The sequence below is a fragment of the Antechinus flavipes genome, chromosome 3 (genome assembly GCF_016432865.1).
Source record: "Antechinus flavipes isolate AdamAnt ecotype Samford, QLD, Australia chromosome 3, AdamAnt_v2, whole genome shotgun sequence".
In the NCBI taxonomy this organism is placed as follows: domain Eukaryota; kingdom Metazoa; phylum Chordata; class Mammalia; order Dasyuromorphia; family Dasyuridae; genus Antechinus; species Antechinus flavipes.
In genome coordinates, this window is record NC_067400.1 from 526,194,404 (window position 1) to 526,482,761 (window position 288,358).

A 288,358-nucleotide genomic window follows, 5' to 3' on the forward strand; every position below is an offset into this window, starting at 1 on the left:
GGTGCTTTCTTTAAAGGAAGGTTCTGGGCAGAATCCTCCTCTGTCCACTCTCCAATCAGAGGAAAGGAAGGACCAGGGTCAGAGGGTATCAATCACTTCAGAACTGTAGCAGTCTTGCAGGATTGTAGCCAGGAGGCAAGATAACCTGGATTCAAAGAAGAATCCACTATATGTTACATGTGTAGCCTCAGGTAATCCCTGAATTCTCATTTAGCATTTCCTTTCTTCACATTTCCTACCTTACAGCTAATTTCAAAGCAGAATTTTTTGCTAAATTGTTTTCCTGTAGATGTACATGGGCTCCAAAGTTAGGCACTTACAGGTATGCCTTTGTGTTGAATTTTTAGGGTGATATTGGTGACACTTTTGTATTTTTACCCCCCAATAATTAGGATATTGCTTGGTACATTGTGAATTCTTCCTAATAGCTATTCCATTCATTCATAAACATGACAAGGATCATGATGTTGGAAAGCAAGAACTGCCACAAGCATGAGGATAACAATGAGGGTATACAATGGGTATAGCATGTCACACTTTACAATGTTCTTTTCACTTACCTTATGTCACTTCATCTATCTCTGTCTCTCTCTATCTCTCTGTTTCTCTGTCTCTCTCAAGCTGAAGTCAAGGATATCATTATATCAAAACTTTATATTTACCTGAAACCTAAGTAAAGGTTGGGCAGCCAATAAATAAGCATTTAGTAATTGGAATTATTGTAACAACTTTGTGAGGTAGGTGAATAATCTTATATCTTTTATTGTCTATTGGCTGCTTCTCTACATCTACTAGTTTATCCATATTTCTTCTATGCCCCCAAATCTCTATTCCATCTATCTCTATTAATCTCATTTCTATTTTCCTTTTTGCAGCTAATCTCCTTGGAAAGATTGTCTTTAATAGATGTCTCCATTTCATCTCCTCTCTTTCTCTTCTTAACATTCTACACTCTGACTCTCAACCTCATCATTCAATTGAAACTTGTTCTTTCCAAAGTTACTAATGATCTCTCAATTGTCAAATCTTATGGCTTTTTTTCTATCCTCATTCTTCTTGAGCTTTCTGTAGCCTTTGATACTGTCAATCATTCTCTTTTTTTCTCAAAATTCTCTTCTCTCTATATCTTCTCTCTAGCCTCTTCATTTTTTCCTATTTGTCAGATCATTCCTTAATGTCCTTTGTTGGAACTTTATCCAGGTCAACCTGCTCAACATAGTTGTTGTCCTTCAAGACTTCCTACTGGGCGTTCATTTTATAACTTCATCAGCACCCATGAATTGAGTTATTATCATCATGCAAATGATTCTCAAATCTATTTATCTGGCTCTAATTTCTCTCCTGACTTCCAATCTTAAATCTGCAAATGCATATAGAATATCATAAACTGACCTCTAACCTCCTTTGCAAGGTGGAAGTTTGACCACATTACCCCCTTTCTTCATTAGATTCCAGTGGTTCACTTATTTTATCCAAGATCCAATGATACTACCCTTTTCCCCAGTTTATTGCACTATAAGATCTGTCTACAAATTATGCATTTTCAAGCTTGTCTTTCATGCCTGAAATTTTCTTCTTCCTTACCTTCATCTCCTGGCTTCCCTGACTTCCTTCAGGTCACAGCTAAAATCTCATTTTCTGTAAGACTTTCCCAATATTTCTTAATGGTATTGCTTTCCTTTAAAGATCAACTCCAATCTGTTCTGTCTAAATTTTGTTTGTACAATGCTGTTTTCAGGTTATCTCACCCCAAAGACAATGAGTTCCTTCAGGGAAGGGGCTTTGTTCTGCTTTTCTTTGTATCCCCAGGGCTCACCTGTAGCAACCTTTCAAGCTTGGAATAGGACACAATTAGTACTTTGTACTCCAATAGTTTGTCATTTTGGTCTTCTTCCAGAACTAAAGATAATAACCACTGTTGCGAGAGCTTAGCATAATTTCTGATACATAGTAGGTGTTTGATAAATGCGTGTTGACTTGACTTCAATATGATGTCCTCTATATTTTTAATGAGCAAATTGAGACTTAAAAAGTGATTTCACTCTTAATAAGTATGGGGACTTTTTCCATTGACATGTCAGAGGCATGCAAAACTAGCAGAAAGGACACAAGACATAAAGTCAAAGTACTTATGATTGAGTTCTAGATTTACAACATATTAAGCTTGGGATCTTAAATCCTTCTTTTGCCTTCAAGGGGACAAAATATAGCCTGTCTCCAACGGTTGAGATTATTGAGATTTTTGTAAATCTTCATGTGTTCTATAATGTTCAACTATGATGTTTCAACAGTTCAACAAAATTGGCTGTTTCCTATGCTTGGAACTCTCTTCATCTTCACATTCAAATTCCCTGTCTCCTTTTAAATCTAATTAAAATCCTATTTTTTTAAACAAGAAGCAAGTTGTGGGGGCACTTTAAGTTCCTTTACTGATTATATCCCATTTATCATGTAGTGTCTTCTTTACATATAATTGTTTGTTTATTGTCTCCCCCCAATAAACCTAGAATTGTTTTCAGGGCAGAGGGGTTTTTGTTTGTTGTTGTTATTGTTGTTATTTTTTGTTTTTGCCTTTCTTCGTATACTCAGTGCTTACACAGTGTCTGACACAGAGAAGGCATTTAATCAATGCTAGTTGACAGAAGGATTTGAATTTGATGGCTTCTAATGTTCCTTGTGGCTTTAATATTCCATGTTGTGATGTCCCTTTCAGTTTTAATATTCTTGGTTATAAGGTTCCCTATCACCTGCAACATTCTCTCTTTTGAGATACATTTTTACCTTTAGTACATCTTGATTATTTAAGCTTCCAATGCTCTTCCTTGACCCAAAATTTATTTTATGTTCACTTTGCATATATTAATCTGTATACTTGCTGGCTCCTTCAATAGAATGAAGATTTCTTGAAATCTAGAATACTTTTATTTTTGCCTTTGTATACCCAGACCATAACATGGTGCTTGGCACACAGCAGTAACTGGATGCCTGATGAATTAAATTAAAATAAATTTTCTAAGATTTTGTCTAAATCTCACATTCTAAGTTGTAACATTCTTTTCATTCTGATATTATAGGTTCTAAGGCTCCTTCCAAATCTACTATTCAATTAAAATGATTATGTAAAAAATAATTTAATTGAGTTGTTTCTTTCCCTTGCTTCTCAAGCCACCTTTTCCTCATCCCAAATACACATTTAATTATACTCAGCCCTGTCTAAACTTGTTATTATATTAATATGAGTACTCTTGCTAATCATTTTATTTTTGTATAACAAAACAAAGCACTGTTAGATAGAATTCAGTCACATAGGTAATGCATATGTTATTAAAACCTGATTTTAAAGATAGGACTCAAAGGGTTGATGTTACTTGCCCAAGGACATAGAATCAGTAGTTGAGATTCACAGGAAGATCTCCTAACTTTGGTAGACAGTACAATACAGGGCAGAGTGCTAAATCTTGGATTGCAGAGCCCAAGTTAAAATTCTGCCTCTGCTAATAATTACTAGGTGAACTGGACAAGTCTCTTTATCTCTCCAGAATTTAGTTTCTTTATAAAGTCAAGGGCAAGGTTAGAAAAGGTGATCTCTAAAGTCATTTCCAATTCTAAATCTATACTATGGCACAGTACCTTGTTTTGTTGACATTATAAACTCTGGACCCTGTTTGTTTAAATTAACCTAAATATTAATTTTAATTAATTTTTAGAAATTTAATTTATTTATTATTTTAATTTATTAATTTAATTAATATTAACCTAAAAGTTCAGAGTATGATCAATTGTGTTTGAGAGTAGAGCTTTTAAAGATATTTACTTATGAATGCATTGAAGAACTTTATTATTGCTTCTGAGATGATTCTGATCTTTCTCTAGCTGTTAATATAGCTTTTCCCAACCTCAGATCAAATTTCATACTGTTGCCCATATCCTTTCTTCTTCATCCTATTTTTTAATTATCACTCATACTTTCTGACAAGCCAGGGGGCTTGCCCAGGAACCTCACAAGGAATGGGGCTGCTGGATAGCACCTATTTGTCTGAACTATTTCTTGAAACATGGTGTAAATGAAATGCCAAACTCCAGGGGAAGAGCTCCAGGGGGAGCCTTAGGGCTCTCCAACAAATACCAAGTATGATGGTCATTTCTGCCTTGACTATGAGTCTGTCATTGCAGCTGACTCCAAAGAGGATAGATAAAATCAAGAAAACTATAGTGTTAGAGTTAGAACTTCAGAAATCATTGAGCTTATAGCCTCCATACCCCCATAGTAATACAATTCTAGAAACTAAGGCTTAAAGTAATTCAATCATTTGTCTAAATTGGTGAGGGTGGCAAGTAGGAAATCCAATAGTCCATCAATATGGGGCTTCCTTCACTATGTGGTGCTTACGCTGATGGGAAGAGGCAAGACCTTTTTTCAGTCTGCCATCTTGGGTAGAGAACATTTTTTGGTCTAAACAATTGTTCATTTGGGTTGTTAATTGCTTGGGTCATCTGTCCTGCTGACCCTGACTCACTTCTCTCCCTTGGACTATCTCCCTTTGCACCAGAAATGCACATTATTCAACAGTAGCTGAACTATTTTCTATTTGCCTTCCTCTGCTCACTTTTCCATCATTCCCTCTGGACCTTTTGTACACAATGAAGGTTTTTAAAAATGGAAGTTGTTATTATATCTCTCCTGCCCCCCTTACCCCCCAATAGCTAGTTCTTCACTATTTTCTAATACTAGGCATATAATATCTGACAGAGTACCCATTATTTTTAAAACTGTGAAACCAGGAATCTAGAAATCCCCTCATAAAGGAAAGTCCTTGGGCAGGGATGATTCAGAGCCATCATGTCAAAGGAAAAGATGGAAAAACTAACAAAAAATATTCATTGTTAACTTTGTCCAGGATGTGGCTATAATCACAACTCTACAAACTCAATAGGGAACCCTAAACAAGAAGTGGGTATAAGAAATAACAGACTGCATTTTTAGAAATAAAGAAAGGAGTTGGAGAGAGGAGGCTATATGAGTACTAGAGTCCTGGCTTTAGACTTAGGGAAGGTGCTAGAAATCAGGATAATGATTTGACTTCAGAGCTAAGGGACTCTACGTGTTAGTCTGAAACCAAAGGGTATTGAACTAGCTTTTGCTAGCTTTGTGACCATGGCCAGGTCATTGAACCTCTCTGAAACTCACTTGTCTCATCTATGAAATGAAGGGGTGAGCTCTGTGAAATCCTTCCTGGCTCTAAGTCTCTAGTCCCATGATCCTAAGCTCTCTAGCAGCCCAGCAAGCATCCAGAATTGAATTTAACAAATGTTGAGCTCATCTTATGTAAAAATTACTGTGCTTGATGATAATAAATTAAGACCAATCCTCTGCTATCCTTGGCCTTACCATCCAGTAGAAGAATCAATGTAGATTTTTAAAATTATTTTTACTCACTTTTTTTTTTCTTTTAGATCATCTACAATTCCAATATAATTCTTCTTTTCCTTTCCTAAACCAACATGTTATAAAAAGAATTTTTAAGAGGACAAAGGAAAAGTTTAAAATTAATTTCAATGAATAACTTGTCCACCTTATAAAAACTGGTATTGTCTAAAGTGATGCAGGAGAAACTGAGACAAGATAGAGATTAGAGAATTTTTAATATTTTATTTGAGAGGGAGAGATTGTGCTGGGGTCATGTTGCCCCCAGGGCTGATGTCTCAAAGCATCCAGCAGGGAATGTGAGTTCTCAATGACATATATATGACTCTAAGCTTGTCTAGATAAACAAAGGCAGGTGAGTGGAGTCCAAACTCTGGTGGGCAGGAATCTCCAGGCAGGGACCATCAATTTTGTTCTGATAGGTTGAGGGTAGGACCATAAATTCTTACAAATTGGAAGGACTTAGGAGGTATCCAACTAGAGCCAGGAAATCTGGGACTTAGAGATACCAATTAGATATCTGAGATAGGACATCTGGAGTTTTATCTTTTGGAATGTCAGATCTCCACAGCCCTAATTATCTCAGTTCTAATGAGCAGAAAAGTGGGGTTGCAACCAGGGGGATTGAGGCAGAACAATTCAAGGAAACTGAGGCAGAACAATAAAAGGGAAGTGAAGCATAACAATCTAGAAACACAATCTTCCACCCCTGCCAAGAAGGAAGGAGGCTGGAGCAGCTAAGTGGTGTAGTGGATAGGATGTAGTTGGATTCAGGAGGACTTGAGTTCAAATGTAGACTCAGATATTTACTAGCTATGTCACCTTACCCAAGTCACCTAACTTTGATTCCTTCAAAAAAAATAGTAAGAAGAAGAAAGAACACTTTCCCACATCAATTCATGGTGGGGGTAGGAGGAAGGCAAGCATGGTCATTATAATTTTGTAAGATTTGGTGTCCATTATTTTCCTGCCCTTGTTCTTTCCATAGACATTAATTGTTTCCTTTGGCTCAATTGCTTTCTTGGTTTTATTTAGTCCACTGTTTAGTCCAAAGATTAGAAGGATTACTTTAAATGAATCAGGCCAGAAAAGATAGGGAAGAGAGATTAAAAAAATCTTTATAGGTCAGTGTCCAGAAATAGTATAGTATGTTCAGGGTGGTATTAGTTAGGACAGACAAATTTGAATTCTTATGAATAAAAAGACAGATGAGTCTTTTTTATCCAAAGAATCAGGAATAAAAACTGAATTTTGCTCTAATTCAAAATCAATGGATAGAGGAGGATTGTTTAGATAGGCAGGGGAGAAGAGGATAATATCTGTCAAAGAGGTTTTAAAAGTAGATTTATAGATTGGGGAAGGGGAATCCAGAAAGTCTCTGGAACCTGCAACTTTATGGTGCTCAAACCTAGAACAGAGACCTAACAATGGAATGAGAAAATTACCAAAAAGACAAATTCAAAGCCAATGCAAGGGGGAAAAATCTGTAAACATTGAGAAGGTACCAATGATGAAAGCTAAGTGGGTTTGGAATCTGAGGGCCTGAACCTGTGGAATTCTGGCAAATCATTTGACTGTGTTGGGTTTCAGTTTCCACATCTATTGAGATGGGGTTGAAGTAAGTGACATAAGGTACATTTAATGTCATTCCAGAAGTGGAATGGATTGCATGGGAATGATAAAAGGAAAATTACATTTTTCCCAGATCTCCATGGAGATGTTCACACATAGTTTGTATGACCATGGATCACTCATGACATACAGGAAATAATGATTTGCCTAAAGACTGCCCCAGATGTCTCTGAGCTCTTTCAGCCCTGAGATTACAACTGTATTGCCTTTATACATGAAATGAAAAAAAAAAAACATCTAGTGGGCTAACATTGGCCACAAGAGAAGGGGGTCATTTCTATGCAGATGATATCCAGAGCAATAGCTACCCCTATGTTTTTCCTGAGTTCATCTCCTAGCAGATAATGAATGCCTTTCAGACCTCTCTAACCAGCTATGATCACTATCTTGTACAAAATAGAACTTATTCTTTCCTTCCAAACTCTCTTCTGAATTCCCTATACTTTAAAGGATAGTGCCATTTCCCCTCTTATCCAGGCTCATAACCCTGATGTCTTTCTCCTCAATCTCATTCTCAGCCCATATCTACTCTCTTAACAAATCTTAGTCCCTTTTAGCATAAGAACTACATTCCACATATTCTCTTCTTGGCTCTCACACAGCCTCCACCCTAGGTCAGGTGCTCAGCACCTCTTCCAGAGATTACCACAATGGTCATCTAATTGGTCATCTGTTTCAAGTGTTCCCCACTCAATTTCTCTGACAAAGAGACTTAACTGAGTTTCATTGGATAAATGATGGACAGAAACAGCTACACCCAAAGAAGGAATACTGGGAAATGAATGTGAACTATTTGATTTTTGATTTTCTTCCTGAGTTATTTTTACCTTCTGAATCCAATTCTCCCTGTGCAGCGAGAGAACTGTTCGGTTCTGCAAATGTGTATTGTATCTAGGATATACTGCAACATATTTAACATATATAGGACTGCTTGCCATCTGGGGAGGAGGGAGGGAGGGGAAAAAACGAAACATAAGTGATTTCAAGGGATAATGCTGTGTAAAAATTATCCTGGCATGGATTCTGTCAATACAAAGTTATTATTAAATAAAATTAAATTAAAAAAAAAAAAGTGTTCCCCACTCAGATCCCTCCTCTCCTCAGTGGCCAAAATGATTTTCCTAAAGCTTTAGAAAATGCCATTGCCACCACTTCCCTAGCTCAATAAATTCCAATAACTCCCTATTATCCCAAAGATTAAATGTAAAGTCTTCAATTTGAATTTAAAACACTTTATAACCTAGTTCCTTCCCATCTTCCACACACTCTGTGACCAAATCAAACTGCCCTACTTGTTGCCCTTGTGTGGGACATTCATTTCCCATATCTGCTCCTTTTGAATGAGATGAGGTGAGATCTTTCAAGACAGTTGTGAAAATTGAGTAAGACTTCATCTACTTCAGAGTTTGAGGAGGCCTGAAGGACTTTTGAGCATTGAGTCAAGAACATACCTAAGTCCCCTTCCTGCTATCCTCCCACACCATCAGTGTCTCCCTATTTCAGTCAAATATGGGCAACTATGTACTTATTGGTCAAGTTCAATTTCTTTGGGTAGTTCCCGCCTTTAGAATGTAAGGTCCTCAGCCAATAAGGATGAGAGTCAGTGGTGGAAGAGGATATTTTCATTAGGGATTAAAAGTGTTGACCCTGCCCCCAATGGTGCTTCCTCCCTTCTATTGTCTGTGTGATGGGTGGGATGCCCTTCTTGCGAGAATGTATAATAAACTTCGCTTTGCTTCTAGAGATCTCTCCAGCTTTTTTTATTAAATGGTGACCCCCTCACCATTTCTGAACCACACACTTTAAACCAGCTGCCTCCTATACCAAGAAAACTCTCTTTCCTTTGCCTTTTAGCTTCCCTAGTCCCTTTCAAGTTTTAACTCAAATCTTGCCTTCTGCAGGAGCTCAGTCATTGTCTCCACAGCTGTTAGTGCCTTTCTCTCTGAGATTGCCTCCCACTTTCTCCATATATGTCTTGTATAGACCTAGTGATTTACTTATTGCTTCCCATTAGACCATGAGTGCTCTGTGAGCAGGAGTTATTTTTAACTTTTCTTTTTATCCCCAGGTTTTGTGTAATGCCTAACATTAGGTAAGTACTTAATAAATGCTTTTTAATTGGTTGTTTGATTTAAACAAAGACCAGTTCAACAGAAGCAATGTGCTGCTTTCTTAACTGTTTGATCTAGAATAGAATGAAAACAACAAAAATTCTCTCTCAACAGAAATTTGATTTAATTTCTTTTAAATCTCTTGTAGAAGCAGCTTGGTGGATGAAGAGCCTGGATTGGAGTCAGAAAATCAGTATTATCTAAGTTCAAATCTCTCCTGAACCAAAAGTCCTTTCACCTCCATTTGACTCAGGCAACTCCTTAAGATTAAACTATGAAGTTATCAAAAGATTATCTGTCTTGGTAATTCCTGACTTAGTGGGTGTGACAGGTTATGGTGCAAAAAAAAAAAATTGTGAAGCAAATTGCCTTTTTAAATTACTCAAGGAACCTAGCTTTTTAAAAGGATGTTAAGTTAAAAAAGTGAAGTCTTCTTTTGAAATGCAAATCACTATCTCAGTCCCTTCCAACTGGAAACTTCTGTGCTTATCAAATTCTAATCAGTATCAGGAAATTAAAAGGCTGCATGATTTAGTAAAAAGGGCATCAGAATTGGAATCTTGAAGATCTAAGTTTGATTAATTATTCTGCTACCTATTAGCTATGTGACCTTGGATAAATCATTTAACATTTTCTGAATTTCAGTTTCCTTATGTATAAAATAATTCACAGTTATGTAAGCTGTTGGGCAGCTAGGTGGCACAGTGGATAGAGTGCCAGGCCTGGAGCCAGAAAGTGTCATTTTTTTGAATTCAGATATGATCTCAAATGTTAACTAGTTGTATGACCCTGGGCAAGTCAGTGAATCTTGTTTACCTCAGTGTCCTCATTTGTAAATGTGGAAAAAGAAATGGCAACCATTCTAATACCTTTATAAAGAAAGCCCCAAATGGGGTCATGGGATAGCAAACACAACTAAAAGTGTAGTGTTCAATCACTGTTTTTTTTTTTTTTTTTTTTTTTTTTTTATTAATAATAATTTTGTATTGACAGAATCCATGCCAGGATAATTTTTACACGACATTATCCCTTGCACTCACTTATGTTTCGATTTTTCCCCTCCCTCCTTCCACCCCCTCCACTAGATGGCAAGCAGTCCTATATATGTTAGATATGTTGCAGTATATCCTAGATACAATATATGTTTGCAGAACCGAACAGTTCTCTTGTTGCACAGGGAGAATTGGATTCAGAAGGTAAAAATAACCCGGGAAGAAAATCAAAAATGCAGATAGTTCGCATTCGTTTCCCAGTGTTCTTTCTTTGGGTGTAGCTATTTCTGTCCATCATTTATCCATTGAAACTCAGTTAGGTCTCTTTGTCAAAGAAATCCTCTTCCATCAGAATACATCCTCATACAATATCGTTGTCGAAGTGTATAATGATCTCCTGGTTCTGCTCATTTCACTTAGCATCAGTTCATGTAAGTCTCTCCAAGCTTCTCTGTATTCATCCTGCTGGTCATTCCTTACAGAGCAATAATATTCCATAACATTCATATATCACAATTTACCCAGCCATTCTCCAATTGATGGGCATCCATTCAATTTCCAGTTTCTAGCCACTACAAACAGGGCTGCCACAAACATTTTGGCACATACAGGTCCCTTTCCCTTCTTTAGTATTTCTTTGGGGTATAAGCCCAATAGAAACACTACTGGATCAAAGGGTATGCACATTTTGATAACTTTTTGGGCATAATTCCAGATTGCTCTCCAGAATGGTTGGGTTCGTTCACAACTCCACCAACAATGCACCAGTGTCCCAGTTTTCCCGCATCCCCTCCAACATTCATCATTATTTTTTCCTGTCATCTTAGCCAGTCTGACAGGTGTGTAGTGGTATCTCAGAGTTGTCTTAATTTGCATTTCTCTGATCAATAGTGATTTGGAACACTCTTTCATGTGAGTGGTAATAGTTTCAATTTCATCATCTGAAAATTGTCTGTTCATATCCTTTGACCATTTATCAATTGGAGAATGGCTTGGTTTCTTATAAATTAGGGTCAGTTCTCTATATATTTTGGAAATGAGGCCTTTATCAGAATCTTTAACTGTAAAGATGTTTTCCCAGTTTGTTGCTTCCCTACTAATCTTGTTTGCATTAGTTTTGTTTGTACAAAGGCTTTTAAATTTGATATAATCAAAATTTTCTATTTTGTGATCAGTAATGGTCTCTAGCTCATCTTTGGTCACAAATTTCTTTCTCCTCCACAAGTCGGAGAGATAAACTATCCTATGTTTCTCTAATTTATTTATAATCTCGTTCTTTATGCCTAGGTCATGGACCTATTTTGATCTTATCTTGGTATATGGTGTTAAGTGTGGGTCCTTGCCTAATTTCTGCCATACTAATTTCCAATTATCCCAGCAGTTTTTATCAAATAATGAATTCTTATCCCAAAAGTTAGAATCTTTGGGTTTGTCAAACACTAGATTGCTATAGTTGACTATTCTGTCTTGTGAACATAACCTTTTCCACTGATCAACTAATCTATTTCTTAACCAATACCAAATGGTTTTGGTGACTGCTGCTTTATAATATAATTTTAGATCAGGTACAGCTAGACCACCTTCAGTTGATTTTTTTTTTTCATTAATTCCCTTGAGAGTCTCAACTTTTTATTGTTCCATATGAATTTTGTTGTTATTTTTTCTAGATCATTAAAATATTTTCTTGGACGTCTGTTCAATCACTGTTGCAAAAGTCAGTATAGTTATAGCTTTTAAACTACACTAAGACTTTTGAGGCACCCTGTATAGTAATAATTTTTTTTTTTTGTCCAGGTCTGTGATTTCACCAGTTTAAGAAATGCTTGATGTGGAAACTCACACTAACAAGATAGTTGACCCATTGGTAAAATTATAGGATCACTGATTTAAAGCTGGAAGTGACTTTGGAATTTATCAAATACAACTCAGTTTTTACAAATAGAAAACTGAGGTCTAAGATCATAGAGATAGTAAGTGACAATATCAACATTTGAATCCAGATATACTAAATATAAATCTGAAGTATTTTCAACCATGCTACATTATAGTCTTAAGGTTGAATGTGTCAGAGATAGGCCCTGAACTCAAGGAACTCTAATGCTGTCCCCCATCTTCTAAGCTATGTGATAAATCTCTGCAATAATATTTAATACTAATATCTACACAATAATACAATCCATGCAGCATTTCACAGACTATAAGATGCTTCATATATCTGATTTGATTTGATTTCCTCTCTCCTATAAAAACTCAAATGAGATAAATGCTGTAAGATCATCTCCATTTTGCAGATATGAAAACTGAGGTTCAGAGAGAATGAAGTCATTTATCCATAGTCACATACCTAATAAAAGTTGCAAGGCCAGAATTTAAACCTAGATGTTTCTGAATTCAAATCCAGCATTTAAAGTTTACAAAGTGTTTGGCTTGTATCATTATAAGGAAACTTTGAGAAGTAATATAATTTGCCCAGGATCATATGTCTTTTAAGAGTTAGAGTTAGGAATCTCTATTTTCATTATACCAGGTTTTATATATATATATATATATATATATATTATATATAGGCTATTTTCATTATACCAAGTAACTAAACTTAGAAGAGTTCTAAGATTGAAATGACTGTATTATGATTCTATAGCCATAATACTTCCTAAATGAAGATTTTCATGTATCATCATTTTGCATAAAACAGAATTTAACTGTCTATTAATTACTTATTTGTCTCATCTTTATTTATAATGAAATATGTTTAGATTTTTGAAAATCCCTATTTTAAGTACTGCATCTGCTTTCCCCACAATATGTAGCACTTTGGGAGGTATATAATTATAAATAATTGTTTTAAAGCTAAATTTTAGAATTTGGAGAACATGTAGTCAGAATTTTCTAAACTAATAATAGAGTAATAACAGTCTTCATTTTGTCATATTTTGCTATCCACCCCTAACCTCAAATTTTTTTTGTAGACTATAGTTCCTTTACTGACTTTTCTAATGACCATTTCTTAACCATCTTGGTCATCCCTTTCAGACATTCTTGTTAATGTTCTTCCTTGAAAGGATGCCTAGAAGTAAATTTCATATTCTAGACAGGCTTTGCCCATGACAGAGAATGGTAGAGCTGTTATCTTTTTCTGTCAACTCCAAGGAAGTAAATCCAAATGTATGTGTGTCTTGGAGTATAGAGTGCAGGATAAAATTTCTTAGGGTGATGAATGCATAAAGAGCCATTCCATTTCCCATCTGGGAAAGAGGTCTACAATACTCCTCCAATACGATTTAGAGTGAAAAACTCTTTATTTGTTTCTATGAACTTAGGAAGAGTCTTTCTGTCTCCAGGCCCAGTATTCTGTCCAATGTGCCATCTATCTACAGAAGGAAACTGAGATTCAAAAAATGTTAAATGATTTATCCAAGGTCACATAGTTAATAGGTAGCAGAATAATTAATCAAACTGTTATTATATCAAGACATGGAGTTAAATAATGCTGAGACAATATAATGCTGTGAAAAGAGCACTACACTAGAAATTGAGACTTGTAGTCTAATGTTTTCTTTGTCACTAAGAAGCTATGTAATTTTATTTTTCTGATTCACTTTTTTATTTGTAAACAAATTTTTCTTTATAACTCACCCTGCCCCCATGAATTGGCATAGATCCTTTCACTTAGTAGAATTGTTGAATTAATGAAAAAATATTCATTGATTATCAATAAGAAGACATTGAAAAGAATGCTAGATTTTGAATCACAGAATTTGGATTTGCACCTTTGACTTTTTGACTTGCTCCTTGTGTGACATTAGAAAAATCCCTTAAAATCTCTTAACCTCTCTCACTTTATAGAGTAAAGGGCTTAGATTAGAACTTTCTTTTTAAAGTTTTTGTCTAGCTTTAAATCTGTAAATCAGAACATTGTCCTGTTTGAGACTGATTGTTATGTAATAGAATTAATTCAACTCAACTGAAAAAAAAAGTAAATGCTTACTATATACAAAACACTGACGTAAATCTATAGTTTGTCATGCTAGTGATTAAATTTTAGCAGATATTTCACATTATGGAAATATCTCTGTTTAATACCTAGAGGCATATATGGTATATATTGTAAAGAGAACAAAAATTATGATTTTGATGCTGATATTATTCCAGTGATGTGATATAGAGGAAAAAAAAACACATATTACCTACTAAGTGCCAAACTGACACAAGGTAAATGCTCACATGGTATTAAAAAGTAGTGATACAAGGACACTCCCAAGGTCTCTCTGAAGAACTATGGAACTAATTAAATGACATGAGAGAACTGGCAAAGGACCACCCAGCATAATATAACTATCAAAGAAGGTGCTGTGCTTTATAAGCAAAACAGAATTGTGGTAATTCAAAGGATACCTGAGATTAAAGTAATATGCCCAAGGTTATATAATTTAGAGGTTGGTGACTTTCATATGCTCTCTGTATATGTTTATAGATGCCAAAGTCATCCATTGCATCTAGGCCATTACCTTGCCATTGGACTTTGCTAACTCCAGAAGGGAGAGTGAGAATGATGACTTTATGCAACTCTGCCTTATTTGCCAATTCATGTACAAATCATCATCCTGTGATATCATTGGTCCTTTTGAAAAATGAAGGACAAACAACAATATAGTTATATGTAAATGATAATCATGTCAGCTTAAGTAAGACCTACATGCAAATTCATTTCATGTGGCAAAATTCAAACATAGTTGTGAGCATCCAAACACATTATCATCTACTAATAGGCACTTGTTACTTTAATGAAGGTAGAAGACATTTGTTAAAACAAACCACTGATTAGATTTGACAATAAAAATGAAAATGGGGCCCAAATTATGGGCTTTGCTAATTGTTCTTCTTGGTTGTGGCTATTAGTCTTCATTTTGCCTTTAGCTGTGACAGATATAATCTGTGATGGTCAGCTATTTGCTTTTATTTCAGGAATAATGTATCTGTTTCTTGCTTTAGAACGAGAGCAATAAACTGTTTCCTGGGAATTGCTGGCATTATTCTTAATTTGTTTCTTATACTTAACTACATTAGGGAAGATTTAGGTTAGATATAAAGCAACAAGAGTTGTTTTTTTTTTGTTTTTGTTTTTGTTTTTTTAACTGGCAAACCAAAGGAGGTTTGTGGAATTTCTACCTCCATAGTCTTTTAAAAACAATAGCTTCTCATCTTCCTGAAACTGATTAGACACTGTCCTGCATGATGGCAGGAGGCTTATTGTATCTTTATGGTCTCTTCCAATTTGGACTCTGAATGATGATATTTTATAGTTTAAGGTATCTTTTGACTTTAACATTGTATTTTCAAAGGTTCCATCTAAGTTGACAAGTATTTATTAAGTACCTACTATGTGCCAGTTACTGTGGTTAGCTGTTGGAGATACAAAGAAAGGCAAAAGACATCTTATATTTTAAAGAGTAAGAGACAATGTGCAAATGACTATATACACATAAGATATATAAAAAGTAAATTGGAGATTATCTCAGAGGGAAGACAACATTAATAGAGGTCTGGGAAAGTTTTTTTTTTTTTTTTTTGGACAACATTAAGAGAGCTCTGGGAAAAGTTTTTGCTCAAATTAGGATTTTAATTGAGAATTGAAGGAATCCAGAATGTAGAGAGGAGGAAAGATTATTACAAGTATGAGGAACTCAGACAGTGAAAATGCATGGAGTGGGATGATGGAATGTCTTTGTGAGGAGCACCAAGAAACATTTAGGATGAGTCATTGGATTGCAAAGTACATGACTTTAAGTAAGGGGTAAGAAGATTGGAAAGGAGAGAAGTAGCTAGGTTATAAAGGGTGATATACAGGAAATTTTATCTTTGATCCTGGAAATGATGGGTAGCTCCTGGGATTTATTGGATGGAGGGAGAAGGCTACCGTATGGGCAGGCATATGCTTTTGGAAAATCACTTTGCTAGCCAAGTAGATTGTGGACTGGAGAGGGGAGGGAGTCTAGGTGGTCAGGAAGACTAACCATGATGCTCTTAGCTCTCACATTCTCAGTCCAAAGGTCAGTTCCAATTCCAACATCCTATGTTCCTGTAATTCTATGATCTTTTGAGTTTTTTTTTTTTTTAATGGGATTCTGTAATTTTCCTCCAGTGCTTTTTTTTTTCCTTCAGAAGAAAAAAATTACAGTGGCAGAGAGATACCTGAGTAATATGGGGCAAGACAATTCTAATGGAATGAAAAATTTATTAGGAATAATTTCAAGATTTTAAATTGTTATCCTCTGATGTTATGTTTAGGATGGGAAGCATCCTAGTGTTGCTTCCTCATATCTCTCAGATTTACTAAAATGACAGGAAAAGATAATGATAAATGTTGGAGGGGATGTGGGAAAACTGGCACATTAATGCATTGTTGGTGGAGTTGTGAAATGATGCAACTTTTCTGCAGAGCAATCTGGAACTATGCTCAAAAGACTTTATACCTTTGTGCATTACCTTTGACCCAGCAGTGCCATTACTGGGTCTGTATCCCAAGGAAATCAAAAAGGAGGGAAAAGGACCCACCTGTGCAAAAATGTTTGTAACAGTATTGTTTGTGGTATCAAAGAATTGGAATAAGAGTGGATGCCCTTCAATTGTGGAATGGCTGAATAAGCTGTGATACATAAAAGTAATAGAACATAATTGTTCTATAAAAAATGATGAACAAGGTGATTATAGCAAAGCCTGGAAAGTTTTACATGAACTGATGCTAAGGAAAACAAGCAGAACCAAGAATACATTGTACACAATAATAGCAATAATGTGACGATCAATTATGAAAGGCTTGGTTCTTCGCATCCAGAAAAAAATCTAAGGAAGCTGAATGTAAATCAACACATGCTCTATTCACTTCTTTTTTTCTGTTTTTTTTTTTTTTTTTAATATTTGAATCTCTCACATGGTTTTTCTCTTTTGCTCTGATTTTTTTTTTCTCCCAACATCATTCATAAAGCAATATGTATTTAAAATAAACTTACTACAATTAAAAAATTGTTATGACTAGAAGTTATAAATCACCTTATTTACATAATTACATTTAAAATGATTAAGATTAGAAATCTTAGAAATCAGAGCTCTCTCATTTTCCCAGTGATCTAAAGTAATATGCCCAAGGTTATATCATATGTCTTGGATTTGAACCCAATTTCTCTGATTCCATATCTATCATTTTTTCCCCTACTATACAAAGCTACTCTTCTTAAATAGATGTACATAGCCAAAATGATTTATCCTCTAGCATTTGACTTTTTGATAATAATGCTTTCCAATCTACCTAGGCTGGTCATTGGACAACAGACATATAGTCCATAGCTGGACAGTTAATTGAAACTCTTCCATCTTGCCTTGGGAGAACCTTTCAAGGATTTATGCTTTATTAACTGAGCATTTTGAGAACCCAATATCAACTCCACCCTATTCTAAGGCACAACCAATTTATCTTTACCAACCATCTTTTATAAATTATATGATATCTGTTAGACATCAGTCCAAAAGACAGATACATATAATGACTCATAGCAAGGCGGTATAGTAGAAAGAAAACTGTTCAAAAAAGGGAGATCAGTGCTATATGTTGTTACTTGCTAGATCTGTTACCTGAGAATTTTCCTGAGACCTAATTGCCTCATCCTTAAAATGATAATAATAATAATATCTACACATCATACATCAAAGGATTATGGCAAGGATCCAATCAGAATGGATTTGAAAGTATTTTGTAAACAATAAAAGAAAGAGATTTGAGTTTATGAAAGTAATCAAGTGTTTGTGGCCTTTGAATAAGGTGTTGCTAAGGTACTGAATGCTAGGGAATGGGAAGAATGAGATAGTAAAGGAGCATTAGGCAGAAAACACTTCATTGAATGGGAAACTTTATGGATAAATTGGGATTTTACAAGACTCTTGAGAGAAGAGAGAGGGCTTGCTTGGGCTGTCAGGGAATGGATTCTAAGTATTTGAAGGTTTCATTTGTGATTGGGAAATTGCAAAAAGAAAGCAACCTCATTCAGAGCTTGCTACATTGGCTTTTGCAATATGTTATATTTAGTCACCAAGAGACACAAATAGTACAAAACCTAGAATTTTATTTTTAAAGCTGCAGAACAATGGGATGACTTGTGTCCTACATATAGGTGCCAAACACTCAGTTTATGAACACTAAAAATTATACTCTCAGCTCTAACTTGCAGGACCTTTTATAACCCTGGATCTCAGTTTCCCCATCAGTAAATTGGGAAAGAGAAGTGGTGTGACAACAGTACACTAGGAATGGGTTTGCAGCCAGGAAGATATAAGTCAGATCCTTGACCTTATTAACTGTGTCATTTTCAGGAAATCATTTAACCTCCGAGAATTGTTAACAGTACGGAAGTTCTTAAACTGGGAGTTTCTTATAACTTTGAAATTACAGGTTGAAATTAAATACAGAAAAAAAAGATGGGGGAGGAGTTTGACCAATTATTTATAAGCTCTAAAATTTGATGCTTCTGACAGTTTTCATATAGGTCACTGATAACTGGCTTCACTTACAGAAGAAAACATAATTTGAGGATTAGGATATATGATAAATCTCTTCACTAATGTAATTGGGGAAAATAGTAATTTCTTAATACATATTTATCAACAATTGCTATTTGTAAAATATAATAATTTATAATTTACATGTCAATTTAAAGCTTCTAAATTTGTTTTCCTTTACTCAATTAAATGCTTTGATTAAACACCTATTGTTTGCTGAGTGAAGGAGATATAAATACATAAGTGAAACAATCCCTGCCGATAATATGCTTAGTTTAAAAAGAAGCTTGCATTCTGTTGGGTAGCAAATGAGAGAGACAGACAGATGTACAAATGCACACACACACGCATACATGGACACACAGGGACAGAGATAGAAATACAAGCATGTAAACAGAATAAATATGGAACAAAAACAGTGATTTTGGAAGGGAGCACAATAGAGGCTGGAGAGACAGGATTAGAAAAAAGACAATGTAGAAGATGGCTTGTTTAGGTAGAACAAGTATTTTTAAGATGAAATGCAGAGAAATTGGATGACTTGCCTCTGTTTACCACCTAAGAAAAAGAAAATCAATTCAAGTTTAGTTTTTTTTTTTCTCTTTAATCTTATCACTCCTTGCATTACTTGCTATTACTTTTTCTAAAAGCCAGTCAGCTGCATAGAATGGTCAAGAAGACATTAGTTCAAATATGACTTCAAACCTTTACTAACAATGTGACCCTGGGCAAGTCACTTAATCTGTTTGCCTTAATCTGCTAGAAAAGGAAATGACAAAGCCCTCTAGTATCATTGCCAAGAAAAATGTATTATTTGGTTCACAGAATCATGAAGAGTTGGACACACCTAAACAATACTATGCTGTGGCTGGTATACTCCTTTAGTTTCTGTGGAGTAGAAAATCAATGCATAAATAATAAAATGGAATAGAATAGCATAGGATTGTTTGGGACTTTGGGCTTCTTTTCTAGGATTTAAAGTCCTTCATAATCTGGGTAGAGAAACTTTAAACCTTGGGGAACTTCTGATATACATTGGAGGTGAAGGTCACAGGACACTTGTATGGAAGGCTGTCCCAGAAGCTAGAAGCAACAAAGACCTAATTCCCACTAAATTTATGATTGTCATTGTTCAGAAATTTGAATTTAATATGCTTTGAAAAATTGTGGATTTCTTTGTTCTAAAGCAGTGATTCACAAAAAATTTGTGGTCACAGGGTTCCTTCATATTCTTTAAAATTATTGAGCTACAGATCTGTGGAGAAGGAAGGAATTTGTGTCAAAAGAAGTGTTGTACCACAGTTCCCTTTTATTGTCCTGCCTCAGGTTCCCTAAATTGTCCTGCCTCAGTTTCCCTAAATTGTCCTGCTTCAGTTTCCCTAAATTGCTTCAGTTCCTTAATTGTTCTTCCCCAATCCCCCTGGTTGCACCACCCCTTCCTGTTCAATAGGAGATAATTAAGGCTGTTGAAATCTGGCCACTCTGGTATTCCAAAAGATCTTACTCCAGATGTCCTATCTCAAATACCTAATTGGTATCTTCTATCTCTAAGTTTCAGACTTTCTGTCTCTAGTGACTATCCCCTTCACTCCCAGTTTATCAGAATTTGTGGTCCTTACCCCCTACCCTTTCAGAACCAGATTGATGATGCCTTCTTGGAAATTCCCATTGTTTACCAATGCTTGGACTTCACCCCTTGGTGTGAAGTTTCATATGGAAACATATATAATTCATTGGAATCTCACATTCGAGGCTGTTGCTGTTGTTACTGCTGCTATTGAATGCTTTAAGACATCAACCCTGGGACCAAAATGGGTCCTTTGGTTCCAGAAAATCTCTCCCTCTCAGAAATCCAAATAAAAATAATAAAAATTCTCTAATCTCTATCTTACCTCAGTTTCTCCAGCACTGCAGAAGAACTGGAACTCATAAGTGAACATCAAATAGACAATTTTGATTATATTAAGTTAAAAAGTTTTTGTACAAACACAACTAATGCAGACAAGATTAGAAGGGAAGCAATAAATTTGGAAATCATTTTTACATTTAAGGGTTCTGATAAAGGCCTCATTTCTAAAATATATAGAGAATTGATTCAAATTTATAAGAATTCTAACCATTCTCCAACTGATAAATAATCAAAGGATATGAACAGATAATTTTAAGATGAAATTAAAACCATTTTTATTTTTATGAAAAGATACTCTATATCACTACTGATCAGAGAAATGCAAATTAAGACAACTCTGAGACACTACTACACACCTCTGAGATTGGCTAAGATGACAGGAAAAGATAATGACAAAAGTTGGAGTGGAATCTGGGAAAACTGGGACACTGATACATTATTGGTGGAATTGAACAAATCCAAAAATTCTGGAGAGCAATTTGGAACTATGCTCAAAAAGTTATCAAAGTGCAAACCATTTGACCCAGCAGTGTTCCTACTGGGCTTATATCCCAAAGAGATCTTAAAGAAGGGAAAGGGACCCACATGTGCAAAAATGTTTGTGGTAGCCCTTTTTTATAGTGGCAAGAAACTGGAAACTGAGTGGATATCCATCAGTTGGAGAATGGCTGAATAAATGGTGGTATATGAATGTTATGGAATATTATTGTTCTATAAGAAACGATCATCAGGATGATTTCAGAGTGGCCTGGAGAGATTACATGAATTGATGCTGAGTGAAATGAGCAGAAACAGGAGATCACTGTACATGGCAACAGCAAGATTACATAATGATCAGTTCTGATAGATGTGACTCTTTCTAACAATGAGATGATTGAGGCCAGTTCCAATGATCTTGTGATGGAGAGAGATATCTCTCCATCTATACCTAGAGATAGGACTATGGGAACTTAATGTGGATCACAACATAGCTTTTTCACTCATTTTGTTGTTTGCTTGCATTTTGTTTTCTTATTCATTTTCTTTCCTTTTTGATCTGATTTTTTTTGTGCAACAAGACAATTTTATAAATATGTTTACACACATTGGATTTAACAGATATTTAGCATGTATGCCATATATTGGATTGCTTATCATACAGGGGAAGAGATGGGGGAGGGGAAAATCTGAAACACAAGGCTATGCAAGAGTCAGTGCTGAAAAATTATCTGCACATATGTTTTGAAAATAAAAAAGTTTTATAAAAATTATTGAGCTATTGTTTATGTGTATCATATCTATTGCTATTTTTTATATTAGAAATGAAAACATGTAATATTATGCACATAATTTTGACCTCATGCATCTCATGAAAAGGTCTCCAGGACTCCCAGCCATCCCTAAGAGCACATTTTGAGACTCATTGCTCTAAAGGTATACAAGCAAAGGCTGAATGACTCTAATAGGGATATTGCATATGGAATGTAAGTGCGGAAGAGGGGAATCCTCAGGTCTATTCCCACTCAAAGATTCTGTAATTTCATGAATTTTTGCATTTTAGCTTATAGATAAGAAGGTATCAAGATAGCTATTGTATTCTCCTTAGTTATACTCTACTTCTGAGGTCTTATGATCTCTAGCTTTGAATTTTAATAATGGAAAAAGACTGAGTCAATAAAAGTTTCCATTCTGCCTTAGTGACTTCAGAAGTACATGACTAGCTAAGTCACTTAACTTTCTTGATCCTGTTTCCCATTTGCAAAATGAGGATAAAAATACTAATAAACCTAATACATAAGATTGTTGTTCAGATCAGATTTTGGGAGTTATGAACAGCTATAGAATTGTGAGTTATCATTATAAATTCCTTATGTAAAAGGTTGCAAATCCAAACATTTTCTTCTCTGAATGCCTTCCTGAAGGTTAATGAAATACATGTTTTTCAAATCCCTATGGTTAGTGTTAATTAGAAACAAACATGCACCTTCAGCTTTGATCTCTCCTAATGAGAAAGCCAGATAACTTAACTTCAAAGCCCTTTATTTCCCCTCAGCTTCCAGCCCTGGCCAAGGAATCAGAACACAATTCCTTTTCCTCTATCCGCTTAAAGAATCAATAGCAAACTTAGAAAACAGAGATAGCAAGTAAAAAAAAAAAAAGTAGCATTTATTTAGCACTCACCATGTGCTATTCCCTGTGTTAAGAGCTTTATAAATGTTAGCTCATTTGATCCTCACAACAACTCTGTGAGGTAGGTAGGCACTAGTATCATCTCCATTTTTACAATTAAGAAAATTGAGGCAGATTTTTGCCTTTGCTCATTGTGAGGAAAATATTTAATTATTAATTAATAGTGTTTGAACTCTGCTTTATGCAACTTGAAATGGTCTAACCCAAAACTTACCATGTACAGCTAGTAAGGATCTGAGAAAAAATTTGAATTTAAGATTCCTTGCTCTAGGGCCAGCTCTGTCTGCTATACTACTTAGCTTCTTCTAAACAGCAAAAGAAGAGGACACTCTACTGATGAAGCAAAAGTATGGTGGAAAGAGCTGGCATTTGACAGGGTCAGAGATGAGCACTTTTAATCTCTCTTATTAGTTAGGTGATTTTGGCCAGGAACCTTCTCCTCTGAGGATGTCAATGTCCTTATCTGAATAATGAGAACCTTAGACTAATGCCCACAGTTATTTCCAACTCTAAATCTTTAAATTTTTAAGCAAGGGAATGCATTTCAGTGTGTTGGCTCTGATGCCTTGAATTGAGATTCATTGATAAGGAGAATGACTAAAGTCATTATAGACTCTTTAGAAGAAAAAAAATTTTTTTAAAAATCATGTGGAGAATTGAAAAGGCATTAAATGTGGAGGGCAAGTATTATGCCTCAATTTCCCTGAATTGTAATACCTGAGTTTCCCTGGTAGCAACTCCCCCCTCCTGGCCATTAGGACTGAAAGAATTAGGATTGTGGAGCTCTGACCACCCTGGCATTCCAAAGAGTGATAAAACTCCAGATGGTTTATCTCAAATATTTAGATGGTATTCTTTATCTTCTGACTCAGACTTTCTGTCTTCTGCTCTATCATTTTCTTCACTCCCAACTTATCAGAATTTATGATCCTTCCTCCTTATCCCCAATGTGTCAGAACTAAATTATGATCTTTCCTGGAATTTCCATTCACCCAGTGTTCTGTTCCACTTCTCCTTGCCTTTGTTTCCTTGATCGCTGGAGCCCTATAAAAGTCTCTGGAATTACTTGCTCATTGCTGAATGCTTTGAGACAAGAGACCTACCCAAGCTGGCTGGCTATCGCCAATCCAACTTCTTCACTATTAAAATATTAAAAATCTCTAATCTCTGTGTTGCCTCAGTTTCTCCAGCATTACAAGGTAGGTGGTGCAGTGGTAAGAGCACTGGACTTAAAGTCAGGAAGAACTAAATTCAAATTGAACCTTAGACACTTACTAGCTTTGTGATCCTGGGCAAATCACACTTAACCTTACTGGCCTCATTTGTTAAAAGAATTGAAGAAGGAAATAGCAAACCAGTATTTTAGCCAAGGAAATTCCAGAAGGGATTATGAAGACTCAAACTGAATAATAGTTGAATAAATGGCTGAAGTATGGAGACTAAGATACTTAGTGCCTGTAAGACATTAATAGTGGTCATTTCCAAAACTCCAATAATTTATAATTGTTTTTAAGAGTCTTTATGGGGGGGGGGGGGGAAGAAAACTGAAGTATCAATGGATGGAAATGCACCTACCTAGGATCAAAGATGGCCTGGCATCATGTCAGAAAGTCCTGGGGGCAAATCCCATGTCTCGCACAATGTCTGAGTGTTCCAAGATAAATTGTAAAATGTCATCTTTGGAATTGGCATAAGGACTTTACTTTCTGGGAGTTTCTTATATAGGTTCATGTGAAAAGGGAAACAAAAAAAGGAAAGAAGTAAAAGAAGAGAGAGAATGAGAGAGAGAGAGAGAGGAAGAACAAGAAGAAGGAAGAAGAACAAGAACAAGAAGGAAGAAGAAGAAGAGGAAAAATGGAAGGAAGGAGGGAGGACAGAGTGAAGGAAAAGGAAAATAAACAAAAAACAAATGCTTGGGATTATTATAATGTATAGTTTGATAGGATGGCAGTGATATAAACTCTAACCTAATCCATCCAGTTTCCATTGTCAGGAACTATCTGAACTTTAATGGAGTCTATAGCATATTTAAGTCATACTTACTGGTCCCATCTACAGATGTTCTAACACATGCAAATTTGAAGAATGGTGAACTTTTACATCTACAGGAAAAGAGGAATTTTCTTCAAGTTAGGTGGCTCATTTTTTTTTTTTTTTGATAAGACTGGAGGGGGAAAGAGGAAAGATTTGCCTTTTCCTTCTATCTTGGTAATGAAATTAGGGCAAAAGACTCAAGAGCTAATGTTTTTTCAGAATTATAAGTCTTATAAGGAGATTCCAGATTCAATATACTTTATATTCTTAATTCCAGAGTGGAACCAAGAAGGAATTGATGTTCTTTTCAAGGTAACACTAGGCTGTTTTTGAACCTTTCTGAAAAGCAGTCAAAAAGGTAACACAAAGTTTTTTCACACTTTCCCTAATCACTTTTTACCAGTAGTTTGCTTTAGTCCTTCTGCTCTGGTTTGAGTAATGGAACACCTGAGATGTGATTTCTAAAGCAAACAGAAATTCATAGTTGTGATTTTCATTTCAAAAGCTCTTGAAGAGAGAAGGCATTTATACTATTTATCTAATCTATGTTTATCAGCGTGAGGAACTACAAAGCTGCTGTCTACCCAGATATTATTTGGGACATAGTAAAAGAAGCTTTTAGAAAGGGATTGCTTTGTTCCTTAAGTGAAGTCCTAAACTTTCAGGGAAGTCTGGCTTAGAGGAAACTTTTGTAATCAGTTTTCCAGGATTAACTGGAACCTCCAAGTAAAAACATTACCAAAGAAAATTTCTAGAAAAATATCATGTAGATGTTGTGGTTGTTCAGTCTTGTTTAACTCTTCAAGAGCCCATTTGGGGTTTTCTTTGAGGAGATACTAGAGTGGTTTGCCATTTCCTTCTCCAGCTTTTTTACCAATAAGGAAACTAAGGCAAACTGTGTTAAATGATTTACCCAAGGTCACATAGCTAGTAAAGATCTGAATAGAGAGCTGAATTAAAAGGTGAGTCTTTTTTATTCCAGATCTAGCACTCAATCCATCGCACTACCTAACTGCTTTCCTGCTTGCTATCACAGAGAGACTGATTATTTTCTAAAATCAAAATTAAGACAGGAGCCTTCCTTATTGCTTCTCTTCTGTTCTACTGCAAAAGACTTTTCATTAAAATGTTGACTTCTAGTCTCTCCACACTGCAATATCTCCTTTGAAGTGCCCAAAGAATCTTCCTGAAAACAAAATCTGATTATATCTATAGTCACAAATTTTCAGTAACACCTTTCCCACAGTTTACTTGGACTGTTTCTGGTCTATCTAATCCAAATTTCACATAGCTACAACAATCATCTTCCTGAGATACAAGTCTGATCATAACACTTTCTTGCTCCAACACTATTTCCTATAGGATAAAGAACAAATTCATTGCCTTGGTTGTCCATATCCTCCAGAGTTTAGGTCCAATTTAATTTTTCAACTATATCATTCACACATACATACATATACACGTATATGTGTATATACGCACATGCATATGTATATATATATATATTATATATATATTCCATATATATCTAAATATGTCTTTTTCATAATCTATATTTTTGTCAAATTTAATTGTTGGCCAACCATTCCTGAATCTTAATTCATTCCTTTTTGACTCGATACATTTTCATAGTTCTGCTCCCAAACATATTCCAACTTAACCTTTGATGAAGTTCTTCTCTTCCCTCCAGACTCAGTTCAGATGTTCATCTCCTTGAGGCCTTCCAGGATTTCCTCTAGCTAGAAGTTAAACACTTCTCTAGTCTCTTTGTTTTAATTTGCCTACTAATAGATTTCATGCAATTCTCTCCTTTCCCAGCTTTCCAGATCCTTGAGGGGAGAATTATATTATTTGCCAGCTTCAGTTGTACTGTGGGTGGTCTTTAAATAATAGGTGCTTAATAAATATTTGTTGAAATAAGCTGAAATAAAATGGGACTTAGTAAGAAATGGAGCCTGAATTGCAAAAAGTTGCCCCAAAGATGGAAAAGAGGAAATGAGCTTGAATCTCTTAGAGAGAAATCAGATTAGATCTAAGTAGAAATTTCCTAAGAAAGGCATTCATTCAACCTTGAGAGATTGTGGAATTGCTTAGTGACTTTCAAAAATATGACACTCTCTTCAGCTCTTAGAATCCTATTTTTCCAGACTTAGCTCCAAAGTCATAACCTACAGGAAGACTTTTGGATTGCTCTTGTCATTAATACTTTCCTCACTTAGATGTTTTTATAATTGAAAATAATTTATATTTATCCAAACAGGCATCATTTTCTTCTTGTAGAATGTAAATTATTGAAGAATATGATGTATTGCTTTATTATTATTATTTTTTGCTCCAATAACTGCTACTATGTGTGTCAATAGTAAGCACTTGAATGCTTGATGAATTAAGTTGTGCTTCTACCCTAGGACCTACATATAGCAGTTGTATAATCAAATTTTTAAACTTTTCAATCATTTTTATACCTATCTAGAGCTTGCTCCTCAGAGGCTGGTATGTATCTCTACATAATACCCAGGATACTGGACTGCCCATAGTGGACTGACTGAGTAAAGTAATATCAATTTCTGTTATTTTAGTAACCAAATCAGCTTGCTTGATTCTTGCTTCAGGGAAATGACTTCAATACCCTCTTGAAATTCAGAAATAGTTATGTTTTCTGACATCAGATCATTGAACAATGAACCTGGACAATTCCAGAAATTATCAAGTGGTTCTTAAAATGGGGTCCTTTAAAAATTTATAACAATGTTTCATACAATGATCCATGATTACTCTGAGGGATTTATGAAAAATTCTATCCATATTCAGAGAATTGATTGTTTGAATTAGATTGAAACATTCTCTCTCTCTCTCTCTCTTTCTCTTTCTTCCCTCCCTCCTCAACCCCTCTCTTTTTAAACTTTATTTTCCTTGAGGTTTTTATTTGAGGGATATCTATGTTTTCTTTTACTACATGACTTTTATAGAAATATTTTGTATAACATTATATGTGCTTTTTAAATTTTTTTAATGGGGGTTGGTGGTGGGGATAAAGGAGAGAATCTGGAACTCAAAGTTCTTAAAAACTTTTAAAAACAAATGTAAAAAATTGTTTTAAAGTTTTAAAATAACCTAGAAAAATAAAAATAGTAAATAAATGAATTAAAAAAATAAAAGTTTATAATTATATTTTAATGTAATTGTCTTACTTTTTTATGAATTTAAAAACATTATCCTAATGTTTTTCTATCTATCCTAATATTAATCTATAAAGTTCCTAATTAGCCATACTATCACATGCCTATCTTTCTGGAACACCAAATCCTCAGCAATAGACAGTAGGGGAAGTCAGATGGCCCAGGGGATGGAGTGCTGGGCCTGGGGTCAGGAAGACTCATCTTCCTAAGTTCAAATCTGGCCTTAGACACTTACTAGCTATGTCTCGGCAAGTCACTTAACCCTGATTGCTTTAGTTTCCTCATCTGTAAAGTGAGGGGAGAAGGAAATGTCAAACCATTCCAGTATTTTGTCCAAGAACATCCCAAATGGGGTCACAGAGTCAGACAAGACATAAATGGTTGAACAACAATAAAAGCAACAGATTGAGAATTTAGTAAACAGATGCCACACTGCCTAGCTGTGTCAGGAAACTTTGCATTAAGATTGGCTACTGCTGAAATCTTCTACACAGGTTAAGGCAGAGCCCTTTCAGCAAATGAACCTACTTTAACAATGGTCTTGGAGAAAGTAGAGAAGAGAAATGGAAAGGTAATATTCATGTACTCAAACAGGGATAAGACCTTATTCTTCTATCTGACAGTACTTGAATGACTTCATGGTCCACATGCTTCCTTCCTGTATCATTCTACGAAACAGGAAAGTTTACTTAGAAGGTTTCATCAGGTTTCATCAGTTGTCAGAGGAGTTCATGTCACAAAAGGGATTAAGAATCCCTGGTCTATTCCAATATTCTTATTTTATAGTTGGTCAATCATTATTTTATTAATTGCTTATTACTTGTTAGGCACTGTGCTAGGTACTGGAAAGACAAAGGACAAAAACCAACCAACCAACCAAACAAACAAAAAATAGTCCTTACAATCAAGCAGCTCAGTCTAATTGGGAAGACGATATGTAAATAATTATGTACAAAGGAGATATATATATAGCATATGCATAGGGCAGTATCAGATGGTATGCACTAAGACTATGGAGAACTGGAAATTTCTTCTTTTGGAAGTTGGAAATATAGCTGAGCACTGAAAAAACATCAGAGAAGGTAGGGGCTGAAGATGAGGAGGAAGAGAATTTCAGGCATGGAGGACAGTCAATGAAAATGCACAAGGAATAATATACCGATCACTGGCTCATAGTATTATGGAAGGGTGTAAAATGATTCAGTGGATTGAGTGCTGCACTTGGGAGTTGGGAAGACCTCAGTTTAACTCTAGTCTCAGACACTTACTGTGTGAACTTGGACAAATTAGTTACTTCTGATTGCCTTAATCCATTGGAGGAGTAAATGGCAAACCACTTTTTCTAAGTCTTTTGCTAAGACAGTATTGGTATGTAAGAGACTTCTAGTTCATGAAGTGCTGGACACCCCTGTATGACAAATGATTTAGAAATCTGGAAGAATAGGAAGGGGACATGCTGAAGACCTTTAAAAGAAAAACATATTTATTTGATTCTAAAGGTAATAAGACGCCGCTGAAGTTTTTAAAGAAAGTAGTATAATCAGATCTGACTTTTCAGGATACTGAGACCTAGAAAGAAAGAAGTCATAGAAGACCAAGAAAGGAATTGGGTTTTGAGCCTAGGACTTTTAAAGTAACCTCAAACCTTCTTCTGCTATACTATGCTGCTCCTTGATGGTAAAAACCATTTTTTTTTTTCCCTTAAGGGAACTCTAGATAGAAATGAAACAAGAAGATGTGTTTTTCTTTTAAGGAGAGAGCATCACATACCTAGGACATTTTCCTCCTTTCTTTTTACCTCTTCTCCCCAAATCACTGATTCTTTTAACTGAAAAAAGTAAATATTCTTTAATCTATTTCCTGGAATTTGTTATTATTTTAGTGAATTTGCAATTGATCACCCATTTTGGCATGGTAATGTAAAGTCTACAGTTTCTTGGAATTTCTATTTAAGAATGTAGTCAACCAGGAAGATGCAAGGATTTATTTCTTAAATGGAATTCTAAACCTCTTGTAAGTAATAGGGAATAAGAGGAAAAAAAAAAAAACACACCAGATTATATATACTTGTTGCCAGATGTTAAATCACCACAAATACAAGTGGTTCCCACTTTCTAATTCAAGATTTTGCTGAGGATGATGTATTTATCATCAGTCCTTGCTGCACATGTGCAGTATCTTAATTTGCCCTGACAATGGCAGGATCCACTAAATTGAGCAAGTAAAGACAAGAAATGAATTCTATAAGGAACATGGTTAAGATGAACAGAGAAATGAAATGTAAGACAATAACAAGTGGAGGATTTGCAGAGTAGGTAAATAAAAAATCCAAGTGACAAGAGAAAAAAAGTTAGAAAACACCAGCAGAGCTAGAAGGGACTTTCAACATTGTCTAACCCAAGTCCTTCATTTTAAAAATGAAGAATACTGATATTTGGATAAGTGAAATAATTTGTACAAATTCACATAGAATATAAAATAAAAATGTGTTTGTTATTTCATTACTGAAGGGAACTTATGGACATTTAGGTAGTAAAGTAGATAGAATACTAGACTTGGAGTCGGGAAGAATCATTTTCCTGAGTTCATATCCAGCCTCAGTACTAGCTATGTGATTCTGGGCAAGTCACGTAATCCTGCTTGCTTCAGTTTCCTCATCTGTAGAATGATATGGAAGAGGGAATGGCAAAACCATTCCTGAATCTTTGTCAAGGAAACCCCAAATGGAATCACCATGGTACTACTAAATTCAACTAAATAGCAAGTAGGGAACTTAAAGTGAAGAAACTTCATTAAACAATGCAGATAACTTTATGGTCTTAGGAAAGTTCCTGGAAAGGAAAATGACAAATGTTGGAGGTGTGTGGGAAAACTGGGACACTAGTACATTGTGGTGGAGTTGTGAACTGATTTAACCATTCTGAAGGACAATTTGGAACTATGCTCAAAAAGCTATCAAACTGAATGTGGATCACAACATAGCTTTTTCACTTTTGAAATTTTAAAATTTTAAATTTGTTTGAATGCATTTTGTTTTCTTTGTCATATTTTTTTCCTTTTTGGTCTATTTTTCTTATTCAGCATGATAATTATGGAAATATGTATAGAAGAACTGCACATGTTTAACATATATTGGATTACTTGCTGTCTAGGGGAAAGGTGGGTATAAGGGAGGGAGAAAAATTTGGAGTACAAGATTTTGCAGGGGCAATGTTGAAAATTGTCTGTACATGTATTTTGAAAATAAAAAGCTTTAATTAAAAAAGAAAAGAAAAGAAAAGAAAAGATCCTAGGAGGCACAAGAAGTATATGCAGGAGACCTGGAACATTAAATAACTTGTCCAGGCTCACTGAGCTACAGTATATAGTCATAGGCAAAATTGAAATCTGTGTCTTTCTGATACAGAGAACTCCTTTCTAAACATTAGACAGGCCATGTTTCCTCTCACATAGTGCATGATAATAATCATTACAAACATAAACGACATAGATGATATCTTATAAAGTGTGAAGAATGCTTTCCTTTGAATGATCTCCTGAAGTAGATAGGGCAACTATGATGAACTTCTTGAGGTCGTATGATAGCCTTTTGCTTCCCTTTGTATTCCAAGAATTTAGCATAGTGCCTGGCACATTTGTTGTTGAATTTTTGCTGTCATATCTGATTCTTCTTGACCCCATTTGGGGATTTCCAGGCAAAGATATTGGAGTGGTTTGTCATTTCCTTCTCAAACTCATTTTACAAATGAAGAAATTGAGGCAAACAGGTGATTTTCAGTGATTAACCCACAGTTACATTGTTAGCAAGTATATGAGGCCAAATTTCAAGTTGGGAAATTGAGGTGTTCTGTCACAAAATCCAACACTTTATTTAACCCCTGTGCCATATAGTTGCTTGGATGCCTGACACAGTAGATAATCAATAAAAATTGATTGGTTGATATTATGTTTAAGAAAACTGATGTTTAAAGAGAACAAGTAACTTATTGAAAATATTGCTGTTTGTAAGTAGCAGAACAGAGCTATGATCCAAGATTTCCTAAGGAGATAGGCTTAAGCTGGGTCTAGAATAAAGAAATGAGATGAAGTTTTCAGGTAGAGGAAGAGTCTTATCAAAAATATAGTAGCCTAAGTAAACAGGATATGTCATGGGAAAATGAAGAGATCAGCTTCATAATAAGTATTTTATTAGAGTTTGAAAAGACTTTATAAAATAATATGTTAGCATAGAAAACTTGGAATGTTAGAGCCAAAATGCACATAAAACAGCATATAAAGTCTAGAGGGTACATTAAAAGACTATTTAGCTTGATAACTTCAACAGTTACAATGGTGGAAGAATCTGGAGTCCAGAAAGGTCAAAGAGTGGAAGTGAGGCAAGAAATTTAAATGTGATATATGTGTGTATGTATATATATATATATATATATATATATATATATATATATATATATATATATATACTTCTGGAATAACACATACTAGAAGTACATGGTACTTCCATCTTAGAGCATTATTATTATTATTAAACAATAATAATAATGATAAGAGCTTATGTCGTGCCATGTTATAAACACTTTCCTTCTAAAAACCCTGGCATAGATGATACAAATATTATCTTCATTTATAAAAGTATAAAAAGTAGAGATTTGTGATATTAAAAATGACTTTTCTTAGATCATACAATTTCTAATGGTACACTCACACAGCATTTCACAAATCTTAGTGTAGTTTTAAACTTTTATGAAGATTAAAATGATAATTACTCCAAACTCTTTTCTTTCATTGCTACTAAACCTTCACAGATCTCCTATGTCACAGGTCTCTTGCATTACAGGACTCTTAAGATAGATGTCTTGTGGGGTTGGGAAATCAATAAGTTTAAACACATTGAATTTAATGCTAGAGGATCCTCATTTGAATTTTGTACTTATTATTGAATACCTATGTAATCTTAGTCAAGTTGCATAAATCTTCTGTTTCTCAATTCCTAGACCAAAGTACCTTCTAGTTTGAAATCCTTGGATTTAGTTAACTCTGATTAAATGATCACTAAGAGTCCATATTTAGGGAGGTGGTGCAGGAGGACAGAGTTCCAATATGAGTTCTAATCCTGGTCTAGATAGTTACTATCTCTATGAGTCCTGCAATTCCTCAAATCTCCTCTAGTCTTGCCCTTCTCATCTATGAAATGGAGACAATAACAGAACATGCATCCCATGATTATAGTGAGGAACAAATGAAATAATGTATAAAGTATTTTGTAAACTTTAAATTATGGTATAAATTCTTCTCCTCTTTCTCCTTTTTTTCTTCCTCCTCCCCTACTTCTACCTTTTTCTCTTCCTCTTCTCTTTTTCCTTCTTTTCTCTTTAAGAATCTGAAATATATGAATGCATGATCTTCTAATGGAACTTCATTATCCAAGTGGTGGGAGAATGGGGTATATTGGAGGAAAATCTCTTACAGATTTTTGCATATATATATATATTATATATGTATATATGTTATATATGTAAACACCCACCCACACACATACAGGAACAACAGATTTCTAAAGTTGTGCTGCTCTAGTTTTACCAAATCTCCCTTTGCTCTCTCTCACTTTCCTTATTCTTCCAAAACAGGACAATAGCCTAGCATTCACACACCCACAGAGAAGTCTTATTTTTCTTATGTTTCAGGTTGTGGTGGAAGAGAACTTTTTAAATATGGGAGAAAAGTCATTGCCAGAGCTTATTTATGTACCCTAAAGGTTTAATTGTTCTTTCTACTTCATCCTTGCAACAGGTCACCAGAAATCTAGAAAGCTAAACAGAAACAAAGAAAGATACTCCTTTAACAGAATGATAATTTGAGAATGCAAGACTAAATGAGAAAATCTTATAGCAGTGGCAAAAGGTCAGAATAGAAGAATGAGTCAGGAATCACAGAACTCTAAGATTTACATTATATATTCCACGCACCCCATTTTATAATTGAGCAAAACAGAAGCCCAGGGAGATAGTGTCTTGTCCAAGTTCACTTAAATAATAAGCAACAGAGTTGGTATCTTAAGCTAGGTCTTTTTCAGGTGAAGTTCACTTTTTTCTAGGACAATTACAATGCAGTAGCAAAGCAAGATTCTGAACTCAGCAAGGACCTTTTGTCACAAGTATATCCCAACTAAAGCCTTGCATTTTTTTCTCTGAAAGCAGGCCATTAAGTGAAACAATTTTAAAGAGAATGGGTAGTTCCATAGAAACAATGTTATGAATGGTTGAGTAACCAAGGTGACATGGACAAAGCTAAAACGATTGCAGTTAAAATGACTTATGCAACATATATTGTATCTAGGATATACTGTAACCTATTTAACATGTAAAGGACTGCTTGACATCTGGGGGAGGGGGTGGAGGGAGGGAGGGGAAAAATCAGAACAGAAGTGAGTGCAAGGGATAATGCTGTAAAAAATTACCCTGGCATGGGTTCTGTCAATAAAAATTTAAAAAAAAAAAAAAAAAAGAGAAACTTTGTCTTGAGAACTTTTCAAATGTGAAAAGTCTAAAGGTCTTTGAGTGCAATTTGACTGGAGGCCAAGGAAGCTCTACAGTGGAAAAGACAGCCACTGTAAAGAAGATTCCTTGTTGTTTGATCAGATAACAGTCAGCTGAGAAAAAATGACTAGCAGTATTGCAAAAATCACTTTTAAGTTCTAAGAAGGCTAAATAGTGGCCTCCCAACTGATTGTCCTTATTGAAAGTTGTTATGGAATTCTCTTCATCTTATCAATTCTGTTCGTGTTTGACGTGATTCTTTCATGTTTAGCAATATTCAGGTTTCCTTCAATCCACTAGAGTTCTTCCTGAATATAAATAAACTAATTTTTTTTGCAAAAAAACAAAAAAAAAAAAAACAAAACAAAACGACTTGTGCATCATCAGTCGGCTATAAAATAAAGGTAGATATGTGGTTCAGTGTATGGAATGCTAAGCATGAAATCAGAGAGACTTATGTTCAAATCCTATGTCACCCACTTAGTAGCTGTGTGCCCTTGGGCAAGTAAATTTACTTCTTTTGGTCTCAGTTTTCTAATTTGTAAAATGAAGATGATAATGGCACCTAACTTTCAAGGTTTTTTGTGAGGATCAAAAGAAATACACAAATAAAGTGATTTGGAAAATCTTAAAATGATATATAAATATTATCTGCTAACTATATTACAATGAATAAAAATCTGTAGCATTATGATGAGATTATTTTAAAATGATGTTATTGCAGAAAGACATTAATTAAGGCAGTATTATCCAAGGAATATCTATATGTGCTTCTTATTAGTACATGAAACAATTTTGGAGTGTGAAGAAATTAGAATTCACCAGTGAGAGAAAGTGATAAGAATAGTAATAATAACATCTAACAAAGACATGAGTCTTTTAAGCTTGGAAAAATACTTTATAAATATTGTTTCATTTGACCCTCATAACAACTCTGGGAATTTGGCTGTTCCTGTTTTATAGATGATGATGCTATAGTTGCTGATCACTCATATCAACTGATGCTTTAAGATTATACCACATTTAAAATAATAGAGTTATAGATTTAAAGCTGAGATCTTAAAGGATATTTAATCCAGTTCTCTCATTTTACAAAAAGAAAACTGAGTTTTGAAGAGATTTGATGATTATCCAAGGTTAGAAAGGTATTTAAAGAAGCACTGTTTTCTAACTGCAAATTTAGCACTTTTTTCATTATATGTTGTCCCTACCCATACTTCATGTATTCTATCACATGAATAGGTAAGACTAGTATTATGTTCCTCAAGTAACATAGGCTGAAAATGAGATCAAGCAAAGGGAAAGAATTTTCTCAATGATAAACACTCATGTCTTGAAGAGGACAGAGAGCATGGAAATTTGACAACTGAAGCTGTAGAGTGAAGGTGTCTTTTCTAATCTTACCACTCAGTCAATCATTCAACAAATAAACATTGATTAAATACTTAAAAAGTGCCAGATAAATGGCCACAACTTATAGAACTGGTGACAAATGAAAAAAAAAATCATCAGATCATAGATCTAGATCTGGAAGAGACCTTAGAGGTCCTTAGTCCAATGATAATAAGAGGTTAAATGACTTATTCAGGATCACACTGGTATTTCCAGAGCTAGGATTTGTGACCCCACGTCCTCTGATGGCAAAATCCAATTACTCATTCCATTGTACTGTGCTGCCTCAGCAAACATGGCTATTTCTGATCATCTTTTTGGGTTTTAATAATTAGTAGCTTTTGAACAAAAGAAGAATCAGAGAAGAAGCTATAAAAAATTGTAATTATTCTGCTGATACTGGCTGGCTGGCCATAGAAATGCAAGATGGATTTCTTCCTTTTTCCTGAGAGTCATGGCTGAGGCCCAGATGAAATATGAGGTATATATAAATAGGATTCTGGTCGTTGCATTAGGGAAGGGCTGAGAATTGATTCTATAGAAATTTGTGTTCTTCCTATAGCTATTTGAAATTTTCAATGAGGGAGGAGATCAGGGGAAAGTTAGTCATATTACTGAAGTTTGCTTTGTATTTTAGAACTGGAAGTACTTCAAAACATATTTCAGCCCAATTTTTTCATTTTACAAATAAGGAAATCAAGGTCTTGAGATCACAGTAGCTTTTTGTATAATTTATTATCTTGGTTCTTCTCACTTTACTCTGCATCAGTTCATATGACTTTCAAAGATTTAAGAACTCTGAGTTTAATGATTAATCATGGATCTAGAATACACTAATAATGAAGTACTTTACCCATATTCTAAAAAAGAGATATTGGACTTGATGTAGAATGAGATATGAAATCAGTGTAAATTTGTTTTGTTTGACTATGCCTATTCATTACAAAGGTTTTCCTTTTCTTTCTTTTTTTTAATTGAGGAAAGGGCAAAAATCAAATATTTATTTGTTCAGTGAAAAATAAAATACAGTGAAAACAAAAAGATCTTAAGCTAACTAAATAAAATGACTCCTCCATTCCCAGTTTATCATTCTTTATCTCTCTTCAATATTTGGCACCTTTTTTTCTTCAATTATGGATTTTTGTAATACTGTTCTCCCTTGGTTTTCCTCTGATGAACAGCTTCTCCATCTCCCTTGCTTCATCATGTAACACTTACTAACTATAGGTGTCCCCTTCTCTTAAACCTTTGTCTTGGGTCTCTAATTTTTCCTTTTATGCAAATCTCACTTTATGATCTCATCAAATTCCATGGATTTATTGATCATTTTTGTGGAAGTACCTGCCAGGTCTACATATCTAATCTTAATTTTTGTTCTAAGGTATACTCTTTTATCATCAATTATCTTCTGGATCTTTAAAATTCAACATCTTATGAGTATCTCAAACTCAATATATACAAAGAAGAATTCATAATGCCTCCCAAATTTTCCCCTCTTCTAAATATCCCTATTATTGTCAAAAACATCATCCTTCCAGTCACAGAGACTTACAAATCTCTATGTCTTCCTTGAACCCTAACTCTCACTCACTACATACGTACAACCCATTGACAAATCTGGCCATTTGTAATTTCACAGAATCTCTTGCAAATATCCTTTTAATTCTACTCATGGAATCATTACCCAAGCCCTTATCACCTCATGTCTGGATTAATAATAGCCTCCTAATTGGTTTCCCTGCTCATGCCTTCCTTTGTCAAATTATCTTCCATCTACTTTGCATATATTTAGTGATAATAATATTAATTAGCTCTTGTATAACTCTTTGAGGTTTGCTCTGGGGCAGCAAGGTGATATAATGGATAGAAGACTGGCCCTGGAGTTAGAAAGACATGAGTTAAAATTTGGATTCAGATACTTACTGTCTATGTGATACTGAACAAGTCACTTAACCCTGTTTGCCTCAGTTTCCTCATCTATAAAATGAGCGAGAGAAGCCAAGAAAACTCCAAATAGGATGGGGGATTCAGATGTGAATGAAACAGCTCAACAACAATAGTAAGGTTTACAAAGCAGTTTACAAATATCTCACTTGATTTCCATTACAACCCTGTGCAATAAGTGCTAATATTATCCTCCTTTCACAGTTGAGGAAATGGAGGCATAAAGTGACTTGACCAGTGAAAAACAGCTAGTATGTAAAGCAAAATTTGAACTCAGGTCTTATTCAAAGTTGAAACTTTTAGCGATGGTGCCACCTAGCTGCCCTAATACTTATACATAGTTGTTTGCATCTTATTTCCCCCATTAGAATGCAAGGTCTTTGATAATAGAGATTATGTTTTGCCTTTCTTTGCATCTCCATTGCTTAGTACAATTCTTGGAACATACCAAGTTGTTGCTTGTACAGTAATTTCAGTTATGTACCACTGATTCCATTTGCTGTTTGCCATTTCCTTCTCTCGCTCAACTGAGACTCAATTTCATCTCAAGTCTTCCCAATTCCAGCACTTTATCCATCGACTGACAACCTCTTAGCTGTTTCTAGTCAATTTTCTAATCTTTTAACTTTCAGAGAAGGTGCTCACCATCATTGGTGGAAGAAATTGCATCATTTGGGAGTTCTATTGCAAATAAAGTCTGCATGTCCATTCAGTAGGAAGGTACCTTAATAGCCATTTGGTCCACTTTCATGGAGAAAGGAGGTATTGGGACCATATGGCCTCTCAGGTTATATCAGGTGTAACTCTATGATTTTATAATGAGCTATTTTTCAGATGAGGCCCATGCAGATTAAGTGACTTCTTCAGTGTCGCATAGGTAGTATGTACCTGAGGAAGAATTTAAACTCATATCTTTTGACTCCAGAGTTAGTGCTCTTTCCACTATACTATGAAAATGTGTTCTTATATATAATTTCTCTCTAACTTCTCCCATCTACAAAAGTATAAAATATGTTCCTTAAAGGCTGGGATTGTTTTGTCTTGTATTTTCCAATCAAAAGACACAAAATATACAGATACAAAAGAAAAGTTTCATATGCACAGCAGATGCTTAATACAAGCTTATGATACTTGATTAAGTTGAACACAATGTAAATATCACAAAAAAGTTATAAAAAGCAATCTTATCCCAAGTGATACAGGGATCACTTCTGGATAATAATAATAATAATAATAAAAACTTTCCACAAAGAGATGTCAATTGAAGTCCTTGAGAGATAGTTAGGATTTGGGAGAGAGGGTCTCAGAAAGCTTGACACATAGTAGGTATCTAATATATTGTTGATTGATAGACTGAGCTTTAGGAGAAAGACCCTTTGGAATGAGGAATAAAGTCAAGTGTATAGATAAGGGTATTCTGCCTCCCAGCCTTCCTAGAGAAAAGAATTATTACTGTTCTTTCCACTCTGTCCACTCCTGAAGACTCCTTGACACAAACATCTTTCTAATGCGTCTGATCCATACCTATCTAGTGCTTCAGGACTCCAAAATTAGAAGAGCTTAATAAAGAAGAGAGTCAATTGATTACTTTCTTTATCACTTTTTTTTTTAATACCTTCTCTCTACCCTACAGCTTTGCTAAATCAGGATTTTGTGTGATACAAAAATGCTGTTCTTGAAATAATATATTCAAGGGCTGCAAGTGTAGGAGTGGTCTTTCAATTCATTCATTTCTGGTTCATGACGCAATAAATCAGGCACAAGCACTATCATCTTATTTCTAATTCACAGGCCTCTATTTGTTCACTCATACTATGAAGGTCATTTCAATCTAGGACATATATAGTGTGATAGGAAGAACCTTTAACTGGGAATCAGGATCCCTGAGTTTCATGCCAGGAGTTTGAATCCTGACTGTTGCTTACTACATTTATGACCTTGATGAAAATACTTCCCTTTCCTATGAGTCAGTTCCCTCTTTTATAAAATATGAAGGTTGAATTAGTCATTTCATCTAATTGCCTATATCAAGGTTGATAAAATGGAAAATAAGCTGCATTTGAAGTCAGAGCAGCTGGGTTCAAAGCTGCAACTTAACTACTATAAATTCAAGCTTACCCTCTTTGGATCTCAGTTTTCCCATCTGTAAAGTGAGGATGATAGACTATGTGGTTCCTCAAAGATTTCTCTCAGCTTTAAATTTATGTTCTTATAATTCTATTTGTAAAAGGCTTCATCTAGTATTCTTACAAGTAAAGAACAGACATACCTATCTCACAAATTGTAAGGGAAAAAACTTTGTATTTTCCAGTACTAGATAAATTGGAGAGATAAATTGGCAGAATTCTATGATAGGACAAAGATACTATAATATGTCCAACCATTTTTCAATTAAGTCCAACTCTTCATGATCCCAATTGGGATTTTCTTAGTAAAGATACTGGAATGGTTTGCTATTTCTTTCTCTAGCTTATTTTGCAGATAAAGAAACTGAGGCAAACAGGATTAAGTGACTTGCCTAGGGTCATACAGTTAATAAATGTCTAAGGCCTGATTTGATCTTAAGAAGATGAATCCTCCTGATTTTAGGACTGGTTTCTATGTACCATAGTACCATCTATCTGCCCTAGTGAAAGCATAGTGGGTAGGAAATTAACTTCAGAATAAAGATCTGAGTTCAAGTTCTGCTTCTGATCCATTTTAAGTTTATGACTTTAATCTCTCAGTGAATTGAAATACCTCTTTAAAAGGAGGGGAAAAATTGGAACAAAAGGTTTGGCAATTGTCAATGCTGTACAATTATCCATGCATATAACTTGTAAATAAAAAGCTATTAAAAAAAAGAAATAGCTCTTTAAGATTAGATGTTGTAGAAGTGCTGTATATAGCCTGTATATTTTTGTGTACATGTTTTTCCCAAGTGTGGCATTTTTTGCAACACATTAAATCCTGGTAGAACTAGAAAGAAGAAGAGTTGGGAAGTGGGGGTGGAAAGAAAGGTATTAAAAAAAAGTGAGAGAATAATCAGTTAACTCCCTCATTCCAGTTTGGAAGTCCTAAAGCACTGAGATAGTTTTGATCAGAGTCATTAGGAATTCGCTCGTCTGTCAAAGGAACTTCAGGAATGGGCTGTGTGGACAGGATAGGGATTCTTCCTCTGTGAGGACACTTGATTCAAATGTAGAAACAGAATGTAGAAACAGAATGCTATCAGCCCAATGTAATTATGTAATATTTATCTGTTTGTATCTGAATATATATTACCACAGATAATGTTTTAATATGAATAATATGAATAGCTCATATGAATAATATTCATACATACATAAAATAGATACATATGATTATTGTACTTTCAGCTTTTTTATTACATTTAATGATGTAAAACTATTTCTTGAAAAATACCATATTGACACATATAAATCCATATAAATCCAATGCCTGGCACACAGTAGGTGCTGTGAATACATGCATATACATAAATACACACACACACATATATATCTTAATAATGTTTCTTCATTCCTTGTTTGACATATTGAAGACACAGTATACAGGTTGTCCTCTATGCCTTGAATGCTATCCTCCATCTTTTTCAGTTCCATCTCTTTTTAACTTTTAGCTCCCTTCTTGACTCTGATCAAATGCAACCTCCTTCATAAGGCTTTTATTAATCCCTTTCCCATCCCCAGTTGCTAGTGCTCTACTACCTCTGAAATTTCATTGTCTTGACTTTGCATATATTTTGAATTTCCTTATTCTTGTATATACTTTTACCTCTACCACTACCTCTCCTCCATCAGGATGTAAGCTTCTTGAGTGCAGAGATTCTCTCATTTTTGTCTTTGTAATCCCTGGTGCTTTGCTTAGTGACTGGAACATAATAGCTGCTTAATAAATGTTCATTAATTAAAGGACTTGAATTCAAAGAAAAATTAGACAAAGTCTGGCCTTCATGGAATTTACTTTCTAGAAGAGGAGATAAGCCATGCCCATGAGTGACTATAAAACAAAGAGAAAGCTCATGCAAAGTTCTAAAGGGTATTGGAAGAGATAACAGTCACTTCCATCTAAAGACAAAAAAAGGGAGTAAGAATCTTGGATTCAGGAAGAATTCTAGCAGGTAGAGATTAGGGCTACTGGGTGAATTCTTTATGAGATTTAGGGATGGTCTGAGCAAAGGCCTAACTACGGGAGAAAGCAGGATGAGAATATGGATTGGGACCTGCGACTATATTCTATAAAAGTGTTTGATACCATCTCTGAAAAATATCAAGTGTCTTTCACATATATATTATGCTAATACTAATATGTATATTATATAATATTTTACTGTTATTATTATTATTATATACTAATACTTATATGTATGCATATATATTAGTGGAAGATACTTGATATTTAGCATATGAGAGAAGAGATAATACATGTGAATGTTTTGCAGGAAGCTGAAAAATACAGTAGAAAAACACTGAACTAAGAGATCAAACCACCTACATTCTGATTCTTGCTACAAACATATCTTTTTCAGAAAGTCACACTCTTTAAGCTTCAGTTTCTTCATCTACAACATGAAGAATTTGGACTAAATGGGATCTGCCTTTGTGATCCATTGAAACACCATTGCTCTGCAATTCTAGGACACTTAGAAAGTTTCTTGGTAGAGATAAGATTAATAGGAGAACTAAGAAGGAAGAGGTTAAACTACACTGTTCAAGGAAATGGTTGTGTGCTGTTGGGAACCTGCCTGCTTGGCAATACAATTTTCAAGTGGGTCTTTATAATAGAGAGAATAGGAGAGTGCCTTTCTTTTCTCTACCCCAGACTACCTTCTATAAAACAAAATAAAATAGACAAAAAAACCCCCAAAAAACAAACTTCTGGAAAGATCTTGTAAAAGGAAGCAGCGATATGTCTCAACTGGACTGAAAATGCAGTTTTCTGTTATTAACAAGGTTAGATCTTTTAGATTCAAAAATTACCTTTCCTGATAATGAATCAGTTTGGTCGTTAGTACTGGGTTCAAACTTTGCCTAAAAAAGTTATAACTGCTGTAATTTTGGGCAAATCATTTTGATTTTCTGGGTTTCAGTTATCTCACCTGTAAAATGGAAGAGTTGAACTGAATGAGCTCTAAGCTCCCTTCTAGAATTAAATTTATAATCCCTTCTCCTTAAGGAATAGTAGCCTCAATGACTCTCAAATGTGAAATAGAACTTAGAAGACAGAAGGTATTTTATTTTCCAAACTTCAAAGAAAAAAAGAGAACTAAAAAAAAGAGAAAAGAAGAAAAGGTGTAATAAAAGATGAAAGCATCTCTTTTTTGCTTGATGGAGTATCCAGACCTAGCAATCCCATTCCCTTTTTTGGGATGCTGAGTGACCTCATGTCATATATGCTTAACAGGGGTAAGGTAATATTGGTTAATGATCAGTTTCCATCTAATTTTGATTAGTGATCTATCTATTCCATCTATTTCCAGATGTGTATATATCTGTATCTTATGTATTTTAAAAATTATTTTCTTATTTTACAGGAGTAATTTCTGATTTTATAGGAGTGAGTTTTAATAGACTTGCTTGTTAGTACTGAGCCAGAAATATCTCCTAAAATGAATGTGCTTGCAAATCCTTATTAAATATCTCTCTACCTTCTTCTAGAGTAGAGTTTTCTGCTTATTCAGCAGGGTTCAGCTTATCATAGTGCCCAATTGGTCACTTATTTAAAAGATCCCTAGAGTCCCTGTACCCCCATGTTCCATTTCTAAGTAAAACTATTAACAATGAGTAGATAGGAATTGGGTTGGGCCTAGAGGAAATTATAACTTAATATATAACTGACATTTGTTTCTTGCTGTTCAGTTGGTAATTTATATAGTGGCCTTGACTTATCCCACATAGGTTTTTGGTTAGTCCCCCCAACTCAAGTCTTTTTCCAACTCTATTTCAATGTCTACTGTCAGATTGGTCCTCCTAAAGAACAGATTTGATTATGTCACCTCCACATTATACCTTCACATCCTATTCAATAAACTTTGTGGCTTCCTGTCACCTTCAGGATCAAATAGAAAATCCTCTCTTAGGCATTCAAAAGACTTCATGATTTGGCCCTTTCCAACTTTCCGTCTTCTTACACATTCCTTCCTTTATGTAGTTTGCCTCTAGGATTTAGTGACTCTAATCTCCTTGCTTTTTTTTTTTTTTTTTTTTTTTTTTTGCATAACATATTCTATCTCTCAATTCTGCATTTTCACTTTTTCACTAACTGGTTCCCATATCTGGAATGTTCTCCCTCCTCATTTTTGCCTCCTGGCTTCCTTGAAGTCTCAGCTAACATCTAACTTGCTTCAAGAAATCTTTCCTAATTCATTACCCCCTAATTCTAGTGCCTTCCCTTTATTGTTTATATTCACTTTATCCTGTCAATAGCTAATTTGTATATACAATGGTATATTGGTACTCATTAATTGGTTCCAGAAGGCAAGATGAGTGGCTAAAATGATGAGTACTGAATGTATTTTTATGTATGGAGTTCATCTCCAATCTACAGCCTAACGATCCCTCTCCAACCAATTCCCCAAAGGGGCAAGTGGGGTTTTCAGCTGCTAGAAATAAGCCCTATGCAGCCTTCCTCCTCCTTCTTGACCCAATTCACTTTCTGAGATGAGCTGTAACCTTTATACTCTCTCTTTCCCACCCCATCCCTGCCTGTCATCCAAGCATTTTTGATGGAGTTATACTGGATGTGGAGGTGGAAACTATGATCCAGGGCTGCTAGGAGTCCTGGGCCCTAAACAAACTTCTTCCAGTACCACCATTTTGGGAGCTAGAGAGTAAAAATCATATCCCATCCTGCAGGAACTGCCCCCTAACCTACCCATTAAAGCATACAACCTTAACATCGTGGGCTCCGACCTGACAGTCTTGCCCACCACAGTCTTTTCTGGGGAAGAGCTGCCCATAACTGAGGGCAATAGCAACAGCAGCAGGATGGGTCAGTATGTCTGGCAAACCTCGCATCTCTAGGAAGTGCGACTTGTGCTGAGCAAGTGGCAAGTATGGAAGCATTTTTTTCTCCTTGAAATGTTTTGAAAATTGCATTCATTGAGTTTTGAAACAGATCAGTGCCAAGGTAGCACTGTAGTTTTTTTCAGGTTGTTTCCTCCATTAGGCTGTGAGCTTCTTGAGGGCAGGATGCCTTTTGTCTTTATACAACAGAGTCTCATACAAAAACTGGAACTTAACAAACGATTGATTTACTCTGTGCCTTCTTTTTCTCCCCTTCACTTCTGGAAACATGAAGCTTAATCAGTTTATTTACTCACTTAAAATATCCTTTATTATCTTAGTATATTTCAGCACCAAAACGGTCCACCTTGGCTACCCCTTCCTGAGAGTTTGTTTTGTTGTCCTAGGTAGAAGATAAGTTCCTTGAGGGCCTTTGGCTTTCTTTACTTTTGTATTTGACTTTTCAATTGTCATCACAGTGCTTAGCACAAACTAAGTACTTAATGGATATTTTTTCCACTCCTTCATTCAAATCTTCTAATATCCTAATCAAGTAGATAATACAGATATTATAAAGCTATTATTATCTCCATGTTGGAGGTGAAGAAACAGACTCATTGGCTAAATCTAGAGAGGAAGAGAGTCAAAAAGAGCATATTCTAGCTTGAGCCATGCTGCAGACAGGGTCAGAGCACAGTCTGAGTAAAAGGACAAAGAAAATAAGTTTTGGAATGAGGCAATTACTATCCAATTGGTGCCATATCTGAGACAAGACGCACAATGAGTCAGTCTCAGTTTCTTTTCCTGATCAAGGACAACAAATACCTCTGTATTTTATCCAAGACAGAAAGTATGAAGTAATAAAATAAGTACATTGCCAGATGTCCATGATGTCATGGACATGGATGTCCATAATGACAACAGCTCACCTCTCAGGAACGCTTTACAATTACATAGGAAATTTCTCAGCCTTCACCTCATTTTATCCTCATGACATTCTAGTAAGTCAACAAATGTTATTATTCATATTTTACAGAGCAGGAAAAAGAAGGTTAGAGAAGGAAAGTGACAGAAATCATAGGAACATTGATTCAGAATTGTAAGTGACTTTAGAATTAGATGAATTTAACCTCAGTTATTTTATACTTAAGGAAGAAGGCCAGACAGAGGAAGTGACTTGTTCAAAAAAACAAAAAAAAACAAAAAAAAACAAGCCTGATATTTAGAATGGGATTTGAACTCAAGACTTTTTGACTTTAAGTTCAGTTCTCTAGTTACTGTACTACGATACCTCAAATTTTAGGATCATAGGGATTTTATTTCGAAGGAATTTCAGAAAACCAAGCTAGATCATCAGTCCAATCCATACTCAGATTATTGATTGCATTTACAACACATCTGAGAAGAGGTTAGCCAAATTCTGATTAACTTTAAATTACATATAACAAGCATTTATTAAGCTTCTAGTATGTGCCCAACACTGTAGTAGGATTGGATTTTCAAAGAACAAGCCAGTAATTTATTCCCTCAAGAAACCTACATTCTATTTAGAGAAAACAAGATGTATTGTGCATAGAAAAAATAAGTGCAAATACATGGCACTAGCAAATGGGGAGGTCAAGAAAGGCATCTTGTTGGAGATATTGCTTGAGCTGAACTTTGAGAGAATTGAGGGATTCTGGGAGGCAGAAATCAGGCACAATAAGGACATTTCCAGCATAGAGGACTATTTGGACAATGACAAGATGGGGATAGAAAGTCAGGTATAAATCAAATTGGCTGGAACATATTGTGTTGTCATTTTTCAGTCTTGTCTGACTCTTTGTGACCACATTTGGTGTTATCTTAGCAAAGGTAATAGTTTGCCATTTTCTTCTCCAGTTCATTTTACAGATGAGGAATTAAGGCAAATAGGATTAAGTGACTTCCCCAGGGTCACACAAATAGTTAAGTGGCTGAGGCAAGATTTGAACTCAGGTTTTCTTAACTCCAGACTCAGTACTCGACCCACTGTGCTACCCACTTGCCAGAAAATGATGCATAATAATCTGAGATAAAATTCTGAAGTGTTTGAAAACCCTAATAAAAGAGCTTACCTATTTTTCTCTTGAGGCTACAGGGAGTCACTAGAGTGATTTGAGCAGGAGAATGATTTGATTATTATTATTATTTTTATTTATTTTTTTTTTTGCTGTATCACTTGTAACTGTGTGAAAGATAGTAACAAGAATAAAGATAGGGAGACCAATTTGCAAAGCTACTACTGTAATCCAGGAGGGAAGGGATGAGGATCTAAATTAGACTAGTGGTTCTGTAAGTGGAAAAGACACAAGTGGGAGATATATTGTGGAGCTTTGACAAGAGAAGTAAGTGATGGGTTGTGAGGAGCGAAAGATTCATCAAAGATGACTATGAGCTTGCAGATCTGAGAGTAGAGGGAGGATAATGCCCAGAAATAGGGAGTGTGGGAGAGAGGTGGTTTTGGTCAATAATGTAATGAATTCTGATTTGGACATACTGAAAAATTCCAGTCATGGAGAACACTCATATTCCCCATTGAAACTGGATCTACTGTTAGGTGGTTTTGCTTGTTACTTGTTACAGGGTACTTGTTTTACTGAATGATGAGTTACAAAACAAAAGCATTTCTTCTACCACTTTCTCTCCCATCTCTTGAATTCTGATATGATCCTTCTATAATATAGATTACTGTCATGTTGACAAAACTCATTTATACACTTTGGATTGTGAATGACTTTCTTTTTTCTTGCTGAGGCAATTGGGGTTAAGTGACACAGCTAGGAAGTATTAAGTGTCTGAGGGCAAATTTGAACTCAGGTCCTCCTAACTTCAAGGCTGATGCTCTATGTGGATAACTTAAAAAAGTCAGAAGACAGAACAATAATGGAACAGCAATGTAGTCTGATCATGGCAGGAGTCAGTGGTTCCATCAACTTCAAAAGAGTTTATGTGAAAAATGACATGGATTCTGTGGACTTCAAACTCAATGATTCAGCAGTGTGTCATGGCAGCCAAAATGGTTAATTTAATCTTAGATCTAGTGTCCAGAGACAAGAAGACACTTAACACTTCCTGGCTGTGTGACCCTAGGCAAAGCACTTAACCCCAATTACCTCAGCTAAAAAAGAAAGAAAGAAAGAAAGAAAGTCATTCACAATCCAAAGTATATAAATGAGTTTTGTCAACGTGACAGAGAGTATTATAGAAGGATCAAGTCAGAATCAGAGAGGTAGGAGAGAAAGTGGTAGAAGTGGTTTTGATTTTTTAAATCCTAGTACATGACTTTACATTTATTCTTTTGTCATTCAAAATCTTTTGGGATTCCCATTCTGTCACCCAATATACTAATAACTTCATTCAACTTTGAATTTAATAAATGTATCATCCATCTTTTTGCCCAAAAACATGTTGCCCAGAACCTGGCCAAGGTAGGAACTATAGGATTCATAGAATATGAGTACATAGTGCAATCAGTCTTAGAAGAGTAAGGCAATTTCTGCTCTGGATATAAGAAGAAGGGACCATAATAATGCTTATTTCAAGGTAGGCAGGCACACTCAATCAGAGCAAACTGATAAGAGTGCTGGTACCTGGTTATGTAAGTACTAACATCATGGAGCTAGAAAATGGACACTTTCCTCAAGGCCATTCAACAAGTCAATGTCAGAGTCAGAATTTGGACACAGGTCTTCTGTCCCAATTCCAGTATTTTTTTTTCCTTCTCTACCAAATTTCCTTTCAGGAGTAACTGAAAAAATTCCTATCCATCATGGCACATTTTAAGTCAGTGTGCATCAGAGAGCAGCACTTGAGCTCTCTCTTTTGGAATAAGAGATTAAAATGTGGAAGAACTGGTGGAAAGATTTCAATAAGAAGGGGGGAAAATCTGTCTGAACCTCACCTTCTCACATATACAAATATATTAGCTTTTCCCTGGAGAGATGAAATTCAGCATTTCTGTTTTTATGAGTAATTGAACAAATACTAATAGATTATTTCTTTATGTTATTTGAGGCAGGAAGCCAATTTTTTATTTAAAAAGAAATACAGAGCCATTGCAATTCTCAGGAGACCATTCTTATGTACTTACCTAACATAGTGCCTTTGGCAGACCCCAGGCTAAATAGAAGAAGCCCATCTTTTCCATGTCAACCAAACAGCTCCCTACATAACTTAGCAAAGAAAGTACTAGTGACCATAGTATAGTTGCTCTCTATATCAATAGATCTCCCAAACCTTCTTGTCTTATTTTTGGTGGTTATGTCATTGTTGTGTCAAGTTCATAGCACTGCTGGATTTAGGAAGCGTGGAGGCCTTTTCCTCTAATCCCTTCATTTTTAAAATGGAGAAACTCAAACCAATAGAGATTAATGCAAGTTCATTCAGGTATTCAACATCAATGGCAGGAGTTAAGAGCAGGTCCTTTTATTGCAGTCATAGGAACAGGGGCTACAACACATAAGAGAATGTAGGTTCTGCAAAGGCTTTTTTGTTATTTCTTTGTATTTCCAGGACCTATTGTGGTTTGTTAAACATAGTAAATACTAAAAATTTATTGAATTACGGTGAAATTTTGATGAAGACTTGTTTTTTTTTTTTTTTTAATGGATCTACAATTATGACAGCCAGAGTATTGAGACCTCCACAAGTGGGGAGCCTGATATGTTAGGGAAGGGCTCAGAGGTTGCTCTTAAAAAACTCAGTTATGCTTGAATTTGTTACCCCAAGTCATCATCAGCCAATGCTCAAGATCTCAGGTGACTCACAGAGCAACCTAGCACACAGGACTTCCCCAGAGATGGATGATGTACAAGGATACACTGACACTGCAAGGGCTACATTGCAACACCAGATGCCTTTGGAGCTACAAAGCTCTGGGGGAAAAAAAAAAAAGAATCACCTGGTTTTCTTGCTCTTCTTCCTATCAACATACTTAGCTTTTTAGCCAAAGTAAAAGTGCTATTTTAGGAACACCAGCTGAGATGTTCTAGTTTTCCCTCTCAGTGTAGTAGAGAGTGGTGCCCTCATTAGGACCATTGACAGCAGTCACTTCTTTCCTGCTTTTGCAACTCATTCTGATTTTCTGATTGTAGCAACAGGAATGTGGAGAAATTCCTTTTTTAAAGTCAGTATAAAGAATCATGAGACTCTTCCACAAAATTGTTATGACCTTGGGGAAATTATTCTCTTTCTCTCCTTTTCCTTCTCTAAAATCTGGACTTATTGATACCATTGAACCATGAAAGAGAGAGGAAGATTCTGCCTTTCTCCTATAAGGATTACTTTGTTCTTTCCTAATTCTGTTTTATACCCATGGGGATTGCTATGTTATTCTCTGATCTGTGACCCATACAACAAGTGTGATAGAACTCTGGTATAGACATCAGTAGACATGAATCTAATCCTGCTATTATCTTTTGATATAAGTCCCTTTCCCTCTCTGAGTGTCAGTTTCATGTCTTCAAAATGCTAAGTGGTGCAGTGGAAAGACTACCAGACTTCATGGGTTCAAATCTGCTCTCAGACCCTCACTAACTGTGTTACTCTGGGCAAGTCACTTAACCCTGTTTGTCTTAGTTCCTCATTTATAAAATGAACTGGAGAAGGAAATGTCAGAGCACTCCAATATCTGTGCCAGAAAAACTTCAAATGGGGTTACTAAAAGTCAGAGACAACTGAAAAATGACTGAACAACAAAATGAGAGAACTGGATTAAATACTGTTCAACTTCCTTTTCAGCTTTTACATTTCCTATCACATGAGAAAATTCATCTAAATACAAGAGTTTAATTCTATCTGTGTACCTTATGTGGTCCCTGAGGGCAAGCTCTCTCTCTTTTTTTTCTTTTTACTTTTAATATTGCATTTCCAGTTGACATTTACAAGAAAATAAATAATAATTATAATTACAGTTTTTCTTGAGATCTCAAAATGCTTTCCTAACAAGTATTAATTAAGCCCTACAAAACCCAGCAGAGGGCAGAATTATTAGAGGTATGGCTGACACACACACATACACACACACACACACACACACACACACTCTTTCTGCTCTAAATAGGTTTGAAACTTTCCCATTAAGTTGGAATTATCTAAAACTATCACCAGTTTTATTTAGCTTAAAATTGCACGGATTTTATAGTACATATGTGTATTCCTTTCAAGGAGCTCCCATATTAGTAGAGCAGCCTATATTCAGATTCTAGATTTATAGCTAGAAGGAAGCTTAGAGGACATGAAATTAAATTTCTTCATTTTATAGTTGAAGAAGCTGAGGCATGAATAGATTCAATGACTTAAACATAGTTCCCAAGCTAGTTACTATCTAAGGTAGAAAGTGAGTCTCTCTTCTTTCTCCAAATCTTAAATCCTGTAGATCAAAGATTTTTATATTTTTGGCCCCTTTTTGCTTGAGAAATTTTTACATGATCCTGGGCACATAGGTATGGAAGATAGTTATATAAACAAGTACTTACTAATAATAAATCACAACTTTGTGACCTCCCTACATTCAATTACATGATTCCATATTAGGTCTAAAATCACAGTTTAAGAAACTGGGCACTAGACCACTTCATGTCTCCCCTAAAACAGACTGTACTGCCTTGAAAACTAGTGGATTTCCCTAAAGTGGCAGAGCTTGAATGGATGTCTTTGGAACTTGAAAAGAGTGGATTTCTGTTGAGGTGTGAACATGACTAGACAACTTCTGGAATCTCTTTCAGTTTTCAAATTTAGTGATTCTGACTTATGTTTCTAATTCTAAGACTTACTGAGTATGAGATCATGGATAAGTTACTTAGTTCACTAACTGTGAACTCATTTGAGCCTACCCTGAGAACCTGTAGATAAGAAATATAGGCTCAAAGAGAATAATATATGACTAACCCCATAATTATACAATCAATATCAGTAGTAGAATTAAGTTTAAGTCTTTCTCATGAGACTCAATTTTTCTCATTTCTAAAATGGACATAATGAGTATTACTTTAATTTCACGACAGAAAGTTTTCTGTGAATTATATGAATGCAATTTTCATGTATATATACAAATATATATTTACATGTGTATCAATACATCTGTGATAAAGATTTTGTACATCTCTGTGCATTTATATCTACTGTGAAAAATCTGATTTCATGTGATTATGTCCTCCTTCCATCAATTCACATAGATGTCCTCCTTCCATCAATTCAGATAGATAAGTGATCTTAATAGAAGACCTTCAGAAGTTCCTATGGCCAAAAGAATACATATCTTGATAGTCAATTCTTTAGTGGTTTATTCATGGGCAGCATTATACGATTAAGAAAATGGATTATTTCAGTCACTTAGGAAACATAACACCAGTCACAAATCTAGAAAACAAAACAGCCAAAGGTTGAACCCAGGGCTTTTGATTCCTACTTTCTACGTTCTTTTCACTAGAACAAGCTGGATCTCATCAGAGGAATAATTCAAAGTATATGACCTATTAGTAGTTCCTTGATAAAATCATATGGAACACATTTGCTTTTTCCCTCTTGTAACTGATCTTAAAATTAATTTCCAAACCTCTATCAAACTAATTGTTCTAAAGCACTGATAGAATATACTCAAGAATTTTCAGTGTCTTTCAGTGTCTCCTTCTTGCTGTTAGGAAAAATACTGGCTTCCTAGTTTGGCTCCCAGCCTAGCTTTTCAGATTTATTTCACATTATTCCTATTCATGTACTCTTTGTCTTGGCCAAACTAACTCACATGATGTTCTCCAAATTCAGCATCTCATCTTCTGCCTCCATGTGTTTGCTTAGATTATTTCCCTTACATGAAATGTGCTTCCTTCTCACCTCCTCCCCTCCTTTACAATCCTTAGCTTCATTTAAAACTCAATTCTGCCATCTTTTCCTCTCAGAAATCTTTGCCTTTTGCAAATTATCTTGAATTGACTTATCTGTTCACAAAGTATAACTGGCAAAGAGCCAAAGGGGGCAAGATTTTTTTTTTTTTTTTTTTTTTGGTTGGGGAGAAGGAAGAGGAAAGGGTAGAGAAAGTTTGCATTGTTAATTCCTAATACAGTGCCTTGAACATAGAATCAAAATGAATTAAATTGAAGTCCCCTTTCTGGGTCTCAGTTGCCATCAACTTTAAAAATACAGGAAATAACCAGGTAATCTATAATGTCCCTCCTAATTCTGAAATTCTTTTAGTCTGGGTATTTTTTCCCTAACTTGACTGAAAAAGGAAAATTTTATTATCAAGACAAATATATCATAGGGCCTTACCTTGACTTTGGTCCAACAGTTTCATTTTATGGCTGTTTATATAAATGGGCCCTGAGTTATTTTATGACATGCATCTTTATTATTAAAATACTAGCTCGGCCACAATCATTCAGGTAGCATAAGTGAAAATAGCTCACCACATTTTGCTAGAATTACTCAAATAATTCCAGCCGACATTCTGAATGTGATTTTGGCTTCAGTTTCCTTAGTGCTGGTGGGGACACAGCCTAAAAAGTAATCGACCTTTTTTCCTTTTTTTTTTTTTTTTTTTTTTTTTTTAGCTTAATCAGGGAGATTTCACATATTTAAACTGTCAGAGTTGAAAGAGCCCCAGCTGATCACCTAGCCCAACCTCCTCATTTTATGAAAAAGGAAACTCAAACTCAGATAGGACAGCCTCGTACTGGGAATCATTATAATGGTGATAATGATGATGACATTTCCATACTGCTCTGTGATTTTCAAAGTACTTTTTATAGATGTTATCTATTTGATCCTCACAGGAGGTAGGTGGTATTATAATCCCCCTTTTGTGGAGTATAATGAAGATGAGGAAACTGAGGTTAAAAGAGCTTAAGCGTCTTGTCCAGAGTCATAGAGCTATATTTGAATTCATATCTTCCTGATTTCAAGGTTAATATACTGTCTGCTGTACCATCTAGGCTGCTTAAAAAAATAACAGATTTAGAGTAAGAATCTCTAGCATGTGAATCATGGACCATATAACTAGTTGTGCAACTCTGGTTAAATCACTTCTTTGAGATTCAATTTCTTCCATTATGAAATGTACTTAATCATAATTGTGATATGTACCTCACTACATTGTTATAAGGAAAGCATTTTGTAAGCTTTCAAACACTGTAGAAGTGGTATCTATTATCAGTGTGGAGGGAAAAAAAAGCCTGAGGAATTCTCTCTTCAGAGAGAAATAAAGAGTATTAGCTAATGTAAAACACTAAATTCATCTGAAGAGCTGAAAGGGCTTCTCAAAGGGCCACAAAGTTCTGCATAGTGGGAAGCCTGTTATGTCACTCATTTCAGTCCTCTCCTCATGGCCTGACAAGCAATAAGATATTTGGATTTGGAATAGTTGGATAGCATCTCATTTTTTTTTCATATCATAGACATATAAGTCAGTGTCTTGGTACAAATCAGTATATCAAGCAAACCGTTGTTATCCTTGTGAGGTTCTGAGATGGACTCCAGGAAATATTTATGTCATCAACGGTAATAGGAAGTACCTATGCCAGTGGTCTTTCCCACCCCAAACTGAAATTCCATCATTATTATTTACTTCAGTGGAGTTAAGCAATATCTTTCATGTATGGATTCTGCTTAAAAGACAAATACAACAAGACTAATACATTATGAAATCATGGAATTTAAGAACTGGAAATGATATTAAGAGGTCAGATCAGCCCTGTGCTCAAACATAAATTGTTACAGCATCTTTAATGAGCAGTGATCCAGCATGTGCTTGGATAGTTCCAGTTATAGAATATATCTGTTGAGTCTAATCTATTTGGGGGATATTGTACTAGATTTGGAATTAGAAAGACTTAGACTTAATTCTACTAACGATATTGATTGTATAATTATGGAGTTAGTCATGTATTATTCTCTTTGAGTCTGTATTTCTCATCTACAGGCTCTCAGGGTAGGTTCAAATGAGTTCACAGTGAGGAACACTTTAGTATATATCTACACACATACATGTGTACATATATATATATATATATATTGATTTACAAACTTCAAAATTCTATTTAGATATTTATTTATTAATATTTTGATTATCTTAGACTGATACCTGTTTTTCTACTATTTTGATTCATTGGAGTTTATTTGGAGGCCTCTGAAGCTTAACTGAATAATCTTAATCATTTCATCCCATACTGCCCCAAATATTTGAGGACAGAAATTTTGTTCTACACAAGGTTTCTATTTTTCAAATTAAATATCATCAATTTTCCCGCAAGTGTTTGGATCATTTTCAGATTCACTGTCACTTCCTAGTCACTCTCCTGAACTTCCAAAATACTTAGATATAGAGGGCCAGAACTTTGGAGAAGTATACTTGAAACAAGGTGTTACTCAGTGTGATTGATGAGATCATGGGTCTCTAGTTCACATATACTTAGCACTTAGCATGGTGACGTAATGGTTCTCTAGTTCACACAAATTCATTATGCTGTAATGATATAATAGTAATAGGGTATTTAAGGGCTGAGAAGGACTGGAAATGAGACGTCCTATCTTTGACCAGCTTCATGGTGCCTCTCATGCCTCCTGAATTAAGATCAAGACTGGGCCAGAAAGAATCTAGACTCTATTTTTGACCATTCTCCTGCTGAGACCAAGGCCCATCTGAAGGACCTCCAGAAAGCTAGCCTGAACATTACACTTAGACAAGGTTTTAAATGGATCTAGTAGAATGACTAGAGAAAGATGAGACTGATTACTTTCCTTTTTTTTTTTTTCAAAAATAAGTTTTAGTGATGTTTTTATTTTTTTCTATCATAACTATTTCTTGCTATCCCCTCCAGCTAATGAGTCCTCCCTTATAATAACAATAAAAATAATTGAGCAACACTAAATAACATAGGGACTGTCTAGCAAAATGCAGCATTGCACATCTATAGTTCCTCCTCTCTCTTCCAAAAGAAACGTGTTCATCACTCATCTTTCTTTTAAAGAAATGATGCCTTTTGAGTACATAGAAACATGAGAAGGCAGTGGGCACCAATGCAACTTGAAGTAAGCAGAACCAGATGAAAAAAACATACACAATAACTACAACAATATAAATGAAGGACCATTAAAACAAAGTCAAATACTGAATAACTCTCATTATTTATCTTGGCTGCAGAGAAAAAAAAATCAGTAATAAGTTTATATCCTTTGAGTAGAGAGGTTGGGGGCATGGAGGGAAGGAACAAGGTAGAGAAGTAATGATTTCATTTTTTTTTTTCCTTTTCCATATATTCCACTGTCTTTTGGACTGGATTCCTTTTTTCCTTCACAAACACAATTTATACTTCCTCATCACTATATCTGCTCACACTGTTCCCTTCTTTGTACAATTTATATCCATATCATATCCTTCCTCATCCACAAAATCTTCCTTGCTTCCCTCTATTAATACTTTTTTCCTCAGACCTCACTTAAGATTTTCCTTTGAATATCTTTGAGATAATTACTATGTAATATTTTACAATATGGTCATCCATGTTTAATTGTTAAATGGTTAATAATCTTTAAATTTAATGAAAACATGGATAGAGAGCTGGATTTGAATTTGGAATCAAGAGGGTCTAATTTCAGCTGTGAAACTGTAGATGAGTCACTGATGCAGTGTATAGAGAAATTGGCCCTATAGTCAGGAAAATCTAAGTTCAAATCCAGTCTCACACACTCACTAACTGTGTGACCCTGGTCAAGTCACTTAACTTTGCTCAGTTTCTTCAAATGAAAAATGAGCCAGGGAAGGAAATGATTCTCAGAATGAAAGTGGACATTTTACTGTTTACAGATTTCTTTAATCTATTGCCTCATCTGAGTTAGCAAATCCCTGTGATATTAGTAGTTCAAAGGTTACCATACCCATTTTACCAATGAAGAAACTGACATTCAGAGACAAGGAATTACCCAAGGTCAACTATCTGTTCAATAACAGAAATGTGTCCCAAAGGTAGGTTTTCTGATCCTAGATACCATATTATTTCCTATCTTGGTATTCTCACTTCATAGCACAATGTCTTGCACATATTTGTTGTTTATTCATTCATTTCAGTTGTATTGGGTTCCTCATGGCCTCTCTTGGGTTTTCTTGGCAGATATAATAGAGTGATTTGCCAATGCCTTCTCCAGCTAATTTTTTATATATGAGGAAACTGAGGCAAAAAAAAAAAACCTGCCTGATGACAGATTGGAGTTTTTTGACTTCAGGCGCAGCATTCTATTCACTGTGTCATCTAGCAATCCCTCCTAGCACATAGTAAGTGCTTAATAAATACTTCTTGATGGACATAGGCTCAGTACTCTTCTCCCTCACCCTATATCATACCCTCGATTGCTCAACATCAAATATAAATTACACACATTATACATTAGTCATTTTTAGTAATATATCCAGTAAGAATAGGAAATGCTTTATGGGTAGCATTTTTATTCTTTCTGATACATCCTTTAAGAAAACACTCAATGAGCAGCGTAGTTATTTGCTTTTTTGCCCATTTGCTTCCCCAACCCATTGCCCAAATTGAGTGCTAATAACAATAATTAATAATTAGTCATGTCCACCATTAATCTACACCACTCTAACACTGTCAGGCACTTTACATACATTATTATATTTGAACCTTGAGCAATCTGTCAGTGAGATAAGGCTGGGCTTATTCTCTTCTTTTTCCTGATAAGGAAAGTTAGGTTCCAGCATGTTAACAGTCAGTCAACAAGATAAGTGGGGATTCTGTGCCATACCCAGTGCCAAGTACTAGGATAGAAGAAAGAATAGAACTGGGCAGGCTTTACCAAGGGCTTTCACATGCATTATGTAATTGAGCAGAATAATATTAGGAATTCACACAAAATCTTCAATGTTTATCAAGAATTTCAAGAACATTATTTTATTTGAGCTTCAGAGCAACCTTATAAGATAGGTATGATTGGAATTCTCATATTAATTGTGCAAATGAGGAAACTGAAGAAAGAAGGAATAAAGAAAGGAAGGGACGAAGGAAGGAAGGAAGAGAGGAGGGAGGGAGGAAGGAGAAAGGAAACAAGGCAGCAAGAAAAAGGACAGAAGGAAGGAGAGAAAGAAGGAAGGAAGAAAGGAAGAGAGGTGTCAAGGAGGAAGGAAGGAAGAATGGATAGAAGAAAAGAAGGAAGGGAGGAGTGAGGGAGGAAGAAAAGAAGGAAGGAAGGAAGGAAGAGAGGAGGGAGGGAGGAAGGAAAAAAGGAAACAAAGAAGCAAGAAAAAGGACAGAAAGAAGGAAGGAAGGAAGGAAAGAAAGAAATGAGAGAGAAGGAGGGAAGAAGAGAGGACAGAAGAAAGCACTTATTTGGCACTTACTGTGTCAGGTCCTGTGCTAAATGTTTTACAGAAATAGAAGCAGATCTCTGCTGACTATAGATTGACTTATCAAACCACAAATTCACATAACCTATGTAGTATTTGTTTTTGTTTATTTTTTTTAAATAATTCTCAATTATATTTTAATCTCAGCCTAGGGAGGTATGCTGCTGCTTGCCAGCCAGGAGTTTGACAGCTCAGCTTTATAAATATTTTCTCACTAGATCTTTACAACAATCCTGGGAACTAAGTGCTTAAATTATCTCCATTTCACACCTGAGGAAACTGAGTCATACAGAGATTAAATGATTTCCTTATGGTCTGAATCTGAAATTCAACTTAGGTCTTCTGAGCTCCAGTCCCAGTGCTTTGTGCACTATGGCATCCCCTAATAGCCTCCTCAAGGCAGCCTTAGAAGGTAGGAAATAATCATTGTAAAGTGATTAATTAGCACAGTGCCTGGCATACAGTAAGCTTTTTGTAAATGTTAGCTATTACCATCATCGTGATTTTCATTTTACAGGGAGTCAGATGAGGCTTGGGGAATTGTTATAGTGGAGAAGCCCCAGATAAGTGGTCAAAACACCTGAAATCAAATCCTCACCCTAGGAGCTTTTCCATGTATAACTTTGGGCAAATTATGATGCCTCTGTGGATCTCAGTTGCCTCATTGCTAAAATGATGGAATTCAGCCAGATGCTTTTAAAATTCCTTTTCAGATCTAAATTTGATCCTATATAAGGAGTGACAACTAGAACAATAATAGTTAGGACTTACAAAATATTAGGAGGCAATTGAGTGGAAAAATTAGATATAGAGTGCCAGATCTGGAATCAGGAAGGTCTGAACTTTATTATTAATATTAATTGTTATATTTTTTTCTAATTCTACATATATTAACTTCTTAAATACACATTTCTTTATAAATCATGTTGGGAGAGAAAAATCAGAACAAAAGGGAAAAATCATGAGAGAAAAAAGTGAACATAGAATGTGTTGATTTACATTCAAACTCCATAGTTCTTTTTCGAGATGCAGATGGCATTTGGAAGTCTGAATTAAAGTCTGGATTCAGACACTTTCTATCTGTATGATCCTAAGCAAGTCACTTAACCCCATTTACCTCAGTTTCCTTATCTATATAAGAAACTTATTTATTGGAGGAGAAAATGGCAAAGAACTTCAGAATCTTTCCAAGAAAACAACAGGTTAGGTACTATAGAGTTGGATATGATGAAGACTAAACAAACAAAATAATAGTTGGAGACTTATAAATCTCCTTACAACGATTATCTTATTTAATTCTTACAATCTTGAGAAATAGGTGTAATAATTATCAAATGATGAGAAAATGGGGTACCCATGGTCCCACAGCTAGAAAGCATCTGCACTGCATTTGAACCCTTTCCGACTCTTTCTGACTCCAGTTTCAGTGCTGTATCTACTACCTGCCCTAATTGCCTTTATAATAAAATAGTGGCTAAAATCAGCTGTCTTATCTCCTAACTTCAGGTTCAGAGTTCTTCTCACTGCATTGGTGAATTTAAGGAGGCTTGCAGAATAGATATGGAGAAATAGCGCAGAGCAATAGCAGTAATTTCTATAATCAACCTGTAGCAGTGGAGAACAAAATCTCAATGTTTTCCTCTACTTTTCCCATTGTATTTTTTATCAGTTATCCCTACTATAACCTTGTAGGGAAAGTCAGTTTTCTGATTTCCATTTTAGAGAGCTAATAAGGCCCAGAGAGGTTAAGTGACCTTACTCTGGTTAGAGAGGATGGAGTTGAAACTAGAGTTCAAATACTCTTAGTCCCAAATCAATCATTTAGTCCACTCAGCTATGCTCCCTTTCTGCCATCAAAATTAAGTTTTCTCTAATACACAGAGATAAAGCAGGAGTCCTGAAAAGAGAAAAGTCATTGTTGGGTTAAAGCTAGAGGGGAAATTGAAGGTAAATCTGGGTTTAACTGAAAGCTGTTTGGAAGAGGGGGAGGAGCAGAATATTTTTAGGAGGAGATAGGAAAATATATTCAAAGTAATTATAATGATGACAATCATGGAAATGATGAAGATTCAGATTTTGTATAGTGTTTGAGGGTCCCAAAATGCTTTCCATAAATCATCTTAAGTCATCTTTCCTAGAACCCTGTAAAGCAAAGTACTGAGATTAGTTCCCTTATTACAGGAAAAAGGAAATTAGAGAATTTAAGTGACTTATTCAGGATCACACAATCATTAAGTGTCTGAAAAAAAACAAAGACCTGAGTTCTGGATGTACTAAGAGATTTAAATGCTGGATTGAGAATGAACTGTTCTCCTGCCTTAATTCAATAATTGATCATAGTCAAATTCATTGGTTGGGACTAAATTTTTTAGTCATAAATGGAAGGATTAATAGTAAATGAAGGAAAAATTTAATGATGATGGTGATGATGAGCTGATCTTTATGTTCACTAGCTTGAATGTCCTGACTAAGGCATTTAAACACACCAGGCCTTGGTTTATTTATTTGTAAAATAAGAATAATAATATAGAGCATAAACTTCTTAAATGATTATAATGAGAAAATATGCTTGAAGTATATATATTATATATAATATTTTGTGTATTATTGTTATTTTTATCTTGTTTCAGTAGATGGGAGAAGATAGATTTGAAAAAAAAGATTTCAATGATGGTATATTGTATCTATGGTCATTATATATGCAATGAAAAAAGGGGGATGGTATATTTTTACTTTTTTGATGTGAAAAATGGTGTTTTAGGACAAACCTCTATTTCAGTATATCAGCAGTCACATCTATATCTCTTGTCTTCCTTTACTCTAGATTTCTTAATGTCATAGTCAGAAGAGTGTCCCTGTTTTCATAGACCTTAAAATTGTATCTGTTTCATTCCCTCAAATACAACATACTTGTAAAACTAGAATGATTATATAATGAGGTGTTTGGTACTCAAAGGACCTATAGAATATAACTTGTATTCAGATGCTTGTTTGGTTGATATTTTATGTGTGTGTTTATATAACAATTGGTAATTCTCCCTGTCTTGACCTGTAACTATGGAAAAAATAAAATCTTTTATTGACTTGTACCTTAAATTGTAAATAATGGTCTTTCCACAATATACAGTAACATTCTCTTTGCCTTATAATACTCAAGGTGTGGGAAAGAGTGAGGCTTCTTTTTGCCAGGGACGCAATGTTGTTTAGAGATACTGGACAAGGAGTGGAATTAGACAAATTTTGGTTTCTTTCTAGCCTCTAGATAGAAATGCAAAGGGCCAGTACAGGTTGTATCTGTGCTTAATAGGTTCATACTCTTCATTAGGGAAAATTATTATCTGCTTTCAATTTAATTCAATAAATATTGATTACATTTCTATTGTGTTTTGAGGACTGTGCAAAGCACTGGGTGAAATAGAGAAGAAGAGATAAGATAGGGATAGCAATAACAAAATAGACTGTGGTTCATTAGATCTGAAAAATAAACTAATGAGAAATATGCATTACTCTCCCATTTTGCAGAATGGAAAGCTTGCTAAAAACTTGTCTTCACAACTCACAGAGAACTAAGAGGGGAAGTAGAGCCATTCTAGATGAGTGGCAGGCAGTACAACAATCTCTTAAACTCCTCCAAATAGATCTAAAAAATAAACCAGACTAAATTTTGATGGGAAAATTCAAGAAAAAACAATTGTAGTGAGTCACTTTTCTAGCCAAGAGTGAGACAGATAAGAGGTATGTTAACTCTAGGGACAGGAGCTCATGATATGCTCTGGTATATGGTGACTTTGCACGTAGGCAAGAGGAGAACCAAATCCTGTATAAGCACATTCTTATGGGAATAGGTATCAGAAGATAGCTTTGTCACCTACACTACCTAGTTCTGGGTCACAAAATAAAGGAAGGGAATGTGTTTTGCTGTGTTACTTCCAAGTATTTACTGCTTTTTCATCATTATTTCCTTTTTCTGAGAGGATGAGCTCTGAGAGAAAGAAGAAGGAAAAATGAGATTCGTCTACCCTTCTTGGTGTGTCCCCAAAACCATTAAGAGCATTTTTCAAGCTCACTTTTGATCTCACTTACTATCATATTCAAAGACCTTTAAGGATTCTTATATATTAGGCACTGATTTTTCTCAGTGGATTCTTTCTGGAACCAACAGTGGAAGATGAAGAATTGTTTGTGGAAGAGGAGAGGAACCATAAAATAACATGGATGTTGGCTACCAAAGACATACCAAAAATCCAGACTTTATAATCTTTAGGTTTTTTTTCCATAAAATGATTTCATACTAGTTTTCTGAAAAATATCCATTCTTCAACATCAGCAAAGACTTCCAAACATATTTTATATGAAATCCCTTGGTTATAATTAGATGGTACCTCCCTCAATCCAGTAAAGTTCAGATAACAAATATATATCATTGACATCATCCTGTGGCTCTCCAAGCAGTAGGATTCTGGTTATTTTTTATCTTGCCTCCACAGAATAGTGTTAGCTTTTGTCTGATAATAGCTTTTCAAGTTTTGTTTTTGTTTTATTTGTCAACATCCCTTTCTACTTCCTCTGTGACTTTCAAAATGTCACCACAATCTGTCAACCAAATAATACTTGAGTAGTGACCCCTACAGGTATAGTACGGTTGCTAGACATCTTTATTTATGTGATTTCACAGACCACACAACAGTGAACTTCCTTAGTATGAGGCAAAATGAATTTTACTGTCCTACCAAATTCTCCTTTAAACCAGGAAGAAATGATCCCAAATGAGTTATTTGGATTGATTATTTAAAAAACTAAAAATCCATTCAGAAACTGGGGTGACATTTCAGTAGAGAGAAATGTCAATTCAAGACATTTAGCAATCAAAGACATGTATCAAGAGAGATTTGGTTTTTAACAGGAAGAAGGAGCTCAAACTCCAGGAAGGGAATATGCATTTATTAAATACCTAATATGTGCCAGGTAATGTACTAAGAGTTTTGCAAATATTATCTCATTTGATTCTCATAACAACTGTGTGAAGTAGGTGCTATTATTGTTCCCATTTTATAGTTGAGGAAATTGAGACAGAAGTGATGTGACTTGCCCAGAGTCACACAGCTTACTAAAAATAGCTTTTGATACGATTTGAATTCATGTCTTCTTAACTCTAGGCCCAGTTCTCTGTCTCCCATGCTTCCAGGAGTTGTTTCCAGGAAAACAGTGAGATCACAGTTCCAACTACTAGCCTAGTTTATAATTTGCAAAGGAATAACTAGAGCAAGGATTGCACACCAAAGGGTAGCCTGAACTTTTGTCATTCTCAATAAGCAGAGTTTTCCAACCAGCTGATGGTGGCTGAATCCAATAGGCGGCTATTTTGGCTCTAATCCAAACTCAGCTCAGGAACTTGCAGAATTCAGAGGAGAGACAGAGATAGAAAGCATATTTTTGCTGATGGGAAAAATACATCAATTATGCATATATATATATATATATACACACACATACACACATATAAATACATATTTACATAAACCCACACATCCAAAACAATGCTGCCAATTATATAGTATAAGTATTATCAGCCCTATTTGACAGATGAAGACACTGTGGCTCAGAAAGGTGAATAATTTGCTCCAGTAAATAAGGAGTGGAGCCAGGATTAAGACCCAGCTCCAATTCCAAGTGGATTACTTCCTGTAGAGAAGGCTACTTCTAGTCTTTTCAGGATAATAATCTCAAAGTTTCCTCTAGCATAGAAGAACATTTCCCCCAAAGCTTTCCTCTGACATCTCACTGTGGTAAGCAAGTGACCCCTAGCTTCTTGAAGGATATGTTTGTGGAACAAAGGTGTTGACAGATTCTACCATGTTCAAAAGGCTTTGAGTATGATGTTGGTGAGACTCTAGATAGTACAGTGGACAGAGTGCCAGGCCTAGAGACAGGAAGAGTCATGTTCCCGAGTTCACAACTGACTTCAGACACCTATTTGTTGTGAGATCCTGGCCAAGTCACTTAATCCTGCCTCAGTTTCCTCATCTATAAAATGAGGTGGTTAAGGAGATTATAAAACACTCTAGGACCTTTGTTAAAAAACAACAACAACAAAAAACAAAAAACAAAAAAACCAACCCAAATGGGATCATGAAGACATGAATGAAATGACTAAACAACACTATGATACCTCATCTACTAAGCTAAGGCCTCCTTGGCAAAGCATAAGGAGACTCAAGTCTATGAATTTTGGTCCTAGAAGATGATTCTTCGATTGTGGCAACCCTGAAGTAAAGAAAAAACATTTATGTTAAGGCTAGATCTGCACACTTCCAGAGGGAAGGGCTCATCCTAGCACTGCTTTCTTAGGGTATTGAGTATTGCATCATTCCAGGAACTCAAGGACAGTTCAGTCTTGGTCCCTGCAAGTTTTCCATGTTCTCAATATGATGCGATCTAGGGCAAAGTCTGATGGATGTACCGCAGGGCTTGGGAGCTTGGGATGCCTCCACAGAGCTGGTTGAGGAAACTCCCTCTTGTTAATGGGAGCCATCCTCAGAGACTTACTAGCAGAGTGACCCTGAAGAAGTCACTTAACCGTGTCTGTTTCAGTTTCTCCACTTATAAAAATGGGGACTGAGATGCTATGAGGAATCAAATGAGATAATATTAGTAAAGTTCTTTGCAAACCTAAATGTGTTATATAAATGCCAACTACTATTATTATTATCATAGAATCTCCTTATAAATAACGCATGTAAAGTGTTTTTCCATAGATACTATTTATCATTTTAAGGAAAACTCCACTTATTCCTCTATTCTCTAGTGTTTTTAATAGAAATGGGTGCTGTATTTTGTCAAAAGTAAAGTGCTTTTCGAATCTTAAAGTAATAAAAATAACATTAGCTTTCTAACTCACAGGGCTGCTATGAAGATCAAATAAGATAATGTCCTCAAATCACTTTGTCACCTTAATGTTCTATATAAATATAAACTAATATTGTCATTGTTCTATGAAATAAAGCATGGACCCATGATATCATTGCTCTGGGGAAATCTCTTGTTGAGGAAACTCTCTCTTGTTAATGCAAGTCAGCACCATCTCTGCAACTGAGAGTTACAGAGACTGGCCTAGAGCAATGGTGTATAACTCAAACAATAACTGGGGCCTCTGCTGTATACATAACAATCCCAGTAAGCAGGTTGCTTGATGACTTAGAAAGCCACAGATTATTAGCATTATATATATTCTATTATATTTTGGCTAGAGAAGGACATGGGAAACTACTCTAGTATATTTGCCAAGAAAACCTCAAATGGAGTCACAGAGATTTTGACATGATTGAAATGGCTGAAAAACAACTGCATTTTTATTTATTGTGTTAAATATTTCCTAATTATATTTTAATTTGGTTTAGGCCTACCATACAGTGTTGCTGGCTCCAGTGCACCCATAAGCCATGTATTTGACACTGAAAGGTGACTTGTCCAGGGTCTCACAGCCTTTATTTTATTCATTTATTTATTTATTTTTGCTGAGATAATTGAGGTTAAGTGACTTGCCCAGTATCACACAGCTAGGAAGTGTTAAGTGTCTGAGGCCATATTTGAACTCTGGTCCTCTTGACTTCAGGGCTTGTGTTCTATCCACAGCCCCAGTCACACAGCCTTTAAAGACCCTAAGTCTTCCTCCCTCTCTGTCCATTCTGCCATAAAACTATTACAAATGATTTTAGAGATATTCCCAACATTGATGGATATATTGAAACAGAGTCCTAGATGCATTTATTCTGTTTGTTTATTTACTCTGCATCCTTCAGCACATACCCACAAAATGTCCAATCAGTAACACATACCAGAATTGCCTTCAGCACAATCCAGCACTACTTCTTTACTCAGAAGATTTCAAAAATTGACTTATCTGCATTATCATAAAATAAATGTTGGGCCTATTTCAGACGGTTCTTTTGTCTGGGAGCCCTCCACAATCTTTGTCTGCAGTTGAAGTTTATGGCCTCCCCTGGACAGTCCCAGGGCCCCAGGGCCTGCTAATGGAGTCTTTCACAACAGTAAGGGAATGAACTCCCGTTGAAGTCAGTAAACCCAAACCTCTCTTCACCATTGATATGCAATACATTCCTGACCTAGAAAATAGACCTGAGTTCCAGCTAAAATTTATAGGCCGTAATCTCCCTGGGCTCACAGCAAAGGAGAAATAGACCTTCGGGGAGCTATTTGCCAAAGATTCAAACTCAGGATGCATGAGTTCCTGTCCAAACACATGTCCTGTTCTCCCTACGCCTACACAGCTGCTGCTCACTCCCCTGTGGGGACCCACTGAGGAGATGCTACCGAGTGGGGTGCCAGCCGTGTACAGAGGAGGGAATCAGCACGTGGGCTCCAAGGCAAGGTTACTCAGCTGTGGGGGACAAAAGTCGGCCTCCTGGCTCCTCAGGCCTCCTTCGGAGCTCCAGCTTCTGCAGAAGGCCTTTCCCAAGCCCTGCTCAATGCCAGTGCCTTCTGTGATTCTGTGAGATATAGATATGCACATACATGTATATTCACATATGCATATATACATGCATGGCTGATGTCTATAGGACAATGTATATATGTGTGTGATGTATAATATATGTAATACATGTGGTAAATATGAGATATATGGCATATGGGATTTAAATAGGATCTAGATGAGATATATTTAATATATTTGGAGATTGGAGGTATATTATATATGTATATATTATATATATATAATTGAAGGTTTCATATATAGAGCAGGGGCCTTAGCTGTTGCTGCTGCTGTTGTTTGTATCTCCAGAGCTTAACACAGAGCCTTACACAGCAGGTGTTTGTTCCCTTGGTCCCCTTCAATAAATGCTTATTGACTTTTATATGTGTGTGTATGTATGTGTGCACATGTGTAAGTGTCTCAATACTGCCGTTCAGATGGGTATGTAAATCCCACCATTTTTAGGAACTGTTTTTATTTTATTTTTTTGACTTTTGTATCCTTAGTGCCCAGCCCAGTGTCTGGCACAGAGGAAAGGAGACAAGAAGAGGACCAATGATTTTTATCGGTATAGGGAATTCCCAGGTGAAGAACTCCTTTTATTGATACAGATCATACTTTTACTGCAATTTATAATCTTAGAGAGTTGTCTACAGGTCTGAGAGGTGAATTGATTTGCCCAAAGGCACACAATTGGTATGTATCATAGATGTGGCGTTATCTCCATTTAAGTTTCTATTAAGTATTTATTATATGTCAGATGCTTTGCTGAATGCCAGGGAATATAAATATAAGTAAAAAGAACAATAATTCCTAACTTTATATTATATTTGAATAGGGATGACATATAAGGAAGTTAAAAAAAAAAGAAGGGATGGGGAGAAAAGTAGGGATGAGGATCTTTCCCCCCCTCTCAAATTAAAAAAAAAAAAATCCAGAGGAGATTAGCCTGGTGGAAAATGGAAAGATGGCTGCATTGGGAGCCCTATGTAGATGGAAGCATTCTCCAGTCAGAGGTCTCTGTTCTGACCAGAAACTCTAAGGGTTTTCCTCGCCCAGACTGTCTTTTGTGAAAGCAAACTAAGTCATTCCCCTCATTTTTTTTATCTACCCTTTAATTACTGAATGGATGTTGCCTCTTGGTCCTGGGAAATAGCTAGCATAAAAAGGCAGAAATCTCCTACTGCATCTGGAGCCATCTCCAGTCATCCAGATCTATATTTGGCTACTGGACCCAGAAAGCTCTTGAGGAGAGAGTAAGACTGGTGACTTTGCTTAGCCTTGCTTCAATTAAATCCAAATCACTTGCAAGTCAGGATATTACCCTCCTGGGAATATTGGTCTTTTTCAAGAAAGATGGACTAATAACAACAACAGTCTCTAGTTAGAGGGGCAGAGGATGCTTCCAAGAGGGAGTTCCAGGACTGAAGTGACAGTCAAAGATAAGACGGTTTAGCACTGAGGACCTTAGATTGTAGTCCAAAGTTGTACTAGACAAATTGTTATTTATTGCCCGTGTGACTGTAAGTGACCCTAGACGCTTAATCTCTCTGAGTTTCAGTTTTCTCAACTGGGAAATGAGCATGTTGGACTAGATAGTGTCTAAAGTCTTATTTTCTCAAGCTTTGAGGTAAGAAGAATGATTTTCTTTTCCACTTTTTCCCTTTCAATTCCATATTATTAGAGAAATGCATGCTATCCACCAAGATACAAGTTCTACTTTTTTGCATGATTCGCAATGACCATATGGGGAAAGGAAATCTGCACTAAGCCTTGGATCATGAGGGTATTCCTGTCCTTGCACTTAGACTTTTATCTGTCAAGTCACAGTTGAAAGGGTCATTTCTTGAATAATAAGTGACTTGCCCAGAGTCAGAATCAAAGTTTAATCTAGTGCTTTATCTACTCCACCAGCCCATTGTGATGACAAGAATAGGATTATTCATTAATTATAAACATGTGGGTAGCTATCATTCCCACAGTCTGTAGGATGTAATAACACCCAGTCTTTGTGTATTTCCCAAATGTATGACCTGTTTTTTTTTTTTTAATTGGTTATTGCCAATGGTTCAACTTTACATTGTGGACCACTGAATCAAAACTTTAGAAAAGGAATTTCTCTAACCCACTGTGGGAAAAGATTCTTTTATCAGGTTAAAGGTTAGAATTATAGTGAAATAATAATTATTCTAGCTCACATTCATAAGGTGCTTTGGGATTTCTACAACATTTCTGTTACAGATACCCCAAGAAGTACTTGGTATAAACAGAAAAGCTGAAAGCTCTAGGGTTGGAAGAGACCTCAGAGATTATTTTGTTCCAATTTATCCCCAAAGCAGGAATCCTCTCTTATGGCAAATCACACAAATGAAAGAAAAAAACTCACAACTCCCAAGGTAATTAATTCCATTTTTTTTCTGTAACTCTAATAAGTAAGTTTTTCCCTGTTTAGAGTCAAAATTTTCCTTTCTGTAGCTTCATAAAATCATATAATTTCAGGGTTAGAAGGCACCTAAGAAGCCACCCAGGCCAACCAATACCAAAAGGATTCACACTACAATACCTGTTAAGTTGTCATTCAGACTTACGTAGGGTTTTCATGTTCATATTAGAATTTTTAAGACTCCATATATCACATTGATATTTTCATGTTCTCTGTACCAGTCTCCTGTCCTCATCAAATAGTTTGTTATACCAGGCAGCATGCCAGGCAGACAGGGGCATGGTTGAAACATACTGTCTGAAATAACTTTTGCAAATTTGATTTACTAATTGGAACATGAGACTCCCAAAGCCCTGTGATTTCATGTCACCCCCTAATTATCTGGCACTTCCAACTCAAATTAGAGACCTGAGGCCAATGATTGGCGCTTTCCATGGATGAGTACCATTCTGACATTTTAAAAGGGTTAGAATTTTTAGGTATGATCAGAGGAAGGGGGAAAGTTAGTGACTGAATAAATTTTATTAATTTTTTTTTCTTCTAAGCATAAAACAGAGAAGGGGGGAGAGTTAAGAGCCCTGGATCTGGAGTTACAGATAAAGCTGAAATTCTTCCTCTTCTATTTCTTTGTTTTGTGACTTGGGAGAGTGTTAACTTTTCTGAATTTCTTTTTGTTATTTAGTAAAAACCAAAAGGCTGATTTATAAGGTACTTTCTAATCCAAGTTATAAGATGCTAGAGTAAGGCAGCAGGGAAATATTGCACTCAAAGTATTCCTTTTAAACTATTATATTACTAGATTCTGGAAATATTTCTGTACTCTCAGCCATTCCTCTGTGATGTATAAGTATACCTTATACTATTATTTCTTACCTATATCACTGACCTGATAATTATTTACAGCCTATACACAAGTCAAAATAAGTCTGTTGGGATTTAAGGGGTGAGATTGCCAAGAAGAGAGAGAAGGAAGAAGCACCGCCTCCTACCTACCAAAATCCCCCTACCAAAAAAACATCCTGCTCCAACAAGAATGTTCTCTCCTTTCCCAATTAAAGGCTGGATTATCCTGGATTCATTTGAAAGGCAAAGCTCAGAACCTCATGAAAGTGAATCTAAAGACAGGAAGCAGGGTAAGTGAGGGGAAGGAGAAAAATATATAGACATAAATAATGAGGTATAGCTATATAGACACTTGAAGTGAGAAGAAATGGTTTCAAATCACAGCTTTTTTAGCTTTGTGACTTTGGCAAGTAACATCACTTCTCTTGGTCCCAATTACCTTCTCTCTGTAAAATGAGGGGTTGGACCAGATGATTAGATGGTTCCTTTTAGCTCTAAAGTCTGTGATTGGGAGTAGGAGTTTTGCCAAGAAATTTATTGTCTCAGTCTCAGTTATCTCACCTGCTAAATATAAGAATACAGATGACCCATGAAGTCTCATTCCTGCCTTATAGAGTTAGAAAACTCCATGATTCTATGCCAAATTATAAGTTCTATTTCATTGGGAGTAGCAGTACCTGAAAAGGAGAATGTCTTTAGCTACAGTTCTTCAATTTTTTTTACAATTTTAATTTTAAAGGTAATTATTCCATTGGAAGCTAGATTTTGGATACCTCTGAGCAAACTAATAATGACTAATGGTCTTAGAAAAAGGGAAAGAAAGAAGTTAATTTAAAAAAAGGGAAGTAGGGGAGGGAGGGAGAAAAATCTGTATTTTAATATCCAAGCCAGTGCTAAAAGAAAGGAAAATATTTAATTATACATCTGTTCATCTAACTATTCAATAAACACTTAATAAGTGAATAATTATACTTACACCACATACCCCATGAGGTTGTTTTGAGGATTAAGTGAGATTATTGATGTGAATGTATTGTGTCCCTATCAAGAGCTATAAAATTTTATTATTGCTATTACTATTATTATCATTATTTTCTAACTTCTTTTCCCTCAATTCAATAATACTCTCAGAGTTTTCTCTTAACACAGCTGTCCAAACATAGCTTCAAATAACCTTAATAAGCTTTTTCCTGGAGAATTGGTCCCTGATTATATCCTTGTGTTTTCCCTTTGGTCTATATTTCCTCCCTCCATTCTGTTCAACTAAAGAGAATCTCTTCTCTCCCTTCTGCTCCTTATAACCCCTGATCATTTTGTTCTGTGACTCCTAGAACTTCAAGTCTATGTTAATCCCCCTTTTCTGCATTCTTTTCTATCCCTCTAAAGTAGGACAAAGAAAATTGATTTCTAAAGTTAATGATCAAAATAGACTGCTTTCATTAAACAGAGAACCATTAGTACAATTATAGAACGTGTTAATTATTCTCTTCTGTTTTAATCATAAAAATGATATTAAAGTTACCTGAAATTTTATATAGTTCATAGAAGGTTGCAAAATACTCTATATACATTCTTTTGTTTGATTTTGAAAACAATCTGTGAGGATAAACTTGAAATCTTTCCAATAAGATCAGGGGTGAAGCAAGGATGTTCATTATCCTCACTGTGATTAAATATTGGTCTAGAAATGCTAACTATAGCAATAAGGACAGAAAAATAAATTGAATGAATAAAAATAGACAATAAGGAAACAAAACCATCACTCTTTGAAGATGATATGATGATATATTTAGAGCATCCTAGAGAACTAAAAAGTAGTTGAAATAATTGACAACTTTATCAAAGTTGAGGGTTATAAAATAAATCTACATAAATCATCAGCATTTCTAGTTGTTACCAAAAAACCTAGCAGAAAGAGATGAAAAGAGAAATTTTATTTAAATATTACTGTAGACAATATAAAATACTTGGGAATCTACCTGCCAATTCAAACTCAGGGACGCAATTATACACTTACACAAACAGAAATAGATCTAAACAACTGGAGAAATGTTAGATGGTCAGAGGCTGGTCAGACCAAAACACTAAAAATGAAAATTCTATCTAAGTAAATTTACTTATTTAGTATCATATCAAACTATCAGAGAAATATTTTATGGAGTTAGAAAAAATAATAACAAATTCACCTAGATGAACAAAAGTTCAAGATTAAGGGAATCAATGCATAAAAATGTATATCAGGAGTACCAGATTTCAAAACATATTACAAAGCAGCAATCATCTAAATAATCTGTTACTAATTAAGAAATGAAATGGTGGATCAATGTAATAAATTAGATTCACAATAAGTAGTAATAAATGACTATGGAGACCAAATGTTTGATCAGTCCAAAAGATATATACTTTGAAGGTAAGAACTCACAATTTGACATAAAGTTTTGGGAAAACTGCAAAGCAGCTTGATAGATATTAGGCATAGATAAACATCTCATAGTATATACCAAGATTAGGTCAAATGTGTAAATATTTTAGACATAAAGGGATACATCACAAATAAATTAGAGAATCCTAGAAAAAATATACCTGTTAGATCAATGAATAAGGAAGAGTTTATAACCAAACAATACTACTTTACTTGTGGTCCTTTACCTGTATCCTAAAGAGATAAAATGGAAAAGGATCCATTTATGCAAAAATATTTATAGCAGCAATGTGGTAGCAATGTGGTGGTAAAGAATTGGAAAACAAGAGGATGCCCATCAACTTGAGAATGACTGAAAAAATTGTGATATGTGACTGTGATGAAATACTTTTATGCTTTAAGAAATGATAGGCAGGATGATTTCAGAAAAACCTGGAAAGATTTAGATGAACTCATGTAAAGTGAAATGAGTAGAACCAGAAGAACATTATACATAGTAATAGCAATATTCTAAGTATGATCAATCTAAAAGAATTAACTACTTTAATAAAGACAATTTCAATTCTAAATGAAAAAAATTCCAAAGGGCCGATGATGAAAACTGCTATGTACTTACAGAGAATTGTTGAACTTTGAAAGTTTCTTTTAAGAAACTTTTTATTTTCATTTTTGTCAGTGTTTTTCTTTGCAATATGGCTAATATGGAAATACATTTTGCATGATGTCACATGTACAGTCAATTCCAAATTGTTTGCAGGGAGGGAAGGAAACAATTTGGAATTGAAAATGTTTTAAAAAAAAGGGATGTTAATTTTTAAAAACGTAATTGGAAAAGATTTACTGGAATACATTAAATGTATTTTTAAAATCCTATATAGTAGAAAGTCCAATTATAACTCCCCCCATTTTATGGATGAGAAAACTGGTCAAGAGAGTTTGAGACCCATGATCACACAAATAAGTATCAGAAGCAGGATTTGAACCTGAGTGTCTCTTATCTCCAAATTCTATTTTTTTATATTATATCATGCTTCCTTTATCAATTCAAATGTGAAGAAAATATATTGAGAGTGAGAAATATGTTTGTATTGGTTTAATTAGAATGCACATAGTATATCTGGGTTTTGTAAGACTTTTTCCAAATCTTTCATGATATTGCAAAAAAAAAAAATAAGAGAAATAAGAGCTAAATGATATAGTGCCATCAGGTAGATACAGAACTAATTGATTAAATGATTAGATTCAAAGAATAATAATGAAGATTCATATCAATCAAGAAGGAAATTTCTGGTACAGTGCTTCAAGCCTTTGTCTTTGACTCTGTTCCATTCAACACTTTTATTTCTGACTTGGATGAAGGTCTACCCAGTATGCCTATGAAGTGTTTGAATCACAAGAAGCTCAAAAGAATAGTTCACATATTTGATGACTAACACAGGAATGCAAGAGATTCTCCATAGACTGGAAATGGTTGATTGAACAATTCTTTAATTTAAATGAATATGGCAAAAATTAATAATGTCAACTCCTTGAAGTAAGGGACTATTTCATTTGTGTTTCAAGTACACAGTAGGTACTTGATAAAAGCTTATCACTTAAGTCATCTTGCCTTTGCAGGTTGTGAAAGAAATATCTAGACAGCAATTCATGAGATTCAGTGACATACCCATGGTTACACAGCTTGTAAATATCTGAAAGTGCATTTGAACTCAGGTCTTCCTGACTCCAGGCCTAGAGCTCCATCCTCTGTATCACATAGCTGCCTCAAAGTAGCAGTGAAAGTGATAGAGGAAGGAAGGTAACCTAGTTGGAAAGATGCTGATATAATCTAGATGTTTAATGATATGCATTTTTAAGAGAATCTTTGTAGATTTTCTTGTTCAAAGTTTTTTTGCAGAACTAATATTCTATTTTCTGTGTTCAAAGTCTATGTTATAAGGTCTCTTCTGGGATTCCAGGTTTCATGCTCCCTTTCAGATCTAACATTGCATGGGTCAAGATCTGTTTCAAATTAGGCAATCTATTTTTCTAAAGTATCTCCCAGCTTTAACATTGTTCTTTTTTTATATCTTAAATATCTGAGCTCTAAGATTTCTTGCCTCACACTAATGCATTGTTGGTGGAGTTGTGAACTGATCCAACCTTTCTAGACAGCAATTTGGAAATATGCCCTAAAGACTATAAAACTGTGCGTACTTTTTATCCAGGAGTTTCTATACTGGGTCTATATCACAAAGAGATCATAAAGGAGGGAAAGGGACCTACATGTGCAAAAATGCTTGTAGCATCCCTTTTTATAGTGGCAAAGAAGTGGGAACAGAGTGAATACCCATAAGTTAGGGAATGGTTGAATAAATTATGGTATAGGGATATAATGGAATGTTATTGTTCTATAAGAAATGATGAGCAGGCTCTTTTCAGAAAAGCCTAGGAAAATTTACATGAATTGATGCTAAGTGAAGTGAGCAGAACCAAGAGAACATTATACACAGTATCAAGATTATATAATGATCAATTGTGATGAATTTGGCTCTTTTCAACAATGAGGTGATTCAAGGCAATTCCATTAGACTTGTGATGGAAAGAACCATATTCACTCAGATAAAGAACTATTGAGACTGAATGATTTTTTGTTTGTTTGTTTTCATCTTGTTGTTTGTTTGCTAATTTTTTTCTTTGTTGTATTTTTTCCTTTTGATCTGATTTTTTTTTTTGCCCAATGAGATGAATATGGAAATATGTTTAGAAGAATTACACTCACTTAACCTATATTAGATGACTTTCTGTTTTGGGGAAAGAAGTGTCAGGGAGGGGAGAGAGAGAAAAATTTGGAACACAAAGTTTTATGAAAATGAATGTCAAAAACTGTCTTAGAATGTATTTGGAAAAACATAAAATACCATTAAAAAAGTTTGGTTTGCCAGATTGCAATAAACTTCTGATAGTTTTAAAATAAGATTTCTTGCCCTCTTAAATATCCTATTTCTGAATTTAGATAGGGATAATAAATTCTGTTGGGCTTAGGAGTAAAGTAGTGATGTTGTAGGAGAAGAGGGGAGAAATAAACTATCAAAACGCTCTTTTGAATCTGTGAGTTTAGGGAAATAAGAGCCTTACTTGCCATTTCAGCTTGGGCTCCTACTATCCTCCATCTTCCCTGCCTACATAGCAGCCACCAAGGGGCAAATGAGGGAGAACACATCATAAACAATACCATTCTCCCTCTTGAACTCTTGAGGAACAGGGTAAAAAAAATGTTCTCATTTAAAAAATACATAACCAAGGTGGGGGAAAGAAGAAAAGAGGAAAATTCTTAGAGGAGGTCAGAGATGATGGAAACAATATAACCCAAAAGCAATTTATACAGATTTATATCCTTCATCTTATCCAACCCCCCAAAAGAGACAAAACACAAAGGCATAAAAACACAGCAAACATATAAAATGTGGCAAGAAAATTAATGCACTGAGCCAATGAGATCAGGCTAGAGGCATGTGACTCAAAGAGAATGCATCTGTGAGGGGGACAAAAATATGGGGAAAGTGGTGAATATAATTCCAGCAATTATGATTATAGTATTGCATATGCTCCTGCTCTTAATTACAATTTGCTATTCTTTTCATACCATGGAAGTGGGCTAAATGGACTACAAAATATATTTCAAAAGAAAAGCAATCTGGGTGACATGAATATGGAACCTCCTTTATCTGAATACAAAGAAGACTGTGTTTCACAAACAGGACAGCATTTGGGGGATAATTTGCCTAGTGTGGAATTTTGATTAGAACATGAACATTGTGGAGGAAAGAACAGATAACTTCTCTGATTTTATTATGTTATTAAAGAATATTTGAAAGGATACCTCTCTCCCATTGAAAAGATGGTTGGAGTAGAGGGAACAAAGAATTAGGAGTCAGGGTACCTGGGTTATTATTATAACCCCAGCTCTGACATTGTCAAACATTTGACAATGACATAGAACTTTTAAGTTTTGCAAAGAACTCTCATGTATTATCTTATTTGATCCTTATTGCAACTCTGTCAGGTAAGTGCTATTTTTTAAAATAGTAGATTTTTATTTTCAAAACATATTCAAAGATAGTATTCAATATTGCAAAACCTTGTGTTCCAATTTTTTCTCCTTTTCTTTCTCTTCATCCCCTCCTCTAGAAAGGATGTAATCCAAAATATATTAATCATGCATAGTTCTTCTATACATGTTTCCACATTTATCATGCTGCACAAGAAAAATCAAATCAAAAAGGGGAAAAATGAAAAAGAAAACAAAAAGCAAACAATCAACAATAAAAACAGTGAAAATACTGTGTTGTGATCTACATTCAGTCCCCATAGTCTATTCTGCATGAAGATAACTCTCTCCATCACAAGTCTATTGGAATTGGCCTAAATCATCTCACTGTTGAAAAAAGCCATGTTCTTCAGAGTTGCTCACAGAATAATCTTGTTGCTGTGTAAAATGTTCCCTTGGTTCTACTCACTTCACTTATCATCAGTTCATGTAAGTCTCTCCAAGCCTTTCTGAAATCATCCTGCCGATCATTTCTTATAGAACAATATTCCATAACATTCATATTCTATAAGTTATTCAACCATTATCTGAGGGGCATCCATTCAGTTTCCAATTTCTTGCTATAAGTGCTATTTTTTTCCCTGAGGCATTTGGGGTTAAGTGACTTGCCCAGAGTCACACGACTAAGAAGTGTTTAGTGTCTGAGATGATTTTAACTCAGGTTCTCCTGACTTCAGGGCTGGTGCTCCTTCTACTGTACAACCTAGCTACCCCCATAAGTGCTATTTTTAACCACATTTTGCAGATGAGAAAACTGAGACTCAGGGATATAGGTAAAGTGATTTATCAAAAAGTCACATAGCCACTCATCATCTTATGGGGATTTAAATACAAATCTTTTGACTTCAAGGCTAACATTCTACTATAATGCCATATTTATTTCCTTTGTGCCATTGTTGAGGGAATTGGACCAGATCACAAGTTTATTTTATTTTATTTTTTACCTTTTCTGTGCTGTAGATCTTTTTAGTAGAACCTATAGAACCTTTCTTTGACTAATGTCCTTAAATGTATAACATCATAAAAGAGTTACATAGGAAACCAAGCAAAGAGGTATTTTTCCATCCAAGCTGAGACCCATTAAAAGCAATCTATAGACTCTTTGATGTCCATAGATACCAGATTAAGAACTCTGGTATAGATCCATCTCATGTTCTTTGAGGCAAAGACCATTTAGATAACTAGCTACAACAATGGATTCCAAATCAGGAACTTTGTTCTCAGCCCTTTTACTAAAGCTTGCCACCTCTATCTTGACCCTTGGTCACTTTAAACTCAGTGTCTTTGCATTTCTTGTTCAGTGCTGCTCTTTCCACTACAACACAATTGAATGCTTAATAGTGAACCACCCTTCCCAAGGGTATGCAAATAGATCCAGGTTTAGAACCTTGAAGAGTTCCCTCATCTCTAAAACTTCACATTACTGCTTCTTTTAACTTCTATCATAAGGTTGATTTTCTAATATCTAAGATACCTTTTAACTCAGATTCTGGAATATTAGAGGTCTTTCCTCACCTCTCCTCTCCTATTCAGTAGTGTAGAACCGCAGAAAGGGTTGATGGAAAGATCATCTCATGATTCCTTTATGCTTTAACAGGAAAATGTAGTAGAAAGGTTTTAAAATTAGAAGGTTTTTAAGTCAAGTCTCAAGCAAAATATTTACAGGTCAGATGACTGCTAAAAACACTTCCTCTTTAAACCTCTGTTTTCCTGTTTGTAAAATGGGGGTATTAATATTGCCATCCATTTTAGGGAAAAATTGTTGGGAGACTACTTCAGAAGCAGCAAAAAGCTATAGAACTGTGAGGCACTGTTAAATGAATACAGGATATGTAATTTGTATATAATAAGCAGCATTAACATTCTCTTGCCTTTTTTGAAAAACACTTGAGTCTCTCTAGAATTACATTGCTGGCAGGTCTATCACTACACAGGGATATTTGAAAGCAGTTAGCTATTCAGAGCCTCGATTGGAAGTTTCCCCTAGAAGATACTAAGCAGCCATCTAGAGATTACTAGTATTTTGTGGTATTCGAGTGTTTTTAGTCACATTAGACACCTGGCATCCATACCTGATGTTGCTCAGAATATTCTTGTATTAAGTTATTGAAATAGAGAGCAAGAGGGAGGAGAATGCTGAGAGGTTCTTGGGTTCTTGAAATCCCTTCAATGGTTGGATCAGCAGCAGACCATGCAGAAACAGAATAATAACTATTGGCTAGTCTTGAGGAACTTAAATTGATTAACAAATGAGGCAAAAGTGGCATTGGGTCTTTACTCTTTCTGGGGCTCCATGGCTATAGAAGTCCTACACACAAATCTTAGGACCATTTTCATGGAATCATCCTACAGGAATAATCCCCTTCACTTGGGATCCATATGAATTCTTGCCTGAGCCTCTTTCCTTAATTTGCTTTCTTTTCTTGGGATACCTCTTTGCCACTAAAAATAGCTAACATTTATACAACACTGTTAGTGTTGCAAAATGTTTTAGTAATATTATATCTTTTTACTCACACTAACTCTGAGAGATAGGAATTGGTATTATTTTCATTTTATAGATAAACAGAGGCAAATAAAGGTTAAGTGAGTGACTCAACCATGTTGTCTTTCAAGATAAAGTTCGAATTTTAGCTTCTCTATAAAGCCTTCCCTGATCTCAGTCCAGGACTGTGTCCTCCATTTACTCATTAAATTCTAATAATTAAAATAAAATAATAGAAATTATTCTATAATTTACTGTGTTCTATTTATAGGACACTTACTGGATATGGGTCTGTGGTATTTCTTGTAGTGTTAATTAACTTTTCATACCTTTGCATATATTATATCCTATTTTGTGTGATTTTCTGTATTTTCATCTGAATACTTTTTATTTTAAAATATATGATTATATATTAAGATTGTATTTATAGTCTTAATACATATATGAATGTATATACAGATATAGTTAATCAATTAGCATTTTTAGGTATTTACTATATGTCAGAAATAGTGCTACATGCTTTACAAATATATCTTATTTAATCCTCACAATAATTCTGTGAGATAAGTGCTGTTATTATCTTCATTTTAATAGTAAGGCAAATGAAATCAAGTTACTCACCTATGGTGATACAGCTAGTAAGTACCTGAAGCTGGATTTCAACCTATGTCTTTCTTACTCTTAAGTCCAGTTATCTATCCACTTTTACCACATGGCTGATTCTAAGGAGGATACAAAAAAAAAATTGTCCTTAAGAATTTCAGTTCAGGGAAAAGGACCTAATGTATAAAAATGTTTGTAGTAGCTCTATTTGTGAAAGGAAAGAATTGGAAAGTAAGTGGATGTCTATAAACTAGGAAATGGATGAATAAGTTATGATATAATGAAAGTAATGGGATATTATTGTTTTCTAAGAAATGATGAATAGGTTGATTTCAAAAAAGCTTAGAAAGACTTAAATGAACTGATGCTGAGTAAAGTGAACAGAACCAGGTAAACATGGTACAGCAATTGCAAGATTATGTGATAATCAACTATGATTGACTTAGCTCCTGTCAGCAATTTAGTGATTGAAGGCAATTCCAATACACTGTGTGTAGAAAATGTCACCTGCATACAGAGAACTATAGAGAATGAATGTGGATTAAAGTATATCATTTTCATCTTTTTTTTTCTCCTCTTTTTTTTCTTTCTTGTGGTTTTTCCATTTTGTTCTGATATTTTTTCCTCCCAACATGACTAATATAGAAATACATAATAAATGAATGTATATGTGTAACCTAAATAAATAAATTTTTAAAAAGAACCTCACTTTAGTGAAAAGAAAACATGCAAAAAAAGATATATATAGGGAAATAATCTCAGAATGAAAGCACAAGCAGAGAGGAAGGCCACTTGCAGATGGTTAGATCTGAACTCATCCTTGAAAGAAAACTAAATGGTATAGCATATAGACCTGGAGTCAGGAAGACTCATCTTCCTGTGCTCAAATCTGATCTTCAATACTTCCTACCTGTGTGACCCTGAAAAAGTCACTTAATTCTGTTGTAGTTTCCTCATCTGTAAAATGAGCTGGAAAAAGAAATGGCAAACCAGTCCAAGACCTTTATCAAGAAAACTCCCAAATAACATCATGAGGAGTCATTTATAACTAAAAAATGATTGAACAACTTGAAGGAAGGCATAGAATGGATGGATAAATCCATCCATCCATCCTTTCATCCATCCATATACCCACTCACTCACTCATCCATCCATGTCTCCAATATATATCTATATATGTATCATGTCTCCAATATATATCTATATATGTATCTGTGTGTATTTGGGACCTATAATTTCATTGGTATGGAGAACAATGAGATAAAGAAGTTCTTTCTTCTCATGCATATAAGAATTTTCTCTCAAACATATACTTTTAGGGTTGAATAAGAACAAGGACAGGCTAAATGACTTTCCTAGGATCACACAGCAGTATGTGTCTGAAAAGGCACCTAAACCCAAGTCTTCTTGGATCTGAAGTCAACTTTTAATCACTACATTTCTATTATAATGATTGTACATCTTTCTAGAACTTCCTTCAACCAACAAATCACAGGTATAATCTAACAAAACAAAATTCGAAGATACCTAAGGTCCCTTCCAGATCTACATCTTAAGTGAGTTAAGGGTCAGTTAGGAGCTATTCAGTGTGCTAAGAATCATACAACAAGTCCAAGAAAATAGTCTCTTACAGTCCTCTGTGCTCCACCAAGAGGATGTGAATAAAAGGAAAATAGGCTCCATCACTTCTTTAAGCTGGCTTTCTGAATATTGAACTTCTTTCTGCATATATACAGATATGTATATATCATAACAGTAAGCATAATCACAGAATCTAAACAACATTTGTGGAATATGGCTCTGGAGATACAGTGACTGTGGTCCTAAGAGGAACATATAGAGAGTGTTGTCAAGCTTGGCTGTTAGGTGATGAGATAACTGCTGACCGCCTGCCATTAACTAGACAGGTAAGTACAAGGAGTCCTGGAAGAGGCAACATTCCCCAGACTACCATTCTTGCTTCCAGCCCAGCCCTCACAGCCATTATCCAAGAGACCAGTTCTGGTGGAGAAAGAACCAGTCATGCTGGCCTGCATCAGGAAAGCAAATCATTCTAGCTGGCAATAAGGAACTTGAGGTAAAGTCAGGAGGCAGCATGCAACAGATAAGTCAAATTGCTTCCATCATTTTGAACAACATCTCGCTTCAAAACTGATGAAGACAGTCCAGGACTCTGAACCCAAGAATCCTGGGAATAGTGAAATTGAATGCCATTAAAGATCAGCCAAACATGTTTGGTTGTTAGATCCTAGGGACCATGGGGCTTTTCCAATTGACTTGAAGCTGAAACCTTCTTTCTTCCCTTCCTCCTTCCCTCCATTCTTCCTTTCCTTCCTCTCTCTCTCCCTCCCTCTCTCCTCTCTCCCTCCCTCTCTCCCTCTCTCCCTCCCTCCCTCCCTCCTTTACTCCCTTTCTCCCTTCCTTCCTTCTTTCTTTCTTCCTTCTTCCTTCCTTCTTTCTTTCTTCTTTCTTTCTTTCTTCCTTCTTCTTCCTTCCTTCCTTCCTTCCTTCCTTCCTTCCTTCCTTCTTCCTTCCTTCCTTCCTTCCTTCTTCCTTCTTCCTTCCTTCCTTCCTTCTTCCTTCTTCCTTCTTTCTTTCTTCCTTCTTCTTCCTTCCTTCCTTCCTTCTTCTTTCTTTCTTTCTTTCTTTCTTTTTTCTTTCTTTCTTCTTTCTTTCTTCCTTCCTTCTTTCTTTCTTCTTCCTTCCTTCTTCTTCCTTCTTTCTTCCTTCTTCCTTCCTTCTTCCTTCCTTCTTCCTTCCTTCCTTCCTTCCTTCCTTCTTTCCTTTTTGCTTCCTTTCTTCCTTCCTTCCTTCCTCTCTCTCTCCCTCCCTCTCTCCCTCTCTCCCTCCTTTACTCCCTCTCTCCCTTCTTCCCTCTCTCCCTCCCTCCCTTCCTCCCTCCCTCCTTTACTCCCTTTCTCCCTTCCTTCCTTCCTTCCTCCTTCCTTCCTTCCTTCCTTCCTTCTTTCTTTCTTTCTTTCTTTCTTTCTTTCTTTCTTTCTTTCTTTCTTTCTTTCTTTCTTTCTTTCTTTCTTTCTTTCTTTCTTTCTTTCTTTCTTTCTTTCTTTCTTTCTTTCTTTCTTCCTTTCTTCCTTCCTTCCTTCCTTCCTTCCTTCTTTCCTTTTTGCTTCCTTCCTTCCTTCCTTCCTCCCTCCCTCCCTCACGGTGGCTAATAAAATGGACACAAATCTTGTCTTTTTCTTTTATTTTTTTCCTACCCAACTCACCGAAGGACTAGAATCTGCCAACAGTAAAAGGATTGAGCATGCTCTCTCTCATTCCAGGTCCAGTGAACTCTTTTAACCTGAATTGACCTCTTTATTATGAAGAACAAAAGTATTTGATTAAGCTAATGAGAGTCCTTGAGAAAGATGGGAGGTATCTCCTAGGGCACCTCTTCTCCTTCATGAATATGTATGACACTGGAAAATTTGAGTCCCCTTATAGCTCTAAGCCTTGATCATCAATCCTCATGTGGAGCATATACTGGCCCCGGCCAGACACAGATTGGAATGGATGAGAAAACCAGAGTCTGGGAAAGAGTCTTTGAAGCTGTATAATCAGATTATGATAATTTCATCAAAACCCATTTCAAAAAGCTAACATTTATCATTAGCTTGTATACTTCCTAATTATTTTGTGAGGGATCTCCCATGCAGGAATGGTTAAAAATTTAAGCTTCAGAAAGCTTTTTAATGAAGGGTGTACACAGACAGATATAGGGCATTTGCATCTGGGTCACACTTATATTTTCATCGTGCTTGAGACAGTTTTCTGAAAGTGTCAGAGGAGGTGACATATTGGGGGATTGATGCCCGTAATGAGCATAGATTTCTTTCTTTCTCAGTTTGTATGAAAATATGATTTGCCTGAAGTAGGTGTATTTAAAAAAAAAACTTATCAAAATAAGGAATTAATCATGTTTTTCACCATCAATTTGCTGAGTGGTTTTGGGCAAATGATTTAATCTCTCTCAGTCTCATCTTTCTCCTTTCTAATATGAAGGGATTGAACTAAATTATCTTCAAGGCCCTCCAAGATTCCTTTATTAACCTATGGCTCACCGACATACCTCTGCCATGAAGGCAGAAACCTAGTATCATTTTTCTTTGTATCCTCTCAGGATTTAGAACAATATTCTTCTTTGTTGAATGGATGTAATAATCCTTTGTAAGGAATTAATTTATAAACCAAGTGTTAGCTGATAAGAGTTTAGGGGATATAATTTCCAAGGGTATTAGTATTTAAAAGGGATTCTTGGAGGTGCAGTACATCATGTCTTTCTAGTCTCCCATCATTCTAGACTGTCCATTTTCTTTGAGAATGGTAGCCCTACTGACAGGAGAATGTGTCCTGTTGGATGCCATCCCTTGTCTCCATTGACCCCCCCCCCCCTAAAAGGATGTAAAGAAAAGACACATGTTGTGTAGCTCTAAACACTGAACTTGTCTCTGTATATGGACAGAAATGTTATAGTAATCATCCACTATAGAGCTTCATTTCAGTGAAATTTGAGCTATATGCTATATATGACAGAAAATTGAGACAGTTGATTTCCAAATATTTCCAAAACAAACTTTTTTCCTTTAAGTGTTCTGGCAAGAATTTTCAATAGCAAAAGAGAAGTTAAGACTATGATGCAAAATAAATAAATCATTTCAATCCCTTAAAGAGGGAGACAATTTAAGTAGAGATGTCTCTCATTTCTTAGTCCTTACAGATAATCCTTGTACTTTCTAAAAGAAATGCAACCTTCTTCCTTCCTTATTTTCCTTCCTTTTTCCTTTCTGCCATCTCTTCTCTCATTCTACTTCTCTCCATTTCTTCTACTTTTCCCCTTGGTTTCTTTCTCTTTCTCCGTTTTGTTTCCCTATGTCTTTTTCCTTCTCAACTTTGTTTTTGCAATTCTTGACAAGTTACTCAGGTTGTCTTCAGGCACAGGGACTATGCAGACAATGTCTTACCAAAATATCATATTTCAAAAGTAATCAGAACAAATCTGCTGAGTGGTTGCTTTGTGCACCAGCTCAGACAGAGAAATTACCCATTGAATGTATTTAGTGTGAGCAATCTCCTGGTTACTCTAGAGTTTCCCCTAAGCCATTCTTTCCGAGAAATGCCTGAGTGACTAACTAATTGGTCTAGTCCAAACAAAAGTGCCTAATTTACTGTTGGATTTCCAGGCAGGAAGTTAACAAAGACAAGCCTCTATAGGAAGGGGCCTGTGTTTTCAGCTAACTTCTAGACTAATCATTTACATATACAAAATTGGAGTAGATCTATACTTTGGACACCAATGGTATTGACCTTAAAGGTCATTTTATCAAAAATTTTACAGGTGAAGAAACTGAGAACCAAGAAGGCAGGCTAGAGAAGGAAGTTGGAGCAGAAAGAAAGGCAGGGTTTGGAGTCAAAGACATTGAAATTGAATCTCTTTACAGAAATATTAATCTTTTAGATTTCTTCCCAGCTTTACATTGAAGATTCTATAAAATAACTTGCCCCAGTTTTCCCCAGTTTCTATGAGGTAGAACTGGGCCAGAATCCCAGTGACTCCCATTCTCATGCCCTTTCTACTAGATTGTGATGGTTTGACAAATTTGGATGACATTCAGAAGCTCCTTCATAAGGCAGCTTGAATCTGAAGCAGACCTAGAACCCTTTTAATGTTATTAATAAGGAAACAACCAAGAAGGGCTACATACCATGGTATGTTATCACATAATCAAATGAGAAAATCTTTATGTAACTATATTATACCCACAGATAATTATGGATATCTATGGATAAAATCTATAATTTAGATAATAGAATATAGGTAATTGACAGAATATACATATATCTTTGATTTATGATAATGATAATGCTTTACATTATCTATATAACACAATCTTTATATTAGTTATATAATATATATATATATACACATATATACATATGTGTGTATATATATATATATATATATATATATATATATATATATATATATATATTGCCTATGGTATAAAGAGTTATATATGATATATTACATATAAAAAAGCATAATATGAATGCTACTACTTTTCTTTTTCTGTAATGCCAGAAAAACTGAGGCAAGACAAAGTTACTTTTTAATCTTTTAATGTGGAGAGTTTTAGGTTAGCTGACCTAATGGAACTCATGATCAAAAATCATTCAACCCTGAGGAACTGAGACAGGAAACTTTTATAGGGTTTTAGCTAAACAGGATGTATAATCTGATAGGGGAAAACAAAGGAAGATAAGGGGATGAGAACACTGGGCAGACAAGACATAATTCTAGGAAAGGATCATAGCTTAATCCTGATAAAGGTCAAGATAGAAGGACCAGGGATGGAGACATCAAGGCAAGGGGCAATACTGAAAAGGAAGGAGAATTATTCCAGCAATGATATGGCAAGGTTTTTTCCTGACTTAATTCTCCTAGTCCTAATGGCAAGGAAATGGGGAGGGTGGCTATAATAATTTTATTTAGTGCATAACAATTCTTATCCTTATTATTAACAAAGCTTGGGAAAATGGAGAGGGAGCTTAGGTAGATGTTGTGATATGGGAGCCACCTGCCAGTGGCTGCTGGAGGTCTAACTCAGACTTGTAGAATGGATCTCTTCGTGTGAGAGGATGATGATGATACAAAGAGACTGAGAAACAGTTGCTGTTCTCTGACCTCTCTCCTCTTCTCTCTGCCTCCAATTTTTTCATTCCCAATCCACAAGTAACATCTGCATTAGTAAAGGCTGCTTTGCAACTCCTTCGAAGTATTATGATTCACAGCTGCACAAGCTCTAGGAGGATTGACCTGCTCCTTCACCTAAGGATGGTCCTTAACAGGAAGGGTCTTTGAACTTGCAGAATTGACTTCCTAAAGAACCTTTCCTGCAGTTATATTCATATTTTACTTGTGTGTTTGTTTTAGTAAGACAGCCTCATATAGTAGAAAGTATACAGAACTGAGAAGCAAAAACAAAAGAAAATAAAAATTGGGTTTGATCTAGTTCATATTCTTCCTAGTGTATGAATGTCCCAGCTTCTGAGGGCATGGGTGTTTTTTTTTTTTTTTTTTTGTTGTTGTTGTTTTGTTTTGTTTTTAATAACCACAGTGCTTGCTACAGTACTTGGCATAGAAAAATGCTTAATAACTGCTGTGTGATGGACTGATTGATGGGCAAGCTCCAGAGATCACTAGCACTAAAATGTCTTTAGAGAAGGGGAGGGTACTTAGAGCAACCTCAGGGCACAAATGCATGATTTTTGTCATGCATGCATCCTTCCTCAAATGTCTTTTGCAACACAAGAATTTCTCAGTTACAAAGTGGCTGCTGATTTCTGCAGAACCATCATCATCTGTCTCTCCTTAATCTGACTTACATAAAATGGTGTTATCACAGCCCCCATTGGGAAATACCTGGCTGGCTCCACAGCAGTTTCACATGAAAGGGACTGCCAGGAAATTAGGCATGGACCCACACCTAACACCATATACCAAGATAAGATCAAAATGGGTCCATGACCTAGGCATAAAGAACGAGATTATAAATAAATTAGAGGAACATGGAATAGTTTATCTCTCAGACTTGTGGAGGAGAAAGAAATTTGTGACCAAAGATGAACTAGAGACCATTACTGATCACAAAATAGAAAATTTTGATTACATCAAATTAAAAAGCCTTTGTACAAACAAAACTACTGCAAACAAGATTAGAAGGGAAGCAACAAACTGGGAAAACATCTTCACAGTTAAAGGTTCTGATAAAGGCCTCATTTCTAAAATATATAGAGAACTGACTCAAATTTATAAGAAATCAAGCCATTCTCCAATTGATAAATGGTCAAAGGATATGAATAGACAATTTTCAGAGGATGAAATTGAAACTATTACCACTCATATGAAAGAGTGTTCCAAATCATTATTGATCAGAGAAATGCAAATTAAGACAACTCTGAGATACCACTACACACCTGTCAGATTGGCTAAGATGACAGGAAAAAATAATGATGAATGTTGGAGGGGATGCGGGAAAACTGGGACACTAATGCATTGTTGGTGGAGTTGTGAACGAATCCAACCATTCTGGAGAGCAATCTGGAATTATGCCCAAAAAATTATCAAACTGTGCATACCCTTTGATCCAGCAGTGTTTCTATTGGGCTTATATCCCAAAGAAATACTAAAGAAGGGAAAGGGACCTGTATGTGCCAAAATGTTTGTAGCAGCTGTGTTTGTAGTGGCTAGAAACTGGAAAATGAATGGATGCCCATCAATTGGAGAATGGCTGGGTAAATTGTGGTATATGAATGTTATGGAATATTATTGTTCTGTAAGAAATGACCACAGGATGAATACAGAGAGGACTGGCGAGACTTACATGAACTGATGCTAAGTGAAATGAGCAGAACCAGGAGATCATTATACACTTCGACAACGATATTGTATGAGGACATATTTTGATGGAAGTGGATTTCTTTGACAAAGAGACCTAACTAAGTTTCAATTGATAAATGACGGACATAAGCAGCTACACCCAAAGAACGAACACTGGGAAACAAATGTGAACTATCTGCATTTTTGTTTTTCTTCCCGGGTTATTTATACCTTCTGAATCCAATTCTCCCTGTGCAACAAGAGAACTGTTCGGTTCTGCAAACATATATTGTATCTAGGATATACTGCAACATATCCAACATATAAAGGACTGCTTGCCATCTAGGGGAGGGGGTGGAGGGAGGGAGGGGGAAAAAATCGGAAAAGAAACGAGTGCAAGGAATAATGTTGTCATTATAAAGTAATCATTAAATAAAAAAATAAAATAAAATAAAATAAAATAAAAAAATAAAATAAAATAACATTCCAACAACAACAACAACAACAACAACAACAACAACAACAAAAAAAAAAAAAAAAAGAAAGGGACTGCCAGGCCATCTCCAGTCTTTCTGAGCTATATCTGACTGCTGAACTCGGCTCTGGAGGAGAAAGTGAGGCTGGTGACTACATAGTTCTTCCTCACTTAAATCCAATTCACTTGCAGGTCATAATATCCCCTCCCTGATGCCACGGTCCTTCTTGAGAACAAAGGATAAGTAACAACAAACACAACAACAACTCTACCTATTAAGTTTCTATCCAATATGTCTTCCAACTACATAAATACTCAAAACAATACATATCTAAAACATAACCATTTACTTAATAAGATAAATATTAAAGATACTTATATATTAAAGCAAATATTAAATTAGATACAATGCATTACACATACAACCCCAGATCATATTTCTTGTACTAATTCACTGAATAACTCTGATGATGAAATGGGCACATGATACAGGAACCATGAGGAAAGAAATCTAATGTGCTTAGGGCAGTTGAGAGCTCTCAATTGCAAGATTGTTGGTCCATTTAAGAACGTGAACATCTTCACCACATAGACCTGCTACTCTACTCAGTGCTTGATTCTTAGTCCTCACCATTTTTCAGCTGGGGGAATCTTTGTTTTTTCTCAGAAATAGTCCTTACAAGTTATTTTATTGAATCATGACCTTTACAGGGTAATTTAAGAAGTGTTTGCTCTTAATATGTAGAACAGTTCTCTTTAAACCAGAAGGCTAAAAAGCTCATTAAATTGGCTATCTCTGGGTAATACACACTGGCCCAACCAGTCATAGTCACTTGAATACTGAACTGAGCAACTAGTTCATAACTCAAAGCAACATAGCAGCTGCAAAATCCCTCTGAGTTCCCTTCTCAAGTCAGCGAGAAGAGCATCTTTCCCTTAAGCAAAGCCACATCTTTCTCCAAGTCTAGGAAGCACTGAAAGGTAAAATCTGTCCCAGAGATTTTGGTCAATGAAACTAGGTCTCTTCAACCAATCAGGAATCCCTCAGCTGAAATATCCTCTTTAAGTCCTTCCAATTAGGTCTTCAGGCAAACTCTTCTTTCTCTTTGCTTCCCCCCCCCTTTTTATGAAGTACTCTCACTGTAGTAGTTGTAGTTTAATGGCTTAAATGAGAGCCATTGGTAGCTCTTGGTAGCTTACCTTTAATTATAAAATAATTACTCCCTAAATTGATTCTCTCAATTTGACAGTCATTTTTAAAAATCATACCTCAGGTCCAAATGTTTGTATGATTTCTCTCTTTTTTAGTCTTACTCTCTTTAAGTCATAAACAATTATATGCAGATTAACTAAGGTACCCATCTTGCTTCCTCTTAAATGTACACTAATAGTCTATTTCTTCTGTCCTTTGAAACTATTTCTCTTCATACTCATATTTCTTAAAAATTTAATAAGTAAAAAATTCTTTCTCTGCTTCTTTGACATTAAACTGTGCCCACACAAGTAAGACATCACTCTACCTTGTTGGCAAGGAGATTTAAGTTATTAAATTAATACCACAAATAATTTTCTCTTCAAAATTGTCCAAAATTCCACTTGAAACTTGATTATCTTCACTTATTTTAGTGACTTATATAAAATACAATTTCTTTTTCTACTCAGATTAGTTGTCAAAATTTTCATCCCCAAAAAGGGCAAAATCCAATACTGTTTGACAATCAATAAAAATCTCTTCCTTGGCACAAAAGTAGCTGTTTTTCCTTTTTATTATTACCTGCTCTATGTGAAAAGGCCCATGAAGATATAGCTATCTTGAATCTAATTTACAAATAAGGATCACAGTAAGAGCATAAATTTAGAGCTGGAAGAGAAGGAAGAGACCTCTCTCTCCTGTCCCCTTCTTACTTTTACAAGTGAAAAAATTGAGTTTGGGGCAAGAAGAGTCTAAGTAAATTGTTCTAAATAGCAGAAATAGTAAATGTCAGAGATAGGATTTCTAGAAACAAGTACACATTTCATTGAACCAGATTGATTGCTATCCTTATATTGAATCCACAATATTGATTTCATTAAATACATCTTCTTGGGACTATGAGATCAAGTCAAAAGTAGGGTATTTTACCTCATTACAAGCCAAGGCCTTAATTCTGGATACTACATTATAAGGAAGACTTTGCTAGGCTGGAAAATATAACACCCAGATGAGGGCAGCCAGAATGGCAAATGATAACAAATTATACTAAACACGATCTATCAAAGAACTAAGGATATTTAGCCTGGAGATGTGATGACTTTAATAGTCCATGATGAGTATACATGAGCTCTCTTACATGTAAAAGAGATTTGACTTATCTGCTTGATCATAAAAGTCAGAACTCATAGCATTCTGTAGGTACTACAAAGACATAAATTTAATCTTCATGTAAGGAATAATTACTGACAATGAGAACTAGCCCAAAGTAGAATGGATCTGCCCCCTTGAGGTCACAAACTCATGATCTCAATAAATCTATAGGCAAAGACTAAATGACCTCTTTTGGGGAGTATGAAAGAAAAGAGTCTCATTTTGGCAGTGTTTGGATGAAATCTGAATTTCTTTCCTTTTCTGGATTCCAGACATTTTTGATCCTATAGAGAAAATAAGTAACTTCTGGAGGATTGGTTTTGAATATCAAATCTAGCCAAGGGTTATAGGAAAGATAGAAAGAACAAGAAACTAGAAGCACACAGATAGATTATACATAAGTAAAAGTTAAGCACAGAGATGGAATGGAGATCTGGAATAAATGAAATGAAGAATGTAAGATTCTTTTAAAACTCTTTAAGTTTTGTATAAATATCAGTAATGATTTTTGACAGAAATGGAGAAAATCCTAATGATGGCCTTAGGACACCTAATGGCACATTACATAGCTTACCAGGCTTGGAATCAGGAAGATGAGTCTTTCCTGAATTCAAATGTGGCCTTAGACACTTACTAGCTATGTCTGGGCAAGTCACTTAACTCTGTTTGCCTCAGTTTCCTTATCTGTAAAATAAATTGGAGAAGGAAATGACAAATGACTCCAGTTTCTTTATCAAGAAAATCCCAGGACCTGAATGAAAAATGACTGAACAATTAAAGATAGTCCATATAACAATGATTCACATTTCTATAGGATCTTACAGTGGTCCAAGAACTTTCAACATCTCTGTGTTGTAACAATGAGGAAGCAAAAGCACAGACAGGATAAGTAACTTGTTCAGAGTCACATAGCTAGTACAGAATTAGAAACAGAATTCAAAATCCAAGTCTCTTTTTATGCAACCTACTTTTGAGCCTCATACTGGGTCAGAGGGCATGAGGAAGCTTCAGGTGAAAGTCATCTCTTCCTTCTCCTCCCCCAATCCCAGTTTACCATTCAAAACTTTAGTTCAATTGAAGTAGCAAGGCATTGGACTAAAAGAACCCCATTTCTAGGTTGGATTTTATTTCTTCTAACATCTTTTTTAGCTCTAATCCTATGATCATATGATTATGTATATTTGAGTCTTGAGTTCTTCATCAGTCTGACCACTGAGGCCCTGCTGAATTATTCTTTCCCCATTCAATGCCAAGTTATTTTTTTAGACATAAATAAGATTTTCCAACAGTTTATGAAAAGGTCAGATAATAAAAATCTACACACACTGCTACACAGCAAGGAGTCTTGACCATTCTTTCTAGATGGGAAAAATTGAATTGAGATTCATTTCTCATTGTCCTGATCTTCAAAGGTATACTCGTCAAAAAGATGCTCTGTCATACCAGAAGTAGGGGCCATTACTTTGTCCTGGTTAGTTGCATATTGACTGACCCATTTTTTGATGGATTTCATCTGTTTTTCCAACAGCAGGGCTCAATGAAATCACATAAATGACAGTCATCTTTGTCAGTTCTAGTAATTAATGTTTAACATCCTTCCCCCACCCCCATACCCAAGTGCAAAGCATTTAGGGTAATCAGCTCACTTTTCCAGTCATTAGGTTCTAGTTTCTTGATACCATGAAGAAAAATTTGACTTCTTCCTCAGTTCTACAGCATTCTAGGATTCTAAGCATATCTCCTCTCTTCATCAGTTTAGTATATAAAACATTTGGTAAAGTTCTCCAAGGCTATACCACTCTGTGATCGTAAAACAAGATGTATAGACATTGAATTCATCAAGTTCCAGGTTGATCTGCTGGCTGATTGTGACCGCTAAGTCTGAGCAGTATGGGGGAGCGGGGCTGATAAGTGAATGAAGTAAGTGTCTGAAGCCAGATTTGAACTCAGATTTGAAGGTGAATCTTCCTAACTAGTGTTCTGTTCCCTCTACAACTTCACCACCTCTAGAAATCTTTTAAAGATGTACAAGAGGGGGAAAAAAACTATAAGCATAAGACAGTTTACAAATCTAGAACTATAAACTTTGCTGTTTATTTTTTGTCTTAAAAACTGTTCATAAAAATTCTTTGATGATCATAGTATGTGTTGAATAGAGATGCTTATATTGCTAAGCTGAATATATCCAAACTCTGTTCGGTAAGCTCAGGCAAACCAGTATATATACAGGATAAGTTATCAGATGCTCTGCTTCCCATCTGGTCTTCTGCTTTAATGAATTTACTCCTGTAGAGCAGTTGTAATATCTATAACTTCCAAAGCATGTATCTTTGAGATCTGTCTGTCTGTCTGTTTTGCTCTGTCTCTGTCTCTCTGTCTTTCTTTCTCTCTTCTTTTTTCTCCTCCCTCCTTTGTCTCTCTGGTGATCTGCCTCTGTTTATCCATCTCTTTGTGTGTCTCTGTCTCTGTCTCTTTCCCTCTCCCTTATCTCTTTCCCCTCTGTTCCCTCTGAGTTGTTTTGTTTGTATCTTGCTTTGGAAAAACATATGCTGGAAGTGATTATAAAATGTGAATAACTTTGTCCCTCCTCATAAAAAAAGAATACTTGATTCTTAATGTACTAAGGTATCTTTGACAGTTGTTGAACAATGTACAGTAGAAGTCACAATATCAGTAACAGGGCTTTATATGTGAAGTGAACAGGTGTTCCTTGTGCTGAACCAAATGGAAGTGATGAATGAATTACAATGAAGCCCTGGATTCAGGAATGAACCTATGGAAAGAACATTGAATTCTGTGAAGAATCCACTAGTGGAGAGGAAGAACATGCCCTGAGGCTCTGAATTAATAGATAGAAATGCCTAACATTTAATGCAAAGATCACCATCATCAGCATAACAATAATAATAATGACAGTAATAATAATAATAATAATAATGACCAATACCTATCATCTATATAGCACCTATTATAAGCTAGATGCTGTCCTTTACAAATATTATTTTATTCAATTTTCATGACCACCACGGAAGAGAAGTGTTATAACTATACCCATTTTACAGATGAGGAAATATAAGTAAATAGAGGTTAAATGACTTGCTCAGATTCACATAGCAATTACATGAGGTCAGAAGAAATGAACTTCTGATGCCAGATCCAATGCTATATCCACTATGCCAATATCACCAGTATAAAATTACTTTATGATTGATAAGGTACTCTCTTTCCTACATATGATCTCTTCTGTTCCTCATAACATCCCTGGGAAGGAGGAAAATCAGGGATTATAATTATTATTTTATTTACATATATAATATATATTTTATATTTTAATATAATATATTTTATTTATATATATAATAATTATTATTTTACATTGTAAGGCAGTATTGGTTCAAAAAACAATAAAGAGTAGAGGAAGGGAAATTGAGTTCACAGAAAGCTTGATGTGTCAAAAGTCACCCCAAGGACATTTATAGATAAAAGTGGATGAATAACAAGTAGACAGAAAATATAACAGACCCTAAAATAGTGCCTGATATGCAGTGAGTGTTTGTTAAATTCCAGTTGAATGATCTACAAACGTGTCTAAAGAAATCTATTTGTCATATATAACAGTGTAAGCAGTATACTTATATTCTACCACTTTAGTCCTTGATAGACTAAAAAATAAATTCATTTTTTCTCTCTCTCTATCCCCCCAGTCTCTCTCTCTGTCTCTCTCTTTCATTCTCTCTCATTCTCTGTCTCTATCTCTCTCTTTCTGTCTCTCTCATTTGTTGTTGTTTTTCCCCCCTTCAATCATGTGATTGTAGAATTTAGAGTCAGGAGACCTTAGAGACCATCAAAGCTGCCCTCTTTTGTAAGATTAAAAAAGTGAAGTGATTTAGGAAAGCCAAACTGATAGACAGTAGGAACACTGAAAATCCAGTATATGAAGCTAGGTTTACTTAGACATTTATTGTTATTCAGTTGTTTCAATAGAGTCCAATGCTCCAAAATCCCATATGGCAAAGATATTGGAGTGGTTTGCTATTTCCTTTCTAGCTCATTCTACAGATGAGGAAACTGTGAATTGGCCAGAGTCACACAACTAGTATGTGCCTGAGATTAGACGAAGATGAGTCTACTTGGCTTCAGTCTTGGCAGTCTACCTTTATCACATAGCAGTAGTATCTTGAAACATTTTTTTTATTTTTTTACATCATCCTAACAGCTCCCTCTTTATAAAATCTATAAGAAGAAGCTTATCTCCTTTTCTTTACCACCTCTGAAAGCCAATAGTCTTCGATTTCTAGTTCAAAGGCAGACTCTTTCCTGAAGTCTTTCTCATCTGTTCCACATCACTCATGTCTGGTATTCACAACTCTGGAATATCTTTTGCTCTGATAAATCTTCCCAAAACCTCCAGTTAAGGAGGGCACTCAAGACATTGATCTTTTCTTTCCAGTTGTACTCCAGAATGCCCCTTCATTCCCCATGTTGAATACCAGCATTCTTTTTCAACTTCTTTCCCCCACTTTTTATAAATTGTCTTTCCCCATTAGAATATCAACTTCTTGAGGGCAAGCACTGTGAATTTATTTTTTTGTGTGTATATATGGTTTGTATTTGTATTTCTGTTAGAGTTCAAATGTTGGAGTTTGTTCTTCTCAGGGCACAGCCGGTTTAGAGGCTTAGGGCCCTTCGGATGTCTCCAAATCCAAAGGTTCTGCCCTTCAGCCTCTGCCTCTGCTTTCTTCTGCCTCCAACAGAGATGGAAGATCTCTCTTATCTCCTTCTGGGGAGCCCAGCCACACTTGCCGAGGAGAGAGGGCTTCTGGCGTAGCTCCACTGAAATCCCAAAAGTGTTCTCTGCAGCAGAGTCGTTTCTCTCGAGTCCAGCGCGATCAGCCAGCCAAGAGGAAAAAAGTGTATTCTGGAATGGCTGTCTCGCCTTATATGTGAACCTTCTGAGAGAATGGGATTATGGGTTTTCTCCCATAGTGCTCTCTGGCCCAAAGAGCTTTAAGGTGTGGACTTTGAGTAAAGGTGGGAACACAAGCCTTGTCTTGATTAGTTCTACTTAGTACCTTGTTTCAGGTTCTGGCCAAAACAACTTCTTGTAAGATTAGATCAACTCTAATTACTTAGCAGTTAGTAAGGATTCCAACATCTCCCCTTTCTTTTGTTTTAAAACATAGGGGGTTTCTGAGGGGGTACACATAAATCCATCAATATGGGCCAGAACTTTGTAACAGATATACATGGTATACATAAATCCATCAATATGGGAGGCATTATACATAATTTACATGAGCACATAGCAATATAACACAGGCTAGTAGTAATGTAACAAATAACAAGAATCAATCTGAAAATTTACACATGTCCATAAGTCCTAGAAACAGTCCAATAGGATTCCATTGTCCATTAGTTCATGTGCCAGGAATCTAATAATTCTTATGAGCACAATCAGCAACAGAACCACCGATATTTCTTGGGTCTTCTCCTTTGTTTCAAGGGTCTGCTCCATCTTTCTGCGATGGACAAGGCGAATGCAGCTCGTAGGCACCCATCTGATTCCTTCTCCACCTGTAGAGATGCAAGCAAATCCTCTCCCCAAGCAGTTAGTCTATCTGGTCCCTTCCATTCACCACTTTCTGGGTCTCTCCACATCACCTGGCGATTATCTAAAGATAGTGGAGCTGCTCGCACTGGACACTGCTCTTCTGGTGGGTTATAAAACCTGTCTGCTGGAGCCAGTGCATCTTTATCAAAGATTAAAAAATTAATGGTATAGAGAACTAAATTTAGAAGTTCTCTAGGGTTACCCGTGGCTCCTCCTTTCTTTTGTTTTTGGAGGAGTGTCTTAATGTCTCTGTTTCTTCTTTCTACTATTGCTTGACCTTGAGGATTGAAGGGTATGCCAGTAGTGTGTAGAATCTTATACTGTGCACAAAAGTGTTCAAAATGTTTGGAGGTATATGCCGGTCCATTATCTGTTTTTATTTCTTGTGGCACACCCATAATTGCGAATGCTTGAATGAGGAATTCAGTGACCACTCGGGCTGTCTCTTTTGCTGCTGGTATGGCAAAAGTGAATCCTGAAAAGGTGTCTACCACAACGTGGATAAAAGACAGACGACCAAAAGATTTATAATGAGTCACATCCATTTGCCAGATTTCATTGGGTCTCAAACCACGAGGGTTCTTCCCTGGAGGCAGTGTAGGAGCGTGGAAGGGAAGGCAAGCTGTACAGCTTTTCACTATGCTCCTAGCTTCTTCTTTTGTAATCCCAAACTGTAAACGCAAAGCTCGAGCAGCCTGATGGTATTTAGAATGGGATTCCTGGGCCTCCTGAAATAAAGGCGTACTGGCCAACATAGTTAAAAGGCTATCTGCCTTTGAATTTCCATCAAAAATAGGACCTGGAAGTCCACTATGTGAATGGACATGCAGGATATAAATCTTTCCTGGATGCTTTCTCACTTGCTCTTGAAGTTCCTTAAAGAGCTGATATATATTAGAAGCTGCAAATTTTATTTGGGCTGTGGCAATTCTTTGTACCACACCTACTGAATAGGCTGAATCAGATATTATATTTATGTCGCCTGGGTAATAAGTGAGAGCTAGCATGATCCAGCCAAGAGGAAAAAAGTGTATTCTGGAATGGCTGTCTCGCCTTATATGTGAACCTTCTGAGAGAATGGGATTATGGGTTTTCTCCCATAGTGCTCTCTGGCCCAAAGAGCTTTAAGGTGTGGACTTTGAGTAAAGGTGGGAACACAAGCCTTGTCTTGATTAGTTCTACTTAGTACCTTGTTTCAGGTTCTGGCCAAAACAACTTCTTGTAAGATTAGATCAACTCTAATTACTTAGCAGTTAATAAGGATTCCAACATATTTCCCTGGTTTAGAACAGTGCTTAGCACAAATTAAATGCTTAAGAAATATTCAATGACTGATATTTATCAAATCCTCCTCTCTATGGGGTGATATTGGTGATTACTAATAGGTCCTAAAAATCTAATCCTATTAAAAAGATTGAATAATAGATGGCCAACTAGGTGGTACAGTAGATAGAGCACTGGTCCTAAAGTCAGGAAGAATCATATTTGTGGATTCAAATCTAGCTTTTGATTTGTACTAGTTGTGTGAGCCTGGCAAAATCACTTAACCCAGTTTGCCTCAATTTTTTTTATCTGTAAAATGAGATGGAGAAAGAAATGGCAAAATATCTCTGCCAAGAAAACCCCCAAAGGGGTCACAAAAATTGGACACAACTGAAAATGTGGTCATACAGCTAGGCAGAGTACTGATTCTAACCCAAGATACTAAGTCCAAGTTCTGTATTCTTAACATTGTACATAATTCCTAATCTTAATAGTTCATATCCTTGCTACTAAACTGTTTTGCCTTTAGAGATTTTGCATTTATTCTCTTGCTGTTTATTTACTATATTTATACACACACACACACACACATATATATACTTCCATATGTGCACATACATATATACATATACATATCTATCTGTCTATCTATCTCTGTGTTGACTCTGCCATTTGAACATACTATTTGTCATGAGGAGGGATTATGTTCTTTATTGTATTTTGTATCCCTGGAACAGTTTAGGTACTTGAAAAATGCATTTGATTGATGGAGTTAGTTATACCCAGGAATTGCAGTCAGTGGTAGTAGATTAGGAGTTCCTTGAGTCAGTGTAGCTTTATGGCCAGTGAGCTGGCAAAGACCCAGGAAGATCTGGTAGACAGGTTACTCAACCTCTAAGTCCTGTAACTATAATATAGCAAAGAAGGTGCCAGCTTATATTAGTAGAGGGGATTTCTTTGTCTGGAGTTTTCCCTATCAGTAAAATCACATGTCTAGGAACTATCATAAACAAATATTATTGAGAATCAAATTGAATCCAAACTAAGAAATACTGATTAAGCACCTTATAAATGTGTAATCACTATTAGGTGATGAAAATAAAGCAACAAAACAAAACAAAATGTCCCTGATTTCAAGAAATTAAAAAGTCTACTCATAATATACAACCATTCTTTATTTCTTCAAGGAAAAGATAATATTATACCCTTCCCTCTTTTTTCAGGCTCTAATAAGGTTATCTTTTAATATGTTGTGATGTCAGGACAGGAAAATGATGAGTTTCAAAGGCCATGTCGACAGAGCACAAATTCTGAAAAGTACTACTAAGTAGGAAGGCTCTGATTATGGACTTGGGAATAAACTGTAATCTGTCATTTGAGGACAAGTCAGTCTAAATATGTTCTTTTTTGCCAGAAAGTTAAGTGCCAAGATTAGACTTCTTCTTATGTAGGGAAGAAGTATACAGAGCAATGAAATAAGATGCTTGAAGGAAATACAAGCCATTTAAGGAAAGGACCATTCAAATTGCTAGACTTCAAAGGATAAAAAGAGTGTGGGACAGTGTGAGCCTGCAGACAATGTTTAAATATGAATAATTTAATAGCTAAAATATTTGTCTTCCATAAAAATATGTGACACCAACCATATCCATGAACTTAGACTGCAGGAAGGAAATGGACTTGCCATTTGAATTGATTTATAATTTCATAAAGTCCCATCCATAACTGTTTTATTTATTTCCTGTATTCACACATAATTTGGGCATTGTTACAGTCATAGGTTAATGGAGTCATGCCTTTAGAGGAAAGAAAAAAAAAAAAAAGGAAACTTGAGGGCATTCTAAGATTCATGTGTAAAGGGACCTTGGAGTTCATTTAATTCAGCCCTTTAACTGAATGAGCTCCTCATCAATGGAAATATTTAGGAAAGGGTATGTTGGATAAGGATGCAACTAGTCCATTGTAGAAGGGATTCCTCTTGAAGTTAAGGTTTAATAGAATGATCTCTCAGAGTGCTACTCTCAATAAAATTGATTCTGTGGATGAGTGGTGGGATTGGGTCACTTTGAATGAATTTACAAGGATCTATGGGACATGTATATTTATATTCCCAATCTTTGTAAGTACAAGGCCATTTTTATTTTTTAAAAAAATAAATTAGATACCTACTTCCCACCTGCCCCAGGGCAGCTAGGTGGTATAGTGGATAGAGCATGTAACCTGGAGTCAGGCTGTTTGGAGTTAAAAATCTGGCCTCAGACACTTACCAGCTATGTGACCCTGGCCCAGTCACTTAATCCTATTTGCCTGTTTCCTCATCTATAAAATAAGTTGAAGAAGAAAATGGCAATTCATCTAGTATCTTTGGGAAGAAAATTCCAAATGGGGTCATAAAGTGTCAGACACCACTGAAAATGACTAAACAACAATAATAACCTATATTTCATCAATAAAACCAGTGTTCTAGTGATATTGTAAATCAAGGAATTCTCAAGTCTATTGAAGGGGTAAAAATAAAGAAAGAATTTTTCACTTTCTTGTGTGTCATGGATTCCTTTGGGAGCCTGATCCTCTGGATTACTTTTCTGAATTTTTTAATGCATAAAATAAAATAGAAAAGTTTACAAAGAAATCCAATTACATTGAAATTCCCTTGTCAAAACATATAAATCCTACCCTACACAGAGACTTGGTTAAGATCCCCTAGAGTAAAGGGAGCTTGTCAAAGAAATGTATAAAAGGGACAAATAGGGAAGAGGAAAGATAATCTAAGAAATCTCTATTCCCTATTAGTATCTTCATGAGGAAAAGAAAAAGTGAGGAAGGCCTTTTTGCATGTTGAGTGGGTCCCTGATAGTAAATTTATGGGAAGATAGGGATTGGACAGAAAGTTATAGTGAATAGAGATTTGATTCCTTGATAAGAATAATCATATTCTTGTTGTTTTATAAGAAATGGTGAGCAGGTTGATTTCAGAAAATCCTGGGAAGACTTAAATAAATTGATGTTGAGTGAAGTGAATTGAACCAGGAGAACATTATACACAATAATAACAAGATTATAATAATTAACTATGATAGACTTTGATTTTCTCAGCAATTTAGTGATCCAAGGCAATTCCAATACATTTGGGATGGAAAATTTCATCCACATCTAGAGAGAGAGAGAACTATGGAGACTGAATACTGATCAAAGTATATATTTTCACTTTTTTTGTTTCTTTGTTTTTTTTTGCCATGGTTTTCTCCTTTTGTTCTGATTACTCTTTTATAACATGACTAATATGGAAATATGTTTAAATGATTTTACATGTATAACTTATATCAGGTTACTTGCTTGGGGAGGATGAAAGAAAATGATGGAGGGAAAAATAATTGCAACTCAAAATTTTACAAAAATGATTATTGAAAATTATCTTTACGTGTAATTGGAAAAATACAGTATAATTAAAGTAAAAGAAAAAGAATAGTAATATTGTTGTAAGATCACAAAACCAAGGAGTACTTGTATATTTTAAGTTTTAGTAATCATCAATTGTGGGGGATACAGTGACAAACAACTACTGTTTGTGCAGTAATGTTTTACAATGAATATACATATATATAATATAAGGATATAGCCATTAATATGTAATTTTATAAAACAGGAAGATGAATACCTTCCCCTACTTTCTTTCAAAACACAGCTAAGGGACTACTTTTGATGTAAAGTCTAGCCTAATCCTCCAAGTTGTTAGCAATTGTCCTTTCTTGGAAAATATATATATATACACACACACACACACACACACATATATGTATACACACACATACACACACATATGGAAAACCACACAGTATCTTTGCCCCCCTCCCCTGAAAAAAAATCCTAAAGCAATGCAAATGCGGTCACAATGAGTCAAACATGACCAAGACTACTGAACAACAGTAGCAACATTAACAGATATAATATAATTCCAAGGGGGCAATTCCTAACTGGGAAGCCAGACTTTCCATAAAAAGGTAGCTTTTAAGCTGTGTTTTGAAAGAAACTAGGGGAAAGTATTCATTCCCATGAATATGAAATTTCATATTCATGGCCTATCTTTATACCATATATATAAAATATATTTATATATGAGTGTGTATATGTAAACAAACATATACCTCTATAGATGAATGGTATGAATATATGTATATATATATACATATATTCATATATGCATGCATGGACATGCACACAAATATAAACACTTTGAATGAACCCAAATCAGACTAATTTTTCAGACTATTTTCATTACTAATGAAAATTGAAAATGAAAAAATAAATGAAAAAACTCTAGTTTGTGTTGTTGGGCCTCTATGGAGAAGGATGCCTTGGCTAGATTCCATCTAGTTCAATCTTTTAGGGAAAAAGAAAGCAAATGGGAAGATTTCAAGGCAAAAGGAACTGACACTCAGAAAGAAAGGGAGATTATCTTAAATGGATCAGATCCCATTTTAAAGCTCACATTTAGAATCCATGTGCTACCTGGAATTCCAGATGCTCAAATTAAGGAATCAAGCCATTAGACAGATGGACTTGGTATCTGATTCCTTATTATTGTAATGTTAGCTGCTTCAGGTTGGTTTGAAATGGGTAGGGAGGAAGAATGGTGGTGGTAAAGGGAATGAAGTGATTTGTCCCAGATGGCAGCAAAACCAAGTTTCTCTAAGATTTGTGCATTGGATTTGGCTGTAGCATGAAAGGAGACAGTTAGTTAGTAGAAGGCTGTAATCATGGAGTTTCAAGTAACCCTCTCCTTGCGGATTTTATATGACATCTGGAATTGAAGAGGTATTCTCTTTTAATCACTGTTCAGTCTTACACGGGGCTAAATGAATACACTGGTAGCTTCCAGCTGCCCAAACTGATTTAGTTAAATAATGTAATCTATTTGTACACAAATGTGGAATAAATGTCACTGCTGTTCCTTAGTGTGTGGTTATAATGAGTTATATGAACCTCTAGGTGATTAGGAGTGGGTTTTTGTTGTTGTTGTTGTTGTTGTTGTTTTGAATGCCTCACGATTTCCAATGAACCTGAGCCAACAGAAATTAGCTGACCTCTCCAGCTACTGCAGATAACACTGCTTAGAAAAAGAAGCTTTTTTTTTCTTTTTTTTTTAAATAAAAAGCTTTTTTCTTGACCTGCTTTCTTCTCTCTAATAGAAATATCAGTGTCATTCAGGATGGCAACATCTCAAATATTATTACGTGGAACTATCAGGATACCAAGCAAGATACTAAAGTGTATCACTCCACCCCTTTTTACAGGGAACTGGACCTTAGAGATTTCATGGGTTTGAGGTAGTAGAAGGGGACTTTGGAGTCCATGAAAGGACATGCTTTATCTTGCAGATGAAGGAAGTGAGGGCCAGAGAAGGGAAATTATTTGACCAGATTACAAAATAAGTTAATAAGCAAAAGATAGGGCAGTGACTCTCATCACAGTGATCTTTCTCATAGCTTATCTTATTTCAAATCTCACAGATTGTACAAATTAGAACTTTCAAGGTCTTTATAGGTCATATAATCTGATACCCTCATTTACAGGTAAAGACACTGAGAAGTGAGGAAATTGTTACATTCTCCATGATCACTTTGGGAGAAAAAAATAATTGAATTCAGGACAACTCATTGTTTATTATTTCTGCTGCACCATGCTATTTCCTCATGAGCTAAACTCTACTTTTTATTTCTCCTATGAATAGTACAGTACTTTGTTGGTGCTTTTCTCCCTCCAATCTGTTCTCTCTGACCTTGTTATCTCTGTGTTTAAAAAATTTGAGGGAGGGAAAGAGGGAGAAAGAAGTGAGGAAAAAAGAATATTTGAAGCAAAGAAAGAAAGGGAAAAAAAGAAAGGAGGTTTTATTAAGAGGTGATTCAGACCAATTCCAGTGGACTTGTGATGGAGAGAGCCATCTGCATCCAGAGAGAGGAAGTGGGGCCTGAATGTGAATCACAGCATAATGTTTTCTTCTTTTTTTGTTGTTTACTTGTTTTTTTCTTTTCTTTCTCATTTTTTTCCTTTTGATCTGATTTTTCTTGTGCAGCATGATAATTTTGGAAATATATATAGAGGGATCATACATGTTTGGCATATATTGGATTGCTTACTTTCTAAGGGAAGAGATAAAAAGAAGGAAGGGAGAAAAACATTTGGAGCACTGTTTTTTGTGGGGGATGAATATACATGTATTTTGAGGATAAAAAGCTAAAAATTAATTAATTAAAATAAATTTTAAAAAGAACATTTATTAAGCCAATTCTATGTGGTAGGCATAGTACTAAGCATTTTACATTATTATATCATATGAACTTTTAAAAGCAACTCTGTACTTATTTGCTGTGCATTTACATATAATTATTTTGAAAACACTTCATAGATCATATGGTAAAAACCGATAGAACCTTAAGCTTGGGGTCATGATTATTTGTGTTAAAATCTCACATCATGCATTTATTGGCTTTGAGACTCTGGGTGAATGCCTTAACCCTTTCATGCCTCAGTTTACACACATGTAATTTCTAAAGTGATTTCCAGTTCTAAATATCACACACTGATATTCTGATATCTCTTCATATTGAATGTTTTTTTTAAAGACAAAGGTTATTTTGTTTTTATCTTTGTCTTCTTAAAAAATGTGTAATTTCTGATCCATAATAGGCATTTAATAAATACATGCTTGTTTACTAGTTGGTTGCTTAATAAACATTTTTAAGTAAACAGATTTTCCTAGGCTGACAAGAGACTGATGTCACCTTATTACTGAATAATGATATTTGGCTCACATTCTCAAGATAGTTTATAATTACTAAGTACTTTATATTCATCTCCTTTGAGTCTCATCATAGCTCTGGGTTGTAGGGAGTTTTAATGAAATTATTCACCTTCTGAGAGCCTCAGATTCATCATTTGTAAAATGGGGCTCACTTATCCTATATTACCTGTTTGGGGTCCACAATTCAGCAGTAGGAAGATCAAAGATTTGGAGCAAGAAGAGACTTTAGAGGTCAAGTCTATCACTTTAAAGATGAAAGAAAAGACTAAAGAACAGAGAAATTAAGGAGGTCAAAGCCTAATGAATGTCTAAGGTTAGATTTGAACTATGGTACTTTCAACTGTAACTCCAGCACTCTCTCCACTATATGTCACCTAGATGAAGACTGAACTCAAATGCATCTGGACAACTATTCTGCTTTCCCAGTGATCCAAAAGTGTTCACAGTAGCAAAAACCCATGTTACTGCCAGGATTCTCTCAATTAAGCTGTATGGTTGTGACTCATCACAAGCATGGTCATGGAAGAATGAAAATTCCTTGGGATTCATCAAAAAGTTGTATGATCAATAAAAAGAAACAATGAGGTACTGTTTCATGTAAAAAGTGACAAAGAATATCTTCAAATACATGGAAGAAAGATGTAGAACAAATGGATAATTTTGATATTATATTAGTGTTGCTCAGTGGTTTTAGTTTTGTCTGACTCCTTGTGACCGCATTTGGTGTTTTCTTGGCAAAGATAATGGAATGGTTTATCATTTCTATCTCCAGAAGAAGCTGAAATCAATAGGGTTAAGTCACTTCTTGCCCAAAGTCATACAGATATTAAGTGTCTGACAGACTTGAACTCAGGAAGATGAGTTTTCCTGACTCTAGGTCTGACACATTAACCACCTCACCACCTTGCTGCCCTGATATCATATTTCCATCCTCCCTAAACTAAAAAAGATACCCTTTTTGGCAGTTCTCCATTGAGAATTTATGGAAAGACATGGACAGGAATCATAGAGAATAGAAAAGCATTGACAATTTTTGATCCATGTGTGAATAGACAAATAAAATTGCATATGTAAAGCATTTTGCAACCACCACATCCCATATAAAAATTATACATTATTTATATATACATATACATATACATATACATACATATATATACATATATATATAATTTAGGAATCTGTGGAGAATAGGACCATCTACCTCTCAGCTTCTGTTAGCATTAGAAACAATAACATGTTTGTCTTTGCAGTGAGCATGATTTTGACCTTCATAGTTAGAAGAAGGAAATGAGAAAACTCCTAAATAAAGAAGAAAAATACCATTGCCATTGCATCCCATTTTTGGAACCAATTGGCAAAAAAATCATTACAACAAGTAACCTTTTCCCGACCAATGTTTGAAAAGAATTCGATTCTAGACTAATGAACATGTCACGATTGATCTTCTAAGACTATGTGGGATTGAGATGGAGTGTAGTCATAAATTAGCTTTATGGAAACATTCAAATCACACACTGGGATTACTTTTTCACTTAGAAACAAAGAACAGACTTTCAAGCTGCAGAGATGGACAAGGGAACAGAATTGCCCTTGAACCAGTTATCTTACCAAGCCAGAAGACAGTAACATGTCAAACAGAAAACAAAGATTCTCTGGAAATGGAAGGACCTTAGATGAGGATGTCAGAACACTGTGAAAGTTGAAAAGACCTTAAACTACATGTAGCATCTTAGAAGAGAAAGAAAACTCAGAGGTCATGTGATTAAATCTCTTTATGTAATAGATGAAGAAATGCAGCTGTAAAAAGTGTAAAAAGCTTTGACCACAGATCTGTGACTTATTAGTTACATAGTGGATAGGGCATTGGGCTTTTAGTTAGGAAAACTTTATTCCAAATCCTGTCTCAGATAATTACTTAGCTATGTGATCCTGGGAAAGTTCCTTAAATGCTATGTGCCACATCTGCAAAATTAGGAATTGGGCCTCTAAGTTTCCCTACAGTGCTTAATCTATGATACAATGATCACATAACCTAACATAAGGTATATAGTGTATTAAAAATATTCCTTTACTACTTGTTGATAGAGGAATGGCTAAAGAAACCTGTGATGTGCATGTTACAATGCTGAAGAAATGAGGAAAATATAGAATTTGGAGAAGCATGAGATATTTAGAGCAATTGATGCAGAAGGAAATAAGAATAACCAAGAAAGTATACTGATTCCAACAAAGTAAATGAAAACAATAGCAGTAACAATAACAATCAAATAAGTTCCCTTTTTATAACTGTAATATTCAAGCTCTGCCTTGGAGAAGCACTGGAAAAAAATACCTCCTTCTCATTAGAACAAACTCTGTGTGGGATGGAGAAATCACAGAGTAGACTAATAAAATAATTGACAATTAATAGATCTACTATCTGCTTACAGCTGGAGGTGATATTGCCACACCTTGAACAAATTACTCTGGGAAATGGAGATGAGAGCTTGAAGTTAGGGAAGAATATATTTTCAAAAATATATGTGATGTAAAAACTAAAGATATCAATAGAAAACGGAGTTGTTTTTTAAATTCTCTATATTTTAACTAAAAGGGACCTTATAAAATCAACTAATTTTTTTTCATTTTACAGAAGAGTAATTTGAGGTTGAGGGAAAAAAAAGTTCATCAGTCTGTGAGTCCCTTGAGGCTAGTGATGTAGTATGTGGGATTTTTTTCCCCTTTTATTGTATCTGCAGTGCTTAGCATAATGCCTAGCACACAGTAGGTGCTTGAATAAATGCTTGTTGACTTGGCTAAAGTAACAGATAGTAAATAAATGTCAAAGTTTGAACCTGATCCCAAGATTATAAATCTAGGGCCCTTTTTACTATACAAACTTCCACTACCCTATTAGAAGCTTCATATTAACTCTAAAACATGCTCCTCACCTTCAACCCTATGAAAGCAATGTCATGGTTTTTCTAAAAAAAACTTTCTATAGATCCCTAGTGTAATAATCATTTAATTGTTCTTTTACAGTATGGCATTTGGTTGTAGAAAGAGTTCATTCAATATTTCTAGACCTGGATAATAATAGGACTGTTTTTGTTCCTTTCCTGATCTCTGCCCACTTCCCAATTCCTGCTTCCTTCTCTGGAAATTACTTTATAGTGGCTTTTATAATTGATGGGGACACCAGGTTATACTCATGGTATGACGGGGTAGAGTTAAAAGATCCAAATTCAAAGGCAGGAAGAGAAAGCATTAATTTTAGGATTTATTTTGCATTTTCTTAAGGATGTACATATTGTCTGTCTTAATAGAATATAAGCTGCTTAAAGCCAGGGCATATTTTTGCTTCTGTATTTGAATGCCCAATGCCTAGCACCTACTAAACGCTTAATAAATATTTATTAAATGAATGACTATATGAATGAAGGAAAGAAGGAATGCACGGTTAGACTGATTGATGAGTTACCCTTTTTAATGGCATTTGCCATCAAGGCTATGAAATAGCTGTGTGAAAAGCTGTAATGGGCTGAAGCTCCAGTTGAGGCACTGAGGTTCCAAGCAGGTGAGGCTAAATAGCAATTGGATGATACTCTATTAATATATATGCTTGGAGAAAGAATGGCCCCGCCCACTCTCTGTGTGAGTGTTGACATGTTGTATAGGAAATGATGTAGAGATAGATGATTTGGTGAGAGAGGCAGAGGCACTGCTGCCCCGGTTCATGTCGCAATTGCTCTCGCTTCATATGGCTATTCCCCTTCATCTCCGCAAAGAATAAAGATCAAGGGTTTTTCCTTAACCTGAATTCCTGACTCTGGCTGATTTTAAAATACACGGTTATCACAAAACACTTTTTCCTTATTACCTTGTCCAGACAAAACTTTCTCATTCTTGATTCACAAATCTTAACTTTATCTGATATATGCTTACTACAGGAGTAAATATTGGATCCTGTCGATTAGAGAGACTTCAGGGAACATTTTGTGAACCACAAAGTCTCTATTTTTAGCTATTTTCTTCTGTTTTGTCACAGATTTTTTTCCTAATCACTAACACTAAGCCATTTAGGTCAGGGGCTGCGTGATAGGGAGATTCTCCTTTCTTAGTTCTGTGTTCATGAAAATGGGGTCACTAGGACCCATCTTGATCCAAGGATATGACCCATAGTATTTTGGGAAATTCAAAAGTGGTGACAAATTATTAAAATAAGGACTCTTTTAGCCCTTGGGGCAGTATGAATCTCTTTGCATGTCTGGTGAAACCTAGATTCCTTCTCAGAATATTTTTAAATGCATAAAAATAAAGCATGCAGAATTGCAAAGGAAATCAATTATATTGAAATACAGCTATCCAAATAAAATTTTTAAAAACTCATGGACCTCAGATGAAGAACCTTTGCCTTAATAGTTCTTCAAATTTTGTTTTATTCAATTAATGTGTATTACTTGCATGTAAGTTAAGCATTTCAATAGGCTCCCAAGGAAAAACTGAAGTAAAATAAATGATTTTTGCTCTGGAGAAGCTTATCTAACTGGAGAGACAAGGCATATAAGTAGGCATTCTCTATATAAAATAGGATAGTCTAAATATTTACTGAAAAGTCCTGAGGAGAAAGAGAATGGAGGGCTAAAATAGTCAAAGACAGCTTCAAGGGGGAAGTAGCCTTTGAAATTGAACTTGAGGGAGGGCTAGGGTTTCAACAATAAGCAAAAAGATGGGAAGAGTGGGAATATCTCAGATCCTCTGTGCCATAGCTAGGTGGCATAGTGGATAGAGTTCTGGGCCTGGAGTCAGAATACGAGTTTAAATATGGTTTTAGACACTTAATAACTGTGACCTTGGGCAAGTAGCAGACTGTCCTGTTTTCTTAACTGTTTCAAAAGTAAACTTTAATGCTTTAAGTACCTACTGTACTTTCTGCTTTAGTTTTCTCAACTATAAAATGAGGATAACATCACTTAGTTCTGAGCATTGTTGGAAAGATAAATTAAATCATATCTGAAAAGTGTTTAACTCAGAACCCGACACAGTGTTTAATGAATTCTTATCTTCTTTCCTCATTTTCTTTTCAATATGGAGTAGTTTGGAGTAAATGTTAAAAAAAAATAAAAATAAACAAAAAGGTTTCATGTTTTCAAAAAGTCCCACAGGGACAACACCAAATCTACAATTAGCCAGCCATGAACAAGAACATACTTAATTGTCATTCCCTTTCTCTTCATATTGCTTTTGCTCCCATCTCTCATCTTTGTTTAACCCTTGACTATCTAATTCAATGCTGGAAATAGATAATTTACCCATCCAACTTCTGCAAAGCATTAACTTCATGTGGATACCATTTGAAAATTTCCCTGGGGCAGGGGCAGTGGTTAAGTGCTGTCTCAAATAGCTTCTCTGCCAGGGAAGATAAAGCTAAGGGGGAATAGTGAGAGTACTAGAGAGGGTATTTACTGTAACAAAAGAGAGATGTCAAGAAAGCAACTGATTAAATGGAACTGGTGGGGTTAATAAACTTGAAAACAAGATTTACCCTAGATAATTCTTTAATGGATAAGGGAGAAATTAAGAGCAGGCTCTCTCTATACCAAGGATCATCACCTGAGACAAGTGTGGACACATTCAGCAGATGCTGAATAACTATAAACTGAGGTCTGGAGCAATGGAAAGATTCTCAGGGGTCACAGTGGTCATGAGCTTAAATTAATTGCATGGATGCAGAAAGTGTGATACAGCTTGGCAAAAATCTTCTCTAGTCCAAGGGATTCAGTCTTAGGACACACCTCTTGGGGTTGGGAAAGCCATTAGGGCTATTCTCTCATTCCCTAGCCAGCTTTTGAAAAAAAAATCACTGCATTTAGAGACTCAAGAGCAATATAAGAATCCTGGATTTTTCATTTACTATCTGGAAAATTCATTTTAACACTCATAATAAAATGAGGGGACTGGGCAGATACTTATCCAAGAGTATTTCCAAATCTAAAGTCTAAGTCTATAGCTTAAGGAATGTGGCAACTTTCCAGAGATTAGGATCATTGATTGAGAGCAAAGGTTCTTAATATGCTTGTTTTATCGATGGATTCTTCTGATGTGATTAGGAATCAAGCCTATGGACATCTACTCAGAATAATGTTTTTAAATGCATAAAATTAAATATATATGTATATATATATACACACACATATATACTATATCATACATGCACATATGTGTGTCTATACACATATACATACACACCACACACATATGTCTGCGTGTTTATGTGTATGTATATGTGTGTGTATGCATATAAAGGAACTCTTTCTAAATTCCAGTCTAGCCTTAGATACTTTAAAATGGCCTCAGGCAGGTTACTTAATAAAAAGTAATCTACTTAATCACAGTTCCTCATCTGTAAAATGAACTGAAGAAGAAAATGGCAGACCATCCACTATATTTGTCAAAAAAATATCAAATGGAGTTACAAAGAGTTGGACATGACTGAAAATGACTGAACGAATGTTATATTGAAATACAATTATTAAAAAAAAAAAAATGGGGGGGCAGCTAGGTGGCGCAGTAGATCAGGAGGACCTGAGTTCAAATATGGTCTGACACTTAATACTTCCTAGCTGTGTGACCTTGGGCAAGTCATTTAACCCCAATTGCCTAAAGGAAAAAAAAAATCACAAGAATTTGTGGACCCCAGATTAAGTAGGAAAGAGGAAAGGAATAAAGATTTATTATGTTCCTGCTACATACCAGGAACAGTTGCTCAGGTAATATTATATTATTATTATTATTATTATTATTATTATTATATATTACTATATATAGTAATAGGAGGTAGGTACTATTATTAATCTCATTTTGTAGTTGAGGAAACTTAGAGGCAAAAAAGCCACAGAGCTAATAAGAATCTGGGATTGGATTTGAACTCAAGTTCTCCTGATTCCAATGGACTACCTCATTAACCTAATTTAGAATTAGAAAGCATTTTTGAGATTATCCAGTATGACTTCCTTTATTTTAGAGGAGAAATTGAGTTCCATTGAGGTTGAATAACTTATAAAGTGTCTCAGAAGAAGTGATTAGCAGAATCAGGATTTAAAACAGCTTCTTTGATGGCAAAACTTTCTACTGAATCATGGTTAATCATTTATAATCAGAACTGTGCCAGAAGTACCAGATGAAGGGAAGATTGAGATATAGGAGAAGAGCCTTAGGAAAAAGTTAAAAAAGAAGAGGAATTTGCTAACAGATTAAAGGGAAACTAATCCAATAGGACAAAATTTAATCACAAATTATATACATTCAGTAAATTTAAGACATAATGTTCACATCTGCTAAGGTCTGATCCAACTGTATCAGGATAGGCAAGTGTAGGTAGATGACTCTGGGAATGAAGGAGTAATAAAAGAAAGTATTTCTGTAAATGAGATGATGTTTGTATACTCCATTAGAAAAATATTGAAAGAAATTAAGTTTCATCTCCAATTTTATGAGAATTTTGCTTCAAACAATGCTGCTTTTCTCAATTAACCCATATTTATGAAGCAACTATGATGTACAATGATTCTAGAAGTACAAATAAGATAGACAATTCCTGCAGAAAAGGAACTTACACTTTTACAAAATATCTCCAGAAATAATTAAATATAGGATACATATAAAATAGCTGTGCAGTGATTGGAAGGGGGTGTTAATAAATGGACTATCTAGAATAATAATGTCCGGTGACTATGGTTCTGATTGTTGAAGAGATGACCACTCAAGCCTTGAACTCATCTCCTGTATGGAATCAGTTGTTTCTGCCTTTGGCTGTGTTGGTCACATTAGGTGCTATAATTACAAATGAATGCTATAATTACAGCATTATATAATTATTTTAACTAAAATTATTAACTATAATTATAATATCCATTTTAAAAGGAGGAAAATACAAAGCCTAGATAATATTTATTTTCTACAATGCAGTGAAACATTCATATTACATGTAAGAAAGTATGTATTGTAGTATAAAGAATAAAGTATCTATATCTGGGAATTGTTGGATTTTAATCCTGCCTTAGACACTTTGTAGTCAAGTGACTATGCAAGTCCTTTAACTTCTTTGTGCCTCAATTTCCTCCTCTGAAAAATGAAGACAAATATGCTTGAAGTACCTATCTAATGGGTTTATTGTAAAGGACAAATAAAACCATAATGAAAAGTGCTTTGAAAAAAAAGGTATTGGTAGGACTGAAGTCAGAAAGCCCCTGAGTTCAAATCTTGCATCAGACACTAGTGTTTGACCCTGAGAAAATTACTTAACCTCAATTTGCCTCTTACTCCTTACTGGAAAATAAAGATAGTAAGAGCACCTACATCATGGAATTATTCTAAGATCTGAATGAAATAAAACTTGTAAAGTGTTTGTATACCTTAAAGGACTATCAAATAGCTAGCTACTATGGTCATCATAAGCACCATTACTTCCACTACCACCACCATCATCATCACCATTATCATCATGTAATTATAAATAGTCAAGAATATTGCAGCCTGAAATAATGGATAGAAGGCTGATCTGTGAGTAAGAGAGATATGAGTTCGAATTCTGCTTTTTAATCATATTAGCTGTATTAAGTGACTGGGCAAGTCACTTAACCAATACTTCTGAAAACAATATGGGTCCATAAGTACAGACCAGTTACTGAACTTAATGGTAGAAGGATTTTCACATGTTGAAGAACAAGATGAAGATGTAATTGTGAAAATAAAAAATATTTTAAAATGGGAAATTTTTTAACAAAATAAAAATACAATAAAACATTTTTTCAGAACGTATGCACAGGGTAGTTTTCAACATTCACCCTTGCAAAAGCTTATGTTCCAATTTTTTCTCTCCCTCCCTTCCTCTTCCCCCCACCCCTAGATTACAAGTAATCCAACATATGTTAAAGATGTGTAATTCTTCTGTACACATTTTCACAATTATCATACTATACAAGAAAAATCAGATCAGCAAATCATCCTTCATTTTTAAAGAGGATCAATAACATCACAGGATGATGTCTTGACTCAAGCATGAATGAGATTTAAATGAGGTAGAGTTTAACAAAGTCATCAGTCTCATTCTCTTCAGCGTCACTGAATCTAGTAATAAGACAAATCAGGACAACTGGCGATGGCCCAGGTAACAGTGGATGAACTTAGAATTTTTGATGTCTGACCAAGCTCTAAATGTTTTACAGCACCTGCTTCACAGCAACCTGAATGGCCATGGGAACAAATTGTTTTCATCTGCCTACTTCGCCAGGGGAAGTATTCACATGAATGGGGTAGATAGCTCTAGAACTCACCAATGGGTTTGAGGGGGAAAACTAAGGACTTGCTAAACCCTTTTAAAAGCTACTCATTCATCTTTGATGTCCACTTTTCACCCAAATCTCCCCTGTAGCACCAAGAAACTATAGTAGGTACAACCACAGTGGCCATAACTGGACACTAGGCAGACAGAACCAAATTTATTGGAGGGTAATAATAGGACATAGGCAACATTAATCTACAGTTTTTTAAGTCAACATGCTGCGAGCAGGGTTTGAATTTGATAACCTTGACCTAAACCAGTGAAAACACAAGTCTGAATCAAAACAGAAACAAACCTTCAAACCAAATTAAAACAAAAAAACACATCTCACAGAAAAAGAGAAATTACATACACACACACACACACACACACACCCCATAACTGATGCAAAGCAGTTCTTCCTAAATATCTATGAGCAGAATAAGGCAAAAGAACATGGTAGTACCTATGAGAAATGTTATTCTATGATGAGGAAATACTTGGTCCCAGTGGGCAGAAGAAAAAAAGGTGGATAGAAGCGATAAGAAATCAGATTTCAGCTCACCTTGAGGAAAAACAAAGCTAAACAAGACAAAACTTTCTATTAATTAGCACTGTCCAAAAGAGGACTTTTGCTTTTAGTTGCCTCAGGACATCATGAGAAGACAGAGTCCTAGATTTTAGAATTGAAAAAAAAAATTTATCTGGTCTAGTCACCTTATTTTCTAAGTGAGGAAACTCAGGTCAAAATAGATTGAAAGATTTGCTCAAGGGTACTTAGAGCCCAGATATAAACCAAGGTTCTCTGACTCCAAATTCTGTGCTCTATCATTCATTCATTCTTCCTCGTTAATTTCCTCATTTTAAAGAGGAAGAATTTTTGGTCCTGACAGGTCGAGTGATTTGTTGAAGATTGGACAACAAATATATACACATTGGTAATTGAACCTAGAGCCCTTAATTCCTAATATAGGGTCTTTTCTATTAAATTTAATTGTCCCCCTTGTTTAACCTATTGATTTGAGTTTCTAAATGGGGTTTCAATTTCCTTTTCTGTAAAAGAAAGTAGCTGGACTCAATGACCCATTTCAGCTCTAAATACAAATTTATGTTACTACATTTCCTTCCATCATACTATACTTCTTTTTTCTGTGACTTGTTTCAATTGGACAGTTCTGTAATTCATTCCTGCCTAGCTCCACTCAAAAAACAATTTAGCTGTTTGTTACTGTGAGGCTACTGTTAAGCTAATCCAGAGAATCTTAAGATCTATTCTTAAGTGGGTTTCTCTCTACATCTATCCTCTGAAGACAGTATCCAAAACAAGACCCAGGCTAAAACTTAAATCATGTGTGGCTCCTCGCGTCCTGGGAGGTTAGAACACACAAATGTTTGGCAGCACTGTCCGACCCTCCACTCTGGCTCCGGTCTAAATATCTGGGTGGTCAGTGACACATGGAAAATGTGTGAGGCTGATGAACCACTGAGAAGAGCATGAGTCAATGGATTTGTCCATGGATACATTGAGGTAGACGAACTGACCTCCTTGGCCAACATAAATAAACTCACCATAACTTGAGTAGGAGTTAAAGAGAGTAAATGGATGCCTGGGAAACAACTTTTTCAGGGCTATGAAATGAGAATATTACAAAGGCATGGATGGAAAAATGGCTGCCAGACACAAAATAGTTTAGAGGAAAAGTGAAGAGACAGGGAGGTTAAATCAAAAAAAGTCTAGAAAAAATATGAAGAGGAGGTTGAAATACAAATGCTAATTGAGGAAGTTGATTGTTATAGCACAGCAGTAGCCAAATGTTCAAATGGATCTAATGTCTTATCAGTTCAAATAAATTATTAAGTAATGACTATGGGAAAGAACGTGGGCTTGATACAAGAGCTACACAGTTCATGCATTTAGAGCTGGAAGAATCATCAAATAATTTACACAGAATGACAAAGTCAAGTCACTTAATTCACCCAGTTTAGACTTCATAATTTTATTTTTAAGGTGATCTTAGAGATGGCATCATCCCAAGAAAGATGTCAGTTTGAAAACAGCCTCAAGGATCTATGTGACACTATGTAATTTTTCACTTTTATCAATGACTTAAATATAGGAATAGACAGCATACTTACTTTTTTTTTAATGATACAAAGTTGGAGTGTGGTAGGATAACTAACAAAATGGATGACACATTTAGGATATAAAAAGGTCTTGAAAGCTAAATCATTGGGCCAAATTGAATAAGAAAAATTCAATAGGATTAAATGTGCTCTTATGAATGTTGTTTTATATTTACGTAGAACAAAAATATCTTTATAAGAATAAGATAGAGGAGACATAGAGAGAAGTTTTAAAAAGATCCAGGAGTTCAAATGAACTTCAAGGTTGAATTGAATCAACAGTGTGACAACTTAGGCAATCTTAGGATGTGTGAAGAGAAGTATCTTTCGCAGGAGGGCCACTACACTTTGCCTTGGTTGGAATTCTGATTCTACAAAGCCCTCTTGTAGGTACTTTCTCCCTCTCCCTATCCCCCAATTTTAACTCTCTGCTATATGTTGTCTTCCCCATTAGACTATGAGCAATGTGAGGCAAAGGATTGAGCTTTTTTTTTTCACTTTTATTTATTACATTTTCATATATTTATATATAATATATAAATAAATATTTATAGATTTATTTGCATGTTTATATATAATATTATGTATTATATATGTATAAATAAATATATATTTGATTATAATTTATATTCACTTAACACAGTACCTGGCACAGTGCTTAATACATGTTTGTTGACTAATTAATAAGCATTTATTGTGGCCCTGTACTAGGTACTCTGCTAAGAGCTATGCATCTTTAAAAAAAAAATCAAATAATGTAAATTCTCAAGGAATTTACATTCTATTGGAAAAATAATACATATTTATGTCAATGTATGTATTTAAAGAATCAAGCAAAATCAATATAGGGTAATTAAAGACAAGTTAACTAGGGAGGGAGAACACTAGTAATCAAGGGGTTTCAAGGAAAAATTTCATCTGAAGTCTTGTGTTTCAAAGAAAGAGAGATTTTATGAGACAAAGGTAAAGAAGGAGTGCATTTTTTACATGAAGAAAAGAGCAAAAGTATGGAGAAAGAAAATGGGGTATGTGTGTGTGAGGGAAGTCAGGTTACCTGGATTGTAGACTATTAGAAAGGGATAAATGTACAAAAAATCTGGAAATACTGGTTGGTAGTCAGTTTTTAAAGTCAAAAGGAAGAAAGAGTTTGATCTTAGAAACACTGGAAACTATTTAGGATTATTTACTAGGGGAGTAGGATGGAGAGATCTTTGAAGAAATTCCTTTGGCAATTGTGTGGAATGAGGATTATAGTGAGGAGAAGCTTGAGACAGAGACTAATTAGGAAATCATTGCAATAGTTTAAGAAGGGGATGATAATAATGTAGCAGCTGTGTGAATGTATAGGTCAAGTCAGATACATGAAAAGTTGGGAAGTAAGGAAAGGCAACATTGGGCACTATGTGATTACGTGCAGGTGAGGGAAAGTGAGGAGGTTAAGATTATTGGAAATTATGTTGATTTGCTGACGTATTGTTGCCAGTCCTTATTGTTAATCTGTGTTGGAGGAAGTGTCATTTAGGCCCCTGATATTTGTCATGTAGCCTAGACATCCCATACCTCACTGCATATCATCATATTCTTGCTATCTTGGGGAGGAAGTGAGATGCAAGGGCTCAGCGTTTTTTAACGGATGTTGACTTATTTGAATTGTCTTGAAGTTACCTCTCAAAACTGGCTCACCTTGAAGCTATGTTTGATTTCAGTGATCAGCCTGTCACAACATGTTGCTACCTTGATGGACTTACAATAAACTCCTTTTAAATTCTCTTTGTCCTGATTTTTGCCTCATTAATTAGGGTAAAAGCTCAAAAGAAGAATTTCCCTTTCAACAGAATAATACTGAATTAGAATATTTCCATAGAGCACTGGTCATGTGCTCTATGCACGTGTATGCATAATGTGAGAGAGAAAGGTGAAGTCTTCTGTAAAAACATGGTAGTTTGGAAGAGAAGGGAGGTTTTGAGGGAAAGAACAAATTCTATTTTAGACACTCTGAATTTGAGATCTTTCTAGACACCTGGTTGCAAATGTCCACTATAGTTTAATAGTGTGACACTAAAGCTCGGAGGAGAGATCTCAATCTCAGTTCTAGGATGTGTAGATCATTGCATTGTCTAAAGAAAAAAGTCAAATCCATGGAAAGAGGTGAAGTCATTAAGAGTGAAGAAAGTAAATATGAGAGTCCAAAATAGAACCTTGGATGACAACTATATTTAGGGCACATACAATGAAGAATGACCAAGAGCCAGCTAATAATATAAATAAAGAGAAGACAGAGAGGAAAAGGAGAATCAGGGAAAAAAGATACTATGAATACCCAGAATAGAAAATATACACACATATGCATATGTGTATGTGTATATATATATGTATATATCCAAGAGAAGAGGGTATTCAACAGTGTTAAATACAGGATTGAACCCATCCTGTCCTTCTAGATGAAGATGGAGAAAAAACTCTCAGATTTGTCAGGTAAGAGATTATAACTTTGAAGAAAACAGTATTAGTTTACAGAAAGAGGAAAACAAGCTACAAAGGGCCCAGGAGTAAGACAGAAGAGAAAAGATGGAGGCCACAAGTGTAGACTGGATTTTTGTTTTTATGTTTTCTTCTAAAAGTTGACTAAGAAAGGGAATAGACTTATATAGTATGATAGCTTGAGGGGATGGTAGAGTCCAGGGCAGTTTCCTTTAAGGCTGGAGGAGACCCAGGAATGTTGGTAGGGAGAAGTAATAGGGAGAAATTGAAGGTTAAAGAGAAGGGAGTGATTGAAATGGAAATTTGCTAGAGAAAATGGGAATGAATGGGATAAAGGACATATAAAGAAGAGGTTGGTCTTAGCAAGGAAAAGGGTTATGTCATATGAGACTAGAGGGAAAACCGTTTTAGGTGTATGCATATATTTATGTATATATAGAAATATATGTATGTATATAGTTATATATACATATATGTACATATCCATACACATATATCCATATATATGAACACATATTTGAGTGTATATAATAATCTATGTTTATATATCTATTCCTAGACAGTGGGGGATAATATGAGGTTTTTAAAAGAAGAGGAGAGAACAGAGAGCTCACAGTGAATGGTCTCAGTTTTTTTTTAGTAAAAGGGGAAAGGATGGTGACTCAATGGTTAGAGCACTGGCCATGAAGTCAGGAAGACCTGAGTTCAAATGCGACCTCAGACACTTAACACTTCCTAGCTGTGTGACCCTGGACAAATCATTTAACCCCAATTGCCTCAGCAAAAAAAAGGGGGGGGCAAGGTCTTCAGCTGAGTTAGGGGGAGGTTAGGGGAAACAGGTAAGGCTTGAGTCGAAAAGAGACAATTTGCAATAGCTTCTGCATGGAGTGAGATAAGAAATCTCTTGAAAAAGAATAAAAAGACTGCTTTGCTGCATTAAGAATTCAGAAAAACTTAGAATATGAAGTTTGAATGTATCTAGTAAGACTTAAGATTGATTGGTGGAAGGGAAAAATATTCTAATTCAGACTTTCAGGCAGAACATGTTCCTAACAGAATGCTGCAAAAGTGGATGAGATGCCCCTTCACCTGAAGTCATTCAGTGATCATTTGCCAGAGGGCATATTGAAGTCATCCTTTTCCAAGTATGGTTTGGGTTGGAGCTATGTTGTCAAAGTCAAATAGCAGTGGCTCCTTGTAGACCACGTACTGACAGAAAAACCACAGCTAATATTAACTATGTTGCATTGCATCTTTATTAAACATTTCCCAACTACATTTTAATTTTATTGAGGCCATCTTTGTTCTACCTCTGAACTACATTAACCTTTGTTGTTATTTAGTTGCTTTGAGTTGTGTTTAACCTCATTTAGTGTTTTCTTGGCAAAATTACTGGAAGTGTTTTCTCCAGTTCATCTTACAGATAAAGTAACTGAGGTAAACAGGTGAAGTGATTTGGCCAGGGTCCACACACCTATTAGTGTCTGAGGCTGGAGTTGAACTCAGATTTTCCTGACTTTAGGGCAGGCACTCTATCTGCTGAGTTATCTAGATGCCCTTAGAAAATCTTAGAGTTTCAATTTTCTGAGAGTGGTCTTCAGACCCCTTAAGAGAGAGCTGGTTGTTAAACATTTATGAGCATACCGCCAGCATAACTCATGTAAACAAAAGCTTTTCAAGGAAGTGGTCCACAATAATTATTAAGAGTGTAAAAGAGTCCTGGGCTAAAAATTTTGGGAACCATAATTTAAAAATCTATTTGATTTTTATAGCTGAACAAACTGAGGCTCAGTAATGAAAATCAATTTATAGATCATATATAGAAAGTAGTAGGAATGAAAAGAACTGATCCATTCAATCTAGGGTGGGTCAATTTATTCTATCATTTACAAAGGGAAGATGTATACAGAGGTTTGAGAAAACTTGCTGTTTCTCTTCTTCTTTTTCTTTTTCTTTCTTTCTTTTTTTTTGTTTAGCTAACTTGACCAGTGAATTTTGTCTAAATGAATAAATTTTGAACCTTGTTTAGACAAAGCTTAAAATGATTGTGAGACTGAATCACTTTAATGGAGAAAAGAAGTAGTGAAAATGAGAAGTTAATGAAGCCCCCTTTAAAAATAGATACTGATAAAGATCAGGTAAAGAACTCTTAGAAAACTTGTATATACTGATAAGACAATCTAGATGATTTGCATCCTAGGGTGTTAAGCAAATTACCTAACAAATTAACTGAGCCTGGGAGAATGATTTTCCAGCCAACTGAGGAAGCAATTACAAAGCTGAAAAACATGCCATCATGAAATTGCAACTTCCTTAAAAAGAAAGAAAGAATCTAGAAATTGCTTTTAGATATTCTTGTACACAGGGGAAATTATATGTGCTTATGCATGTATGAATACACATACATATGCATACCATATATGGGTATACACACTCACATACATGTGAATGTATATATGTGAGTATGAGTACACATGCATGTGATATCTGAGTACACATATACATGTACCCATTTCTATATTATAGATGGGTTCATATACACATCCATTAATCAATACATGTACAACATATGCATATGTATACATATATACATGTGCATAAATATTTAGTATACAAACACACATGCATAAATGCATGACTATTTATATATAACCCATATTATATATGAATATGTATATATGTATGCATTATATATTACACTGAATATATATACACATAAACAAGTATATTATGCTATAACTACACATGCATAGGTGCACACATATGTATATTATACACCAGTACAATGCAAGTATAAACATGTATATTTTATATGAAAACACATACATATATGTATATGTTATAAATAAATACATATGCATGCATATATATATACAAATATATATAATGAAAACATGCATCTTCTAATGAATAAACATGCAATATATATTATGTGTGAGTAAATATACAACACACATGTATATTAGGCCTCTGCATATTATATGTACATATGAGTATTATATACAAATACACATTTATGCATGTTTATTATAGATGAGTGCATTTACATATGCATGGTATGTATGTTATATAAAAGTATATACAAATATACACATGCATAAATAATTATGCACATCATATATATATATATATATACACATATATACACACACACACGTATTCACACACATATTTATTTATCTATCCATTCATTCATTCATTTATTTATTAGACACAAGAAAGTAGCCATTGTGTGTACGCACACACACATACACACACACACACACACACACACACACACACTGCCCTCCCTCCCATATATACACAATAGTTATTTTCTTGCTTTTTACCTTAACTTAGTTCATTAATTCAGAGGTCAGATATGCAACAACCTCCCAAACAGTAACATTTCTAATGATCTGGAAAATTACAAAAAATTCCTCTGTGCAATCCAATTAGATGTCATCAAGTCAACAGACTTAAAATCATGAATGTCATTCATTGGAATACCCATTAATCAGTACCAATTTGTACTTGGTTCATAGAGTTTTAACAATTAGGTCTCTACAAAAGCAGCTCAAAATTCATTGGTAGCTTTCTCAGGGTTATATAACTAGTAAAAGTCAGTTTTAAAATGTCCTAGTCTAGTCCCAAACCTCAGTCTGCTGCCTGCTCCCAGTTCAGTAGCCTATCAGGGCTCTGAGCCCCAGGAAAGTCTGGGATAAATGGAGCCCAGGGAGCAACTGGCATTTCAGGCTACAGCCTTCCCTTTCCAAAGGCCCCTCAGGTCTAGCTATGCATTGTAATCTGGTGAATATTCATCTAGTTTTCCTTGTACACCAACAAACTTAATTTTTAAAACTGAAAGCTTAAACAAATTTATTTAAATTTACATTGTTTTCTAGGTTAGGGAATGTTTTGTTAACTCTTTTAGGTTTCCAATAATAATTGTGATATATAACTATTTAAACTAAAGAACAAACATAGGAGACTTAGGAGCACTACCTATCCTTGTTTTATTTCTCTATTCTCTCTATTTGTTTTATTTTTTTCAATTTAAAATCATTTTTCTTTATGTTTGCATTTTTAAATAATCTTTACAGAAATTCAGTTACTTAATAATTCTTTCTAAAGTGCCAACATTCTGTCAGGCATAACGCTAAATGCTATTTGCTATACAAAGACAGTTAGTCTTTGCCTTTAGGGAGCTTCCAATCTCATGAAGTAGACAAACATCTGTGCGTGTATTATATTTGTGTGTATGTGTATATTATCTATAAACATAAATATATATGCATATAAATGTAGAATACCAACACACACATGTGTGTATATATGTGTGTGTATGTATGTATATTTATGCATATACACATACATATGCATATATCTAATGTGTATACATATATATACATATGTGGAAATGATCACCAGAGGGAAGGCACTAAAATTAAGAGAGACTGGAGACTTTCCTGTAGAAGGTGGCATTTTAATTGGGACTTTCAGGAGACTAAGGAAACTGAGTCAGTGATGAGGAGGGAGAGCATTCAGAAATTTTCATTCACATAAGAAATAAGGTTATGTGAAAGTAGTATAAAGAAACCTAGATTTGGAGTCCATAGACTTGGATTCAAATCTCACTTTTATTATTTATTCCCTGTTATTTTTACTAAGTCCCTTCACCTATTTTGGACTCAACTTTTCTTCTGTAAAATGGGCTAGATTATCCAGTAATGACCTTTCCACCTTTCAGTGCTATGATCCTTACATTTTTATCTATTACAACTAATACTTTCCTGTGTGTTATTTGACAGTCATAGAACCAGCTGGAGTGAAGAGTGATGGAAAATACAGGTGAGGAGCAAATAAATTGGGAAAAAGGGACAGTGTGGGAAGCAAAGATAAATCATCAATTAGCCTAAGATTAACTTTACTAGTCATCCACACAGATGCATAAAATTCATTTTATTACTAATCATTTGCTAAAGTTCCACCATGTATCAAGAACTGCAGGAAGATATAAAGATAAATAAGGTGTGATCTTTTCCCGCAAAAATCTGATATCCTTCAGGGAGATATCTAACTCGATATTTATGAAAACTATCAGGCAACTAGATAGTACCATAGTGCAGAGAGAGATGGGCCTGGAGTCAGGAGGACTTGATTTCAAATAGGGTCTCAATCACTTATTAGTTATATGACAATGACAAGTCAAATTTCAACCTGGTTTGCCACCATTTCCTCACATGTAAAATTAGAAAGAAATGGCAAACCACTCCAGTCAGTATCTTAGCTAAGAGAACTCCAAATGGATTCCCAAATAGTTGGACATGACTAAAATAACTGAACAAAAAACAAGGTCAGGAAAACTGTATTGGAGATATCAGGGAAGGCTTCCTGAGAGAGGAAGAGTCTTAGAGGCCATGAATTGGGGCTTTGCAGACCCTAGTCCTCATCTCTGCTGCTAATTAGCTATGTCACTTTGGGCCAAGTCATATCTTTTCTCTGCTCTAATTTACCTTTTCTTTTCTGTCTATAAAAAGAAGTCATTAGATCTAATAGGTCTAAAATGCTTTCCCTCATTGACCTTTCTGTTTCAAAGTCTCTTTCAGTTTTAATGCTCCGGGCTCTAAGAAATCTTTTAATTCTAATTCTTTCTCTTAAGGTCCTTTCCAGTTTTAAAATTTTAGGTTATAAGTTCTAGCTGTAAAATTCACTGACCCAACTCTCTTACAGCTCTAATATTATTCTGTATTCTGAAGTCTCTTGGATTCAATTCAAATCAACAAATATTTCTTAAACACTTTGTGGGTGATCTATATTCCATGCTTTTACATTCTATGCTTGAAGATCATAGTTTTAATATTCTATATTCTAAGGTTCTTTTCTTCACTCTGCTTCTTCTAAAAAGTTCTATGTTCTAAGGTTCTGGATTCAAATCTCACTTTTACTATTTATTCCCTGTTATTTTTAGTAAATCCTTTCACCTATTTAGGACTCAATTTTTCTTCTGTAAAATGGGCTAGATTATCCATATCTTATAAGATCCAAAGTTCAGATGCGCTGATTTAGAAGAGTACTAAAAATCCATCTACTCCAGCTCTTTCTTCTTACAGATGAGTATTTATTCACAGACCAAGACAAGTTGGTTGTCTTTTCCAAGGTCACATGGGCAGTAAACATCAGGGTGGCATTAGAATCCAAGACTGCTGGCTTCTTTAATGTACCACAATGCTACCTTTCAGCAAAAGGAAGCCACGCTAGGCAAGGAGAATTAATGTGAGCAATATCCAAGAAACTACTTTCACAGAATGCCAAGTGGTCTAAACTGATGGAATTTTAAGTTCCTGAGGGAGGACAAACAAAGAGCTACACAGTGAAAGATTGTGAAGGAATTCTCCTGTATGTTTGTAAGTGAAATGAGCAAGATCTCAGCACCAACTGTTCCCATAAAGGCTTTCTGTATAACCCCATCGTTTGAACACCAAATGACTGTAACCAATCTGTCAAAATATTTAGTTTCCCATAAAGCACACTGTTTACTTCTCCCTCAGATTGTTTTACTGTGCTATCCTATGACAAACTGAACATACCCTGTTCAAAAATTTATCCTGAGAAGAATTGGAAAACTAAGCTCCAAGGTAAATTTACACAATTCCTCTTATTACCCTTGGACTGAACAAAACATTGGACAAAAGTGGCCCTGATACTATCCTTTAGAAGTGAACACATTGTGAATGTTCAGGTCTTTTTAGCATGTATCTTCTTAGGACACAACAGGGAATTAGGCTATAGAGCAGTGTGGGTTCATGGATATTAAATAGCAAGTATAAGGAAGACTGATTAAATTGGAAATTAAAAGTTTACTCTAATTGGTGGTTACTAAATAGATTGCCCAGTAATTGTTCAAAAACAGGCACAGGCAAGGTAGGGAGGCTTTGCTAAGAAAGAACAATGAAATATTAATTTGCTTGGTTTTTGTAATAGGGTTTAATGAATTTCCTTGCTGAATAATCTTTGGGAAACTATATTAGCAATTAAATAAATACCAGCTAAAGAAACACAAACAAGTAAAAATTAAGAGACTCAAGAGAAACTACTTTAAAGAATCCCCATATTTGGGTTTTACCCTCTAGGGACAAATATATTTATCACTGCTCCTCAGTATACCCTCCATCCTAGTAACCTTGGTGCCAGTACTGGATAAGTAAAATTGAATATGGAAATGATCAGATAAATATTGACTCAGCCCTGAGAAAGGTTCTCTGTCTCTTGTATTCAAATCCTACTCATCCAATGAAACGCTATAGAAATGTTACCTCCCCCATATAGTCTTTCTTGTATACTTTAGCACTTATCCATCTCCATTGCAGTTGACTACACAATTTAGCATATAATTCTTCCCTTTCTTTATTTGCTCTCTAATTTGTTCATATAGGTTAGTTCTATTCAACTCACCAAAAATTAATTACTGCCACAGGCAAGGCACTGGCTTGGTATTAATAATTCCAGAATTTAACTGAACTACATACTTCCCTTATTAGAGCTCATATCCTAGTTGTAGGGATATGGCATTGACTTAGACAAGGAAATTTAAAGTATTCTGAGAAGGGAAAGAAGACTAGGTTTGGGGAAATCATGGAAAAAATCTACTCTGTTGAGTCTTAACAGAAAATGAGAGTTTTTGTTTTACTTATGATTTACTTATCAGATTTTTGGAGAAGAAAGGACTATATGACCAAAGAAGAACTAGAGAACATTATGAAAAGTAAAGTGGGCAACTTTCATTACATTAAAGTTTTGGTGCAAACAAAACCAACAGAAACAAGATTAAAAGAGATGTACAAAGCTGGGGGAAAATCTCTAGTCAGTATTTCTGATAAAAATCTCATTTTTAAAATATATAAAGAATTGTGTCAAATTCATAAGAATACAAGTCATTCCACAATTGATAAATGGTCAAAGGATATGGACAGATAATTTTCAGATGATGAAATTAGAACCATCTACAGTTATACAAAAAAAATGCTCTAAATCAGTATTGATTAGAGAAATGTAAATTAATATGCTGAGGTACCACCTCACACTTCTCAGTTTGGCTAAGATGACAGGAAAAGATAATGATAAATGTTGAAGGAGATGTGGGAAATCTGGGACACTAATGCATTGTTGGTGGAGTTGTGAAATGATCCAACCATACTGAAAAGCAATTTGGAACTATGGCCAAAGACCTATAAAACTTTGCATATCCATTGACTCAGCAGTATTATTACAGAGTCTATGTCCCAAGGAAATCATAAAGGAGGGAAAAGGACCCACATATGCAAAAATGTTTGTAGCAGCTCTTTTTTTGATAGCAAAGAATTGGAAAATGAGTAGATGCTGATAAGTTGAGGAATGGCTGAACAAATTTGGTTATATGAAGAAAATGGAATGGTATTGCTCTATTAAAAATGATGAACAAGCTGATTTTAGAAAGGCCTGGTCAGATTTATGTGAACTGATGCTGAGTGAAACAAGCATTCCCAGGAATACATTGTATATAATAACAGTAAGAATATGTGATGATCAACAGGAAAGACTTTGTTCTTCTCAGTGGTTCAGTGATCCAAAGCAATCCCAATAGACTTGGGACAGAAAATGTCATCTGCATCCAGAAAAAAGAAATAAAGAGACTGAATGTAAATCAACACATGCTGTATTCACTTCTATTTTCTATTTTACTTTTATCTCCCCCATGTTTTTTCATTTTTGCTCTGATTTTCCTCTCCCAACATGATTCATAAAGAAGAATGAATTAAAAAGGAATAAATTTACTAGAGAAAAAAGAAAAGTATCTTTGCATATATCTTGAAAATAAAAAGTTATTATTTAAAAACAAATAAAGGAAAAACAAGAATCACCCTTCTGACTTACTAGACTGTAGGATGCAGGAATTATGACTTATATAGCATCCAAATCTTCTGACACAATGGTAAACATATAATAGTCACTTAATATTTAGAATAATCATTTTTTAGTGTTCTTTATGCTTTAACTTATGTTAAGCAGGTAAGCTTAGAAAAATCACATATTGTGTGGAGCTCAATTTCCTCCTTTATAAAATGTGCCTAATAGATTCTGTCATAGATTTGAAGTAAGAATGAAATGATGGTTGGGAAATGTTTTGTTACTTTAAAGAACTATATCAGCAAATTCTCCTCTTCCCTTTTCTCGTTCTCCTTTACAACCCACTAACAGTGATCTGCATCCATCTTCATCATTCTTCAAAGTATACGTCATCATCTCAATGCTTAGAAGTATCTCTGGGTTTTCAGAATTTAGTAGTAAATCTTAAAATTTGACAGGTCCTGTCAAGACAGGCAGTTTTTTAAGGTAGGGACAATCAATCAATCAATTTATCAATAAGCTTATATTAAGAATCTACTATGTGATAGGCACTATGCTAAGGCAGGGATTACAAAAAGAGGTAAAAGATAATCTATATTCAAGGATCTTGCAATATATATTCTTGTTATCTAAGAATCAGGCTAACTAAACTAGGATAGGGCATCACCAAGTAAGCCATAAAGTGATTTCTACCATTTACTAAAACTTGGAAGCACTGTCTGTTGCCTACATTGTCTGCACCAAAAATATTCTTTTCAAAGTTATCAATTATCTCTCTGATGTTAAATCCAGTAGTTTTTTTCAATCCTTATTTTTCATGCCCTCTCTGTAGACTTTTATACTCTAATCAACCCTTTCCTTTTTTCTCTAGTATTTTTTGGGGTTCTCTTCCTACTCAATATCTTTTGCTTGAGAATTATTCAGGTCATGACCTTTAACTATATGTGTTCCATAGGATTTTGTCCTCATTTTCCATTTGGCTATACTAAGAAATTGTCTGATTCATCCACCATGTCCCCACATTGGTGTCCATTGAAACAAACTTAATGCTTCTTCTCTCTGACAATTTCAAAGAACTCTTAATTATTGCAGAATTTTCTGGATTTGCAAAGTCACAAATCTTGAATTCAAATCCTGGTTTTCCCCTTGCATATCTGTATCTCTGTGCAGCAATGCATTTCATCTATGTCCTTCAGCAGATCCTCCACAGAATATCTGTCCAACATGTCTTCTGGTTCTTCCTCTCTCCTCCCTCTATACCACTTCACTTTGTGATCTCATTAGTCCCTATGGGTTTAATTGGAATCTCTTTGTATATTAATCTCAAATCTACCTATCCTGCCCCAATCTTCTGCTGATTTGCCAAATGTCTTCCTCAAGTTGTATTAATGTTTTATGGATAAATACTGGAGCACTAGAGGAATGTGCATCTTTTACCATTTGCTTTCATGGTATATAAATTTCATGATTTCCAGATACTTATTATTCTGCAAGATGAAATTAACTCTGATACTCATATCTTCTCAGCACCCTCTGATCTTAGGATATCTCCTTTTCTCTGGTTGGAGAGAATGGAGATTAGACATTGGAGAAGTTTTCAATACACTGCCTGATCTTCTACTATTTTGGGACTGTACACAGAGAATTCTCATCATTTCCCGCCTACCTGATTTCCTGAACTTCAGGATCTCCAGAAACTTATCATTCTGCAAGATGAAATCAGCTCTGAAACTCTCATCTTCTCCTATCATTTCTCTTCCCAATATACATGATTTCATCTTCATGCTGTCATTTTGATTTAACTTTTGCACTTCCCCCATGTCCTTCAAACACTGACATTTCAGTGTAGTTGTCTCCCCTCACTAAAATGTGAGCTTCTTTGAGGGCAAGAATTTTCTTCTTCTTCTTCTTTTTTTTTTGTTGTTGGTACTTTTTTATTCCATCAGGGCTTACTTTACACAAAGCTTGATATATAGCAGGTACTTAATAAATGTTGATTGATTGATTCTCTGACTCTGAACTTGTCCTTCCTCCCTCCTCCCTCTATACCACTTCACTTTGTGATCTCATTAGTTCCTATGGATTTAATTAGAATCTCTTTGTATATTGTTCCCAAATCCACCTATCCTGCCCCAACCTTCTGCTGATCTTCAATCTTGCATCTTCAACTGCCTTTGAGGCATCTCAAACCAGATGTCTAGTTGATATCTTAAAACTCAACATATTCAAATCAGAACTCATCTTTCCCTCCTACTTTTCTGATTACTGTAGGGGGCAATAGTATCTTCTCAGGTGTCATCTTCAACTCCTCACTATCATCCTTCAAATCCAGCCTGTTGCTAAGGGCTGTCAATTTCACCTTTGCAATATCTCTCAGACACAACCCCTTCTTTCCTTTGCACTGACACTACTCTGGTACAGTTTGTCATAACTACAAGTCTGAATTATTGTAAAAGCCTGATGGTAAGTTTGCCTTCTTCAAGTCTCTTCCCTTTCTAATCCATCCTCCATTCAGTCATTTAAATGATATTTTTAAAGTGCAGGTGTGATCATCTCACTTCTCCCCCCCACCCAACTCAATAAACTCCAATGTTTTCTTATTGCCTTTAGGAGCAAATACAAAATGTGTTTAGCATTCAAATCCCTTCGTAACCTTTCAATGGCACCGGCCTCTTGAATGTTCTAGGAATAAGATATTCATAGTTTGGATCCGGGCAGTTCTATGACAATTTTTTTTTATGTTCTAAACTCTCTCCCTCCTCTACTCCCACTGGACTCCCTAGCTTCCTATAAATCCAAAATAAAATTTCGTCTTTTACAGGACATCTTCCCCAACCTTTGTTATCCTGATCCCAGGACCTGCTTTATTACTCTAGCCATTCATTACTAGCTGCCTAATAAATAGAAGTTGCAATTAAGCACACTGGGGCTTCATATCTGATAAATAAAATCAAACCAAAACAAAACACATGAAACTTCCCTACATTCAAGCTATCATTCCAAAATGGAATGGATTGACTACATAGAGAATAAGTCTCCCTTCGTGATCTGCAAACAGAGGCTAGGAGAGCACTTGCTGGATATGTAGTAATAGATGTTTCTATTTAGGTTTGTATTGGACATGTTGGTTGCTGGACAAAATAATGAGTTTAATAGGTACTTATCAGTTGGTTGGTTAATTGATTAATTGATTAAAGTAACTGAATGGTCATGACCTACATTAGTAGAGGGAATCCTCACACTGATGGAATCCATCTTTTAGAATATTTTTATGATTGTGACTTTTCACTGTTTACTCTATGGAAAGGAGAGAAAATGTGACAAAGAAGATAGAGAGTTTTCCTTAGAATCAGAAAGACTTAAGTTTAAGTTTTGCCAATGATACACCCTAGCTGAATGCCTTTAGGTGAGCAAATCTTTAAGGCTATAAATTACAGAGAACGGGCTAATCTGCATTGGTAGAGGGGGTGTTTCTTCATTGGGAGAGCTCTACAGTAATGAAATCAGTTTTTCCCCCCAACAATACCTAAGGATAGTGACTTATCATTGTATTCTTTTTCTGTGCAAGGGGACTTTTAATGCATCCTAAGTTCTTGTCTACCGTTTTTTCTGGTTCTGTTCATGACCATGATATAGGAAGGTGATAGAAAAGACATTAAGAAAAGAAATGTTTCAGGGATCATTCACCAGAAAGGACTGTCAGTAAAGATGCCTCATTTCCCTCTTGTGCTCAATTGTGTCTATTCTCTGTTGTACTTGGCTTGCTCCAATCATATTTTTGAAATGTTCAGGTCAATATATGAAATTCTGAAGTCATTTGTGTTATACCAATTACCCTTATAGCTATTCTTTTGGGTCCTTAGATGAAAGATATGTCTACAATGCCAATCAGGCCAGAAAGAGGTGGGTTTTAAATCTTAAATCTCAGGGGAAACAATTTGATGAAGGAAAAAAAAAGTAAGAAAAGCAATCAAAAAGGCTTTAGAAACTCTTTGAGTTTCAGCTTTACAGTTTATCAGTAGACTGACCTTAGAATGTTGTAAAGGCAGAGGGCAAGCCAGGAAGCAAAGATTCAGAAAGACATAGGTGTATGTCTTGCCTCTGACACATACTGACCAGTTACTTAATACCTTAGTGCTCAGTGCAGCTTTCTAAGACTTTAAATTGCTGCTAAGTGATTGGTGCCCATTAATGAAGGGAGTTTCTGCAAGGGAAGACCCCTATGGCAAAGGATTATCATTCTGGACTACAGTAATATTTTCCTTCCTGGACATCATTTCTTCTGGCTCCAGAGAACAGGAGTAGCCACCAGTAGATGGAAGTGAAACAAAAGCAGATCTGGCTCAAAGCAAGAAGAAACTTCTTTATAATTAGAGAAGTGATTTACAGAATAGGATACTATCTAAAAGTGTGAGTTTCATATGAGTAGACATATTAAAATAGAGGCTAAATTACTTGCCATAGATAATGTAGAGGGAATTTATGTTTCATCAAAGGATTAAATCAGAGGATACTTGAAGGAAGGATACTGGTAGGCTCTTAAATATTATCTCATTTTACTCTTACAGTAATTCTTGGTGATAGGTGCTTTTGTTATTATTCCTTTCTGATAGTTGAGAAAACTGAAGTAGACAAAGGTTAAATAACTTGTTTAGATTCATACAGATAATGTCTAAAGCCATATTTGAACTCAGGTCTTCCTAACTTTAGGTTCAGTTCTCTATTCATTCTGCCACCTACTGCCTCAAAACCCCAACTGTTAAGTTTTTATGCTCCCTTCCCTGTCGCTTTTCCTTTCTATTTTTTTTCCATTTCCTTTCCTTTCCTCTTTGCTTTCCCCTTTCTTCTCCTTTCCTTTTCCCTTTTCTTTTCCTTTTCCCTTTTCTTTTCTTTATCGATTTAAACATAAGAACTGGTAATAAAGTGAGTTCCCATAGTTTTCTAAATGTTTAAACATATTGTGTTATATGAATGTAATAGAATAGCACTGTTCTGAGTGATTGAGAGGAACATAAGATAATTTGTTTGAAATAATGCTGAGTGCAGGCAGTAGAAGCAATAGGAAAATATACAGACTTCTAATAACATGAAGGAAAATAACACCTAAAAGTAGTCAACTCAAATAAACTCAGTGTCCAATTTTGGTCAAAGGAAACAAAGAATCAAACAATGGTGTTTGGATTATTTGGGACAAAAGCAGAATTAAACTTAGCCACATTAAGGAACCTTACAACTTTTTACATCTTCAAAAACATTTTTAAAAATGAAGTACATCTTTTTGTTGTAGTCATCTATTTGACATGATTTGGCATTAAATTCACAAGATTTTGATATATAATCTTTAATTATTCATTACAAAACCACATAACACATTAAATGCAATGAAAATTTTTGATGAACAGCGCTTTTTCCTACGTCTAGCCTTGATTATATCTCACCACTTTTTTTTTTAAACAGATTTAAATGTAGTGAGTCCTAAGCCCATTGAAACATGTTTATCTCCATATGTTGGATACATTTTTTTAAACCACTCAAGATGTATAAAATGGCACAAAGCCATTTGTTGCAGTATTCCACCAACAAGGGGGAAATGCTGTAATTTTGGGGAAAAAAATGCTACTCAATTAGAGATCATCATTCCTTAAATGAGGGCAACAATTTCATGTCCACTGGAAGTAAAACAAGCAAACAAAAATAAAAAACAACCCTAAAACATTTTTCTTAACTTGATATTTTGTGGTCTGAAGAAGATTCCCTAAACTTCCAGGATTATTGGATTTCTTTAAATGGTGATTGTGTATGATTTTTAATGAAATTGCAACTTGCTACTCTTTTAAAATATTTCTATACTGTTATCATGTAAATTTCTTCTTTTTAAATTTTTTCTTCCTTTCCTAACTCTAGAGATGGCTACCATTAAACACAAGTAGGCATATATATATATGCAAAATTATTCTTCTATTTGTCAGTTCTATCTCTAGATGCAGGTAACACCTTTCTTATTATATCCTTTATAGATAATTTGGGCATTTATAATAATTTAAATGACTTATTCCATCAAAGGCATTCTTAAAACAATATTGCTTTAACTATATATAATGTTCTCTTAGTTCTTCCCATTTTGCTTTTCATTATTTCATGCAAGGCTTTCCATATTTTCTAAAAATTTTGAGCCCATCATTTATTATGGCACAGGAGTATTACAGCACAATCATGTACCATAACTTGTTCAGCCATTCAACTTTTGAACACCCCTTTAATTTCCAATGCTTTGCCACCACAAAAAGAGCCTCTATAAACATTTTAGAGTAAATTTTCCTTTTTCCTTAATCATCTTTGGAACTAAACCTAGTAATGGAATTCCTGGGTTAAATGGTATAGTCTCGAATAAACATAGTGAAATTTAGCTGTAAAACTTACCTTTTCAAATATTTAGCACTCTTATTTTTATTTTCTCTTATGTGCTACAAGAGCTCTTTTCTTAGGAGCAAGGAATAGCATTTTTTTCTTTCTCTAACTTCCAACATCTAGAAACCTGCATAGTAATTTGAAAGAATCAGAAACATCCACTAAAAGGTATGCATGGTTGTTGTTTGTCAATTCTTTTTATTGTAGTTATTTATTTTTAATATTAATTACTTTATGTATCATGTTGGGAGAGAAAAATCAGGACAAAAGGGAAAAACCATGGGAGAAAGAAAAAAAAAAAAACAGGAAAAAGAAGTGAATATAGTATGTGTTGATTTAAATTCAGTCTCATCATTTTTTTGTATGCAGATGGCATTTTCTGTCCCAAAATCTATTGGGATTGCTTTGGATCACTGAATTACTGAGAAGAACCAAATCTTTCATAGTTGATCATCTCACATTCTTGCTGTTATTGTGTATAATATATTCCTGGTTCTAGTTGTTTCCTTCAGCTTCAGTTCAGCTTCAGTTCATGTAAATCTTTCCAGGCCTTTCTATAATCAGCTTGTTCATAATTTTTTATAGAACAATAATATTTCAATACCTTCATGTACTACAACTTGTTCAGCCATTCCCCAACTGATGGACATCCACTCATTTTTCAATTCTTTGCTACCAAAAAGAGCTGCTACAAACATTTTTGCATGTGTGGATCCTTTTTCCTCCATTTTTATTTTCTTGGGATACAGATCCAGTAATGGCACTGCTGGGTCAAAGAGTATGCAAAGTATTTTTAGTACTTTGGACATAATTCAAATTGCTCTCCAGAATGGTTTGTTCATTTCACAACTCCACCAACAATGCATTAGTTTTCCAGTTTTCCCCCATCCCTTCCAATATTTATCACTATCTTTTCCCAGCATCTAAGCCAATTTGAGAGGTATGAGATGGTACTTCAGAGTTTTAATTTGCATTTCTCCAATCAATAGTGATTTAGAACTTTTTTTCATATATTTATAGATTGCTTTAATTTTATCATCTGAAAATTGTACATATCCTTTGATCATTTATTAATAGGGTGTTCGTCAATTCTTCTTTTTTTTTTTAATTTTTGTTCATATTTCACTGTGACAACTTCTTTCATTATGGGTTTGAATGATCCTTAAATTCTAACTAACAGCTGCTGTAATACTTTTAACTATATTGAAGTATGCTTTAGGAGCTGGATCTCTTACATATTTCTTTGGAGTTATATCCATTCTTAAAAATCACCAAACTTAAAACTCAACAAAACAAACAAACAAAAAAATGAAACAAATGTATGACATGAAATATAATACTTGGCTGACAAAATTAAAGTTTGGATAACCAAAAAAAACTGGTTAAGGTTTAACAATCAAGTCAAGGTCATATATATGACATCAATATGGTGTCAGCAGAAGCTATCATAGATAAACATTCTGTCCCTGAAATTATATCAAAACTATTACTTGTCTCAAGTAATTCATTGATTACTATATTTTCAGTAGAGAGGTAGAATAAGAGAATAGAATAGTACACTGTCAAATGTGGTTGATTTGTTGGTCTGTTTTGTTTATGGTATATAAATATACACACATATATAGAGATATGTATATACATACATCATATGTGCATATATGTATAAAGAGAGAAAGAAAAGGAGGAGGAGTAGAAAGAGGAGGAAAAAAGGAAGCAAAAGGGAAAAAAAGAACAGAAGGCAAGGAGAGGAGGAAGGAAGAAAGGAAAGAAGGAAGAAAAAGGAAGAAAGGATGAAAGGAAGGAAAGGAAGAAGGAAGGAAGAAAGGAAGGTAGGAAGGATTGGGATAGGACTATGTAGGCTCCTTTCTCTCTTCCTCCTGCTATCCAGCCCTCTAGATGGAAAAGTTGGCAAAGCCAGGACTTGAAAGGCCAAGGGGTCATACACAGCTTTGCCTTTACCTTAACACAATTTTCTGATGGCCTTTAAACTGTATTGATATGGTTTCCTAATAATCTACGGGAATTGAAAACTCTATAATAACTTTGATGTGGTGGAGTCATTTGAATAAAGGCTACTAGAGCAACTATGTACTGCGTTACTCTAAAAGGATATTTCTATGTTGAAATAGAGACCACGATATTAGAAACTTATTGCCACCTTATCTTTGTTGCATATCCCTGTTATGTCAGAATTAAATATACTTTCTTTTATTAATTGTTCAATGACTTAAGAGCCTTGTTTTGTACTCACATGGAACCTGAAGTAATAGGATACTGATGCTAGGCCAATACTTATCTACTATCCTATTATCCATAGAATTTTATGCTAGCAGGTGGTTTTCTCTGAGGGGAATTTTCCCTGGAAGCTCAGTAGCCTGTCAAAAGAACTGACTCACAGATTTGTCTGTGACTGAGTCAAGTCAATAAACATTAACCAAGTGCTTACTAAGTGCCAGGCACTGGGCTAAAGATTGAGTGATCAATCTGCGTCCTTATATTTACTTTCAGATTGATCATAATTCACATTTATATATCACTTTAAAGTCTGCAAAATACTTTCCTCATAACTATCCTATAAAACAAGCAATGTGATTATTATCCTCATTTTATAATAATAATAAACAATAATAAATATATTATTATAAAAATAATAAACAATAAAGCATTTATATAATGTTTTGGTGTACAGAATAATTTATAAATATTGTGTTAAATCCTGATAATATCCTTGGCAGATAGGAATCATAGACATTTTAAAAATGAGGATATTTAGGCATCAAACAGCGACTAAGTAATTCACCTAGGCTCACAGAGGTAGGCCATATCTAAGGCCAGATTTGAGTTCCTTTTTTCCTGACTCAAATTCCAGTGTTCTCTTCATTGTAGCACTTAGCTCCCTTTTATAGATAATGAAATAAACTAACAGAGCTGAGGTGAGTTGCCCAAGCTCATGCAGGTAGGAAGCTATCGAGAAAGAGTTTGAACTCAAGTTTCTAACCTGAAATTCAACACTTTTTCACATTAGGAATCAGTCACCTGTGATACTAGCAACTTGTTGGGGGAAGAAAGTGTGTTTAATGGGATGGGAAGAGACACAAAGGAGTGCAAAGAGTAGCCAAATAAGGATCTAGGCAATTAGCCAAGGAAGCCAAATGAAAGAAAGATTTTAAGTGTCTCCAAAAATATATTTTTTCCCCTTCTTCTTCTTCCAATTCTGGTTTCCCCCTGCCAGTTAATCCCAAATGAATCTAGAAGAAGATATAATCCTTCTCCTTCAGACTCAATTACGCTGAACTCATCAAAATGCTGTGTGGTGAGAGATGTCTGCTGGCCCAGGCGCCAGTGGCAGTGGGGTGTCACAGCTGAGATGAATAAATGAACTCCAACACCAGGAACTTCCATTAAAAACACCCACATTGCAAGAAGCCCCAACAGCTGCTGGGTTTGTCAAGAGATTTCTATCAGTCCTGCTTTCCAAGACTATAAGGAAAATGAGTTTCTGTAGCCCATGGGAGTGATCAGGAGTCCTTTTGCTAATTTTCCCAGACCTTTACTAGTTTGAACTTTCTTTGGCTCAGACAAGCAGATGAGACACAGGCTAAACATGGAAGCCCTCTAAAAATATCAGATACTGTTGGAGGGTTAAGGGCCAAGAATGGAAGCATTTGCATTCTGTTATTTCTAAGGGGCTTTAACATAAGCAGAAAAAGGATATGGTGGTTTGAGAGTCAAAAAGCTTGGGTTCAAATGTGGATTTTGACACTGAATCTACTTCCTACTTATATGAATTCAGACAGGGCAATTAAACTCCTTATGACTCAGTTTCCATATCTGCAAAAGGAGCAAATTGGGTTGAGAGACCTCTGAATCTGATCCTTTGAAATATGGGATATGACTATATAAGAATTGTTTTGCTTGAACTGAGCCAGTGAAATTTCTTTTGGGAATTGTACATGTAAAAATTCCCTCATCAATTGATCTATGCTTAATGAGTTGCCTGCAGGCTAAGAAATTGAATAATTTGTCCAGTACCATGCAATCTGTATTGGGAATGAACAGAATACAAGTATTTTCTAGCTTGCCTCTTAATAGTCTAATGTATCATTATGGCAGAGACAGTACTTGAACCCAGATCTTTTGGTACTATGTAGTCATTTCCATATCCAGCTATGCTGCACTATATCTCATAAAATAACAGCATTGATTTTCTAACAAATACATATATCTAGAACCTCCACTAAAAAATTCTCCTCTGAGGTCTCAGAGGTGAGGTCTGAGGTGAGGAACTGATCCTTGTTCTTAATGGTCAAGCATGTTGAGGGCAAATTCTATCAGATCTTACAAGTCAAGGATAGTGGAAAGAATACACTAAAGTAAAATGACCATAGATTGAATTCCTAGTTCCAATATTCTTTAGTTTGAGGAGCATGGGAATCAATGAGGCTGAAGGCAGCAAGAAATGGGAAGAGGGATGAGGGTGCCCAAGGACAAAATCATTCTTCCCTGTCTCCTTCAGATACTGGAAGTGACTTGCTCAGGATCATACAACTAGTAAGTATTAAGTAAGTAAGGAAAGACTGAAGAAGGGATTAATGACCTAATTTTAAAAAAAGTGGAAGAGAATCTTCAAAATATTGATGAGAAAGCTGGGTCAGACTATGCAGTATGTGTGAATGAATGACACCCTCAGAGCTGCTATTATGACCTCTAAGGAAAGCAAGTGTTGGGCAGTGACTGGGTGCTCAGAATGGGTGTGTGTGTGTGTGTGTGTGTGTGTGTGTGTGTGTGTGTGATACATGACAATGAATCAAAAAGGACTCTGAAGTTCAGAGGAGGAAGATTTGAATTCATTTTTTTTTCCTCAACTTCAGGGATAATGTTCTATCCATTAAGGTGCTTAAGGAAATTACAAATGCTAGACATATGTTTGTACCATAGGAAGCAATATTATTCAAAAGAGGAAAGTGTAAATACGAGTTCCAAGGGAAGATCTGGAAATTCCCTCTTCCTCCCTCTTTTTTTCTCTTTCTGTTTCTGTCTCTGTCTCTGTGTCTCTGTCTCTGGTCTCTCTCTGACTCTCTGTCTCTGTCTCTCATTCTCTCTCACTCTTTGTCTTTTTTTTATAAAGAGGAAGCTCTTGGCTTGGTATTTTTAATCTGGGGCCCATTAATTTTATGAAATCCATGAACTTGGATGAGGATAAAACAACATCCCTTTCATTATTTAAGAGTACTATTCTGAAAAGGGGTGATAGCCTTCACCAAATTTCCACATGGGTCTGGAACACCAAAAAAGGTTTAAAAACTCCTGAATTAGAAGGTAACATAAGAGAAGAATATACATTTTGGAGACCATATCCTAATTCTACCATTTCCTTGCTGGGTATTTTGAGAAAGTTATCAAATTTCTCTTGGCTTAAATTTCCTCAAACATAAAATGACAGGGTTAGATTACATAATAACTAAGCATATATATAGTACTTTAACATTTACAAGCTATTTAACATATATTGTCTCTTTTAATCCTCAGAAAGACCCTATGAGAAATATACTGTTATTATTTCCTATTTTACAGATGACATTGACCAAAGCAATTAAATTACTTGCCTTGGACCATACAGCCAGTACTTATCTGGGTGGAGTAAGAGGATGTGAATTGAAATATTGAAAATTCAAATTCTGGTCTTCTTGACTTCAATGTCAGCATTCTTTTAAGTGAGATAACACTTATAAAGCATTTAGCACAGTGCCCTGCATATAGTTGGCACTATATAATTGTCAGAGGCAGGCTTTGAACTCTTCGTCCTTTTCTTTCCTTTCCCCTATCCAATACATCTATCATCATTTAGCTGGCTCTGATTAGATGAAAGGATGATCTCTAAGTTTCCTTTAAACTGGAAATATTATGATTTTGTGTTGGAATCTTTACAAACTGCTAACTCATTAGAGTTGATAGATTATTGATTTGATCTTACAAGAAAATGTTTTGGGCCAGAACCTGAAACAAGGCACTAAGTAGAACTAATTAATACAATGCTTGTGGTCACACCTTTATTCATTAGAGTTCACAAGTATGGGAGTTCACAAAGTTAACTGTAACTTTGTGAATTCACACCTCCCTTGAAGCTCTTAGGGCCAGAGAGCATTATGGGAGAAAACCCATAATCCTTCTCTCTCTAGCATCCCACAATTCCTCTCTCTCATATATAAGATACAGACAGAGGCTCTCAGACAGAATTCAGCCAAATTACATGGACAGGAGAGTGTCAAGTCAGAATAAGCCATGAGTCGGAGTTGAGATAGAGCCAGGAGAGAATTACTTTGGAAGGCAAGAGAAACAGATTCAACTTGGTGCTGGCTCTGGAGGCTGAAGAGAGGCAAAGGACGAAGCTGCAGGAGCTCTCAGAACCAAGCAGAGAGAGAGCTCTCTGAGAATCTAGCTATCAGGCCCAAGGAAAGAGACAAGACTTGGAAGGAGAAATAAACATTTGTATTTTTACCAGCTGGCTGCATTTGGGGGTAATTATTGATCTGAACTGATACTAAGGCTGCCTCCAGAAAACCTCCCCAAGAAACCTGCTTTCTCCCAGAGAGAACCTTTATATTATTGTAAAGAAGAGAAAAGAACACAAAAATTTTGGTTTGATATAAAGAAAAGCTAAAAAATAAAAGCTGTCCAAAATGGCTAGATCATGTGATTTTTGAATGCAAAAGAATTTGCTTTTAGATATCTCTATATCTAATATCTCTAATTTCTCAACTGTGTGTGTGTGTGTGTGTGTGTGTATGTCTGTGTGTGTATTATGGTACATGACACTGAAGACCTGTATTTTAATCAAAAAGGAAGCAGGTTCAAGAAGGAAAAAGATTTCAATTCAATTTTTTTCTCAACTTTAGGTAGCAGTGAAAGTACAAGCTGAGATAATCTTATTCCCCTAGGTCATTTTATGCAGTAGGAAACTAAAAAACAGATTAATGATGGGATTGAAACAAGAAAGAATAGATAGTAAGCAGTAAGTTGAGTATTCACACAAGAATCACTGAGTAGAAGTGTCAGAAGGCATCTAAATGAATCTAATTTGAACAAGAATTTCCTTTTCAAAGTGATCCATCATCAGTTCTTTCTTTAAAGAACTCTTCTGAGAGGGAAGCCAAGCCATTCCTTATTATTGTAGCCCATTTTGGTTTTGACTTAATAGTATTTTATTTTTCCCCTACTACATGTAAAGATAATTTTCAATATTCACTTTTGTAAGATTTTGAGTTTCAATTTTTTTCTCCATCCCTTCCTTTCCTTCACCCAGACAGCAAGCAATCTGATGCAGAGTATGCATGTACAATCAGCCCATTTTATTTTTGGACAAATCTTTTGTTGAAATAATTTAATTTTCACAAAGCCTGTCTGCCTCTTTGCAGTTTCCACCCTTCCCCCTACATTCTGTCTTCTCACAGAATACATTTTAAATTCTTTTCCATATGAGGACCCTTCCATTTTTTATGACAATTATCACATCCCCTCCTACTTCTTCCTATCTCTAGGCTAAATACATATACCTTGTCTTTTTAAGCAATTTTTGAATGATAGGCTTCCAAGACATCTCTTTATTGTAGATGTTCTCCAGCTAATTAATGTCCTCTCTAAGACATGTTTCCAGAAAAATACCTAACATTTCTAGATGGACTGACCAGGACACTATATGGTTGAACCATTCCCTCTCTCACAAACTCTATGTTTCTTAATGAACCCTAAAGACAGCATTTACTTTTTGGGAGGGTCAGGTAAATAGGCCCTGTCATATTACACTGTTGTTACATGTTGAATTTGAAATCCACTAAAACTCCCAGACTATTTTCAGAAAAAAAAATCTTAATCATTCTTCCCCCTTTTTACAATCTAACTTTAAGAGTATGCATTTATCTTAATCAAAGTCAGCTTATTAGATTCAGGCCAACATCCTAAATCTATAAATATCTATTCGGATACTGATTGTAATCCTCTACATTAGCTAACTTCCCTAGTTTTGAGACATCTGTGAGTTGAATAAGCATGCCATCTCTGCCTTTATCCAACTCACTTTAGTAAAAGAATTAAATTCCATGAGGCCAGTGGCAAATCTTCAGGGCACTCTTCTACAGACCTCATTTTAAGTTGACATTAAACAATTAAAGACTACTTTTGGATCTGACCATTGAACCACTTCTGAAATGTATTTAGGTCTTAATTCAAAATTCACTAATCTCTTTACCACACCACTTTAAGAGAGTTTCCCATAAAGGGGAGAAGGGGAAATGGAGTGGGTAGGGGGTCTCTAAACAGAAGTTGAATGACTGTTGTTAACACTATTCCAGGTCACCAAGGGATTCAACTAGATGATGGTTGATATCTTTTTAAGCGCTAAGGTTGATGTTTCAATTCCCAATGCTTTGTCAAAAGATGGATTATTTCTTTTCTCTTCTATTCATATTTGCTGCCCACTGTCCCTTGAGTTTAGACAAATACCTACTAAGAATTCTAGTATCTCAATAAGAATGTTCAAACACTCGAGCTCCTGCCAACAATCGACATGCCTTTTGTCAAATAATGGGCATTTATATTAATGCCCACATTATGGAAACTGAAACGTTTAGTGGAATGTACCTACATTATGAACTTAATTACATTTGAATAAGCAGCCATTATCCTTGAAGCTTAAGCAGTATTACACAATATGACTAGGGACAGTCATTTACTTTATCCCTTCATATCCTTACATATTTATATACTCAGGTTCCATAGTAAAGTTAGGTTAAAGTGGAGATGTATGAAGCTGGAATTTACCTATAACTTTTGGATGTTTTAAACACTTGACACAGTACAGAAGTACAAACTTTCATGCTTCCAGGGACATTTTACAGACAGGGAGTTAAAGTTTTCTCTCTTTGTCTTGGTGGGGGGAAGGAAAGATGGAGTATCATATTTGGGTTCTATATATACACACACACAAAAGCATGTGGGTAGAAGCATGGTTAGATAGGAGATATATATATATATATATATATGTATATATATATATATATGCATTTAGACACACAGATATACTCACATAGTATTTGGAACTTTTCTGAAATCCATAAATTAAGAAAGAAATTGGTCCACTGGAGTATCCAGAGGAAGGTGAAGGGCCTTGAGAAGTACTACTAAATCATTACCCTAGAAAGAGTAGTAAATTTATAATCAGGAGAGGTTTGAGTTTGAATCCTGCCTCTGATATGCACAATTTGTATGACAAGAAGGAAGTTATTGCTGGCTTCTTTGAGGCTTGTTTTATATTTATAAATGGGGCTATTAATTCTTGTTGAATTTGCCTCACAGGGCTTTTCTGAGGATCATATGAAATAATATATGGAAAATACTATGCAGTCAATGCAGAATCAAATATTTTGTGATTATTCATAGTGATTCAACTCCAGCACCATCATCATCATCAAAGCTCCATGGAGGTAATTATAAATGACCCTTTCCCAATGCCCTGAATAAGGACAAGATTCCTCTTACGTAGATTATTCTTAAGGTCTTTTCCAACTTTCCAGTTTTTGTGCTTCTGTGAAGTAGAACTCAGTTGTTTGAGGCTTAAAGGGAACAGATGAGTTCCTTGCAACAGTGGAATCTAGGTGAGAGTTGGTTTCCAGCATATTTCTCAACATATAAAATAGTGCAATAGGCAAGCCTGTTAGAAATGTGGACAATAATTGTTTCACTATTTGAGTACAAGAGTTTTCACTCAGGAGTGTTTAATTGATGTTTATTGAAATGAAAACCAAATGCCTCTTTGCTCCTTTGAATCTTTGCTCCCTCTGATTATCCTGATGTGTACTTGCCTTCCAATGGCTGTCACTATTGTTTCCTCTCCGTCAATCTGCTTCCTATTACATAAAACTATCCCCAAATAAGTTAATGGTAGTTATTAGAATATTAACTATTAGCTTCCAAATCTAATCCATTGATGTGAGAAAGTTATTTCTGATTGATATTTATGCCATTTTCCAAAGCTCTTTCCCAAGCACATTCTGTTTAATAAATCTTCTTTAATTTGAGAATTTCCTAAAGCCTAATTAAATATATGGAATCCTTTTCTCTAAATAAACATTTGTGATGGAAAAAGGCACAAGTTTTAATCAAAATAACTGGAAGAAAACTTCAAAAGAGAGAGATTTAGAAACAGTTTGGTTACTCCTGTACATCTAGGAATTCTTTTCATATTAGTTTGGTTACCTGATTGCTGTAATCTGGTTCCATGAAGAGTCATCTATTTTAGGAGCCAGGAGGAAAAGCCAGAAGGGAAGCTGCTTATTACTAAAAAGCAAGATTCATAGTAGTAACTACCTAAAATTTGTGTCTTGTGAATTGCCTTACTGATCTCTTTGTGTTCTGACAGCCCAATGCTTAGGAAATTTTGCCTTCCTTCAAGGCCTGCCTTAAATGCCACATCCTCCAAGAAACCTTCCCCAAACTACCATTGATCTCTTTCTCTGTGGCTCTCTCATACAATCTTATTTGACTGCTGAGCACTTCGAGTTTCCAAAGTTTTTTTAAATCATGACTTGGTGTGGTGGAGAAACAACAACCTATAATTGATAAATTTTAAAGTCCTGAGTCCACGACTAGCTGTGTGATCGTGTCCAAGTCACATTATCTAGAATAAAAGTAGAGATGACAGGTTTATGAAATCTTCATATAACAAAAAGCTGGGGAGCATAAATTGTAACACATGATACCTACTGAAAATTACAAAAATGACAAAAATGAGCAGAATCAAAAGTAATGGACAGAAGTTTCAATGAGGTTAATTTACATCACACAGAAGAAGAAAACTTCCCAACAGTGAGAGTTGTCTAAAATTTGAACCAGCCACCATGGGAGATAATGGTTTTCCCTCCATTGGCAGTTTTCAAGGAAAATCTAGATGACCATATAACGGATATGCCCATAATTTTTCCATATTTAATAGTTGGGCTGCATGGAGGTTGCATTCAATTCTCAAATTCTATGAGCTCTCTGGTCCTCGGTTCCCTTACATGGAATAATGTGTGCAAAATGATTTTCACACTTCGAAATGCTATCTAAGTTTGAGCTGCCATTTTAATAAAATTTCACCAAATTATTAAAATATTTTATAATACCATGCCGAAATGAGTTTTCATCATTTTAATTCTTCATATTTATGCCAGATTCCCTCTAGTAAGGTGCAAGATTTTTGTGTTCACATATTTCTGTTTTTAATGTGTTTCTCTGTACCCATAGGGTACCTAATGTTTGCTTGGTTTAATTGAAAATTTAAATTCAATCAATTTTGTACTGCAGCATGGTATATAGTACAGTGCAGACATGAAGTCTGTAGCACTCCTTACTTGGCCCAACCAGATTAAAATATAATTGGCAAATATTTAATAAAATACGTAAAACTTTATTTTATAAATGCTTTACATTTACATATTATATATAAAATATTTTTTTAAAAATAAAAAAATAAAAATACAAATGATATTAATATTTGATTTTCTAAGTCAATATACCAAAACTTCTTAAACTGTGGGTTGTGATCCCATATCGGGTCATGCAACTGAATATGGGAGACATGGAATATGATTTATTATCAATAGATTCTTAATTGTATGCCTATTTCAGATACCAATATATTTAGGGTTGTGTAAAAATTTCTTGGATAAAAAAGAATCATAAGGGGAAATAATTTAAGAAACCCTGCAATACACAATACAATGGGATCCTTGTACACAAATTAGTGGCCTACATTTTGATTTGAGTTGGACACCACTGGTATAGAGGAAAGAACACTGGATTTGGAGTGTGAAGATATCAGGCCAAGTTTCTGCTGGTTTTGTGAGTTTAGACAGCTAAGTTCTCCACTCTGGACTTCAGTGTCTTTACTTTAAAACAGCTAATTGGATTGAATCTACATACAAGTGATCAGGATAATGAGAGGAATGGAATTATATATTTGAAGAAAGATTGATGGAAATTAAAAATGTATGATATTATAGAAGAAATGATTTAGAGAACCATGATCATAGTTGTCAGATATTTGAGGGGTGGTTCTGTATAAAATGTTATTTTTGTTATATTCTTGTAGTTCAGAATTAGGAGCAATGTGCAGAAGTTAAAAGGATATACAGTTAGCATGGTAAGTGCTCACTATGTGCCAAGAATTCTGCTAAACACTAGTGATACAATAGCTTGCTTTCAAAGAGCTCCAGTAAAATTGGTACAGACTAAACAAAGAAAATATTGTTTTGAAGACTAAAGCTATGTGAATGTGGGATGGGCCTTCTTAGAAAATAGTGAATCCCTCAGCACTGGAGTTTTTCAAGCAGAGTCCGTAGGACCATATGTTTTGGATCTTGTAGAAGGGATAGATCATTTAGATAGGGGTTGGACTTGATGCTTGATGATGATTGATGATCCAGTGAACTTAAGTGTTCTCCTGGTTTGTCTGAGCAAATGACATATCCATCAGAGGTTGGAGGTATGGAAGGAATGAAAGAAGGAAACAGAGAGCTTGTCTTATAATCTGCTGTCAAGACATCATTGACTATAAAGGTAAAATTGGGACTTTAAAGCTCTATGGAGGACTACATTTTAGGTCACTTCTACCTGGCTGAGTCCAAGTGATGTGAACTCAGCATCCTAAATAGTAGGCACATCAGTTGGTCTATGAACACGCTAATAATAGCAACATTCCTTACAAAAGTAGCTGAAGTTCACATTTATTATTTTGGGAAAACCACTTGATTCATGAATTTTGGATTCTTGGTTTGGAAAAGTCAGTGTCTTGTCTTTTCTGGTATTTCTTTAACTATTTACTTTCATCAAATTTTATTACTGCTGCTGCTGCTACTTCTGTTAACACATTCATTCATTCAACAAATCTATATTAAGCACCTAATCTGGGTAAAGCACTGGGTTAATTACTTAGCAAAATATTACTTAAAAATGTAAATCTTTATTATCAAGTAATATATAGCCTAGGAGATATGATTCATGTCTATAGAAATATATACATTATAAATTATTTATATATATGAGATAACAGCTATAAAAATAAATAAGATTATGAAAATACATGAGAACAACATGCTTTAAGATCATCTCAAATAATACACATTTGTTAAATACCTTATATATCTGGAACTGGGAATAAAAAGAAAAAAAAAAAAGAGATAGTCCCTGACTTCAAGAACCATATATCCTATTGAGGGAGACAAGAGTACCTATTATTTGTATACAAACACATACAAATATAAATATATGTGCATATATGCTATTATACATGTATGTGTTGCTATATGTATATTTACATATACATATTGTTATATGTTGAACATATATTTATGACACTTAAGACTTGTTATCTAAAGCAAACAAGTTAAAAAATAATGGCATGGCCTTTCTTGGCCCACTGTTGACCTCACACATATTAGCTGAGAGAGAGAGACACAAACACACACACACATACACACACACACACACACAACTATTTACACACAATAAAAATAATCTAGGGAAAAGGCATATTAGCAACTGCAGGAATCAGTGGTACATTGGAAAGATTTACGCAATTGGAATCAGACATTTTGTTTATTATCTGTGTGACCGGGCAAATTATTCCATGATTCTAGGCCTCAGTTTCCTTAACTGTAAAATGAGGGGATGGATCAGAATACCTCAGAAATCCCTTGATGGAAAAACCCAAGTGAAGAGACTCACTAGACTCTCTTCCTTGAAAGAAGGATTTGCAGGTATCAGATTGCAGGTATCAAAAGGCCTTTGACTCAGTCTCATTCTTCCTGCTACATGGTTGAAGAATATCAGACAGGAGTAAGGAGATGTGGGCTCTAGTCTCACTTTGCTATTTATTGACTTGCAAAGTGAACTTAGGTGTGCTACTTCCCATTTTCTTGACCTTCTTTTCCTTCTCTATAAAATCTAGAATTAATTTACATGGTGTCTAAGGTCCTTAGTAGCTGTAATCTTCTCTAGTCCAATGAATCCTGATATAATGAGAAAAATTAAAAAGTCAAAGAAAAAATAGAGTTTTGAAGAAAAAGTGGAAAGCTATAGGAAGCTACAGGAAGAAAAAAATAGCTTTTATTCATTCTCAGAGTCTCTAGAGCAGGGAACTGGAAAATAAAAAAAAAATACTTTATCCAGCACCCATCTATATTATAATAAAATTAATTTCCTTCCTAATTCTAAGTATTTTTGCTTTATGAATTTAAAGAATCTGACTCTGAGAAGAGATCCATAGACTTCATCAGATTGACCATGATCCAAAGCCAATCTGAAGGAGGAAAGATATCTCTATTCTAGGCTTCTGAAAAAATGGCTAGAGAAGGGAAGGGGGAAAAGAGGGCGTTTGTTTGTAATTGAAAGAACTAGACTCCTGAAACTCCATGTCTGAGATGTGAAATGCCTGGCGTTTTGTTTAGGTACTTAAATATTTGTTGACTTATATTGGTTGTTTTCCACCCAGGAATTAATTTGATGAATATGTATACTTGTGGGAGTAGCTAGGTGATACGGTAGGGAACGTGTTGGGTCTGGAGTCAGAAAGAATCATTTTTCTAAGTTCTACTCTGGCCTTAGACACTTCTAGACAAGTAACTTAACCCTGCTTGCCTCAGTTATTTCATCTGTAAAATAAACTAGACAAGAAAATGGGAAACTACTCTAGTATCTTTGCCAAGAAAATACCAAATGGGGTCACAGAGTTAGACATGACTGAAATGAGTGAACAACAAATGTATATATATGCATATACACATATATACATCTGCATCTACACATAGAAGTATAAATACAAATTATTTGCATGTGTTTCAAAATGTTCCTTGTTGAATACTAGGGTTTAAATCACTAATGAGGGCTTTTGGATATATATATATATATATATTTAATCATAGCCTTTTCTTTTTCAAAATATATGTAAAGATAGTTTTTAATACCCACCCCTGCAAAACCTTGTGTTCCACAGTTTTCTCTCTCTCTCCCTTCTTCTCTCCCACCCCAGACAGTAAGCAATACAATATAGGCTAAACATGTGCAATTCTTCTAAACATATTTCCACATCTATCATGCTGTACAAGAAAAATCAGATCAAAAAGGGAAAAAATGAGAGGAAAAAACCAACTAAGTAAGCAAACAACAACAGAAACTACTAAAGGTGAAAGCAGTATGTTGTGATCCACATTCAGTCCCCATAGTCCTTTCTCTGAATGCCAATGGGTCTCTCCATCACAAGTCTATTGGAATTGTCCTGAATCACTATTGAAAAGAGCCATGTCCATCACAGTTGATCATCACATAACCTTGTTGTTGCTGTGTACAATGTTTTGCTCATTTCACTTAACATCAGTTCATGTAAAGTCTCTCTAAGTCTTTCTGAAATCATCCTACTGATTGTTTCTGATAGGACAATAAGATTCCATTAGATTACATAACTTATTTAAGTTATATATTCATAACTGATGGGCATCCAATTAGTTTCTAGTTACTTGGCGGTTACAAACATTTTTGCACAAGTGAGTCTTTTTTCCATTGTTATGATCTCTTCGTCCAGTAGGGACACAGCTGGCTCAATTGGCATATACTTTGATACAACCTTTTGGGCATAATTCCAAATTACTCTCCAGAATGGTTGGATCAATTGTGATCATATTTAAATGGAATATAGATGTTCCCATTCTTGGAGAAGAATTTATTATGGTAAAACATAATATACCCCAAATACCAGATTCAGCTAATATGTGTGAGGTCAACAGTGGGCCAAGAATGGCCATGCCATTATTTTTTAACTTGTTTGCTTTAGATAAGAAGTCTTAAGTGCCACAAATGGGTGGGTGCTCTAAATGGCTGTCCCTGTAAGGAGAGAAACATGTCTTTCATTTTAAAGTATAATGCCTTCTTCCCTCCCCTCTTGTATTCCATCCTATATTTGCTGCTATATGGAGTTGCTGGCTCCAAGGACATGTCAGAGCAAGACCCATGTCTCTTTGTGATTATTTGGAAAGCCATGCACTACATGACACATTTTGTCAGCATTTCCTCAGAAATGAAGTGATTGACATTTTGTATCAGTTGTGGAAACAAAAACAGCTTGCATTAGTATAAAGAGATACATAAGCATTTCCTATGTGGATACTCCTACATGTGCCTGTGAATCCATTTTTGTATTTTCCATCTTGGGAGTAGAGAATTCAAGAATCAGAATGACAAGAAACCTCAGAATTCATTCTGTCTAAGCCAGTCTTGAACGGGAATCATGGGATTATAGATTCAGAAATGAAAAGGATTGAATGAAAAGGATTTCTGAAGTCATTCATTCTATTTCTTCCAACTTACAGATGAGAACTGAGGTCAAGGAAGGTTAAGTGATTTGGCTATAGCCACAAAGCTAACAAATTCTTAAGGGAGAATTTGAACCTGAGTCCCCTGGCTTTAGAGTCGATGTTTTTTCTGCTGCTCCTCTCAACAAAGGGTAACACATATTCCTGTTAATCATAGTCCAGTGGTAGGGAACTTAAAGGAACCCATTCCACTTTTGGACAATTGTAATAATTTCTACCTATTTGTCTTAAATTTGGCTTCTGGGATCAAACAAAACAAATGGAATCCATCTTTAATATGGCTAGTATGTCTTTACTATGGTTTATCTCCTCCCAATCTGAGCTTAAGTCCTATAGTGAGTTGTTGCAGAGTTGAGTCTCTACTCCTTTGGCCATCCTGGTTATTTTCTAATGGATCTAATCTCCATTATCTGTGTCCTACCCAAAATGGACTTCAACCTGTATATCCCCTACCACATGTGATCTGTTGATCAATTATCCTCTGGCTTCAGTAATCATCCCTATGACTTCCCAAAGTAAAATTCTCTTCTGTGGTCAAAATCCCACCTATGTATATTTTCTTTACTAGCATAATGTAAGCTTCTTGAGGTCAAGGACTGTCTTGCTTTTTGTATCTCTATTCCTGACGTTCAGCACAGTGCCTAACACCTAGTAAGTACTGAATAGATGTTCATTTTTTTTCTTTTTGATTCATTCACCATGGCAAATAACAGCAGAGCTGTCATTTCCATCATCATAGATTAGGGTTTAAAAAATTATTTTTTAGAGGGAACCCTGAGGCAAGTCTTTCTTTCCTGCTGGGTAATATTTGGCACTAACTTGATTTCTGGCTTACTATAAAATTATCATTAAATGAACATCACAAATGGAAGGCTGTCAAGGAAATGCTTTTGCAAAATCATCTGCTCTCCATCTCTGTATTCATGACCTATCCAACTCTTTGCAAAGAACATCAGTGGGTGTCCAAGTCTGGCTTATTCAGAATTTACTTCCCTAGAGTGAGAGGAGCATGAAGACTGACAGAGAAGCATCTTTGAGGGTCAAGTACCATTTTTTTCCTCCTTGTATCATGAATCCTTTTCTTCAGGGACAAGAAATGCCCTTGCTTCTTATTTTCTGGGGTTGTTTACTAAGTTATTTACTTGCCTCTGCTTCTTCTTTTCCTATAAATTTAGTCAGTGGGCTGAGATCAGGTCCTGTCTCTATCATTTAATAGCTCTGTGTTTGGGCAAGTCACTCAATCTTTCAGAGATTAGTCTTGCCCTCTATAAGATTAGGATGATATTATTTATAGTGCCTCCATACTTTTTGGAAGCAAAGTGCTTTGGAAATATTAAAACATCATGAAAATGTGAGTTGTCACTTTTCTCATTATTATTACTGCCTACATGGACAGTGTACATTTGATCTTGCTTTGCTTTCAAATATTTATGAATTCTTTCCATCTCTTATCTAGAAAGGTAGAGCAGTTATAAGAATATAGATTTTGACCTAGAAGGGACCTTAGAGATTATCCAAATCCCTCATTTTATAGATGAGAAAACTGAAGCCTGAAAGTTTAAGTTGTTTGTCCAACATGGTAACAGAGAAGAATTTGAACACAAGGCCTCCAATTAAAAAGACTATTATTTTGTAATATTTCTTCTCTGATCAGTTAAAAAAAAAACTCACAAAAATTGAAGCCTTTAGTTTTATCTCTACTAGTTACTAATTTTGTCACTTTAGACTATTCACCTGACTTTTTGAGTTTCACTTTCTTGATCTGTATAACAAGGGATGTTATTACTTTCACTGACCATTTCACAGGGTCAAGTAAGATGATATGTATAAAGAGCATTTTGATTTAAAAAATGACATAATGATGAGAGTAGAGTGTACATTTGCTCATGTACATGGGACTGCCCTCTCTCACCTAGTTTGGGTGGATGTAATATTACAATAGGTACAAAAACTATAGGTAAAGAGTGTAATTATCATTATTCTAATTTTATAGATAAAGACATCAAGACTTTGTGATTTGCAGATTTCCAACACAGATATCTGGAGTCAATTCCAAGTTATACTTTGACCAATTTATAATTATATGAATGAAGATGGGGAGGGAAGGGAAGAAGGAATAGAGAGAATGATGAGAAAACCTCTGACTTGTTGCCCAAATTCTAAAGCTTTGTGTGTTTTATGTACCTAGTCATGGCTTCTTTCTAGCCATTTTTACATTCTACCATTTAATATCCAGTGACATAGTGATCATCTCCATACCAATATTAGAGATCTATCAAAAAAACCTTAAAGTTGAACCTACCATCCATTTTTATGGAAGTTTCACTGACAAAATGGCAGCAGTGGTACATAATAGGCATTGCTTACCTCAAATGACTGAATCATAGAATCCTAATATGAGAAAGGATCTCAGAAACTATCTAGTCCAACCCATATCTAACTTATTACATTCTACAGCATTCCATTTCACTTAAGTCAACATGGATTACTAAGTGTATCCTTGTGTTGGTTGAATTCACTACCTTACAATGTTCCACCATTTGTTACACTGGTTGGAACTCTGCCCTCCTAAGGGCTAAGAAGAACAAGACTATTGCTTTTTCCACAAAGAAAATTTCTTGGGATTTCTTTCAAAAGGAATCTCAGACCAACTACTTCACTTCAGTTTCCTCACTTGTAAAATGAGTGTATTGAATTAAATTATCTATTAAGGTTCCTTCTAGTGCTAAATCTCATGTACTGAATTTATTTCTGTATTTCAAAGTTTGGAATACCCATTTCCTCCCTGTAATACTGAATTCCTCCTCTTTCTCAAGGAACCATCTCTGTCTTTTTGTAAATTTCTTCCAAGTTCAAATTTTCTAAAATCCTTTTTGAAGATAGATTGAGAGAAAGAATGAAAAATAGGAGGGAGTAGTTAACTTAGTTAACTACTTTATCATTTAAAATTGCCCCAAAATAGATAGAAGAGAGATTGAGAGAGACAGAAAGAGAGAGAGAGAGAGAGAGAGAGAGAGAGAGAAAGAGAGAGAGAGAGAGAGAGAGAGAGTTTGTCTTTAGTTTACAATCTATAATCATTTGAGGCATCATCTGTTCTCTCTAGTCCCACTTAATGGTGATCAGCAAATAATAAATGCCAGGAAAAATGTTCCTTTCATAATTTTCAATCTTTTTAGTTAAGAAGGTTCTCAATTTATACTAAACTATTTGATAATACTGAAATTATTAAGGGTTCATATATATCAAATATGCATTATATATATAATGTGTATGTGTGTCATACTCACATATATATAGTAGTATAATTCTTCAGTATTGTGATTACCGTGACTATTCCCTCCCTCTCTTAATGGAGATCTCAATCTTTCTCCCTCTCCAGATTTCACTGCTCTCACAAATTGGAAGGAAAGGCTTGAATTCTTGGTGATTAGATAAGCTCTAAGGTAACTTCCAGTTCTAAACTGTGAAATCCTCTGGATCTCTGACCCTTCAAGGTTTTCAGGCAAAAGTCAAGTGGTTACTTGTTAAAAAATGTTGTAAAGAAGAGTTTCATTCAGATATGAATTTGACTACATAGCTACTGGAGTCTCTTCCAACTCTGATATTTTATGGACTAAGTCTTAGTAGACAACCTTCATGACTTTCTACTGAATCACAAAACTGGGACTGAAAATGAAGTAACCAGTCTTCTGGTGATTAGCTATGTAGATCATAGGATCATTCCTTTAAAATTGGAAGGGACCTTAGAGGTTATTGAATTAATCCCAACATTTTCAAAGAAGAGGGGGGAGACACAGAGAGGTGGAGGGAGGGAGTGGGGATAGAAGGGAAGGAAGGAGGGAGAGAGCAAGGTGGTGTGGGAGAGGGAGATCAGGGAGAAAAGAAAGAGACAGAGAGACAGACAGACACCCACACATAGAAAGAAATAGAAAGGAAGATAGAGAGACAGAGAACAACTACTCCCAATCACTTGATTATACCTTGGACCCTAGAGTGACTGAATCACAAATCATAGAGACCTATACAACCCACAGTCCTACCAAATCCAAGTAGAATGAGGAAGATTATTACTTTCTCAATCAAATCGTTCTGCCCTTCTTAACTCTAATCATTACAACCTCTACTTTCTATTGTCCCTCTTCCCATTAGAATTCCACACAGTTAAAGGTGTTGCAGAAACACCACTTATTATACTTATTAACATTTTATAGGCTTGTTATTCCCACATTAAGCTCCTTACCATGAAGTGGTGCTTTTGAAAAGCACAGCACATGCTTAATTGATTTCCTTATAAAAAGAGTGCCTTCCCTCCCTTGTTTTTTGGTTCTTTTTTCCCCTATTCCTTCTTAGGTTTGGAGTCATTAATGGGGGCAATAGAGATTTTATGTACTTAACAGAAGCCAGAAATGACAGCTCAAATTATTCTTGCTGAGCAGATTATAAATTCCTGCTTGTTCCAAGATACCTTTCCCCCTGCTGTGATTAAGGATGTCCTTCAATTCACATTTAGGGTCTCTTTGTTTCTGGCAGACATCAGGTGACAGCTCTTCCTCTAAGAAGTGGCAATGCTACTTTTCTCTATGTTCCATCAATGACATTAGAGATCATATTCGAATATATCTTTTGATGGAGAGATTTATGAACACTAGATTAGAATAAGAATGTCTGAAGGGGTGGTGTACTGGACAGAAAGTTGATATATATTATAGTCAGGAGGATAAAAGTTAAAGTCTTACATTGCAAACACATAGATTCAATATCTCCAAGCAACTCTGTATAACTATAAAGTACAGATAATGTATTCTTCTGCATTGATAGAAGGTCTTTACCAAGAACTCTCTAAAACAATGAAATTAAGGTCTATTTAAAAAAAATAACAAATCACAGTTCACTGATGCAATTAACTGCTTAACCTAGATCTACAGATCATATGTTTCAGAACTGGAAGATTCCCCATCTAACCCAATCCTTTTTTTTTTTTTTTTTTAATAGGTGAGGAAATTGTCCTTCAAATGCTGGTACTGTGTGTCCTCTTGCTATCTATGACAAGTACTTCTACACATCACACTGAGAAGAGTTAGACATGATTAGTGTCTAAATTTTTGACAGACTTTCATGTGGAAGGATTAAATTCATTCTGGTAGGCCTCAGATGACAGGACAAGGAACACTCAGTGGAAATTCCAGGGAAATAAATTTTGACTCAATATAAAGGAAAACAACAAACCAGTTTTCTTACAGTTAGGATTGTCTGAAAAGCAACAGGCTATTTCACAAAGTTTTGAATTTCCAATCTCTAGAGCTCTTTAGAGGAAAGGCCATTAACAGGGATGCTGAAAAGGTGAATGGATTTCTTCATCAGGGAGGGGAGGATGGATCAAATTATCTCTGAAGGCCCTTCTCAACATCTAGATTCCAGGGTCCTTTTAGAGACTGGTCTGGATGGCCTGAGGCCCAAGTCTCTTTTCAGTTTTGAAATGGTGTCCCTCATTTACAGATGCCTAAGCTAGGATACTGAAATACTGAGATGACTTTAGCAAGGTCAAGCTTGCCAGCAATCAGCCAACAAAAGATCCCAGGGTTCTTTGTTTTAAAGCTCCTCTGTCTTCCTCCCTCCAATACCATTATCTCTGGGTACTCCCAAGCCTGCAATGGCTGGCTGGCCCTGTTCATTTTCCCTGGACAGCATGCCACTGGTGCTCAGTCAGTGTGAATCCAAATATTGATGGCTCAACATGAGGTTTGCCAGCCCTTGTTCTGTTACTGGAATGCTGGGATCTTGTGATCTGCCACAGAGAGATAACAGGATTACTGTATTCACCTTTGCATAATGTGAAGGCAGCTGTCCCAGGCTGCTTCAGCATTTATCTCAAAGGCCTGGAATGAAATAGTCGCCTGCAGCCTGTGCAGCACCCAAGGGTAAATAGGTAGTACCTTGTCTCTTACTATTTATTTTTAAAGCTTTCAAAGATTGCATAGGGGGATGAATACATGAATCTATATTTTTGTATTTAGTTTTCCTTTTAAGGAGCTGTCTGACCCTCCTCATCCTATGGTGTCTTTTCTTGAAAAGTTCTAAGGAGGAAGGAAAGAGTGAAGGTGGAAGAGAGTGAGAGAAGAAAGATATGTCTATCTATATATACATTTATACATATATACATATATGTATTTTTATGTATGATTATAGAAAGAGAAAGACTTAAAAAGACAGAGATAGAGACAGAGAAAAATAAGCAGAGTCAGACAAACAGAGAAAGAGATAGGGGAGAAAATAAGAAGATAGTGGGAAAGAAGAATAAAGGACTAGGAGAGGGATAAAGAGGAAATGAAACAAGAAAAAAAGGGATAATTGGGAAATAGAGAATGAGGAAGAAATCAAAAAAGAAGAAGGAGAATAGTGAGGAAAGGAGACAGAGAAAAAGAAGAGACAGAAAAATTCTATGGGAATGGAGGGCAAGAGAGAAGGGAGAAAAAAGAAGGAATTCAGATTTAATAAAGAGAGGCAGAAAGGAATAAGGGAGGGTAAGTGGAAAAGAGTAAAAAGGAGATGCAGCAACTGGGGAAAGAGGATGAAAGAAGAAAAGAGAAAGAAGAGAAATAATAATGGAATTTCAGAATTTTAGAGATATATCTTAGTATTTATATAGTCCAACCCATATCCAAAAGGAATTCCTACTGGATGATATGGTCATTCCAGATTCACTTAAAAATCTCCAATGAGGAGGAGTCCTCTATCTCCTATGGCAATTCATTCCAATGTAGACAATATTAGCAGGAGGTTTTTTTCTTGATACTAAGACTGAATTTGACTTATTGCACCTTATACCTATTGTTCTCAGTTCTGTCTTCTGGGAATAGACAAGAAATGGTAATCTCTCACATGATAGACTTGTAAATAAATATCTGTACACAGATATCTTATTTCTTCTGTTTTCTCTTTCTCTGGGCTAAACTTCCCTCAGTCTTGCAAATGATTCTTATATGACTCTGACTTAATACCCTGCATATCCTGGTTCTCCTTCTCTGTCTACCCTCCAACCTATCAATGTAATTTCTAAACTATGATGTACAGAACCAAATTTTTCCAATGGGATCTAACAAGGATGGAGTGTCCCAGCACTACCAGCATCAACTTTCTGAAGGTTGCATCTCTTTTAATGGAATCTAGGAGTAGAGTGAGGTGAGGTGAGGAGGTGAGAAGAGTAGAACTGGAAGCTATCAGAAACATCACAATAGATTTTGTTTTTGTTTTTCAGTTGAAACATTATGTCTTTGATTCATACTAATCTTATAGATCACTTAAAACCTCAGTCTGTTTTCTTTCAGAATGCTCTCTAACCATGACTTCTTTCTTGAGTACCTATGAAGATGATCTTTATTTAACCTATGGAAGACACGAAATATCTGAATTTCATTTTATTAAATTTAGTTCAATGCTGTAGACCTAACATGTTAAATACATAGTCTGATAGGTTATAGCCCCTCTTTCATGGGATGAACTAAATTTAAATGTAATTGGGAAACATTTAACAAAAGACACAATTAAAAAGTTAACATTACATTTTGAAACAAAGATATACATATACAGCTTGCAGAGATCCTTATGTATGGATTAGTGACCCTCATTTCAATCAGAGTTTGACATTATTAATCTTTCAGGATCTTTTTGATCAATTATTCATTGGGTCAGTTTTCCTTCCTAACTTTGTGCCATGCACAAATTTGATGAACATGTCATCTATTCCTTTATCTGAGTCATCAGTAATATATTACACATAAAATTTATATATGCACACATTATACATATATCCTCCACCTACCCACCTACCTGTCTATCTATTTATCTGTCTCTCTATCTATCTAATAATAGCTCAAGACCAAACAAAGATCTGATGGCCGCCCTGCTGGTCACCTTCTGACAATTTAATGTTTAAACATTAAACTATTATTTGTTTCTAGCAAATGGACAACAAAGTCCTAATCACATAATTGTTAAGTCCAAAGCTATCCACCTTTTCCATAAAAATACTATGAGAAACTTTATATAATGCTTGGTATATAATTTGGTAGATATGTGAGAGAAAGACCAAAAAAAAAAAATGGAAAAGAAGCAAGTGGAGGAAGAGAATGGAAGAAGAGAGGAAGAGGAGAAAGAATAATGGAGTTTCAGAATTTTAGATACAAGATATCTTAGTAATCACCTAATCCAACCTTTATCCAAAAGGAATCCCTACTAGATGACATGTGGTTATTCAGCTATCACTAAAAGGTCTCCAATGAGGGGGAATCTTCTATCTCCTGTGGCAGCCCATTCCAATGTGGATAACATTAAGTTTTTTCTTGATACCAAGACTGAATTTGACTCATTGCACCCTATCTATTGCTCATAGTTTTGTCCTGGGACATATCTACAACATTCCTTTAATCTATCAGTTCAGGAAAAGATGTCAAAAAAAGATATAAGATGAGAATAGCATGATCTTTGATTCATGAAAACATGCTGCCACTTTGTAATCACTGCTTCTTTTTCTAGATGTTAATGGAACATCAATGCTCCTTAGAATTTTTTCAAGAATTAAAATGGACCATAACTCTTAAATTTGATAATTCTATTCTCTTTCCATTTTCAAAAGCTGGGACAGGATTTGCCCTTTTCTTGTCCTACAGTATATTTCTCTCATTCTCTATTTTTCAACTACCACTGCCAATAACAGCAATTTCATTCTCCACTCCTACCACAGGGAGTAGTTCATTTGGGCCAAGTGATTTGAATTCATCAAAAGTTGCCAGGTTCTTTCCCCTCTCTCCAAAGTTATGTTGGGCATCAACTCTCCAATGTCATTTTTGTATTGTCCTTGCCTGGACATAGGTCATTCATTCTCCTTGGCAGAGAAAACCAGAGCAAAAAACAAATTGAGCAGCTCTTCATTTTCCTTACTGTAACTTACTATGGTTCTATGCAGTTTTTCTATCTATTCTTTGATCTCTTTCTTTCCTCAATTCCCAAAACAACAACACAGCTACAGCAACAACAACAGACCTTGTTTTCCTTAGCCTTCCTCCCCAGCCTCAGCTCACCATGACCTCTATCTAGCTCACCTGGCATTTTTTTCAAGGCCAAAATATTCTCTAGCATTCATTCTTTCTTATCTAGGTATATCTCTGACAGAGACAGCTGCTAGTATAGTGGATGGAGTTTTGGACCTAAAGGCAATATCCCCTCAGATGCTTCCTAGCTGTGACTCTAGATAAGTCACTTAACCTCTGTCTGCCTCAGTTTCCTCACTTGTGAAGTAGGAATACTAAAAGCCCTACCTAACTCCCAATATCATTGTGGGAATCAAATGCGATATTTGTAAAATGCTTAAGATTATGTGCCAAGTACTGGAGATACAAAGAAATAAAGTCCCTGTTTTTAAAAAGTTCAGAGTCTAAGAAGAAAGAAAACATACAATCACTTATGATTTGTATGTATGAAATACATACAGAATCAATTAAAAACTGCTAGGGAGAAGGCACTAACATTAAAGGGGATGGAGAAAATCTTCTGGTAAAAGATAGCTAGGACTTAAAGGAATCCAAGGAAACCTAGGAGGCAGAGATTAAGAAGGAAGGAATGACAAGTATGGCAGACAGATTGTGAAAATATATGAAGTTGAGAAATGGAGCACCTTGTGTAAGAGGGATCTATGTTATTATTAGTCAATTGGACCAATAGTATTATTTGTCCTAAGTATGAGCAAGTCATGACCAAGTATGATCAAGTCATAGGTTTTTGGTGGGATGCATTTTCATTATCTGTAAAAAAGGAATAGAAGATTTGCAAATTTGTTTCTAAATTGAGTTTTGTGGCCATATGACTAGTATAAACAAAGGCAAATTAGTGTAAGAATTTGCTTTAATAGTGGGCACTTGGTTTGGACGATCATATCTGTTCCTTGATTTTTGTGCTAAGATTTTTTTTTGGAGGAGAGTCAAATTCTGTCAGTGAAAAGTATCTCAGGTGCTGCCTCATAAGAGAGAACTTTAATCATTTAAGAGAAATATGACTATTTTGTCGTCTGGCCTTCAGTTGGAAAGTCCAGAGAGTTTTTGCCGAAAAGAGCAGCTGTACCTCCGTGTTGATTTTGGATGGCTTTACCAGTTGCAGAAAAGAGCAGCAACTCAGCTGCCTACCAGATGTAAAGTCTTCCGGCTTCACTTCAGCTTTCAACATCTGATTTATCTTCAGAATAAGAAGGGAATCAAATAAATAAAATGAAACATACACGTGCAACAGAAAAAGTCAAAATCTAGCAACCTTAGGTAGTACAATGTGATTGAAATGGTCGTTTCTATAGTACTCTAATGGGTACAACCTTTCTGGAAGGCAATTTGGCCTTGTGCAAGTGAAGTGTCTAAAATGTCTATGTGCTTTAACTAAGAGATTTTACTACTAGGCATATACCCCAAAGAGGTCATGGATAAGAAAAAAGATCCCACTGTCACCAAAATATTTATAGTAGCATTTTTTTGCTACCATAAGTAGCAAAAGTTGAAAAGAATTGAAAAGAAAGTAGATGCCCCTACAATGAGGAGTGACTAATCAAATTGTGGTAAGTGGATATAATGGAATGTTGCTGTGCTGTGACAAATGATGAGTATGGTGAATAGAGAAAAGTATGCAAAGATTTCCATGAACTGACACAAAATGAAGTGGTAGAGACAGTATAAAACAAGATATACAAGGACGTGCTGCTCTTAAGTCTTATCTGATTCTTCATGATCCTATTTAGGGTTTTCTTGCCCAGGATCATACAGCTAGTAACTATCAAAGACCAGATCTGAACTCAGGAAGATGATTCCAGGTCCAACACTACATCCATTGTACGGTGTAGCTTCCCTAAGGCATATGAAGAGTCAATGGAGTAAACAGGGAGATCTCCCACAAAAGAAAACAAATTGAGTTTTAAGAAATCACAAAGAATCAATGTGGTCTCCAAAGAAATTATAAGAATAAATATAGTGGGGCAGCTAGATGATGTAGTGGATAAAGCACCAGCCCTGAAGTCAGGAGGACCTGAGTTCAAATCTGATCTCAGACACTTAACACTTCCTAGCTGTGTAATGCTGGGCAAGTCACTTAACCCCAATTGCCTCAGGGAAAAAAAAAAAAGTATGGTCCCAAAGGCAAGATGTAAGAATATAATCACCCTATTCACCCTTCCTTCATCTCCATTGTATATGTAGTTTATAAATGTAGAAAATTGCTATAATATTAATTTTTAAAAATTTATCACTAGGTCTTAGGGACTTTTCTTCTCTAAAAAAATTTCTTCATTTTAAGGGATAGCTCTTTGGGAAGGGGAGGAGGGGAAAAGGAGCAAATCTATATTGTCAAGAAAGTCTCATGAAAAGCATTGGTATACTACAATCCATGGGCTCACAAAATAGTTACACAACTGAATGATAACAATAAAATGTCCCAGGTACTGTGTTAAATGTTGGGGACACAAAAAGAGTCTTAACATCAAAGAGATCACATTCTAATGGAGATTCTAGTTTACAGTTACCATGAATAATGGAACTATATATATTTTAGTAAATATGAAACTTTTTTCTTGAGTAGTATAAATTCAGCTACTGGGATTACTAGGTCAAAGTGTAGAAAAAAATTTTTTTTCACTTTTCTTGAATAGTTCCAAATTCTTTTCTAAGATATTTGAACCATATCAGAACTCTAGAAAACAATGGATTCATATATTTGTCTTCCTGAAGTCCTTTGACTACTTTTGCCAAAACATTACCCATTTTTTATTATATTTGCTAATGTTTGAGTTGAACATGCATTCTTAGAAGTGGTTTTTAAAATTTGTATTTCTTTTATTTTTGGTGACAAGGAAAAATTTTTTATTTGATTTTAACTAATTTGCAATTCTTTTGATAATTGTGTATTCATACTGTTTTATTCATCTGTAAAATGAATTGATTGAACTAGGTCATCTCTTAGGTGTGGGATGGTAATCCCTAACTCAAAATGACTACTCAGAGATTTCTCAAAGTGAAGCTCAGAAGCTTTGTTTAATCTCCTGAGAAGTGGGCAGTCAGCTCTCTGGAATCTCAGAGAGAGGAGACCAATTTTACAGAGGCTGAGAGATAATTTAAATGGTCAAGGATTAAAAAAAATTACAGAAACTATTTGCCCACCCATCTCTTTTACAGCCTCTCTATAAAATGGAGATAATTGAACTCGATGCACAGACTTGTAGTAAATGTTAAATGAACTAATAGGTAGAAAGTATGCTGTTGTTTTTACTATTGTTGCTGTTATCAACCAGCCTTCCCTACCTCCATGCCTTTGATCAGTCTGTCCAAAATGAGTGAAACTCACTGTTCACTTATCCTCTTCATGGTTATATTTGTTAACAATACTTTTTTAAGGAATTAAGGTGACACCTTTTCTCTGGAGCTTTCCTTGATTACCTCAGATGATAGTGCTTATTTTTTTAGACTGGTGGTATCAAACTCAAATAGAAATATGTTCCTACTGGCCTGTAATTTAACTTAGAAAACTACACATTAGCACCATGCTGTATTGTATTTTTATTTATTTTTCTAAATGTTCCTCAAATGTATTTTTTTCTTTTTCTTTTTTTTTCTTTTTTTATTTAATGATTACTTTATAATGACAACATTATTCCTTGCACTTGTTTCTTTTCCGATTTTTTCCCCCTCCCTCCCTCCCCCCCCTCCCCTAGATGGCAAGCAGTCCTTTATATGTTGGATATGTTGCAGTATATCCTAGATACAATATATGTTTGCAGAACCGAACAGTTCTCTTGTTGCATAGGGAGAATTGGATTCAGAAGGTATAAATAACCCGGGAAGAAAAACTAAAATGCAGATAGTTCACATTTGTTTCCCAGTGTTCGTTCTTTGGGTGTAGCTGCTTATGTCCGTCATTTATCAATTGAAACTTAGTTAGGTCTCTTTGTCAAAGAAATCCACTTCCATCAAAATATGTCCTCATACAATATCGTTGTCGAAGTGTATAATGATCTCCTGGTTCTGCTCATTTCACTTAGCATCAGTTCATGTAAGTTTCGCCAGTCCTCTCTGTATTCATCCTGCTGGTCATTTCTTACAGAACAATAATATTCCATAACATTCATATACCACAATTTACCCAGCCATTCTCCAATTGATGGGCATCCATTCATTTTCCAGTTTCTAGCCACTACAAATAGGGCTGCTACAAACATTTTGGCACATACAGGTCCCTTTCCCTTCTTTAGTATTTCTTTGGGATATAAGCCCAATAGAAACACTGCTGGATCAAAGGGTATGCACAATTTGATAATTTTTTGGGCATAATTCCAGATTGCTCTCCAGAATGGTTGGATTCGTTCACAACTCCACCAACAATGCATTAGTGTCCCAGTTTTCCTGCATCCCCTCCAACATTCATCATTATTTTTTCCTGTCATCTTAGCCAATCTGACAGGTGTGTAGTGGTATCTCAGAGTTATCTTAATTTGCATTTCTCTGATCAATAATGATTTCCTCAAATGTATTTAATATGAAATGGGCCACTAAGGAACTTTGAAGATTTTTGTCTTTGGACTGAATATTTCATAACTGTTTTAGGTTCTAATTTGTAATGGAAATTGAACTGCATTTAGAGACAAAAGATCTGAATTATGTTCTGATACATCATCATCATCATCATCATCATCATCATCAAGAATCATTAGCATTTATATAGCACTTTAAGGTTTTTCAAAACACTTTGCATGTATTATTCCATCTGGTCCTTACAACAATCCTTTGAAGTGGGTTTTATCACCATGCTTACTTTACAGATGTGAAAACTGAGGCAAAGATTAAATGACATGCCCATGGTTACACAGCTAGTAATTAATTGAGGCAAGATTTGAATTCAAGTCTTCTCAATTCAAAATTCAGTAATTTATCTACTGTGACACTTAGCTACCTACTTACTATCAGTATAACTTAGGAAAAATATTAGTTTCCTCTCATTTATAATGAAGGGAGTTGATACTTTATTTGCAGTTTCTCACAGGTCTAAATGTTACTGTGCTTGGACACCCAGGGAAATTATTTCATTTCTCATAATTATCTGTTTACATGTCTTTTGCTTGTTTGTTAAATTATAAATTCTTTGAAATCAGAAAATAATTTTTATCCATTTTCTATTTTTAGGGCCCTTTAAGGATTTGTCCACAGTAGGTGTTGAATAAATGTTTATGAACAATTCAATAAAGCATTTAAGTGTTTACTATGGGTCTGTCTTTGTATTCCCCTAATTTACATTTCTTTGATTTCCCCACAAGCATCTTGTACACTGCTATTCCTGAACAAGATGCTGGAATATCCTGTCAAATAGTGTACTGGTTGATGGTCCAAACTTTCTTCTATTCAGGTTCTTTTTCCTTCAACCTCTTTTAGCCCTCAGAATCCTCAAAACTTCAATTCAGAGTAAGGCACAGAAAAGAGTTTTTTTTGTTCATAGTAGATTTTTTTTTTCCTAAGTCATTTTTCAGCTCAGAGTTTATCATTCTAATGAGTTTGGCCCAGTTGTTTTCAATCTGTTCATTTTCACTCTGTTCATATTTGATAAGTATAGGAGAAACTTTGAAATCAAAACCAGTTTTGAGTCAGCAAGAGAGCTTAGTTGGAAGATACAGCTTAAAAGTAAAATCTACCTGCCATTATAATTAAAGTTTACCCATTGAATTCTTAATGCAGATAAGTCAAATGGCCAGGTCTGTTAAATATTGAACAACCTAGGAATGAGAAGCCTATCTGATCTGTTTTTGGACTTAGAAGTGTCTCACCTGTATACTTGCATCCCCATTACTTAAGATGTAGTAATCATGGAATAAATGCTTCTTGTTTAATGGACCATATATAGTTGGAGCTCACTTGACACAAGAATTCAGATTTTCAAAGTTGGAAGGGACTTTGGAAATAGTCTGGTTCAACTAGTTAACCAAAGTATAAACACCTTCTAGTATATTTCCAAAACTTGTCAGCTGAACAATTTCTACTCAAAGCCTCAGGGGATAGGAAACTCACCCCCTGTTTAAGCAGCTTTGTGTATCAGTAGACCACTGAAATTGCTATTTGGCTATTTTTTCCTATTGAGCTAAAATTTGCTTGCTTCAAACACCTATCTATTGAGTTTTATTTTATCTCCAGTCAATCAGTCAACATTTGTGCTAAATAATAGAGATTCAAAAGAAAACAAAAAATAATCCCTGTTGTCAAGGAGTTCATAATATAATAGGAAAAACAACAAGAAAACAAAGATGATCAAGCTATGTTATCTATACAAACATAAATATTTATATTTATATTTAAAGATAAAGAGAAATAAAGATATCTATATATAGATCTATATAATATATATCTTTGTAAAGATAAAGAGACAACAATAAAAGAATAAAGATGAAATAATAAAGACAAGAAAGACATTAGAATTAAAAGGGTGTGGAAAAGGTCTTCTGTAGAACATGAGATTTTAATTGAGACTTGAAAAAATTCATGGAAGCCAGTAGACAGAGATGTGGAGGGAGAGTTTTCCAGGCATGGAGGACAGTCAGAGATAATACCTGGAGTCTAGAGATGTAATGAATTGTTTGGGAAACATTGAGGAACCCAGTGTCTCTAGATAGAAAAGTATATGGTGGCTAAGAAGGTGTAAGGAGACTGGAATACTACGAAAGGCCTTGGTAAAATAGGGCTTTGAATTCTAAGTGGGGGATTTTGTATTTGCTCCTAGAAGTGATGAAGTTTATTCAGTACCAGGGGGGTGGGTGATAAGGTCAAATCACTTTGGTGCTTTAGTGGAGGAAAGATTAGAGGTACTGTAACACTGTGGGCATGAAGTGATGAGATCCTGTATCAGAATGACAGAAGGAGGGGGGCATATTTGAGAGATGTTGCAAAGGTAAAAGGTCTTGGTACCAGGTTGGATAGAAGGGTGCAGGATGAGAAATAAGAAGGATGATACCTAGGTTCTGATCCTGAGAAACTGGGAGGATGGTATTTCCATCCATAGTAATAAGAAAAGTAGGAGAGCACAGGGTTTAGGAGGAAGGATAATGAATTCTGTTTTAGACATATTGAACTTAAAATATCTACTAGATATCCAATTAAGATATTTTAAAGGCAGGTAGATATAAGAGATTGGAGATCAGCAGAGCAATTAGGGCAGAACAGACAGATTGGAGAATTATCAGCACAGAGATGAAAATCAAAGCCATGGAGCTGAAGAGATCAAATGAAATAGTAGAGAGGGAGAAAAAAAGGGGTGCAAGACAAAAATCTGTGGGACACTTAAAGTAAGAGAACAAGATTTGTGTAAGGATTCAGCAAAGGAAACTGAGAATGAGCAATCTTAGAGAAAAGAAGAGAACCAGGAGAGTGGTGTGCCAAAAATTTAGTAAGAAGAGAATGCAATGGAAAAAAGTGAACAAGTTTTAAAATCCCCAGAGAGGTCAAGAAGAATAAAGATTAAGAAAAGATGATTGGCTCTGGCAATTAAGAGGTCAGCTGTAACTATAGTGAGAACAATTCTCATGGGATGATGAGGCTTGAAAGTTGAACTGAAAGGGGTCAAGAAGAGTGTGAAAAGAGAGAATATGGGTACACATTATAGACATCTTTTTTTGAGGATTTTGGCTACAAAAATAGAAGAAATATAGGTTACTAGCAAAGGTAGATGGATGGAGGAGATAAGCATGTTTATAGGTAAAAAGGAATGAGTCAAGAAAAAAGAAAAGATAGGAAATAAGTGATAAAATGGGAATGACAGTGGAAGTGATCTGTTGGAGAAGCAGGAATGAAATGGAATTGTTTAAATAGGCAGAGGGGTTAACCTTCATAAGGAGTAAGGACATTTCTCCATTTAGACTGGGTGAGAAAGGAGATAGTGGGGAAAAAAAATCTGAGCAATAGAGCATAAGGAAGAGGGGAGGGAAGGAGTTTTTTATGGTGAATGGCCTCATTTTTTTCCCCTGTAAAATATAAGACAATGTCTTCAGCTGAGAGAGTAATAGGAAAAAGATCCATGAAAGGCTGGATGAAAAGGTATAGAAGAGCCATTTTGAAGATTGTGATAGAGAGTTGGTAGGGGAGATGTAGAAGGATTGCCTAGCAGTGGTGAATGTAGAATTGTATAACATAAATTTGCAGTGGACCCAATCAGAATGATAAATTGTGAAAGTGATCCATAGCTGAGGCTTCACAAAGTACTTAGGAAAAGCAAACAGTGCAGAGTTAAACTGGTTCAGCAAGGGGTCAAGATGGGGAAAAGAATGACTGGTTCAGGGGTGATGGCCTGTGAAAGGAGTGAAGTGTCAAACGATTAAAGTCCATGGTGTGAACAAAGAGTAGCATTTGATAAGAAAAGGCAGAAGAAAAAGTGAAAAGCCAAGAAATTGTGGCAATTGTTGTGTGTGATTGAGACAGTTTGGAGGAGGAGATCATGGGAAGTAATCATGTTAAGGAACAGATCTTTCTATGACATATTTACCAATTCTATCATTGTCTTGGATACCATCAATGGGCTTCCACTTGTCAATGTCTTTTTTTAAATGATAGTGACGAGAGCTAAAAACAATAATCCAGTGGTAGCTTTGCTGGACAAAGAACAAAAGTTTATCCTCTTAAATTACTAATAAATCGTACTGCTACACCTTTGGACTAACACTAAATTTTGATTCCCATTTGATGCTGTTGATTTCTATTAAGATAGAAATCCTGACAGAGACTGGCCTTTAAACACGAAATGCTATTTTATTCTTCAGGAAGGGAGGCATGGAGAAAACAAAAAACAAAACTTTATGAATTTGAAGTAGCTCATGCAAAGCAATGTCTGAATTAGTGCAAATGAAATCCAAGTACAGTTTATGTTTCTTTTAAAACATCTATGATCTAAACATATTTTCCCCCCTAAAATACCTTCCAGATTTCCAAGAAGGTCTTGTGAAACAGGAAGTTCTTTCCTGAGTAGTTTATATTCTTATTATCTTAGTTCTGCTCCTTTTGTGCTATATGAGTTCATACACATCTTCTGGTATTTGTATACGAATCCATCATGTTTGCCATTTCTTGCTACACAATACTTTTCCTCTCCATCCATATACCACAATTTAAAAAGTCATTCTCTTGCCATTGGGCATTTTTTTTAACCACAAAGAGTACAGTTATGAATATTTTAGTATGTATTGAAATTTTATTTCTGTCTTTGACTTCCTTAAGATATATGTCAAGCATTCAGTTTTCTGGGTTATGACAATTTAGGCCATTTTCTTACAGAATTCCCAGTTAAAATACAGAACTGTTAGGTTAATTCACCTTCTCCAATGTATATGTCCATGTTCTTGTCATTTTGTAACTCTTCCAGTGTTGACTGGCTATACATATTCACTTTTTCCATGTAATGATAATGTGTTTAAATTTGTATTCCTCTTAATAATTCTGATTTGGAGCATAAGCCTGATACGTGCATATATAGTCTAATTCTTTTGAATTCCATGAACTTTTTTGATCACTTACCTCTTAGGGAAAAACATTTGTGATTATATATGTATACCAATTCCTATTCCTCGTATATGCTTTTGTAAAAAAAAAAAAATCAGACTCTTATTGGTATATTTGATGCAAATAGGTTTTCCATTGTACTGTTTCTCATTTAGTTCTGCCTTTACTAATTTTATGAGCATAAAGGTTTCAATGTTTTTGGTCAAAATTGTTCATTCTATCTTTTAGATTTCACTCTATCCATTGATTCGTTAAAAGTTAGCAATAATGATAAAATATCCTTGATTTTGTTCTCTCTCATTTTTTTGAAAAAATGTGCAATTTTTTTCCTTCAGGTCATAAATCCCATATTCCACCAAGAAGTAGTTTGGCATAATAGATAAAGAGGTGGTTTGATCTACAGTCCTACCTTTCCATTCTTGTTAGACCTTACTCCTTACCACATATTCTTGGATTCAATGTTAAGGAGTTCCTGACTGTTCCATGACTAGAATGCACTTCCTCCAGACTACTGACTTTAGTTTCTTTTAAGTCTCAATTAAAATTTTATCTTCTGCAGAAAGTCTTTCCCAATTTCCCTTAATTCTAATGCCCTTTTTTCTGTTAATTATCACCAATTTATCTTCTATAAAAGGTATTTAAATATGCTTTTTTGCATGTTTTCTCCATCATTAGATTCTTTGCTCCTTGAATTCAGGGAATTTCATTTGTCTCTGCATCCCAGTACATGATCAATAAATATTGACTGATTGACAGACATAAATAGAAATTTTGAGTTCAAGTATACCACATAACATCTCTGTGATTCAGGAAACTTTATAACACTGTAAGTTGCAAAGACAGTGCTGGTTCATATTTGTAGAGGACCTTTCTCACTGGGAGCTTACTAAATCTGTGAAATCATAGGTCTGATTTATTAGGGGAAAATAAAGAATATGATACAGTTTGATGACTAATTAATGGTATAGTGAGATATCTGGAAATACTAAGTTCCTTTCATTTATGCTTTTTTTCTCATTATTTCCATCAAGATTTTGTATCTTTTGTTCCTCCAAATAAATCCTGTTATTATTTTATCTTGCTCTGACTTTATTGGTGTAGTACTGAATCTATAACCTCTTATTAATTCTGTTCACTCTAGTTGGATGAGTCATTTCTTCTTACTCAAACCACTCATAATCCCAGTATCCTTCATCATCCCAAATTTCATAATTTTCTTTAATTGTTTATTTCTCTTTTAACTTACTTCTTCACATGTTTATCTTTTTTTCTTATCTGGTTAAGAGAAATATGTAATTTCAAAAATCTACCTTCTCTCTTCCACTTCATAGCTTAATTGATATTTCTTTTTTTTCAAAAAGGTTTTATTTATTGTTTCTTCTGTTTATTTTTTCTACTTAATGCTGTTCCCAATTCTCTTATTCAAGACTTATTTTCTAAAATGTTAAGAAAGGTAGAGCTTTTGGACTTCTAAATTTGAACTTCGTTTTCTTTCCCATTTTTATATTGATACATTTATAAATCTGAGTGTATCCTACTTTGTCTGTGTATATAAATTTTTGTCTAAGTTTTACTGGGGTTATCTGCTATTCCTCCCTCCTAAAATTATCAATTTGTGAAGGAAGCAATAGCAAATTGGAGGACATTTTGTATTCTGAATTATAGGGTCTAATCCTATGGCCAATATGTCTCATTTTTGAAATGCTACATATTACATTCTAGGGTTTTTTAAAAATATATTTTACCATAATGTTTGTTTTATTTAAGTGTAATTAAAATATTTGATGTGCTACCTCATTTCCATTTTAATTTTTTTTTTTTTTTTAGTGAGGCAATGGAGGTTAAGTGACTTCTCCAGGGTCATACAACGGAAATGTTAAATGTCTGAGATCAGATTTGAACTCAGGTTCTCCTGACTTCAGTGCTGGTGTTCTTTCCACTATACCAATTAGCTGCCCCCTTAATCTATTTTTTAAAAAATATTTTTATTTAACTTTTGCTTCATCCTTTGCTTTATTTGGGATTCATTTTCATCTTTTCCTTCATTTAAGGTTCATTTTCCTTTATATCAGAACATTCAATATGTTATAACTTTTAAAATTATGCAATTTTACTATGCTTATAAACATTCATTGTTAGATCATCTGCTAGGTCTATACCGAGGCTTTTTCTCTTGGTCATTTTGTCCACTAGACAGTAATTCTGGTAGTGGTTGTATTTGAATCTAGTTTTCCTTTACTATAACACTGGTATTTACTATGTAACAACTTTTCATTCGAATTCAGTGTTTATTTAAATTGTGAAATTATGTGAGGAGGCTTAACATTTTTCTCTTTTTCTTTCCAATTTTCCCCTTTTTTGTTGTTTGAATTAGGAACTTGTGGCCTGGCCCAGAATGGGATCTTTGATACAAAAATTGTCTTTTGGGTGACTGCCACACACACAAATACCTTCTACTTCCTTTCTGCAGACTTCTTCCCAAAGTTGGGAACCAACAGACATAGACAAAAACAAGTGTTGAACTGCACTGCCTTTTTCTCAACTTTAACAACACACCATATCTTAGTACATATACTTAGAAAACAATCCTCATAGGAACGCAATATCTCTTAATCAATCATTAAAAAAGAAGAAAGAAAAATGCAAATCATATTCCATTGACTCCTATCTTCCATTCTTTCTAATTTGTAGTAATTTTTAGGAGGCAAGTTTCAGCATTAACAAAAATCCAAAGACAAAACCCAGGCAGGGGCTGTTTGACATGGAGGAACAAAAACAGAATCAGGCCACGCTCAAATTACAGGCCTGTCACTAGAACATCCTGCAAAGGGTCAGCACCTTCCCTTGTTCCTGACAGACATGGATCTGTGTACCAGAGGCCTGATCAATATACTAGTTAACTAAACATCTGGCTAATAATGGGACTGACAGCTCCCAGTGCTTTTTTTGAAGACAAGGAAATAAGAGGAGACTGTCAGTGACCCTTTTCTCCCGGCTTCCTTAAAAGGTTGCAAGGTTGGTATGATTTTGTGTGTCCTATGTTTGGAGACAGAAGACCTGAGTTTGAGTCTTAGTTCTGTCCTTTATCACCCTCTGGGCATCCATACAGGTCAAATGCGCTAAGTATCAATTGACAGCTTTGTAGAATAAAATAATAGAGAATACCAGCTGATGTAGCCCAAAAGCTTGAACATAGAGTGACACAACTGAAACCATGGGACTCAAGTTCCAATACTCACTCTGATGCTTACAAAAGGGCCCCAGTGGTGTTCTGGAGAGCAAATTGTTAAATTTTTACTGTGAGCAATTACACCTTGGAGACCAAGGCCACAAGTTAAAGTTAAAAATGTTAATGTGTGCTTCCCTCTGCGCCTTCCCCATCTAGAACATTTGACTGTTCAACATTTATTAGCATAATTTGCTTTGAGCTAAGCCTTGGTTTCCTGATCTGTAAAATAAGAGAATAGGTCTACATAATATTTAAACTCCCTTATAATTATAGACTTTTAGGCCTATGATTTGCTTGACTAGATTTTTAATGAGGTAAGAAATCTATATAAATCTGAGACAGAGAGACAGAGCAACAAAGAGACAGAAAGATAGACAGAGAGAGAGAGAGAGAGAGAGAGAGAGAGAGAGAGAGAGAGAGAGAGAGAGAGAGAGAGAGAGAGAGACAGGGAAAGAGACAAAGAGAGAGACAGAGAGAGATAAAGGGGCTTTTTAGAAAGGAAATTCATTTTAGACTTTATTAATTACAAATGAGTGACCAGCATGTGTACTTATTCTGTATTTAATTTATACTCTAATATATTTAACATGTATTGGTCATCCTATCATCTAGGAGAGGGAGTGGAGGGAAGGAGGGGAAAAATTGGAACAAAAGGTTTGGCAATTGTCAATGCTGTAAAATTACCCATGCATATAACTTGTAAATAAAAAGCTATTAAAACAAAACAAAACAAAAACAAAAACAAAAACAAACAAACAAACAAAAAAAAAAAACCCAAATGAATGACCAGGTAGAGAGGAACAAGAAATATTATTTTTCCATCACATTCATATGGATCATCACAGAATCTCAATATTGGAAGTACCTCACTGGTTAAGGAGTCCAAACAGAATGAGAATGGCTACTTATGATGAGGTTCTGGGTCACTAGGTAGGGGTTGGCAGAGAAAGCCTGAAGTCCTAGTAAGATTACTGATGTAAGTAGGTAAAGACTCTGCTGAGGATCAGCTCAGCTTATAGTTTCACCCTCTGTGGAGGTCCTGGGTAACCCCACCTTACTGTATCTAATTAGAAAGCCAAATTATGTCAAAGCCCTGAAATTAAATTCCCCTATAAATCTGCTTATGGCCCATACCATCTTTGTTGAATCCTTTTGGTTTAGTCCACCAACACATTTTGCCTCATGGAGTCTTTCTCCTTCTTATAACTAACTCTTTTAGGGTACTAAACTCCTCTATGGATTTAGCCTGCCAGTGAATGGAGTACTTCCACCTCATAGTATATTTCCTTCCTCCTGCTTAACTCCTCTATGGATTTAGCCTGCCAGTGAATGGAGTACTTCCACCTCATAGTATATTTCCTTCCTCCTGCTTAATTGTGAGCTCCACTTGAGAACTTGTCTTCTCCATTGTAATTAAAACCACTTTCCTCTCTAACTATAAGCTCTCCCAAATCTATTTCCTATTTGCCATTCCTGATATCCATTATATCTCTTTATTTTATCTGTAACCTCTTCTAAATAAATGTCCCTTTTGGCAAAGAGATTGGAATTCATTGGGAATTCATCATATAAATGAACCTCAACACTTGGTGCCAATTGTTCTCTTAAATCTCAACATTTAATGCCTACATCAATCTCATCATTTGGTGCTGTACCTCAAACACATCACTAAGATATTCTTGACAAGTTGTCATCCAGCCTCTGAATATGTAGTGCAAGAGTATCCATTATGTTGTTACATTTTAGGAAGCTTTAAGTGTCCAAGTACTTCTATTGTTATTGTTAGCTAGGTGACTCAGTGGATAGAGTCAAGAAGGTACATCTTCCTGAGTTTCAATCTGACATCAGAGTAACTATCTGTCCCTGGGAAAATTACCCAATTAGAATTGCCTCAGTTTTCTCTCTGTAAAATGAGCTGGAAATGACAAACCACTTCAATATCTTTGCCAGGAAAACCTTAAATGGGGTTACAAAGAATAAGATGTGAGAGCTTCCATATTTTTCCAGGTTGCTCAAATTTATTTTGGGCGCTGAAATAGGTATTACTAATTAAAAATAAGATTGATAGGAACAATGATAATAATAATAATAAAAGCTAAAATTTATGTACTACTTAAAGTTTATGTCACTTTTACAAAAATTATCTTGAAAATAACATGAGAGATTGGAACTTTTATCACCTCCATTTTAAAGAAGAGGAACTAAGTCAGAGAAGGTTTAATGACTTGTCCAGGATCATACAATTAGCAAAATCTTTAGCAAGATTTGAAGATTAAAACTCAAGCATTCCTTATTTCATGTCTAGTGTTCTATCTTCTACGCTACCTAGATGCTGCTAAAGATTAGGAAGGTTTTTCCTGACATAAAAATCGAATTTTGCCTTAGCAATTTCTACCCTTTGCTCACTGGTCTGCCCTTTGAACCCTAACACATTTATAAGCCATTTACTAACAAAATCTTATCTAATTCATAGCACTAATAATAATGCCCTCATTATGCAGATGATAAAATGAGGCTCAAAAGGCTGGCTTGAATTGCATAAGCTTCAATAGTTTATAAACTGGGGAGTTGAGATTTGAATCATGTTTTTCTAATTTCATCTTGTGTTTCCATCCTGATAAACTCTATAGCTTTTGGTTATTGTTTTATGGTCACAGATTAATACAGCCTTTCCTACACTATGCTCACTCCTTTGAAAAGCATAGAGCAAAGTGTTATCATATTCATTTTGCCTAGGAGCAAATGGAAGCATAAACTCTCATGGCTAGTGTTATAATCAGGACTCAAATGAACTCAGATTTTTGCTCCTTTCACCATGCCATGCTGTTCCTCTGAAACGTTCAGTTGGCAGAAATCCCTCCTGCTGCAGTATTCTTTCCCTTCCATCCGTTGTTACTGGCTGCTTACCCTTCTCCTTAAGTCAGGATAATTGTCTTTATCCAATGGGTTTTCCATACAAGCCAGGTGAATTCCATTAAAAAGGTTAAATAGTCTTATTGCCTGTGTACTTGATGTAGGAAAAACATACCAGCATAATTGCTCTCTTTATTAGTCCACTGGGAAGGAAATGCCTTTTCTGTTCTATATCTCTAGCTGTGCCTGTTCTCATGCTTCAACAAATACACATACAGAAAAAAATCCAAAGAATATTCCTGTACTCAGGCAGATCTCAACCACTAAATGCATTTATTCTATGTGAGCCTTATCAGTGGCCTTCCATAAGTCTTCCATAGAGGCTGTCACAACATGCTGGAAAGCTTCTTCTTTCTTTAATATCTTAGAGATACCAGGGCAGCCCTAAGTTTTCAATAAATTAATCAACCACCAAGCACTTATTAAGCATCTAAGCATTATGGGCGCAGACAAAAATAAATTAGTCTCTGCCCACAACAACTTAGATCCTTTTGGAGACAACATGTATAAAAATAAGTAAAAATAATATATGTGATAAATATAAGGTATATTGTGACTGGGGGCGGGGGATAAAAGTTGGACAAAGGATCAAGAAAGCAGATAGAAGATGGTAGAAGAATTGTTTCAGAAGAAACAGGGATTTTAAGGGGCAGAAGTAAAGATGAACATTCCAGGCAGGGGGACAGCTTATACAAAAACCATGGTGGTGGTAGATACCATGGGGGAAGAACAGCAAGAAGACCAGTATAAATGAACCAGAGAAAACTATATAATATGGTTGGAAAAAGTAGGTTGGGCCAGGTTGTGAAGAGATAAAAATTCTAAAAAGTATTTGAACCAAGAGGCAATCATGGAATTTATTGACTAGGAAAATTAGGTCAAATTAAGAAAAACATGGAAGATCAGGGGAAAAATACAATAAATAGACTTTTTTTTATTGGTCTGACTTTGTGATTTCAGAGATGAGGAAATTTTTAAAAATACAAATCAGTGACAGCTTCTCTATAAAACAGAACCTTCCAGAGCTGGTTGGATCACTCAAAAATTAAATGACCTGTGCAGGGTTAGATGGATAATATGTCACAGAAGTAGAAAGTAGAAAGAGAAAAAAATTCAGGACTTTCTGACTTTACCTAGTTCTTTCTTTAATTGTACTTAGTTCCCTCTAATGACAAAAGCACTAATAGTAGTAGTGAATAGTCAATAAACATTTGGCATTGTTCTAAATACTGGAATACATAAAAAAGAGTGCCTGACTTCAAAAAACTTAAAATCTAATGGAGGAAGTTTTTTGACTTTTCATAATTCCATTTGGAATTTTCTTGGCAAGGATAGTTGAGTAGTTTGCCATTTCCTTCTCCAGTTCATTTTATAAACAGAGAAACTGAAGAATGCAGGGCTAAGTGACTTCCCCAGGGTTAGAAAGCTAATGAATATCTGAGACCCATTTTGAACTCAGGTCTTAACTGACCATAGGCCCATGCTCTATGCACTGCACCACCTTGCTTCCTTAGTAGGAATAAGTATGTAAAATAACTAAGAGTGAAGGGTTATATAACACATATATGCAATACACACACATATGTATGTGTGTATATGTGTGTGTATTTGTAAAAAAGCTCTTAGATTAGTGCCTGGCACAAAATGGGTGTTATAGAGATGCATATTGCCTTTGCTCTTTCTTCACCCTTCCTCTTATTCCCACAGGAAAATATAGAAAGGGAAGTAGGTTGAAGCCTGGATTTTGTGATTAATATAAATGAAACAAGGAAATTCTGGATACTATTCAATAAATCAAAGTGCTATAAAAAGCATAGTATTTACCAAGTACCTAGCAAGACATGACTTGATGGGTAGAATTTGGTGCAGCAGCTCACTGTGTTTCATGGATTGGCAGATGACAAGTCCCCATACTACAAATCTGACCTCAAAATATGTTAGAGAGCTCAATCAATAAAATGTACCACAATTGGTCCATTACCATGGGCCTATTGTCCACAAATACCTGGATATAACATCATTCAGAAAAATGTGAGAACAATGTTTTTCATAGATGTTACTGAACCAAAGACAGGATCCCTGGGTATGTGGAACAAAAATCTTTGAAAATATAGAGAGAAGAGGAAGAATGTTGTGAGGGTAAAGTAAGATACATATTCTAAAGTACTTTGTAAACCTTAAAGGTCTACAAAGATACTATTATTGTTGGGACAACTAGATAGTGCAGTAAATAGATTACCTATCCTGGAATCAGGAGGACCTGAGTTCAAATCTAGCCTCAGATACTTAACCCTTTCTAGCTATGTGACCCTGGGCATGTCAATTAACCCCAATTGTTTGGCAAGAAAGAAAGATGCTATTACTATTATAATCATCAGCATCAGCCTCATGACAAGATATCAGCTCTGTAATTTTAGGTGAAACACTTTTTGTCTCCAGAGACCTCCACTCCTCCATGCCATAAGAGGTTTGACTAGCTGGTCTTTGAGGTCTCTCCCATTCTATAATTCTATATGTTATATAACTCAATCATGTAACATCACCCCATGCTTGCTAATGTATCATAAACAGAGTTAGATGCTGGGGATATAATTAGAAAAATAAAACTGAAGTCAAGAAGCTTGTATTGTTTCAGGGGAGATATGTATTTAAGTAAGACCTAGTGTCTAGAGAGGAAATACAAAATAATCTCAAAACAAGTGCACAGTGCAGTGGATAATGCACTGGTTTGGAGACAGGATGATCTGAGACCACATTTGATCTCAGACACCATCTGTGGGACTCTGAGGAAGTCACAAGCTTTTTTGTCTCAGTTTCCTCATGTATAAAATGAACTAGAGTATGAAATGGCAAACCATTCCATTGTCTTTGTCAAGAAAACCCCAAAGAGGGTCATAAAGAGTCAGATATAACTCAACAACAACAATTTCAAGATATTTCATACAAGATAGGGGAAAGAGGGCTCTAAAGGATGAGGAGATCAAAAACAATAGGTGCTTAAATTTCATCTTGAAAGAAGGTAGGGAGGCTGTTAAGCAGAGGCAAGGAAAGAATATTTGCAGGCGTAATAAATGCTTGATTAAAAAAATGTTGTTCAGTCGATTTTTAGTTGTTTGGCTCTTCATGACCCTATTTGGTTTTCTTGGCAAAGATAATGAGATGGTTTTCCATTTCTTTTGTCAGTTAATTTTACAAATAAGGAAACTGAGGCAGACAGGGCTAAGTGGCTTTCCCAGGGTCACACAGCTAGTCTGATATCAGATTTGAACTCATGAAGTGATATTTCCTAACTCCGCACCTAGCCTGCTTTCCTCTGTATCTACTTATTCACTTAGCTGCCCTAATGGAAAAAAAAAAAAAAAAAACAACAAAAAAAAAACAACTCAAGATTAAGATAGGGCATTATGAAATATATGTATCCTAAAAGAAACTAGGATTTCCAACTGTCTGAGAGGAATCTGGTTGGCCACAAGGTGCAAAACTACTGGATCATTTAACTCTTCTCAGTTCTTAGGAAGTCATGCTCAAGGATCGTGAAAGTTTTAAACATGGAATGAGAATCCAGCAGCTTAAGGTATAAAAATTTCCCCCTTCCTTCATATGATATATATGTGGGAAAGGTAATTACTTGGAGAATTCCTGGAGATTAAGGCAGGGTCAGCAAGCAGGAAGCCGAATATCCAGGAGAGTTTGACATAGGGTCACTCTGTACCTGTTGAAGTGACCCCTCTGAAGTGATCCTTGGTGACCCGTAAGCAGGCTTTCCCAGCCAGATATTTCAACACAGTTTCTGTGCTTGTTAACTTTCCTCAAGAGTCCTATACTGAATCTGAGAACATGCTTAAGGGGGATATGTTGCGAATGAAAAGGATCCTGAACATGGAGTGAGAAAATATGTTTGGCTTCAGGTGAACTGAATTGAATTCAAGAAACTTATTAAGTATATTGATGTATAATGCCATGTTTGAGATATTGGATACACAGATAATAATAATAATAGCTCGCATTTTTATAGCTTATTAAGGTTTACAGAGCACTTTACATACATAATGTCTTTTGAGCTCATAGTTGCTCCAGGGAATTTACTACTTATTAGGAAGTTCAAGGGAGCAGGGACAAGGCAAGACAAGACAAAGACAAGAAGGGCTAACCCTTACTGACTAGGTGGTCCTGGGCAAGTCATTTAATGTCTGTAAGCCTTAATTTCCTCAAATGGAAAATGAAGACAAAAGTACTTATGTTGTTTGTCTCATAGGATTGTTAGGAGATAAGTGTTTTGTAATTTTAAATGCATCATCTATCTATGATCATACTCCATAAAAGAATTTCTTCAAGCTTTGATAATCAATTAGAATATATGTTAATATCATCTCCTAGCTCCACTCCTTTACCTAGACTGTGCCCAATTCATGGAATGTATTTTCCACTCATCTCTTGTTCTTAGAAGCCTTAGATTTCTCCAATGCACACCTCAAGCTCCATCTTCTTCAAGAAACTTTTCTCTTTCTGCTTATATTTATCTTCCTTTATCCTATTATCTTGCAATTATAACTATCTGCAAGGATATTGTCCATATGAAGACTATAAGATTCTTAAAGGTAGGAGTTATTTTTATTTTTTATCTTTACACATAGTATAAAGATATTTTATAAATATAAAAATTCCATAAATATAATATTTTTATCTTTGGTCATAGTAGGTATTTAATCAATGATTATCAAATGTACATCTACCCTGACTGAGAATCTCATCTGCTTCTTTTGGGAAGGTTATAATTTTTTAGGGGGTGGGGCAGCTAAGTAATGCTGTAGATAGAATATTAACCTGGGAGTTAGGAAGACTCACATCACAGGTTCAAATATAGCTTCAGAACTTTATTATCTGTGTGACTTTGGGCAAGTCATTTCTCCCTTTTTATCTTAGTTTCCTCACTTGCAAAATGAGCAGCAGAAGGAAATGGCAAACCACTTCAGTGTCTTAGCCAAGAATGTGGTCACAAAGAGTCAGACATAATTAAAAACAAGTGAACAGCAACAATAATTTTTATACTGAGTTCAAATCACTTTTCTTGTAATGTCCCAATACTTATTCAAGTTCCACCTTTTGCAATCAGACAAATCAGGCCTAATGCCTTTTCAAATATGTACTGTGATGAGGAGAAAACAAGGATGGCTTCCAGCACATTTAATGGACCACCTGTGGCAAATTTAGGAAATGACGTTGACAGGAGTCATACAGGATGGTCTGGACTCAGCATCTTTGGAGGGACCATCCATATCAGTAGGATTACAGATCCATTTGAGTGCTGAGTATAACATATTCCTCCCTAGGTAATCTCTTCCCCCGATTAAGTTTCCATATTTCTTTCATTTGGCATGCTTTCCAGAGTCTTGTCTCTCTCCTCTGTACATGTACCGGGTCTACTTATTATTGTCCTTCCTAAAAGGTGAAGCTCAGAATAAAACATAATTCTCTATGTGTGGTTTGACCAGGGCAGAAAATAGCAGCATTAGCATTTTTAGAGTGAAGAACATTCCATTTCTCTTTATGTAATTTTCAGATTGCATTAGCATTTTTTGTTTTGTTTTATTGCAGAATCCTCCCAAAATTCACATATATTTTCACATGAATTACTGTATGTAACCTTCCATTATGTGGACCTCGAACAGTCAATTTTTTAGATCAAGATTTCTTATCTTTCCATTGAATGGAATATCATTCATTTTAGCCCAAGCTTCATGTTGAGACCTTTTTTGGAATCTTCAAAAAATTCTTCCAAAAGAAAGGCAGTACACAGCAACTAGGTGATACAGTGGATAGAGCACTGACCTGGAATCAGGAAAATTCATCTGTGTGAGTCTGAATTTGACCCCAGACATCATGTGACCCTGGGAAAGTCACTTCACTTTCTTTATCTAAACTTCCTCCTCTATAAAATGGACTGAAGAAGGAAATGGCAAACCATTTCAATATCTTGTCAAACAATCCTCAAATATGGTCAAGAAGAGGCAGGTATGACTGAAATTATAGAACAAGAACAACAAAGTGGTAGCAAGAACAATGATTGAGCTTGATGGTAAAGACAAGAATTGGACTCCTACCTCCCCTTACTGATTGGTATGATATGACTTCACTTCTCAGTTCTTTTGTTTCTTGCTCTTGTAGAATGAGGATATTAAGACTACTTGTATTTTTAACCTGTGGTAAGAACAATAGCCACTTTGACCTTTTTAATGGCAGCATGCTAGTGGAAGTGCTTGTTTTCTAAAAAGTAGAGGTGAACTCATTGAGGAAAACAAAAACAAAAACAAAAACAAAAAAGCTGTTTTGCACTATATACTATCCTACCTTACCCCAAAGCCACTTTTTACATTTCCTCAGCAAATAGTATCCCTGAGAAATATTATGGCCCTCTAACATTTTGAGTTCAATAAAGGTCATCTCCTTTAGTTTGGCAGCTCTATCACTCAACAGCTCTATTATGATTGACCAGGCACTTGCCTTTTATGCCATTTATTTTCTACTTCTAAAAAATGAGGGATTTTGGATGAAATTGTTGATCTCCTCAGACCCCTTTCAGACTTAATCTATTCTGATTCTCTTGAGAGTCTTCTACACAGAGAACTCTGTTTGGGTACCACAGAGGAGTGGGTTTTAGACAATTAGAAAATCCCTCTAATGGAGGAGACATCAGAATACATTACCGAAGCACTAATCTACTCCAGAACGTTCCAAGCAAGACTGATTGGTTACAGAGAGTGCAGGAGAACTTACCACCAGAAAAGAAAGTCCATTCAATTTTCCAGCAATCTATATTCTTAGCTTGCAACAAAATTCCAAGAATTCAGCAGGGTTTAGTTTAGTGCTTCCTGAACACATATTTCACTTAAAAAATAACTAAATCAAAATTTCGACTTGTAATAGTAATAACATTAAGCTACATTAATACAGGACTTTTGTCTGTAGCATGTTCCAAGGTGGGAATTGTCAAAATTTTCTGATGCCAAAATCACCACGGCCTAGTACAGATGCTCTGTACTCTCGAGTGCCCTAATGACACAGTGGATAGAGTACTGAACCTAGAATCCGGAAGACTCATCTTCCTGAATTCAAATCTAGCCTCAACAAGTCATTTCACCCTGTTTGCCTCAGTTTCCTCATCTGAAAAGGAGCTAGGGGAGGATATAGCAGACCACTCTAGCATCTTTGCCCAAATTGGGTCATGAAATCAAATATGCTTGAATCACAATTATAACAATGGAATGTATAGAGAGTCTCTGTAACTCATTTACTTCATGTGCTTAATGAAGAGGTTGGAAATTTCATTTCATTTTTTTTTAGGTAGGAACTTGTGGAATACCTTATCTAGGTAATATTCATTTAGTTTAAAAGAGACATAGAATATGAGTTTAGAAAAATAATAGTCCCACTGTTCTTTGTCTTTATCATATTAAAGTGAATCAAGAGCCTTCTGTGGCTCCCTATTGATTCTTAGCTAAAAACATAAACTTCTCAGATTAACATAAAATCTAAAATCCTTCGCAATCTGAATCCATCCTATTTTCTAGACCCTCTTCGTGCCTTTCAGATGGATACTGGTCCATTTGCTAATTCTTCAGTGTGGCCCTCTATCATCTACTTGTGAGTCTTTGTTGCTGATTACCTTCACTTCTAAGAGTCTTTAGGTTCTATCAAGGCTCAGTTCACATACCATCATTGTTGGAAAGCTTTCCCTGATCTCTGTCATCAGGGTTCTTTCCCTTCTTTCCCACAAATTATTATGCATATATTTACTTGAATAGATTTTCTATCCTGCATATAAACTGATAAACAACTGGAGAGCACACCTTGTTTTTAATGGTTGTCTTTATGACCCCACTAATTCACACATAATAAGGTCTTCATAGGTGCTCTTTCACTTGGATTGGACCATTAATGATCTAACAAGTAAAAGTGAGTAAACTGTTTTTAGTACATGAGTCCTAAGTTCCACATATACATAGATTAGAATTCTTAGTTCAAATTGAATTTTCTTATCCAAATTATCTAGACAGCTAGGTAGCATAGTGAATAGAACACTGCACCTGAAGTTTGAAAGACCCAGGTTAAATGTAATTTCATATACTTACTAGCTGTGTAACTGAAAATGTTGTTTCATCTTTGTCTCCCTCAGTTCTTTCATCTGTAAAAATGAGGATACAATAGCACTTACCTCAAACAAGAAAATATTTGTAAAGCTTTTTGCAAATTGTGAGTGTTATGTGAATGCTATTAATATCATCATTAGCTAGTAAGACACATGATTTGGCTGATTGCTGTATAAATGTCCCTTACTGAATAATACTGGTACTCCAGCCAGTCAGGGAATAGCCACATAGCCTCAGGACATCTTGATATTAGAAGGAGATTCAGAATACATCAGCCAAACCCCTCTATAAACAATAATCCTCTCTACAACAACCCTGACAAAAAACACATAGCATTTGTTTGGCATTTCCTTAATAGTGGGACGCTCACCACTTTGAGAATTAGCCCACTGCTCAATAAAACAGAGCTAGTTCTTAGGATGTTTTCTAGAAAGAACCCAAAATACTCCATCCTAAGAGTAAAGGAGAAGAAAGAAACTCATCTCAGTGCTTGAGTCTGCCAGTAATTCTTTCACAGGCTTTTTAAAGGCACTTCTATCTCTTGCTGACCTGAGAGTCTGAAAAACTGCATGAAACATTCAGCTCATTTTAAAAAGACTGGGGTTTTCCTGGAAATAATTTCAAAATAATAACTTCTCACATTAATATAGCACCTCATACTTTCCTGATCACTTTTCTCACAATGACCCTGTGAAGGAAAGAATACAAGTATTATTTGTTCCAATTTTATAAATGAGGAAACTGAGCCAGAGAAATGAGGTCTCTTGACCAAGGTCACACAGCTAGTGTCTGAGCTGGGTTAGAAAAACTGAAGTCCAATATTCCTTGCACTCTACTAAGTTGCCATCCCCCTCCTCCCAGACTGTGTTGCCTCCTTCTCTTTTTCTCCTTCTGAACATTATATCTTTGTGACCTCAGTCAAGTAACACTTTGTCATGCTCTCTTTGGATATGCAGGAAGTTTTCAAAAGAGGGTGTGTGTGTGTGTAGATCCAGATTGTCTCCTCTTGTCTAGTTGGAATTTATGCAATGATGATCAATTGATGATTACTATAGCAATCAAATAATAAATACTACTATTACTGTGACAAAGAACAACAACAATTAAATTAATAGAATTTTTTTCTTGCCAAAGAAAATGATCACTATATACAAAGATTCCAAGAGAAATCATATTCTCAGTCACACAGTTAGGAAATAAAGGGACTGGTTCAAGCCTACCAATACATCAATAACTCTTTTATGAAACACCTTCTCTGTGCTAAACACAGTTCAAGGTGATGGGGATAAAAAGACAAAAGTGACATAGTTCTTACAATTAAATGGCATAATTATTATAAAGGATTTAACATAGTGCCTGGCACACAATAATCACATTATAAATGTTTTTTTATTATAAATTATATTATGAATTCTTATAAATATATTATATTATATAAATTATAATAAATTATATTATCATCATTAATATTTATTGTTAACTATAATGAATTATATGCTATTGGAAAATTGTAATTAATAATAAATATTAATGATACTAATTATTAAACTTGCAGTGATGTAAGGGAAAATACCAGATAAAACTTAAATATTGTAAAATACAATATAAATGCAAAGACATTTTCCTGGCTTGGGGCTAGAATTTTTTTTCTACCACAAGGTAAAATCTTTAAGCTAAGCTTTGGAGGCAAATCGGGGATGTAAGAGATGGAAGGGAGGAGAAAGGATGATGTAGGTATGGGAGGTAGTCTAGGCAAAATTCTAGATGGTGAGAGATGGAATATCTCATTTATGAGGAACAGCAAGAAAGGCAGGATGGCAAGCCACTGGGAAGGGAATAATGTGACTCAGGCCTTCTGATTACAGGTCTAATGATAATAACAATAGCAACCCAGTAACATGCTTTCTGGTTTACAAAGCACTTCTACATCATCCCAGCAGGAAATCTTGCATTGTTCTCAGTATCCCATCCTGCCCCTTGATGGATTCAATTTCTGATGGGCTCCATGGATACAGACTCCAACAACTGCTTGTGTTCCTCCTTCCAGAACAATATGCATTACCAGTTTCTCTCGCCCCATTTTTGACAGCCGGCTCTTTTGGGGGAGCACAGATGGCTACAGAGTCAGGACACAGACCTCACGCCTGCCTTCCACCCCAGAAGATTTTCTGAAACTGATTAGACTGCAGATTCTGCCTTCTGTATAGTCAAAACATTTAAAATACTATTAAACCTTTGCTTTCCCAACTCTGTGGGTTTCCATATCCTACCGCTTACAAAATTTCCGTGTCTGCAGGGGTTCATAATACACTTGGAGCTCAAAGTCATGTTGCACATGTTTCTATGAAGCTATTTGCAAGATGAATGGTGAGCAGCTCACTCCTTATCCTTATCCTTATTATTATTATTATCATTATTGGTGCAGGAGGGTGAATAGCCAATCTGCATAATATATTTATCCCTTTATGATACATCTGTATACAGCGATCATTGGTCAGAGGGGGCTGGGATTCAGTCATCTAACTTACAGGTCAGGGGATCTAAACATGGAATGGATCTAGAGATTAGCTCAGGGTGGGAATCTGAGGATGGGAGAAGGGGAGTGATTCACTCACAATCACATAGGTAAGCATCAGAACCAACGCTGGATTGAAGGATTCTCTTTTCAAATAATGAGTTCCATTTCCCCTCAGTAATGCTTTGTATTGTCATAGATTGTAATGTCATAGATTTTAATATAATTCCTGTGTCTTTAATAATTTGAGATAGAATGTTTTGGTCAGACATTGATTCTTCCCTTTATATCATAAATATTATATCCCTACAAAGTTCAGAGTGCAACAGTAAGCTAAGGTAATAAAGACAAAGATTAACTAGCCCCTGGCCTTAAGAAATTACATTCTATTGGGAGAGAAGGAACAAGTTATTAAAACACACACACACACACACACACACACACACACACACGCATGCATGTTCAAGATAAATAGTAGATAACTTGAGATGTTTAAGATAATTTGAATAATAGCAGTTGGAGTGGAGGATCAGTAAAGGCCTCAAGATGCTTTTTTCTGAAGGCGCTCTGAGAGGCCTAGGTGAGCAGACTGTCCATTTCAGGAATGGGAGACTTCTTGTGTTAAGATTGAAAGATATAGTACCCCATCTAAGTAAAGATCAACTATGTAGTAAGTGAAATTTCCAAAAGTGATCTTTGACCCAATCATCCCATTGCTGCATCCACATTGATGATATTATATAATTAAACAAAAAATGACCTAGATAAAGATATTTGAAATAATGTTCCTAATGATACTGAAAAATGAGAACTAATTTAAATGTCAAAAATTTGAAGCATGACTGAACAAAGTATAGTTCATCTAAGGAATTGAATGACATAGCACTTTTTTGTGAAACATTTTACAAATATTGCATCATTTTATCCTTATAATAAACTTGCGATGTAGATCCTATCATTATTTCAATTTTACAAATGAGGAAAATGAGGAAGACATTATGTATTTGAGGCTGGATTTGAAGGTGAGGTCTTCCTGATTCTAAGTCTTGCGCTTTATCCATTTGGTCACTTAGAGAAGAATGTTTATTTCTAAAGAGCATACAATCTAAAGGAAGAGATGAGGAAAAAATAATTTAAAAATGTATAGAGAATAAATGTAAAGCTAAAAAAAACAAATATGTAAAAGTTAAATACTAGATAGTAATGGGAGGAGGGTCACTAATAGTTTGGAGGATCAGAAAAGGCTTTGTGATAAATATGAGAAAGACAGACAATACAAAGAGATTAAAGGACATAAATTATAAAGGACAAAGAAAGCACAATCAAGAGAACACATTTTTACAATGTTTTTGTTTGTCTTTGATTTGACCAAGATTTCATCATTTCTGAGAATTCCCATTTTGGTAACTCCCTATGCTATTGTAGATTGTCAACTCTTCAGGAATTTATAGTCTGAAAGAGTTGCCTGGGACTTGCTAGTTGTCACACAATTAGAATGAATCAGAGAGAAGACTTGAACCATGGTCTCTCCTGACACCAGAATTTTATCTCCTTTGATCCCTGACTCTGATAGTTTCAAGCATATAAGAGACAGTCATCTGCTACATTATAACTATGTATTTTCAATTTGTAAATGTTTATGAAGTATCTATCTGTGCTTAACACTAGGGATACAGAGATGAAAAATGTTAGTCCCTTCCCTTAAGGCCACATTCTAATAACATTACATGTACATTAAAAAGCGATACTCAGGAGACTATAGTAGGGAGGGAAGCAACAGAGAGATGTAAACAAAGCACTCTAAGAAAATTTCAGGATGGAAAGGGCATTGTCAGTTGAAGTAAGAAGAAGGAAAAGGCAGGCCTGAGCTGTCTTGAAGAAAAACAAATAGAAATAAAGTTACATAAGTAAAGATTAAACATAGAAAAAAAATTAAGGATGGGGTATAAAACACACTTAAAAGTGAGAATTGTTACAGATTTGAAAGAGCTTTTAAAAACCAAAAGATTCTAAGCTGGAAACAAAATTAAGAGAAAATTGAGTTCAACTACCCAGTTTTACAGATGAGGAAATTGAGGCATGAAACAGTCAAATTGCTTTCCTAAGATCACAGAGATGTTCTACTTTTAAATCCATCACTTTCTATTCAACATGGTTTTCCTAACAACCTTTTTGCTATAGATAAGTGATATATTTCTGTGATTTATACATACACATGTGTATAGGCACATATTCTTTAAATATTATTTGTAATATTTATATTTATGCTACTTCTAGATTTACAAGATAGTTTTTATACAATTACCCTGTTAGGTAGTATGCATACTATTTCCATCTAACATGTAAGGAACCAAACTAATATAAATCAGGATATACACACAAATCTTTTGAAGTCAAACAGTTCTTTGTATTTTATATCACTTTCATTTAAGTGTGTATGTGTATATGTATATGTATATATATAGGTATGAAATATATGGGTAATATAAATATACTACAAAGAAATGGATAAAGAATAGATTTGACAGGGACAAAGAAAATAGCAGAGAAGAACTTCCACGTGGGTTTATGTTGCTTTGGGTGGGTGGCACATCCAGCACATGAATATTTTATCTAGACATGTAGTGCCTACTGGTATGGAAGCTCCCTGTATCAATGCGAGTAGAGATCTCCTGCCAGTAAAATCCACAACATCTCTGTAATTTATAATCTTGAGAACCACAAAATATTGTGCCCAGTGCCTGAGACAATGTGGTAAATTGCCCAAGGTCACAGAGCCTGTCTATGTCAAAAGCAGAATTTTAATCTAATTCTCCCCCAGTGAATCAGTCAACAAATACATACATATATACATATATATACATATATATATACATATATATATATATATGTATATATATATCTGTGTGTGTGTGTATGTGTGTGATGCTTTATGTCAGGTACTGTGTTAAATAAGGAGATTGTAAATATAAACAGAAAGATACTCCTTGCCCTCAAGTGGGTTACATCCTAATGGGGAAGAAAAGTTGAAAGGGTGTGTGGGCAAAGGGAGGATACAATGAGAAGTAGAAGATTTCATTGTATACTTAGAAGGGAAGCTGTAAGAGTGCCGTGTATTTCTAATAGGTGTTTTCCAGGACTCTATTAAGACTTTAAGATAGAAAAATGCTGCTTTGCAAAGGACACAGGGCCAGCTAGTTCAAATCCAGCCTCACATGCTTAGTGGTTATGTAATCCTGGGCAAGTCACACTTACTGTATAATTCTGGGGAAGTCACTTCACCCTGTTTTCCACAGTTTCCTCATCCATAAAAAAGAGCTGGAGAAGGAAATGGCAAACCATTCCAGTTTCTTTGCCAAGTTGTTCATGACTGAAATGATTGAAGAACAAAAGAAGGAAACAGGGAATGTGTTAGGGAGAAGAATTAGCTACAAACAGCAAGTGTGCTCTGTCAGTTACTTAAAAACACTTTTTAAAAAAAGGATATGGGTCTGGTTCCTATTTAGTCCATTTAGTGAAGGAAAATCAAGAAATGAATGAAAACACGTTCATCAGGTGTTCATCCTGTATTAAGTACTCGAAATACAAATAGAAAACAAGATACTCCCTGGCTTCTAGTAGCTTATATTCTAATAGTACAAATAAGATAGTTGAAATTAAAAAAGGGGAGGGAAGTTGGTTAGTTTGAAGGTGTTGAGGAAGCAAAATGGAAGTATGGTTCTAGGCAAGAAAAGGTTAATGATAGTTTACCAATTACACTGCAGGGTGAATATTTATGAAACATTATGAGAATGTCTGGCCTAAGCTCTAGTCAGAGACATCTGTTACCAATCCCCAAACCAATCTTGTGCTTTCTTTCCTCTGTTTTAAGGCTCATTTCCTATGCATGACATGGGCCTTGCCTATTATTCAGCTTCCTCTCCCATCTGCTTTTCTTGAGCTTATTACCCACCCTTTATGCTACCTTCCCTCATGCTACCTCCTCCCAGAAGCCTCCTTTGATTTCTACCTCCATCCCCTTAAAAATGTTGGGATCTTGTCTAGCACCCTGCACCCTTTGGAAAGACTTTTCACACTTTCTTTTATTTACTCTCATTATAAAATACTGTTTCACAGGGGCCAGATGGTCTTGTTCATCAGTATATTCCACAGTCCCTTGCAAACAGCAGAAAGTACATAAATGTTTGCTGAGTTGGATGGAATTCAGGGTTAAACTCTTTGGTACTCTGTACTGGTAGGCTAGGAATCTGGTGAGGGGAGATATTGGGACTAGTGGGAGGAATCAGAAGAGACCTCCAGGAAAATGTAGGACTTGACTTTAGTACTAGCAGCTGTGTGGATGATTCCTTAAGATTACTTTAACTGAGTATTAAAAGAAATCAGGGAGTTTATGAGGTGCAGGTGAAGGAGTAGAGCATTCCCGGGATGGGGGAGAGCTGATTTAAAGCCACAAAGCTGGGAGATGGGAGACAGGAACAGCAAATATGCAAAAATCATTGAATTGTAGAGAGCTTGGGGGGAGGAGAACTAAGACACAAGAAGAAAAATCAGAAAAGGCCAGTTATGTGTTACTTGATGTATGAAAAAGAACTTATATTTGAACTCAGACACTTTAGGAAGTCACTAGAATTTATTAAGTGAGACTGGATTGGATTGATCTATTCTATAGAATGATGAAAATTAATTTGATAGCTACATTCCCAGTCTACAGAATGCACATATGCTAAAGATTGCTTAACTCACTGAATGCAAATTTTTCACTATCTTTGTTTTTTTTTTTTTTGTTTTTTTGTCTGTTTTTTTCCCACAATATGACAAATATGGAAATATGCTCTATATGATTGCACATGTATAACTTATAGTCTAGACCCCTAAAAGAGGGAATTTTTTGAGTTGTCTAATAAGGATTGAGGAGTGAGGAACAGAGCTCCAGGAAATTAACTTGCAAGTAGGCAGCCATGGACAGGTTAAAATTTATTCATGATGTAGCAAAACACAACTGGATTTTCAAGGATGTAGTCATAGCAAACAATGGAAAAAGAGGTATTTGAAATGAAACCTTATGATTCAGAATTACTTTGCCCATAGCAAATATTAGAAATGATGCTTCACTCTCTCCTTATAACTGTACATAATGATCATCTCTAACCAGGTTCCCTCCTCCCCAGAAACTGTTCTCTCAGGCAGAATGAGTATTCCTTGGTAAGATCTTCATATTTAACTCTGAATATACCCTATCTAGCAGCATGTAAGTTTCTTGAAATAGGGACTATTTCACTAGCACAGTGCCTCACACACAGTGTGTATTATAGCGCAATTAGTAGCAAAGTGGATAAAATATCAGGCCTGGAATCAGGACGATCTGAGTTCCAAGCTACCCTCAGATAGTTATGTAATTCTGGGCAAGTCATTTAATCCTGTTTGCCTCAGTTTTCTCATCTATAAAATGAGCTGGAGAAGAAAATGGTGAACTACTCCAGTATCTTTGCCAAGAAAACCCCAAGTGGGATCCTGAACACTCAAACAGGACTAATCAACTAAATAATAACAAAATACTGATTTAATTTAATGGAATTAATTTAGAAAGTGTTTTGAGAAAATATTAATCATGATTCAAATATCTATGGGGAAGCTTTATCAAATTTATTTCTCAAATAAATTGTGATACACTTTTTATAAAGTAGGTAAAGTATTTTCACTTCCATTTTATAAATGAATTCATTAAGGGTCAAGGAGGTTGTCAATTACTTGCCCAAGTGAGAAAACACATACATTCAACCTACACTGTGTGCCATCTACAAGGTATTGTAGATAATTAATCATATAAATAGAAAATATAGATTCTATGTTCAATAATAACATTTACTTACATTTATAATAAAAGTAGCAGATATTCACAAGCTTATAACAAGTTATGATTACAAAGGTCATCATCCCTCACATCTCGTTTGATCCTTATGATAACCCAGGAAGGTGGTCAACTAACTCTAGTGCTATTATTCCATTTTTATAGATGAGAAAAATGAGGCTCAGAATTCAAGTCTGAACCTTGATCATCTCTCTGTTCTTGAATGTCCTCTTCTACAAAATGAGGAGAATGATATCTCCCTCTCTATTTTTTCATGAAAGGTGTGAGAAGCTGAGAGAATAATATTCAGAGAATACTTTGTAACCATAAAGCTTTGACTAAATACCAGCTGTTATTTCTGTCCTGGAGAGAGGACTTTTATTGATGAAGGAGAGCTAACTTGAGTCAGAAGCCAATACCTTCCCTTTCTTTACCTCATTGGGAACACTTGAGCCGAAACAAGAGACATTGTCCTATTTCACTCCCACATGGGAGTGTTATTAAGTTTTCTGGGCTTGTTAACCTGTACTTTTCAGCACCTGAGAGATACACATGCTTGGGTTTACATGACAAATTTGGATGCTGGGAGCCTCCAGGAATCTCGTGCAGAAACTGACAGTTGATGGATGCCGAGCAATCACCAGGTGCCACATGATTGATGAAAAGCAGCAGTATTGGTGAAGGAAGGAAAGAAGGAAGGAAGGAAGGAAGGAAGGAAGGAAGGAAGGAAGGAAGGAAGGAAGGAAGGAAGGAAGGAAGGAAGGAAGGAAGGAAGGAAGGAAGGAAGGAAGGAAAAAATAATTTGTGAATTCCTGATAAGACTCTTCATTCAGAAGTTTATAAGTGGACAGAAATTTTTATTAAGCCTGTCTTGGTGCTGGGAATGAACCACAGTACTAGAAAATGTTAGATTTTGAAAGAATCTAAAAGTTTAGAATGGGCTAGAAAGGACCTTGTTATTTGGAATATTAAGAATGTTAGGTTGAAAGTGACATTAGAAGATAACATTATTTTTATGGTTTTTTTTTTCACTTAAAAAGTAGTAGAAACTGAATTTCTTGACTTCAAGGACTGAGCTCTTTCTACTATGCCATGCTAGTACTGTTTGGTGGTTGACTGATTAGATAATAACAAAGATTTTTTTTAACTTTATCTCTCTATCATGTATTTATTCATTTGTTTATTTTTTGTAGATGAGGGAGATTCATAGACTACTAGAGTGGAAAGAGATCTTCAAAATTAGTCAATTCAACAAAAGTTTATTAAAGGTTCTAACTTCTTCATTTATCAATGAGGAAACCAAGATCCAGAGACGTATAGAAAGAAGAGTTAAAGAACCTCAAAGTCAAACTTTGACTCTGTATCCTGGAATATTTTCTTTAATATCTTTAAAGGTTACTATGATTTCAAAGTGTTTTCACATATATAGGGAGGGAAAGGAAAGAGGAAGAGAATATGAATTTATTTAGCACCTACTATGTGCCAGACTTTGTATAATTGCTTTTTTATAAATATTATCTCATGTGATTGTCCCAATAACCTGGGAAGGAAGTGCTATTATTATCACTATTATATTTCAAAGATGAGGAAACTGAGGCAAATGGAGGTTACATGACTTGCTAAGGTCACCCAGCTAATAAGTGTCTGGACCAATATTTGAACTCCAGCTTCCTAACTCTAGGCATGAGATATGATGAAATGTGAAATATGATCTCATTTCTGCTTGAGGTAGCAAGGTAAACATTATAGTCTCAGAAAGTGGAAGTGCCCTAGATTGCAGCAGTGACAGAAACATTTTGGCAAGAATTTTTAACTTAGGATGAAGGACTTGGATGGGATGAGATGGTTAATAATCTTTCAATACACATAATTTCTTTTTTAAGTTTGTGAATTTTATTTTATGTATGTAAAAAATCCTTTGTGTTGGGTGTTCAAATGCTTTGTCAGACAGCTAAAGGTTAAACAACACAAAACACGTTTAAGAACCCTACATAGACCTTAGGTCTCCTGACTCTGATCCTGGTGTCCTTCACACCAAATCATCTCTGTTTTCTGGAGCTACAAATAAAGTATATGGTCTAGAAGCAGATGAGCGGCAAAGAGCATAGAGAGCTGGGTCTGTAGTTAGAAGACTTGGCTTTAAATCTAGTCTCCCAACACTCGGTAGTTGGGTGATGATTGGATAAATCAGGGTGCTTTAATTTTCTCTTTTTAAATGTGGGGATAATTGTGGCCCCCACTCCCAGTACTGTTGTGAGGATCAGATGGAAATATACTTTAGAGAACTAAAGTTGCTATATTAATGATAGCAATTATTAGTGTCTTATTCCTATCCAACCCATAGTTAACTAGTTTGTAACATAGATATATTAAGAAACATCATCATCATCATCATCAAATGTCTGGAAAGTCAGCAATATTGGTTCATAAAAGGTGTATCTGTAACTTTGGGGGCAATATCTCTATGTTTGGTCTTCTATATTTGTCTGTGGTGGCTCAGAATACTGTAAATCCTAATATTCTATCATCCTATATTTGTCCCTAAAAGAAGGGACAGAATTCATTTAATTGTTCTGACTACTTAATTGGGAAGGTAGGGTTAGACTATTGTGAACCCCAGTCATTTGGTAGCTGGGTACTAAGCAGAGATCTCCTGACTTGACTGAAAGTAAGCTCAGGGCTATAACCTGGATACAAGAATTACATTCAGAGGTGGTTTCTAGGTTAGTTTCAAATTGGCCAGGATGTTTGGGGGAGATAGAGACCATTAAAATTCTTTTTGAGTCAAGCAGTAGAAGGAAGTTTTGAGGCTCTAAGTGGGCTCAGTAGACCTGGGGAAATGTTTATTAGTTCAGACAGTTTGGGAAGCTTTGGTATCAACCAACCAATGCTGAATGTAGGACTTAAATTTTTTTAAAGGCTTTTTCAGGTTCCTCTTTGCTTACTTAAATTTCACTTTTGTTATTTTCATGATTTTCATTTTCCCTTCTAAATAAAACTTAAAACAAGGAAACTTCTCCATCCTTCTTTTTGACTTGGCAGCAGGGGAAAGAGTGGAAATGGAATGAGTGCTTGAAGTGGATCCCAGCAAGGATGACAAGCTCTGGACCAAGATTAGGTGGCTCAGTGCCCGAAATCGAAATATCATTGAGGTTAAAAAACAGACAAGAGAAAGCCTTAGGGGCAAAGGCCAGAGATTTCTGGATCCATTTCAAGGAAAAGCTCATGCCTGAGAAAGTGGATATGATCCAGGCCTACGAGCCCAGGTTGGATCCTTCCACATGTAGAATTAGGTCCTGTAATGAGACAAAGGAAACTGGAGACAGTTTGATTTTGGGAAAGAACACTGGCTAGGAGGAAGAATGCCCAATTTCATATTCTAGTTCTGCCATTTACTATCTGTGTGACTAAGGTAAGACACATCTCTGAGGCTGTGTCTACTTTTGTTAAACGGGGATAGTCACACTTGTATTACCTACCAGGGTTATTTTAAAGTCCAAATCAGACACTAACTGTTAACTTGTTTTGTAAATAACTATAATTGCTAAGCAACTTTGAAATATTGTTATTACTCTGACTTTCAAAACTATTAATTTGCTAATTCTTCCTAAATTTCTTTCTTGACTTTCCAAGCTGCTAATATCTCATTTTTATCACCTTTTATTAACTTTGTCTACATTTTATGCCAGAGAAGGTATAAAGGATAAGGAAGATAGAAAGGATTGAGTTCCAGTCCTGCCTAGTACCCAGCCTAGCTGTGTGACCCTGAGCAGGTCACTTTTTCCCCCAATACCTAAGCAATTTTTTAATGCTATAAGTTTCTTGGTAGAAAGTGCTTCTTCTCTCTGGAATTCCAGTGAAATCACAAGTCTAATCTCTAACTGCATATTTTATATGAACTTATATGAGTTCTTGTTCCCTGCTAAAACCTCAGTAAAATGTAAGCTTCTTAAGGGAAGGAACTATTTTTTAGTTTCTTTTAGCTTTGCATCGTGAGAGCCCAGGGCAGTGTGGAATTTAGTGGTACTTAGTAATGTCTGTTGATTGACTGAATGAAAAATAAAATTGTATAAAAACAATTGGATGAAAGCTGTTCCAGCTGCCACATTCCATTTCAAACTATAGCTCCATGATAATTACTAAATGCAGCCAGTATGACTTTTGGGAACAGGGTCATATCTACAGTTTTCCATTCTGTGTATTGGACTCAATCTCCACACTCTTGTTCCCTTGACTGGCTCAGGTGTAGCTGGTGACAAAGAGAATGGCTCTCCTTAATGAGGCTGTCAGAAGGTGTCCTATCATGTCCAGTTGCATTAGGCAATGTCAGGCAGCATTGCAGGATATGGAATTAGAAGAAAGTTAATGGAATGTGACACAATGGGATAAATATCAGTACACTAATCAACATTAATTTGCACATTTTTAGCAAAGATACTCTCAGCTTCTGTGACTGGCTCATTTGGCATCCGTCCGACTCTTTTGATTTTAGGAGAGAGAAATTTCGTCCCAGGAGACCTACCATAGGGGTGTTGAGGTTTGATGGAAATGGTCTGAAACCAACCAAAGGAGAATCAGAGCTGATTATCCAGAAAAACATGACCAAATTGTGTGTTGTTACTTTGTAATAATCACCCAAGGGACATGGTTGATGAGAAACTCCATTGCTTTTAGCTCTACAGAGATAACCATTGTATAAATACAAGACATGATGATGATGATGATAAGACTATCTCATCAGCCAAAAATAAGCTGAAAGACCCCTGGGAGAGGAAATGTAGGGGAAATCTGGCTGTAGCAGATGGGGGTGGTCATGGAGAGCCAGTGATGCTTGGTCTAAACATGTGGTATGCTGTACTGTGATAGAAAGAACCCTGAACTTGGAACTTGGTTCAAGTCTGGATTCTCTAATTTCCTAGCTGTGTGAACTTAGACAAGTTTTTTTCATCCTGGTACACATTTCGAAGCATTTTTTAACATTTATGTAGTGATTGCCTTGTAATAACACTTGAAGGTAGATAGTATAAAGATAGTTATTGTCTTTTTATAGTTGAGGAAACAGAAGTCAAGGGATTTTTAAGCAATAATTATAAAACTAGTGTCAGAACTAGGATGTGACGTGAGATTTAGATTCTAAGACCAGATTCTTTTTTTTATGCAAAACTTTTTCAGTTTTCTTATTTGTAAAATAGATATAATCATATATACCTTTCCTGCCTCCATCCCACTGAAAAGAGGATCAGATAAGACACAGATGAAAAAAATGACTGAATATCCTACACTTTATAAAACCATGAAGGATCTATGATTTTATCAATGTAGGAAATACCCTCTATTAACGCATAATGCAATTAGCCTTCTGTTTTATTTTATTTATTTATTTTTATTATAGCTTTTTATTTACAAATTTATATGCATGAGTAATTTTACAGCATTGACAATTGCCAAATCTTTTGTTCCAATTTTTCTCCTCCTTCCTCCCATCCCCTCCCCCAGATGGCAGGTTGACCAATACATGTTAAATATGTTAAAGTATAATAGCCTTCTGGAATTTCATCTCCAAAAAATGCCAATATATGTGAAAAGGAAAATTAGCTCATTTTGCATTTGTGGAGGAATCATGTCATGGTGAGAATGCCAGGTCTGGAAGTAAGAATCTATGGGTTCAAACTTTTTATTAAGTATTTGTTTTTTCTAGATGAATCAGAAATAACTTGTGACTTAGGTGGCTCTCTCTTTTAGGAAAATTGATACATTTATTCAGTTAGAATAAGTAGGTTCTTATACTCTCAGTACTACATAGAGATGATATAGATTCAATATTCCTTCAAAAAGTCCTAAGAATTATATGTTATGGTTTTCCCAATATGACTTGTTAATTGAGGTTCTTCCCTTCTTTTGTCCAATCCCACCATTTGGATGCTAACTAGGTATCCAAAGGCTGAAGAGGATTAGGTCTCACAGAGCCCTTTTCCTTCCTCTTCTTAGCCCCCATTTCCCCACATGCTGGACCTCTTCTTCCTGACTAGAGTGCTGGCTACTTTTTCTCTATCTTCTCTCTGGTCCAGCACTACTCTAATCCTTCATTCTCAGTCGAGACCCAGAAATATTTGCCTTGACAATTTCTCCATTAAGTGACTATTTTTGCTGAAGATGATACCTCCTATATACACTATCTTCCCTTAATTAGAAGGTATGCTCCTTGTGAGAAGAGACTCTATTGATTTTCTGTTTATCTTCAGTTCTAAACAGAGTGATAACCATATAAAAAGCCACCAATAAGTTCTACTCTACTCCCTTCTATTCCATTAATCAGATATATCTGATAACTGCCTTTACTTGTGTGAAGGAGGAGAGAAAAAGGATGCTCCTTTACAAAGCTGATGAGCATATGTGTGAATTTGTACCTCTATGTGGAAAATTTGGCACATCCCATTATTCCCTCTTGAGGTGGATAGAGGATAGTTTGAGATTAACTCATTTTTGATGACCCCTAACAGTAATTTGGGGATAGCTATGTGGGGAGTGCTGGGTCTAAAAGTTAGAAAAACCTGACTTTAAATCTGGCCTCAAACATTTACTGGTTATGTGACCCTGGGCAAGTCACTTTACTCTGTTTGTCTCAGATCTTCATCTGTAAAAAAATGGAAAAGGAGAAAACCACTCCAAGTGTTTTTGGCAAGAAAACCCCTAATAAAGCCACAATTCAGACCTGACTGAAATGACTGAACAACAAGAATAATAACAAAAATTACCTTATTGGCCTTAGCTCTTTTTTAGACCCTTTTTCATTTTTTCCCCATTGTTTCAAGGATAGATCAGAATGGAGCAGGATGACATACACTCATGGTATATATATGTATGTAGGGATACTCCTTGGGAAGAGAGAAACCCTTGTATTTTAATTTTCTACCACCAAAGACTGATAATGGTTGGTCCAATACTTACTGGCTCACTCTTCCCAAGAGGAAAGTTCCTCTTAGGGATCTTTCTTAATTATAAAAATGGCAATAACAGAGTCAATGATGGAATTATTATAGGAGCATATTATATGAGCTGATATATCTGGCCATATAGCCCAGTAAGTGATTTTATGAAACATGTTTCTATACCTCTAGATTGTGAAGAAGAAAATCATTTCCTAGACATCATGATTTTGGAATCCAAACTTCTAACTAAGAAGGAGAACTCCTCAGGAAGCTCTTGTCTGGAGAATGGGCTTCATAGCCATCCCAAATTCAACAGATCAGGGACTGGAATTTCTTTAGAGATAATGGAAGTTCCTAAGTAGAGTGCTTTTTGAAAAATAAAGAGTATAGAACACATGGTCCCTGCAGCTGAAAGATTAAACGGACTACATGGGTGAGGTCAAGAAAGTTATTACTTTTATTATTACCTTTATTGAAAGAGTCTTTGCCTATCAAATAGCCCTAAAGTATATTTGCTTCCTGGAAATGTCTAAACCACATCTATAGTATTATGTGTTTGGGAAAGATATCTCCTATTAAAGAATTTTTTAAAATCATTAGGATTCCTATGGGTAAATCTTTTCCAATTTTTTTCACTTTTATTTCTAATTCAGATGATATCACTCTAGTTCCAAAGTATCAGGATCTGGGCTTGTAAAACCAAAAGTTCTTAAGGTCTCTGAGAACATACTCAGATTTGATCACTGGACATGGTCAGACTCTTACCATTCAAGTAAACTTGATTTCTCTAAATCATTCCTTAAAGAAGTTTAATTTAGATGTACTCCCAGCTTCATAGAGCTTGCATGTGATGGGGAAGCAGAGGTGGAAGACACAAAAAGGAAGAGGTTTAATTAAATACTTAACAATAAACTCATTAAAAAGGTATATGAATTTCAAGGACATAGTTATTCCTCCCTGGGATATATGATAAAACTTTCTGGAAAATGGAACATTTGAAAGTAGGATTTATAAAGTGAGCAAGAATTAAACAGAAGAGTAAAGAAATGGAGAATATAGGAAACAGACATCAGTTGAGGCAAAGGCAATGACTGGAGAAAGAATTGGATGCCAAGTCTGATAGTATAATATGTATATATGAGAAATTTGAAAGAGGTTAGTATCAGAATTGTGAATTTTGAACTTTATTCAAAGGAAAAGAAAGAGCCATTTGGCTCTTTTTTTTGGATTTTTGGACAGAAGGGAGATGCAAATATATCTATGCATAAAAATACATAAAAAGAGCAAAGGCACAAGTAAACAAATAAATAAAAGACAAATATTAGCAATGCAAAGCATAGATGAGAGAAAGAGAACAGAAGTTGGAAGACATTTTTCACGTTCTCTAAAAATTCAGAATAACTTCATGAATTCTATAGTATAAACAACTAAGCTATAAGCAATAGACTGAGTCATTCATTTAAAATTATTTTTATTTCATAAAATATTTCCCAATTACATGTAAAACATTTTAAAAATTGACTTTCAAATTTCCTCTCTCATTTCAGCCCTTTTCCCACTTTGAGTAGAAAATCAATTTCCTTTTAAAATTTGATATCAATTGTACATGTGAAGTGTACAAAACATTTGTATATTAGCCATGTTGTAAAAGAAAATACATAAAATAAAACAATGAAAATTAAGAGAGAGAAAAAATGTGCTTCATTTTTTCTCAGAGTTAATCACTTCTTTATGAAAAAAAAAAGAGATAACATTTTATCATGACTTCTTTGGAACTGCTTTGGGTCATTGTCTTGATCAGAGTAGATTAGTAGTCACAGTAGATAATTCTTATAATATTGTTGCTACTGTGAAATTGTTTTCCTAGTTGTGCTCACTTCATTTTGCATGAGTTCATATAAGTCTTCCCAGGTTTTTCTGAAGCCATCCTGCTTGTCATTTCTTATAGCACAAAAGTATTCCATCACAATCATATACCACAACTTGTTCAGTCATCCCTCAAGTGATGGGAATTCCTTCAATTTTCAGTTCTTTGCCACCACACACACACACACACACACACACACACACACACACACACACACAAACCTCTGCTATAATTTGTTTTTGTAAAAATAGGTCATTTCCCTTTTTCTTTGAGGTCTTTGGGATACAAATCTACTAGTAGTACTGTTGAGTTAAAAGGTATATAGTTTTATAAGTCCTTTGAATATAGTTCCAAGTTTTTCTCCAGAATTGTTGAACTAATATACAACTTTACAATAGTGCATTAGTGTTCCAATTTTTCCACATCCTCTCCAGTATTTGCCATTAATTTTTCTGTCATGTTAGCCAATCTGATAGGTGTATGGGAGTATTCCAGAGTTGTTTTAATTAATTTAGATTACTTTTATGGAACGATTGATAGCTTTGATTTCTTATTCTGAAAATTGCTTGCTCATATCCTTAATTAACTTATGATGAAACACTTTATATCTAAATCTTTTTTTTCTTTTGAGATTGAATTGACATATGGTATGAAATCTTGTTCTATGCCTCATTTCTGCCAATTTTTTTTTCTAATTTTTCCAGCATTTGTCAGATGGTAAATTATTCCATAAGCTGGGATCTAAAGATCAAACACAAGATTATTATGGTCACTTACTACTGTGTATTGTGTACCTAATTTATTCTACTATACTATATTTTATAGCCAATACTGAATCATTTGATGATTATTGTTTTGTAATATAATTTGTAATCTGGAACTTCTAGTTCTCTTCCTTCACATTTTTCCCATTGATTCCTAATATATTATTGAGCTTTAGTTTTTTTCCAGATGAATTATTTATTACTTTTTCTAGTTCTACAAAGTAATTCTTTGAAAGTTTAATTGACATAGTACTGAATAAGTAAATTAGATAGAATTGTTATTTTTTATTATATTAGTCCAGTCTACCCATAAGTAGTTACCTGTAATGGCTGAGGCTTGAGTTGATGCACTGAGGTCCCAAGCACATGAGGCTAAATAATAATTGGACCATAATCTATTAATATATAAGCTTGGAGAAAGAATGGCCCCTGCCCACTCTTTGTGCAAGTCCTGATGTGTTGTATAGGAAATGACAATTTTGGTGGGTGGAGGCAGGGGAGTGGAAAAGGAAGGGGAAGGAGGGACTAATTGCATTACGATTGCGATGGACGGCCCTTCAGCTCAGTTCTTTCTCTGCTAGCTGGCTTCCTGTCACAGCTGCCCATATTGCTATAGCAATCTTTCTTGCCCATATTGCTATCGCAATCTTTATTCACCTCTTCACTTCAATAAAGATTGAAGATTTTCCCTTAACCTGAATTCCTGACTCCAGCTGATTTTAAATACGTGGTCATTACAGTTACCATTCCTTAATTGTTTATTTTTGTTTCTGTGAAAAGTTTTATTTTTTAAAATTGTGTTCACAAAATTCCTTGGTTGTTTTGGCAGGTGGACTCTCAAGTATTTTAATTTATCTACATTAACTTTAAATGAAATTTCTCTTTCTATTTCTTTCTACTGGGATTTTGGTAATATAATAAATGCTGATGATTTATATGGGTTTATTTAAATTCTGGAGCTTTGCTAAAATTGTTAATTATTTCAAGAAATGTTTTTAGTTGATTCTCTAGTATTCTCTAAGTATACCATGATATCATTTACAAAGAGTGATAGTTTTGTTTACTTATAACCTATTCTAATTCCTTAGATTTCTTTTTCTTCTCTTATTTAACATTTCTAGTATAATTTGAATAATATTGGTAATAATGGCCATTCCTTTTTTCATCTCTGTTCTTATTGGAGAGATCATTACAGATAATGTCAAAGTCAGATATTCTTCTAGACTAAGACAACATAGTGATTCAAAAAGAGAGATTTATGACACAGGGGAGAAGGCTGATTCAGAGCTCATGTGGATGAAACACCAGTAGTGGGTCTAAGTGGTGGTGATGTAACAGAAACAGCAGCAGCTTTGGAAGTTCTCAAGTGAGGGTGATAAAAGAACATGGCAAAAGGTCAGAAAGAGATTAGAAAATACATCTGTACTAGCAGTAGACACAAGACCAATGCTGTCTGGTAACTCCATTGATTATTATTTACTCTGAGTCATAGTTCATAGGCCAAGAGGAGCATTTTTAGTCAAGTTGGAGTGGAAGTCATGATGGAGAGTATCAATTCAGATTCCAAGGAAACAGGGACTGTGAAGAACAGTATTATTCCTCACCCCAAAAGAACAGGAGCCTAAGAAGCAGTAGGGTTATGGTATCCTTTTTTAGTAAGAATCAGAATATAGTCCAGAAGAATAGCAGCTACAGCTCTCCCTAGATCACACCACAAAGCAACAAAACTTCCAAACCCCCACAATTAACTCTGAAAATAGCAATGTGAAAAACCTGAAACTTGATGCAGCACTTCTTCACCTAATTTACCTACTGGAAACAGATCCCAACATGAACAACAAATTATCCAAATCAAGAAAAAAAGAAACAACAACAACAACAACAACAAAAAAAAAAAAAACTAAAAAGAGAATCTGATCATAAAAAAAAAAACAAACAAACAAAAAAAAAAACTTCTATTGTAACAAGAAAAATCAAGACAGGATTCAGATGAAGATAATGCAGTCCAAACAGTTACTAATACACACACACATATATAATACATATATGTGTGTGTGTGTGTGTGTGTGTGTATGTATGTATGTATATGTGTATTTTGCTGAGGCAGTTGAGGTCAAGTGACTTGCCCAGGGTCACACAGTGTCTGTTAAGTTTCTGAGACCAGATTTGAACTCAGGTTGTCCTGACTTCAGGACTGGTGCTCTATCCGTTGAACCACCTAGTTGCCCTCTAATAAAATCTTAAAGTGAAAAAAAAAGTGATTTGGACACAAGGCTAAGAAGAATTCCTGGAAGAAGTAAAAACTGATATTCAAAATCAAATAAGAGTGGTAGATAGAAAAAATGGGAAAATAAGTGAAAACAAAGGGAAAAAATTATGAAAAAAATAGCAGCTTGGTAAAAGAGCCACAAAATTACTGAAGAAAATAATACCTTAACATCTACTGCTGGCTTGCTGAGGTGGGCTAAGCCTCAGTGGTGGTACAGGTGAAGGCCAAAGTTGGGGGATCTGGTGGATCCCAGCTCTGAAACCAGAGTAGATAGGCATTCTTTAGCAGCAGAACTTCTGAGTGCCTTGGCCCAGGCCTAGCTGGATAGGGATTCTCAAGCAGCCAGGCCTCTATGTGCAGATCAGGACGGGCAGGCCTTTCTCCAAGACCTACCAGGGGCTTCAGTGTAGCCCCCGGGGAAGTGTGGAAGTATGTATTCGGGCCTCATTGTGTTCCTGGCACTTTCAGTAGGACTGCATCTCAACACCAGACCCCTAAAGCCTCCAGCACTGTTAGCCACCCCCAATCCACTGCCTCAGTTCAGACACATCAATGCAGTGTCAGGTAAGCAGCCAGGGCCGAAAGCCACTGGCAAAAGAAATCTTTCACCCTAGGAATAAAACTCATTTTTTAAAAGGCCAAAACTGAGCAAAAAACAAGGAAAAAGGAATTTGACCTTATAGAGTTGTTATGATGAGAGGGAAGACCAAGATATGAATTCAGAAGAGCACAACAATGTCAAAATACCTATGGATAATCCCAAAAGAAAAATGGGAAGTGGTTTTAAGATCAGAAAGAACTCATGAAAGACCCAAAAGGGAATGTAAAAATCATGTATGAAAGGTAAAAGAAAAATTGTGAAAAAAATAATGATGCAAAAAATAATGAAAAAAGAGTTAACAGCTTAGAAAACTTCTCAAAAAATAAAACTGGCCAAATGGAAAAGGAGATAAAAAATCAACTGAAGAAAACAACTCCTTAAAGAGTACAATTGGTCCAATGAAAAGAAAATACAAAAAAGTAATTGAGGAAAATGATAATTTTAAAAGTTAGAATTGGGCAAGTGAAAGATAACTCTATGAGATATCAAGAATCTATCAAATAAATTCAAAAGAATGAAAAAAAATGAAAGAAAATGTATACTATTTCATAAGGAAAACAACTGACCTGGAAAATAGATCCAGAAGAGACAGTATCAGAATCATTGAACTACATGAATGTTATAATCAGAAGGGACCTGGACAACACTTTTCAATAAATTACCAAGAAAAATTTTCCTGATGTCTTAGAACCAGAAAGAAAGATAGACATTGAAAGAATCCACTGATCATCTCAGTAAAGAGAATCCAAAATAAAAACTCTAAGGAACATTATAGCCAAATTTTATAACTACCAGCTCAAGGAAAAATAAGATAAGTGTCTAGAAACAAGTCAAATAACAGGGAATTATTATCAGAATGACATAGAACTTGGCAGCTGTAACACTGAAGCAACTGAGGTCGTGAAACTTGATATTTTGGAAGGGAAAGGAACTAGAACTAGAGTCAGAATTTGGCAAAATTAAACATACAAACCATAATCAGGATTACACATGATTTAGAAACTACCACTTTAAAGGCAAGTATATCTTGGAATATAATGTTTTGGAAGGGAAAAGAGTTAGGATTACAAAGAAGAATGACCTATTCAACAAAAGTGAGTATGATCTTTCTTTTTCTGAAAGCAGATGGTGTTTTCTGTCTAAAGTTTATTGGAATTGCCTTGGATCACAGAATCACTGAGAAGAACCAAGTCTTTCAGAGTTGATCATTGCATAATCTTGCTGTTACTATATACAACATATTTTTGGTTCTGCTTGTTTCACTCAGCATCAGTTTATGTCAATCTTTACTTACCTCTCTAAAATCAACTTATCACTTTATTTTTTATAGAACAATAATTTTCCAATACCTTCATATACCAAAACATACTCAGTCATTCCCAAATTGAAGGGTATCTATTCATTTTTCAATTCTTTGTTACCACAAAAAGAGCTTCTACAAACATTTTTTTGCTTATGTGGGTCCTTTTCCCATGAGTATGATCTTTCAAAGAAAAAAGTGGATATTTAATGAAATAGAGCATTTTGAATCATTCCTGATGAAACATCAGAGCTGAATAGAAAATGTGACCTTGAAATAAGAATACTTAAGAGAAACATAAAAAGTAAATATCAAAGAGAAATCATAAAAAAAACTCAATGAGATTAAACTGTTTCCTTTTCTATATGGAAAGGTGAAATTTGTATCTTCTAAAAACTTTACTGTTATTAGAACAGGTAGAAGGATTCTATATAAAAAGGGAATGTAGTAGTTGATTTATTGAGATGATTTTAAAATATGAATAGATGAAAAAGAGGCAAGCATTGGGATACTAGGAAAGAGAGAAGAAGAATGGGGGAAATTATTTTACTTAAAGATGTAGATAAGAAAGAACTTTTACAGTTCAGGGGGAAATGGTGTGTGTTTGTGTGGGGAGGCATTCTTGAATCTCACATTCAAATGGTTCAGAGAGGAAAGATATAACTACATACTTAATTAGTAGCAGCAATTTTTTTCATCCAATAGTGAAATAAGTGATGAAGACAAGAGAAAAGAGAGAAAGATGATTAAACAATTTCAAATAACGTTGTGGTCAGAAGTAAAAGACTTGAAAGGAGGGACAGAATAAAAAGGAAAGATAAACAGAAGAAAATACAAATGATGGAAATATAGTTAGTGATCATAGCTGTGAATAGGAATGCAATTGGCTTATCTATAAAATAGAAGTAAATATCAGAATTGATTAATAACCAGAATCCAACAACAGATTGTTTACGAGAAACACACTTGAAACAAAAAGACACACAGAGATTTAATATAAGGAACTGTAGAAGAATCTTTTATACATCAGCTGACAAAAAAAAAAAAAAAAGGTAGGGTTAGCAATCGTAATCTGAGATAGAGGGAAAAAAACTCTAAAATAGACCTAATTGAAAGGGATTATCAGGGCAATTTCATTTTGTTAAAATGAGTTACAATGAATTAATATCAGTACTAAACTTATGTGCACAAAATGGCATAGCAACTAGAGACTTAAAGGAAAAGTTAAATGAATTACAGCAAGAGACAATAAAATTATATTATTGAAGATCCTCAACCTTCTACTATGAGAGTTAAATCTTAAAATAAATAAGAAGTCAAGGAAAGAAGTAGAATCTTAGAAAAGTTACTTGTAGATTAGTGGGAAAAAAACTGAATGGGAAAAGAAAAGAGTATACTTTTTTCTCATCTGTACCTGGCACCTTCACAAAAATTTTATCATGTATTAGAGCATAAAAATCTTACAAGCAAATACAGAAAAGCAGAACTATTAAATGCATTCTTTTCAGACTACAATGCAATAAAATTTACATTTAGGAAAGGACAGTAGAAGTACAGAGTAAATGTTAATTGGAAAATAAGCAATCTAATATTAAAGAATGATTATAAAGATTATATAATCAATTATTTCATTAATGAGAATGAAAACAATTAGATAAAATTCCAAAATTTGTGGGATGCATACAAATTAGTGCTTAGTGAAAATTTTACATATCTAAATATGTACATCAAAAGAAAGAGCAAATCAACAAATTGGGAATACAACTAAAAATTATTAGAAGAAAAAATTAACTTCCCCCAATTAAACATTAAGATGGAAATCCTAAAATCAAAGGAAAATTTAAAATAAAAAAATCCATTGAGCTAGCTAAATAAAACTAAAAGCTGGTTTTATATTTAAAAAAACAATTAGGTAATTTGATATTTTTTTTTAAATAAGAAAACCAAATTCCTAGTATAAAAAAATGAAAAGGATAAATGCATCACCAATGAAGATGAAGTTAAAGCAGTTATTGGGAGTTTTTTTTTTTTTTTGTTGTTGTTGTTGTTCAATTATATGCTATTAAAAATCAAGTAAAAGGATGAGTATTTACAAAGTAAAATGGATAAATATAAAAATATAAGCTATCAAGATCCCCAGAAAGAAAAAAATATATACTTAAATAAACATATTTTAGAAAAAAAGAAATTTAAAAAGCCATTAATGAGTTGTTTATGAAAATTTTTCCAGGACTAGATGAGTTTTATAAAACATTTAAGGAAGCAAATAATACCAATAATATATAAATTATTTTTCTCCAAATGAGAAAAGATGTTAATATTGCTTTCATATCTAATTGGATACAGCTTTATAGATAACTATGATTAATAGTCCCTTCTTATTATGATAGAATATTCAAAGTGTAAGAGAGCTCTGAGAATATCTTTCTCAAACTTCTCACTATAAATTGATGAGCAAACTGAGGCTTTGAGAGAGGAGATAGTCGCACTTCCAGTAAGAGGAAAAACTGTAATTTGAACCTGTCCATTTTGATTCTGCACCCTATTCTCTTTCCTCCAAGCCATGCAGCTTTTCTCTGTTGTTAGGCAGAATGGGAATTATAGCAGCTGCTAGTCTGAAATAGAGAACCTTGGGGTTAATTTGATAATTATATTTGGCATTATTTTGTGGATAAAATGTAATATCAGCTCCCATATACATCCTGAAAGATCAACCAAGACCATGAATAATCTTACTGTGAATAGGGATATAAAAGACTTTGTAAACATTAAAGAACTATATAAATGTCAGCCATTGTTTTGTTTTGTTTTTTACAGTTAGAGAAAATAAACAAACTTCTTTTTAGGTTGACCTTCAAAGTCTTACATGGTTTGGTTCTACCTTTCCCATCTATTCTCATCTCATATTATTCTCTATCTACAATAGAATGATACAATGAATTTATCAAATTGTATCACTTGTCAATTTTTTGAATATGCTTTGTGTGTTTCTACTTTTGACTCTAGTTCATCATCTTTTTTCTTAATGGAATATCGCATTCTTAACATTTATTTGTCCAAATTTTTTCTTTGATCTTTTAAAAACTTAATTTAAAATTTTTAATTAAAATTAATTAAAATCCATTTTCTCTCCCTTCTACTTCTCATCATCTCTATACCATTAAAAAAAACCTGCATAAGAAATATGCAAAGTTAAGCAAAATAAATTCTCACATTGGTGACATATAAAAAATATACATCTTAATCTGCATGCTGATTCTGATTTCTCTGTCAATAGGTGGGAACATGTTTCATCATCAATTCCCTGGAATCCTGATTCATAATGTTGACCAGGTTTCTTAAGTCTTTCAAAGTTGTTTATATTTATAATGTTGTTATTATATAAATTGTTCTCCTGGTTTTGTATTTATAATGTTGTTATTCTATAAATTGTTCTCCAGGTTCTCTTAATTTTACACTTTATTATTTCTTACATACAAGTTTTCCAAGGTTTCTCAAAAATCATCCCTGTCATCATTTCTTAGGACACAATAGTATTTAAAAACATTAATATGCCTAAATTTTTTCATCTAGTCCCCAGTTTATGGACACTCTCTTACTTCCAATTCTAAGTATTTTTGAATTCTAGGTATCTTTTGAGGTAATAGACTTAGAGTAGATCTGGATAACATGCCTAGCTTTCCAGATGCAGCTTGAATTTTACTTTCTTCATGAATACCTGAACTATCCAACAGTAATCAGCTCTTTCTCATTTGACCTCATTATAATTCATAATTATAAATAAGGCTAATGAAATCTCTCTCAATCTCTCACACATATATGCACATACATATAAATATATAAATAGATATTTTTTAAGATTTTGAAAGCCACTCCCTTTTGCCATATATTGTACTTATGGGACTATATGTCTAATTCCTCCCATGAGCATTTAATGTCTTTGAAGGCTGAGATCAGGTGTTATTTTTCTTTGTATCCAATCCAATAAATATTTGAGTCCCTAAAATGTGTCAGGCAATGTTAAGCACTGGGGATATAATTAATAATAATAAAAAATACAATTCCTGCCCTCAGTGAATTGACAGATTAAAGAGGGGCATTATATTACTTGAATATTACTTGAAATGAACTTAAGAGCCTTGATCCCATAGCTAAAGGACTTGGATTTAAATTCTTTCATTAATGATTACTACCTAAGTAATCTTGGACAAATCGTTTCATTTCACTGGACCTCAGTTTCCTTATCTGTAACATGAATGGCTTGTACTGGATAGACATTGAAATCTCTTTCAATTCAAGACATATAATCCTCTAATCCTATTAAAAATCAGTGATGATTATAATTAGAAATTATCTTAATATAGAAGAAACTAGAATTTCAAGAGATCTTAGAGCATTGAATATCTAAAACTAAGGACTTAGACAATAACTAAGAAATGAGATTTTATGCCATAGAATGTTAGAGGGAATGAAAAAAAGAAGCTTATGAAAAATATCTACTATGTATTCTGTATTGTGCTAAGTCTTTTATCCTCACAAAATCCCTAGGAATTAAATTCTATTGTTGTCCCCATTTTACAATTGATGTAACAGACATAACGCAGGGTTACATTTCTAGGAAGTGTCTGAGACCAGATTTGAAAGTCAGATTTCACCACTCATATGAAAGAATGTTCCAAATCATTATTGATCAGAGAAATGCAAATTAAGACAACTCTGAGATACCACTACACACCTGTCAGATTGGCTAGAATGACAGGAAAAAATAATGATGAATGTTGGAGGGGATGCAGGAAAACTGGGACACTGATGCATTGTTGGTGGAGTTGTGAACGAATCCAACCATTCTGGAGAGCAATCTGGAATTATGCCCCAAAAGTTATCAAATTGTGCATACCCTTTGATCCAGTAGTGCTACCACTGGGCTTATACCCCAAAGAGATACTAAAGAAAGGAAAGGGACCTGTATGTGCCAAAATGTTTGTGGCAGCCCTGTTTGTAGTGGCTAGAAACTGGAAATTGAATGGATGCCCATCAATTGGAGAATGGTTGGGTAAATTGTGGTATATGAATGTTATGGAATATTATTGTTCTGTAAGAAATGACCAGCAGGATGAATACAGAGAGGCTTGGCGAGACTTACATGAACTGATGCTAAGTGAAATGAGCAGAACCAGGAGATCATTATACACTTTGACAAAGATATTGTATGAAGATGTATTCTGATGGAAGTGGATCTCTTGGATAAAGAGACCTAACTGAGTCTCAATTGATGAATGATAGACAGAAGCAGCTACACCCAAAGAAAAAACACTGGGAAACGAATGTGAACTATCTGCATCTTTGTTTTTCTTCCCGGGTTATTTTTACCTTCTGAATCCAATTCTCCCTGTGCAACAAGAGAACTGTTCAGTTGTGCAAACATATATTGTATCTAGGATATACTGAAACCTATCTAACATATATAGGACTGCTTGCCATCTAGGGGAGGGGGTGGAGAGAGGGAGGGGAAAAATCAGAACAGAAACGAGTGCAAGGGATAATGTTGTAAAAAAAAAATTATCCTGGCATGGATTCTGTCAATATAAAGTTATTATTAAATAAAATTTTAAAAAAACAAAAAAAAAGTAAGTCAGATTTCAGATTCCAATCCCTGTGCTCTACCTAACTGTCCAAACATATAACTTCCTGACAAAATAATTATAACATGCAAAATAAAAATAAAATTCACAATGATAGGATTATGCAGTGTATAAAAAAAAAAAAAAAAAAAAAAAAAAACCTGGAAGGATTTCTATAGTCCAGGAGCTCTTAACTGGGAGTCCATAGACATTAGATTTCAGGAGGTCTGTGAATTTAGAAGGAGAAAATTTAATTTTTTTATCCTTATCTTTTCACAAACCTCTAAAATTATTTAGCATTTTACTCTTTTAGGCATTTTAAAAATATGCTTAGACTTCACCAGGCTATTAAGGGAGTCCATAAGATCCCTTATCTAATCTGATCTAATCTGTCTCTTGCAATTATGAAAAGAGACCTAAATAAGTACCCTGACTTACTCATAGTGATAGAGTTAGTGATAGGGTTAGAACTCACTCTTACTTCTGACTTCAAATCATTTTCCCTCTTGCTATCCAGCTACTCCTCTACTTTACAATTAGACAATACCCTAATGAGCTTAGTCATCTTATTTTTCTTTTTGACAGTGGTGGGTGCAGATATTAAAATAACTGACAAGGAATGCTGTCATATTTCATGTGCCCATGACTGACATTGTATATAAAAATCCCCACCCAAAAACTTTTTAAAATTTATCAAAACAGACTATTGTTCCACAAGTTTCGATGAAAGTTTACTTCATTTTAACAGAAAGAAGAAAAGACTATATAACCGTAGACACTGTTACCCAGTTTCTCTTCTGATGGAACAATAAGCTTTGCTCTACACCCTGAGACCCCAGAGAGTAGATTTGCATAAACCTTTTTAGATAAGAATCATTATCACCATTTGCTTTTAAAATAGTCTTTCTTCTGTACATTAAAAGCAAGGATTCCAGATATATCTGCATGCACCCTAATGAGTCACTAACCTGGATGAATGATAACTGATTTCAGGGACCCCAATTATCACTTTGAACAAAAGGGGTACTTACTCCTTTAGACCTAAACTCATTGAACAAACCTTGATCCTGATGGTACAATGCCCATTTTAGGCAACAATCCTCTCTTTCATTTATCTCCCTCTTGCTGAGGTTTATCAAACCAAGCCTCCCACTATTTTAATTACTCCTAAACAATGAATGGGAAGCTGCTCGGCTATTTTTCGAAAGAGAATTAATGAAATTGCCAGTGACCTTTTTGGCTCATGCATTAAGGTGCTTTGTTAGTAGGAATATTCTGGTTAATTATGTAGCAGCATAAAGTAATGGAGGGACTCTCTACCTGCAAGCTTAATACTTCTGGGAGGACTAAGGAGTTCTTACAAGGGTTCTGCAAACAAATAAATATCAAAATGTTAAAATTCCTCTTTCCTTTAATATCCATTTTCATTGCCTGGTTTAGACTCTTTATTAGTCAACTATTGTTGTGCACTATAGTGCAATAACCTCGTAACTAGTCCTTCCTCTCCAATGTTTCCTATATTTAGTACCTGAATTTCCTCATGTACAGGTTTGATTTCTTGAATCACAGTGCTTCCGTGGGACCCTGTTGTTCATTGAAGTTCAAACACAAGAGATCAGAATTCAAGGCTCCTTATAACATAATATCTTCCTACATGTTTGTTGTAAATCTTTTGTCACTTCAATTTTGTCTGACTCTTTATAACTCCATTTACAAGTTTCTTGGCAAAGATGCTACAGTGGTTTGCCAGTTCCTTCTTCATATTATTTTTTAGATAAGGATGGATAAGATTGAGGCAAACAGAATTAAGTAACTTGTCTAGAGTCACATAGCTAGTCAGTGTCTAAAGCCAGATTTGAAGTCAGGAAGATGATTCTTCCTTACTCCAGGATCAGTACTCTACATTGTGCCATTTAGATTCCCCCTTACATTTTTAACCTAATCTTAATCACTTTGCAAATCTCTAGCCAAAATGGGATTTCTCAAGATCCTTTATATACATATAGTATAATACTTTCCTATACCTCTTATTCCTTTGTGACAACATCAACTAACACCTGAAATATTTTTCTTCTCCATCTCAGTCTTTTAAAAATTTATCCATTCTCTAAAAGCTAGCTCAAATGACATGTCTTCCATCACTCATATATAGATTTCTCAGGTGGAAATGATAACATTTTCCCTTAAATCTCATATAATGCCATATGATTTCTTGACTTGCTGTCACTGTGGCTATTATATTCACCATGGATATAGTATAGTATCACATATATGTCTCTGCTTTATCCCCCCAGGTTTCATGAAAGTAGTGTTTATACCTTCATGAAAACATCTCCTCTAATACCTTCTGTGACTCATAAAATAAAATTAATGTGACTTAGACCATTTCTAGATATCAAGGAATAGAAATATAATCACAACTCTAACCTAGCTATACAAAGGATTTATTAAGATCATACAAATTCCATGTGAAACACTTGTTCACACAAAAGGACACAAGAAGTAATGCTCATCTACCTCCTCATCAACCAGATAAAGATCTTGAACTGTAGGAATCCAGAGCAAATGAATGAACAAATAAACAAATTAAAGAGGAACAATAGGGATTAGAGCAAGGAGATTTTAGCATGATGCAAGGAGTAACTTCTTCATTCATTCTACAAGTTGAATGTAATATACTTCCCATCCCCCAAAACTGTCCTTAATTCCATAGTAGACTGATCTTTTGTAGATATAAACTGAGTCATATCCTTCCTCTGCTCAGAGATACTCAATAGTTCTCTACTGCCTAAAGAATTAAGTTCAATTTATTTGCTTGACATTCAAGACCCTCCACAATTTTTTGTCACACCATTTTTCTAACCTTTTCTTATGTTACTCTCCTCCACACATCTATGATCCAGTCAGACTCAGCAACTCTCACACAATTGCTTCTGTTAGACTGAGTTAAGGTTGTTCTTTATATCTGGAATTCCTTACCTTGCTTCTTAATCTATTACATCCTTATCCACTTTTTAAGGTCAATCCAAATGTCATATTCTCGAGAAAACCTCTCCAAGTTTCCTTAACCAAAAATGACCTTGTCCTTCAAACTTCAAATGAAATTTAGTTGCATGACTGTTGAAGATATTTATCATGTATTATTGCATATTATTACTATCTTTGTTGATGACAATCTTCTACTGGCTGGTGTCCATGGTCTTTCCTAATCTCTGTCTCTTGGCTTCCTTCAAGACCCAGGTAAAATCTCATTATTTATAGGAATTTTTTTCTGATCTCCTTTAATTTTAGTATCTTTTCTTTTTTGATTATCTACAATTTTCTCTATGATAATCATAATAATAGTTTACATTTATGTAGTGCTATGTGTTAAATGCTTTACTATTATTACCTCCTATTTACAGATGAGAAAACTGAGGCAAAAAGAGGTTAAGTGACTTGCACATACTAGTAAGTGTCCATAACAAGATTCGAATTCAGGTCTTCCTGATTCTAGGCCCAGTGATCTATGCTCTTTGCTACCTAGTTTCCCATATGTGTGTATCTTGTTTATATATAGTTATTTTAATGTTGTCTCCCCTGAGCTCCTTCAAAGCAGTAACTGTATTTTGCCTTTTTTTTTTTTTTATATTCACCGTACTTACTAAAGTGACTGGCACATAGTAGATATTAAATAAATATTTTATTGCTTATTGACTGGCTACTAAATTGTAAGCCACTGTTGTGGGGAAAATTTAGCCAATACATAACACAAGGCCATTTCTCCAAGTGTAATATCATTTATTAATAGCAACATATGATGTTAATAAAGGACAGGTGAATAGTGGGCCTCCACTCACACCAAAAAGCCAGAGTAAGAGGTGGAGGAGGTGGGTAGGGAAAGGAGAAGGTTTTACCTAGGTGCATTTTCCTTCTGATTGGCCCAAAAGTACATCACTGGACCTCCCTTAGCAATCCTGATTGGTGGATATTTTAATGATGAGGTAGACTAAGAGTGTTTGGTTTTTCCTAATTACTTTATGTTTGGGAATTTAGGGGTAGGATGGCTCATCAGGCCCTTTCTGACTCCTGAGGAATTCAAGTTGTTAGCAATATTAACCAGAAAAAATATCTCAATTGGGTTTTCATTGGGTTGTTCCTTCGTTGTAGATTAGGTTACCCCAAACTTTAATGAAGGGAGTAGGGACAAAGCTTATAATCCCTTGGGAGACTGCCTATCTCAAACTGAGTCTTATTTATAAAGATAAAGATATATAATATGATTCAGACCGAAGTAGTTAACAGTTGATGCCTTGAGGGCTGGGGATAATCACATTACTTGGGTCACCCCCTTCAGAGACTAATTGACCTTTTCAGAAGTAGAGTACTTAACAAAAATAGGAGGAAATAGGACTGATCACCAAGTAATAATGGATTACTAATATAACAATATAATATTAATGTTTTTGACCCCCTAAGGGTAAGGACTATGTATGACTTGAAATGTACATCTCTTACTTCATCTAGCATTCTGTTGAACACATGGGAGCACTTAATATTTGCTATTGTTTCTTCTCTATCATTGAAGGTCTCCCAATAGAGATTGGGCCAACATTTTCTGCTGTAGTAGGCACAAGTAGTATTAAATGACTTTCAGGATTATCTTTATGTTTCATCTCTAAGGCCCCTGACAGTTTGAATCTCCTGTGCTTTGTAAGGTCCCATCCAAAAGGGTAAAGAGGTTTTCTAGTTCTCTCCAGCTCTTTCTTTTTGGGTACAAATCTCTTCCTGTTCTTTCAAGAATAGCTCTTAATATAATATGCAGGAATGAATTTCTTAATATACCAGTCAATTAAAATGTACTTTGATCAAAAGTAAGAAAGATCAGCATTATCTCCAAGGACAAATGTGCATTCCTTAATGTAACAGTCTATTTAAAATGTGATTTGATTAAAAAAATACTCAGAAGGTACATTGAAAAGAAAAATAGGCAGGGTTATCAGAAAAAATCTTTCTGTTAAAAGGATTAGTTCTTGTTTAACTTCAACCATCTATCTTTGTACTTAACAGGGTTTTCCTACCTTTGCCACATTTCAGAAATGAAGTCCTTTTGATTTGCTTTCAAAAGATGCTTAATAAGGTAGAGATATGAACAGATTTTTCTGTGGCCACTCATGGCAACTGGGGATGTTTTACACAAATAAGAAACTCCCCTCTTCCTCCTTTGAACTGAAGCAAAACTATTTGATGAGGAATAGGACTAAGGTAGGGCTATGAAGGATCCTTGGGAACAAGATGGCTTGAATGCAAGAAGAGTCAAGGGGCTATTGCAATAGTTTAGGCAGAAAGAAAGAAATGACAGAATGAGCTAAAACTATTGCATTGAAGCTGCAGAAATGAACCAAGAAGAGAAATGCTAGAGAGTCAACTGAGTTTAATAATCACTCAAATGTAGTGCATAAGGATGAGAAAAAAATTAAAGATGAGATTGAGGTTCAGAAACTAGGTTCCTGAGATGATAGTGAAGTTATTCACAAAGAGAAAAAAGGAAAAAGGAAAAGTTTTAAAGGAATAGTCATAATTAAAGATTTTAGAGTACCAATGATATTTCTTGCTTGAGATATTCCTTAGGCAGTTGAATATATGGAACTATGAATAAAAGGAGTTGGGAATGGTAATAGATTTGGGAGTCATTGATATAAATCCATAAAGTTTTATATATATTTTTGGTCCAAAACAATTTTTGCTTTGTTTTGTTTTGGCCTCCTCTAAGAATATACTGGGATAACCTAGTGAGTCTGTGAGGAATGTAGATTTTTAGTTAAGCAACTTATTAAGCAACATATTACTAGAATAAATATCACAAGGAAGATTAGAATACTTCCTAGAACACATACCTTAGAACACAGAATATCCAAGCTCAAAGTAATTGTGGTCCTATTCCTAAGGCATAGTTTTTATCATATTATTCCTCTGATTAAAAGAAAGCTAAGCAAAGAAAAAAGGCCAATTTCTTCCTGTTGGCTACTGAAGTCCAAACTTGTGACATTCAAAAGTCTTCACAATGTGATTCAAGCCTACCTGTTATATCTTATCATATACTGTCATTTAGTCAAGAAATATTTATTAATGGACAGAGATAATACTCATTTGTTCTGGTTGTTGCGAATATGCAACAACTCTACCAAACTTTATGTACATGTATATTCACACAGATATGTAACACATATACATTCAAATATAAATAAACATGTGCATGTATATATAAGTATGTACAAACATATAGATATGCATACATATATGACCTTAAGAAACAATTATGGAAATTATATTCTTCCTTGATCTTTTGGTGCTTCTAAAGTAATCTGATCCCCAGAGTAGATAGGTAAATAGTTGTGTGAAGACCATATGCTGATGGTCTCAATTTCACTTTTCATATTCAAGAACATTCTCAAAATTTTGCTCTGCCACCTGAGAACAGCATTCAGTTAGAAAGATTGCCATGGATGAATAGGAACAGATATTTTCTACTTTAGTTTTAGAAGATGATTGAAGAGATCCATGAATGACAGTTATCAGGAGCTATTTAATAAATTCTTGTGAGATCCTGGATAAGTCAATTTAATATCACAGGGAATTCTCTAATAGTCTAGGCAATCAAATACTTGCCCATCTGTCCTTCTTCTTCAGTTCTTTATAGCACTAAAAAACTCTTAGATGTGGTCTGGAAACAAAAACTGAAGAGAAAATTTCTAAGAAGTAGAGCTATACATCACAGTTATAGGTGGTCCTTAAACTAAAGAAAGGGTTCTTCATCACTACAGGTTTTCTAGAGGTTGTTGGAGACATCGTGTAATGATGTTTATGCTTTGAGCAGGATATGACCTTTCTCAGACTAGAAAGCTCTAAGATTCTGTGATTAGAGATTCATATCATTATTGTATTCAAGAGTTTTTGACAAGGGAACTGCAATAACCTCATCAGACAGGACTTTTAACAACACATAATTCAAACCCACTCCAGTTCACTGTTCCATAGCAATATCAGCTCTATGGGTCTAATAGGGATAATAACTTGCATTTGTCAGTAAGCAAATAGGATTGGAAACAGCACATGGAGAAGATATATGAAGGTAAAAGGTGCCAATTTCAGAGCTGCTTCCCTGACCACAATCTCCTAAATGCATTACTCCTGCCTTTTAATGAAAACTACTCAGAAGAACTAGATTCCACTTCTTGAGAATTGAAAATCAATTTCATAAGTATTCGCATATAGCTGAATTAGTTCAAAACCAGCACCATGGTATGATAGATAGAATCCTGATTTTTGTAGTCAGAAAACTTAATTTGAGTCCTGACCTCGACTCTTGTTAGCTATGTTACCTCTAGGAGTCTCTTTTCTCAACTATTAGAAGTGATAATTATGCCTTTGTAAACCTGGAAGCTGTAGGATATTTAAGTACCTGACAAGGCTTGATTCAGGTACTATTTTCTACAAGAAATCTTTCATGATCTTCCTAGAAATTAGAAAGAATCTCTGTCCCCATACTAAATCTAAGTTTCTTAATTGTTTGAATGATATTCATTATAACTACTTCCCATTTACATTTTTCAAGGGTGGAGACTTATTTTAGTTTTCATTCTTGTATTCTTTCTGCCAATTACAGCTCCTTCCTTGCACCTAGTAAATGCCAAAAAAAGGCTGAATTTCACTGAATTATCCACAAACAGATTAGCTTTATCACGTGATTGAAAAATATTTATTAGTATTAACTATGCATAAGACCTTATAAAAGACAAAAAGATAAATGAATTCCAATATATCTCTTTCAGGAATTTACAATATAATAGGGGAGAAAAGATTTGGTAATTATAATAGGTGAATATAAGAAATGATATTGGGGAGTTTCCAAGGGGATATGAGCATCTCAAGAGGGCAAGATCGCTTCTAGAGGATGGGAACCTGGGAAGACTTTTTAAAGGAGTGAGCACCTGAAATGGGGTTTGAGGAATGAGTATCATTTCCATGGTCAGGTATGATGACTTAGAGAAAGGAAAACATGGAGCATATTTAGGGAGAGTAGACTGTGTGAAGAGGAGGACTAAGGGAACATGAGACAGATTTATACAATTAGATGGGACTAGACTGGGAGGATGAAGTATTTTTTTTGTAACTTCATCTTTTGGCTTGCCCGAATTTCTTTAAAATTAGCTCAAATTTCACTTTCTGCAAGAAGCTTTGTCTCCCTCTGCCATCCACATCTTTAGTGCTGGTGCCTTTCCTCTGACTTTACTTCCCATTTACATATAGATATAGAATTATGTTCACATATGTACACAGCTCTTTGTGCATTATAAGCTCCTTGAGGGTATAGATGCTGGTGGGGTTTATCTTTTATTTTTAGTAGCCCCAGTGCTTAGCCGAGATCTTAGAATATGAGAAGTGTTTAATAAATGTTTATTGATTGACTGATATAAGGGTATGGCAATGGGGAATTGGGTCAATCTTTGTCTTGAATCCAGGTGGTTCATTACTTTAGGCAATGTTAAACAGTTTTAACAAGCCTGGATGATGAATTAAAAACAAAAAACAAAACAAACACAAAAAGCATACTTTCCTCTTCCTTTATTATTAGTTATTATGAAGTTACGCATGGTGAGAGAATGGAGACTACCACTAGTCACCAACTAGTTCTGCATAAGAAATGGCTTAAAATGTATCATTGGTTGTATTTATGCCCAGAAATAAGCATGCACTGTGAATGAATGATGACAGATGGACAGCCTAAGTGCAACATTGATTTCCATCAAGGCAGATGAAGGCCTACAGTATGTTGGGTAGATCTAAGGAAGATCTGCAGAAAGTCGTGGACAAGACTCATGCAGGATGAGGAGGAGTAATGATGGTTTGCCATCTGTACTGGGGAGGTAGTACCCACATGGATGAGATCACACATGTATGGAAGGTCTGAAGTAATAATTTCTGGTATCTATATATTATGGCACATTATGGCTTCTAATTACCTTCCTAGACATCAAAACTAGGTCCTGATTAAAGCAAATAATGAATCCCCTTGAAGTGGTAGAATATATTCAAATTCGTAATATGTGAAGTAAATGATTCCAGCTCCTAATGGAAAAATGTAATCTAAATTTAAATAATGTGACCACTCCTGAGGGATTCATTATTCACAATAATATGACCCACTAATATATGATGAGATCTCACAACAATTAAGTGACATAGGTAGGGCTGATATTCTCATTTCACAGATTAGATTCCCTGTTAGAATAAAAAAAAAACTTTGAAGGCAGGGGCTATTTTATTTTGTATTTGCATGCTTAGTACTTAGCCAAGTGCCTGGCATATAATAATTGTTTACTAAATGCTTGTTGTGTGATTGACTGATGGTTCACTTGAAGAAACTGAGCTGCAGGGAAGTCGGCTGACATTCCTACCATGGCAGAGTTAGTCAGTGGCAGAGTCAGACTGGAATTTTATTTTCTTGATTCCTAATGTTTCATCTAACTCATCTTGACTTTGTCTCGTCATTGGACTCTGATGATTCCGGGGAAGAGAGTGAGACTGATGACTTTGCACAGTCCTGTCTCACTTAAGTCCAATTCACATGCAAGTAAAGATGTCACCCTGGGATGTTATAGGTCCTTTTCCAGATGGAAGGAAGCACAACAGTGTTTCACTTACCACACAGTATAGAATATTTTACAACAGAATGTATTTTTCAGTAGCTTTTCAACTATATAAAATGACTTCAACTATAGAGCCATCTATAATTTTTCACCTGTTTTCCCTGAGGAGAACAGTAGAAATCTATCAGTTGGTTGGCCACGCTGAAGTGAAACTGTGGCCAGAAACAGATTCCCCTATCTGTGATATAAAAATTGGCCTTTGTGCAGAACAATCTTGGAGACCTTACCTTCATAAGCTATGTATTCATGCCCTATGATCTGGCAGCTAGGGGTGCTAATGCAAATTTTAATTACCCTATTAGTTATTTTGAATTCATCCTCTGTGAAAAAGGTTCATATAGATCTGGGGATTGTGTGCATGTCTGCTCTCCTTTAAGAGCCTAAACCTCCTGATCAATGCAGATTAAACAAGGATAGAGTGAAAAGTAAGCAACATATCACCAAAGACAGCAACAATTGTACTTTTAGTGAATACCTAGGGTGACACAATCTGGTAGGCAGGATTGTACACCAGGTGCTCACTCTCCTTTGTAAGTGAACATGTGATGAGTTCCTGTATTACAAATACAGACACAATACTATCCTTCACAATTCAAATAATAAAATGCACTAAAAATGGAGCATTAACATAGACAAAACTTGCCAGCAGTTGCCTAGAGAAAACATTGATCTCTACAAATTTAAGAATAGCATTTTTAATAGGTGCTGCCATAACAAATATTTAAAAATCTACAAACTGCCTAGAATGAAAAGCTTTCAAAATTTAATTATCTAGTAAAAGAAATCAAAATAAAATGAAAACTTGGAATCAGACAGAGGCACTTATTATCTCTATCACGCTGTCTGTTACTGGATTTATCCCAAAGATTCTTTCAGTGAGACTACAGAAGATGAAAATATATATATATATATATATACATACATACACACACACACACACACATAACAATACTTTTATTCAACTAGGGAAAAGCAGTCATTTCATTCACCTATTCAGTAATTCTCAGAGGTAAAGTAAACCATTCACTTTGGCATTGTTCTAAGCTGGAGTCTTAACCTGGATGTGTGACTATTTTGATATTTGTGTTACAAAATAATTGGTTTCTTTTGCAATCTTATGGAGTTTATTTAATGCATTTTAAAAGATTATTTTGAGAAGAGGTTCACAGATTCATCAGGCTGCTAGCAGACTTCATTTGTGACACAAAAAAGTACAAAACTTTGTGATGTATGGGGGCTTCTCAGATCACTTCTGACAATTTTCTGTAATTCTATTGCCAGGCTACTCAAGCCTGGAGAGGCTAATTACCTGAGATCTGGCCACAAGGTGATAGTTTTTATTTCTTTAGTAATATTTACAACACCATCATTTAAAGTAGGTCATCTATGTCAGTGACATGTATATTCAGAAGGATTAAGTCATTTCAATATAAACTAGTGAACATATACTTTCTATTTTTCGTGGTATATTCTTTTATTTTTCAATTTTTTAAAAATTTATTTGGTTAAATATTCCCCCTTACATGTAAAAAATTTTAAAACATTCATTTGTTAAAATATTAAGTTCTGAATTTCTTCTATCCCTCTGAGAAAAATATTTTTATGATATAACATTTGATTAATTATATTAAATTGTAATATTCTGTTCTCTTTTAAAAAGACCATTTCTTACACTAATCTTCCTTAACTGCTTTCTCACCAATGCTAAGAAATTAATATCATTGAATTAAGTGTCTTCTGAAGGCATATGCTAGTTAACTGGTTGGGATGGGTCCCATTCAACTGAGAACTTGAGTTTTACTTAAGCCATTAACAGGACACAGTTTGAATTAGATCTCTTCCTAGATGGGGATGAACTTTTGTTTTTGTTTCTTGCATTAGAATTGGGAACAATCTATATAAAGTAGAAATAAAACCAAAGAGAACCTGATTGAGATGCCCAGTTTGTTAGAGGGGACTTAAAATTCATGACCAAGCTTCATTCCTCTATTTATCTCCACCTTGATGATGGGGAGGAGCATTAATCAGGGATTGCCATTCACTTGTCAGGGAGAACTGAATAATATTATTAGGAAGACAGTAGGATCTTTAAGATGATCCAAGACCTTTCATCTTTGTCAGAGAAGCCACTGACCATGAATTTATTGATTATTGATTAGCTTAGTTATTAATAGCTGGAAACATTATCAATAATTTGGTTATTAATAATTGGAAATTTTATCTTAGAATTTTAAATCATAAAATCTTCTTCCCTCCCTTCCTTGAGAATTCAAGCAATTTGATATCAATTATATATATGATGTCATGCAGACTATGGTTCCGTATTAACAAAATAACAGATACTTTAATTTGTAGGTCTTAGAACTAGAGTGGACATTAAGCCATCTTATTTAGCTTCCTCCTCATATTATAGAGGAGAAAACTGAAGTCTAGAGAAGGCAAATACCATCTCTCATGGTCCCCACAGCTGCTAAGTGATGGAATTTCAACTAGAACTAAGATTTCCTGACTCCCACTTTAATGTTCGTTCAACTGGAAGTCTAATTACTATTAATAAATGATCACATAAACTTTCATGTCTATTATTAGAATATTATTATCACTTATTGTGGATAACAGTGGTAATGATAATTTCACTGTCCTGTCAATGTTTAATGTCTGTGTTATAAGAATCAAATCATTAAGTTAATTTTTCCTGTCATTAAAATTTGATTTCTGATCAATTAAAAAGACATGTTGCAGAATTATATTTCTTAGCACTATGGAAATAAACCACATTATTGAATACGATGGTTAGTCTGGCATTTTTATCTTCCTGTTTTTATTCTACTTAATAGAATGGTGAAAAAGAAGGAAAAAAAACAAGTATACATGCATTCAAGAAAATTTAAATGATTGGAGGCAGAATTCAGGGATTATACAAATAAGGTCTGAGTAAAGTATATAGGACTTATTTGGACTAATACATAATCAAAGAATTTCAGAGTTGAAACTGATCTCAGGTTCACATCTGAAAGATCTTCTCTTCAAGATCCTCAAATAGTGATTCCCATCTCACACCCTTTGATAAAAAGCAATTTTCTATATCCCAAGGCAGCTCATTCTAATTTTGGACAGCATTGAATGGTAGGAGGCAGTGCAACAGGTTAGGCTGTGTGTCAGATGACTGAAATCAGGAAGACCCAGCTTTTTTCTCATACTTTGAAATTTTAAGTTGTCTCACCATAGGTAAGTAGCTTAACTGCTTGGTATCCTGAGAAAGACTCTAAAGAACATGCTAGTGACCAGGTAGTTAGTCTGTGTGAATGGAAGGAATACATACAATGAGAGTCTACCACAAGAATAAATCATTAATCTCAACCAAAATCAATACAGACTATTTCTGAAATATTGCATTTTGCAGCTTCGAATCTTTCTCCTAGTTCTGTTCTTTCCTTTTTTTTTCCCTTTTTATTTAATTTTTTTAATAGCTTTTTATTTACAAGTTATATACATGGGTAATTTTACAGCATTGACAATTGCCAAACCTTTTGCTCCAATTTTTCCCCTCCTTCCCCCTTCCCCTAGATGATAGGATGCCCAGTAGATTTTAAATATATTAAAGTATAAATTAGATACACAATAAGTATACATGACCAAACTGTTATTCTGCTGCACAAAAAGAATTGGACTCTGAAATATTGTACAATTTGCATGTGAAGGAAATCCAAAATGCAGGCAGGCAAAAATATAGGGATTGGGAATTCAATGTAATGATTCTTAAGTCATCTCCTGGTTCAGTTGATTACTGCTCCATTGGAACTTATTTTGTTCATCTCATTGCTGAAGATGGCCAGGTCCATCAGAATTGATCATCATATAGTATTGTTGTTGAAGTATATAATGATCTCCTGGCCCTGCTTGTTTCACTCAGCATCAGTTCATGTAAGTCTCTCCACGCCTCTCTGAAATCATCCTGTTGGTCATTCCTTACAGAACAATAATATTTCATAATATTCATATAACACAATTCATTCAGCCATTCTCCAATTGATGGGCATCCATTCATTTTCCAGCTTCTCGCCACTACAAACAGGGCTGCCACAAATATTCTTGCACATACAGGTCCCTTCTCCTTCTTTAAGATCTCTTTGGGGTATAAGCCCAGTAGAGACACTGCTGGATCAAAGGGTATGCACAGTTTGATAACTTTTTGAGCATAGTTCCAAATTGCTCTCCAGAATGGCTGGATGTGTTCATAGTTCCACCAACAATGTATCAGTGTCCCTGTTTTCCCATATCCCCTCCAACATTCCGCATTATCTTTCCCTGTCATTCTAGCCAGTCTGACAGGTGTGTAGTGGTATCTCAGAATTGTCTAAATTTGCATTTCTTTGATTAATAATGATTTGGAGCATCTTTTCATATGGCTAGAAATAGTTTCAATTTCTTTGTCTGAGAATTGTCTGTTCATATCCTTTGACCATTTATCAATTGGAGAATGACTTGATTTCTTATAAATTAGAGTCAATTCGTTCCGGCCAAGATGGCGGAGAGGAGGCACACTGCTGTGTAACCTCCACGCTTTTCTCTCACTATCCATTTCATTTCATGCCTCTGAATTAATGCTCGACTGAAAAAAAACATACAATTACTTACCAAGAGAAACCATCCTTGAGACTCGTCAAGAAAGGTCTGTTTTTGCGCAAGGGTGGGGACGGTTATTAGATCGCAAGCAGACTGTGGGCAGCAGCTGCAGCGAGAGCACGGAAAGCAGCTCAGAGCCGAGCAGAGCTGAGAGGGGGTGGCACGTGATCACAGCCATCTCTGAGGGGAGAGCTTTGCTACAGGATTAGATACTTTGCTCAGGCAGCAAGTCAGCAGCCCAGCAGAGAAGCTAAAAACACCGTGGGTGAAGAATACAACCCCAAACAGCTGGAGTCTCTCGGGACCTGGCCACCCGTCCCCCACAGTGTCTCAGCACGCTCTGGGATCTCAGAGCGCAGGCGCAGCACAGCCATCGGTGTCCTGTTAGGGCCTCACTAGTCTGTAGAAAAAGCTCAGTAACACCACCCAGCCCCTCCCCCAAAGAAAGCAGCCTCTATTCAAGGGTTTTTTTTTCTTCTGTTTCTTTGATAGTTTGTCTTTGATTATTAGACAGAATGAGCAAGAAACTGAAAAAGACTTTAACCCTTGACAGCTTCTATACAGATAGAGAGCAGACACTAAATTCTGAGGAGACTAAAAACAAACAGTCCCCAGGTGAATCCCCAAAGGAGGAGATTGTCTGTTCCTCAGCACAGATGAATCTCATGGAGGAAATTAAAAAGGCTCTCACAAGGGAGCTAGAAGAAAAATGGGAAAAGGAGAGGGAGACTTGGCAAAAGGAGAGGGAGGCTTGGCAAAAGAGTCTGGAGAAGTCATCCCACTCAGTTAAAGAGAGAGTGGATAAAGAAATCAAATCCTTGAAAAATAGGATTGGTGAACTGGAAACAGAAAATAGCTCTCTAAAAAACAAAATTGGCGAAATGGAAAAAAATTCTACAGAACAAAAGAACTCAATTGGACAATTAGAAAAAGATTTTTAAAAAGTGAGTAAAGAAAATACTTCACTGAAAATCAGGGTCGAACAAATGGAATTGAATGACTCGAGGAGACAAGAAGAATCAGTCAAGCAAAACCAAAAAAGTCAAACAATGGAAAAGACCGTGAAATACCTTCTGGGGAAGACAACAGACCTGGAAAACAGATCCAGGAGAGACAACCTGAGAATCATCGGACTCCCAGAAAAGTATGATGAAAAAAAGAGCCTGGACACTATTTTCCAGGAAATTATCAAAGAGAACTGCCCAGAAGTCATAGAAACAGAGGGCAAAATAGACATTGAAAGAATTCATTGATCCCCTACTGAAAGGGATCCTAAAATCAAAACACCAAGAAATATAGTGGCCAAATGCCAGAACTATCAGATGAAGGAAAAAATACTGCAAGCTGCTAGAAAAACCCAATTCAAGTATCAAGGAGCCACAATAAGGATCACCCAGGATCTGGCAGCATCCACATTAAAGGATCGAAGGGCCTGGAATATGATATTCCGAAAGGCTAAGGAACTTGGTATGCAACCAAAAATAACTTACCCAGCGAGAATGAGCATCTTTTTCCAGGGAAGAAGATGGACATTCAACGAAGTAAGCGAATTTCACCTATTTTTGATGAAAAAGCCAGAACTTAACAAAAAGTTTGATCTACAAATACAGAACTCAAGAGAAATCTAAAAAGGTAAAGATTAATCTTGGGAACTATATTTCGGCTATAAAGATGTATAAAGAATACATGTATACCTTGTTCTAGAAATTGATGTGGAAAGGACATTGTACCAGAAAAAGGGTAAAGTGGGGGTACTACATTTCATGAAGAGGCAAAGAAAACCTATTATATCTGAGAGAAAGAATGGAGAGGGATGAATATAGTGAGTATTTTACTGCTTTCAGAATTGGCATTAAGAGAAAAATTTTAGACATATTCAATCTATGGTGAAACTTCTCCCACCTCATTGAAAAGTGAGAAGGGAAAAGTGAAAAGGGAAGGAATAAGCTAAGTGGAAGGGAATATGGTAACTGGGAGGGAAAGGGGTAAGTTAGGGGGAGGAACTCTAAGGGGGGGGAGGGATACTAAAAAAGGGAGGGTTGTGAGAAGCAAGTGGTGCTCACAAGCTTAATACTGGAAAGGGGGATAAGGGAGAAAGAAGGGAGAAAAGAATAAACCGGGGTTAACAAGATGGCAAATAATACAGAATTGGTCATTTTAACCATAAATGTGAACGGGGTAAACTCCTCTATAAAGAGGAAGCGGTTAGCAGAATGGATTAAAAGCCAGAATCCTACAATATGTTGTTTACAGGAAACACACCTGAAGCGGGGTGATACATGCAGGTTAAAGGTAAAAGGTTGGGGCAAAATCTACTATGCTTCAGGTGAAGTCAAAAAAGCGGGGGTAGCCATCCTGATCTCAGATCAAGCTAAAGCAAAAATTGATCTAATCAAAAGAGATAAGGAAGGGCACTATATCTTGCTAAAGGGTAGAATGAATAATGAAGCAGTATCTATATTAAACATATATGCACCAAGTAGTGTAGCATCTAAATTCTTAAAAGAGAAATTAAGAGAGCTGCAAGAAGAAATAGACAGTAAAACTATAATAGTGGGAGATCTCAACCTTGCACTCTCAGAATTAGATAAATCAAACCACAAAATAAATAAGAAAGAAGTCAAAGAGGTAAATAGAATACTAGAAAAGTTAGATATGATAGATCTCTGGAGAAAATGTAATGGAGACAGAAAGGAATACACTTTCTTTTCAGCAGTCCATGGAACCTATACAAAAATTGACCATATATTAGGACATAAAAACCTCAAACTCAAATGCAGTAAGGCAGAAATAGTGAATGCATCCTTTTCAGACCACGATGCATTGAAAATTACATTCAATAAAAAGCCACAGGAAAGTAGACCAAAAAATAATTGGAAACTAAATAATCTCATACTAAAGAATGATTGGGTGAAACAGCAAATTATAGACATAATTAATAACTTCATCCAAGAAAACGATAATAATGAGACATCATACCAAAATGTATGGGATGCAGCCAAAGTGGTAACAAGGGGAAATCTCATATCTCTAGAGGCCTATTTATATAAAATAGAGAAAGAGAAGGTCAATGAATTGGGCTTGCAACTAAAAATGCTAGAAAAGGAACAAATTAAAAACCCCCAGTCAAACACTAAACTTGAAATTCTAAAAATAAAAGGAGAGATCAATAAAATTGAAAGTAAAAAAACTATTGAATTAATTAATAAAACTAAGAGTTGGTTCTATGAAAAAACCAACAAAATAGACAAACCCTTAGTAAATCTGATTAAAAAAAGGAAAGAGGAAAATCAAATTGTTAGTCTTAAAAATGAAAAGGGAGAACTCACCACTAACGAAGAGGAAATTAGAGCAATAATTAGGAGTTACTTTGCCCAACTTTATGCCAATAAATTCAACAACTTAAATGAAATAGAAGAATACCTCCAAAAATATAGCTTGCCTAAACTAACAGAGGAAGAAGTAAATATCCTAAACACTCCTATCTCAGAAAAAAAAAATAGAACAAACTATCAATCAACTCCCTAAGAAAAAATCCCCAGGACCAGATGGATTTACATCTGAATTCTATCAAACATTTAAAGATCAATTAACTCTAATGCTAAATAAACTATTTGAAAAAGTAGGGATTGAAGGAGTCCTACCAAACTCCTTTTATGACACAGATATGGTACTGATACCTAAACCAGGTAGGCTGAAAACAGAGAAAGAAAATTATAGACCAATCTCCCTAATGAATATTGATGCTAAAATCTTAAATAAAATATTAGCAAAAAGAATACAGAAAATCATCCCCAGGATAATACACTATGACCAAGTAGGATTTATACCAGGAATGCAGGGCTGGTTCAATATTAGGAAAACTATTAACATAATTAACTATATCAACAACCAACCAAACAAAAACCATATGATCATCTCAATAGATGCAGAAAAAGCATTTGATAAAATCCAACAGCCATTCCTAATAAAAACACTTGAGAGCATAGGAATAAAAGGACTTTTCCTTAAAATAGTTAGGAGCATATATTTAAAACCTTCAGTAAGCATCATATACAATGGGGAAAAACTGGAACCTTTCCCAGTAAGATCTGGAGTGAAGCAAGGTTGCCCACTATCACCATTATTATTCAATATTGTATTAGAAACACTAGCCTCTGCAATAAGAGTCGAGAAAGAGATTAAAGGAATTAGAGTAGGCAATGAGGAAACCAAACTATCACTCTTTGCAGATGATATGATGGTATACCTAGAAAACCCCAGAGATTCTACTAAAAAGCTATTAGAAATAATTCATAATTTTAGCAAAGTAGCAGGATACAAAATAAATCCCCATAAATCCTCAGCATTCTTATACACCACCAACAAAATCCAAGAGCAAGAGATACAAAGAGAAATTCCATTCAAAATAACTGTTGATAGCATAAAATATTTGGGAATCTACCTACCAAAGGAAAGTCAGGAATTATTTGAGCAAAATTACAAAAAAGTTTCCACACAAATAAAGTCAGACTTAAATAATTGGAAAAATATTAAGTGTTCTTGGATAGGCCGAGCGAATATAATAAAGATGACAATACTCCCTAAACTAATCTATTTATTTAGTGTTATACCAATCAGACTTCCAAGAAAATATTTTAATGATTTAGAAAAAATAACAACAAAATTCATATGGAACAATAAAAAGTCGAGAATCTCAAGGGAATTAATGAAAAAAAAATCAAATGAAGGTGGTCTAGCTATACCTGATCTAAAATTATATTATAAAGCAGCAGTCACCAAAACCATTTGGTATTGGCTAAGAAATAGATTAGTTGATCAGTGGAAAAGGTTAGGTTCACAAGACAGAATAGTCAACTATAGCAATCTAGCATTTGACAAACCCAAAGATTCTAACTTTTGGGATAAGATTTCATTATTTGATAAAAACTGCTGGGATAACTGGAAATTAGTATGGCAGAAATTAGGCAAGGACCCACACTTAACACCATATACCAAGATAAGATCAAAATGGGTCCATGACCTAGGCATAAAGAACAAGATTATAAATAAATTAGAGGAACATAGGATAGTTTATCTCTCAGACTTGTGGAGGAGAAAGAAATTTGTGACCAAAGATGAACTAGAGACCATTACCAATCACAAAATAGAAAATTTTGATTATATCAAATTAAAAAGCCTTTGTACAAACAGAACGAATGCAAACAAGATTAGTAGGGAAGCAACAAACTAGGAAAACATCTTTACAATTAAAGGTTCTGATAAAGGCCTCATTTCCAAAATATATAGAGAACTGACTCAAATTTATAAAAAATCAAGCCATTCTCTAATTGATAAATGGTGAAAGGATATGAACAGACAATTTTCAAATGAAGAAATTGAAACTATTACCACTCACACGAGTGTTCCAAATCACTATTGATCAGAGAAATGCAAATTAAGACAACTCTGAGATATCACTACACACCTGTCAGATTGGCTAAGATGACAGGAAAAAATAATGCTGAATGTTGGAGGGGATGCGGGAAAACGGGGACACTGATGCATTGTTGGTGGAGTTGTGAACGAATCCAGCCATTCTGGAGAGCAATCTGGAATTATGCCCAAAAAGTTATCAAACTGTGCATACCCTTTGATCCAGCAGTGTTTCTATTGGGCTTATACCCCAAAGAGATACTAAAAAAGGGAAAGGGACCTGTATGTGCCAAAATGTTTGTGGCAGCCCTGTTTGTAGTGGCTAGAAACTGGAAAATGAATGGATGCCCATCAATTGGAGAATGGCTGGGTAAATTGTGGTATATGAATGTTATGGAATATTATTGCTCTGTAAGGAATGACCAGCAGGATGAATACAGAGAGGCTTGGAGAGACCTACATGGACTGATGCTAAGTGAGATGAGCAGAACCAAGAGATCATTATACACTTCGACAACGATATTGTATGAGGATGTATTCTGATGGAAGTGGATTTCTATGACAAAGAGACCTAACTGAGTTTCAATGGATAAATGATGGACAGAAACAGCTACACCCAAAGAAGGAACACTGGGAAATGAATGTGAACTATTTGCATTTTTTATTTTCTTCCCGAGTTATTTTTACCTTCTGAATCCAATTCTCCCTGTGCAGCGGGAGAACTGTTCGGTTCTGCAAATATGTATTGTATCTAGGATATACTGCAACATATTTAACATATATAGGACTGCTTGCCATCTTGGGGTGGGGGGGTGGAGAGAGGGAGGGGAAAAAACGAAACAAAAGCGAGTGCAAGGGATAATGTTGTAAAAAAATTATCCTGGCATGGATTCTGTCAATATAAAGTTATTATTAAATAAAATAAAATTTAAAATTAAAAAAAAAATAAATAAATAAATAAGAGTCAATTCTCTATATATTTTGGAAATGAGGCCTTTATCAGAACCTTTGACTGTAAAAATATTTTCCCAGTTTATTGCTTCCCTTCTAATCTTGTCTGCATTAGTTTTGTTTGTACAAAAACTTTTCAGTTTGATATAATCAAAATTTTCTATTTTGTGATCAGTAATGATCTCTAGTTCTTCTTTGGTCATAAATTCCTTCCTCTTCTACAGAACTGAGAGGTAAACTATCCTGTGTTCCTCCAATTTATTTATAATATCATTCTTTATGTTTAAGTCATGAACCCATTTTGACCTTATGTTAGTGTACGGTGTTATGTGTGGGTCGATGCCTATTTTCTGCCATACTAGTTTCCAATTTTCCCAGCAATTTTTGATAAATAGTAAGTTCTTATCCCATAATCTGGGATTTGTCAAACACTAGATTGCTATAGTTATTGACTGTTTTGTCCTTTGAACCTAACCTATTCCACTGATCAACTAATCTATTCCTTAGCCAATACCAAATGGTTTTGGTAACTGCTGCTCTATAAATAATTTTAGATCTGGTACAGCTGGGCCACCTTCATTTGATTTTTTTTTCATTAATTCCCTTGAAATTCTTGACCTTTTGTTTTTCCATATGAATTTTGTTGTTATTTTTTCTATGTCATTAAAATAGTTTTTTGGGAGTCTGATTGGTATAGTACTAAACAAATATATTAGTTTAGATACTATTGCCATCTTTATTATATTTGCTAGCCCAATCCAAGAGCATTTAATATTTTTCCAGTTGGTTAGATCAGACTTAATTTGTGTAAAAAGTATTTTGTAGTTTTGCTCATAAAGTTTCTGATTTTCCCTTGGTAGATAGTTTCCTAAGTATTTTATACTATCAGTAGTTACTTTAAATGGAATTTCTCTTTGTAACTCTGACAGTTGGATTTTGTTAGTGAAATATAAGAATGCTGATGATTTATGTGGGTTTATTTTGTACCCTGCAACTTTGCTAAAGATGTGGATTACTTCTAATAACTTTTTAGTAGAAACTCTGGGGTTCTCTAAGTATACCATCATATCATCAGCAAAGAGTGATAATTTGGTGTCCTCATTGCCTACTCTAAGAATCTTTAATCTCTTTCTCAACTCTTATTGCCAAAGCTAGCATTTCTAATATAATATTGAATAGTAATGGTGATAGTGGGCATAGTTCTGTTCTTTCCAAGGAGAACAGCTTGAATCCCTTTTATATGTTTCAATCTTCAGGTTCTTGAAGACAGCTATCATATTTCTCCTAAATATTTTCTCCTCTAGGCTAAATCTCACCATTTCCTTCAGCAAACTTTCATATATGATCTTTGGTTACTTTCTTCTAGATTATCTTGAGCATATTGGTGTCCTTCTTAAACTGTGATACTCACATCTGAACACGATAATAATAATAATGAGTCCTGACTGAATTAATATATACCAGGATTTTTACTCATTCCTCAAAGCAAATGAAGATATCATTAACTATTTTCGGTTGGAATGTAACACTATTGATTTAGTTCTGTCTAGACATACCATTCCATTCTCTCCTCTTACAAACTTGAGTTTCTGAACTCAAGAATAAGAATTTGCATATATCTCTATGAACATTTTATCTTTGATTGAATTCAGTTGTCGATATTCAGTCTTCTTGATGAATAAATCTGACCATATCATTGTTACTTCTCTGTAAAAATAATTTTGTGTGGATTACTGTTGCTTTCTGATTAAAGAGAATTATAGCAGACATATAATATAAGTAATTCGATTCAAATCCAGGTAACCAGACCAGAACTTCATTCATTCATACATTCCCTTAAGAGATATCCTCACTATTACAATAGTGGTAGATACCACATTTTACTCATCAACCAAACCAATATCCTGTCACAATATCAAAGAAGGATCTCATGTCAATCACTGCATCAGCAGAGTAAGACACCAACACATTCCATGGCAGTAAAATTGCACACTAAAGTAATGTATTCAACATGTTTATCTAATAAGCACATAGAAAGCATTTCTCTCCCATAGACATAGATTTTCCATCAAAGCATTGTATTTAGTCTGTAGAGGGATTTTTTTGGTAAAAGTCTTTATTTATTGGGAAGAACATGTTCATATCTTTCAAGCAAATGGGTTCTGGGAAATTTTCTCTAAGAGAAAGATTTAGCAGCTGCCCACAGGTTACTCTCCAAATGGGATGATGAATTTCCCAGAGTTTTCTACCTGCTATAAACAATCCTCAAATACACAGATGGAAATTATTATCTTGGTCCGTGTGATTTACAGAGCCATTAAAAGAGTCTCTGTAGTACAAAGAAAGTAGAAGATGTGCCCATAACCTAGGACATAATCCTTCTTTTAGATCCTCCTGCTGACACACCAAGAAGGAGAATCAGGATAGTTTGAGGCTCCATCTATTCTTTGTCTTCCTTCTATCACAAAGGGTGAATGTGTGTGTGTGTGTGTGTGTGTGTGTGATTTTTGCATATATATGTATATATATGTGAGATATCCATATATCTATATATCTATATCTATACACACACACAGAGGAGTCTATAAACCTATATATATATATATGTATATATATATATATACCCCCAACATCATAATATTATTTTTAAAGTAGTGAAGACAAAATGATGACCTGAAAATTTGTGGAGCTTCACTTTTATTGATACAGAGAATTCCCAGATGAAGAATGCAGGTTGATACTTTCTCAGGATATTAGAGTAATAGAAAATTTCCTAGTATAGTGAGATATTAAAGGATTTGCCCAATTTCACATAGTTAGTCTGTTTCAGAGGCAGGATTTAAACAAAGGTCTTTCTGGCTCTGATTCCAACTATTCAGGGGCCACAGTGCTTCTCTATGCCCTTAAGTCATTCTAACCAGACTGCTTTTTTTGTATGGGAGGTGAGGAGTATATACTATTATTCAGCCCCTTCATGCATAGATTAGCTCTGCTGTGGAACTGCTACTGATGAGTTACTCATTGGTGAATGCACATTTGACAGAGTGTGTCTCATCTTGCCAATGAAGGGAATTTGTTGGCTGGCACTGATTCATCCTTTGGTACAAGTGACAAAATTATGTGCTCATCTGTTGTCTGTATTTTTCTGCTAATGCAATAAAAGTAAAGAATCATAGGATTTAGATCTTTTAAAAATCTTTTAGATCATCTTTCAACCTTTTGTCTAATCAATGAAGAAATTATGTCCCAAGAAGAGTGACTTACTCAATGAGACCACCCAGTAATTAGCAGAGTTCATAATCAAACCAAAATCCTCTAACACCTAATCCAATGAATAAATATTGATTAAGTATTTGCTATGTGTCAAGCATTATGCTAAGCATTGGACATGAATAAATAGAGGTAAGAGTCTACCTTCAAGAAGCTTATGGGAGAGACAACATGCAAAATATACACATTTACATACATATATATACATTGAACCATTGAACCCCAAGGCTAAAAAAGAAAATAAAATTTCCCTAAATCACCTGTGAAAATTAATAAGAAAAGCATAAAACTTTAAGATACATTAGACAACTAATTTATAAAATTTCATATATACCAAGAATTTCAGATGTGGGAGGTACCACAGATGTCCCTTAGTCTAAACCATTCCTAAGGAGAAATTTCCTTAATTTTTTTTCCTAAATTTTTTTAATTCCTAAAATTCTTGACAAGTGTTCATCTAGGCTTTGCTTGACAACCTCCAGAAGACCTCTTTTCTCCCTAGGCAGCCCATTTCACTTTTGCACAGTTCCAGTTGTAAGGAAATGGTTTCCTATCCTCTACCATCATTATGTTAAGCCAATAATCTACTTTTGCAGCATGTACAGATTGGTTGTTGTCATGCCCTTTGGAACAAGCCTGACCATCTTTCACATGACAGCTCTTCAAATACTTGATAGACATGATCTTATTGTCTCTAAGTCTTCTCCCTTTCAGGTGAAACATTCCAAGTTCCTTTAACTTATCAAACTCACAAATGTCAACCATAACTCTATGAATTATTAACTCCTTTAGTCTTTCATGTCATCTTCTCTCTAACCATCTTTTCAACTTTACTTTAATTATAAGGCTTGGCAAACGTTTCTCCTTCACTTTTTCTCAACATACAATTCTAATTATGATTTCATCTTCTAAATTTTCAGTATGTCCTTTCTCAGAGGATCTTAGCAGTGACTTAGTAACTTTTTGGAGGAATAAAAAACAACCAGAATAACTGTGTATTTATATTACTAGTTTTAGAAACAACAGTGATGATGGTGGTGATGATGATGATGATGATGACGATGATGACAATAATATAATTACTTAGAACATTAAGATCTGCAAACACTCTATGTTTGTGAGGCTAGTTAGGTGGTTATGGTGACTAGAACAGGTTTGTAGTCTGGAAGACCTGAATTCAAATACAACCTCATATACTTCCTAGCTATGTGATGCTGGGCAAGTCTCTCAATCCTATTTATCTCAGCTTTCTCAGCTATAAAATAAGCTGGAGAAGGAAATGCAAACAACTCCAGCATCTTTGCCAAAAAAATTCCAAATGGGGTCATAAAGAATTAAGCATGATTGAAAGTATTCAAAAACAACAAATATGTACTTGTGGTTTTTACAGCTGGAAAGGACTTTAAAACTAATTTAATCCAGTTTTCTCTATCTTCAGATAAGAAAAATGAAGCTCACAGCAGTGAAATCAGTTGCCCAAAGACACATGGTTAGTGGTAGAGTCAGTATTAGAACAGAGCTTTGCAAAATCATTGAATTCCACAGATGGAAGTAACCTTATTCTATGACCCTCATACTATGCTGCAGAAAGGGTCAGAAACCATCTTTCTTGGCAAATAGCCTGTTGTGCCTTGGACAACTGAATTAACTTTTGTGATTTTCAGTTTCTTCATCTGTACAATGATGGAAAGGATAGAAGGGGTTGGAGGATAAATATGCAGTCATAATGATCTGAGTCCAAAATCTGTCTCTGACACATACTTTCCATGACTATGAGCACATTATTTAACCTCTCCCATAGTGTAAGACTCCAGGTTATAGGTAGATTACTAATCTGCATGGTGAAAGGGGTTTCTATATAGGGAGCTTCTTGCACATAGGAAATCAAAGCTCTAAAACAAACAATAATGACACAATAGAGAAATTTAACAATATCTTTTGCGGCTCTAAATATCATATGGGAGTGATTTTTTTTTTTCAGTAGGAGAAAGTGAGATACAAAGACCTGACTTACCTAAGGGCAAGATTTGAATTTAGGTCTTCTGCTTTTTTTTTTTTTTTTTCAGTGTCTCCCACTTTACCCCTCCCAATCATACTAAACAGTATATAGTATAAGTAACAATAAGAATTGGAGATATCTTCCTGCCGCTGATCCTGATTTTGAACCTACTTTTACCAAAGATCATTTTCCTACTTACAATGATAAGATGATATATTTTTCTGTGTATTTTCATGTCTCTCTGTCATTTTATTCTTAGTCTAAGTAAATAAACTTGGGTGTGAGATTCCATAAGGTATCTATGCTCTAAATTGTATTAGGTGGCTACCCTCAGTTCTTAAAGAATCTGGACTCCCACAGAGGCTAAATCATCCCTTTTACAATAAAAGGTGAGAAGCAGACTACTACCTGTGGGTCAAATTGTCAGTGGGAGGGTTGGGATTTCAGAGACGGAATGCAACCACAGAGATGAGATAAAGGCTTAAGTCAAGATTCCATCAAACTGATTTCTGTGTGATTATGTCTGACATAGGAATGGTTTCAAATACTGTGGTTTCTCAGCAGGAAGATCCAAGTGGAAAAGAAACAAGGGATTTGAAGAGCAATAATGACAATGAAATCTAGGGTCTGTATTTATTTTGCACAGTTTGTACAGTTTGGGGAAGTTAGTTGGCAGAGACCTAGTCTTGGATTCAGGAAGATCCTAATTCAAGCTAAGTCCCTAACTTGCATCGGCCCACTGATTCAAAACAAATCATTTAGCTTTTAAGAACCCTAGACAGCTCTCTAATATGACAAATTGCAGAGTACATTTGGTCTGTATTGGTAGAGACAGTTAGATGATGCAGTGGATAGAACCCTGGATTGTGGATCAGGAAATCTTGAGTTCAAATACAGCTTCAGACATGTACTAGCTGTTTGGTCTTTGGCAAATTCTGCCTCAGTCTTTTCACCTATAAAACAGGGACAGTAAAAGCACCTATCTTCTAAGGTTGCTGTGAGTATCAAATTATATACTATTTGTAAAATTCTGAGCACAATGGTTTTCACACTAGGAGCTTAAAATATGTTTGGTTCCCTCTCTAATAGTTCACAGAGGGAGTGTCTTCACTGGATATTCAAATACTAATCCTTTATGTCTTCCTCTACCTAGCAACCGGCATATTGCTTCAAATTTAGCTGACCCTCTACTCCTATTTTCTGGTTCTAGAATTATAGTCAAATCAATGTAGGACATCTCTGTGGAAAGATAACTTGATAACCCGCCCCAAGGTTCTGCTCACCATTTCTGTGATTTCACAAAACAAATACTCCTTCTAGATAAAATTATTGCAGGGCTTTGTCATTTTCTTCTCCAGTGGATTAAGGAAAACAGAATTTAAGTAACTTGTCCAGGATGGTCACAGAACAAGAAAGGGTCTGAGGCTAGATTTGAACTCACTGCTCTATCCTCTGAGCAACCTGGCTGCCTTCTTCCTAGATACTAATTCCTTCTATCTGTAGAAGCTTCTTAAAGTCATAGATTGATTTGACTTCAGTATTTCTATACCCTGTTTCCCTTTCCCATTTAGCCTGTTCTACGTACAAAGTATTTTTAAAAATTATTTATTTTTATATACCTTAATTTATGAATCATCTTGAGAGAAAAATCAGAACAAAAAGGAAAAACCATGAGAGAGAGAGGGGGAAAAAAGGGAACTTAGCATGTGTTGATTTACATTCAATCTTCCTAGTTCATTTTCTGGATACAGATGATATTTTCTGCCCGAAGTCTATTGGGATTGCCTGGGAAAAAGTATACTCTTAATAAAAGTTTTTTTTTTAATTTTTGTTCATTCATTCATTCATTTACTGAATGAACGCCTGTTTTATCATTCAATTTAGTGCAACATTTATTGCATGGCAGCAAGGTGGTATGATGAATAGAGCACTGAGCCTTTTGGCAGGAAGAGCTGTGTTCAAATTTGGATTTAGGTACTTCCTAGATCTATGATCCTGAGAAAATCAAATGAGATTAGTTGATCAACATGTGCAACCCTTAATTAGATATATAATAATAATAAGTATTATTATTATTATTAAATTATTAGGTAATGCTTCATTCCTCCCCAGGTTACACTTTAGACTTTCTCTTACATTTGTGGTTATCAGAAAATTATTCCTGGAAGCTCACTTCAACTCTTGATTTCACCCTATATTCATCTGGTTCCTCACTCTGATTGGATGGTTGGTTCCTACTGGGACTTCTATCTAAGGAGGGCTCTCAGGTACCCACATCTCATTCCTTTCCAGGCTGCACTCCAGTGTTTTTCTATCATTCCTCTCATGTGCTGGGAATGTTCCTTCTATTCCATGCCCTCCCCCACGTCCCCTTTTTGTATTTCTTCTATGTATTAATCTTTCCCTCATTTGAATGCAAACTTCTCAAAGGTAGGAACTGCTTTCCTGTCTTTCACTCTGCTAGTATTTATATACCCAGTATTTAGCAGGCCTGGAACATATTGAAAGTTTAATAAATGTTTGCTGACTTATTATATCTAATGATTCTTTCTTGATCTGTCATCAGAAGACATGCTTAGCTATGTTCAGGTAGTCCATCAACAAGGATTTATTATTATATGCCTGGCACTGTGCTAAAGGCTACAAAGAAAGGCAGAAAACAAGCACTCTCTTCTCTCAAGGAGCTCATATCCCCAGAGGATCTGCTGCTAGTTGAGAAAGATTTTGGCCACAGATATTCATGTGAAATTATGTATTGAAGTCCAAATGATTATAATTTTGCATCAGTGTGAGGAGCACCAAGGACAAATATCTTGAAATATCTAGAGCTTTTCCTTTTATATAGAGTATTTTAGGGTTTATAATTCTTCTGCAGTATAAGACAATTAAGGCAAATGAGAAATAGAAAAAAGAAGGGATTTTGTCAGATCCATATGGATTTCAAGTGTGAGAATCAAGGTTTAAATCCGAGTATCTTGACCCCAAGGATCCATGCATTTACTGTTAAATCAAACTGGGGGAGGAGAGAAAGCAAAGCAAAACAAAACAAAATACCTTTTCTTTTTTTTCATATTCTCATACCACAATTTATTCAAACATTCCCCAATTGATGGGTATCCCATCAATTTCCAATTATTTGCCCTGAGAGAAGAACCGCTACTAATATTTTATACATATAGGTTCTTTTCTTTTACGTCTCTTTCAGGATTCATGCCAAATAGTGGTATTGTTAGGTCAAAGGATATGCATGATTTCTATAACCCTTTAGGCAAAGATGATTATCTTTTGATCAATTGTCATTTTGGAAATCTTTCTTTTTTTATAGCTTTTTATTTACAAGATATATGCATGGGTAATTTTTCAGCATTGACAATTGCAAAACCTTTTGTTCCGATTTTTCCCCTCCTTCTCCCCACCCCCTCCCTCAGATGGCAGGTAGACCAATGCATGTTAAATATATTAAAGTATATGTTAAATACAATATATGTATATATGTCCATAAAGTTATTTTGCTGCACAAGAAGAATTGGACTTTGAAATAGTGTACAATTAGCCTGTGAAGGAAATAAAAAATGCAGGCAGACAAAAATAGAAGGATTGGGAATTCTATGTAGTGGTTCATAGTCATCTCCCAGAATTCTTTCCCTAGGTATAGCTGGTTCAGTTCATTGCTGCTCTATTGGAACTGATTTGGTTCATCTCATTAGTGAAGATGGCCAGGTCCATCAGAACTGATCATCATATAGTGTTGTTGTTGAAGTATATAATGATCTCCTGGTTCTGCCCATTTCACTCAGCATCAGTTCATGTAAGTCTCTCCAGGCCTTTCTGAAATCATCCTGTTGGCCATTTCTTACAGAACAATAATATTCCATAACATTCATATACCACAATTATTCAACCATTCTCCGATTAATGGGCATCCACTCAGTTTCCAGTTTCTGGCCACTACAAATAGGGCTGCCACAAACATTTTTGTACATACAGGTCCTTTTCCCTTCTTTAAGATCTCTTTGGGATATAAGCCCAGCAGTAACACTGCTGGATCAAAGGGTATGCACAGTTTGATAACTTACAAAATATCTTTTCAAAAGTGGGTTTTTTCAGCCATCATTTTATTTGATTATTGCAATAGTTTCTGGGGTTGGATGTAGGGGTTAAGTCAGAAAGTAGAAACAAGTTGTCATCATTCTTTGAATGAGTATTAGCACTGGGAAAAATAGATGTGATGGAGTCATGAAAATCTTAGAGACCAGGCAGACAAAACCTAGAAGGGTATGATGAATTTTGGAAGCAGACAGCAAAGCCTTCACTGAGTTAGGAATGTTAATAGTAGAAACCTTCGATCATCTAGAAGTCTGCCGGATCATCTCATGATTTAGAAAATAAAATAAATTTTTAAAAAAAATTCATAATTTGTCTCGATGATGATTTAACTCTTTGAATACTGAAAGAAGAGATGATGCAATCTGCCATTTTGGAAAGGATTCTAATCAGAAAAGGATGGGAATAAAAAATAGAAATAGTGTGATAGCTAATGGGCAGAAAGCCAGAAAATCTCTTATATGCAACTATAATTGAAAGCATAATATTTCAAAGAAGTTTGACAAAAGATACATAGAACTCTGTAGCATAAATTTTTTATAAGACAAGACCAAGAGGGCTGAGAAACTCAAAATCAAAATTCTGGTGATCTAAACAATTAAGGTGAGGTAAAGATGCTTAAGGAAGTCACCAACCTCTCACATTAAAGGAAGACTAGCTAGGTATGATACAACTTGGTGTAATAGAAAGTTAATCTTAAAATATAAATTCAAGTCTTATCTCTAACAAGCTGTGTGCCCATTCCTCAGTCATTTAACATCTCAGTGGCTCAGAAGATTATAAATTCCAAAGAAGATTCTGACTTGAATAGAGGGATTTTTTCATCATGTTGTTCTCTGTTTCAGGGAAAACATAGGATGAGTCTCTACTTCAATGTATATATGGGACTATTTACATATGTGTGTGCATTCATATACACGTGTGTATAAAACATTTATGCATGTTCATATATGTATATATTCATGCATATGTGCTAAAATGTTAAGGCAGTTTTAAGCTTTAATCACTTTAGAAGCATAAATAAATATTGCAAACTTATAATAGCATCATTTGAAAGTTTAATTACTGAAATTTCTTTTATGTATATTTAGATTTGTAAAATTTGAATAATAAATTTAAAAATTTAGTTTTCTGGATGATATTTGCTAAGGCTGATGAATTGACAAAAGAATATTTTTCAGCCTCTTCTATCACCTCATTTATCTCTATTATACTTTTTTAAAATGGGATCACATGAAAATTGTCATGTTTGTATTCAAATCTTGGTCTTTGAATGAGTTAAGGCCAAGATTACAAATATAATCCTTTCAGTTACTGAGTAGCAGCTCATGAAAGTATTATCAAAGTTTGAAATCAATTAGTATGATTAGTTGGTAAAGCATTAGTAAATAATATTAATATTTAAAAATTTAAAAATAATTTACCTTTAAAATATTGTTTTTTTCCCTAAATTTGTAGCATTTATGCTCCTATTAAAGCATAAACAAAAGAAGCATGTCTTTTGGGACATCATGTATATATGTAGAGCTTTTGGTTGTTTAGTTTTTTCAGTCATGTCTAACTCTTCATGATTGCTTCTGGAGTTTTTGACAAAGAGATGGAGTGGTTTGTCATTTCTCTGTCTAATTCATTTTATAGCTGAGACAAACAGGGTTAAGTGACTTGCTTAAGGTCATGTAGTTAGTAGGTATCTGAGAACAGATTTGAACACAGGGAGATTAGTCTTCCTGACTCCACGAATTGGGCTCTACTCTATCGTGTCACCTGACTGCCTTCTTTTCTGTTTGTCTCTGTCAGTTTTTCCCCCTTCTCTTCACATGCACCCAAATATACAAATAAATACATATGTGCACAATATAATATACACACATATAAAACACATGTATGTATGTGTGCATACAGGTATATTGATAGAACTAGGAATATGCACATGGTGTGAGGGGTAGTTAACTGCATTTGAAGGATCAGAGTTCTTTAAGAATAGCGTCACAAGTTCTAAGGCTGAGAACCAGTTGAAACATTCAATATGTTCTAATGACAAGAAAAATGGCATTTTTAACTATGCTAGGGAAAGAGACCAATCAATAAATGGAAGGGTCTACTACTTAAGGTAACTGTGATGATAATAATGATGATGATGATGATGATGATGATGATGATGATGATGATGATGATGATGGACTAAGAAGAGAAGAAGTATTCATTACATGGATAGAGCTAAATGACCTTCACCACCCCTTATAGCTTCAAGATGCTTTGATATTATGAACCATTCCAATTGGCTCAATAAGCAAAGATGGACCAAGATGAGACAGGAACCTCTTAGCTCTCATGTTTGGTTATAAAGGCACCAAACCCTTGAAGGCACCTAAAACTCTTTAACTCTTAGAGAATTTGATATTCATGCTCCTACATCAAAAGGTTGGGGCAGCCATTATGCATTAAAATTTGTCATTTTAAATTGCCTTTTTGCTAGCACTAGCAATATAGATATTGAAATTTCTTCAGAAAGTGCTTATCTCATCAAGAGTAAAATTATAGTATATGAAATACTAATTACAGTATTATGAAGAAGGTTGAACTTTCCAGTGACATTCTATCTATTAGAAGAATACTAATTTTCCTTCTTTCTTAAGGCAGAAAGAGCAGCCCATTATGAGAAATGTGATCTCCCCATTTGTCCATCTGCCTTTATGCCCACCCAATTTTTTTATAATACAGAAGAGCTAGAGAGAAAGTTTGTGCTTGTTTTTGGCAGATGGGCGAAACAAGGTTGAGGGTAACTGAATGATCTCAAGCTCATCTGTGAGTTAGGCGGTTTCTACCCCAAACATGTGAAGACTTCCCCTGGTGTAATGGGCAGATGAGAGCAATTTGTTGTAATGGCCACAAAAGCAGCTAAAGTCGGAATTGGAGAGTGCTTAGAGCTTGATTAAACACTGAATGTCATCCACTGCATCTCAAGCCATCACTAGTCATCTTGACTTTGTCCTTCCATTAGACAGTAATGATCTGGAAGAGAGAGTGAGCTTAACAACTCTGTACAACTCTGTCTCTTAAATCCAATTTATGCACAAATCAAAAGACATCACCCATACCATTTCCCCACTATATTAGTCTCATTACATGATTTACTACTAAGTGAATTGTTTGCTTCAGAAGATGAACTACAAAAGAACATCCTAACATCAGAAGAACTTTCGTGGAGCTATGCAGAGCATAGCGAGCAAGCTTTGCTTCAAGGTGAGTAGAAATGAGTAGAACTAAAATGCTGACATTAGAATATGAAAAATTGGATTCATTTTTGACCCCCCCCAATTATCCATATAACTTCAAACAAATCATTCTAACTCTTCCTGAGTCTTATTTTCTTTTTCCATAACATGAAATCATGTTTGATTATCTCTATGGTCCCTACCAATTTCAAAACTCCATGGTACTCAGAGGACTAGTCAGGGATGGTGGTTCAAGATGCACTGGAAATAGCACAATGGTGTGATACAGGAAGATCTGAGTTCACATTTTGTCTTAGACAAATGATTTTTTATGTGATCAGGAATAAATCATTTAATCTTGCAGTGATGTAGGTAACTTTCTTAGATTATAATTTGCAAAGAGGATGATCAGCCTGACTTAGAATTTCCTTATTAAGCAATGCCTTATGTTAAGGAAATCACAGGTTAAGTCCCTATCCCTATTGTCAATAGTTTTCACTTTTACAATCCATTGTGAGACTTTGTCCTTTCAATTGAGACTGCTCTATCCAAAAATATCAATATTCTAATTGACATTTTCTCAGTATTCATTCTTCCTGATTTATTTGAAACTTTAGACATGCCAGTCACATCTTCTTGATACTCTTTTTCTAGGTCTTTGTGCATTGCTCTATCCTGATTTTCCCCTTCATCAGTGTGGCTATTTTCTGATCTCCTTTGCTGAATCATCATCCATGTAATTAATACCTGGTAAACATAGGGTTTGTTCTGGGTGCTTTTCTCTTCTCCTCCATAGTATTTTATTTAGTAATTTTATTAACTTTCTTATAATTAATTATCATCTCTATATAAATAATTCTCAGGTTTATTTTTCTGACCTCTAGTTTCCCATCTTCAACTGTCCAGCCATATTAAACTGGATGTACATTATCAATTTTAAGTTAAAAATGTAAAAAAATAAGCTAATTAGCTTTCTCTTGAAACCCTTCTCTCTTGTTAAATTCCCTATTATTTAAAAATATGCCATGATCTCCTCAAGTCATCTACATTCACAATATAGATGCCTTCATCGACTCCTCACTTTATCTCATCTTCTTATAAGTAATCAATTGCAAAGTCTCATTGACCCTACCTTCAGAAATATGATTCTTTATTTCTGACATACAGTCACCACTATCTTACATGCCCTTATCCCTTCATTCCTAGATTAATTTAATAGCTTTTTAATCAGTCTCCATGCTTTAAGCCTTTCTCCACTCCACTCCCTCCTTCACTCATCTATCAAAGTGATCTTTAAACTCATATCTAATTATATCATCACCATTCTCATTCAATAAATTCCATCAGCTCCCTATTACTTTTAGGATCAAATATAAAATCCTCTGTTTGGTTTTTAAAAACCTTATAAAATCTATCCAATCTTGTACAGCTTAGTCTCATCATATTATCTAAGATACAGTTACTACCTCCTTGTTGTTCTATACACTCAACATTCTATTTCTTGCTGGTATTCTTTCCATTCTCATTTCTGCTTCCCGGCTTCTTTTATTTCTCCCACAGGGAGAGAAATGGCAAACCACTCTAGCATCTTTGCCAAGAAAATTCCAAATGGGATCATGAAGAATTGGACACAACTGAAAAATAAATAAAAAAATAAAAATAATACTACTCTACCCTGGTATTCCTCCTCCATTATCACATACGGGTTACAAACCTATCATCAGAAATACATGCTGGGTGAATGCAGTTTAGATAAAAATCAAAGCATACTTAAATTTCTTTCTCCTTTCTTCCTTTCTTCCCTTGTTCCCTCTCTTCCTTTCTCCCTTCCTCCCTCGTCCTTCCCTCTCTTCTTTTGAGGATGAAGAATATATGGCATATTGTATGTAGTAGGGAAGCAACCAGTAGCCAGGGTGAGACTGAATACAAGTGAAAGAAGAGGGATGACAGGAGGGACAATCTGCTGAGCAAACAGAATGAACTAGAGCCATTTGGGCATATAAAAGCGATTATCTTGGAATGGAGAAGGGTTACCTTTTCAAATGAGACAGGAGTGAAGAAGAAAGTTGCAGACATATTTTATAGAGTCAGAAACAGACTCAGAGAATTTTAGTGAATTAGCTTTGGTCATACAACTACCAATTATAAAAGGTATAATTTGAATCCAGCTAATCTTAACTGCAAGTCTAGAACATTATTCAATCTATCACAATGCTTCTCAAGTGTATGCTTGCCACTCTGTGACATATTGTAGACAGGTTGTGTTCTATTTTAACTGGCTACAAATCCTCAGAATGCAGCAAACAAAGCCTGGATTTTTTTTTCCTTTTTTAAGCCTAGAAAAGCATATGATAAATGACAAGTAAGAAAGTACATTGATAAATGGATGAGTAAAGCAGGAACCCATCCCTGTAAACCTTCATTGTGGCCTGCAACTCTGCTGAATTCCAGAGTGCTATTTTTATACCCAAACCTGCCATCCATCAGTCATGGGAAAGCCTGGCTGAATGTTCAGATGACTTTGGAATTGGAAGGGAAATTGGAGCCAAGTGTACAGGTCCTGCATGTCCCCTCTGGCAGATGACGGTGCTTCTTTGTCATCCAGAAAGCAATGTCCTTTAAAATGGAGGTGGGACATTTGCAGAAAGGATAATGGAATGCAGCAGTGGAGAGAGCCAGGACTTAAAATAAAAAGTCCAGTATGTTACAGGGAAAGGAAGGAATGGAACTGTGGAGGTGAACTAAGTGTCTGGATTTGTGAGAAAGATGGAATATGGGATATGGGGAGTATGATTAGGGAAAAAAGTCATCATCATTCAGTAGAGAAAGCAACATTATTATACCTACTCACTTCCTATTAGGCTTATCACCAGGACTTCACTATTGTCTCCCAAAAGTCATTTTCCTCAAGGTCAAATCAATCCCTCAACTCATACATCATCAGTATTCTCTGCCTTTTGGGTCCTTTTCTCCCTGTGATGGAAGAAGGTGGAGGGAGCATTTTCAAACTCAGATCTCCTTATATACATTTAAGGAGAGGGCTGGGGAAAAATTACAATTTTGCCCATTTAGCGCGATTTTGCAATTAGCTTTAAGACTTTTCAATTAGCTTTAAGACTTCATCATGTCTCTAACACGACTTCCCCTTCTCTTTCTCTATCCTCTTTTCAACTTTTTTTAATGTGTTGTTTTTCCCCATTAGATTGTGAGTTCCTTCAGATTAGGGACTGTCATGTGTATTTCTTTATATCCTCAAACAAATTATATTATGAATTTTTATAAGGAAAACACTTTATATATCTTAAGGCATTATAGAAATGTGAAATCTTCGTATTAGAGTGGACATATGATTAAGTTGCAGAAAGACTTATTTCAAGAGGTTTTTGCCTTTTCCAGAGCTGTCATTGCCCTTAGCAATGCTATTCTTAAGGAGGGGTTGTTTATTTAAATAGGAGTATTATTTTATGTGACTTTGATTTATGTGATTTGTTCTCTGTTCACTTGAAATATCTCTTGTGTCAGGTCTCTAATACTTAGAATTACTTAACTGGATATAGAACCTTCTATTCTATAATCACAGCTAAGACTTAAAATGCAAATACCTTGGGGAAGGGAGAACACTGACTTCTTACTAAGGTATAAACTGATTTAAATCAAAATCTATCCTGAGAGCAATTTTGGATACTAGGGATAATACTCACTTCCCAAAAGGTGAGACGGGGGCACAAGAGAGAAGTCAAGAGTCTAGAATAAAAATATATTGACTGACATTCATGTAAAAACAAAACCTTGGGAATTTTAGCTGACAACAAAATTTGAAGTAATTTTTAAGATCCTTTGTACTTTAGATATTCTGTAATTCTGTGCCATCCCATGGCTAGATGAAATTTTATGAAAATACTAGAAAACATGGAAAACTAAAAAAAAAAAAAACTAGTCAAGGTTTTCCTTCCATTTCCAAAGTTATCTGAACATTCAGAGGATGATCATAAGTATGGTGAAAAGACATCCTATATAAAAGTCAGTTGAAGAAACTGGAGACATTTAGCCTCCAGAAAAGAAGACTGGAGAGGTGGGAGAGATGATAAGCATCTTCAAGTATTTTAAGGGTTGTCATATAAAAGACAGATGGGACTCATTTTGATTGCCCTTAGAGGATGGAACTTTTAGGATTAGGTAGAAGTTGAAAAGAGGATCAATACTGCTTGATATAAAGAAGAATTATCTGAAGAGTGGAGCTGTCCCAAAGAGGAATGGGTTGCCCACGTAGCTAGTGAGTTCCACATCATTTGAGATGGACCTTCTTTTAAGAAGGATATGAATGGCCATTTATTGAAACTTGGTCAAGTACAAGTGGATCAAATTATATCCGATTCTGTGAGTCCTTGATATTCTATGTCCAAACAGGGCTTTGAATGGCAAAGGAGCTAAGGAGCAAATCTTCAGCGCTCTCAATATTGGTGCATCGTCAAAAGTTGAAGTAGAAGGATTTTTTCCAGTTCCTGAATCAGTTTTCCTTGTTAATCTACTATGTAAATATTTTGTTTTTGTTTTTCAGTTGTGTCTCACTTTTATGTCCCCATTTTGGGATTTCCTGGGTAAAGAGTAGAACCACTTGCCATTTCCTTCTCTAGTTCATTTTACAAATAAGGAAACTGAGGCAAACAGAATCAAATGACTTGGTCAGGATTATCCAGCTAGTAAGTGTCTAAGGTGAGAGTTGAATTCATGGAAATGAGTGTTTTTGATTCCAAGCCCAGAGGTCTACCCACTGTATCATTTAGGTACCCTCTACATGCATGGCACTAGGCTAATATAGTAGTGGAATCCTCTGTACCCTACCAGTTAGTCCAGGGATGAGTGGAAGATGGTGAAGAAAAAGTCTCTCAGATTCTAGGTTTGATCTAGGCTTGATTAAAGTATAACAACGATGCTTTACATTTGTTCATTATGTTTTCTCCTTTCTAAATCATTTCCAAAGATATTAATTTCACAACTAAAAGACATAGAGCTAATAATATCTTAAAACTAATTTAAACTAATCCCTTATTGTACAAATGAGGAAATTGGGGCTCAAATTATTGAAATGACTTGCAAAAAGTTTTTATTTTATTTTATTTTTTACTTTTTGTAGTAAAGTACGGGGTGGGAAAGGACTGGGATTTGATTTTCACATAAACAAGATAGGTGAGGAAATGAATTTAGTCAATAAGTCTGCCATTTATTATCTGTTAAGCTCCTATTATAGTCTGGGAACTGTGTGAAGTGCTGGCAATTCAAAGTCATCCCTCTGCCCCCCAAAAGAAGTACTGATTCAAGTCGTTCACAGTCTAATCACAAAGACAGGATGCAAATACCTACTTACAAATAAGATTTGCTGTTGTTGTTCTTGGGTCCTTTCAGCTTTGTCTGAGTCTCCATGACTGTGTTTGAGGTTTTTGTGGCAAAGATACTAGAGTGGTTTGCCCTTTCTGTCTCATTTTACAGGTGAGGAAATAAGGCAAAGAGGTTAATTGACTTGCACAGAGATAGTATTTGTCTGAGACTAGATTTGAACTCAGGAAGATTAGTCTTCCTGATTCCTAGTCCAGTGCTCTGTCCTAGCTATCCCTTTGTAAGATATGCTCAGGATATTAGAGGCAATCTCAGAAGGAAAGTACTAAGATGAAGGAGGATTAGAAAAGGAGTTAAAAGAAGAAGCTTCTTGTTATCCCCACTTGTTAGATAAGGAAACTGAGGCACACAGAAAGAATTGGCTTTCCAAAAATTAAACAGCTTACTAAATTGAAAATCTGGGACTTTAGTAGAACTCTTCTGATTGTAAGTGCCATGATCTACCCAATATATAATATCCTATAGTTATAATATAGTTAGGGAAAAGATAATACTTCTCCTTACTCCTTGAGAAAGAAATGAACTTGTTCCTTATATATGCAGTGCCTAGAATACAGCAAACATTTAACAAATACACATACACATATGTAGGAATATTCAATGGTATATTCAAGCTTTCAAAACAAAAAAAGACACCCTTATTTAGAAGAAAGATTTTTGGAAATCTAAGACTTCAACCATAATCTTGATTCCTTGATTGTTGTACAGTCATTCCTCCAAGGAAGCTGATACCTTTTTTGTTACTCCATCATTTCATCTGAAAATACTTTGGGGAGCTTTTAAATCCCACAGCCTAAGTACAGGTCGCCTTTAGTAAAAAAAATCTAACTATTCTACATTAGCTTGATCTTGATGAGGTGAGGGTAGCAGGACTGTGAGCCCTTTTTCAGCCTCCCAAAATCCCACATGACAGCTTGTGGCAATGGTAACAGTGGTTAAGATGAAACCATTTATAATGTCACTATTAAAATCAAAACATTTCTCTCTATCCTTTGTTTGATTGGAGACACTTGTGAACTCAGAAGATGAAAAAATTTATTTTGTCATTTTAATTCCCCCTCCCTCTTTTATCTATTTATGTCTTCCCCTTGTAACATGGAAGTGGTAGTAAGCACTCAAAATTCTGATAATCAGAATGAAAGAGAAGCAGGTCAAGACTTGTTAGGTTATCTTGGGGGTATTCAATGGTACAGAATTCTGTGCAGGGATTCCATGTGGAGAGGGCTTTGAAATGCTCTGTGTTTGATTTTCCCAGCATGCACCTTGTCCCTGTGACCGTAGAGTTCTCTTGCAAGTCCACAGGAGGATCAGGGATGGAGACAGAGATGCACACTGGGAGAATGGTATTTTATTCTTCTGTTGGTCAGGTATATATTTAGAACAAGAGAGAAAAATATCTAAGTTTTTATTGGATAGGAGAGATTCAAACAAAATATACATGTGAAGCTAGAATACACACATTCATATATATGTATATATATATACAATACACTCACATATATAAGTACAAATACCTGTATGCATATTGTAAGCACACTACATATATGTGTATGTTCTCATATATTATGGCCTTCATTATCCCTAACCAAATACAGGAAATTTTTTGTAGTCATTCAGAGAACCTCACCCATCACTGTACTCTGAATAGGGTCTAGTAATTTTGAATGATGATGATGAATATATGAATATACCTGTGATAGAACAATTATATTAAAATTTGCTAGCATACTGAATAGACCAGGGAAATGTGTATCCCATGTTACTAAATGGCTATTTCTTGTTATTCTTTACCTACCATCTTTGTGTTGGATTTTTAAAAACTGAGTGACAAAGAGGAGATATATATCTTTATAGTCTTATACTTTATTCTCCTTCACATATTCTATAATTCAGCCACAAAAAAGATATTCCTTAGTAGGAACTGTTAATAGTACCTGGTGATAATTGCCATGCTCCTACATCTCCTGTCCCAATGCTTTTGGCTTGGCTGTAATTTAGGCCTTTAATTCTCTGCCCTCACCCCTCTGCATCCTGATTTTCCTGACATCTTCCAATATTCATTCACTTTTGAAGGAGATCTTTCCCAGTTACCCCAGATACTGCTGCCTTTCTTCCCCTTTCAGATTATTTTGATCCACTTTAATTATATCCTATATTATGGTACGTGAAAGATGAACTGGGCTGGTCCAGAATTGAGTGAGAAAATGGAGTCAGTGGAGTTCACTCAGTTCTCACTACCACTTAGTGTTCTAATCCCCTCAATTTCCCCAATTACCTCAATATGCACCTATTTATTTACAAGTTGTCTCCCCTATGAGAGCTGCATGAAGCTCTTCCCATGAGGTCCATGAAGGTGATGGCAGCTTTTTCCCTTTCTTTGTATCCCCATCACTTAGCACAGTGCCTAGCATACAGCAAACATTTAACAAAAGGCTATTGATTGACTTACCCTATTTTCCCAACTCTATCTTGTATTAATACCCACCAGGTATCATATATGCCAGGCAAAACCATACTCTTTTTAGTCTAGTCAATAGGCCCAATGTTTCGTTGCCTCCATATATTCATCCACACTCTACTCCAAGCCTAGAATATATTCTTTCCCTATCTTAATCAGTTGAATTCATGCCCATTCTTTAAAGTCAAATCAAATGCAACTTAGCTAGTATACTTTCAAAAGCACTTTTCTCTGCCTACATAGATCTCTTGATTATTATTATTATGCAATATAGTATATTATAATTATCTTTCATTTTTTGGATGCAATTGGGTTGAATGACTTACCCAGGGCCTCATAGCTGAGGCTGATCTTGAACTCAAATTCTCCTGACTCCAGGGCTGATGCTTTATCTACTGTGTTGCTCGGGTGTCCATATAATTATCTATTTTTATACCATATCCCTTCAGCCTCTAATCTTTATGAAGACAAGAATCACTTATCATGCTTAATCTTTGTTTTTCTCTAATACTTAATGCAGTTGTCTACTTACTATAGCTACAATGGAATAAATAGACAAATATGCCTTAAGGTTTTGTCCCCCACATAGCATACACCTAGATCCTAATTAGTGGGAACAATGAATTCTCCAATATGGTAGCATTATTCAAATTCACACTGCATATTTCTATTGAATTGGAACTAATGATTATTGTTCTTGCTTTTAATCCTATCTAAAATTTCATGACCACATTTTGGGGTTATTTGATACTGGAGTAATTTGCCATTTCCTTATCCAGCCCATTTTATGAGTGAGGAAACTGAGGCAAAATGGATTGTGACACCCCAGGTAATATAGCTACTGTCTGAGGAGAGATTTGTACTCAGAAAGATAGATCTTTCTGACTCCATGAGCAATACTCTATCCATTGTGTCACCTAACTTCCTTAATGACTAAATATTATATTATTATTTTTCTAAAAAGTATGAATTCAGACATGTGAGCAATTCAAGGGATTTATTATTCTTCATTTGGGATCTTTCTAATAAAGCTCTTAGAGCTCAGAGCTGAAAAGAAATCTCAAAAGATTTCTAGTTCAACTTGGTCCTGAGATTAGAGACCAGGAAAAGATACTCAGTCTCCAGTCAGTGAAACTGAGATAAAATCTCACCTCTGATGGTCATTCTCTATTTGACCTTTGGCAAATCACTTTATCTTCAATTTCCTCAACCAGAAAAGGAAAACTAGATGGTCTCTCAAAAGCGGTCATCTAGTTTCAACTTCTAAGCTCGGTGAAGAGGAACTCATTACATGGTCCTTCAAACCTTTCAAACAATCCATTTCATTATTTTACAATTTTGCTTATAACTCTGTATGTTTTGTCTATTTCTCACAGAATTCTAGAACATTAGACCCAGAAACAATTTGGGGATCATTCAGTTCAGTGCTTTTGGAACTTTTTGGTCTCAGGATCTTTATACACTCTCTCTCTCTCTCTCTCTCTCTCTCTCTCTCTCTCTCTCTCTCTCTCTCTTTCTCTCTCTCTGTCACTCTTAAAAAATTTTGAGGACTCCCAAGAGTACTAAAAATTAAAATGCATACAATTTAAAAATGTTATGAGAATTAATTTTATTTTCCAAAACAAAGAAAAATTCATGAAAAAGTGGTGTTTTTTTTTACATATTTTTTCCAAATTCCTTTATTATTTGACTTAATAGCAAAAAGGTAGATATATATGTTTCTTCATTATGTTTGTTGTGATATGTTGCTATGATTCAAGTATATTAAAAAATAGCCTCACGAATTTAGGTACTTGGAAATGGAGAAGTATTTTATTGAGCAAATAATTCCTTATTATTACGAAAATAGTTTTGAGTATGGGGACTTCCTGAAAGAATCTTAGGGAACCTTAGGAGTACCCAAATCATACCTTAAGAACTACTGATCTTATCTACTCCTCACATTTTAAAGAGTAGAAAATTGAGGTCCTAAAGCTTTCTGAGCCTCAGCAGAATACAATTAACCTTTCTTCTATTTGACAATTTTTCTCATATTTGAAGATGGTATATACATCTTCCATTGTTCAGGTTAAACATCAATAATTTGTCCATTTGATCCTCACTGGACATTATTTCACATCTCCTCAGCATCCTGGCTACTTTGCCTTGGACCTTGCTTCACTTGAATAATTGTAAGTGACATCAAGATAGCACTTTATGGTTGCAAAATGCCATACACTTTTTGTCTCCTTTGAGTACTGTAAGAGTCCTGTAAGGTATGAAAAAGTGTAAGAGTGGGAAAGGTTCAAAGAAGTCATGCACTCCAATCCCTATTTGAACAGAAATACTTTTTGTGAAATCCCCTGCAACAAATGGCTATTGTGTCTTTGCTTAAAGACCTCTTTCCAGATATATGCAATTTTATATTTGGATGGCTCTAGTGATGAGAAAATTCTTCCTTTTATTAAACCAAAATATATTGCCTTACAACTTGACTGATTGAATGAATGGTGAAAAAATATTCATTAAGTTCTTGCTGTGTTCCAAGCACTGTACTAAGTGCTAGAAATACAAATAGAAATAGTAACAATAAAATGTCTGCACTCAAGAAGATCATATGACAATTGATCAAGATAGCAAAATTAAGTCAGCTTCAAGGCAGATGAGAATTTTAAGGGTGTTTTGGTGGGTGAATAGGAGTTATTAAAAATACACTCCACACTGAAAATCAGATATCAAGGAAAATTTATTAAAGAATAATCTTAAAGAATTGTTTTAATGCTTCTGGCCAGAAACAGACTCCGCTCTTCTTTGGGAAGAGGGAGAGCCATGTACAGAAATGGAAGAAGCTTTATAATTGTTAGCTCAGTGCAGCCCCTCCCTTCAGAGACCAGACTGGTCTGTTTCCTTTTGGGTTACAGTCTTTCTGATATACCCACTACATGTTTCCCCTTAAATATGTATAAACATGTTCCTCCTTCCTTATCATATATTCTATGTTCAAAAATGGAAGAAAACTTCTCCTATGGGATGGATTGTTAGCCTATTAAGCAGGTGCAATAGTGATTTGGTCAAATCAGGTCATTGACCCCAACCTGTTTGAGCTGGATTGGAAATTATCTTAAGTTGGTGATTTTCTCAAATCATGACACTTTCTGTTGGGCTGACTCCACCTGTGCCTTCCTAGCCTCCCAATTCCTTGTTTGCTCAAGGATTCTATTGAAGACTTAATTGTTCTGTGGAATCTTAACCTTCCTTGATCTCTCACATTCTGAAAACCTCTTGATCAGTGGTACCCACTATCCCACACTACCCTGAAGCTTGTGACACTGGAAGCCCAACTTTTCAGCATTTCTCACAGAGTTGCAAAAGTAGACCTAATGACAGTCCTAGACGAGTGAAGAACATTAAGGCAAGGTAGAAATTATAATGTGGAGGACTCTAGGAAGCAATGACAGGCTAGGCAGTAAGATCTGCTGGTTCTCCAATTAATCAGAAAGAAGAGAGTTGTTGACATTTGCTTAAAACTTTTTGTGAAATCAAACAACTCTAAGTGCTTTTTCTGTGCCAGGCATAGTACTAAGTACTTGGAATACATTAAAAAAATAAACAAACAAAAAAAACCCCACCAGCAATAAAAAACACAGTGACTTTTTTTCCCAAGACTTTTCAATTTAATGTAGTAAGGCAATATACAAAAGGAAAGAGAAAATTGAGAAGCAATATGTAAGGGAGATGAAAAGAAGGTACCTCTCATGATGTTATGATGGAGAAGTCCAAATAAATATAGCCAGGGTGAGGAATCTAATTGTTCAATAAATTTTGAATCTACATAACTATACTATTGTCTAGTCTAAATGTAATAATGCACAATGTAGGATGGATATACATTATCAAATGCCTTGCTAAAATTTAGTTACTTTATTTATCTTAGTTTTAATTTAGGATAAGCATGGACAATACGGTAAAAATCCAATGGTGGAAGACTTGGTGATGTGAGATCTGGAGACCCTACAATACAAAGACTGGTAGAAAGAATTTGCCCAGAGAAGGGAAAGATTTTTAAGAGGGAGCATAATCGCTATTTAAAAGTATATAAAGGACAAAAGAGAGTAATTGCCAAAGAGAGATTGGTCTTGTTTTTTGTTTCTTTAGGGAGAACTAAGATCAAAAGGAAAGAATTCCAGGGAAGATGATTTAAATTCAATGTAAGAAGGAAATGATTCATAACAATTAAAACTACCCAAAGATAGAATGGGATGTTTTGTACCCCAGTGGCTTTCCTCTTTTTAATAAAGTCTATTGGCTCCCTATTGCCTCTGGGTACAAATAGAAAACATTTTGCATGTATTTTATATAGTTTTATAACTATTATGTATTCTTGACCTATCTTTCTAGCATTCAATGTCCATTACTATTAGTCTCAAACTCCACAGGCTAGCCAAACTGAATGTCTCTTGACCCCACATACAAGGCTTGTTTGTGTGACTTTGTCCAAGTCCCATTTCCTTATCTTTTGACCAGGTTTTCCTCAGGTCTGAGATTTATTCCTTCTTCATCTTTATTTCCCAGAACCTCTCATAAGATACAGCTTAAGCATCACTGTCTTCCCTGATACCTCAAACTTCTAGTACTTTCCCTACACTGGTTACCTGGTATCTAATTTGTATATACAAGATAAGTACCAAATAGATGGTTAATAGTTCAAGTATGATCTGGTCAAGATGGCTTCTGTGATTCTTTATCTTTAGTACATCATGAATCATATCAGTCTGGTAACCCAATTAAATGGGGAAAAGATGGTTGTCTGTTATGATTTCTTCTTCATGAAGCTGTTACATTTTCACTTTCAAAATATTCACAAACCATACTATTAATAATATTTTCTAGAATACATATATACATATAAATATTATGTTAATTATACATATGCATATCTGTATCTGCATGTATATACATGCATATAAATATGTAGCTATACATTCATTCATAGATGTGATGAATGATATAAACAGCTATAACTATATATTTTTTCATATATACGTGTAACTATAGCTATCTCTATACCTACCGATTTATCACTCCATCATTAGCATCAACTTTTATTTAGTCAGCAACTGCAGTAAAACCAACTAGTCTATGATTTGGAAACACCATTCTTTTCTTTTTAAGAGAAAGGATTGGGAACAATATTTGAACTTCCTCAATTTTCTCAGAATATAGAACTTCTCCCACTGTGACAGTAGTTGAGCAATCTACATCCTTGGGTTCCTTGAGGATGCTGAAATGCAGCTTACCCAGGTAAGGTGACTTGAATGCAGTGAAGGCTTTTTTTGTAATATCCATGGCCTTCAATCTCTTTTTAAAACCCATTTTGTTCTATGCTCTCTAGTCTAAAGCTCATTCTTCATGAAAATGAAAACAAAGCAAACTCAGAATTGTATAATTCTGTTCTCACCATTGTTCATTTTAATAATTTCATCAATCCTTAGCCCTGTTTTTATTCCCTTTTTGATTTTTCTTATACCAAAAACATATCTTTTTAAAAAACTCTTTTTTAAAGTTGTTTATAATATTTTTCAGGTCAACTTCAGTTCATTCTGAGCTTTGGCTACCCTAATTCCAATTGTTAGGACTATAAAACAACTTAATCTCTCACACTTGCTTTCCTATTTTCTCTTTGTATATATTTTTACATTTTAATTGATTTTTTAAAGTTAAAAATTTTCTGAGGCAATTTGTTTCAATTAACAAAAATGTATATTATTACCCACCCCTATCCCCACTGGGGAAAAAAGAAAAACAAAATCTTGTGATGAATATGCATCATCAAGGACATTGTCTGTGTCTTAAAATAAAATGATCACTGCTCAGAGAAATGGGCAAAAAGCCCCCTTGTTTTTTGAAATTTTCTTCCTTAAGCAATATAGCTTCTTTTTAATTTGTTATGCAGAACTTGATAAACACTGAAAACATGACTATTTTTTAAAGAACAGAAAAAAGAATATAAATAAATCTCAATTCTCTATTATGTTAATTTTTTAACATTTTAATTTTTCAATATGTCTTTCTGCACAAAGAGTCATCTTTTATAATGAAGAATATCAGAATAGGTAAATGAGTTCAGCAAATTAATCAACACATCAACCTAAAATGCCATTATATTCACTCAGTGTTCTATATCTTTAATCCTACACCTCTGCAAAGAAGAAAAAGGATTATTCTTGTTCTTTGGAGTCAATCTTGGTCATTATTATTTCACAACATTTATTTTTCCTTGTTTTGTTGCTATTGAGTCTTGCTATTTTTTAAAAAGTCACATTGTTTTAATTGCTATGTGTATCGTTTTCTCCCTTCCCTCCGCAATTTTGCTTGCTTTACAGTTGTACTATTTCATATTAAGTATCTCCTAGTTAATGGGTACCTACTCTGAAAGGTAGCTGGAGTGAAAAAGATTTGAGTTCAAATCTTGTTTTAAATAGTTACTTAGCTGAGTGACACTGGCCAAATCATGTCACTTCTCTCAATCTTAATTTTCTCATCTAAAAAAATGGAGATTACTTTAGCTTGTCAAAATTAAATAAAGCAATATGCAGATTGTCCCAAAAATCTTAGTGCAGTTGCAAACTTTTATAATTTAAGCTTTAATAAATTAAAACTGTATCCAACTTTCTAGGATATCCTATATTTGCAAATCTTAAAATACTATATAATTGCTAGTTCTCATTATCTCCAGTTTTTTACCACTACAAAAAAAGCATTGCTGTAAATTTTTTGCTATTTGTGGGACCTTTTTATCATTGATTTCCTTAGGCTATTTCTTTTTTGCAGTGGGATGTTTGGATAAAAGGGTATAGATGTTTTAGTCATTTTCTCATCAAAATTTCAAGTTGTTTTTATATATTGCTTTTTAGAAATCTAAATAGATCAATGAGTTTCCTGTCCATTCACATTGCTCTCTTAAAGACAGCTCCCACTCTTCCTCAGTGTTTTGTTTTGTTTTTTAAATATGTTACACACATATAATGATCTCCTTTAAAAATGATGAAAATGAATCTTAGAGGGATTGTATGACTTATCCTACATTATTTGGCTAGTAAGAGGTTGATCTGGAATTTGAACTCAAGGGTTCTGACTCAAAGTCAAGAAAAGGCATTAATTATTTATTAAGCACTTACTATGTGTTAGACACTGCTAGATGCTAGAGACACAATTTTGTTGTTCAGTTATTTCAGTCATGTTTAATTCTTTGTGATGACATTTGGAGTTTTCTTGGCAAAGATAATGGATTAGTTTGTCATTTCCTTTTCCAAATAACTTTACAGATGAGGAAATTGAGGCAAACGAGATGAAGTTATGACCACGGTCACATAGTTAGAAAATGTCTTAAACCAAATTTGAACTCAGGTCTTTCAGATTCCAGGTTCCATTCTCTATTTATTTTTCAACCTAACTGCCTAGGAAATAAAATTGCAAACAAAAATAAACCATCTCTGACAATCTAATGGAGGAAGATAACACTTAAAAAGAGGCTAAACAAGAGAGACAGAGAAAGTCTCCATACAGTAGAGTCATGCTAAAAGACAAAGTCATGGTGAAGTGGATGTCAAAGAGGAAGGAAGGAACAGATATGGGGTATTTTCCTTTCAATGGAGATTCTAAAAGGAAGGGAAAATGGGTAGAATGATCTTTTAGGATGAGAAGACTTCTGGAGCATGGAGTAAAAAGCAGCCTGAAGAATCAGATCTAAGACTAGAGAGGGAGTATAATAATCATTTATTATATCATGCTGCTTAACGAGTAAAGCAGAGCCTAAATTAAGTCACACTTTCCAAATTTCTTGGGAAACAAATTTTCAAAACCATACAACTAGTAATTGATTCTGTATCCTTCCCCGACATTTGTTTTGCCACTCTATTCCTGTCCTAGTCTTCCCCTCAGAAGTGTTTCTCACCAGTGACAAAGAGTTGCCAGTTCTTGCTGAGTTCATAAAGCACTATGGAATTCTTCAAGATGAAAGGGACTGTATAAACACATGCTGATGACCAGGCAGATAGCCCAGTTTGCAGTGAATTAAGCATTTATTTTGATGGGAATAAGCGGTAATGTGATCTTTTTGAGAAAAGCAATAATAATGCAGTAAGATCCTGATCTAACATGATATGAAATTGCTAACACAATAAAATTTTATACCATTTCTGCCTCACAATGAATGCTTTCTGGGAATATACCTGCTAAGGAATACTGTACAGATAACTTAGTGAATGAGGTTTGTGCCCACATAATAGAAAGGCTTCTCAATAGTAGGCTGGTGTGAGAAGCAAATAAATTGCTGTAATTTTAGATTGCATTAATAGAAATATACCAATCAATTAATCAATAATCATTAGTTAAATATTTACTATGTAGCAATTGATATACTAATAGATACTAAGACAAAAGTAAAACAATTCCTGTCCTGAAGGACCTTTTATTCTATAAAGAAAAAAAAAATCACATGTGCATAAATTAGTAGATACAAACCAAATACCAAATAATTTGGGTAATAACAAGTAATGTAGGAGATCAGAAAAGCCTTATATAGAAGACAGTCTTTGAAGTAAACTAGGGATCCTAAAAGGGAAATGTGAGGAAAAAGATCTTTCCAGACAAAGGGGGACAGTTTGTGAAAAAGTGTGGAAATGGGAAATAATTTGTTTGACCCATTTCTTGTGTGAAGAAGGATAATGTATAGCAAGGTTTAAAAGGTAGGATGAAGTCAGGTTATGTCAGAAGTTGTATTGGATTCTAAAGAGAATGGGGAGCCACTGAAATTTATTGAATAAGGGAATCAGCATGGTCAAATCTATAATTTAAGTACATTTCATCAATTATATGGATTACTGGAAAGGGGAGAGATTTTAAAGAAGGGAAAACAGGAATTTATTGCAACATTCTACATAAGAAATGATAAGTATCTGGGTGTGGATAGAGATGAGAAGTTGGATTCAAGAGATATTGTGGAAGTTGAATCATAACTTCACAATAGATTGAATATGCATCATGAGGGAAGGGTGGAGTGACAAGAAGTTCTGGATGACTGGAGGTGTGGTGGTGCCCTAGAGAGAATTAGGGAAGTTCAGAAGAGAGATAATTTTGTTGAACAGTTAATGGAGATACCTTGTACAATAAGTTTGAGGTGTTTGAAGAACAGCCAATTTGAAAAAGAGAATAGACAATTAATGAAATGAGCCTAGGACTCACACAAGATATTTAAGGTTGGATCTATAAATCTAGGAATCATCTGCTAGAGATTAATTATCATTTGTCTATATGATAGTACTTATGACAATGAATGAGGTCTTCAGGAAAGGCAATATATAGAGGAGGAAAAAATAAAGATGCAACATTGAATTGTACTTAGTTATGATGGAGAATATGGATAATTATACAGCAAAGGAAACTGGGAAAGAACAATTCAGGACAGATGAGAGAACACTACTATTAAAACAGAGAAGATAAGGTATCTGAAAGAAATAGGTAAAGAATATACCGCAAAGAAGCCAAGATATGAGATGAAAAAAACAAGATATACACCAATGTTCAGGACAAGGAATATGATCTACTAAACACTGTCTTTATCAGATTATACGCTGAGTGCTAGCTTCAGGTATTTTTAGGTATAACATCTTAGAAAGTGCACTGATACATTAATGTAAATCAACTCGAATTATATCAGGATATAGAGGGACCTAGAAAAGACTTGAATGAACTATAGATATTTCTACAATAACAGATTTAGAAGAGATATGGTAGATGTTTCTAAATATTTCTGAAAGATAGATTGAATTTATTCAGCTTGTCCCTAGAGGGAAAATCTGAGAGCAATGTCCAGAAGTCTCAGGAGTAAGATTTACCCTTTTTTATCAGGAAAAACCAAACAAAATCAAACACTATCTAAAATCAAAACTGCCCAAAACACTTCATGAATCACTGGAGGGAATCAATGAGGAGTTGATCAGTTGCTGAAGGTCATAAAGTTATAGATTTACATAAGTAAGGAATCTCTGGGATCATTTAACTAAATCCTTTCATATTACAGATGACGGAGCTGAGGAAAAAATTGATTAAATAATGTTCTCAAGATCACATGGGTAAGAAATTGGAGTGTCTGGATGTGTCTTTTGAGTACAAAAGAAATATGCTGCAGGTGAATTCATGCTTCCATTAGAGTAAAATGAAATAATTCAATTTTTTTCAGTAATGAACCACACAATAATGAATCCTGTGTGAAGGATACATGATTTTAAAATGTAGTTATCAATTCTAATTATTAATTAGAATAGCAAAAAGTTAGAGTGTAAGCATAACACTAGGGGGCAGTCAGTTACAAAATTATAGTGCTGGGCATTGCCTAGTGAACCTATTAATTCATGTGTACTAAAAAAGATAGTTTGTTTGGTTTGCTAAAAATCAAATGTGGCTGCGATGTTAACAAGGATTTAATTTTTGACTGTAATATTGGACACCTGGGAAAGGGAAACAAGGTTGAACTTGAAACCAGAGGAATTGAGTTCAATTTTGACTTTCTGACTTTGTCCGAGTACTTAAACTCTTTAGGTCTGTAAAAATGGGTGGTAGAAGGGAGGAAAAGATTTCTCAGTCTCTGAGATCTCTTCTAATTGGAATACATGCATGAAATTATGAAGATCTAAATGAACAGAACCAAGAGAACATTGTGTATGATAATAGCAAAATTATTATAAGAACAACTTTGAGCAACTCAGTAATTTTGATTAGTATAAATACCCAAATTTACTACAAAGGACCTATAAAGGAAAACACTATTTGTATCCAGAGGAAGAGCTAATAAATGGAAGTATGAATAGAATGATTTTATATATATGTATGTGTGTATACATGCATACATATATATACACACATATATATTTGTGTCTATACATATACATATATATTTGTGTCTAATCATGGCCTTCTCTAGGGAAAGGAGAAGGAAGGAAGACAAGGGGGGAAAGTTTTATAAATACTTTATTATACATTTTAGAAAATAGCAAGTTATACATAATTTGCAGTTTTATGTGTAATTCTCTTTTTCTTATTCTATTATGCTATAGAAATGTTTATTTCTTAAATTCAGAATAAAATAAATAAAATTTAGAAAAAAAAGGAACTATATCTATGACCTTATGACTTCTGGGATGCCTTTATATAAAGCCAAATGCAGAATCTGTTGATATATTTTGACTCCATAATGATATTTCCATTTCTACAGCATTTTTGCAAGGCCTGAATAGTTTATGTACAAAATTTCATTTGATCTGAAAAAAAAACCTACCATATTACAAGGGATTATCCCCATTTTACAAATATAAAAACTGACCTCCAGAGGTCAGCATATGTCATGCTCAAGGTCATAATTCATAAGGGGAAAGCAGGATCTAGAACATAACATACTTGGTCTTTTGATTATAAGCCAATCAGCTTTTCATTACTTCTTTCTTCTTTATTTTATTTTATTCTGAATTTAACAAGCAATAATTAAAATGAACCCTTCCATATACTAAATAAAATTCAAAAAAAGGATAGTATATAAAAGGATGATTTTTTTATTATGTATAGTTTGCTTTAGGAACTAAAATTGTCTTTATAAGTAAAATTAGATTATATATTAGAAATAAATAAAACATTATAAGCATGTCACAATATTTATCTATGTTATGTAAATATATTTAACATTTTAACTGTCTTATTTTTTATTTATTATTTTTCAGTTTCAGATTCTCTTCCTCTTTCATTCTCAACCCTCCCTCACCTGTTTGAAGGTAAACCATTTATCAATTCTACATGCAAAATCATGTAAAATATACTCCCATATTACTCATATTGCAAAAAAAAGCAAAAAACAAAACAAAAATGGAAAGATTAGATTTCAATTTGCACTCAAAATTCATCAGTCCTCTCTTTGGAAGTAGACAACATTTTTTTTTCATGAATCCTTTGGCACTGTCTTAGATCACTGTACTGATCAGAGTAAGCAAGGCTTTCACACTTGGTCATCATCATTACAATATCACTGTTACTGTACACAATGATCTCCCAGGTCATCACTCTTCATTTTACATCAGTTGATATGAGACCTGTCATGTTCTTCTGAAACTGCTCCCTGTCTCGTCATTTCTTACAGCACAATAGTCCATCACATTATAAATCCTCAACCATTCTTCAATTGTTAAACCTCCCCTCAATTTCTAATTTCTTTCCATCATAAAAAGAAATGCTGTGAATATGTTTGTATATATTGGTCCTTTTCCTTCCTCTTTGCTCTCTGTAGGATACAGGTAATACTGTATCAAATGGTATGCACAGTTTTATAGCCCTTTGGGTATAGTTCCAAATTGTTTTCCAAAATAGTTGGACCAATTCACAACTCAACCAACTTATTAGTGTTCCTCTTTTCCCTCATCCCCTCCAGCACTTATCATTTCTGATATGTGTGAGAGGGTGCCTCAGAGTTATTTTATTTTATCTTTCTCTAATTAATAGTAATTTTAAAATATTTTATTTGATAATAAAAAAAAAACCTTTAATTCCTTCTTCTAAAAAGTTTACGAATGGTTTATGTGCATATCCTTTATATCTTTTCACCACTTTTCAAATGAGGAATTGTCTTATTTTTATAAATGTGACTCACTTTTCTATGTTTTTAAGAAATGAGGCCTTTCATAGAAAAGCTTACTGTAAAAATTTTTGATAACATTCCATCATACCTTTTAGCAAAATGTAATTTCTCTGATTATCTCTTTTAATTAGGTCTATTTTTGCTTTTGCTTTGTCTGAGATCATGATTGCTATTCTTGCTTTTTTTTTTTTTTTTACTCCAGCTGAAGCATAATAGCTTCTGCTCCAGCCCTTCCATTACCCCCTTTGAACTCTCATGAATATATGATGTTTAATAATAAATGTTGACCTCAAAAATTGGACATGTGTTAAGAGTTCATGGAAATAAAGCTAGAAACGACCTTTGAGATCATCTAGTCTAATGCCCTCAATATGATTACAGATCGAGAAATGGATGCTCACTCTGATTAACAGACTAGTACAGAGGGAGTAACTGTCAGAAATGGAATTTAAGTCATGGTTTAAACTCTCAAACGCAATGTCCAAGCAACAATATGGAATTTAAACTGCACATGTATTAGAAAGTTGGGCTTGGGCTAGAAGGATTAAACGTAAACACTACCTTTCTCTCATAAGGAGAGAATTGTAAGTTACTTAATGTCTCATTTCTTTAAGGAAGCTATCTGGGGCAATAAAGCAATAATGAATATTTGTTGTAGCTCTTTGCAATTCTGACCTCTTTCATCCTCACTGTAGCCCTGTGAGACAGAAAGACCAATGGTCTATGATCTCCAAGTTACAAATGAAGATTTGAGGACGCAGAGCTATGAAAAAACTTGCCCAAATCCACACAGATAGGTAATAAGACTATCTGAGGTAACATTCGAATCCAGGTCTCCTGACTCCAGGTTCTGTATCTGTTAATTATACTGGATTACTACCTCATTTTCCCAAATCATAGCAATGTGATTCTTTAAGAGCTGCCAGTTGCAGGCAAACATATTTCTAATGTATTTGAATGTTTCTGAAATGGTATTTATCTTCGGCTGAGTTCCAAGATCATTTCTTGTGTGCAGGTGCTGATGATAAAAGGGGTTGGTGTGAAAAGGGGCTGCCTCTCACACTCAGACACTCCCTTTCCTTGCCAGCTCTGTTTGTGTTTATGTAAGCAAAAAAAAACGTAGCATGCATTATATTTTTATGAGCCTTGCGATTTATTCTGTTTTGTTGTCAGACCTTTGGGAATGCATTCTATAAACTTTATTGAGACAAGATATCTAGAGGCGTTTGCATATATGTGAGCTCAGCACAATATTACTTTTTAATGCACTTTTGACTTTGCAGGGAGAGGATACAGTAAAAAATGTAAAACAGTCATACTTGGATTTCTTTTATTACTGACATTTCCCTTTCCTAGGTTAAAAACAAACAACAGCATCATTCAGCGGAATAAACTAATAAGCATTAGCTCAACACAGTTACAAACAGAATCTTCCTGGTGTTAAGTCAAAAAATGAATTTTTATGCCGTGACTACAGGTATAGATAGTATTCATGTCACTTTATACACCAGCCAGTTTAGATCATTTACTATTTCCTGAGTCCTGGGTACTGAAACAAGATATATTTTCTGTTTTCAAAGAATCACAGAATGTCAGACTTGGGAGGGACCTTGGAACACTGCATGCTAGCACACAGGACGTGGAATGCTGGCCTTTAAATAATAGGTGGTTACAGCAGAGAGAATAATGGATGTTATTGCTGGAAGGCCCCTTTAACCTTAATCTAACCTAAACTATTCATGATTCAGTAGTAAGTAATCCCCAAGATGGTTAAATGTCTTTAATGAGGTCATTTCACGGCAATGCCAGAAATAGAATGCTAAAGATAGAAGATATATATAGCAAAATCCTACAAATGTTTATATAATATATACTGTATACAAAGCAATTATGCTTGACAATATTGTTTCTGAGATATTTGTCATGAATTACAAATTGTTTGGGTGGATCCTCCTAAGGGAGAATTATCTATTTTAGAGCAAAAGGTGTCTCATTTTAGTTAAGTTTTATGTTTCATTAACTGCACTGAATTCAACATTCATTTATTATCTTCTAAGTGGAAGGCAATGGAATAAGTGCTATTGATACAAAAGCAGAAAGGGAGCAATCTCTATCTGTAAGGAATTCATCTTACTGGGAGATGCACTCAGATAAATTCAATTCTATATAATTCAACAAACACATAATGGGTTACTATATGCCAGACAGAAGCTATATTCAGGGGTGTAAAGACAAAAAAAAATAGGGGCAATCCTTGCTCTCAGGTAACTCATATTTCTCATTCCATATTCTACTGGGGAAAAACAAAGTAATTTGAGGAGTAACAGAAGACTGTAAACTAGAAGAATCATGGCTGTGTGGGGGTATGTGAGCAGTGCAATTTAGTGAAACAAGGATAAATTTTTTAAAAGCTTCCTTAATATATTTAAATATAACAGAACATCTGGATGCATGGAACACTAGGCCAGGGTGCAGGAAATTAGTGAAAGAGATAGAAATTTAGGCCACCAGCATTGCTACCTACATTATCCTTAGAAAAATAATTGCATGGTAGTAGAAGGAATCTATAGATACACTGACTATCTCCATAAACATCTCTTAACGTCCTTGAACTTTTCCAAGGTCTTTTCAGACCCAAACCCTTGCTCAGTACCTTCTATATTCTTACACTATTCTTTTCTCACCCTCTGCTGCAATCTTATCCCACCTTCTATGGAATAGTGAACTGACTCTAATTCAAGTAAAATCTGGATTAACATCCTGATCTTTACCCTCTCTAACTGTAAAAGTGTCCTGAGGCGACAATTTTTCTAAGCCTCAGTTTCCTCTCCAAGATCAAAATAAAGTAAATCTAGTCCCTATGGTTGTTATAAATCTGTTATTTGCATCAAAATAAATAATATTTAAGTGCTCTGAAAACTTTTAAGAGCTATATAAGTGTTAATTATTCTTACTTTTATCTTAATGTCTACCTAAATGCTGAAATAAATAAAAAAAATACTTAGTGTAATGGTTCATCCTTCCCCTTCCCCATCTTGCTGATTTACTCCAGTGGTTCTCAAACTTTTGTTTTCAGTATCTTTATCCTATTAAAAATTATTGAGGATCTCTCCAAAGCGGTTTTGTTTATCTGGATTATATTTATAGACATTTACCATATTGGAAATAAAAACTATTTTTGAATTTGTAGACTCTCTAAAAGGGTTTCAGAAATCCCCAGGATTCTCTAAATCATACTTTGAGAACCACTGTATTAAACCATAAATTATCTTTCATCTTTCAGACAATGCATAAAACTTTGTACCATTCGCTTATTTGCTTTGCTCAATTCTGTGTGTGTGTGTGTGTGTATGTATTCAATAAACATATATTTATTAAGCAACTACTGTAGTCAAATAAGAGAGCTTTCAATTGGGTCTAGAATCACAAATTATGAAAAGGCCTAACCCCTCAAGAAGCATACATTTCAGGGAGCTTATATTCTTGGAGAATAATAACTGTCTCATTCAGTTCAATTCTAAATCAACATTTATTAGGCATCTACTTTTAATAGCATATAGAATTAAGTGTTTTGGTGTTAAATGTTTATGTAAAATTCAACCTTGTTATAATGGAAGCTATTGGTTAACAGGACTATAAGATTCATAAAGATATAGCTAACATCTAATAACACATAATTTGATGATAGTTATTTTTTAGTTGTTTTATTGTTTCTAACTCTCTGTGACCCCTTTGGGTTTTTCTTGGTAAAACTACTAGAACAAGTTGTCATTTTCTTCTCCTGCTCCTTTTACAGATCAGAAAAGTGAGGCAAATAGGATTAAGTGATTTGTCCAGAATCATACAGATAGTACACGTTTGAGTATAGAATGGAAGTCAGATTTTCTTGATTTCAAAACCAAGTATTCGATCCAATAAGGCATCTAACTGCCTGATCTTATTAGAGAGGTACCAAAGACTATTATGTAAAATTCATTATTGACAGTGGGTATCAGGGAAGTCTTCAAAGAGAAAATAGCATTTGAATTGGACTTTGAAGGATGGTTGGTAATTCCACATGTGAAGATGAAGGAGGAACTTCTAGGAATAAGAAACAAGACAAAAAGAGGAAGAAAAAAATCTTGGAATAAATTACTATTCAAGCATTATTCTTTTATGTTCTATATTTGATGGCCTTTCATGTGGGTGGAAAGTGCTTTTTGCACTTAAATATAAGTACTGGAATAGAAGCTCTCCTTCTATAGGTTTACTGAGAGCATCTTAAATAAAATTCCAGTCGAAGACCAGACAGGGTAGATGATAATGAACTCTAATTCCCACGTGATATTGATTTTATAGAGTTTTTAATAGAGTAGGCACTTAATAAATGCTCATTGATTGATTCATTGGGGATTATAAATATTGTCATTAAAATATTTTTAAATTTTATAGGTCAGTGTTATATCCAGGAATTATAGGTTATAGATTTGTCTCTGGTACCAGTGCCATTTTTGTATTTTCTTCTCAATGAAATTTTAGTATGCATATATATTTTTCCTAGTTTATGAAAAAAGAGTGTTTTTTTCCCTAAATCAGCATCTTTTCTTTCACATTACCTAGATTTCTGGCCCCTTGATCATGGTATAGAAGCTTCAACCTAACTATTTTATGATCTGAATCAATTCTTTCTACTGCAAGTGGACTGGTGGTCCTTACCTTCTGAGGGTTTTCTATAAATGGTTCTAGACTTAGCATAGACATCTGATCAGCTTTATTCTTATTGTGGCTTATAACTATTGGACTCAAGCAATCCACCAGGCTCAGTCTCCCAGTAATATGGACTGTATGTGGCAACATATTGAAACTTGTTCTTTTTAGATGACAAAGTATTAGCCTTTCTACAGCTATTTTAGATCATTTTTTTTATCTGACTAAAGCTGGCTTTAATTTCTTCACCTGAAAATTGTCTGTTCATATCCTTTGATAATTTGTTGGTTGGACAATAACTTGTATTCTTTTTCTATAACTATCTTAGGAACATAGGTTTTTTTGTTTTGCTAATACTATATAGGTCTGTCATCCATCCCTCCAAAATTTCAAAAAGACTGATGTGAATATATTAATTGGCTTAAGTGTATTTTTCCATTGGGCTTTGACTTAAGGGTGCCAGTTAGTCTAGTATTAGTACTGATAGAAATGATATTGTGAATGTGATTTCACTAATATTGGGACCTTCCAATCAGGAGACTCTTTTTTTTGCCAAGGTATGACTATAATTCCCTGCAACTTCAAGTCTAAGAGAATGGCCAAAGTAACTTGGTCAGTTTCATAGTAGGAGTGCATGTTAGAGGCAGGTCATGACTTTCCTGGTTTCAAGGTTTCCTCACTATCTATTTTGATTTTCAAAAACAATTTGATTATTGATAACAAAATTAATTATGAAGATGATCTTGGATTTTTGAAGGAAAATGTCAGTAGAGACCTATTTCTGACATATTCTTTCAAAATTTATTTTTAAAAAATGAAAAAAGCCCCAACAACTCTGAGGATGGCCCTGAAGATAGTCTTCCTCCCTATGTTTGAGGACCCAACCGAAATATAAAATATGATAAATATACTCAAATAAATAAGAAGAGGCTTATCATTCAACAATTGGCTACCAAATGATAATTTTTTTGGGGGAAACTAAAATAATTTCATCAAAATTTACTGAGGTTTGAGGGATTCTGATGTGCTAAAGTAGTGGGGTATATCCCACCTTCATAAACTCATGGATCCTTGAAAGAATAAAGTATATATTTCTCTTACTCTTTGTCTGAAGGAAACTTCTCGTTTTCCTGGAATTAATTCCTGATCTTAATGCTTCTTTTAGTTTCTCTTTCTCTACCCTGTTTTTTCTCCTTGGTGTAGTGATCAGAGGGGTTCAGACAAAAAGCCAGGTCAAAAGTTGAAGAAAAAAAGGAACAGAAAGGGGTAGAATTAATTGAAAAGAAAGTGTTAGAGTACACAAAAGCGGGTGAGGTTTAGAGAAAGCAGGGCACTTTAATTGCCAGGCTTGCAAGCACATTTTTAGCCCTGCTGTTGGGAGCCAACATTTCCCGTTCCACCCACATCCCAAAGACTTGCTAGCATGGGTAAAAATAAATGGTACTACTCCAAACATAAAGCTCTTTCAAAATCAACAAAAAGAGAATGTCTCCGAATGCTTTGCACAAGAAACTGATAAAATGTGCTTGAGTTGTTCAGATAAATCTAAATTTGAACCACACAACCTTTTGAAGTGGGAGGCAGCATGGTGTATTAGGAAAGTTACTATGCCAGGGGTTATAGAACCTACATTGTAGTTTAAGTTTTGCTAGTAATTTGCTGGGTGAACTTGGGAATTTGCTTTCCCTCTCTGGGCCTTAGTTTTCTCAAAAGTAAAAATATAAGGTAGTCCTTTCAGGTTTTAGAGCTTTATATTCTATATTTTAACATTTAAACATTAATTTTAACATTAATATTTCAAGATGCCTTCAGATTCTAACATGAAAGTGATTTTGTGCAGGAGTGGGAAGGGGGTGAGAGGAGGAATGGTGAATCTAAAGTAGAAAGGCCTAAGTATGAATATCAAAAGTGCTGTTTATTAGCTGTGTGGATTTGGATGTCATTGAGTTTCACTTCCCTCATCTGTAAGATGGGTATAATTAAGGCAGAACAAGGAAAGGAATGAACATTAATTAATTACTTTCTATGCGCCAGGCAAAATGTTAAGTGCTTTTATAAATAGTACCTTATTTGATCCTGACAATCATGTAAAAATTAGATGCTCTTTATATCCCTATTTTATCATTGAGGAAACTGAAGCATGAAGAGGGTAAGTCACAAAGCTAGTAAGTTTCCAAGGCTAGGTCTTAATTTTTTTTTAGAATTTCTTAGACTCTTCTTGATTTCAGGTCTAATAGATTATCCATTGAGCCATTACCTGCTTTATACAGTAATATCTACACTTTCTGTCTCCTAGGGCAGGTATAAGAAAAGAACTTTATAAATCTTAAATGAGTACCTAAAAGTGAAATCTTATGTATGTGTTTTACTGGGTTCATGATTTCATCAGTATAAAGAGCATCCAGTGAAGAAACCACTTCTGCCAACACAGATCAAGATCTTCTGTGTAACATATGTCTTAAAAGTTGTCTAGGGCTTGAGATGAAAAGTGCCATCCATATCCAGAGAGAGAACTATGAAGACCAAAGGTGGGTCAAAGCATAGTGTTTTCACCGTTTTTGTTGCTGTTGTTGTTGTTGTTTATTGCTTGTTTGTTTTCTTTCTTGTTTTTTTCCTTTTTGATTTGATTTTTTTTGCTCAGTGTGACAAAATGGAAATATCTTTAGATGAATTGCATATGTTTAACCTATATAAGATTGCTTGGTGGTGTGAGGAGGATGTAGGGAGAGGAGAAGGAAAATAATTTAGAACATGAGGTTTTGCAAAGGTGAATGTTGAAAACTATTTTTTCATGTATTTGAAAAAAATAAAATATCATTAAAAAAGTTGTCTAGGGGCACTGAGAGGTTAAATAATGTGTCCAGGATCCCAGAGCTATCATATATTGGAGTTTGGATTTAAATTCAAATTGCCAAAGCCTCTAGGACAGCTCACTGTCTATGATATCACATTACTTGTTTAAAATGTTGTTGCTGCTGTTTTATTATTATTAACTAACCTTTATAAAATGCTATGATAAAAAAAGAAAAAAAATGCTATTCTATAGGTTTTAACATTCTATGTTCTAATTCACTATCTCGCTCTAACATTTGCTAAGGCTTTAGCCACTACAGTGGTCAGTCCTAAAGTAGTCTATATGAGAGCTGGTTTTGAGTAGAGATCCATTTGTTCATTCATTATTTAACACTCAACATTTTTCCTTAAATGTAAAGTTCTGTCTCAATTATGGCACTTTCCAATGCTGTTTGTTCTCCCACCTTACTTCTATTCCTTGCATTCCATCTTTGTTATGAGGCTGTTCCTGATTTCCCTAGTTGGGAGTACTTTTCCATATTTCCTGAAATCGATTTTGTATGCAACAGTGCCTTTGATAATTAATAAATCTCACACAAATAGAAATAGAGGTGTCTTGAGAATTGCTAGAACCATGGAATTTGTAATTTTCTAATCCTTGGAAGAGGATAGAGTTCTATTGCTGCCTGAGTTGAAACACAAATTTTTCTTCTGTCAAGAAAGACTAAAACTTTGTCCTTCAGGAGACAGAGCCAAGCTAGTGGAATAAAGGCAGGGATTGTGTGTCCTGAGCTCTCCCCCAAATACCTCCAAATACCTTTAAATAATGACGCTAAACAAAGTCTAGACTGATAGAACCACAAAAATATGGATTGAAAAATTTCCCAATGAATATAAACTGCTTGCATTTTTGTTTTTCCTCCTGGATTATTTATACCTTCTGAATTCAATTCTCCCTGTGCAACAAGAAAACTGTTCGGTTCTACACACATATATTGTATCTAGGATATACTGTAACCTATTCAACATGTAAAGGACTGCTTGCCATCTTGGGGAGGGAGTGGAGGGAGGAAGGGGAAAAATCAGAACAGAAGTGAATGCAAGAGATAATGCTGTAAAAAATTACCCTGGCATGGGTTCTATCAATAAAAAGTTATTAAAAAAAAAGAAAAGAAAAATTTCCCAGCCCAAGATAACTTAGAAGAAAAAAATCAGTTGGACTAGGGTGAGAGAGGAGTTTAGTCCAATCAGTGGCATCAGTGGCACTGAAAAGTCAGAAGGAGATTTACAGAGATCTCTTTGCTGACATCGGGAGCAAGACTCTGTTGCATTCCCTATAATTGGGTCTAGATTTCAGTCTTGGGTCTTAAGTCCAAAGCAAGGAGAAGTATTAGCACAGCAGAGCTTGTGGTCATGTATGAGCAGGGACCCTGGTCACAACTCCAGAACTGAAAAGAGTAATTTTGGTCACTCACAAAGCACTGCATAGAACAAGAGTAGTAAACACATCTCTTCCTAGATCATATCAACTTAGAAAAATGAAAACTTAAATGTCCCCAGAATTACCTCAGAAAACATGTGCACAAAAAACTTGAAGATTGGGGCACTGCCCCCTATACTTTTCAAGTTTAACATTCAAGAAATAAGCTAGAAAATGAGCAAACAACAGAAAAAATTCTGACCATGGAAAGTTACTATGATGATAAGGAACATCAAAGAAGATAACAAAGTCTGAATTTCTGTATCCAAAGCCTCAGAGAAAAATATGAATTGGACTGAGACCATGATAAAGCTCAAAAAGGAATTTAAAAATCAAGTAAGAAGTAGAGGAAAAATTGGGTAGCAAACTGAGAGTGATTCAAGAAAATCATTAAAAAAGGAGTCAATAACTTAATAAAGGAAGAACAAAATAACAGCTTAGTAAAGGAAGAACAAAATATATCAGCTTAAAATTTAAGGTGAAGAAAATATCACCTTAAAAACAGAATGGGCCAAGTAATAAAAGAAGCACAAAAATTCAATGAAGAGTAGAATGTCTTGAAAAGCAGAATTAGTCAAATGGAAAAAATATATAAAACTATCACTGAAGAGAACTCCTTAAAAAGTAGAATTGGCCAAGTAAAAAAGGAATGTGTACAAAAGCTCAATGAAGAAAATTATTGCTTAAATGTTAGAAAAGGGCAAGTGGAATCTAATGACTTTATGAAACATGAAGAAACAATCAAACAAAATAAAAAGAATGAATAAGACAATTTGAAATATCCCATTGGAAAAACAACTGACCTTAAAAATAGATTCAGGAGAGATAATTTAAGAATTATCAGACTATCTGAAAGAGATGATAAAAAAGGAGCATAAGCATTATCTTTTAAGAAATTATTAGGGAAAACTGCCCTGGTATTCTAGAACTAGATGGCAAATAGAAAATAAGAATCAACCATCCACCTTCTAAAAAAGATCCTAACATGAAAATTGCCAGGCATATTATTGCCAAATTTCAGACCTCTAAGGTCAAGAAGAAAAATATTGCAAGCAGCCAAAAAGAGACAATTCAAATATTGTGGAGGCAGAGTTAAGATAACACATGATTTATCAGCTTCTATATTAAAGGATCAAAGTGCTTAGAATATGGTATTCCAGAGAACAAAACAGTTATGATTGCAATCAAGAATCACCTAAGTATACCTACTGAGAGTAATTCTTCAAAGGAAAATGGATATTCAATAAAACAGAATATTTTCAAGCATTTCTGATGAAAAGACCAGAGTTGAATAGAAAATGCAAAAAAGCAAAAATAGAGAAACAGGAAAGAGAAATCACACACTCAGTTGGGTGTAGAAATTTATCTTACCATATGGAAAGTTAAAAGAAGGAAAGAGGATGAGAGTATAAGGGCGCTAATGGAAGGGAGAGCAGTTTGGGAGAGGTAAAAGTCAAGAGCAAAACACTTTTGACAATGTACAGGGTAAAAGGAGAGAGAGTAGAATAAAAGTGGGGGGATAGGATGGAAAGAAATACAAAGTTGTTAATCATTACTTTGAAAAAATATAGTGAATTTCTCTGATAAAGATTTCATTTCTCAAACATATAGAAAGTGAATCAAATTTATAGAAGAGAAGCATTTCTCAATTGATGAATGGCTAAGAGATACGAACAGGCAGTTTTCAAATAAAGTGAACAAAGTTATCTATCATGAAAAAATGCTCTAAATCTCTATTGATAAGAGAAATGCAAATTAAAACAACTCTGAGTTATTTATTACATACTTATCAGATTGGCTAATATGAAAGAAAAGGAAAATGACATGTTGAAGGGAATGACAAAATGTTGGCAAAATTAAAACAATAATGTACTATTATAGGTCAAGTTGTGTACTGATTTAACAATTCTGAAGAGCAATTTGGAACTATGCCCATGGTATAAAAACCATGCATACAAGAGATTAATGCCAAAGCAAAAGAACATATGTGTACATAAATATTTGTAGCAGCTATTTTAATCATGGAAAAGAATTAGAAGTTTGAAGGGCTGTCCATCAATTGGTAAATGGCTGGACAAGTTGTTGTATGTGATGTAATGGGATAATTTTGTGTTTTAAAGATATGATGAGCAGAAAGCTCTCAGAAAAAAGAAAACATGGAAAGAGTTACATAAACGGATGCGAAGTGAAATGGAGCTGAACCAGGAGAACATTGTATATAGAAACAGCAATCTAGTATGATGATCTACTATGAATAATTACATATTCTCAGCAATATAATGATTCAAGACAGGTACAGTCCATCTCCAGAAAAAGAACTGGTAGATCCTGAATACAAAAAGATGCCCATTACTTACTTTATTTTTCTTGTTTTGTTTCTTCTTTATATGTGTTTTCTTTTAAATAATGACTTATATGGAAATGTGTTTTGCATAACTATACATGTTTAACCTATACCAAATTATCAAATTATTCATCTTTTCAATGAAAGAAGGAGAGAGAGAAAGCAATTAAGAGAGAGAGAGAGAGAGAGAGAGAGAGAGAGAGAGAGAGAGAGAGAGAGAGAGAATGCGAATTTGGAATTTATATTTTAAAAGAAAAGTTAAAATTTTTTACACATAATTGGGAAATCTAAAACATTAAATAAGATTCAAAAAATGTTCGTTATTAAACACAATGGGAGACACAAGTAGATAATTATGAGAGGAGAGAGAGTTAAGAACTATGCTACGATCAGGAAAAAAATCATAGCATTCCTATGACAAGCTGGAGTGTGGACTAACACAGAGACTGGCTTCATCTGCTTTAGGGAAGAAAGATCTGAGTGCATCTGCTGTGGGAGTTCATGCCTTAGGCACTGTTGAAAAACAATGAAAAGCTTAAAATTCTTCATCAGTTTCTCTCACAGCCTGTGTGTCCTCCAGGTGCTAGGTATATCTGTGTATTTGTGAGTGTATATGTATATGTATATCTATTTATCTGGATATGTGGACACATATATACTATATACATATATATATACCTATTTATAAGTATATATGCATGTTTTAATATGCCCTCATATGTACAACATCCTTTAAAATTATTTCTTTATTATTATTTGATTTCCCTTTATATAAAATCCATAATCAATATTGAGTATTATAGATTATATTGTCTGCATATTGGCTGTGTTTAGTGAAGGGAAATAGAAAAAAATAGCAATTAGCTTAAACATATATAAAATTATATTCAGAACTAGGTGAGAGGGTTGTATTTCTATCCATAGTCAATATTTCTCTTTTAGCTTGAGAGATCAACAGCAATATGGAATGATTTTGTGAATAATTGTGATAAACTTACCCAAAATCAGTTTAAACCAGATTTGGAATTTGCTATTTGTTTCTAGGTTGAGATAATTCATTTACTGAATAAGAAAGGTGAGAGTGTTCAGATTCTTGGATCCCAGGAAAACTTGCATCTCCAATTAGAAAAAGGAGGTAGAAGAAGAATTTGGACAAAGGGAAGGTTACACTCAAGGCTATTCCCTATAGAAAGAGGAAACATGACTAGTTCCTTTTCTCCCTTTTTTTATAAACTGTCTACCATATTCCCATCTGATGATTTGTTTTGTAATTTGTTTATCTGCATAGATGTGATAGAATGTAAGTTGTCCAGTAGAATACAGGCTCTTCGAAAAATTATTATTATTATTTTGAAATCTGTTTCCAAGCATAGTGGACACTTAAAATAATGTTTGTTGAACTGCATCAAATTTGATTATATCTCTCCCTATTTATCTATCTATTAAGAAAGCTCAATATTAAGTCTTATGGATGGAAACAAGTTGAATAAATTGGAGTCCGGTCCTTATGGAACTTGTAGAATGGTAAATTCAAAAGACTACACAGATATATCCATTTTGATATCTAATGGTACTTTCTACCAGAAAATATCCTTCTTTTTATTTCTTTTTTTCTTCTCTCTTTCCTTTCCCAGGTATTTATTAAATAACTACTGTGGAGAAGATATTGTGGAAGGTGGAGTGCCTTTAAGAATGCAGAGTTTCTTTTTTATTTCTTTTCTTTTATTAAAAGTTTCTTTTATTAAAGCAGCCTTAGGTTGCATTATCAAAGATTTTATCTCTAAAATAAAGACAGAATAGTCAACTATAGCAATCTAGTGTTTGACAAACCCAAAGACCCTAACTTCTGGGAAAAGAATTCATTATTTGATAAAAACTGCTGGGACAATTGGAAATTAGTATGGCAGAAATTAGGCATGGACCCACACTTAACACCATATACCAAGATAAGATCAAAATGGGTCCATGACCTAGGCATAAAGAACGAGATTATAAATAAATTAGAGGAACATAGAATAGTTTATCTCTCAGACTTGTGGAGGAGAAAGAAATTTGTGACCAAAGATGAACTAGAGACCATTACTGATCACAAAATAGAAAATTTTGATTACATCAAATTAAAAAGCCTTTGTACAAACAAAACTAATGCAAACAAGATTAGAAGGGAAGCAACAAACTGGGAAAACATCTTCACAGTTAAAGGTTCTGATAAAGGCCTCATTTCCAAAATATATAGAGAACTGACTCAAATTTATAAGAAATCAAGCCATTCTGCAATTGATAAATGGTCAAAGGATATGAACAGACAATTTTCAGAGGATGAAATTGAAACTATTACCACTCATATGAAAGAGTGTTCCAAATCATTATTGATCAGAGAAATGCAAATTAAGACAACTCTGAGATACTACTACACACCTGTCAGATTGGCTAAGATGACAGGAAAAAATAATGATGAATGTTGGAGGGGATGCGGGAAAACTGGGACACTAATGCATTGTTGGTGGAGTTGTGAACGAATCCAACCATTCTGGAGAGCAATCTGGAATTATGCCCAAATAATTATCAAATTGAGCATACCCTTTGATCTATTGGGCTTATATCCCAAAGAAATACTAAAGAAGGGAAAGGGACCTGTATGTGCCAAAATGTTTGTAGCAGCCCTATTTGTAGTGGCTAGAAACTGGAAAATGAATGGATGCCCATCAATTGGAGAATGGCTGGGTAAATTGTGGTATATGAATGTTATGGAATATTATTGTTCTGTAAGAAATGACCAGCAGGATGAATACAGAGAGGACTGGCGAGACTTACATGAACTGCTAAGTGAAATGAGCAGAACCAGGAGATCATTATACACTTCGACAACGATATTGTATGAGGACATATTTTGATGGAAGTGGATTTCTTTGACAAAGAGACCTGAGTTTCAATTGATAAATGACGGACAAAAGCAGCTACACCCAAAGAAAGAACACTGGGAAACGAATGTGAACTATCTGCATTTTTGTTTTTCTTCCCGGGTTATTTATACCTTCTGAATCCAATTCTCCCTATGCAACAAGAGAACTATTCGGTTCTGCAAACATATATTGTATCCAGGATATACTGCAACATATCCAACATATAAAGGACTGCTTGCCATCTAGGGGAGGGGGTAGAGGGAGGGAGGGGAAAAAAATTGGAACAGAAACGAGTGCAAAGGATAATGTTGTAAAAAAAAAATTACCCTGGCATGGATTCTGTCAATATAAAGTAATTATTAAATAAAAATTAAAAAAATAAAATAAAATAAAATAATAGTGAAAACAATATTTCAGACATTCTGTTCATGTATTTGTCAAAGAACAGTTAGATCACCAACAATGAATCTGAAGATAGCTTTTATAATTTGATTACTGAAAACTGTGTCTTTAAAAAAAATATTCAACATTATCACGAGTCAACTTTTGTATTGACAAACATGTAAATACTAAAATAATGTCTGAGGATTTTTTTTTAATTTGTGCTTGATGCACTTTTGAATTATATGTGGGCAATAGTCAAACTTTTCATATGAATTTCATCTGGATAAGCTAAATCATTTCAATTTACCAGTTTTTGTATCTTCTAATCACTTTTATGATAAAATATGCTGATTTGTTGATAAGGAAAAATATTTTGAATGTCCAAATGCCAACAGCCATAAGAGTTACAAATGCAATTTATTTCAATATAATTCAATGTAAATCTAGATATATCCATAAACTGTCTATTCTACAAGGCATTGTGCTATGTACTGGTAATGAAAATATAAGAACTGTCATACTTGTTGCCCTCCCAAAATGTTTATATTCTATTAGAGTGATAGGAATGGAAAGGGTATAAGAACAAATAACTTTTATTTAGGAATAAATATGATAGACAAAAGAAATGTCTAGATTGGTCAAGGACACAGTTTTCAGCTAGAAGGACCAGGCAAAGCTCTATTGAGAAGCTATGACTTTCAAAAGTAGAGTGGGATTTCAATGGACAAAAATGAAAAAAGATAGTATTCTAAGACAAAAGGTAATCTATGTGAATTATAGTTACATGCAAATGCTATTTTACTTCTAAAACTTTCTATAATAAGCTGATTTCTCAGAACTTAAATGAAACTTTGATTGTAAATCTATTTTTGACATTAAATATTCCATTTCATATCTATTAATATTTTTAACAAAGTAGCTAAACAACTGTCTTAGAGTCAGGTACATCTATCAGATTTAAAACTTCAACACAAAGAATACTTAAGTTTGCACTATGAGATAAATGTGTAATCTTTATTTAATAAAATGTAGTCTTTTGATAAAAAAATAAAATAAAATAAAATAAAATATATTAATGAAGTCAAGATATCCAGAGTTGTATACCAGGAAACAAGTATCATTTTTGTATCCTCAATTTTCCTTTTCACTACTTAACACAATCAGTGAAATTTCTTCTCATCTTGCTTATTTTATGCTTTGTTCTGTTTATGTATAATTCAAAATATAAATTCAAAAATAAAATTTATGTACCTTACAGATTTTTAAATAATGATCCCAAGGTGACCACATTCATTCATAAAGTTATCCAAAGACATCATTTTAAATAATACTCCTTTATTCCTGGAAAGCAAGGAAAGCTCATCTGGCTCCCTTAGGAACTCTCAGGACCTTATCATATCACATTATCATTGGTCACCCCTCATATTTGAATTCTCTCCATCATTTCAGCTTTCTGGCATTTCTGACTTCCTTTAAGTCCCTGTTAAAATATCACTTTTTAAAAGAAGCTTTTCTCTATTCCTCCTTTAGTCTATTGTCTTTCTTCTGTTTTTACTTCCAGTTCATCATATCTATATATCTACGCAATATGTATGTACACACATGTATACATAGTTATTTGCATTTTGTCTGCCACATTAGACTATGGAACCATGTTTTTGCTTTCTTTATATCTTTCTTTGCATATCCAGAATTTATTAGTGTTTGGAATATAATTTAGTAGCTCTTTATAAATGCTTGTTGACTAGAATTATATTTTCATACACACATGTACACTCTGTATATACAGCTTAGTTATTGTCACGATCTTCCCAAAATACTGCACCCAAAATTAGATGTTATAATTCAAACTGGGTGTGACCAGGTCAGATTACAATAGAATTATCACCTCCTTCATTCAAGATGTTCATATCTATAAATTAATCCTGAATTTTAGTTAGAATTTGGGGCCACCATGTTAGACTGCTGATTCATGTTTCACTGGTAATCACAAAGATTTAGCAATCTTTCTCAAGAAATTATTTTCTAGCTCCTATGGAACCTGAGTATAATTTTAGCTATTCTTCTGACCCTCTTTTAGACCCCAGCCTCTTAAACTGTGATTCGTGACCCATGTAGGATCTGATAACTAAATGTGGGGATCATGAAATATGATTTATTATCAGTAAATATTTGATTTGTATACCTCTTTTATAGACCTATATACCTGAGGTCATATAAAAAATTTCTCAGGCATTTTCACAAAATGTATCATGAGTGGAAAAAGTTTAAGAAGCCTTATACAACTGGGCAACATTGGCTTCCCCTGTAGTTTTTTTTTTTTTTTTTAAATGATAGAACCATTATTCCCTTCTCATCAATATGCTTCTTGAGAACCATATTCTCTAGAAATCATTGATGGTGATTGTGGATTCTTTAAGATGATACATATTAAGAAAATGATGGACTTGTAATCAGAAAAATAGAATTTGAGTCTTAGATTGCCTGTGAAAACCATAATTTTTAAAGCATGAAAGTACTATCTAAATAATTGTCACTGCTATTGAGAAATCTGTTCATACAGAATATAGATAGGAACAACAGTTTATGTTTATATAGCACTTGAAAGTTTGCTAAATTCTTTACATATGTTAATCTCAGGGAAACCTGTATTTAAATTCTCTTTCTGAGCAATGCTGGTTACCCTGAGCAAGTCAATTAATCTATCAATGCCTTGGGAAACTCATCAAGATAATAGCTTGCAGACCGATATTGATATGCATTGGTTCAAGGAATTTAATAGTCAGAATGCTCTTCATGAATTCAAATCACAGATCTGGATTTCATCTTCCTTTTCTCCAGAAAATCATCTATGTTCTTATTGTTGTAATTGGGCAAATTGTTTCCCATTTCTGACTATTTTTCCCACAGGATTTGTGATATCATCATAAATGAGATTTGGGAAAACCCTCCACTAATGGCACAGAAATAGGCAAATTAACAGATATCAGGTGGTCTTAGCCTAAGGTATAGATATGGAAGGGGAACAAGAAATTATATAGCACCTACTATTGCCAGGTACTGTGATAAACAGTTTTCAAATATTATCTCACTGGATCCTCACAATAACACCAGGAGGTTGATATAATTATTAATCCTATTTTATAGTTGAAGAAACTAAGGTAAATAGAGGTTAAGCACAGCTTAACACACTTGCTAAATGTTTGAGGCTGGATTTGAAGTAAGATTCAGTGAGTCTGGTCCTACCCATTGTACCATCAGTGCAAGTTAAATGATATATAAAGAGGTGAGACTTAAACCTAGTTCATAAAGAACTCATAAAGAGGTCAAATATAATTCTAGCTACTACCCCATTTTGTCCCTCTCAATAAGAATAACAAAACTGGCATTACCCACCTTAGAGGTTTTTGTAAGAGAAAAATTTGTTAACATTAATAGACATTTGTAAGTTTAAAGCACCATGTGGATATCAGCTGTTCTTATCAGCACCAGTTCTGGCTCCAATCTTTCCTAGTATCTTTTGCATGGCTATTTCCAAGCTTCTTCCTCATATTTCTAGCTTCTACTGGATAAATACTAAGTATGAGTGCTATCCACAAAAAATATTTTCTTCTCTGAGCATCAGATCACCATTTCCAAAATTATAAAATCAGATATAGAGTCATCTTTACATGGATGTCAAGTCATCTGGTACAGTGCCTTCATTTTAGAAAAAGAAAATAAAAAACTTAGACTCAAAGGTGGTAAAGTGAATAACATTCTCACAGGGGTAAAAAGAGAAGCCAAAAATCAAAACAAGGTCTCCTAACTCCAAATCCAGCTCTCCTTTCATATCACCGAAGGTCCTGAGTTTGAATTCCCAATAAGACCTTTCACCTGCTTTTTGACTTTCATACTCAGTTTACCCACCTATAGGATGGGATCAAAAGATTTACTGTTAGCTGTATCACAAGGCTGCTATGAATAAAAGAAAGAAATAGAGATTGGACTTATGATTTCATTAGCATAATAACCTCTCAGGTAAGAAAACTCCCCGTATCAATATTCACTGATGCTTTTTCTATAATTAGGAAAGGGGTTTTAGTATAGAGTCTATGAGCCTTTTTGCAGTTAGTTTTAAAATGAGATCTATAACTATTTTTTCCACAATTCTTTGTGTTTCATATATCTAAAATGTGATTTCAAAAATGTGTTCATAGGTTTGACTAGGACATAAAGAAGGCAAAGAAATTTTAAGGGATTGTCTGGATCATTGTGAGGCAAAATTTGCTCAGGGTCACATATCCTGTATATCAGAGACAATACTTGGCTCTCTATTCATGATTCTACTCTTTGTTATCTAAAATATTTAGAGGTCCATAAGATCATAGATTTAAAGATGCAAGTGACATAATAAATCATATATTTTGATTCCACAATTGTAGAAATGGTGAAATTCAGATGCAGGAATGTGAAGTGACATGCCTAGGCTCATATAGGCATTAAATACACTAAAATATTCTGAAAAGTTATTTTTATGATTATCAATAATGTCATCATTAATATATATATCCTATATATACTATTTAACATATAATACTATCATACATAAAGTTCTATATCATCATAATTATTATTAAGATCAAATTTATTGTGGGAATTTCAGGCGATATTTGTCACTAAGCGGTTCTCTAGTTTTCAATTCATCCTTTCCATTATGTACAATAATTTCCATGCATCATGCTATGTTTGCTTTGAAGATACTGAAATCTTTGATATTTGGAGAAGATCTAATTACTGTTATTTATTGGAAATATTCTTCCCTCCTACATAATTCTTCATGATCTAATCTGGATAATGGAAGTTTTACAGCTCTCTTTCCTACCTCCTCTATTAAAGATATTTTTTTTTGCCAGCCCAGAATCTTCTCTAAAGAAATGATGATATTACTTTTGAACATCTGTGTTGACACTCAAATGAAAGGACTTGTAAAGAATGGTGCATATTGCCTCTTTAAAACCCTTCGTGGGGCCTTTGTTTCTGCAAAGAAATTGCTCTATGAAGTAGAGCCCAGGTTAAGTAGATCCTATCTTTGGACTACAGATATCTGAAACACACCTGTCATTTTAAAATATTTTTTTAGGAAGGGGAACTGAGTCCTCTCAAAGTACTGATGGAAATTAGTGCTGTCCATCCCTCTACTAATACCCAACTTTCTTTAAAAATCAACTTATTGTGTATACAGTTGAAAGAGAGCTTTATTTAGAATACAATCTGGGCTTGAATGCCACTTCCTTTCTGGATGCTCTTAAGCACTCTCTGGGCTTCATTTTCTTTTTTCTATATTATAGAAATTATAGAGATAGATCACTTTCAAAGGTCATTCTAGACTTGTATCTATGTTGCTATAACCACATACTTATTAGATCTCAAACTCAGCTTTGTAGCTCTCCTATAAACTACCTTCTTTCACTTCTCTCCTTGCTTTTTTATGTAGCAGTAGCCTTCTCACTCTTTAAAATGCTTTCAACCCCATGGCTTTTTTTTCCCCCTTTGGCAAATTCCTTCATTCTTATAAGCCTTGAGGAATTCATTATTGCAGCTTCCATTTGAGGTAGTGACCAAGCCAGCCATATTCACTCTTTTACTCTTCTCCTGGATTCTTGCCTGCCTCTGTATTCTACATTAAGGTCTCTGCAGATACTATGTCCCATCCTCACCTTCCCTTCACTAACTTTATGCATTGTCCCCACATTAGAATGCAAGCTTTTTGAAGGCAGGATTTTTGCTTGTATTTTAATTTTAATTTTTGTTTATTTTTGTTGCAAGCACTTAGAACAGTTCTGGATACATAGTAACTACTTAGTAGACATTTTATCTTTTTGAGTTCACTGTTTCTTACAGAGGCACCACTTTTCACTCCAGCTTTTGAAATCTTGACATCATCTTTAATTCACTCATCTTCCACATACCTTATTTAATCACTTGCCAAGTCCTATACTTCCCACCTTTCCTATATCTCTCTTCTCATTCCCATTGACATCACCTTATAAGCAAACTTTCTTTATCCACTTGTCTGAAGGATTGTTGTCATCTCCTAAAATATCTTCCTATTCTTACTGTCTATTCCCCCAATATTCTTTTTTATTTATTTGTTTGAACCTCCAGTTTCAAAAATGAATGGATTTCCCAGTGTGGAAGTAGAACTAACAGTGAGAAACAGTGAGAAAAATAAGTATTCTGTAACTTAGAATCTTCAAGAATTTTCCAGGGAACTGAGTTTAAACAACTTTCCAGAATCATATCGATAATACCCATATTTTAGAAAGATGACTTAAACCCAAATATCCTGACTCCAATGTAGGCTCTCTTCTCTCTATGTTAGGCTTTTTTTCTGATGGATTTTTCATACTGTTGCTGAAACAATGATGCATTATTAGACAGGTAGGGATGCCTTCCTTTATAGAGGGCAGAAAGTGGATTCTCAGTTCATTCTGCTATGCTTGATTTCACTTCTACAGAGCAAGATGCCACATGTAGAATAAACTCATCACTTCTAAATTCATCATAATGCTGCTGACAAGTTAGAGAAATTGGGGTAGGAAAGGAATGAAGGCATGGTTGGTCTGGGTGTTTTCCCTAATATAGAGGTTCTGGGAGGAATCAGTCACTCCAAAAAGCCTGGAGGGATATATGTCAGGGATATCACTCCTTGCATCCTGGGCCATAGCCAGTCATCTAGACTTTTATATTGCCACTGGATTTTGATGCCTGGAAGAGAGGGTGAAGTTGACCACTTTCCAAAGCTTTGCCCCACTCAAATCCAATCAATTAGCAAGTTAAGAAACTCTCAGAATATTATTGGTCCTCTTTAAGAACAAAGAAGGAAAAAACAATTCACAGGGAAAGTAAACTTTCAAGGGGACATGGCATTTTTTGGACCTCACTCATGATACTCCATCTTCTAGTTCTCAGCCTTTTTTTTAGTTGACTCCAATGCCTTGAAGCTGTTTTTTCTCCATTTTTGTCACTTAAAATGCATGTGTTTTTTTAGGAATTAGCTCAGAAGACAACTTCTGCCAAAAATCTTTCTTAGTCCACCTAGATGTTTGTCTTCTATCCATCCTGTATGCATGTTGGATATAACTGTTTTGGGATGATGATTTTCCCACCATTAAGTTCCTGGAGGGCCAAAGCTGTTTTATTATTTATTTCCTTTATATTTCCTGAGTTTATCATGATATCTGACACATAATTAGCGCTTAATAAATATTTGTTTTTTCAATCAGATATGCACAATATGTTAAACAATGTAAATGGAAAGAACAAAAACAAATAAAAACTAAACATTGATTAATTATAATGAAAAAACTTCCTCCTCTCCTCTTCCCTTTTGTCTCTCTCAAGAAATTGAAGAATGAAACTCCCATCTACCTTTTTTTGCTGAGGTATGGGGCTATGGATGAATATACTTTATATAGGGGACTGTGGTTGGATATAACTTTGGTGTCAGTTGATGCATTAATTAGCTTTTCTCAACTTCTTTTCCCCCCTTTTTTATTCTTTGATATACGGGATATCTCTCAAGCTGGGAGAAGGAGAAATGTATCAAGAAATCAAAATGATGTAAAAATAAAAATTATTTTAAAAAATGAAAAGAAGTCTCAAAGGGTGAAAGGAGGGAGCAAAATGTTGGGAATAGTCTCTGAGAAATGAAATAGAAAGTTAATAAGAATAGAATGACAGAATTCTTGAACAATAGCCAGAACTGACTAGGTCAGGGGTTCCTAAACAGTTTTTGATCATGAACTCCTTTGGTGGCATGGTAAAGCTTACAAATTTCTACAGAGAATCATGTTTTTACATTTTTAAAAATAAAACATAAGATTATGAAAGAAATCAATTATAATGAGATAGAGATAAATAGATAGATAGTTTTCAAAGGGTCCATGAATTTGTTCAAGTAGCCATACATACTTAGATAAATGTATAATCTGAACACATAACATATATATTTCACAAACAGATTTTTATATGTGCATTTATACATAAATTAATTACATATTATATATGCATAAGTATGTATGTATATTATATACACACAAATTCATGAACCCCATGAAATCTATTTATAAAGTCCTCAAAGAATCTGTAGACCCTAGTTTATAAACCCCTTGGAACATAAAGAAAATGAAAAAACTTTCAAGAAGTTTGCTTTATAAAAGCAGTGGTCACGCATCCATAAGTTTGTATATACATGATGAATAGAGTATAGAGGAAGACAAATTCAGAAGGGGAAAACATTAACAGCGTGTGGATCAGCAAAGGCTTCTTGTTGAGGGTAACATTTGAACTGAGTATGGAAGAAAGCCATTGATTCTAAGAGGGAGAGATAATGAGCAAGGATATTCCAGGATGGAAGCTAATAAATATAAAAGCATAATCATGGAAGATAGAACTTAAGAAGAAAACAGCAAATAATATGATGGTAGGACTATAGCAGTGATGGAAAGGAATAATGTGTAAATAATGTGTAAACTGTGTAGAAAGAAAGGAAAGAGCTAGGGTATGAAGAGCTTGAAATGGCCGATTGTGAAGTAGATAATCTTGTGGACAATTGGGAGCCATTGTAGTTCATTGAGTAGAAGGGAATGATGTTTGACACAGAGAAAGAATTAAGTTTCAAGCTTCCAATCACATCATGTGGCCTCTGGGCAAAAGCTTATGTGACATTTTCCCATGTTACTTAACATTACACACATTTCTCTCCTCTTAATAGATGTTCATATTTTAAAAACTATGCTGAATATGAATATAATTAAGAGAAAGAAAATCCATTGATAATCACTCAACTTAGGCTTTTTATCAATCTTTTAAGCAAGCTTATTTTGTTTTGAAGACCATTAGAAAGTTGTGAAATGGACTAGTGGAGAGTTCTACACATTGTTACTGTTCTGGACACTACTGCAATAGAACGTTATTCTTTTAAAATAAAGTGGCTTTGTGGATTTTCCTTTTTGGTACTGTAAACATGTTGTACTGTTTAATATTAAATGAATATAACATTTCTGCCAATAAAACATTCCAAAGCCATTAAGGCAGAAGACTCCCTCACTCTCTCACTCTCATGGAGGAAAAAAAAGAAAATGTCATTTGTTATAAAATTGTGAAGAGACCCAAGCAAGACCCCACTTCAGAGCTAGACTTGGAATGTAGGAATCTTGATTTGCAATACAGTTATGTCTGTTTTTCCATAGACTGTCTTCTTCATAGGATGAATGGGAATATAGAACTTTATGAACATGAAAGTGCTATGCAATTGTGAGCTATTATTAGGAATAGCTAGGTCTCTTTTTGAGAATGATCCTGTCACAAAGTC